This window comes from Pantherophis guttatus, chromosome 4, assembly GCF_059756535.1.
Source record: "Pantherophis guttatus breed Tessera chromosome 4, ASM5975653v1, whole genome shotgun sequence".
Lineage (NCBI taxonomy): Eukaryota > Metazoa > Chordata > Lepidosauria > Squamata > Colubridae > Pantherophis > Pantherophis guttatus.
The window spans coordinates 157,909,568-158,183,216 of NC_142066.1; the positions used below are offsets into that span (position 1 = coordinate 157,909,568).

At 46.4% G+C, this 273,649-nt stretch overlaps 8 protein-coding genes, 1 long non-coding RNA gene and 1 other non-coding gene across 23 annotated transcripts in view; 7 read left to right on the top strand and 3 right to left on the bottom strand.

Annotated features, from left to right (window-relative positions):
- The first annotated feature begins 34,797 nt into the window (after positions 1 to 34,797).
- LOC148114407 (uncharacterized) lies at positions 34,798 to 42,191 on the top strand. The gene is made up of 5 exons (XM_087893697.1): positions 34,798 to 34,828; positions 35,368 to 35,841; positions 36,617 to 36,708; positions 37,088 to 37,171; positions 41,730 to 42,191. Exons 1-5 carry the CDS (start codon positions 34,798 to 34,800, stop codon positions 42,189 to 42,191), a joined length of 1,143 nt encoding a protein of 380 aa, XP_087749823.1.
- Positions 42,192 to 90,297: 48,106 nt separating this feature from the next.
- LOC148114408 (nascent polypeptide-associated complex subunit alpha-like) lies at positions 90,298 to 94,889 on the top strand. The gene is made up of 5 exons (XM_087893698.1): positions 90,298 to 90,387; positions 91,409 to 91,555; positions 93,277 to 93,408; positions 93,845 to 93,967; positions 94,689 to 94,889. The coding sequence occupies exons 1-5, from the start codon at positions 90,298 to 90,300 to the stop codon at positions 94,701 to 94,703; spliced, it is 507 nt and encodes a 168-aa protein (XP_087749824.1). The 3' UTR covers positions 94,704 to 94,889.
- A 4,820-nt stretch (positions 94,890 to 99,709) lies between these two features.
- CCM2 (CCM2 scaffold protein) lies at positions 99,710 to 114,842 on the bottom strand. 2 transcript variants are annotated; one of them, XM_034430520.3, is made up of 10 exons: positions 114,587 to 114,842; positions 110,078 to 110,251; positions 108,811 to 108,894; positions 107,517 to 107,700; positions 105,262 to 105,398; positions 104,165 to 104,300; positions 103,449 to 103,506; positions 101,840 to 101,978; positions 101,206 to 101,344; positions 99,710 to 100,994 (listed from the first exon to the last, which is right to left on the bottom strand). In XM_034430520.3, the coding sequence occupies exons 1-10, from the start codon at positions 114,614 to 114,616 to the stop codon at positions 100,714 to 100,716; spliced, it is 1,362 nt and encodes a 453-aa protein (XP_034286411.1). In that variant the 5' UTR covers positions 114,617 to 114,842; the 3' UTR covers positions 99,710 to 100,713. The 2 variants fall into 2 exon arrangements, with proteins under 2 accessions (XP_034286411.1, XP_087749337.1); XM_087893211.1 differs by having other exon boundaries at positions 101,840 to 101,967; positions 114,587 to 114,841.
- A 2,132-nt stretch (positions 114,843 to 116,974) lies between these two features.
- Positions 116,975 to 122,245, top strand: LOC148114409 (uncharacterized). 8 transcript variants are annotated; one of them, XR_015734287.1, is made up of 6 exons: positions 117,014 to 117,169; positions 117,718 to 117,864; positions 118,714 to 118,985; positions 119,742 to 119,843; positions 120,506 to 120,794; positions 121,629 to 122,245. It is a non-coding gene; the product is annotated as an uncharacterized LOC148114409 (long non-coding RNA). The 8 variants fall into 8 exon arrangements; XR_015734290.1 differs by having other exon boundaries at positions 120,506 to 120,656; XR_015734285.1 differs by lacking the exon at positions 117,718 to 117,864 and having other exon boundaries at positions 116,975 to 117,169; positions 120,506 to 121,114.
- On the top strand, positions 119,255 to 119,391 carry LOC117673282 (small nucleolar RNA SNORA9). Its single transcript, XR_004593478.1, has one exon. It is a non-coding gene; the product is annotated as a small nucleolar RNA SNORA9 (small nucleolar RNA).
- A 5,864-nt stretch (positions 122,246 to 128,109) lies between the features above and the next one.
- LOC117673253 (unconventional myosin-Ig) lies at positions 128,110 to 151,222 on the top strand. 2 transcript variants are annotated; one of them, XM_034430524.3, is made up of 13 exons: positions 128,110 to 129,298; positions 132,875 to 133,083; positions 134,187 to 134,280; positions 135,102 to 135,267; positions 137,311 to 137,364; positions 138,390 to 138,488; positions 139,606 to 139,722; positions 141,582 to 141,788; positions 143,537 to 143,682; positions 146,658 to 146,772; positions 147,631 to 147,801; positions 149,616 to 149,686; positions 150,534 to 151,222. In XM_034430524.3, the coding sequence occupies exons 1-13, from the start codon at positions 129,204 to 129,206 to the stop codon at positions 150,610 to 150,612; spliced, it is 1,623 nt and encodes a 540-aa protein (XP_034286415.2). In that variant the 5' UTR covers positions 128,110 to 129,203; the 3' UTR covers positions 150,613 to 151,222. The 2 variants fall into 2 exon arrangements, with proteins under 2 accessions (XP_034286415.2, XP_087750397.1); XM_087894271.1 differs by lacking the exon at positions 150,534 to 151,222 and having other exon boundaries at positions 149,616 to 150,465.
- On the top strand, positions 150,465 to 175,320 carry LOC148114410 (unconventional myosin-Ig-like). The gene is made up of 10 exons (XM_087894276.1): positions 150,465 to 150,608; positions 152,380 to 152,512; positions 154,465 to 154,631; positions 156,004 to 156,211; positions 157,209 to 157,432; positions 159,179 to 159,323; positions 162,612 to 162,716; positions 163,805 to 163,918; positions 164,311 to 164,465; positions 172,669 to 175,320. Exons 2-10 carry the CDS (start codon positions 152,402 to 152,404, stop codon positions 172,826 to 172,828), a joined length of 1,389 nt encoding a protein of 462 aa, XP_087750402.1. The 5' UTR covers positions 150,465 to 150,608; positions 152,380 to 152,401; the 3' UTR covers positions 172,829 to 175,320.
- Positions 175,321 to 177,512: 2,192 nt separating this feature from the next.
- LOC148114411 (cyclin-dependent kinase 5 activator 1-like) lies at positions 177,513 to 188,055 on the bottom strand. Of its 5 annotated transcripts, none has more exons than XM_087893217.1 (3): positions 185,789 to 188,055; positions 183,563 to 183,691; positions 177,513 to 178,320 (listed from the first exon to the last, which is right to left on the bottom strand). In XM_087893217.1, the coding sequence occupies exon 1, from the start codon at positions 187,363 to 187,365 to the stop codon at positions 186,412 to 186,414; it is 954 nt and encodes a 317-aa protein (XP_087749343.1). In that variant the 5' UTR covers positions 187,366 to 188,055; the 3' UTR covers positions 177,513 to 178,320; positions 183,563 to 183,691; positions 185,789 to 186,411. The 5 variants fall into 5 exon arrangements, with proteins under 5 accessions (XP_087749343.1, XP_087749341.1, XP_087749340.1 ...); XM_087893215.1 differs by having other exon boundaries at positions 177,513 to 179,722; XM_087893214.1 differs by having other exon boundaries at positions 179,611 to 183,691.
- Positions 188,056 to 194,822: 6,767 nt separating this feature from the next.
- On the top strand, positions 194,823 to 241,522 carry PTPN23 (protein tyrosine phosphatase non-receptor type 23). The gene is made up of 25 exons (XM_087894277.1): positions 194,823 to 195,063; positions 201,607 to 201,681; positions 201,904 to 202,031; positions 203,272 to 203,348; positions 206,799 to 206,848; positions 207,575 to 207,706; positions 208,109 to 208,189; positions 209,795 to 209,926; positions 210,868 to 210,915; positions 212,236 to 212,292; positions 213,750 to 213,808; positions 214,186 to 214,265; positions 214,592 to 214,706; positions 226,790 to 226,855; positions 228,091 to 228,236; positions 228,789 to 229,112; positions 230,613 to 230,767; positions 230,930 to 231,081; positions 231,775 to 231,954; positions 232,763 to 234,887; positions 236,046 to 236,230; positions 237,272 to 237,376; positions 238,423 to 238,561; positions 238,643 to 238,759; positions 239,423 to 241,522. Exons 1-25 carry the CDS (start codon positions 194,980 to 194,982, stop codon positions 240,017 to 240,019), a joined length of 5,409 nt encoding a protein of 1,802 aa, XP_087750403.1. The 5' UTR covers positions 194,823 to 194,979; the 3' UTR covers positions 240,020 to 241,522.
- Positions 241,523 to 243,200: 1,678 nt separating this feature from the next.
- SCAP (SREBF chaperone) overlaps positions 243,201 to 273,649 on the bottom strand; it is a 41,931-nt gene continuing 11,482 nt past the window's right edge. The window contains exons 5-23 of the mRNA XM_060683222.2: positions 268,450 to 268,670; positions 266,984 to 267,089; positions 263,810 to 263,982; positions 262,944 to 263,070; positions 260,507 to 260,619; positions 259,077 to 259,171; positions 258,131 to 258,229; positions 256,939 to 257,157; positions 255,946 to 256,367; positions 254,370 to 254,564; positions 253,674 to 253,875; positions 252,029 to 252,144; positions 249,955 to 250,510; positions 249,318 to 249,403; positions 248,575 to 248,657; positions 247,813 to 247,976; positions 247,211 to 247,291; positions 246,278 to 246,484; positions 243,201 to 245,689 (exon numbers count right to left, since the gene is read on the bottom strand). Of these exons, the coding sequence (XP_060539205.2) occupies positions 245,444 to 245,689; positions 246,278 to 246,484; positions 247,211 to 247,291; positions 247,813 to 247,976; positions 248,575 to 248,657; positions 249,318 to 249,403; positions 249,955 to 250,510; positions 252,029 to 252,144; positions 253,674 to 253,875; positions 254,370 to 254,564; positions 255,946 to 256,367; positions 256,939 to 257,157; positions 258,131 to 258,229; positions 259,077 to 259,171; positions 260,507 to 260,619; positions 262,944 to 263,070; positions 263,810 to 263,982; positions 266,984 to 267,089; positions 268,450 to 268,670 (3,511 nt within the window). The 3' untranslated portion in view covers positions 243,201 to 245,443. The remainder of the gene's footprint in view (positions 245,690 to 246,277; positions 246,485 to 247,210; positions 247,292 to 247,812; positions 247,977 to 248,574; positions 248,658 to 249,317; positions 249,404 to 249,954; positions 250,511 to 252,028; positions 252,145 to 253,673; positions 253,876 to 254,369; positions 254,565 to 255,945; positions 256,368 to 256,938; positions 257,158 to 258,130; positions 258,230 to 259,076; positions 259,172 to 260,506; positions 260,620 to 262,943; positions 263,071 to 263,809; positions 263,983 to 266,983; positions 267,090 to 268,449; positions 268,671 to 273,649) is intronic.

The window sequence follows — 273,649 nt, forward strand, 5'->3', positions numbered from 1 at the left end:
AGAATTAAATCCAATATGGCTGATCCCCTTGTTCCCTTCTCCGTTTTTTGGGAAACAAAGTTGTCTGCTAGGTTTGTCAGGAACCTGTTGGATCTTCCACTTGGTGCAGAGTTTATCTCCCAGTTTTTGTTTTTTTTTAATTTTTTTTTAAATTTTGATTTATATGCCGCCCTTCTCCGGAGACTCAGGGTGGCTTACAATGCGCTAAGCAATAGCCTTCATCCTTTTGTATGTTTATACGAAGTCAGCTTATTGCCCCCACAATCTGGGTCCTCATTTTACCTACCTTAGAAAGGATGGAAGGCTGAGTCAACCTTGAGCCTGGCGAGATTCGAACCTGAAGTAATTGCAGGCAGCTGGTCTTAATAACAGGGTGCTTTAGACCACTGTACTAATTGCAGGCAGCTGGTCTTAATAACATAATGTACTACTACCAAGTACATAAAAAAAAAAAGCATTTTTTTAGAACCTCTTCGCTGAAGAGGTGGTAGAAAAAATGGTTTTAAAAGTTAAAAAAATAATTGGCCACACCCACCCAGTCACATTACCCCCCCCCACTAAGCCACGCCTACAGAACCGGTAGTAACAAATTTTAGATTTCACCACTGGTATAGACCTATGGCAATGTCATTTCCCACGCCCCCTTTAATATTGACCCAAATGCATTCAAGATAATTTTCATCATTGTTGTGCTCTATTTCTGTAGAGATGTAGTTATTTCTTATATATAGTGCAACTCCACCTCCTCTTTTATTTGGTTTATTTCTTTTAAATAATTTATATCCCTTTAGTTGTTTCATCCCACCAAGTTTCCGTAATGGCAACAATATCATATCTGTCCTCATTTATTGAATTTCTAATTCACCCTGTTTATTCCTCATACTCTGTGCATCGGTGTATAGACCTTTGAGTCCATTTTGATTGACCCTGTGTTGACTTTCTACATAACCTGTGTTGAGCCTGACTGCCCCTGCTTTCGTGCCACCTGTTTGATTAATGCACGTGGTATGGCACTCGCTATTAACTGCTTGCTTTTGGTTGACAGCAGGGGTGATAATCTTACTCGCACAGGCATCTATGTTACATGCACTGATAGCCCTATTAATTTTGGATTGCTGGGGACAGAAATGTTCTGTATCAATTAATTCTCTGTCCCCGCTGTTCAGTTTAAATGCTTATCCAGAAAATCTGTAAATTTACTGCTAAGTAACTCAGGCCCTTTCTTTGATGGGTGCAATCCATCTCTTTAGTACAGTTCTTCATTGGACCAGTTGCAGACATCATAAAACCAAAGCCTTCTGTCAAGTATTTGCAAGCCATTGGCACATATATCATACAGACACTAGTGGAGGCAGAAAGTGCCCCCACCCCTATGTGGAGAGGAGGGGCTTACACTGAGTATAAAACCCCCTCTAACCTTTCCACCATGCTCTCTTTTACGTTTGTTCTCCATGAGACATGATCTTTGATAAGGGTAGTCACACACGCTGTGTGCCCCCTACCCTAATGGATATTAAGACAGCCTTTGTACATAGTTAATATGTTTTGTTATATGAATAAATACATTTATCACATTTATTCATGCATCTGCCTTTGGACTCTTCTATGCTCCTGGGTGTTTCTACGATCCCAATTTCCACAGAATGGTAGCAGAGGGAATGGTAGCAGAACTCCACTCCAGGAGCTGTTGAAAAGGCGAGATGCCCTCCAAAATAACCTGTGAGAGAAGCTCCCCTGTTGTGACCAGAGGCCTTCAACGGAGGAGAACTTCACAGCAGCCCCAGTCTGAATCAACGATGGAAAACATTGAAGGGGGTTTCCATCCAGCTACACCCTGGCAGCCAGAGGCCACCCAGATGCAGCAAGAGATCCCAGGGGCCGAGCCAAGCGATGCTGGAGAAGGCTTCTTCAGCACTGATGAAGAGGGGGCAGAAGGACCGGATGAAAGCCTGGACAGACAAGTGGCTGAGATGTCAGAAGAGGAGTGCAGAGCAGCGCTCGCCTCCCTCCTGAAGACAAGGGCAGCGGCCAGAAAGAGGCCTGAGGAGGCAGCACCAGAGATGCCTGCCATCCCGGTAAGGACTCCCCTGCCTGATCTCTCCAAGATGGCGCCTGCCGCCAGAGAGACTGCCCCCCCACCCAGTTTCCTGCCAAACAAAATGGCCGCCAGGCCACTTCCGGAGGCAACTTCCTCCAAGATGGCTGCTCCCCTGGGCACTTTGCCAGCACCACGAGCCAGGCCATCCCCAGCTCCGCAGCCCAGGCCTACAACGCCAGCCAGTCAGTTCAGCCTTCCAGCGGCCCAGAGGACCACTCCGAACCCACAAGCCCCTCGCCAGGCCCCGCCTGCCACGGCAAACATCAAAGAGGCCATAGAGGCCCTGGTCGCTGCCCTGGAACTTATGGAGCAACCACCCACCGGCCCCCCCGAGGCCCCAGACCCAGCTGCCCACTCAAGGAGGGCCCCAAATCCAACCTCCCACCCCCGGAGGAACCCAGATGGACCTGCAGCCTCCCACCCCCCACTGCAGAGGCGCTCACCACTCACTGAATGCTCCAGGGAGGCCCCGGCTGAGGCCTCCGCACCTTTCCGACCCTGCTGGGATGATCCGGAGCTGCAATCCTGCTCCTCTGATGGAGAAGAGGAGATCCAGAGACATTTCCAGGCCTACCCAGCCCATGGACCTCATCTGATGGGCCTCCAGTCTCCAGAAAGATCTCCAGGCCTTCTTCCCACTCCTCCAAGGCTTCCCCGCCACATCGCTGATGTCCCGGCCTACACTGAGGCTCCAGCCAGACCTGACTTCAGAGCTCAGAGAGGGAGATCGGAGCTCCAACAAGAAAAGGCTTTGGAGCATGCTCCATTTCCTGTACGTGCCCAGTTGCTTCAAACTACAGAAGGACTACAAAAAGGAGCCAGAAAATAAAATAAACATCACAGTCCTTACTGGCATTATTGACTTTTTTTTTAAATTTGATTTATATGCCGCCTTTCTCCGGAGACTTACAGTGCGTTAAGCAATAGCCTTCCTACTTTTGTATATATACAAAATCAGCTTATTTCCCCCACAAACTGGGTCCTCATTTTACCTACCTTAGAAAGGATGGAAGGCTGAGTCATCCTTGAGCCTGGTGAGATTCGAACTTACAGTAATTGCAGATGGCTGGTGTTAAATTACAGTGCCTCTGTCTGCAGAGCTATCCAGGCTCTTTTAAGGGCTATCCAGGTATTTTAAGAATACGCCTCTTGTCTCTGCTGGCAGTAGCACCTGGCAGACACCTGACCTCTTTCAAAACCTCCAAATCTTTTCCTAAATTTACATCCCTTACAATTGAATCCCCAACCAGAAGGTGGCTTCTCTTTTTGGATACCGTGCTCTTCTTGTGTGACCGATGTGTAAATACCTGGTTCACACTTTCCCCTTTCCAAATTAAGTTCTTCATCTCGGACCACGATCCCCCTGCTTATTTGAGTTATCAGTATCACAACTACCTTGACCTGTCACTTCATTGTCCCCATCAAGGTCAGCAAGAGCCCTGTATCTGCTATGCTGGGACGCAGCAAAAGTTTTGTGTTTCATGGTTCACAGCTCTCGCCCTGCCAGCTCCCACAGTTGTCCATACTGCCCTTCTCCGGCAGGATCTTTGTGATGGAGGGGACTGATGGTGCGGCAGCTCTGTTACGAGGATTCATGGATCAGGCCCAACAACAAGACATGAGTCAGTAGATTAATTAAATCTCTTTTATTCACAGGTTCATCTCAACAACACTTGCAACATCTGGGTCTGAGGAGCAAGGAAGAGTGTGCCCACCTTTTATACCCAAAGGCGGAGACTTAGGTAAGGAGGGGTCAGTGGGAGGAGCTGGACAGGTGGGAGTTTGGATTAACCCCTGCACTGCTGCACTATAGCTGACCCCTGGCATGGTTAAGGCATTTACCCTTGACAAACTCAATAGAGTGGAATGGCTGAATTGGGCTTGGAGAGCACAGATTAGTGATTCTAGATAGGTAATCTGTCCAAGTAGACCACTAATTTGTTTACAAAGGGAACAGTTCCCAAATTTGAAAAGAGTACTGAGGAAGACAGCTGCAAAACAAGTATTACACTGAACTAAACCGGTCATTTTGAAATAGAATAAAATCACAGTCTCAAGTGCACTAACCCTGAATATATTATTGCTATTTTTGGTTTATAGTTATATGATTATAACTAGCTACCTTTCTCCTCTGTACTCACTCTCAGACCCCACCCTCACAGGCAGTTACCCCTGCCCCTAACTCCTGTGACGTGGGGAAAAAAAACAAAACCACAAGATTTCGCTTCCTGGCCATGTGGGGTTAAGACGGTGTCAAAAAATGCCAAACATTCCCCACGATCGAAACCGGGAGGCCTGGCCACTGACTCATATGTACGATGGTGGCAACATCCCAAGGTCATGCGATCCCCCATTTGCGACCTTCTGACAAAATCAGGAGGCCGTTTTCACCTAACAACCAGGTGAGTAGCTGAAGGTGGCCGTGATTCGCGTAACGACAGCGGCAGGATAGGTCGCAAAATGGGGCTAAAATTCACTTAACCAATGTCTCACTTAACGACAGAAATTTTGGGGTCAGCTGTGGTCGTGAGGCAAGGACTGCCTGTATTTTGGGTCTGTGATGGGTCTGGATCCTTTTGTCGTCACATGACAATGGGTGCGTATTTTGTGCATCAGAATTACCGAACTGGAAGGGACCTCGGAGGTCATCTAGTCCAACCCCCTGCTCGATCAGGAGATCTTATATACCATCATGGGCAAACAGCTGTTCAATCTCTTTTTAATACTCTCCAGTGATGGAGCACCCATAATTTCTGGATTTTTCTTTTATAATGTTATAAAATGAGCCTGGTGGCGCAGCAGACTAAAGCACTGTTATTAACACCAGCTGCCTGCAATTACTGCAGGTTCAAATCTCGCCAGGCTCAAGGTTGACTCAGCCTTCCGTCCTTTCTAAGGTAGGTTAAATGAGGACCCAGACTGTGGGGGCAATAAGCTGACTTTGTATAAATATACAAAAGTATGAAGGCTATTGCTTAACGCATTGTAAGCCGCCCTGAGTCTCCGGAGAAGGGCAGCATATAAATCAAATAAAAAAAATAAAAAATAAAAATAAATCTCACCGTCTTCTGATCCCCCTCCCTCGTGTGAAAATTCAAGAAGCTGAGCTGAGTGAGAGTTACGAGACTCGCCAATGTCCCTCCTTTAGGCCCGCGCAGAGAGCTGGCGACACGGATAATGAAACAATTAAAAATGCTGGTGATTCGTTTAACAACCCTGGCAAAAAAGATCCTAGAATTGGACATGTTTCATTTAAGATTCTTGACAGCTTTAAGAGAGAAGGACTTCAACCCCCAGATTCCTCCAGCCAGCACCCTTTAAGTCCATATCACCCCAAGATATTATGAAAGCAGCATTAATGAAAGTTTAACTGCAAGGGGAGGTTTTCCCACCTGCTTTCCCCTTGGGAATCCCTTTCTTGCCCGCTATCCTGGTTTGTTCCATCTTAACTCTGATGGAAAGCAGGTGGTTTTTTAAACCTACTCAGAGTCCCAAAGAGAAAATCTCTTTAAGAACCAGAGGCAGAGAGCTTTTGACCCCTCCCTCTTTCCCCTCAACCCTTCTCCCCATTAAAAAAAGGGGGAGGGACTGGAAGGGTCAGCCTGAAGGTTTCTGAAGAGCTTTTTGGTCTGAAGGAAGCCAATTCACTGTATTGGGGTAACTGCCTGAGAATTGTGGTTACCATGGGATGTATCCTCAGCCTCTTTAAGAATGCGAAAGAAGGTAACTTGCTCCTCTGGGGGAGAGTATTTTGGGTGTAGGAAGTGCCTATGGGGTTCGCAGGGGGGATCTGTGGTGCGCCTTCCTTTTAAACTGGCAGGTCAGGGATGCTTTCTCCAAGCTGAGGATGATAGATGGTGGAGTTTGGGGCAAGGGAGTTTGCTGGATTAAAGGATGCTGTGTGTTGAGAAGATCTGGGTTTGATAGACTAGAGTTGAGTAGGGTTAAGTTGGGTTGAGCTGAATAGAATTGAGTTCAGTAGGGTTGAGTAGGGCTGAGTTGAGTAGGTATTAGTTGTTTTTGAGTAAGGTTCAATTGCATTGATTAGGGTTGTGTTGTGTTGGATAGAGTAGGAATGGTTAGAGTAGGGTTGGGTAGAGTAGGATTGAATAGAGCAGGGTTGGGTCGAGTGGAATAGGAATGGGTTAAGTTGGGCAGAATGGGTTAAGTTGTGCTGGTGGCCACATCAACTACGGAAGCAGAATTCGTTTGTCTATCCAAGGCCGCAAACAACTTAGTGTGGTTCGATGACCTGCTCTGCAGCATTTGGGCTGAACCCTCATACCCAATAGTCATCCACGAAGACAACAAAGCAGCAATAGAGATCTCAAGGGCCGATGCTGTAGGACAGCGATCTAGGCACATTGACATTAAGTGCAAACACGTCAGGCAGTTTTCAGAGATAGGTTTCATTAAGGCAGTACACTGTGACACAGAGGAGCAAACAGCAGATATTCTCACTAAACCCCTACCACATAAACAGCATGCGTACCTCATGTCCAAAATGTGTGTTTACATGTGATCCGTACCTGTGCATGTATATTCTCTGTACGTATATAACCACTTCTCCAGGTACCCAGTTAGACATTTAGAGGAGGTTTTGTCATGGTAAATGTCTTACTACAACACCTCCCTGATCATCCGGCCCTGCAAGGATTAACTGACCATATATCCCATAACCCCCTGTAACCACTCCTTACCTCCTTGCCCCTCCTCCTGGGTATAATAGCTCCAACCACGAGGTCCACAATTCATTCCAGATGTATACCTGAAAGAGAAAGGTACAAGGTCAGTGACCTTTAGTGCCAATAAACCTACAATAAAGACACAGAAAAGAATTGAAATTTGTCTTTGAGTTATTGGGCTAGATCCATCTTTAACAAAATGGTAGCAGAGGGCGGTTGCCCATAACTCCAGATAATGACTGAACCCAACATTTACCCTGAAGAAGGAAACAGAGCACAGACCAGAGCTCTTACCAAGAAGATGGCTGAGAAACTTGCAACCAAAGCCACAGCCATGGAGGAGACAGAAGCTGGAAGCGAGCAGGACTCCAGCCTGGACTCACAATCAGACGAAGAGGGGCCATTCAAGGAGATCACCGCCCTGGAAGAAGAAACAGCACAGAAAATGAATAAATTCAAACTCTCCATCCTGAAACTGATGGAGGCAAGCAGCGACGAAGAAAACCTCATCGCGGACCTTCAAAGCCTCTTCGAGCAGCAAGAAGCAGCGATTGAGGCCCCAAAGAGCACCGAGGGAGAAAAGCAAGCAGAAAAGGGTAAGCCACCCGAACCCGATGATCCCGAGCTGGCCAAATCCACTTTCGCGCCCTCTTCCCGGCGGCCATCTTGGATAAGCACCAGCCAATGGGAAGCCAGGATTTGAATCCCTTGGCGTGAAAATGCCCGAACCCCGAAACAGACGAGGGGGACACAGAAAGTGACTACGAAGAATGCAACTCTGAAAGCGACCATGAAGAAACTACAATAACTAAGAAAAAATCAGAAAAAAATCCTGGAAGACACAAAAAGGCCAGGACAACCAACGACGACCAGGCAACCGAGTCACAGCCAACTAGAGACACCGCGCACACCAACAACCGGCGCAAGAAACTGCCCACCTGCAGGAAGAATCAACCGCAGGACTCAAACTCACCACCCGCTACACCAACTACGCGAGGCCTGAGGGAAAAGAGAAAAACCGGCCACTCACCCGTGCCACGACCTCAACCAGGCTGATCCATGCGACCAGGGACCAGCGACCACGAGGGAGGATCCGCCGCCGCCGCCACCATCACCGCCGAGCCGCTGAGTGCAGGGAATCCTCAACCTGCGACCTCCGCTGCTGCCCCGCCGCCGACCCGTGGAAGTCCTTGACTTACGACCGCGTTGCCTCCTCACCTTCTTCCCTTCTTCACCGGGGATCCAGCCGTCCAGCAGTGGTGTCCACCTTCAGGAGGAACCTTCGGACCCACCGGGGGTGGGTCCAGCCTCCCACCGGCAGGCCTGGGCCTAGACCTGGGAGTTCCAACAGCAGGAACCTCACCCGATGGACTCTAGCGCGGAATGAGCTTCGCGCATGCCCAGTACCTTCCTGTAACAAGAGAAGCAAGCTACATAGATCCAAGCAAGTACAGAATGATCACAGACATCCCAAAGCCTTATTGTGAGTTCAATCACAGTCTGGACCATGGACAGCTCCCCCAGTAAGTAACCTTACTAACATTTCTGGGGCAAATTATGGCAATTTGCCAAAGTTACAGTTAGATGCGGGTAATGTTATAGAATGGAGTCAGCAATTGAGAATTGCTCTCATGAGAGAGAATGCACTGTTTTTAGCCAACAGACCTCCTCAAAAGCCCTGGTCACTGGAGACTGACTGTATTCATCACAGGGCATTTTGTATCATGTTAACCTCCATTCCATCTGCTATGTATCCGTCTATTGAAGACAATCTGACTGTTTATGATGTTATGCAAAAACTATGTAATCTGTTTTACAGCCAGAGTAGAGCCACAACCACTAGAATATCTAGGGAGTTTCATTCCACCAAACACAAGGCGGGAGTCCCCATGAGTGAGCACATTTTAAAGATGAATGCTACAAGGGCAGAGCTCATGCAGAGGGGGGAAATCATCACTGAAGAGAGCATGATAAGCATAATCATAAACTCTCTCGATAGCAGTTGGGACAACTTCATAACCCAACTAAATAGCCTCAGCTTGCAATACCTAACACTAGGCACACTAACCAGTCAGCTCGTTGCAGAGGACACCCTGAGGAGGGACCGCCAACTGTCCAGGAAGGATCCTTGACCCACAAAAAGGGTGGATTTCCAAGATAGGGCCAGGGACACCTCAGAATGTTACTCTTGTGGATCAAGGAACCACTTAAAGAGGGACTGTCCCAGGAACCATAGGGATAGGGGACAACATGACAGCAGAGGGGGGCAGTCACCTGAACACAGGTACCCAAAGGAAAGGGGGTGAGGGTGGTCTCCCAACCCCAGGAAGCATCACGAACGCAGTGACAACTCCAGGGACAGTAACTCAGGCTCTATGTACGGGATCAGTCACGATGACCCAACTGATAAACATAAGGTAGAGAGGAACACATGGCTCCTGGACTCAGGGGCCACAAACCACACTACTTGTAACCCAGGGCTGCTAGACTCACTCACAGAAGTAGAGATAAAGGTAGCCAACCAAAGCAAGGTCAAAGTAGTAGGGAAGGGAAACATACACATCACACAGATAGGGGATCTAAAAGGGGTACTGTACGTGCCAGAGATACCCCACAACGTACTAGCCATCACAAAACTGACACGGGACACAAACATAAAAATAAGGTTCAAGGGCGGAAAAGCACACTTGATCAAGCAAGGGAAAGAGATAGGAAAGGTAACCATACATGAGGGACTTCCTTACTTCACACCCAACGCAGGGAGGAAGAAGGCATTGACACCAGCACGAACCACAAAATAGATGAATGTCCAGAAGTAGAGGGGGTACAGCAAGAGGCAGGGAGTTGCAATGGGAATGTCAACAAGTCTGTATCTATCGGGAAGCCATTGCATGATAACTGCGCCCACCTCCTCCACAGGAGGCTGGGACACATAAGCTTCCCCATTGTAAAGAGAATGATGGAATGTACCGAAGGTCTCAAAGTAAAGAACTGCGAAAACTATTTAGAGTGTTCAATCTGTAAGCGTTCAAAGATCAAGGTCAAAGCCATCCCCAGGGGATCAAAACGAACCACAGAGTCCCCCTTCCAATTAGTGCATATGGACTTGGTAGGGCCATTGAAACCCTCTGTGGGGCATAGGAAGCGATTCTTCCTCACGATTGTGGATGACTACACCAGATACGGGTATGTCTACTCCCTCAGACACAAAAACGAAGTATTCCAAAGGTTTAAAGAATTCCACAGAAGAGTAGATATGCAACATAACATGAAAATAAGGCAAATAATGACAGACAGGGGCTCAGAATTCATGGCCAAGGAATTCACGAGGTGGCTGAGAGAACAGGGCATAGCGCATTACACCTCTTCACCTTTCTCCCCCTTCCAGAATGGGGTTGTAGAGAGAAAAAACGGAGTGTTGCAAACGATGATGAGGTGTGCCCTGGAGGATGCTGGGATGGGGCAGCACTTCTGGTCAGAGGCACTACACTACGCCAATTACACCCTGAATAGACTGTGGTCAAGCTCTATCAATAAGACACCATACGAGATGCTATACAACAGAAAGCCCAACATCGCACACTTACACATATTCGGCGCCCCAGCCGATGTTCACGTCCCCAGGCAGTTAAGAAAGAAAGGGGAGAAATTATCAAAAAGACTGAGATTCGTGGGTTACGAACCAGGCACAAAGGGCTACAGATTTGTCAACAACAACCGTTTTGTCGTTTCCAGGTCAGCCAGCTTCCATGAAAATGCAAATTGGTCAAGGGTACACTCCAACGACATCCCCACCAATAGAGTTACACTCGAACATGGCCAGGGGGAAAAGGAAGTCAGAGAGATCAGAGGGCATAAAGCCAACAATCACAAAGCGAGCGTCAGAGAGTGGAAAGAAGGGCACCCTTCCCTGAAGATAGATGACCTGACAAACAAAGAGGCAGACAACATGCAAGAAACCGAGCCAACCCCCAGCAGGCCAGTCAGGGAAAACAGAAACAAGCTGCCAAGGAAGCTGGAGGACTATGTCATGGCCATCCACAACACCCATTTCACGCCCAGCTCATACGAAGACATCCTCGGGCTCCCCCAGGAAGAGAAAGAAAAATGGATGTCTGCCATGGAGAAAGAGATGGAGAGCCTAAGGAACCTCCAAGTATACTCACCTGCCCAAATTCCAGAGGACAAAAGACCAATAGGAACCAAATGGGTATTCAGAGTTAAGACATTAGAAGACAACAAGGTCCTGTACAAGGCAAGACTAGTCACACAGCGTTTCGCCCAAAGATACCCCGAAGACTATACAGACACATACTCGCCTACCGTCAGGGCGGAGAGTGTCAAAAGCGCCCTGGTGGCGGCCACCATACTGGGCTTGGAAGTTTTCCAATTCGACGTACAAACAGCGTACCTGCACGCCGAGTTGGACAAAGAGATATACGTCAAAGCACCACCTGGGTACAACGAGGGCGAGAACCAGACCTGGCTGCTGAACAAAAGCCTGTACGGACTCAAGTAGTCGGGCAAAAGGTGGTATGATTGCCTAGCCAAGGCTCTCAGATCCATGGGCTTCGAAGCCACTTCAGCTGACAAATGCTTCTTCACGAAGAGAGAAAACAACACATTTGAAGGCGTGCTCGTTTACGTGGACGACATCTTGTACATCAGCAAACACAAGGACAGATGTAACAAGTTCGCCACTGAGCTGGGTAGCCACTTCTCCCTAAAGTCACTTGGAAAGATCAATAAATACCTAGGGGTCCAAGTGATGAAAACCGACAAAGGTTTTCGCCTCTCCCAGAGAGAAAAGATCATCGAGCTACTGTCCAAATGCAACATGTCCGAAGCAAAACCCAGCGAGACTCCCATGCAACCAGAGTTCCTGAAGACCATGTACGAGGAATCTGAACCCTTCACAGACAATAAATTGTATAGCTCAACGATAGGGTCACTGCTGTATATATCCAACTGGACCAGGCCCGACATCGCCTTAGCCGTCAATCTGCTGCCCAGACATGTAAGCAAACCCACAGTAACACACTGGAACGCCATCAAAAGACTACTTAGGTACTTAAAATTCAGCGCGGATGCCCAACTCTGCCTAGAGCCAGAAATATCCGAGAAACCAAAACTAACCTGCTACGCTGACGCTGATTGGGCTGGGGACATAAAAAGCAGAAAAAGCACCTCCGGCTACGTGCTACTACTCAACAATTTCCCCATCCATTGGTGCACTGGAAAGCAAAAACTGGTGGCCACATCAACTACGGAAGCAGAATTCGTTTGTCTATCCAAGGCCGCAAACAACTTAGTGTGGTTCGATGACCTGCTCTGCAGCATTTGGGCTGAACCCTCATACCCAATAGTCATCCACGAAGACAACAAAGCAGCAATAGAGATCTCAAGGGCTGATGCTGTAGGACAGCGATCTAGGCACATTGACATTAAGTGCAAACACGTCAGGCAGTTTTCAGAGATAGGTTTCATTAAGGCAGTACACTGTGACACAGAGGAGCAAACAGCAGATATTCTCACTAAACCCCTACCACATAAACAGCATGCGTACCTCATGTCCAAAATGTGTGTTTACATGTGATCCGTACCTGTGCATGTATATTCTCTGTACGTATATAACCACTTCTCCAGGTACCCAGTTAGACATTTAGAGGAGGTTTTGTCATGGTAAATGTCTAACTACAACACCTCCCTGATCACCCGGCCCTGCAAGGATTAACTGACCATATATCCCATAACCCCCTGTAACCACTCCTTACCTCCTTGCCCCTCCTCCTGGGTATAATAGCTCCAACCACGAGGTCCACAATTCATTCCAGATGTATACCTGAAAGAGAAAGGTAAAAGGTCAGTGACCTTTAGTGCCAATAAACCTACAATAAAGATACAAAAAAGAATTGAAATTTGTCTTTGAGTTATTGGGCTAGATCCATCTTTAACACTCCCAAATCCCACTTTCCCCAGCTGTGCCAATATGACGCCTCCAATAAAAGTTAGCTTTGGGGAATTTCAAGCCTCGGAGTTTGGTTTTTACTTGGGACCCTGAGAGCAGCTGGTGGCACAGGTTTTCTTCTTGGAGTGTAAATGATGGTTTGTTGCAAAGACACCCACAACAAGCCACACCTCTGTGTGTGTGTATAGAGGCACATGGAACTCAATTCCCAGAATTCTTTGCACTAGCAAGCTGAACATCTGGAGGGAGTCAGAGCTTAATGGGTGGCCAAAGCTGGCTGATGGTGGCTTACTTAGTAAATCAGGGTTCCTTAACTTGGTTGTGTGAAAAATTGGGTGGTTGAATGAAGGAATATTATACGTATGTTTGCTTCCTTGAATAACTTATAAAAGTAATAAATCAGGTTTTTAAAAAGTCTAGACACTTTAATAACAAATTAATATCCAGCCATCTCTCTCTCTCCTTCCATCCATCCATCCTATCTATCCCTCTGTCCATTTATCCGTCCGTTTCTTTCTATTTATCTGTGCCCATCACAAAGAGCATCCAAATTTTGAACACTGGGATGCCATAACCTGTGAGTAAGGGTGAAAAGCGGTTCCTTTTTGTAAGGCCCTTCGTAATGTCGGTCACTAAAGGAACAGTCATATGTTGAGGCTTGTATCACCTTTTCCAAGAGTCCTGGGGAAAATCACGGATTGTTGCCGTAATTCGAGGATCAGACTCAATAATAAATTCAGACTTCTTAAATTCAAACAGTAGATAGTTTATTTACATAAGGCATTCTTTATTCACAGAGTGATTGCAGAAAGAAGCAAGGAGAATGAGTGTGCATCATCTTTTATACCAGAGAGGCGGGATTAGAAGTGGGGACTGGTTAGTGAGGAATACATTAGAAAGGAGAGAATGAGTTAACTCTTGACACTCTATGGATATGTGTTTCTTTCATTTAAGAATGAGGCATTTATACATGACAAATCCCCCTCTAAATGCCGATTCGACACACAACAATAATTACATTCAAAATTAGGATAATATTGAACACACAATTTTGAAGTTAAATATTTATGTTGTTTGGATTGTAAAGGTTTAGTCAATATATCAGCTATTTGTTCTGTAGTGTCACAATGAATAGCTTTGATGAACCCATTTACAGATAATTGTCTTACATGTTTGTATTTGATATCTATATGCCTAGACCTTTGGCCAATAGCATCTGCTCTCGATATTTCTATTGCTGCTTTATTATCTTCATATATAGTGAAGGGTTGTGATGGACTCTTCCAAACATTAGCCAATAAATCATTGAACCAGATGAGGTTATTAGATGCTTTTGACAGACAAATATACTCTGCTTCAGTGGTTGAAGTAGCTACCAAATTCTGTTTCCCAGTATACCAGTAGACTGGGCAGTTGTTAAGGAAGAATACATAACCGGAAGTGCTCTTCCTACTCTTAGTGTCACCTGTCCAGTCAGCGTCAGCATAACAAGTGAGGATAGGTTCTTTAACATTGTTTGGTTCTAATAATAGACAGAAATCTAAACTGTGTTTCAAATATCTCAATACTCTCTTAACTGCTTCCCAGTGGTAAATTAGAGGTTTACTGACATATCTAGACAACAAATTAAGGGGTAGAGCAATATCAGGTCTGGTCCAATTAGCAATATACAAAAGAGAACCGATAACTAAGCTATAAAGCGTATTGTCATTAAATTCAGGAGATGATTCATTCATATTTTTTATGAAATCAGTCTGCATTGGAGTGTCACAAGGTTTTGCATTATTCATATTACATTTGTTCAAGAGCTCAATTATTTTATCCTTTTGTGATAAGCTAAATCCTTTCTCGGTCTTATTGATGTGTACTCCAAGATATTTGTTTATTTTCCCCAATGACTTTAATGAGAAATGTTCTCCTAGTTTTGTTACAAAAATATCTCTCTTGTCTTTATGTTTGCCAATATACAAAATGTCATCCACATAAATTAAAACAAATTCTAATGATTCACCTTCTCTTCTAACAAAAAAACAATTATCTGCCGTTGTGGCATTGAAGTTCATGGTCTTGAGCACGTTGACCAAGCATTCATACCAACGTTTGCCGGATTGCTTTAATCCATACAAACTTTTGTTTAGTAACCATGTGTCATTTCTGTTTGTGTTTTTGCTGTGTGAAGCTCTTACATAAATTTCTTTATCAAGTTTGGCATGTAGATATGCAGTTTGTATATCATATTGAAAAACTTCAAGATTAAGAGCTGAGGCTATCACTAAGGCTGTCTTAACACTTTCAGTTCTCACTGTGGGAGAATATGTGTCGGTATAATCCTCAGGGTATCTTTGAGCAAAACCCTGTGCTACTAATCTTGCTTTATATAGTGTGTTACCTTCTTCTAAATTTTTAATCTTAAATATCCATCTAGTGCCTATAACTGTTTTATCCTTTGGAACTGGTGCTGGAGTGAATACGTTGAGTTCTCGTAAGCTGTCCATTTCTTTGGCCATAGCTAGTTCCCATTTGTTTCTTTCTTCTAAAGGGAGTTTTAATACATCTTCATAAGTGTTTGGTGTTGGTGTTTCATTATGTATGTGCATTATATAATCTTTAAATCGTTCAGGTACTTGATTTCTGTTATGTCTAATTGTTCTTTCTGGTCTATCATTATTATCATGTAAATATCTTGCCTCTTTTTGTGTTAATGAATCTATTTTGATTTTGGGACAATTTCCTATCCACGTTTTGGTATTGTCCTTTTGTGTGTCACAATTTTGTTCTTCTTGTTTTGTTTTACCTTGTGTTTTGATATTGGGCCTTGTTATTGGGAGTATTTCATTGAGATGTATCTTGGACCAATTGGTTTGTTCGTGAAATACAGCGGTCCTAGAGATTATGAATTTGTTGTTATTGTCAATAAATCTATATCCTTTTGTACCTGTTTCATAACCCATGAATCTAAGCCTTCTGGACACATTATCCCCCTTACACCTTAATGGTTTCGGTATATGTACATCTGCTGTAACTCCAAACACATGCATGTGGGCTATCTTAGGTTTTTTACTATACATCAATTCGTATGGTGTTTTGTTTATGACGCTAGACCAAAGTCGATGGAGTGTATAATTGGAATATAACAGGGCTTCTGACCAGAAATGCTTACCTAAACCTGCATCTTCTAATGTACACCTAATCATGGTCTGTAGTGTCGAGTTTCGTCGTTCTACTACTCCATTTTGAAAAGCAGAGAAAGGACTAGAGGTGAAATGTAACATTCCCTTTGATTTTAACCACTGAGAGAATTCTCTTGACATGAATTCAGACCCTCTGTCTGCCATGATTTGTTTGATTTGTATGTGATGTTGTGTTTCTACACGTTTATAAAATTCTTTAAATTTTTGAAATGTTTCATCTTTATGCCTTAAGGTGTAGACAAAACCATAACGACTGAAGTCGTCTACAATAGTGAGAAAATATCGTTTTTTGTATGTAATGGATGGAGTTAATGGACCAACTAGATCCATATGCACTAGATTAAAAATATGATTTGATGTCCTTGTTGCCTTTTTGGGTCTGGGCTTAGTTTTCAGTTTTGAAGATTTACACACTGAACATTCCAGGTAATTATTACAGTCTTTTATTTTAACATCTTCAGCATGTTCACTCATTTTTTGTATTACAGGAAAACTGGCGTGTCCTAATTTTCTATGTAATATATGTGCACATTCATCATGAATTGGTTTTCCAATCATGGGTTTTCTGTTTATGTGTGTATTGTTGTCAGATGTAGCTTCATCATCATGTTCTTCATTGTTACTATCTATATCATTTTCTGTTTCTGCATTAGTGTTAGTTTCTATGCTTGAATTAATGTTGTGTAACCATTTTTCTTCTGTAATTAAGTATGGTAGGTCTCCTTTGGTAATTATATTACCTATGTTCATTTTGTTTTTCTCTAGAGTTACTTTTCCCTTTGAGAATATCATATTTATGTTTGAGTCCCTGCTTAGCTTTACTGCACTGAGAATGTTGTGAGATATTTTGGGTATTAATAGTACCCCCTCTATTTTCCCTAGACCGGGTAATTCTACATTTCCTCTTCCAACAACTTGGACTTCCTCTTGGTTGGCTACTTTAATTAAAAATTTATCTTCGATGAAGGAAGATAATATTTTCTTATCATTTGTTGTGTGATTTGTTGCTCCGGAATCAATGAGCCAAGCATTGTCTTTTGATTCCTGATTTTTGATTATTGTGTGTTTATCTATTCTGTACAATGATCCGGACTTCCTGTCCCTTGAGTTGTCTCTGCCCCCTCTATGTTCTCTAAAATTTGGTGAATTTCTGTGTCTATATCTGTCAATGGATGATTGTCTATCATGATATCTGTTTCTTGTGTCATGTCTTTGTCTCTCTCTAGGAGGTTTAGGACAGTCTCTCCTATAATGTTCTTTAGACCCACAGTTATAACACTCTATTGTGTCCTGATGCCTGTCTTGGAATACTATCCTTTTGATCTGTCTATGCTCTTTATGTACACTGTAGCGGCTTTTTCTCAAATTATCTTCAGCAATTAATCTGTTTGACAAACTCTCTATATATAGATAGCCTAAGTTAATTGTGTCTAGATGTGATATGAAGTTATCCCATGATGAGTCTAATGAATTAATAATAACGCTTTTCATTGTCTGGTCAGATATTATTTCTCCCCTTAAATGAAGTTCTGCTCTAGTTGTGTTTAGTAATAGTAGATGTTCACTTATAGTAGTCCCAGGTTTTATCCTGGCTGAGAAAAAGTTTTTAGACATTCTAGTTGTGGTTGCCACACTTTCACTATGAAACAGTTTAAACATACAATGAATTATTTCTGAGACAGTTAAGTTATGCTTAATACTATGATAAATAGCAGGTGAGATACTAGAGATTAGTAAATAAAATGCTCTGTGATGTAGGCAGTCCAATTTCAGTGTCCATGGTTTTTTAGGAGGGTTAGTTATGAAAAACAATAAATTTTCTTTTAAGAAAACAACCTGGAGTTGCTGACTCCATTCCTGTAAGTTAACACCGTCTATTCTCAATTTTGGAAAATCATTAGGCAAATTTCCAATGTTATTTGTTGCATTACTTACAGCTGGTGGGTGTCCATGGTCCTGTATATGCTGATAATTGCAGAATGGTGTAGGGATACTCGCGATTAGTCTGAATGGTTCCCTCTGTCTTTTATTATCTCTAAGTTGGTCTGGGCGTATTTGTGCATGCGCGTGGATCATTTCGTTCCTGAAGCTGTCGGGGAAGGGTCTCGCCGCTGCAGCTCCCTCGTAGTGCTCTTCCTCTGAAGATTCGCTTTCTGGCTCGACCTTAGGCATCCAGGTGTGGATCGGGGTCTGTTTCTTTTCATTGTAGTCATCTCGGCTGAGGTTCCTGGCTCCCGGAAGCGTCTGCGGTGTGGGCGAGTACTTGCAAGGCTCTCTGGGTTCGGGCATTAGTGCTCTCGTCGGTCGGATCGGAGTAGACTTTAATTGATGCTGGGACGCTTGTGTGTTTGTTTCTGTGTCTTCGTTATTGGATCGTGTAGTTTGTCTTTTCTTTATTATTTGATCGACTGTCTTTAGTACTTTCGTTGATTCTTTAGTGATTTTTAAATTCGGGCCGAAGGCTGCGAAGAGTGTTTTCATAGCTGCTTCGATTTGTAGTTTGGTTGATGTATCTGTATCGGATTCTTCTGATGAGTAGAATTTTTCTTTTTTCTTTTTTATGTTGTGTGGAGTTTTTCGCACCAGCCATTTTGAACTCTGCTTTCTGATTGGTTCTGGGTCAGTCATTTTGGCGGGCTGACAAATCCAAGATGGCTGCCATTCAAAATTTTGCATGGGATCGCTAGTCTTTTCTTTAGTTATATTTTCATCTATGGGTAATTTGCTCACCGTTTCGTGGTCTTTTGGTTCTGATGTGTTGATGTAGTTTTCTCTCGCTGCTCCGCTATCTTTTATGATGTCTTGGAGGTTCGCGATGAGATTTTTGTCATCTTTTTGGCTTTTCAGTAGTCTTAGTATTTCTAATCTGAGTGTGTTGTTTTCTGTCTCGCTCGCTTCTCGGTCGTTGGATTCATCGATTACCTCTTCGTCATCTGTAGTGAGGTTTTCAGATTCTTCTGTTATTTTTATTGTAGTTTCGTTGGTTATTTCTTGATCTGTTTCCATTTCTTTGGTGTGTGCCCTGGTGTTGGGTCTTTTTCTTTTGTTTCTGGAGTTTTCTTTCTTTGGCATTTTTGTTTCTTATTGAGTCAGTCCAACCATCCTCTGCTACCAGATTGTTACTGTAATTCGAAGATCAGACTCAATAATAAATTCAGACTTTTTAAATTCAAACAGTAGATAGTTTATTTACATAAGGCATTCTTTATTCACAGAGTGATTGCAGAAAGAAGCAAGGAGAATGAGTGTGCATCACCTTTTATACCAGGGAGGCGGGATTAGAAGTGGGGAGTGGTTAGTGAGGAATACATTAGAAAGGAGAGAATGAATTAACTCTTGACACTCTATGGATATGTGTTTCTTTCATTTAAGAATGAGGCATTTTATACATGACACGGAGGATGGTTCCCACAAGGGTGAAGGAAACCCATTTCTCTGGTTTTGGACCTTCACAAGACAGATGGGGAGGGGGCCTTCCTTACTAGGGGGTCCCAAGAGGGGGGGCAGCTCTAATTTCAAAGCCCATCATCCCTAAATGAGGGAGGGTCAGCGCATCATAAGAACACCCTCTATCTTTGTCTCCCACTCTCTTTTCTTTCTTTCTTTCTTTCTTTCTTTCTTTTTCTTTCTTTCTTTCTTTCTTTCTTTCTTTCTCTCTCTCTCTCTCTCTTTCTCTTCTTTCTCTCTCTCTCTCTTTTCTTTCTCTTTCTTTCTCTTTCTCTCTCTGTCTCTCTGTTTTCTTACTCTCTGCCTCTGTCTCTCTCTTTCTCATTCTCTTTCTCTCTCTTTCTCTTTCTCTCTCTTTTCTTTCTCTTTTCTCTTTCTCTTTTCTTTTCTCTCTCTTCTCTCTCTCTCTCTTCTTTCTCTTTCTATTTTTCTCTCTGTCTCTCTCTGTCTCTTTCTGTCTCTTTCTGTCTCTGTCTCTCTGTCTCCCTCTTTTCTTTCTCCCTCTTTCTCTCTCTCTTTCTTTTATTTCCCTCTCTCTTTTCTCTCTTTCTCTTTCTCTCTCTTTCTCCTTTATGTCCCTCTTTCTCTTTCTCTGTCTCTTCCTTTCTTTTTCTTTTCTTTTTCTTTTTCTCTTTCATTCTCCTTCTCTATCTTTCTCTTTTTCTCTTTCTTTTTTCTCTTTCTCTCTCTTTTCTTTTCTTTCTCTTTCTCTTTCTTTTTCTCTTTCTTTCTCTTTCTCTTTTTCTGTCTCTTCATTTCCTTTCTCTTTTCTTTCTCTCTTTCTCTTTCTTTCTCTTCCTTTCTTTCTCTTTCTCTTTCTCTCTGTATTTGTCTTCTCTCTTTTCTTTCTTTTGCTCTCTTTTTTCTCTTTTTCTTTCTCTCTCTTTTCTTTCTTTCCCTTTCTCTTTTCTTTCTCTTTCTTTCTCTTTCTCTCTCTTTTCTTTCTCTTTTCTTTCTCTTCCTTTCTTTCTCTTTTCGTTCCCTTTCTCTGTCTCTTTCTCTCTCTGTCTGTCTCTTCTTTCTCACTCTCTGTCTCTTTTCTTTCTCTCTCTATTCTTTCTCTCATTGTTTCTGTCTTTTTATCTCTTTTCTTTCTCTCTTTCTCTCTCTTTTTTTGTTCTTTCTTTCTCTTTCTCCCTCTTTTCTTTCACTTTCTCTGTCTCTCTCTGTCTCTCTTGTTCTCTCTCTGTCTCTCTCTGTCTCTTCTCTTTCTCACTTCTTTTTCTTTCTCTCCCTTTCTCTTTTCTTTCTCGCTCTGTGTCTTTAATTTCTCTTTCCTTTCTATTTATCTCTCTCTCTGTCACTCTTTGGAGGAAGAGTAGGAGGAGGGAGGGAGGGAGGGAGGGAGGGAGGGAGGGAGGAAGGAAGGAAGGAAGGAAGGAAGGAAGGAAGGAAGGAAGGAAGGACTGGGTGGTCCTCGGTGCTCTCTGACCTTCAGTATTTTCTTGCAGACGTCTCATGACCCAACTAGGGAACATCATCAGTACTAGAAGGGAGGGGTTTGCAGGGAGGAAGAGTAGTAGTAGTAGTAGTAAGAAGGCCTCCCAGCCTCTTAAGTTGCTTAAATCCATCTGTGTCTCTTGCCAGGTGGACTGTTTGACTTCTGCTTCCCCCCTCCTCTCTCTCCCCCCACAGATGGCTCGGAAAGCCTCTCCTCCACCTCGAGGCCGAGCGGAGAAGTCCAGCCCACCACGCCGATTTCTCCAGCCATGAAGCCAGGGACTCCCTTCGACCTTCCCCCACAGGAGGCCAAGAAGACCTATTCCATCTCCTGCCCCAAAGCCGTCCGAGCCTTCCGGCACAACGGCAACGACATCGTCATCTCCATCATGGTGAGTGCTTGAGGGCAGCAGCCGTCCCTCCTCTGCTGTGGTGGAAGGTAGACTGGATTCCCAGTAGGAAAGGAGGGAGGGAAGGAGGGGCTGCATTCCAGAGGAGGAAGAGAGCGCCACGTTTTGAGAGTTTGATTGAGAGGGAGAGAATTTACAAGGCTCCGTCCCAGCGGTTCCCAGAGTATATCCTTAGGGAATCTTATACGGGCAGTCCTCGACTTATGACGGTTCAATTACTGACTATTCCAACTTTAAACGGCATGGAAGAAAGGGAGTTAGGACCATTTTCCCCACTCACAACCGACACACAGTCCCTTGGTCACGAGATCAAAACTCGAACGCTTGGCAACTGATTCATATTTATGACGGTCGCAGCATCCCAGGGGAGAGGGGTCACGTGATCCCCCTTTTGCGACCTTCTGACCAACAGAATGAAGGCAGACGCCGGATATTTATTATATTTTACCATATTTTGGGGAGTATAAGAAGTATTTTCTTTTTTGGTGAGGAAAAGAAGAAAAAGATATCTCTCTCTCTGCCTCTGCCTTGCAGCAAACAGCCTGCTTTACTTTCATTTTCGTTTTCAGCATAGCTTGATTAGCACAAGGGAAAAAAATCTGCTCCCAGCAATTTACCTGTATGCAGCAAGCAGCAAAGCCCTGTGCAAAACAGCTGAGAGCAAATCAGCTGAGAGGAGTCGGGAGGCCTATGGAATCAACTTCTGCTAATTAGGCTGTGCTGAAGCTGAAAGGAGCTGTTTTTTCTTGCTGTTTGCTTGCAAGGAGGTAACTACTGTGAGACAGAGGCCAAAGGGTGGGGGCCAGTGGGTGGGCGGGGCTACATTCGGTGTATCAGACGCACCTTAAATTTCACCCCCTGCAAGAACTCCACCCTCCACCCTCCACGTCGAAGGAGGTGAGGGTGAATGGAAGATGCTGGTGGTGCCCGCGAGGATGCCAGCGCCTCCGCCGACGCCGTTGTAGCAGCCATTGGGACGGCTGGAGACGTGCAGCCGAAGAAGAACGCGAGGGGGGAGCCTCCATCTTTGAATTTTAAACCTCGGCAACTTCGGGCCACCATGGGGCTGGGGCAATTCCCAAACTGTAGCTCCCATGGTGAGGCCTCCTTCATAACCATCTCGGGGGGCTAGGACTGGGCATATAGGATGCTTGGAAGACCTGGAAGATTCGAGGGGGGGGTTAATGAGGGTGGAGGGGCTGTTGGAGTTACTGTGCAGCCCTGGTTAACCCTCTCCCCCCCCCTCCCGTCCTAGTTGGGCCATTATCAGGCCCTATGATTAACATGCTTGCCCTGCCGGTTTCCGCTCGATGGAGGTGGCTCCCACTTATTTTCCTCTATTTGCTTACCTGTATTATCCATCTATACGCTACCTGTATGAAAATTGTGGACAGCTCTCTTTCTTCTGGAGACTTTGGACCTGGCTCTGTTTGTTATCTAGCACGCTGGCTGTATGAAAAATGGCAGCTTACAGGAGGACGAATGGAGCCGGTTTCTATCATTGTTTCACTACCGATGGGATGTACCATCTTCCCCATGGCGAGTTGGCCAACCATCGTGAGAGGCTGGTTGGACGATTACCCTCGAATTGGTTGGAACATTGGACTCCTCCACTGCCGTGAGAGGACAGTGGAGACTCTTCCCTTATGGTCAACCTGCCTTTTTTCAGGACAATTTGGACTATCATGGAGCCCTGGGCCCATACCTTATCACTACCTCAGAGCTTAGATGTACCGAAAAGCACAGCTTCTTGCACTGCGAGACTCCCCCCTCTCGCAAGCCTGGCCCTCCACGTTATCGAGGGCCTACCTCAATGACGGGTCTTGGGACCCAGAGAGGTGGCATGCGGCGAAGAGGGGGTTGAGGGGTTTTTTATGTAAATTTTTGGAAAAAATTTTAAGGGGTCCCGGGGGGGGGGAGGCAAAATTGGAACTAGGGTAGTGGGTTCGGGGGATAACCCACCAAGGGGAAGGTCAGGCCTGGCCACTATACGCGGCGGGGGGGGTGGGAGTTCCGGAGGAAATGGAGGGGGTCGAGCCTGTCCAGATTGTGTTTTTACCATCGGTACTGTGAGGGGGAGGGGTAGATATGGCGGGAGCAGGGGGCCATATCATGTTAAGGGAGCGCGCACCCGCTGTCTCCACGCGGTAGCGTGCTCCGGCCCCCAAGGCTCCACTCGTTCTCCAGGTTGCACAGATCCTCAGGGCCCGGGCCTTCGGCTGATGTTGTGCAATGCCAGGTCCGCAGTAAATAAAGCCCCCCTCATTTGTGATCTTGTTCAGGAGGGGGGAGCGGACCTGGCAGGTATTACGGAGACCTGGTTGGGCCTGGAGGGAGGGGTCCCTCTGGTAGAAATGTGCCCACCAGGCTTCCATGCATTCCATCAACCGAGGTCTCAGGGAAGGGGTGGGGGAGTAGCGGTTATTATTAGAGAAGGTTTTAGGCCGAGGGAGACCACTGTTCCTCAGACGGCCGGTTGTGAGACCCTCCTTGTGAAGTGGGGTCATGGGGTTCAGATGGGTTTGCTGATCACGTACCTGGCTCCCTGCCACGTGGCAGCAGCCCTGCCCGAGCTACTCAACGTTATTGCCGCGGTGGCGGTTGATACCCCCAGACTTATGGTCATGGGGGATTTCAACCTGCCGTCCGTGGGTGAGACGTCTGAGGTGGCTCGGGAGTTCATGGCTTCCATGACGGCTATGGATCTGACCCAGCTAATTCATGGCCCTACGCACATGGGGGGAAACACACTGGACCTGATTTTTGTCTCTGGACAGTGGTTGAGTGATCTCGAGATAGGGGACATAGTTATCGAGCCCTTGTCATGGTCGGATCACTCTCTCCTTCGCCTTGATCTTCGAACCGCTGCTCCCCGCCGCAGGGAGGCGGAACCGATAAGATGGTACCGCCCCAGGCGCCTGATGGAACCTGATAGGTTCCAGACGGAGCTTGGGCCAATGCCTGAGGTCTTGGCTCACGCCTCGACTGGAGACTTAGTGGCCGCCTGGGATAGGGCGGCCGCTGGAGCTCTGGATCGAGTCGTGCCTTTGCGGCCTCTGACCCGGCGCCGATCTCACCTGGCTCCTTGGTTTACTGAGGAGCTGAGGGAGATGAAGCGCCGGAAAAGACGCCTAGAGAGTAGTTGGAGGGCCAGTCGCACTGAATCTGACCGGACACTGGTAAGATCTCATATTAAGAATTACCTAGTGGCGATAAAAGCAGCGAAATGTACTCATCTTGCTGCTCTTATCGCGTCATCAGATAACCGCCCGGCCGCCCTGTTTAGGGTGACCCGCTCCCTGCTCCACCAGGAAGCGAGGGAGGACCCCTTGGAGGGGAGAGCCGAGGATTTTGTTCAGTATCTGTATGACAAAATCACTCAGATTCGGGAAGATCTGGACTCTGACTGGGTAGATCCAGTGGGGATGACGGAGGCAGGTCCTGAGAATGTTATCTGGGATGAGTTTGACTCTGTGACCCCTGAGGACGTGGACAGGATTCTGGGTAGACTGAATGCGACCACATGTTTGTTGGACCCGTGCCCCTCCTGGTTAGTGCTGGCTTCCCGGGAGGTGACGCGAGGCTGGCTCCAGGGGATTATAAATGCTTCATTGAGTGAGGGTGTCTTTCCCGCCGCCTTGAAAGAGGCGGTGGTGAGACCTCTCCTCAAGAAGCCTTCCCTGGACCCGGCAATATTGGCAAATTATCGTCCAGTCTCCAACCTTCGCTTTGTTGCGAAGGTTGTTGAGAGTGTGGTGGCACGACAGTTTCCCCGGTACCTGGATGAAACGACGTATCTAGATCCGTTCCAGTCGGGCTTCAGGCCTGGGTACAGCACGGAAACGGCATTGGTCGCGTTGGTGGATGATCTCTGGAGGGCTCGGGACAGAGGTTGTTCCTCTGTCCTGGTCCTATTAGATCTCTCAGCGGCTTTTGATACCATCGACCATGGTATCATGCTGCACCGGTTGGGGGGGTTGGGGGTGGGAGGCACCGTACTACGGTGGTTCTCCTCCTTTCTCTCCGACCGGTCGCAGTCTGTGTTGACAGGGGGGCAGAGGTCGACCCCGAGGCCCCTTATATGTGGGGTGCCACAAGGATCGGTCCTCTCGCCCCTTTTGTTCAACATTTATGTGAAGCCGTTGGGCGAGATCATCCGTGGTTTCGGGGTGGAGTACCATCAGTACGCTGACGACACCCAGCTGTACATCTCCACCCCGGACCACCCCAACGATGCCCTTGAAGTGATGTCCCGGTGCCTGGAGGCCGTACGGATCTGGATGGGGAGAAACAGGCTCAGACTCAACCCATCCAAGACCGAGTGGCTGTGGTTTCCGACATCCCGATATAGTCAGCTGGTGCCATCGCTGACTATTGGGGGCGAAGTATTGGCCCCCACGGAGAGGGCTCGCAACTTGGGTGTCCTCCTGGATTCACGGCTGTCTTTAGAAGAGCACTTGACGGCCGTGACCGGGAGGATTTTTCATCAGGTTCGCCTGATTCGCCAGTTGCGTCCCTTTCTGGATCGGGACTCGTTACGCACGGTCACTCATGCCCTCGTCACCTCCCGTCTGGACTATTGTAACGCTCTCTACATGGGGCTCCCCTTGAGGAGCACTCGGAGGCTCCAACTGGCGCAGAGTGCGGCCGCGCGGGTGGTGATGGGAGCGACGTGGCGCTCCCATGTAACGCCTCTCCTGCGCGAGCTGCACTGGCTCCCGGTGGTCTTCCGAGTGCGCTTCAAGGTTTTGGTCATCACCTTTAGAGCGCTCCATGGCTCAGGACCTGGTTATCTACGGGACCGCCTGCTACCACCAATAGCCTCCCACCGACCAGTACGCTCCCATAGAGAGGGGCTCCTCCGGGTGCCGTCGGCCAAACAATGTCGACTGGCGGCCCCCAGGGGGAGAGCCTTCTCTGTGGGGGCACCTACTATCTGGAACGAGCTCCCCCCCGAGATACGGAGGATTCCGGATCTGCGTACCTTCCGTCGCACGCTGAAGACGTTCCTATTCCAGCAAGCCGGCCTGACCTAAACTTCTCCTCTTTTAAATGGGAATTTTAAATTTGGTTTTAAATTATTGGGGTTTTAAATATGGTTCAGCCAAATTTATCTAACTTGTTTTATTTCTATTTTAAATTTTGTATTGATATGTTTTATTTCATGGCTGTTCACCGCCCTGAGTCCTTCGGGAGTAGGGCGGTATACAAATCTAATAAACTAAACTAAACTAAACTAAACTCCCTGCTTCCTAGACCTGATGCTTCTCTTCTTCCCCTTCTGTCTTCCAGGAGCTGACCATGTAGTAACCGGTGGGATGACGCCCAGCCCAGAGCACCCACCCCCTGCCTCAGTCCCCCCCACCACTTCTGTAAAGACGTCCAGTTGCCCGTAGCCAATACAGTTGTTGGGAACATGCAAAGTCTTTACTCCCCGATTCGTCTACACCAAGGATGCTCTCTCACTTAATAAACGGTATATTCACTCCTGCTGCACCCGGACTCCATCTCTCTGTCCTTTGCTGGGGGGTGGGGAGGGCCTCCAAAGCTGTCGAGTGTCAGTCCTTGATTTACAACGGTCCATTTAATGACTGTTCTGAAAGTGACGACGGTCCCCAAAAATGGGACTTAGAGGTAGCCAAATTAGACCCACAAGATTTCGCTTATAGAGTTACAGAATTGGAGGGAACCTTACAAGTCATCTACTCCAATGCCCTTACAGAATAACAGGAGTTGAAATGGACCTCAGAGGTCATCTAATCAACCCCCCTGCTCAATCAGGAGATTTTATATACTATCAGCAAACAGTTGTCCAATCTTTTTTTAAAACCCTCCAGTGAGGGAGTACCCATCATTTCTGTTCCTTTTTATAAAATCTCACCATCTTCTAATTCCCCTCTCTCCCATGTGAAAATTCAAGAAGCCGAGCCGAGTGCGAATTCCGAGGTTCCTTGGAAGTCCTTCCTTTGGGCCCGCACAGAGAGCTGGTGAGATGGATAAAGGAACAATTTTAAAAAATACTAGAAAAAGGATCGTTTCTTTAAAAAAAATCTCTTTGTAAGCCAAGTGTTCCAAATTTTACAGGGCTGATTTGTCCCTCGGAGGTTTTTTATGATTTTTTGTGATTTTTTTATGATCGATTCCAGTTTGTGTCACTTTGCTCGGAGAATTGGCCTTGTGTGTCTTTGTGTGTCTGTGTGTTACTTGGGACGGGAAAATGCGGGATTCCTTCGGGGGTGAAGTCCCTCTGTTTTCACTGAGGCCTCCCGACAAGGAATCGGGGAAGCCGTCTTGGCTTGATTTACTTAACAAGGGTGTTGATTCGTTTAACGACCCTGGCAAGAAAGGTCCTGGGATTGGACATGTCTCACTTAACATTCTTTTTGTTTTTAATTTTAAAAAAGTTCTTTATTAAATAAAAAATTAAAAACATACGACGTGATGCGACTTTTACACATTTCCATCAAGCTATACCTTAATTATTTTTAATTGGGGCAAACTATGTTATAATAATAATTTTAATTAGCAATTTTATGATGTTTGTGTATCTATATTTTTCTTGACTGTACACCGCCTTGAGTCCTACGGGAGAAAGGTGGTATAGAAATATAATAAATAATAAATAAATAAATAAATACCTGACAACAAATACATATGATAAGTTGAGAGTTTGGACATTTTTATGCTACTATTCTGTGATAGGTAGGAATGGAATTGGCATTGAAGTAATCTTCACAAATGAAAGAATTTATGTGTTTGAATTGGGATAGACTGTATATACTTATATATCTAAGATGAATTGGCATCCTCCTGGACTCACGGCTGTCCTTGATGGACCACCTGACGGCCGTGACCAGAGGGGCTTTTGCACAGGTTCGCCTGGTGCGCCAGTGGTGCCCTTTCCTAGACAGGGATGCCCTCCGTACAGTCACCCATGCCCTCGTTATCTGTCGTCTGGATTACTGCAATGCCCTCTACATGGGGCTGCCCTTGGGGTATACCCAGAAGCTCCAACTGGTCCAGAATGAATGAATGAATGAATGAATGAATGAATAATTTTATTTCTATACCGCCCTTCTCCCAAAGGACTCAGGGCAGTGTACAGCCTATTAAAAACACAAAGACAAACATCAGTTAAAAATAATTAAAATTATTACATAATTTCGGCTCAGATTTAAAACCTCCAAAATTTAAAACACCCAATTTAAAATCATTACATTGATAGCCCGGCCTGGCAGAACAGCAGGGTCTTGAGGGCACAGCGAAATATACGGAGGTCGGAGATCTTACGCATTTCCGGGGGCAGTTCGTTCCACAGAGCTGGGGCTCCCACAGAGAAGGCCCTCCCCCTGGGTGTCGCCAGCCGACATAACTTGGCCGATGGCATCCTGAGGAGTCCTTCTCTGTGGGAGCGAATTGGCCGGTGGGAGGCTGTTGGTGGCAGAAGTCGGTCTCGAAAGTACCTGAGTCCTGTGCCATGGAGCGCTTTAAAGGTGGTAACCGGAAGACCGCTGGGAGCCAGTGCAGCTCGCGCAGGAGGGGTGTCACACGGGCACAACGAGTTGCGCCCATAACCACCCACATGGCCGCATTCTGGACCAGTTGGAGCCTCCGAGTGCTCTTCAAGGGGAGCCCCATGTAGAGAGCATTACAATAGTCCAGCCAGGAGGTGACAAGGGCATGAGTGACCGTGCATAGGGCGTCCCGGTCCAGAAAGGGCCGCAACTGGCGGATCAGGCGAACCTGATAAAAAGCCCCCCTGGCCACGGCTATCATATGCTCTTCTAAAGACAGCCGTGCTTCCAGGACATCCAGATTGCGAGCCCTCTCTATTGGGGGTAGAGATTCACCCCCTATAGACAGTGATGGAGCCAGCTGACTATATCGGGACGCCGGCAACCACAGTCACTCGGTCTTGGAAGGGTTGAGTCTGAGCCTGTTCCTCCCCATCCAGACCCACACGGCCTCCAGGCAGTGAGACATCACATCAAGGGCATCGTTGGGATGGTCTGGGCTGGAGATGTACAGCTGGGTGTCATCAGCGTACAGATGGCACTTTCACCCCAAAACCACGGATGATCTCACCCAGCAGCTTCACATAAATGTTGAACAGGAGGGGCGAGAGGACCGACCCTTGCGGCACTCCCCATGCGAGACACCTTGAGGTCGACTTCTGCCCCCCTGCCAACACGAACTGCGAGCGGTCAGAGTGGAAGGAGGAGAACCATCGTAGCACGGTGCCTCCTATTCCTAACCCCCTCAACCGCTGCAGCATGATACCATGGTGGATGTTATCAAAAGCCGCTGAGAGATCTAACAGGACCAGGACAGAGGAGCAACCCCTGTCCCAAGCCCTCCAGAGATCGTCCACCAACGCGACCAATGCCGTTTCCATGCTGTACCCCTGCCTGAAGCCCGACTGGTATGGGTCCAGATAGGTAGCTTCATCCAGGTGCCGGGGAAGCTGTCATGCCACCACGCTCTCAACAACCTTCGCCACAAAACGAAGGTTGGAGACCGGATGGTAGTTGGCTAATTCAGCCGGGTCCAGGGAAAGCTTCTTGAGGAGAGGCCTCACCACCGCCTCTTTCAAGGCGGCAGGAAAGGCGCCCTCACTCAAGGAAGCACTTATGATCCCCTGGAGCCAGCCTCGTGTAACCTCCTGGGAGGCCAGTACCAACCAGGAGGGACACGGGTCCAATAAACACATGGCGGCACTAATCTTACCCAGAACCCTGTCCACATCCTCTGGAGCCACAGGATCAAACTCCTCCCAGATAATATTCTCAAGACCTACCCTCGTCTCCTCCCCCGGACTCATCCAGTCGGAGTCCAAGCCTTCGCGAATCCGAGCGACTTTATCATGCAGGAATTGCACAAAATCCTAAGCATGACCCTGCAAGGGATCTTCCCGCACTCCCCCCCGAAGAAGGGAGTGGGTCACCCTAAACAGGGCAGCTGGGCGGTTCTCTGCAGATGCGATAAGAGTGGGAAAATGGTTAGATTTCGCCACTTTTATCGCCACTAGGTAGGTCTTGATATAAGACTCACCTGTGTCCGGTCAGAATTGGATTGACTAGTCCGCATTGACTAATGCAGCCGCGCAGGTTGTTATGGGAGCTTCCAGTTACTCCCGTGTTACTCCTCTCCTACATGAGCTGCACTGGTTACCAGTGGTCCTCCGGATCCACTTCAAGGTGCTGGTACTTTCCTATAATAGCCGTTCATGGCATGGGCCCGGGGTACTTGCAGGAGCAGCTTCTGCCGGCCTCCCGCCGTCCAGTGCGCTCGCATAGGGCTGCCTCCTCCGGGTGCCATCGGCCTGGCAATGTCGACTGATGGCGCCCAGGATGTGGGCGTTCTCTGTGGGCGCACCGATCCTCTGGAATGGGTTACCCACGGGGCTCCGGACGGCCCCCGACCTCCGCTCTTTCCGCAGGGACCTGAAGACATGGCTCTTCCAACAAATCGGCTGATCTGCTGAGAGTTTTTAGTTCTCTAAGGGTTTTAATTGGATTATTTTAATTAACTTAAATTAACCCATTAACTCATTGTTCTGTGGTTTTTATCTTTGTGAGCCACCCCACGTCCTTCGGGAGAAGGGCGGCATAAAAATATGATTAAATAAATAAATAAATAAATAAATAAATAAATAAATAAATAAATAATGAATTGCATTTGTCTCACTTCACATTCTTGACAGCTTTAAGAGGGGAGGACTTCAACTCCCAAAATCCTCCAGCTGGGATGCTTTAAGAGGGAAGCACTACGACTCCCAGAATCCCCCAGTCTGGATGCTTTCAGAGGGGAGAACTACAACTCCCAGAATCCCTTACTCAGGATGCTTTAAGATGGAAGCACTACAACTCCCAGAATCCCTTACTCAGGATGCTTTAAGAGGGGAGCATTACAACTCCCAGAATCCCCCAGTCAGGATGCTTTAAGAGAGGACTACTACAACTCCCAGAATCCCCCAGTCAGGATTCTTTCAGAGGAGAGCACTACGACTCCCAGAATCCCCCAGTCAGGATGCTTTCAGAGGGGAGCACTACAACTCCCAGAATCCCCCAGTCAGGATACTTTAAGAGGAGACCTCTACAACTCGCAGAATCCCCCAGTCAGGATGCTTTCAGAGGGAAGCACTACAACTCCCAGAATCCCCCAATCACGATGCTTTAAGAGTGAAGCACTATAACTCCCAGAATCCCACAGTCAGGATGCTTTAAGAGGGGAGAACTACAACTCCCAGAATCCCTTACTCAGGATGCTTTAAGAGGGGAAAACTACAACTCCCAGAATCCCTGAGTCAGGATGCTTTCAGAGGGGAGCACTACAACTCCCAGAATCCCCCGGTCAGGATGCTTTCAGAGGAGAGCACTACAACTCCCAGAATCCCCAGCCAGCACATTTTAAATCCATATCACATCAATGGCAACATTAATAAAAGTTTAACTGCAAGGGAGGATTTCTCACCCGCCTTCCCCTTTGGGAATCCCTTTCTTGCCCGCTATCCTGGTTTGTCCCAACTTAACAGGTGGTTTTTTAAACCTACTCCGAGTCCCATCATCCTTAACATTAAAAGTGAAATATTGAGGTGGATTTCTGGAAAGGTAGCCCATCCAGTGGTGGGATTTTCTGAGCAGTTTGGCAAACTGGTTGTTGGAAGAAATCATTGGGGCAGAGAAGCGGTTGTTAAATCATTTGAATCCCACCACTGAGCCCATCTACCATGTCTTGTAAGCCAGCCAATGGAGGGGTAGTCTCCCCCTTACCCTGTCCATCCCCCTTCCTCTCCCCTGGGGCTTTGGGGTGAGCAGGGCTACTCCTAGTTAGTAGGACCCCAGCGGTGAGTTTGGGACAGGCTTAATGTCCAAGAAGGGCAGTCTCTTTAAGAACCAGGACAGAGAGCTTTTGACCCCTCCCTCTTCCCCCTCAATCCTCCCCCCCCCACATTTAAAAAAGGGAGGGGCTGGAAAGGTAAGCGTGAGGGTTTCTGAAGAGCTTTCTGGTCCGAAGGAAGCCAATTCACTGGATCCGGATACCTGCCTGAGAATCCTGGTTACAATGGGGTCTATCCTCAACCGCTTCTGGAACGCGAAAGAAGGTAAAACTGGACCCTCTGGGAGTGGGTATTTTAGGTGGGGGGGTGCAGGTGGGCTTTGCAGGGGGGATTGTGGTGCACCTTCCTTTTAAACTGGCAGGCCAGGGGTGCTTCTCCAGCTGAGGATGACGGGTGGTGGAGTCTGGGGCATGGTGGTTTGTTGGATTAAAGAAGGACGCTGTGTGTTGAGAAGGTCTGGGTTTGACAGACTAGAGTGGAGTAGCTTTAAGTTGGGTTGAGCTGAATAGAATTGAATTGAGTAGGGTTGAGTAGGGTTGAGTTGAGTAGGTATTAGGGTTTTTTTGAGTAAGGTTGAATTGCGGCTCCCTAAGTGGCTCAGTGACTAAGATGCTGAGCTGGTGAATCCAAAAGGTCGCCGGTTCGAATCCCTGGTATAGGTCTTCTGTGTGACCAAGGGGGTTGGACTAGATGACCTCCAAGGGCCCTTCCAACTCTGTTACTGTTACTGATTAGGGTTTGGGTTGAGTAGTATTGGCTTGGTAGGGTTCAGTTGGGTAAAGAAGGAATGGTTGGAGTAGGGCTGGGTAGAGTAGGATTGAGTAGAGCAGGGTTGGGTTGAGTGGAATAGGGTTGGGTTAAGTTGGATAGATAGAAGAGAATTGAGTTGAGTAGGGTTGGGTTGAGTTATGTTGGGGTAGAGTTTCTTAGGATTGAGTTGGGTAAAGAAGGAATGGGTAGAGTAGGGTTGGGTAGAGTCAGTATTAATTGTGTAACTGCACAATGGATGTGAGGACCACTAGCCGTCTTCTCCTTTCCTAGGAGGAAACCAAATGGGAATGGAGCAGAAACCAGGTTAATAATCAGGGAGAAAGCTGGTTTATTGTCAGGTGGGAAGCTGTGAGACCTGGAAGCCTTGGAGATTTGAGGCTCCAGGGGAGTTGGGGGGGGAGTGTAGAGGGAAGAAGACACGTAGCCAAAACAAAATTCTCCCTAGAAGGTCAAGGCCGAGGGCCCTGCAGCTGTGCGGAGGAGATTGGGAAGAGAGCTTCTGTTCCGGGCGGGGCCTGATTGGACGTGTGGGAGACCTTAGGTGGCGGAGGGGCCCGGACTGTCTTTGGGGTGGGGAAAATCCCGCTTTTCCCAGCTGTGCCAACATGAGGCCTCCAAGAAAAGTTAGCTTTGGGGAATTTCAAGCCTCGGAGTTTGGTTTTTACTTGGGACCCTGAGAGCAGCTGGTGGCACAGGTTCCCTTCTTGGAGTGTAAATGATGGTTTGTTGCAAAGACACCCACAACAAGCCACACCTCTGTGTGTGTGTATAGAGGGGCATGGAACTCAATTCCCAGAATTCTTTGCACTAGCAAGCTGAACATCTGGAGGGAGTCAGAGCTTAATGGGTGGCCAAAGCTGGCTGATGGTGGCTTACTTAGTAAATCAGGGTTCCTTAACTTGGTTGTGGGAAAAATTGGGTGGTTGAATAAAGGAATATTATACGTATGTTTGCTTCCTTGAATAACTTATAAAAGTAATAAATCAGGTTTTTAAAAAGTCTAATCACTTTAATAACATAAATTAGTATCCAGCCATCTCTCTCTCTCCTTCCATCCATCCTATCTATCCCTCTGTCCACTTATCCGTCCGTTTCTTTCTATTTATCTGTGCCCATCACAAAGAGCATCCGAATTTTGAACACGGGGACACCACAGCCTGTGAGTAAGGGTTGCAACGTCGGTCACTAAAGGAACAGTCATAAGTTGAGGCTTGCATCACCTTTTCCAAGAGTCCTGGGGAAAATCAGGCAGGATGGTTCCCACAAGGGTGAAGGAAACCCATTTCTCTGGTTTTGAACCTTCACAAGACAGATGGGGAGGGGGCCTTCCTTACTAGGGGGTCCCAAGTGGGGGGGGCAGCTCTAATTTCAAAGCCCATCATCCCTAAATGAGGGAGGGTCAGCGCATCATAAGAACACCCTCTATCTTTGTCTCCCAGTCTCTTTTCTTTCTTTCTTTCTTTCTTTCTTTCTTTCTTTCTTTCTTTCTTTCTTTCTTTCTTTCTTTCTTTCTTTCTTTCTTTCTTTTCTTTCTCCCTTTCTCCTCTCTCTCTCTCTCCCTCCCTCTCTCTGTTTCCTTTCTCTCTCTTTCTCTCTCTTTCTCTCTCTTTCTGTCTGTCTCCTCTCTTCTTTTTCTCTTTCTTTCTTCTTTCTTTCTCTCTCTCCTTTTTCTTTCTCTCTCTCCATCTCTCTCTGTGTGTCCTCTCCCTCTCTCTTCTTTTTCTCTCTCTTTCTCTTTCTCTCTTTTTCTCTTTCTCTCTCTCTGTCTCTTCATTCTCTCTCTTTTCTTTTCTTTCACTTTCTCTGTCTTTCTCTCTCTTTTCTCTCTCTCTTCTTTCTATTTAACCTGTCTAAATTTAAAGCCTGGTGGGTTAGGGAATTTTATTTCGAGCAGAGGATTTGAGGGCTCTTCTAGTGAAATACCTCCGGACCCTCTCTAATGAACGGATGTCTGAAACACAGTCAGGGTTCCAGGCAGGTGAGCAATATTCAAGGGTAGGTCTGGCAAAGGTTTTATATGCCCTAGTTTGAAGATTAGCATTACCAGAGAGAAAACTTCGTAAAATAAGATTGTTAGTCTTGTATTTTAATGTCTGATGTTCGTGTGTTTTTGTTTTTGTCTCTTGACTTCTTTTGGTATTGTGTAAAATACGCAATAAAAATTATTTAAGAAAAAAAGATTGACAGCTCTCAATGTGGCTGTGAGGAGGAGGAGGAGGAAGAAGAAAAGGAAGGAAGGAAGGAAGGAAGGAAGGAAGGAAGGAAGGAAGGAAGGAAGGAAGGAAGGACTGGGCAGTCCTTGGTGCTCTCTGAGCATTGGTATTTTCTTGCAGACGTCTCATGACCCAACTAGGGAACATCATCCGTGCTAGAAGGGGGAGGGGCTTGCAGGGAGGAAGAGGAGTAGTCGTAGTATGAAGGCCTCCCAGCCTCTTAAGTTGCTTAAATCCGTCGGTGTCTCTTGCCAGGTGGACTGTTTGACTTCTGCTTCCCCCCCTCCTCTCTCTCCCCCCACAGAAGGCTCGGAAAGCCTCTCCTCCACCTCGAGGCCGAGTGGAGAAGTCCAGCCCACCACGCCGATTTCTCTGGCTGTGACAGCTGACTATGCCTTGCAGGGTCTCCCACAGGAGGCCGAGCAGACCGATCCCTCCTGGCCTCTTTCGGAACAAGACGTTATCCGAGCAGGTTCCGAGACAACCCAAGACTATCTCACTGCCTGTCTGGAGTCAGAAGTCGAAGTGGAGGGAGCGTCAACTTTTGACCTGGGCAACAGCGAGGACCGTGCTATGCTGGCATTTTCCAAGGCAAAACCTGACTCTCAGTCTTTCCTGGCACTGAGCAAAACCCCAGAGAACATCCTTGCAGAAGACAATGGGGCCCTGCTCGATGCCTCAGCTCAGTTGCCCCAAGAATCTCCTCTGCTCCACCCAGATGGGGAGGGAGGAACCGAACTGCAGATCTGGAGTGTTACCCGCAAACCTCCGGCGGAAGGTAAGATCTCCCGTTTTCTCCCCATTCAACAATTACGGATGGTTCTCAATTTACGACTGTTTGTTTAGTGACCGAAGGGAGTTTGGGACTGATTCTCATATTCAACACCCTGTGGTCACGTGATCGAAATTGGCTCATATTTATGATGGTCGCAGCGTCCCGCAGGTCACACAACCCCCTTTTGCGACCTTCCGACAATGCCGAAACTGGATTTGCTTAACGACCGTGTTACTCACTGAACAACTGCAATGGTTCTCTTAAGAAGAGTGGCAGGGAAGGTTGTAAAATGGAAGCAAATTCACTTAACAACTGTCTTGTGTAGTAACAGAAACGGACGTGATTGTGGTCATAAGTCGAAGACCACTCACTTAATGACCGTTTCAAAGTTAGAATTGGACCTGCTTCCAAACCTCCAAACCTCTTAAAGTCTCTGTGGTCACATATCACCATTTTGGACAGTCAGTAGCTGATCTGCTTTTATGACCGTTTGCATCTTTCCCTGATCACTAAACCCTGATTTACAATGTTTTTGCTGAAATTGACGTTTTCAGTCAATCCCGCCTCATATCAACCAGTGGGTTCGCTTAATGACTGCTGTGTTTGCTAAACGACCACAGGAGTGGCTTAACGAGTGCAAGAGTCACTTAATGACCGCAGCAATGGCTTAATGACAACAGCAGTCGCTTAACGATTGCAGCCATGGCTGAAATACAGCAGTTTACAGCAGTTGGAAAAGGAGACCTCCGTTAGAATACCCTAAAATATCTTTTTGCAGGATCTTCCAACGATTCTGAAAGCAACGAAGGATCTCTCCCGGAATGGGAAGAGGCGAACTTTGAAGAACCACGGACAGCTCACTCGGTGCAGGTGTGGCCCTCGCAGACCGAAATGGGTGGACTTCAATTCCCAGAATTCCCTAGTCAGTGGCACCTGAGGTGGGCTGGGCTGAGACAGAGAGGCTCAAAGTCACTCAGCTTGCGGGACTAGAACTCCCTGTCGCCTGGTGATTGGCCCAACGTCACACGACCCACAATTGCAAAGACGGGAGGGTTGATGGGAAGATGCACAATAAAATAAATAAACAAAAGACCTTTTCAAAAACGATCTCGGACGTTAATCGAGGCCAGCTATGTGCCTTTTCGGGAAGGTAAAGAGAAGTTTTGCGGAGAGCATAAAAACTCTTTTTCACCCAAAGGGATCCGCTTAGTAGTAAGGAATGAGTAAAGGGATTTGGTTTTTTTTGCAGACCCAGCTGATGCATTCCCTGGGGACTGACGAGGAGGCCATTAGGAAACCGAAACTAAGCCAGAGCGAGAAAAAAGCTCGAAAGGTAATTCCCTTCCTCCCTCCTTTCTTTCCTCCCTTCCACAACACTCCCTTCCTTTTTCCTCCTTTCCTTCCCTCTTTCCCTCCCTCCCTGCCCTCCTCCCTCCCTCCTCCCCTCCCACTTCCCCTCCCTCCTTCCCTCCCCTCCCCCTTCCATCCTTCCTTCCCTCCCTCCCTCCCTTTCTTCCTCCCTCCCTCCTTCCTTCCTTTCTCACAAATCACTCAAGGCGGTGAACCTATCCAGCATACATCCTTCCTCCTATTTTCTCCAAAACAACAATCCTGCAAGGTAGGTTGGGCTTTCAGAGAGGGACTGGCCCAAAATCACCCAGCTAGATTTCTTGCTTAAGTGGAACTAGAACTCATGGTCTCCTGGTGATTGAATCAAAATCAACCAACATCCTTTCATACTTAAGGTGGAACTATAATTCACCGTCTCCTGTTGATTGGCTCAAAGCCACGCAACTCTCTTTCGTGCCTGACACTAGAACTCGCCACTTTTATTAAGAGTGTTTATCTAGAGTTTGCTAGTTTCCTGATCTGGTCTACCTCAAAGGGCTGGCAAGGTGAAAGTCTTCCACTCATTGTAGTAAGCATCAGCCACAGAGCGCCTAGGAACAACTCCAATTTTTGGGGTGTAAATATCTCTCTTGCCCTTTCTTTGGTTCTGGACTGAGAAGTTAAGTTCTCTCAAGAGGTCAGAAGAAGACTTCTGCATGGTTCATACCAGAAACATCTTGTGGTCTCCAGAATTTGCCAGAGTTCATGGTCCACCACGTCTTGAAGAAGACCGAACCTCAAGATGGCCTTCCGTGGAAGCAAGGGGTTGGTCTACAGGACCTCAACTGTAGCTTTGGATGGGAGAAGGTCCCTCCTTCTCCTGGTTCTTCAACCAGCTCTTTAGTTGACCTACAAGCTTCTTCTGTGGTTTTTGAGGGTGTTGTGAGTTCCTCTCTCCGTGGTGTGGTTGAGAGCCCATCAACATGATGCTGATGGGCTGTGTGTGGTGGCCTTCTTTGCCCCCAGGCCATGTCCAAGCTGGGTCTGCGGCAGATCCACGGCGTGACCAGGATAACCATCCGTAAATCCAGGAATATCTTGCTTGCCATCACCAATCCGGATGCCTTCAAAAGTCCAGCTTCTGACTCCTACATTGTCTGGTGATCTGGAAAGAGGGAAGAGGATCTGGGGGTAGGGGGAAGTCTTTGATGACTGAAGAGGGAGGGAGGGAGGGAGGAAAGAGAGATAGGTCGATGGGTGGAAAGAAGGAAGGGAGGAAGAATGATGAAAGGTAGGAAGGGGAAGGAAGGAAGGAAGGGAGGGAGGGAGGGAGGGAGGGAGGGAAGGAAGGGAGGGAAGGAAGGGAAAAGAAGGGGGAATGGCAAGGAAGAAGGGACAAAGGAAGAGAGAAAGGGAAGGAGAAAGGAACAAAAGAAGGAAGGAGAGATAGGATAAGGGAGGGAAGGAAGGAGTGGAAGGAAGGAAGGAGTAATGAAGCAAAGGGGGGAAGGAAGGAAGGAGAGAAGGATTGATGGAGGAAATGAAGGTGAAAGGGAAGCAGGAAGGAATGAAACAAGGAAGGAGATATAGGATTAGGGAGGGAGGGAGGAAGGGAGGAGAAAGAAATGAAAGAAGGAAGTAGGAAGGAGAGGAGAAGGATGGATGGATGGAAGGAAGGAAGGAGATAGGGAAGGGGAAGGAGAAATAGTGGGAGGGAGGAAGGGAGGAAAGAGCTTGGAAAGATTCTATTGGATAACTGAAGAGGGTGGGAGGGAGGAAGGGAGGGAGGAAAAATGGAAAAGAAGGAAGAACGGAGCGAGGGAGCGAGGAGGGACAAAAGCAAGAAAGAATGAAAGGGAGGGAGGAGAGAAAGGAAGGAGAGAGAGACAGAGGGAGGGAGGAAGGATAGGGTGAGAAGGAAGCAAGGAGGGAGGGAGAGGGAGAGGAGGAAGGAGGAAGGAGGAGAGGGAGGGAAGGCTGCAAGGAGAAGGGGAGGGGAAAACGAAAGAGGGGAAAAAGAAAGGGAGGAGAAAGGGAGGAAGGAAGGAAAGTGGATGAGAGGGAAGGCAGGAAAGGGGAAAGGGAAGCGAGGGAGGGAGAGAGCAGGTGAGAGAGAGGGAGGGAGGGAGAGAGAGACTGACTGACTGACTGACTGGACGGACATTCTCATTTTTAACACCAGTAGTCCTCAACTTATGCCTACAACTGAGCCCAAAACTTCCATTGGGAAGTGAGACAACCGTTGCCTCAGATATTGCGCCAGTCACTGCAGTTGTTAAGAGAGAGTCACAATGGGACTTCCGGTGGCTCCATGATCACCGAACGGACACTCTTTTAGGAGCTCCAGCCCTGTGATTTAATTAGCCGCTAGAACAGCGAAAACCGGCTGTTCAGCGGCTTGAAAATCTCCCCCTGGGAAAAAGGGAGAGAGAAGAGCTGAAGGGTCTGGGTAGAGCTCCCCTAGACCCCCAGGTTTTTTTTTTAAGCCTGGGGGTTGCAGGGTGAGCTCCCTGTAAGCCCTTCATTGCTCCGAATCCGGGACGAGTCTGCTTCATGCAGACGAAGGCATCGCGTCCACACCAGCAACGCAATTTTAAGGATTTAAAGAATTTGGACTTTGGGTGCTGGCAGAGCAAATCGGGAGAACAAAAAAAAAACCAAAAACCTGCAAGTAACAAACAGGAGGAAATTAATCAGAGGATTTTGATTCGGGAGGACAAAGAGGCTGTCAAGATTGAAATGGAGCTTGGCACAATTGAAACACAGGTCTTGGCAGACGCTTCCACTCAATTAATAGAAAAGCAACAAGTAGACTCTTTATTGCAAACTGATAAACTTTATGGCAACAATTCTTGGCTTTATAGACAAAGGAATGAACTGATTGAGCATACAAGTAAGAAGAGTCGAAATGGGGGTTCTAAACCAGAGAAAATGATTTCAAGAAGAGAGCGAGCTTTCAACATACATCAACCTCAAATCAAAATCTAAAAATTTTCGAAAATAAAACTAGGGGGAGGAGCAATGTTGAAAGAATTATTGAAGAAGAAGGACTGGAAAAAATATAGAAAGAAGGCAAGAATAGAAGATTAAGTCTTTTTGGGAGGAGGATTTTTGTAATAAATTGAAAATCTTAATTAAATTGGTATTTTTAAAGGTTATTCTAAGACAATGATATAAAGGAAGTGTTTTCTTACAATTAGTTTTGGATATAAAAACGATGGCTTCTTAAAAGTTATGGAGGTATTAAAATGGTTAATTGAAAATTTGAAGGATATCTTCCTGCAGGTTTTGAAATTTATATCTTGTGAAATGAATTAAGAATGTTTCATTGATGTATTAAGAGATTTTTAAAATGTTTAACATAAGATTATAGTATCTTAAAAGGTATACGAGAGGAAATGTTTAAGGTTTTAAAATGTCCAATTTTATGCAGGATTAAAGAGGATAAATGTTAAATTTAGAATTTTATTAGGGAGTAATGCTGAAAAAGAATGGTGTTTGAGGGTGTGGAAATGAAGCTTATCCATGATTTTTAATGTTTGTAATATTGTTAAATTATTGGATTACACATCAAGAAAAAGGTCTTTATATTTAGGAAGAATGAATTTAATTCAATTAATTTTGAGAATTTATAAAAGGGAGGTTAATGAATTTGAGTAAGGGGAGTTAAAGAGTGTGTGGGAGTTTTGAGTTTTGTAGTTATATTTTAGCTTTTGTTTGTTAAATGTTATACCCTGTTTTCGCTCTTGGAAGTCGGGGGGTGGGGTGGGGAGGGAGGGACAAAGGTTGGGTTGGGATAAAAGTGTTGAATAGATAAATGTTTTAACAGAAAAGTAAAAGTGGGGGAAATGTAATAATAAATGAAATGATAATATTAGATATGATGAGTATTGGAGGAGTAAGATGGAAAAAAGATGTATTCAGATGATATATTGACTGATTGATTATATATTGTATGTTTGTTTGTTTATAAAATAAAAAACTTTTCAATTAAAAAAAAAGAGAGAGAGTCACAATGGTCCTTAAGCGAATCCGGCTTCCCCATTGACTCTGCTGTCCGAAAGGTCTCCAATGGGGGTTCAGGCAACCCCCGGGGGTCACCGCAACCGCCATAAACACGAGTCCGTTGCCAAGTTGTCTGAATTTGGATTACGAGAATGCCGCGACGGTCATAAGCATGGAAAAACATGGTCTTAGCTCACTTTTTCATTGCTCTTCTACCTTTGGTTGCTAAACGAATGGTTGTACATTGAGGACTTCCTATGTTGTGATAGATTGGCATCTGCCTTTCTTGACTGGAGAGACCAAGAGATTGTCTTCTTCTCACCTCAGTGGGAGAATTCAGATTGGAAATGGAGGTTTAGGGAAGTGGTCCTCTCAAATTCCTGGTTGAAGGACCTAGCCTCTTGGTAGAACATGGAAGGGTCTTCTAGGCCAACCATCTAGGACTCGTTGGAGAATGTCTTATTGGGTGTCTTCTTCTGAAGACAAGCCAAAGCCAGGTCTCCTTCTCCTCCAGAATGGAGAAAGATCTAAAATCCCTCCGTTGTTTTCTGCTGCAGGTGGAAAACCTCTCCCAACAGGTCTACAAAGAGGCGGCGGAGAAGTTCAAAGTTCCTATGGATCACTCAACCTTGATCAATGAATCTGCTTCAGTCTTCACCATCATCAAGGAGAGTGAGGAAGAGGAGGAGGTAAGGAGACCCAGATGTCAACCTTCTCCAGACTTGAGCTGGAGGTGGGGGTGGAAAGGAGGGAAGCCCAAGAGGAATGAGTACCTTCATGATGTTCTCCTTGGAGGTCCACCTCCTAGGAGGTCCAAGGGGAGTAGACTTCTCGGGAGCCAGGCTATTAACCCATGGAGCACAATTCTTGCCTATAATATCTTGCTTGGACCAAGAATGGGGACTCTTCTCTGGTCTCCTCCATCTCTAGGACCAGATGAGTTGTCCACTATGGATGATGCCAATATTGGTGGCATCTCCAACCTAGATGCTGTGGTCAGGTGTCTCTCAGATACGTAGGGACTACTCTACATAGAAGGACCCAAAATTCCTAGGGCTGGGGGGGAGGGACGTCTAGTCCAACCTTCTGCCCAAGATAGGAGACTTCATACCATCCCTCATCTGAGCTTTGGGGGTCCTTTCTAAGGCCACAAGTCCATGCCAACCTCTTGAGGGACGATCTCTTGGTAGCTTCTTAAGCCAGCTCCATGTTCTTTCTAAAGATGCTAAGCTTGGATTTCAGGTTGCTGGGACACCATAAAGTGTTGGAGAAGTCATCCCATGGTGGGGTAGGTCTACTGGAACCTTACTCCATTGTTACTATAATTATTATTATGGTTTGCTGGAAAGTCAGCCAGAGGTTGAGGTGGGATCTGGGATTTGGATTCACCTCTTGAAGTCCACCTTACATGATGGTCCCTCTTCTTTCTTTCTTTCTTTCTTTCTTTCTCTTTCTTTCTTTCTTCTTTCTTTCTTTCTTTCTTTCTTTCTTTCTTTCTTTCTTTCTTTCTTTCTTTCTTTCTTTCTTCCTTCCTTCCTTCCTTCCTTCCTTCCTTCCTTCCTTCCTTCCTTTCTTTCCTGCCTGCATTTATTTCTGTATTTCCTTCCTCCCTCCCTTCCCAGGTGGACGAAATGGGTCTGGAGGTGAGGGATATTGAATTGGTCATGGCTCAGGCAAATGTCTCCCGCCCAAAAGCCATCCGAGCCCTCCGAAACAACAACAACGACATCATCAGTGCCATAATGGTGAGTGCTTGAGGGCAGCAGCCGTCCCTCCTCTGCTGTGGTGGAAGGTAGCCTGGATTCCCAGCAGGAAAAGAGGGAGGGAGGGAGGGAGGGAGGGGCTGCATTCCAGAGGAGGGAGTGCCAGGTTTTGAGAGTTTGGTTGAGAGGGAGAGAATTTACAAGGCTCCGTCCCAGCAGTTCCCAGACTATATCCCTAGGGAGTCTTATATGAGCAGTTCTCGACTTATGTCGGTTCAGTTAATGTCCGTTCCAAGTTTGAACGGCATGGAAGAAAGGGACTTAGGACTGTTTTCCCCACTCATGACCAACAGAGAGTCCCCACCGTCATGAGACCAAAACTCGGATGTTTGGCAACTCACTCGTATTTATGACAGTCGCAGCATCCCAGGGGGCAGGGGTCACATGATCTCCCTTTTGTGACCTTTTGACCAACAAGGTGAAGGCGGACGCCATGTTCACTTAAGAACCGTGTGACTAACTTAACGACTGCACTTAACTGCAGGCAAGGAAGGTTGTAAAATGGGACAAAACTCACTTAACAAACATCTCGCTTAGCGACAAGAATTTTGGGGTCAATTGTGGTCCTATTTCCACCACTACCTATAGAAATGATAGAAATGAATAGAATACAATAGAATAGCATTACTATATTATATATTATATTATGAAAGGGACACGGTGGCTCAGTGGCTAAGATGCTGAGCTTGTCGATCGAAAGGTCGGCAGTTCAGTGGTTCGATTCCCTAGTGCTGCGTAACGGGGTCAGCTCCCATTACCTGTCACAACTTCTGCCAACTTAGCAGTTCGAAAGCAGGTAAAAAATGCAAGTGGAAAAATACTTTACCTTATATTATATTATAGTGTATTAGTATAGTGTAGTATATACTGTGCTTCCCCCAAAATAAGACCCTGTCTTATATTTTTTTTGAACCCCAAAATAAGCGCTTGGCCTTATTTTGGGGGAGGTCTTATTATTTTGGGGCACTTGTCGCCTTACCTGATTTCCAGCTTTTCCTCCTTAATCCCAACCAGAGGAAATGGTGGGGACTGGATGCACATGCAGTTAAATATTTTCGGGGAGGGCTTATTTTCATGGGGGGGGGCTTATTTTAGTGCATGTGCTCAAAATCCTGATTGGGCTTGTTATCAGGGGATGTCTTATTTTTGGGAGAAACTCAGTAGTATAGTATGTATAATATTTTATATTCTTATAGATTATAGAATATAACTAGCAACAGTGCTAGAAGGGGCTGGAGTTTGTGGGGAGGAGGAGGAACAGGAGGGGAGGAAGAAGAGGAAGAGGAGGATTTGGGGGGGGGTGTTCCTTGGTGCTTTCTGAGCTTGGTGAGTATTTCTTGCAGATGTTTCATGACCCAAGTAGGTAACATCATCAGTACTAGAAGGGAACTGGGTTGGGTGTCTGTATATATTTAGTCCCTTCTAGCACTGATAATGTTTCCTAGCTTTGTCCTGAGACATCTGCACAAAAAACAGCCAGCTCAGAGAGCAACAAAGACCCCACACTCCTCCTCCTCCTCCTCCTCTTCTTCCTCCTCCTCTTCCTCTTCCTCCACCTCCTCCTCCTCCTCCCAAACCCCATCCCCCTTGTAGCACTGAAGATGTTCCCTAGTTGGGTAATGAGACATCTGCATTAAAACCTTCCAGCTCAGAGAGGTCCAAAGACCCAACGGTCCTTCTTTCTCTTCCTCCTCCTTCCTTGCAGCACTGATGATGTTGCCTAGCTGGGTCACGAAATGTCTGTGACAACTCCACCCCTCCACCCTCCCCAGTTCCTAGACCTGATGCTTCTCTTCTTCCCCTTCTGTCTTCCAGGAGCTGATCATGTAGTGACCGGTGGGGTGACGCCCAGCCCAGACCACCCTCCCCCTGCCTCAGTTTCCACCCCACCCATTTTTGTATAGATGACCAGTTTCCCGTAGCTGATACAGCTGTTAGGATGCAAAGATTTTACTCCCTGATTTTTCTACACGAAGTATGCTTTCACTTAATAAATAGTATATTCACTTTTGCTACACCCGGACTCCGTCTCTCTGTCCTTTGCAGGAGGGGGGAGGGCCTTCGAAGGTGCCGAGTGTCAGTCCTTGACTTACAACGGTCTAGTTTGACTTTGTTCTATTACTTGTGCTTGCATAATGTTGAATTCCAATATTGCGTGATCACTTGTCCCCAAGGTTCCTGTAGCTTCAACACCTTCTATCATTTCATCTCCGTTAGTGAGAATTAAATCCAATATGGCTGATCCCCTTGTTCCCTTCTCCGTTTTTTGGGAAACAAAGTTGTCTGCTAGGTTTGTCAGGAACCTGTTGGATCTTCCACTTGGTGCAGAGTTTATCTCCCAGTTTTTGTTTTTTTTTAATTTTTTTTTTAAATTTTGATTTATATGCCGCCCTTCTCCGGAGACTCAGGGCGGCTTACAATGCGCTAAGCAATAGCCTTCATACTATTGTATATTTTATACAAAGTCAGCTTATTGCCCCCACAATCTGGGTCCTCATTTTACCTACCTTAGAAAGGATGGAAGGCTGAGTCAACCTTGAGCCTGGCGAGATTCGAACCTGCAGTAATTGCAGGCAGCTGGTCTTAATAACAGGGTGCTTTAGACCACTGTACTAATTGCAGGCAGCTGGTCTTAATAACATAATGTACTACTACCAAGTACATAAAAAAAAAAAGCATTTTTTTAGAACCTCTTCGCTGAAGAGGTGGTAGAAAAAATGGTTTTAAAAGTTAAAAAAATAATTGGCCACACCCACCCAGTCACATTACCCCCCCCCCACTAAGCCACGCCTACAGAACCGGTAGTAACAAATTTTAGATTTCACCACTGGTATAGACCTATGGCAATGTCATTTCCCACGCCCCCTTTAATATTGACCCAAATGCATTCAAGATAATTTTCATCATTGTTGTGCTCTATTTCTGTAGAGATGTAGTTATTTCTTATATATAGTGCAACTCCACCTCCTCTTTTATTTGGTTTATTTCTTTTAAATAATTTATATCCCTTTAGTTGTTTCATCCCACCAAGTTTCCGTAATGGCAACAATATCATATCTGTCCTCATTTATTGAATTTCTAATTCACCCTGTTTATTCCACATACTCTGTGCATCGGTGTATAGACCTTTGAGTCCATTTTGATTGACCCTGTGTTGACTTTCTACATAACCTGTGTTGAGCCTGACTGCCCCTGCTTTCGTGCCACCTGTTTGATTAATGCACGTGGTATGGCACTCGCTATTAACTGCTTGCTTTTGGTTGACAGCAGGGGTGATAATCTTACTCGCACAGGCATCTATGTTACATGCACTGATAGCCCTATTAATTTTGGATTGCTGGGGACAGAAATGTTCTGTATCAATTAATTCTCTGTCCCCGCTGTTCAGTTTAAATGCTTATCCAGAAAATCTGTAAATTTATTGCTAAGTAACTCAGGCCCTTTCTTTGATGGGTGCAATCCATCTCTTTTGTACAGTTCTTCATTGGACCAGTTGCAGACATCATAAAACCAAAGCCTTCTGTCAAGTATTTGCAAGCCATTGGCACATATATCATACAGACACTAGTGGAGGCAGAAAGTGCCCCCACCCCTATGTGGAGAGGAGGGGCTTACACTGAGTATAAAACCCCCTCTAACCTTTCCACCATGCTCTCTTTTACGTTTGTTCTCCATGAGACAAGATCTTTGATAAGGGTAGTCACACACGCTGTGTGCCCCCTACCCTAATGGATATTAAGACAGCCTTTGTACATAGTTAATATGTTTTGTTATATGAATAAATACATTTATCACATTTATTCATGCATCTGCCTTTGGACTCTTCTATGCTCCTGGGTGTTTCTACGATCCCAATTTCCACAGAATGGCAGCAGAGGGAAGGGTAGCAGAACTCCACTCCAGGAGCTCTTGAAAAGGCGAGATGCCCTCCAAAATAACCTGTGAGAGAAGCTCCCCTGTTGTGACCAGAGGCCTTCAACGGAGGAGAACTTCACAGCAGCCCCAGTCTGAATCAACGATGGAAAACATGGAAGGGGGTTTCCATCCAGCTACACCCTGGCAGCCAGAGGCCACCCAGATGCAGCAAGAGATCCCAGGGGCTGAGCCAGGGAATGTTGGAGAAGGCTTCTTCAGCACTGACGAAGAGGGGGCAGAAGGACCGGATGAAAGCCTGGACAGGCAAGTGGCTGAGATGTCAGAAGAGGAGTGCCGAGCAGCGCTCGCCTCCCTCCTGAAGACAAGGGCAGCGGCCAGAAAGAGGCCTGAGGAGGCAGCACCAGAGATGCCTGCCATCCCGGTAAGGACTCCCCTGCCTGATCTCTCCAAGATGGCGCCTGCCGCCAGAGAGACTGCCCCCCCACCCAGTTTCCCGCCAAACAAAATGGCCGCCAGGCCACTTCCGGAGGCAACTTCCACCAAGATGGCTGCTCCCCTGGGCACTTTGCCAGCACCACGAGCCAGGCCATCCCCAGCTCCACAGCCCAGGCCTACAACGCCAGCCAGTCAGTTCAGCCTTCCAGCGGCCCAGAGGACCACTCCGAACCCACAAGCCCCTCGCCAGGCCCCGCCTGCCACGGCAAACATCAAAGAGGCCATAGAGGCCCTGGTCGCTGCCCTGGAACTTATGGAGCAACCACCCACCGGCCCCCCCGAGGCCCCAGACCCAGCTGCCCACTCAAGGAGGGCCCCAAATCCAACCTCCCACCCCCGGAGGAACCCAGATGGACCTGCAGCCTCCCACCCCCCACTGCAGAGGCGCTCACCATTCACTGAATGCTCCAGGGAGGCCCCGGCTGAGGCCTCCGCACCTTTCCGGTCCTGCTGGGATGATCCGGAGCTGCAATCCTGCTCCTCTGATGGAGAAGAGGAGATCCAGAGACATTTCCAGGCCTACCCAGCCCATGGACCTCATCTGATGGGCCTCCAGTCTCCAGAAAGATCTCCAGGCCTTCTTCCCACTCCGCCAAGGCTTCCCCGCCACATCGCTGATGTCCGGGCCTATGCTGAAGCTCCAGCCAGACCTGACTTCAGAGCTCAGAGAGGGAGATCGGAGCTCCAACAAGAAAAGGCTTTGGAGCATGCTCCATTTCCTGCACGTGCCCAGTTGCTTCAAACTACAGAAGGACTACAAAAAGGAGCCAGAAAATAAAATAAACATCACAGTCCTTACTGGCATTATTGACTTTTTTTTTTAATTTGATTTATATGCCGCCTTTCTCCGGAGACTTACAGTGCGTTAAGCAATAGCCTTCCTACTTTTGTATATATACAAAATCAGCTTATTGCCCCCACAAACTGGGTCCTCATTTTACCTACCTTAGAAAGGATGGAAGGCTGAGTCATCCTTGAGCCTGGTGAGATTCGAACTTACAGTAATTGCAGATGGCTGGTGTTAAATTACAGTGCCTCTGTCTGCAGAGCTATCCAGGCTCTTTTAAGGGCTATCCAGGTATTTTAAGAATACGCCTCTTGTCTCTGCTGGCAGTAGCACCTGGCAGACACCTGACCTCTTTCAAAACCTCCAAATCTTTTCCTAAATTTACATCCCTTACAATTGAATCACCAACCAGAAGGTGGCTTCTCTTTTTGGATACCGTGCTCTTCTTGTGTGACCGATGTGTAAATACCTGGTTCACACTTTCCCCTTTCCAAATTAAGTTCTTCATCTCGGACCACGATCCCCCTGCTTATTTGAGTTATCAGTATCACAACTACCTTGACCTGTCACTTCATTGTCCCCATCAAGGTCAGCAAGAGCCCTGTATCTGCTATGCTGGGACGCAGCAAAAGTTTTGTGTTTCATGGTTCACAGCTCTCGCCCTGCCAGCTCCCACAGTTGTCCATACTGCCCTTCTCCGGCAGGATCTTTGTGATGGAGGGGACTGATGGTGCGGCAGCTCTGTTACGAGGATTCATGGATCAGGCCCAACAACAAGACATGAGTCAGTAGATTAATTAAATCTCTTTTATTCACAGGTTCATCTCAACAACACTTGCAACATCTGGGTCTGAGGAGCAAGGAAGAGTGTGCCCACCTTTTATACCCAAAGGCGGAGACTTAGGTAAGGAGGGGTCAGTGGGAGGAGCTGGACAGGTGGGAGTTTGGATTAACCCCTGCACTGCTGCACTATAGCTGACCCCTGGCATGGTTAAGGCATTTACCCTTGACAAATCCCCCTCTAAATGCCTAACATGTGTCTGTATGCCTGACTGATTGATTGGTACTCTGGGGCGGATATTGAGTTTGGACACTAGGTGTGAATGCTGTTTGCCCTGTAGTGGTTTTGTGAGTATGTCTGCAGTCTGTTCTTCTGTGTCACAATGAATGGCCTTTATGAACCCGATTCTGGAGAGCTGTCTCACGTGTTTGTATTTTATGTCGATATGTCTTGATCTTTGCCCTACGGCGTCGGCCATGGATATCTCTATGGCGGCTTTGTTGTCTTCGTAGATGTTTATCGGGTAAGTTGGTTCTCTCCACACACTGGCGAGTAGGTCGTCGAACCAGATAAGGTTGTTGGCGGCTTTGGAGAGGCATATGTATTCTGCCTCAGTGGTCGAGGTGGCTACCAAGATTTGTTTACCTGTGTACCAATGCACAGGGCTATTGTTCAAGTAGAATATGTATCCTGATGTGCTTTTCCTACTTTTGATATCCCCAGCCCAGTCAGCGTCAGCGTAGCAGGAGAGGACGGGTTCGTCGGATGTTTCTGGTTCTAGGATTAGGCACGCATTGGCGCTTTGTTTCAGGTACCTTAGCACCCTCTTCACTGCGTCCCAGTGGTATGTGGTGGGTTTGCCTACGTGTCTGGACAATAAATTAACTGATAGCGCAATGTCTGGTCTTGTCCAGTTAGCGATATACAGGAGTGAGCCTATGATTGACCTGTACAGCGTGTTGTCTTCAAACTCAGGTGATTCATCATGCATGTTTTTTAGAAAGTCCGGTTGCATGGGTGAATCACATCCCTTGGCATCAGCCATGTTACATTTGTGGAGTAATTCCTCTATCTTTTCCTTTTGGGACAGTTGAAAGCCTTTGGGGGTTTCACTGACCTGCACGCCCAGGTACCGGTTTATTCTTCCCAAGTATTTTAAGGTGAAGTGTTCGCTTAGTCTGTTGGCGAAGGCCTTGCGATTCTTTTCGTGTTTGCTGATGTAAAGAATGTCATCCACGTATACTAGGATGTATTCTGGCGAGTCCCCCACTCTCCTGGTGAAGAAGCAGTTGTCGGCCACGGTTGCTGTGAATCCCATTGACTTCAGGACCTCAACCAGGCACTCATACCAGCGTTTGCCTGACTGTTTAAGTCCGTACAGGCTTTTGTGAAGCAGCCAGGTGTCCCCCCTGTTGGTCCTTTTACTGTGTGGCGCTTTAACGTATATCTCCTTATCTAGGTTGGCGTGCAGGTAAGCTGTCTGCACATCGAACTGGTGTACCTCTAGTCCTAGTAGGGAGGCGATGACCAGGGCACTTTTGACGCTCTCTGTCCTCACGGTGGGTGAGTAGGTGTCAGTGTAGTCCTCTGGGAACCTTTGAGCAAACCCCTGGGCCACTAGCCTGGCTTTGTATAGGTTTTGGCCACCCTCAAGGTTCTTGACCTTGAAGATCCATCGGGTGCCTATCGCGCTTTTGCCCTCGGGGACCTTGGCCGGGGTGTAGACCTCTAGTTCTCTCAGACTGTCCAGTTCTTTGGCCATGGCGGACTCCCACTTTGTTCTCTCCTCTTGAGGTAGCCTTAATACCTCTTCGTATGAGTTGGGCGTGACGTGGTTCGTGTGTATGTGCATCATGTAATCATTTAGCCTCCTTGGTAACTGGTTTCTGGTTGACCTGACCGGTCTGTCTATTGTCTGTTCGGTGTCATGTAAGTACCTGGCCTCCCTTTGTGTCAGTGAGTCCACACTTATCTTGGGATGATTCCTTTTCCACTCCCCAATCTTGATGCCTTGGAGGTTGGGTTTGGGTCCCTTCTTTTCCTGTCTATTCACCCTTTCGTGTTTGTCTTGTGCTTGCTCGTCTGGTCTATTTTCTAGCTTGTTGGGCACCTCGTTCAAATGTATCCTGGACCAGTTGGCTTGCTCATGGAATGCCGCCGTCCTAGATACCACGAACCTGTCGTTACTGTCCACAAACCTGAAGCCCTTGGTTCCCGGTTCGTACCCCATGAACCTCAGTCTCCTGGATACTTTGTCCCCTTTTCTACGCAGCTGTTTGGGTATGTGGACATCGGCGGTTACGCCGAATACGTGTAAGTGTGCTATCTGTGGCTTTTTGTTGTACATGAGCTCGTATGGCGTTTTGTCTATCACGCTGGACCATGTTCTGTTAAGTGTGTAGTTGGAGTAAACCAAGGCCTCAGACCAGAAGTGTTGGCCAATGCCCGCGTCCTCTAAGGCGCACCTGACCATTGTTTGCAGCGCGGAGTTTCGTCGTTCTACTACCCCGTTCTGAAAGGCTGAAAATGGGGACGACGTAAAGTGAAGCACGCCCTTGGATCTGAGCCAATGGGAGAAGTCCCTTGATAGGAACTCGGACCCTCTGTCAGTCATGATTTGTTTGATTTGGGCGTTGTTCTGTATCTACCCTTTTGTAGAACTCTGAATTTTTGGAAGGCCTCATCCTTTCTCTTTAGGGTATAGACGAAGCCATATCGACTATAGTCGTCCACGATGGTGAGAAAGTATCGTTTTTTGTATTTTATGGATGGCCTTAGGGGCCCTACCAAATCCATGTGGACTAAATTGAATATCTGTTTGGCGGCACGTGATGACTTCTTAGGCCTGGGTTTGACCTTTAACTTAGAACATTTGCACACCGAGCACTCGAGGTAGTTTTCACAGCTCTTTATTTTGATACCCTCGGTACAGTTGGCCATTTTTTGGATTACGGGGAAACTTGCGTGCCCTAGCTTCCTGTGTAATAGGTGTGCACAGTCGTCGTGCATGGGCTTGCCTATCGAGGGCCCTCTCTGAGTGTGTCTGCTGTGTTGTGTCTCAAGTGTCGTGTTCTTCTTGTTCTCTACCTCTCCCTCATCTCCCTGTCCTCCTTCAATTCTGCCCTGGTTAAGGTCTTCTATGCTTTCCGAGCTGGTGTATATGCTGTGGGTGCTACTCTCATAGAACGTTACATGAGGTAACCCTTGACTGACGGTCACTCTCCCTATGTCCTTTCCGCCCTTGCTGACTTGAACATTCCCTTCTATAAAGGTCACCTTAACCCCTGATTCCTTGCTGAGTTTTACTGCGGCCAATATGTTGTGGGGTATCTCCGGGACCAGCAGTACCCCCTCTATTTCCCCTACTCCTGGCAACATAACTGTCCCCTTGCCTGTTACCTTAACCTCGCTTTGGTCTGCAACCTTGATTGAGAAATCCTCCCTTTGGAATGATGAGAGCAGTTTCTGGTTGTAGGTGGTGTGGTTGGAGGCCCCAGAGTCTAGGAGCCATGAATTGGTGTCTCTGCCCTGATGTGTTATGTGAGTGCGCTCTCCTATCCCATACAATGACCCCGTTCTGCTGTCACGTGAGCTATCTCTGTTCCCCTTCTATCTCTGGGGTTGGGTGAATCTCTGCGCCTGTATTTCTCCTCAGAGGTGCGTCTCTCTGTTTCCCTGAACCTATGTTCAGGTCTGCCTCTCTCCCTGTAGTTCTTGGGGCAGTCTCTCTTGAGATGTCCCCTCGACCCGCAGATATAACACTCTGATATGTTGCGCTGTTTCTCTTGGAAGACTACTCTCTTCTCGCTCTTATGCTCTCTGGAGGGGCCAGAGCGGCTCCTCTTTAGATTGTCTTCTGCTATCAGTTTGTTGGACAGCTTTTCCACGGATAGCAGGCCTAGGCTAATGGTATCTAAGTGTGTTAAGAAGCTGTCCCATGAGTGATCTAAAGAGTTAATTATTACACTCTTCATGATCTGATCGGATATGACCTCCCCCCTAAGGTGGAGTTCTGCTCTGGTAGCGCTTAAGGACACTAGGTGCTCACTTATGGGGGTCCCTGGTTTGAGTCTAGCAGAGAAGAAGTCTTTGGAAATCTGGGTAGTGGTAGACACACTTTCACTGTAAAACAACCCAAACATTTTCTGTATGATTTCTGATACTGTGAGGTTATGACCAATGCAGTGATAGATCGTGGGGGATATGCTTGCAATTAAAAGGTAAAAAGCCCTATGGTGCGTACAGTCCAACTCTAAGGACCAAGGTCTCTCTGGGGGGTCATTAATAAAATGTGACATATTTTCCTTTAGGAACACTACCTGGAGCTGCTGTGACCACTCTAGGATATTGCCCCCATCCATCCTCAACTTGGGAAAGTCACTTGGTAAGTTCCCAGCATTATTTGTAAAGTTACTTACTGCTGGCTGCTGTCCATGGTTCCTTATGTGCCTATAGCAGCAATACGGCATGGGAACGCTAGCCGGCATTTTAAAAGTCCCGCTTTGTAATTTTTTTCTCTTTTCTTCTTCTAGGCGGAAGAGCGCATGCGCGAAGTCCATTTCTGCCCTGCCGTCGTCGAGGAAGGACCTGTTCATCGCAGCTCCGGCGTAGAGGTCTCCATCGGTCGGGTAGGCCTCGACTTCGGTCTTGGGGGTCCAGGTGCGCTCCGGACGGTGACGATCAGCAACGGCTTCATCGGGGTGAAGATCCTGACGGTGCTGGGGTTTCGGCGACGAAAGTAAGTAGCTGGCCCAATCCCTGCGTTCTGGGGTGCGCGGTCCGGGCGATCGGCGGCGCGGTGTCCTTGGGGTGCGCAGGGGGGTTGGTGCGCTGGCATGGGCATCGTCGACCCTCGGGTGGGCGTTCCGGTGTCCCTCTCCTCGTCTTCCCTTTCGTTTGGGCCCTTCCGGATCCCCTCTAGTGACTTTGAGGCCTGGGCCGAAGGCGGCGGCAAGGGTCCTCATGGCCTCGTCGACTTGCCGCTCGGTTGGGGGGTCTCCGCGGCCCGAATCGGACTCTGCCCCCTCGCCCCAGTCGCTTTCATTATCGCTTAGGGTCGGATATTTTTCGCGCGCCGGCCATTTTGAATCCCGGCTTCTGATTGGGCAGGAGTCGGCCATCTTGCCCGACCACGTGGTCAAAGATGGCCGCCGTTTTGAATTTAGCGCGGGGCTGTGGGGCTCGGTGACTGTAGTGGGGTCGTTCTGGGGCGATCCACTAACCGAGTCCAGCTCTTCGGGCTCCGGGTCTGAGTCTTCCTCGCTCCTCGCCACCTCGCGGTCCATTATGAAGCTTCGTAGGTCCGCGAGGAGGTTCTTGTCATTGGCTCGCTCTTTTAGCAGCCTTAGGACGTCGATCCTCAGTTTTTCTTCCTCCTGATCACCGGGATTCGTTATTTCCCTTTTGTTGGTCTCCCTCCTATCCTCCGTTGTGATGGCTTTGGGGTCAGTCTTGGTTTCTGCCTTCCCTGGCGATCCCGCTGGGTTGCTGTCCCTTTGCTTCGGTGGAGTCGCCATCTCGTAGGCAGTGATGTGTCTTCGTTGTAGGTTCGGAGATTATTGGGCCATCCAACCATCCTCTGCTACCATATTGTTACGAGGATTCATGGATCAGGCCCAACAACAAGACATGAGTCAGTAGATTAATTAAATCTCTTTTATTCACAGGTTCATCTCAACAACACTTGCAACATCTGGGTCTGAGGAGCAAGGAAGAGTGTGCCCACCTTTTATACCCGAAGGCGGAGACTTAGGTAAGGAGGGGTCAGTGGGAGGAGCTGGACAGGTGGGAGTTTGGATTAACCCCTGCACTGCTGCACTATAGCTGACCCCTGGCATGGTTAAGGCATTTACCCTTGACAAGCTCAATAGAGTGGAATGGCTGAATTGGGCTTGGAGAGCACAGATTAGTGATTCTAGATAGGTAATCTGTCCAAGTAGACCACTAATTTGTTTACAAAGGGAACAGTTCCCAAATTTGAAAAGAGTACTGAGGAAGACAGCTGCAAAACAAGTATTACACTGAACTAAACCGGTCATTTTGAAATAGAATAAAATCACAGTCTCAAGTGCACTAACCCTGAATATATTATTGCTATTTTTGGTTTATAGTTATATGATTATAACTAGCTACCTTTCTCCTCTGTACTCACTCTCAGACCCCACCCTCACAGGCAGTTGCCCCTGCCCCTAACTCCTGTGACGTGGGGAAAAAAAACAAAACCACAAGATTTCGCTTCCTGGCCATGTGGGGTTAAGACGGTGTCAAAAAATGCCAAACATTCCCCACGATCGAAACCGGGAGGCCTGGCCACTGACTCGTATGTACGATGGTGGCAACATCCCAAGGTCATGCGATCCCCCATTTGCGACCTTCTGACAAAATCAGGAGGCCGTTTTCACCTAACAACCAGGTGAGTAGCTGAAGGTGGCCGTGATTCGCGTAACGACAGTGGCAGGATAGGTCGCAAAATGGGGCTAAAATTCACTTAACCAATGTCTCACTTAACGACATAAATTTTGGGGTCAGTTGTGGTTGTGAGGCAAGGACTTCCTGTATTTTGGGTCTGTGATGGGTCTGGATCCTTTTGTCGTCATATGACAATGGGTGCGTATTTTGTGCATCAGAATTACCGAACTGGAACGGACCTCGGAGGTCATCTAGTCCAACCCCCTGCTCGATCAGGAGATTTTATATACCATCATGGGTAAACAGCTGTTCAATCTCTTTTTAATACTCTCCAGTGATGGAGCACCCATAATTTCTGGATTTTTCTTTTATAATGTTATAAAATGAGCCTGGTGGCGCAGCAGACTAAAGCACTGTTATTAACATCAGCTGCCTGCAATTACTGCAAGTCCAAATCTCGCCAGGCTCAAGGTTGACTCAGCCTTCCATCCTTTCTAAGGTAGGTAAAATGAGGACCCAGATTGTGGGGGCAATAAGCTGACTTTGTATAAATATATACAAAAGTATGAAGGCTATTGCTTAACGCATTGTAAGCCGCCCTGAGTCTCCGGAGAAGGGCAGCATATAAATCAAATAAAAAAAATAAAAAATAAAAATAAATCTCACCGTCTTCTGATCCCCCTCCCTCGTGTGAAAATTCAAGAAGCTGAGCCGAGTGAGAGTTACGAGACTCGCCAATGTCCCTCCTTTGGGCCCGCGCAGAGAGCTGGCGACCCGGATAATGAAACAATTAAAAATGGTGGTGATTCGTTTAACAACCCTGGCAAAAAAGATCCTAGGATTGGACATGTTTCACTTAAGATTCTTGACAGCTTTAAGAGAGAAGGACTTCAACCCCCAGATTCCTCCAGCCAGCACCCTTTAAGTCCATATCACCCCAAGATATTATGAAAGCAGCATTAATGAAAGTTTAACTGCAAGGGGAGGTTTTCCCACCTGCTTTCCCCTTGGGAATCCCTTTCTTGCCCGCTATCCTGGTTTGTTCCATCTTAACTCTGATGGAAAGCAGGTGGTTTTTTAAACCTACTCAGAGTCCCAAAGAGAAAGTCTCTTTAAGAACCAGAGGCAGAGAGCTTTTGACCCCTCCCTCTTTCCCCTCAACCCTCCTCCCCATTAAAAAAAGGGGGAGGGACTGGAAGGGGCAGCCTGAAGGTTTCTGAAGAGCTTTTTGGTCTGAAGGAAGCCAATTCACTGTATTGGGGTAACTGCCTGAGAATTGTGGTTACCATGGGATGTATCCTCAGCCTCTTTAAGAATGCGAAAGAAGGTAACTTGCTCCTCTGGGGGAGAGTATTTTGGGTGTAGGAAGTGCCTATGGGGTTCGCAGGGGGGATCTGTGGTGCGCCTTCCTTTTAAACTGGCAGGTCAGGGATGCTTTCTCCAAGCTGAGGATGATAGATGGTGGAGTTTGGGGCAAGGGAGTTTGCTGGATTAAAGGATGCTGTGTGTTGAGAAGATCTGGGTTTGATAGACTAGAGTTGAGTAGGGTTAAGTTGGGTTGAGCTGAATAGAATTGAGTTCAGTAGGGTTGAGTAGGGCTGAGTTGAGTAGGTATTAGTTGTTTTTGAGGTTCAATTGCATTGATTAGGGTTGTGTTGTGTTGGATAGAGTAGGAATGGTTAGAGTAGGGTTGGGTAGAGTAGGATTGAATAGAGCAGGGTTGGGTCGAGTGGAATAGGAATGGGTTAAGTTGGGCAGAATGGGTTAAGTTGTGCTGGTGGCCACATCAACTACGGAAGCAGAATTCGTTTGTCTATCCAAGGCCGCAAACAACTTAGTGTGGTTCGATGACCTGCTCTGCAGCATTTGGGCTGAACCCTCATACCCAATAGTCATCCACGAAGACAACAAAGCAGCAATAGAGATCTCAAGGGCCGATGCTGTAGGACAGCGATCTAGGCACATTGACATTAAGTGCAAACACGTCAGGCAGTTTTCAGAGATAGGTTTCATTAAGGCAGTACACTGTGACACAGAGGAGCAAACAGCAGATATTCTCACTAAACCCCTACCACATAAACAGCATGCGTACCTCATGTCCAAAATGTGTGTTTACATGTGATCCGTACCTGTGCATGTATATTCTCTGTACGTATATAACCACTTCTCCAGGTACCCAGTTAGACATTTAGAGGAGGTTTTGTCATGGTAAATGTCTTACTACAACACCTCCCTGATCATCCGGCCCTGCAAGGATTAACTGACCATATATCCCATAACCCCCTGTAACCACTCCTTACCTCCTTGCCCCTCCTCCTGGGTATAATAGCTCCAACCACGAGGTCCACAATTCATTCCAGATGTATACCTGAAAGAGAAAGGTACAAGGTCAGTGACCTTTAGTGCCAATAAACCTACAATAAAGACACAGAAAAGAATTGAAATTTGTCTTTGAGTTATTGGGCTAGATCCATCTTTAACAAAATGGTAGCAGAGGGCGGTTGCCCATAACTCCAGATAATGACTGAACCCAACATTTACCCTGAAGAAGGAAACAGAGCACAGACCAGAGCTCTTACCAAGAAGATGGCTGAGAAACTTGCAACCAAAGCCACAGCCATGGAGGAGACAGAAGCTGGAAGCGAGCAGGACTCCAGCCTGGACTCACAATCAGACGAAGAGGGGCCATTCAAGGAGATCACCGCCCTGGAAGAAGAAACAGCACAGAAAATGAATAAATTCAAACTCTCCATCCTGAAACTGATGGAGGCAAGCAGCGACGAAGAAAACCTCATCGCGGACCTTCAAAGCGTCTTCGAGCAGCAAGAAGCAGCGATTGAGGCCCCAAAGAGCACCGAGGGAGAAAAGCAAGCAGAAAAGGGTAAGCCACCCGAACCCGATGATCCCGAGCTGGCCAAATCCACTTTCGCGCCCTCTTCCCGGCGGCCATCTTGGATAAGCACCAGCCAATGGGAAGCCAGGATTTGAATCCCTTGGCGTGAAAATGCCCGAACCCCGAAACAGACGAGGGGGACACAGAAAGCGACTACGAAGAATGCAACTCTGAAAGCGACCATGAAGAAACTACAATAACTAAGAAAAAATCAGAAAAAAATCCTGGAAGACACAAAAAGGCCAGGACAACCAACGACGACCAGGCAACCGAGTCACAGCCAACTAGAGACACCGCGCACACCAACAACCGGCGCAAGAAACTGCCCACCTGCAGGAAGAATCAACCGCAGGACTCAAACTCACCACCCGCTACACCAACTACGCGAGGCCTGAGGGAAAAGAGAAAAACCGGCCACTCACCCGTGCCACGACCTCAACCAGGCTGATCCATGCGACCAGGGACCAGCGACCACGAGGGAGGATCCGCCGCCGCCGCCACCATCACCGCCGAGCCGCTGAGTGCAGGGAATCCTCAACCTACGACCTCCGCTGCTGCCCCGCCGCCGACCCGTGGAAGTCCTTGACTTACGACCGCGTTGCCTCCTCACCTTCTTCCCTTCTTCACCGGGGATCCAGCCGTCCAGCAGTGGTGTCCACCTTCAGGAGGAACCTTCGGACCCACCGGGGGTGGGTCCAGCCTCCCACCGGCAGGCCTGGGCCTAGGCCTGGGAGTTCCAACAGCAGGAACCTCACCCGATGGACTGTAGCGCGGAATGAGCTTCACGCATGCCCAGTACCTTCCTGTAACAAGAGAAGCAAGCTACATAGATCCAAGCAAGTACAGAATGATCACAGACATCCCAAAGCCTTATTGTGAGTTCAATCACAGTCTGGACCATGGACAGCTCCCCCCAGTAAGTAACCTTACTAACATTTCTGGGGCAAATTATGCTAATTTGCCAAAGTTACAGTTAGATGCGGGTAATGTTATAGAATGGAGTCAGCAATTGAGAATTGCTCTCATGAGAGAGAATGCACTGTTTTTAGCCAACAGACCTCCTCAAAAGCCCTGGTCACTGGAGACTGACTGTATTCATCACAGGGCATTTTGTATCATGTTAACCTCCATTCCATCTGCTATGTATCCGTCTATTGAAGACAATCTGACTGTTTATGATGTTATGCAAAAACTATGTAATCTGTTTTACAGCCAGAGTAGAGCCACAACCACTAGAATATCTAGGGAGTTTCATTCCACCAAACACAAGGCGGGAGTCCCCATGAGTGAGCACATTTTAAAGATGAATGCTACAAGGGCAGAGCTCATGCAGAGGGGGGAAATCATCACTGAAGAGAGCATGATAAGCATAATCATAAACTCTCTCGATAGCAGTTGGGACAACTTCATAACCCAACTAAATAGCCTCAGCTTGCAATACCTAACACTAGGCACACTAACCAGTCAGCTCGTTGCAGAGGACACCCTGAGGAGGGACCGCCAACTGTCCAGGAAGGATCCTTGACCCACAAAAAGGGTGGATTTCCAAGATAGGGCCAGGGACACCTCAGAATGTTACTCTTGTGGATCAAGGAACCACTTAAAGAGGGACTGTCCCAGGAACCATAGGGATAGGGGACAACATGACAGCAGAGGGGGGCAGTCACCTGAACACAGGTACCCAAAGGAAAGGGGGTGAGGGTGGTCTCCCAACCCCAGGAAGCATCACGAACGCAGTGACAACTCCAGGGACAGTAACTCAGGCTCTATGTACGGGATCAGTCACGATGACCCAACTGATAAACATAAGGTAGAGAGGAACACATGGCTCCTGGACTCAGGGGCCACAAACCACACTACTTGTAACCCAGGGCTGCTAGACTCACTCACAGAAGTAGACTCAGAGATAAAGGTAGCCAACCAAAGCAAGGTCAAAGTAGTAGGGAAGGGAAACATACACATCACACAGATAGGGGATCTAAAAGGGGTACTGTACGTGCCAGAGATACCCCACAACGTACTAGCCATCACAAAACTGACACGGGACACAAACATAGAAATAAGGTTCAAGGGCGGAAAAGCACACTTGATCAAGCAAGGGAAAGAGATAGGAAAGGTAACCATACATGAGGGACTTCCTTACTTCACACCCAACGCAGGGAGGAAGAAGGCATTGACACCAGCACGAACCACAAAATAGATGAATGTCCAGAAGTAGAGGGGGTACAGCAAGAGGCAGGGAGTTGCAATGGGAATGTCAACAAGTCTGTATCTATCGGGAAGCCATTGCATGATAACTGCGCCCACCTCCTCCACAGGAGGCTGGGACACATAAGCTTCCCCATTGTAAAGAGAATGATGGAATGTACCGAAGGTCTCAAAGTAAAGAACTGCGAAAACTATTTAGAGTGTTCAATCTGTAAGCGTTCAAAGATCAAGGTCAAAGCCATCCCCAGGGGATCAAAACGAACCACAGAGTCCCCCTTCCAATTAGTGCATATGGACTTGGTAGGGCCATTGAAACCCTCTGTGGGGCATAGGAAGCGATTCTTCCTCACGATTGTGGATGACTACACCAGATACGGGTATGTCTACTCCCTCAGACACAAAAACGAAGTGTTCCAAAGGTTTAAAGAATTCCACAGAAGAGTAGATATGCAACATAACATGAAAATAAGGCAAATAATGACAGACAGGGGCTCAGAATTCATGGCCAAGGAATTCACGAGGTGGCTGAGAGAACAGGGCATAGCGCATTACACCTCTTCACCTTTCTCCCCCTTCCAGAATGGGGTTGTAGAGAGAAAAAACGGAGTGTTGCAAACGATGATGAGGTGTGCCCTGGAGGATGCTGGGATGGGGCAGCACTTCTGGTCAGAGGCACTACACTACGCCAATTACACCCTGAATAGACTGTGGTCAAGCTCTATCAATAAGACACCATACGAGATGCTATACAACAGAAAGCCCAACATCGCACACTTACACATATTCGGCACCCCAGCCGATGTTCACGTCCCCAGGCAGTTAAGAAAGAAAGGGGAGAAATTATCAAAAAGACTGAGATTTGTGGGTTACGAACCAGGCACAAAGGGCTACAGATTTGTCAACAACAACAACCGTTTTGTCGTTTCCAGGTCAGCCAGCTTCCATGAAAATGCAAATTGGTCAAGGGTACACTCCAACGACATCCCCACCAATAGAGTTACACTCGAACATGGCCAGGGGGAAAAGGAAGTCAGAGAGATCAGAGGGCATAAAGCCAACAATCACAAAGCGAGCGTCAGAGAGTGGAAAGAAGGGCACCCTTCCCTGAAGATAGATGACCTGACAAACAAAGAGGCAGACAACATGCAAGAAACCGAGCCAACCCCCAGCAGGCCAGTCAGGGAAAACAGAAACAAGCTGCCAAGGAAGCTGGAGGACTATGTCATGGCCATCCACAACACCCATTTCACGCCCAGCTCATACGAAGACATCCTCGGGCTCCCCCAGGAAGAGAAAGAAAAATGGATGTCTGCCATGGAGAAAGAGATGGAGAGCCTAAGGAACCTCCAAGTATACTCACCTGCCCAAATTCCAGAGGACAAAAGACCAATAGGAACCAAATGGGTATTCAGAGTTAAGACATTAGAAGACAACAAGGTCCTGTACAAGGCAAGACTAGTCGCACAGCGTTTCGCCCAAAGATACCCCGAAGACTATACAGACACATACTCGCCTACCGTCAGGGCGGAGAGTGTCAAAAGCGCCCTGGTGGCGGCCACCATACTGGGCTTGGAAGTTTTCCAATTCGACGTACAAACAGCGTACCTGCACGCCGAGTTGGACAAAGAGATATACGTCAAAGCACCACCTGGGTACAACGAGGGCGAGAACCAGACCTGGCTGCTGAACAAAAGCCTGTACGGACTCAAGTAGTCGGGCAAAAGGTGGTATGATTGCCTAGCCAAGGCTCTCAGATCCATGGGCTTCGAAGCCACTTCAGCTGACAAATGCTTCTTCACGAAGAGAGAAAACAACACATTTGAAGGCGTGCTCGTTTACGTGGACGACATCTTGTACATCAGCAAACACAAGGACAGATGTAACAAGTTCGCCACTGAGCTGGGTAGCCACTTCTCCCTAAAGTCACTTGGAAAGATCAATAAATACCTAGGGGTCCAAGTGATGAAAACCGACAAAGGTTTTCGCCTCTCCCAGAGAGAAAAGATCATCGAGCTACTGTCCAAATGCAACATGTCCGAAGCAAAACCCAGCGAGACTCCCATGCAACCAGAGTTCCTGAAGACCATGTACGAGGAATCTGAACCCTTCACAGACAATAAATTGTATAGCTCAACGATAGGGTCACTGCTGTATATATCCAACTGGACCAGGCCCGACATCGCCTTAGCCGTCAATCTGCTGTCCAGACATGTAAGCAAACCCACAGTAACACACTGGAACGCCATCAAAAGACTACTTAGGTACTTAAAATTCAGCGCGGATGCCCAACTCTGCCTAGAGCCAGAAATATCCGAGAAACCAAAACTAACCTGCTACGCTGACGCTGATTGGGCTGGGGACATAAAAAGCAGAAAAAGCACCTCCGGCTACGTGCTACTACTCAACAATTTCCCCATCCATTGGTGCACTGGAAAGCAAAAACTGGTGGCCACATCAACTACGGAAGCAGAATTCGTTTGTCTATCCAAGGCCGCAAACAACTTAGTGTGGTTCGATGACCTGCTCTGCAGCATTTGGGCTGAACCCTCATACCCAATAGTCATCCACGAAGACAACAAAGCAGCAATAGAGATCTCAAGGGCCGATGCTGTAGGACAGCGATCTAGGCACATTGACATTAAGTGCAAACACGTCAGGCAGTTTTCAGAGATAAGTTTCATTAAGGCAGTACACTGTGACACAGAGGAGCAAACAGCAGATATTCTCACGAAACCCCTACCACATAAACAGCATGCGTACCTCATGTCCAAAATGTGTGTTTACATGTGATCCGTACCTGTGCATGTATATTCTCTGTACGTATATAACCACTTCTCCAGGTACCCAGTTAGACATTTAGAGGACGTTTTGTCATGGTAAATGTCTAACTACAACACCTCCCTGATCACCCGGCCCTGCAAGGATTAACTGACCATATATCCCATAACCCCCTGTAACCACTCCTTACCTCCTTGCCCCTCCTCCTGGGTATAATAGCTCCAACCACGAGGTCCACAATTCATTCCAGATGTATACCTGAAAGAGAAAGGTAAAAGGTCAGTGACCTTTAGTGCCAATAAACCTACAATAAAGATACAAAAAAGAATTGAAATTTGTCTTTGAGTTATTGGGCTAGATCCATCTTTAACACTCCCAAATCCCACTTTCCCCAGCTGTGCCAATATGACGCCTCCAATAAAAGTTAGCTTTGGGGAATTTCAAGCCTCGGAGTTTGGTTTTTACTTGGGACCCTGACAGCAGCTGGTGGCACAGGTTTTCTTCTTGGAGTGTAAATGATGGTTTGTTGCAAAGACACCCACAACAAGCCACACCTCTGTGTGTGTGTATAGAGGCACATGGAACTCAATTCCCAGAATTCTTTGCACTAGCAAGCTGAACATCTGGAGGGAGTCAGAGCTTAATGGGTGGCCAAAGCTGGCTGATGGTGGCTTACTTAGTAAATCAGGGTTCCTTAACTTGGTTGTGTGAAAAATTGGGTGGTTGAATAAAGGAATATTATACGTATGTTTGCTTCCTTGAATAACTTATAAAAGTAATAAATCAGGTTTTTAAAAAGTCTAGACACTTTAATAACAAATTAATATCCAGCCATCTCTCTCTCTCCTTCCATCCATCCATCCATCCATCCTTCCATCCATCCATCCATCCTATCTATCCCTCTGTCCATTTATCCATCCGTTTCTTTCTATTTATCTGTGCCCATCACAAAGAGCATCCGAATTTTGAACACTGGGATGCCATAACCTGTGAGTAAGGGTGAAAAGCGGTTCCTTTTTGTAAGGCCCTTCGTAATGTCGGTCACTAAAGGAACAGTCATATGTCGAGGCTTGTATCACCTTTTCCAAGAGTCCTGGGGAAAATCACGGATTGTTGCCGTAATTCGAGGATCAGACTCAATAATAAATTCAGACTTCTTAAATTCAAACAGTAGATAGTTTATTTACATAAGGCATTCTTTATTCACAGAGTGATTGCAGAAAGAAGCAAGGAGAATGAGTGTGCATCATCTTTTATACCAGAGAGGCGGGATTAGAAGTGGGGACTGGTTAGTGAGGAATACATTAGAAAGGAGAGAATGAGTTAACTCTTGACACTCTATGGATATGTGTTTCTTTCATTTAAGAATGAGGCATTTATACATGACAAATCCCCCTCTAAATGCCGATTCGACACACAACAATAATTACATTCAAAATTAGGATAATATTGAACACACAATTTTGAAGTTAAATATTTATGTTGTTTGGATTGTAAAGGTTTAGTCAATATATCAGCTATTTGTTCTGTAGTGTCACAATGAATAGCTTTGATGAACCCATTTACAGATAATTGTCTTACATGTTTGTATTTGATATCTATATGCCTAGACCTTTGGCCAATAGCATCTGCTCTCGATATTTCTATTGCTGCTTTATTATCTTCATATATAGTGAAGGGTTGTGATGGACTCTTCCAAACATTAGCCAATAAATCATTGAACCAGATGAGGTTATTAGATGCTTTTGACAGACAAATATACTCTGCTTCAGTGGTTGAAGTAGCTACCAAATTCTGTTTCCCAGTATACCAGTAGACTGGGCAGTTGTTAAGGAAGAATACATAACCGGAAGTGCTCTTCCTACTCTTAGTGTCGCCTGCCCAGTCAGCGTCAGCATAACAAGTGAGGATAGGTTCTTTAACATTGTTTGGTTCTAATAATAGACAGAAATCTAAACTGTGTTTCAAATATCTCAATACTCTCTTAACTGCTTCCCAGTGGTAAATTAGAGGTTTACTGACATATCTAGACAACAAATTAAGGGGTAGAGCAATATCAGGTCTGGTCCAATTAGCAATATACAAAAGAGAACCGATAACTGATCTATAAAGCGTATTGTCATTAAATTCAGGAGATGATTCATATTTTTTATGAAATCAGTCTGCATTGGAGTGTCACAAGGTTTTGCATTATTCATATTACATTTGTTCAAGAGCTCAATTATTTTATCCTTTTGTGATAAGCTAAATCCTTTCTCGGTCTTATTGATGTGTACTCCAAGATATTTGTTTATTTTCCCCAATGACTTTAATGAGAAATGTTCTCCTAGTTTTGTTACAAAAATATCTCTCTTGTCTTTATGTTTGCCAATATACAAAATGTCATCCACATAAATTAAAACAAATTCTAATGATTCACCTTCTCTTCTAACAAAAAAACAATTATCTGCCATTGTGGCATTGAAGTTCATGGTCTTGAGCACGTTGACCAAGCATTCATACCAACGTTTGCCGGATTGCTTTAATCCATACAAACTTTTGTTTAGTAACCATGTGTCATTTCTGTTTGTGTTTTTGCTGTGTGGAGCTCTTACATAAATTTCTTTATCAAGTTTGGCATGTAGATATGCAGTTTGTATATCATATTGAAAAACTTCAAGATTAAGAGCTGAGGCTATCACTAAGGCTGTCTTAACACTTTCAGTTCTCACTGTGGGAGAATATGGAATTCTGGACACATTATCCCCCTTACACCTTAATGGTTTCGGTATACGTACATCTGCTGTAACTCCAAACACATGCATGTGGGCTATCTTAGGTTTTTTACTATACATCAATTCGTATGGTGTTTTGTTTATGACGCTAGACCAAAGTCGATTGAGTGTATAATTGGAATATAACAGGGCTTCTGACCAGAAATGCTTACCTAAACCTGCATCTTCTAATGTACACCTAATCATGGTCTGTAGTGTCGAGTTTCGTCGTTCTACTACTCCATTTTGAAAAGCAGAGAAAGGACTAGAGGTGAAATGTAACATTCCCTTTGATTTTAACCACTGAGAGAATTCTCTTGACAGAATTCAGAATTCTGTCTGCCATGATTTGTTTGATTTGTATGTGATGTTGTGTTTCTACACGTTTATAAAATTCTTTAAATTTTTGAAATGTTTCATCTTTATGCCTTAAGGTGTAGACAAAACCATAACGACTGAAGTCGTCTACAATAGTGAGAAAATATCGTTTTTTGTATGTAATGGATGGCGTTAATGGACCAACTAGATCCATATGCACTAGATTAAAAATATGATTTGATGTCCTTGTTGCCTTTTTGGGTCTGGGCTTAGTTTTCAGTTTTGAAGATTTACACACTGAACATTCCAGGTAATTATTACAGTCTTTTATTTTAACATCTTCAGCATGTTCACTCATTTTTTGTATTACAGGAAAACTGGCGTGTCCTAATTTTCTATGTAATATGTGTGCACATTCATCATGAATTGGTTTTCCAATCATGGGTTTTCTGTTTATGTGTGTATTGTTGTCAGATCTAGCTTCATCATCATGTTCTTCATTGTTATTATCTATATCATTTTCTGTTTCTGCATTAGTGTTAGTTTCTATGCTTGAATTAATGTTGTGTAACCATTTTTCTTCTGTAATTAAGTATGGTAGGTCTCCTTTGGTAATTATATTACCTATGTTCATTTTGTTTTTCTCTAGAGTTACTTTTCCCTTTGAGAATATTATATTTATGTTTGAGTCCCTGCTTAGCTTTACTGCACTGAGAATGTTGTGAGGTATTTTGGGTATTAATAGTACCCCCTCTATTTTCCCTAGATCGGGTAATTCTACATTTCCTCTTCCAACAACTTGGACTTCCTCTTGATTGGCTACTTTAATTAAAAATTTATCTTCGATGAAGGAAGATAATATTTTCTTATCATGTGTTGTGTGATTTGTTGCTCCGGAATCAATGAGCCAAGCATTGTCTTTTGATTCCTGATTTTTGATTATTGTGTGTTTATCTATTCCGTACAATGATCCAGACTTCCTGTCCCTTGAGTTGTCTCTGCCCCCTCTATGTTCTCTAAAGTTTGGTGAATTTCTGTGTCTATATCTGTCAATGGATGATTGTCTATCATGATATCTGTTTCTTGTGTCATGTCTTTGTCTCTCTCTAGGAGGTTTAGGACAGTCTCTCCTATAATGTTCTTTAGACCCACAGTTATAACACTCTATTGTGTCCTGATGCCTGTCTTGGAATACTACCCTTTTGATCTGTCTATGCTCTTTATGTACACTGTAGCGGCTTTTTCTCAAATTATCTTCAGCAATTAATCTGTTTGACAAACTCTCTATATATAGATAGTCTAAGTTAATTGTGTCTAGATGTGATATGAAGTTATCCCATGATGAGTCTAATGAATTAATAATAATGCTTTCCATTGTCTGGTCAGATATTATTTCTCCCCTTAAATGAAGTTCTGCTCTAGTTGTGTTTAGTAATAGTAGATGTTCACTTATAGTAGTCCCAGGTTTTATCCTGGCTGAGAAAAAGTTTTTAGACATTCTAGTTGTGGTTGCCACACTTTCACTATGAAACAGTTTAAACATACAATGAATTATTTCTGAGACAGTTAAGTTATGCTTAATACTATGATAAATAGCAGGTGAGATACTAGAGATTAGTAAATAAAATGCTCTGTGATGTAGGCAGTCCAATTTCAGTGTCCATGGTTTTTTAGGAGGGTTAGTTATGAAAAACAATAAATTTTCTTTTAAGAAAACAACCTGGAGTTGCTGACTCCATTCCTGTAAGTTAACACCGTCTATTCTCAATTTTGGAAAATCATTAGGCAAATTTCCAATGTTATTTGTTGCATTACTTACAGCTGGTGGGTGTCCATGGTCCTGTATATGCTGATAATTGCAGAATGGTGTAGGGATACTCGCGATTAGTCTGAATGGTTCCCTCTGTCTTTTATTATCTCTAAGTTCGTCTGGGCGTATTTGTGCATGCACGTGGATCATTTCGTTCCTGAAGCTGTCGGGGAAGGGTCTCGCCGCTGCAGCTCCCTCGTAGTGCTCTTCCTCTGAAGATTCGCTTTCTGGCTCGACCTTAGGCATCCAGGTGTGGATCGGGGTCTGTTTCTTTTCATTGTAGTCATCTCGGCTGAGGTTCCTGGCTCCCGGAAGCGTCTGCGGTGTGGGCGAGTACTTGCAAGGCTCTCTGGGTTCGGGCATTAGTGCTCTCGTCGGTCGGATCGGAGTAGACTTTAATTGATGCTGGGACACTTGTGTGTTTGTTTCTGTGTCTTCGTTATTGGATCGTGTAGTTTGTCTTTTCTTTATTATTTGATCGACTGTCTTTAGTACTTTCGTTGATTCTTTAGTGATTTTTAAATTCGGGCCGAAGGCTGCGAAGAGTGTTTTCATAGCTGCTTCGATTTGTAGTTTGGTTGATGTATCTGTATCGGATTCTTCTGATGAGTAGAATTTTTCTTTTTTCTTTTTTATGTTGTGTGGAGTTTTTCGCGCCAGCCATTTTGAACTCTGCTTTCTGATTGGTTCTGGGTCAGTCATTTTGGCGGGCTGACAAATCCAAGATGGCTGCCATTCAAAATTTTGCGTGGGATCGCTAGTCTTTTCTTTAGTTATATTTTCATCTATGGGTAATTTGCTCACCGTTTCGTGGTCTTTTGGTTCTGATGTGTTGATGTAGTTTTCTCTCGCTGCTCCGCTATCTTTTATGATGTCTTGGAGGTTCGCGATGAGATTTTTGTCGTCTTTTTGGCTTTTCAGTAGTCTTAGTATTTCTAATCTGAGTGTGTTGTTTTCTGTCTCGCTCGCTTCTCGGTCGTTGGATTCATCGATTACCTCTTCGTCGTCTGTAGTGAGGTTTTCAGATTCTTCTGTTATTTTTATTGTAGTTTCGTTGGTTATTTCTTGATCTGTTTCCATTTCTTTGGTGTGTGTCCTGGTGTTGGGTCTTTTTCTTTTGTTTCTGGAGTTTTCTTTCTTTGGCATTTTTGTTTCTTATTGAGTCAGTCCAACCATCCTCTGCTACCAGATTGTTACTGTAATTCGAAGATCAGACTCAATAATAAATTCAGACTTCTTAAATTCAAACAGTAGATAGTTTATTTACATAAGGCATTCTTTATTCACAGAGTGATTGCAGAAAGAAGCAAGGAGAATGAGTGTGCATCATCTTTTATACCAGGGAGGTGGGATTAGAAGTGGGGAGTGGTAAGTGAGGAATACATTAGAAAGGAGAGAATGAATTAACTCTTGACACTCTATGGATATGTGTTTCTTTCATTTAAGAATGAGGCATTTATACATGACACGGAGGATGGTTCCCACAAGGGTGAAGGAAAACCATTTCTCTGGTTTTGGACCTTCACAAGACAGATGGGGAGGGGGCCTTCCTTACTAGGGGGTCCCAAGAGGGGGGCAGCTCTAATTTCAAAGCCCATCATCCCTAAATGAGGGAGGGTCAGCGCGTCATAAGAACACCCTCTATCTTTGTCTCCCACTGTCTTTTCTTTCTTTCTTTCTTTCTTTCTTTCTTTCTTTCTTTCTTTCTCTCTCTCTCTCTTTCTCTTCTTTCTCTCTCTCTCTTTTCTTTCTCTTTCTTTTTCTTTCTCTCTCTGTCTCTCTGTTTTCTTACTCTCTGCCTCTGTCTCTCTCTTTCTCATTCTCTTTCTCTCTCTTTCTCTCTTTCTCTTTTCTTTCTCTTTTCTCTTTCTCTTTTCTTTTCTCTCTCTTCTCTCTCTCTCTCTTCTTTCTCTTTCTATTTTTCTCTCTGTCTCTTTCTGTCTCTGTCTCTCTGTCTCCCTCTTTTCTTTCTCCCTCTTTCTCTCTCTCTTTCTTTTATTTCCCTCTCTCTTCTCTCTCTCTCTCTCTTTTCTCTCTTTCTCTTTCTCTCTCTTTCTCCTTTATGTCCCTCTCTTTCTCTTTCTCTGTCTCTTTCTTTCTTTTTCTTTTCTTTTTCTTTTTCTCTTTCATTCTCCTTCTCTATCTTTCTCTTTTTCTCTCTTTCTTTTTTCTCTTTCTCTCTCTTTTCTTTTCTTTCTCTTTCTTTTTCTCTTTCTTTCTCTTTCTCTTTTTCTGTCTCTTCATTTCCTTTCTCTTTTCTTTCTCTCTTTCTCTTTTCTTTCTCTTCCTTTCTCTTTCTCTGTCTCTTTCTCTCTGTATTTGTCTTCTCTCTCTCTTTTCTTTCTCTCTCTATTCTTTCTCTTTCTCTTTCCCTTTCTCTTTTCTTTCTCTTTCTTTCTTTCTCTCTCTTTTCTTTCTCTTCCTTTCTTTCTCTTTTCATTCCCTTTCTCTGTCTCTTTCTCTCTCTGTCTGTCTCTTCTTTCTCACTCTGTCTCTTTTCTTTCTCTCTCTATTCTTTCTCTCATTGTTTCTGTCTTTTTATCTCTTTTCTTTCTCTCTTTCTCTCTCTCTTTTGTTTGTTCTTTCTTTCTCTTTCTCCCTCTTTTCTTTCACTTTCTCTGTCTCTCTCTGTCTCTCTTGTTCTCTCTCTGTCTCTCTCTGTCTCTTCTCTTTCTCACTTCTTTTTCTTTCTCTCCCTTTCTCTTTTCTTTCTCGCTCTGTGTCCTTAATTTCTCTTTCCTTTCTATTTATCTCTCTCTCTGTCACTCTTTGGAGGAAGAGGAGGAGGAAGAGTAGGAGGAGGGAGGGAGGGAGGGAGGGAGGAAGGAAGGAAGGAAGGAAGGAAGGAAGGAAGGAAGGAAGGAAGGAAGGAAGGACTGGGCGGTCCTTGGTGCTCTCTTACCTTCAGTATTTTCTTGCAGACGTCTCATGACCCAACTAGGGAACATCATCAGTACTAGAAGGGAGGGGTTTGCAGGGAGGAAGAGTAGTAGTAGTAGTAGTAAAAAGGCCTCCCAGCCTCTTAAGTTGCTTAAATCCATCTGTGTCTCTTGCCAGGTGGACTGTTTGACTTCTGCTTCCCCCCTCCTCTCTCTCCCCCCACAGATGGCTCGGAAAGCCTCTCCTCCACCTCGAGGCCGAGTGGAGAAGTCCAGCCCACCACGCCGATTTCTCCAGCCATGAAGCCAGGGACTCCCTTCGACCTTCCCCCACAGGAGGCCAAGAAGACCTATTCCGTCTCCCGCCCCAAAGCCGTCCGAGCCTTCCGGCACAACAGCAACGACATCGTCATCTCCATCATGGTGAGTGCTTGAGGGCAGCAGCCGTCCCTCCTCTGCTGTGGTGGAAGGTAGACTGGATTCCCAGTAGGAAAGGAGGGAGGGAAGGAGGGGCTGCATTCCAGAGGAGGAAGAGAGCGCCACATTTTGAGAGTTTGATTGAGAGGGAGAGAATTTACAAGGCTCCGTCCCAGCGGTTCCCAGAGTATATCCGCGGTGGCGGTTGATACCCCTAAGCTTATGGTTATGGGGGATTTCAACCTGCCGTCCGTGGGTGAGACGTCAGAGATGGCTCGGGAGTTCATGGCTTCCATGACAGCTATGGACCTGACCCAGTTAATTCATGGCCCTACCCACACAGGGGGAAACACGCTGGATCTGGTTTTTGTCTCTGGACAGTGGTTGAGGGATCTTGATATAGGGGATATAGTTACTGAACCCTTGTCATGGTCAGATCACTCTCTCCTTCGTCTCGACTTTCAAACCTCTGCACCCCGCCGCAGGGAGGCGGAGCCGGTCAGATGGTTCCGCCCCAGGCGCCTGATGGAACCTGACAGATTCCAGACGGAGCTTGGGCCATTTCCTGAGGTTCTGGCACACGCCTCGACTGGAGACCTGGTGGCCGCCTGGGATAGGGCGGCTGCTGGTGCTCTGGATCAGGTCGTGCCTTTGCGGCCTCTGACCCGGCGCCGATCTCAATTGGCTCCTTGGCTTACCGAGGAGCTGAGGGAGTTGAAGCGCCGGAAAAGACGCCTAGAGAGTAGTTGGAGGGCCAGTCTTCTTGAATCTGACCGGACACTAGTAAGATCCCACATTAGGAATTACTTAGTGGCGATAAAAGCAGCGAAATGTAGTTATTTTGCTGCTCTTATTGCGTCATCAGATAATCGCCCGGCCGCCCTCTTTAGGGTGACCCGCTCCCTGCTCCACCAGGAAGCGCGGGAGGACCCCTTGGAGGGTAGAGCCGAGGATTTTGTTCAGTATCTGTATGACAAAATCACTCAGATTCGGGAAGATTTGGACTCCGACTGGGTAGTCTCAGGGGGAGAGACAGGGGCAGGTCTTGAGAATGTTATCTGGGATGAGTTTGATCCTGTGACCCCTGAGGACGTGGACAGGATTCTGGGTAGACTGAACGCGACCACTTGTTTATTGGACCCGTGTCCTTCCTGGTTAGTACTGGCTTCCCGGGAAGTGACACGAGGCTGGCTCCAGGGGATTATAAACGCTTCGCTGAGTGAGGGTGACTTTCCCGCCGCCTTGAAAGAGGCGGTGGTGAGGCCTCTCCTCAAGAAGCCTTCCCTGGACCCGGCAATGTTGGTAAATTATCGTCCGGTCTCCAATCTTCGCTTTGTTGCGAAGGTTGTTGAGAGTGTGGTGGCGCAACAGCTCCCCCAGCACCTGGATGAAACGACGTATCTGGATCCGTTCCAGTCGGGCTTCAGGCCCGGGTACAGCACGGAAACGGCATTGGTCGCGTTGGTTGATGATCTCTGGAGGGCTTGGGACAGGGGGTGCTTCTCTGTCCTGGTCCTGTTAGATCTCTCAGCGGCTTTTGATACCATCGACCATGGTATCATGCTGCACCGGTTGGAAGAGTTGGGGGTGGGAGGCACTGTGTTGCGGTGGTTTTCCTCCTTTCTCTCTGACCGGTCGCAGTCTGTGTTGACAGGGGGACAGAGGTCAACCCCGAGGCCCCTCATATGTGGGGTGCCGCAAGGGTCGGTCCTCTCGCCTCTCCTGTTCAACATTTATGTGAAGCCGCTGGGCGAGATCATCCGTGGTTTCGGGGTGGAGTACCATCAGTACGCTGACGACACCCAGCTGTACATCTCCACCCCGGATCACCCCAACGATGCCCTTGAAGTGATGTCCCGGTGCCTGGAGGCCGTACGGATCTGGATGGGGAGGAACAGGCTCAGGCTCAACCCATCCAAGACTGAGTGGCTGTGGTTTCCGACGTCCCGATATAGTCAGTTGACGCCATCACTGACTATTGGGGGCGAATCATTGGCCCCCACGGAGAGGGCTCGCAACTTGGGCGTCCTCCTGGACTCACGGCTGTCTTTAGAAGAGCACTTGACGGCCGTGACCGGGAGGATTTTTCATCAGGTTCGCCTGATTCGCTAGTTGCGTCCCTTTCTGGATCGGGACTCTTTACGCACGGTCACTCATGCCCTTGTCACCTCCCGCCTGGACTATTGCAACGCTCTCTACATGGGGCTCCCCTTGAGGAGCACCCGGAGGCTCCAACTGGCGCAGAGTGCGGCCGCGCGGGTGGTAATGGGAGCGACATGGCGTTCGCATGTAACACCTCTCCTGCGCGAGCTGCACTGGCTCCCGGTGGTCTTCCGGGTGCGCTTCAAGGTTTTGGTTACCACCTTTAAAGCGCTCCATGGCTTAGGACCCGGGTACTTGCGGGACCGCCTACTACCACCAATAGCCTCCCACCGGCCGGTACGCTCCCATAGAGAGGGGCTCCTCCGGGTGCCGTCAGCCAAACAATGCCGACTGGCGGCCCCCAGGGGGAGAGCCTTCTCTGTGGGGGCACCTACTATCTGGAACGAGCTCCCCCCAGAGATACGGAGGATCCCGGATCTGCGCACCTTCCGCCGCGCCTTAAAGACCTTACTATTTCACCAGGCCGGCCTAGCCTAATTTTCCCCCTCTTTTATAAAAGATTTTTAAAAATTTTAAATATTTTTTTAGTATTTATATATTCAATTTTAAATTGGTTTTAAAAGTTTGGGGTTTTAAATTTGTCGGGGCCAAAATTATTTAATTTGATTTTATTCTATTTTTTAAATTTTGTATTGTATGTGTTTTTATTGTTTGGCTGTGCACCGCCCTGAGTCCTTCGGGAGTAGGGCGGTATAGAAATCTAATAAATAATAATAATAATAATAATAATATCCTTAGGGAATCTTATACGGGCAGTCCTCGACTTATGACGGTTCAGTTACTGACTATTCCAACTTTAAATGGCATGGAAGAAAGGGAGTTAGGACCATTTTCCCCACTCACAACCGACACACAGTCCCTTGGTCACGAGATCAAAACTCGAACGCTTGGCAACTGATTCATATTTATGACGGTCGCAGCATCCCAGGGGAGAGGGGTCACGTGATCCCCCTTTTGCGACCTTCTGACCAACAGAATGAAGGCAGACGCCGGATATTTATTATACTTTACCATATTTTGGGGAGTATAAGAAGTATTTTCTTTTTTGGTGAGGAAAAGAAGAAAAAGATATCTCTCTCTCTGCCTCTGCCTTGCAGCAAACAGCCTGCTTTACTTTCATTTTCGTTTTCAGCATAGCTTGATTAGCACAAGGGAAAAAAATCTGCTCCCAGCAATTTACCTGTATGCAGCAAGCAGCAAAGCCCTGTGCAAAACAGCTGAGAGCAAATCAGCTGAGAGGAGTCGGGAGGCCTATGGAATCAACTTCTGCTAATTAGGCTGTGCTGAAGCTGAAAGGAGCTGTTTTTTCTTGCTGTTTGCTTGCAAGGAGGTAACTACTGTGAGGCAGAGGCCAAAGGGTGGGGGCCAGTGGGTGGGCGGGGCTACATTCGGTGTATCAGACGCACCTTAAATTTCACCCCCTGCAAGAACTCCACCCTCCCTGCTTCCTAGACCTGATGCTTCTCTTCTTCCCCTTCTGTCTTCCAGGAGCTGACCATGTAGTAACCGGTGGGATGACGCCCAGCCCAGAGCACCCACCCCCTGCCTCAGTCCCCCCCCCACTTCTGTAAAGACGTCCAGTTGCCCGTAGCCAATACAGTTGTTGGGAACATGCAAAGTCTTTACTCCCCGATTCGTCTACACCAAGGATGCTCTCTCACTTAATAAACGGTATATTCACTCCTGCTGCACCCGGACTCCATCTCTCTGTCCTTTGCTGGGGGGTGGGGAGGGCCTCCAAAGCTGTCGAGTGTCAGTCCTTGATTTACAACGGTCCATTTAATGACTGTTCTGAAAGTGACGACGGTCCCCAAAAATGGGACTTAGAGGTAGCCAAATTAGACCCACAAGATTTCGCTTATAGAGTTACAGAATTGGAGGGAACCTTACAAGTCATCTACTCCAATGCCCTTACAGAATAACAGGAGTTGAAATGGACCTCAGAGGTCATCTAATCAACCCCCCTGCTCAATCAGGAGATTTTATATACTATCAGCAAACAGTTGTCCAATCTTTTTTTAAAACCCTCCAGTGAGGGAGTACCCATCATTTCTGTTCCTTTTTATAAAATCTCACCATCTTCTAATTCCCCTCTCTCCCATGTGAAAATTCAAGAAGCCGAGCCGAGTGCGAATTCTGAGGTTCCTTGGAAGTCCTTCCTTTGGGCCCGCACAGAGAGCTGGTGAGATGGATAAAGGAACAATTTTAAAAAATACTAGAAAAAGGATCGTTTCTTTAAAAAAAATCTCTTTGTAAGCCAAGTGTTCCAAATTTTACAGGGCTGATTTGTCCCTTGGAGGTTTTTTATGGTTTTTTGTGATTTTTTTATGATCGATTCCAGTTTGTGTCACTTTGCTCAGAGAATTGGCCTTGTGTGTCTTTGTGTGTCTGTGTGTTGCTTGGGACGGGAAAATGCGGGATTCCTTCGGGGGTGAAGTCCCTCTGTTTTCACTGAGGCCTCCCGACAAGGAATCGGGGAAGCCGTCTTGGCTTGATTTACTTAACAAGGGTGTTGATTCGTTTAACGATCCTGGCAAGAAAGGTCCTGGGATTGGACATGTCTCACTTAACATTCTTTTTGTTTTTAATTTTAAAAAAGTTCTTTATTAAATAAAAAATTAAAAACATACGACGTGATGCGACTTTTACACATTTCCATCAAGCTATACCTTAATTATTTTTAATTGGGCCAAACTACGTTATAATAATAATTTTAATTAGCAATTTTATGATGTTTGTGTATCTATATTTTTCTTGACTGTACACCGCCTTGAGTCCTACGGGAGAAAGGCGGTATAGAAATATAATAAATAATAAATAAATAAATAAATACCTGACAACAAATACATATGATAAGTTGAGAGTTTGGACATTTTTATGCTACTATTCTGTGATAGGTAGGAATGGAATTGGCATTGAAGTAATCTTCACAAATGAAAGAATTTATGTGAATTGGGATAGACTGTATATACTTATATATCTAAGATGAATTGGCATCCTCCTGGACTCACGGCTGTCCTTGATGGACCACCTGACGGCCGTGACCAGAGGGGCTTTTGCACAGGTTCGCCTGGTGCGCCAGTGGTGCCCTTTCCTAGACAGGGATGCCCTCCGTACAGTCACCCATGCCCTCGTTATCTGTCGTCTGGATTACTGCAATGCCCTCTACATGGGGCTGCCCTTGGGGTACACCCAGAAGCTCCAACTGGTCCAGAATGAATGAATGAATGAATGAATGAATGAATAATTTTATTTCTATACCGCCCTTCTCCCGAAGGACTCAGGGCAGTGTACAGCCTATTAAAAACACAAAGACAAACATCAGTTAAAAATAATTAAAATTATTACATAATTTCAGCTCAGATTTAAAACCTCCAAAATTTAAAACACCCAATTTAAAATCATTACATTGATAGCCCGGCCTGGCAGAACAGCAGGGTCTTGAGGGCACAGCGAAATATACGGAGGTCGGAGATCTTACGCATTTCCGGGGGCAGTTCATTCCACAGGGCTGGGGCTCCCACAGAGAAGGCCCTCCCCCTGGGTGTCGCCAGCCGACATAACTTGGCCGATGGCATCCTGAGGAGTCCTTCTCTGTGGGAGCGAATTGGCCGGTGGGAGGCTGTTGGTGGCAGAAGTCGGTCTCAAAGGTACCCGGGTCCTATGCCATGGAGCGCTTTAAAGGTGGTAACCGGAAGACCGCTGGGAGCCAGTGCAGCTCGCGCAGGAGGGGTGTCACACGGGCACAACGAGTTGCGCCCATAACCACCCACATGGCCGCATTCTGGACCAGTTGGAGCCTCCGAGTGCTCTTCAAGGGGAGCCCCATGTAGAGAGCATTACAATAGTCCAGCCAGGAGGTGACAAGGGCATGAGTGACCGTGCATAGGGCGTCCCGGTCCAGAAAGGGCCGCAACTGGCGGATCAGGCGAACCTGATAAAAAGCCCCCCTGGCCACGGCTATCATATGCTCTTCTAAAGACAGCCGTGCTTCCAGGACATCCAGATTGCGAGCCCTCTCTATGGGGGGTAGAGATTCACCCCCTATAGACAGCGATGGAGCCAGCTGACTATATTGGGACGCCGGCAACCACAGTCACTCGGTCTTGGAAGGGTTGAGTCTGAGCCTGTTCCTCCCCATCCAGACCCACACGGCCTCCAGGCAGTGAGACATCACATCAAGGGCATCGTTGGGATGGTCTGGGCTGGAGATGTACAGCTGGGTGTCATCAGCGTACAGATGGCACTTTCACCCCAAAACCACGGATGATCTCACCCAGCAGCTTCACATAAATGTTGAACAGGAGGGGCGAGAGGACCGACCCTTGCGGCACTCCCCATGCGAGACACCTTGAGGTCGACTTCTGCCCCCCTGCCAACACGAACTGCGAGCGGTCGGAGTGGAAGGAGGAGAACCATCGTAGCACGGTGCCTCCTATTCCTAAGCCCCTCAACTGCTGCAGCATGATACCATGGTGGATGTTATCAAAAGCCGCTGAGAGATCTAACAGGACCAGGACAGAGGAGCAACCCCTGTCCCAAGCCCTCCAGAGATCGTCCACCAACGCGACCAATGCCGTTTCCATGCTGTACCCCTGCCTGAAGCCCGACTGGTACGGGTCCAGATAGGTAGCTTCATCCAGGTGCCGGGGAAGCTGTCATGCCACCACGCTCTCAACAACCTTCGCCACAAAACGAAGGTTGGAGACCGGATGGTAGTTGGCTAATTCAGCCGGGTCCAGGGAAAGCTTCTTGAGGAGAGGCCTCACCACCGCCTCTTTCAAGGCGGCAGGAAAGGCGCCCTCACTCAAGGAAGCACTTATGATCCCCTGGAGCCAGCCTCGTGTAACCTCCTGGGAGGCCAGTACCAACCAGGAGGGACACGGGTCCAATAAACACATGGCGGCACTAATCTTACCCAGAACCCTGTCCACATCCTCTGGAGCCACAGGATCAAACTCCTCCCAGATAATATTCTCAAGACCTACCCTCGTCTCCTCCCCCGGACTCATCCAGTCGGAGTCCAAGCCTTCGCGAATCCAAGCGACTTTATCATGCAGGAATTGCACAAAATCCTCAGCTCGACCCTGCAAGGGATCTTCCCGCACTCCCCCCCGAAGAAGGGAGTGGGTCACCCTAAACAGGGCGGCTGGGCGGTTCTCTGCAGATGCGATAAGAGTGGGAAAATGGTTAGATTTCGCCACTTTTATCGCCACTAGGTAGGTCTTGATATAAGACTCACCTGTGTCCGGTCAGAATTGGATTGACTAGTCCGCATTGACTAATGCAGCGACGCAGGTTGTTACGGGAGCTTCCAGTTACTCCCGTGTTACTCCTCTCCTACATGAGCTGCACTGGTTACCAGTGGTCCTCCGGATCCACTTCAAGGTGCTGGTACTTTCCTATAATAGCCGTTCATGGCATGGGCCCGGGGTACTTGCAGGAGCAGCTTCTGCCGGCCTCCCGCCGTCCAGTGCGCTCGCATAGGGCTGCCTCCTCCGGGTGCCATCGGCCTGGCAATGTCGGCTGATGGCGCCCAGGATGTGGGCGTTCTCTGTGGGCGCACCGATCCTCTGGAATGGGTTACCCACGGGGCTCCGGACGGCCCCCGACCTCCGCTCTTTCCGCAGGGACCTGAAGACATGGCTCTTCCAACAAATCGGCTGATCTGCTGAGAGTTTTTAGTTCTCTAAGGGTTTTAATTGGATTATTTTAATTAACTTAAATTAACCCATTAACTCATTGTTCTGTGGTTTTTATCTTTGTGAGCCACCCCACGTCCTTCGGGAGAAGGGCGGCATAAAAATATGATTAAATAAATAAATAAATAAATAAATAAATAAATAAATAAATAAATAATGAATTGCATTTGTCTCACTTCACATTCTTGACAGCTTTAAGAGGGGAGGACTTCAACTCCCAAAATCCTCCAGCTGGGATGCTTTCAGAGGGAAGCACTACAACTCCCAGAATCCCCCAGTCAGGATGCTTTAAGAGAGGACTACTACAACTCCCAGAATCCTCCAGCTGGGATGCTTTAAGATGGAAGCACTACAACTCCCAGAATCCCTTACTCAGGATGCTTTAAGAGGGGAGAACTACAACTCCCAGAATCCCTTACTCAGGATGCTTTCAGAGGGGAGCACTACAACTCCCAGAATCCCCCGGTCAGGATGCTTTCAGAGGAGAGCACTACAACTCCCAGAATCCCCAGCCAGCACACTTTAAATCCATATCACATCAATGGCAACATTAATAAAAGTTTAACTGCAAGGGAGGATTTCTCAGCCGCCTTCCCCCTTGGGAATCCCTTTCTTGCCCGCTATCCTGGTTTGTTCCAACTTAACAGGTGGTTTTTTAAACCTACTCCGAGTCCCATCATCCTTAACATTAAAAGTGAAATATTGAGGTGGATTTCTGGAAATGTAGCCCATCCAGTGGTGGGATTTTCTGAGCAGTTTGGCAAACTGGTTGTTGGAAGAAATCATTGGGGCAGAGAAGCGGTTGTTAAATCATTTGAATCCCACCACTGAGCCCATCTACCATGTCTTGTAAGCCAGCCAATGGGGGGGTAGTCTCCCCCTTACCCTGTCCATCCCCCTTCCTCTCCCCTGGGGCTTTGGGGTGAGCAGGGCTACTCCTAGTTAGTAGGACCCCAGCGGTGAGTTTGGGACAGGCTTAATGTCCAAGAAGGGCAGTCTCTTTAAGAACCAGGACAGAGAGCTTTTGACCCCTCCCTCTTTCCCCTCAATCCTCCCCCCCACATTTAAAAAAGGGAGGGGCTGGAAAGGTAAGCGTGAGGGTTTCTGAAGAGCTTTCTGGTCCGAAGGAAGCCAATTCACTGGATCCGGATACCTGCCTGAGAATCCTGGCTACAATGGGGTCTATCCTCAACCGCTTCTGGAACGCGAAAGAAGGTAAAACTGGACCCTCTGGGAGGGGGTATTTTAGGTGGGGGGGGTGCATGTGGGCTTTGCAGGGGGGATTGTGGTGCACCTTCCTTTTAAACTGGCAGGCCAGGGGTGCTTTCTGAGGATGACGGGTGGTGGAGTCTGGGGCATGGTGGTTTGTTGGATTAAAGAAGGACGCTGTGTGTTGAGAAGGTCTGGGTTTGACAGACTAGAGTGGAGTAGCTTTAAGTTGGGTTGAGCTGAATAGAATTGAATTGAGTAGGGTTGAGTAGGGTTGAGTTGAGTAGGTATTAGGTTTTTTTTGAGTAAGGTTGAATTGCGGCTCCCTAAGTGGCTCAGTGACTAAGATGCTGAGCTGGTGAATCCAAAAGGTCGCCGGTTCGAATCCCTGGTATAGGTCTTCTGTGTGACCAAGGGGGTTGGACTAGATGACCTCCAAGGGCCCTTCCAACTCTGTTACTGTTACTGATTAGGGTTTGGGTTGAGTAGTGTTGGCTTGGTAGGGTTCAGTTGGATGGAGTAGGAATGGTTAGAGTAGGGTTGGGTAGAGTAGGATTGAGTAGAGCAGGGTTGGGTTGAGTGGAATGGAATGGAATAGGATTGCGTTAAGTTGCGTAGATAGAATAGAAGATAATTTATTTATTTATTTATTTATTTATTTAGTTATTTAGTTATTTAGTTATTTAGTTATTTTACTTAAACTTATATGCTGCCCTTCTCCCGAAGGCCTCGGGGCGGTTCACAAACATTAAAACAATAAAAGCAAAAGACAATAACTACCAAAAAATCAATTAAAATCACTGAATTTATCAGATCAGACGATTTCTTGGAAAAGCCATGTCTTCAGGTCCAGGTGGAAAGAGCAGAGGTCGGGGGCCGTCTGGAGCCCCGTGGGTAACTCATTCCAGAGGGTCGGTGCGCCCACAGAGAACACACTCATCCTGGGTGCCTCTAGCCGACATTGTCTGGCTGAAGGCACCCAGAGGAGGGCAGTCCTATGTGCGCGCGCAGGGCGGTGGGAGACAGGCAGAAGGTGGTCCTGCAGGTACCCCTAGCCCATGCCATGTAGGGCTTTATAGGTGAGTACCAGCACCTTGAAGCGGACCCGAAGGACCACCAGTAACCAGTGCAGCTCGCGCAGGAGAGGTGTAACACGCGAGTAACGGGACGCTCCCGTAACAACCCGCGCTGCTGCATTCTGGACCAGCTGGAGCCTCCGGGAACACCCCGAGGGCAGCCCCATGTAGAGGGCATTGCAGTAGTCCAAACAAGAGTTAACGAGAGCTTGGGTGACTGTGCGGAGGGCATCCCTGTCTAGGAAAGGGCATAACTGGCGCACCAGACGAATCTGTGCAAAAGCCCCCCTGGTTACGGCCGTCAGATGATCCCCTAAAGACAGCCGCGAATCCAGGAGGATGCCAAGATTGTGAGCCCTTTCACAGGGGGTAAGCAACTCCCCCCCCAATCTGGAGTGATGGGGGTACTAGACTATGAGATGCCGGCAACCACAGCTACTCCGTCTTGGAGGGGTTGAGTCTGAGCCTGTTCCTACCCATCCAGACCCGCACCGCCTCCACGTACTTAGACATCACGGAAAGGGCATCTCTGGGTTGGTTCGGGGTGGAAATGTAGAGCTGGGTATCATCAGCATACTGATGATATCTCACCCCGAAACTGCGAATGATCTCACCCAGTGGCTTCATGTAGATGTTAAAGAGCAAGGGGGAGAGCACCGACTCCTGAGGCACCCCACAATTGAGGGGCCTCGGGGAGGATCTCTGTCCCCCCGCCCAGACAAACTGTGTACTGCCCGAGAGGTAGGAGGAGAATTGAGTTGAGTAGGGTTGGGTTGTATTGAGTAGGGTTGAGTTGAGTTATGTTGGGGTAGAGTTTCTTAGGATTGAGTTGGATAAAGAAGGAATGGGTAGAGTAGGGTTGGGTAGAGTCAGTATTAATTGTGTAACTGCACAATGGATGTGAGGACCACTAGCCGTCTTCTCCTTTCCTAGGAGGAAACCAAATGGGAATGGAGCAGAAACCAGGTTAATAATCGGGGAGAAAGCTGGTTTATTGTCAGGTGGGAAGCTGTGAGACCTGGAAGCCTTGGAGATTTGAGGCTCCAGGGGAGTTGGGGGGGGGGATAGTGTAGAGAGAAGAAGACACGTAGCCAAAACAAAATTCTCCCTAGAAGGTCAAGGCCGAGGGCCCTGCAGCTGTGCGGAGGAGATTGGGAAGAGAGCTTCTGTTCCGGGCGGGGCCTGATTGGACGTGTGGGAGACCTTAGGTGGCGGAGGGGCCCGGACTGTCTTTGGGGTGGGGAAAATCCCGCTTTTCCCAGCTGTGCCAACATGAGGCCTCCAAGAAAAGTTAGCTTTGGGGAATTTCAAGCCTCGGAGTTTGGTTTTTACTTGGGACCCTGAGAGCAGCTGGTGGCACAGGTTCCCTTCTTGGAGTGTAAATGATGGTTTGTTGCAAAGACACCCACAACAAGCCACACCTCTGTGTGTGTGTATAGAGGCACATGGAACTCAATTCCCAGAATTCTTTGCACTAGCAAGCTGAACATCTGGAGGGAGTCAGAGCTTAATGGGTGGCCAAAGCTGGCTGATGGTGGCTTACTTAGTAAATCAGGGTTCCTTAACTTGGTTGTGGGAAAAATTGGGTGGTTGAATAAAGGAATATTATACGTATGTTTGCTTCCTCGAATAACTTATAAAAGTAATAAATCAGGTTTTTAAAAAGTCTAATCACTTTAATAACATAAATTAGTATCCAGCCATCTCTCTCTCTCCTTCCATCCATCCTATCTATCCCTCTGTCCACTTATCCGTCCACTTCTTTCTATTTATCTGTGCCCATCACAAAGAGCATCCGAATTTTGAACACGGGGACATCACAGCCTGTGAGTAAGGGTTGCAACGTCGGTCACTAAAGGAACAGTCATAAGTCGAGGCTTGCATCACCTTTTCCAAGAGTCCTGGGGAAAATCAGGCAGGATGGTTCCCACAAGGGTGAAGGAAACCCATTTCTCTGGTTTTGGACCTTCACAAGACAGATGGGGAGGGGGCCTTCCTTACTAGGGGGTCCCAAGTGGGGGGGGCAGCTCTAATTTCAAAGCCCATCATCCCTAAATGAGGGAGGGTCAGCGCATCATAAGAACACCCTCTATCTTTGTCTCCCACTCTCTTTTCTTTCTTTCTTTCTTTCTTTCTTTCTTTCTTTCTTTCTTTCTTTCTTTCTTTCTTTCTTTCTTTCTTTCTTTCTCTTTTCTTTCTCTCTCTTTCTCTGTTTTTCTCCTCTCTCTCTCTCTCCCTCCCTCTCTCTGTTTCCTTTCTCTCTCTTTCTCTCTCTCTTTCTCTCTCTTTCTCTGTCTGTCTGTCTCCTCTCTTCTTTTTCTCTTTCTTTCTTCTTTCTTTCTCTCTCTCCTCTTTTTCTTTCTCTCTCTCCATCTCTCTCTCTCTCTCTGTCTCCTCTCTCTTCTTTTTCACTCTCTCTTTTCTTTCTATTTCTACTTTTTCTATTTCTCTTTCTCTCTGTTTCTCTCTGTCTCTTCTGTCTCTGTCTCTCTCTCTTCCCCCCATCCTCTCTCTGGCCTTCAGTATTTCCTCCTCTGGTTCCCAGTCACAAAACCCATCCTTCCCAGCCTAGACTCTGGATTCTGAGATTTGCAGTCCATCCCACCGGGAGGATAAACGAGGGGATACAGCTCGGCTTCCCCCCCCCCCTAAAAACAAGGGATATGAAGACGCAATGAGACTTTGATCCCGGTTTGCCATTCAACGGTTTTGCATTTCTCAGAAACTATGATTTGATCCCAGGGGACTGAGATTGATTAATTGTTTGTTATTTGTTTATCAACAAGTACAAGGAAACAAGTAACAGTATAGACATAGACATGGACGCATGAAAAAAATTGGCACAAATAAAAGGGATAAATAGGCAAAATGTAGCCATAGACACATCGAATGAGTACATATAAATGGGGACAGTAGGACAGGGACGGAAGGCACGCTGGTGCGCTTATGCACACCCCCTTGGGACCTCTTAAGAAACACGTAAAGTCCACGGTAGACAGTTGAAGGTCAAAGGTTTGGGGGTTAGAGAGATTAACAACAGGACCAGGTAGAGCAGTGTTTCTCAAGCTTGGAAGTTTGAAGATGGGTGGACTTCAACTCCCAGAATCCCCCAGCCAGCAGCGCTGGCTGGGGGATTCTGGGAGTTGAAGTCCACCCATCTTCAAGCTTCCAAGCTTGAGAAACACTGAGGTAGAGTGTTCCAGACATTTACGACTCTATTGCAGAAGTCCTATTTCCTACAATCAAGATTAGAGCGAATTGCATTGAGTTTGAATCTCTTGATAGTCCGTGTGTTATTACGGTTGAAATTAAAGTACTCATTAACAGGTAGGACGTTTTGGTAAATAATCTTATGAACTAAGCTTAGGTTGCAATGTAGACGGCGTACTTCCAGGCTATCCAAGCCTAAAATTTCAAGCCTGGTGGGATAGGGAATTTTATTTCGAGCAGAAGATTTGAGGACTCTTGTAGTAAAATGGATCCTCTCTAATGTATTGATGTCTGCAATACAGTGAAGGTTCCAGGCAGGTGAGCAGTATTCAAGGACAGGTCTGGCACAGAGGTGGGTTCTAAATTTTTTTTACTATCGGTTCTGTGGGCGTGGCTTATTTTGTGGGCGTGGTTTGATGGTCATGTGACAAACAATTCTTTAGGATTTAGCAGAGAGTCTACCAGGCTTTTAACTGCTTGTAGAGCCGTACCCAGGGATGAAATGCTCCCGGCTCGGATTGGCTCGGACGAGTAGGTAGCGATGGCGGCGGGCAGTTCGGAGAACCGGTAGCAAAAATCCCTGCCCCCGCCCCCCATGCCCAGCTGAGCTGCGCAATCATCAGAGCCTTTTTCTCCTTTTAAATGGCTCTGACGAGCCAAGCTCTGACAATCCCAGCTGAGTTGCCTGCTAACCAGTAGTAAAAATCCCTCTCCCCCCGCCTCTCCCAGCCTCCAGCTTGCTTACCTTAGCTGCTGGTCGCAACGCTGTAATACCTGCAATCCATTGCATCAGCAAGCAACTGAATCTCCCTGCCTGCAATCAAGCTCATCGGTGAGCAGCTCTACCTGCCTGCCTGCCTGCCTTGTACCTTCTATTGCAGGGGTCTCCAACCTTGGCAACTTTAAGACTTGTGGACTTCAACTCCCAGCAAAGCTGGCTGAGGAATTCTGGGAGTTGAAGTCCACAAGTCTTAAAGTTGCCAAGGTTGGAGACCCCTGTTCTATTGGGTAAGTTTTTTTCCCCTTTGGGAGCTTTAAAAAAAATAGTTAATTGGGTTTTTTTTAGTTGTTCTTTTTTTAGTCCTAGCCATTTAAAGTTTAGGAAGTTTTAAATTGAGCTGCTTTTATATAAAAATAAAAATAAAATAAAATAAAATAATATTTGTGCAGCTTTCTGAGATTTAGTGTGTTTCTGTAGTGTTTCACTCTAACTAGCCACAAAAAATCTCACAAAGCTGTATGTGGAATTTTGTGTGTGTAAAGTGTGAAAGATGGTTTTTTGGGCTTTTTGTGGCTGTGTGAGGTTCCTGCTTATTGCAGGGGCCATTTTGGGTCTAGCACAGCTGCTTTTACATTGTGGGTCAGCCAGTTGTGTTGTGTTGTGTTTTGTAGGTTAAAAAAGGGCAAAGAAGGGAGATTGACTTGGCCACGCCCACCCAGTCACCTTACCACCAAGCCCCACCCACTAATTAAGCCACACCCACAGAACCGGTAGCAAAAAATTTTATATTTCATCCCTGGCTGTACCGGTCTACCTATTTGTTTTTGGAGCCCACTGGTCTACCACCTTTTACCGCTGATCAGCTGTAGGGCGGCCCTTTGAAGCGCTGCAGCAAGAGTTTAAACAGTTTTTTGCCGCTCTGCCACCACCGAGAGCATCGGAAACCGCTTTCAGGTAGCTTGGCCTCAATTTATTTATTTATTTATTATTAAATTTATATCCCGCCCTTCTCCCCGAAGGGACTCAGGGCGGTGAACAGCCGAGAATTAAAATAACGTACAATATAAAAGTTAAAATAATTAAAAATAAATTAAATTAAATGGCCACCCCAATTTAAAACCCCTAGCAATACAATTAAAAAAACCCTTAAAACCTATTCAGGCCAGGCCGGCTTGCTGAAATAAAAACGTCTTCAGGGCCTTACGGAAGTGCGGAGATCCGGAATCCGGAATTGCCAATCTACCACCACCGAGCGGTTTACAAAGAGCGGATCGGTTCTAGCCGATCAGTTAGGAGGCTTCTTGGCTTCCCAATTTAAAGCTACAGTGCCTTGTTTTTTGTTTTTTTCCCTCTTCTTTGTCAAGTGAGCCCTGATTTTTTCCTTCTAGCCGATCAGCTGGGACTCTGGAGGCAGCAAATAAATTGCGGGCGGGGCCAAGCAGAGGTGGTATTTACCGGTTCTCCGAACTACTCAAAATTTCCACTACCGGTTCGCAAGAACCGAGGAGAACCGGTCGCAACCCACCATGGGTCTGGCAAAGGTTTTAAATGCCCTAGTTTGAAGTATAGCATTACCAGAGAGAAAACTTTGTAAAATAAGATTGACAGCTCTTAATGCCTTATCTGCAATGATATTAAAGTGAGCTCTGGGGCTTAGATCTTTTGAAGGGAGTACTCCCTTGACAGAGTGTGGGTCAACCTTTAGATCATTTCCAGCCAGCAAATAATGCCATGATCAAAGTCGGGGCTGGGCCCATTAGCTGGATTTCTCCTTTCTGAGTGCTAGAAGGGAGCGGCTAGGAGGAGGAACAGGAGAAAGGAAGGACTGGGCAGTCCTTGGTGCTCTCTGAGCATTGGTATTTTCTTGCAGACGTCTCATGACCCAACTAGGGAACATCATCAGTGCTAGAAGGGGGAGGGGCTTGCAGGGAGGAAGAGGAGTAGTCGTAGTATGAAGGCCTCCCAGCCTCTTAAGTTGCTTAAATCCGTCGGTGTCTCTTGCCAGGTGGCCTGTTTGACTTCTGCTTCCCCCCCTCCTCTCTCTCCCCCCACAGAAGGCTCGGAAAGCCTCTCCTCCACCTCGAGGCCGAGTGGAGAAGTCCATCCCACCACGCCGATTTCTCTGGCTGTGACAGCTGACTATGCCTTGCAGGGTCTCCCACAGGAGGCCGAGCAGACCGATCCCTCCTGGCCCCCCAGTGGTCTTGAGTCTGAGGATGATAACAGCCTCAGCGCCAGCCCTTTAGAGGAGCACGAGCATTTGTTGCCTTCCTTCAAAGACAAAATCGGAGGTTTCCCGAAAAGACGGTTGCGAGCCTGGCCCTTTGCTTGTCCCCTTACCACCATCGTTAGGCCTCCTTCTGAGCTTCAGGGTGTGTTTGAAGTGAGCCCCGCCGAGGCAGGTGGACCTGGTGGGCTTCAAAGACAGCCACTTACGTCCACTCCGCTGGATGGCGTGAAGACCCTGGAGAGCAATCTGCTTCTCCCCCTCCGTCATAGCCTCCTTTTCAAGGCAGAATCCATGGAGTTAACGCAGTTCCTGCAAGAAGAAGTGGTGGAGAACGATGCTCTCTATGGCATGGAGGAGGAGGACGACGACATCCCCTCCGTCTCCTTCCAGCACTTTCTCTCAGAAACATCCATCGACAAAGATGTGGACGAGTCCTTTGCTTATCCAGACGACACTTCCGAGTCCTGGGACTTGGCTTCCGATAATGGCAAGGATGGCGTTGAGCAGTATGCCGCGGTCACTGACACAGTCGTAGAGTCCAAGGAAGACCCAGAGAGCACCCTGGCGCACTTGGAGAGCGAGAGTGAGATGGACGTATCCTCAGATGTGTACAACATGGATGAAGACACCGTTCATAGAACAGGGGAAGGACAGATGAAAGGAGTGTCTGAGGAAAAAAGTACGCCAAAATCTCCGTCGGTCGTTCCCTTAGCCGACGAATGGATGGGCCAGGTTTGCACAGGGTCCGTCATCCCTCTGGAATGGGACCCCAAATCGTGCCCAGTTGAGTTGGAAGCGGTGGACAACAACTGCTCTTTTAGCTTGGACATCAGTGCGCGACTCAAAGAATCTGAGAAACGGATGATGGAGCTCCTCATCCAAGATGGTGCTGCCAGCGGAAGCTCCGCTGAATTGGAAGCGGGTGATGGTCAGCCTTTGGAGACCTCTTCCGAGAAGGAGAGGGCCTTTGCGTCGCTCGTTGAATCGAAGGGGGCTCTATTGGGACAATCCGAAGTCATCCGAGCAGATTCCAAGACAACCCAGGACAATCTCACTGCCTGTCGGGAGTCAGAAGTCGAAGTGGAGGGAGTGTCATCTCTTGACAAGAGAGATGGTCAAGATGATCACCATAGCACGGTCCTCAACAACGAGGACCGTGCTATGGTGGCATTTTCCGAGGCAAAACCTGACTCTCTCTCTCTCCTGGCACTGAGCCATACCCCCGAAAACATCCTTGCAGAAGACAATGGGGTTCTCCTCAATGCCTCGGCGCCGTTGCCCCAAGAATCTCCTCTGCTCCACCCAGATGGGGATGAAGGAGCCAAATTACAGAACTGGAGTGTTACCCGCAAACCTCCGGCGGAAGGTAAGATCTCCCGTTTTCTCCCCATTCAACAATCTCGACTTATGACTGTTTGTTTAGTGACCGAAGGGACTTGGGGACTGATTCTCATACTCAACACCCTGTGGTCATGTGATCGAAGTTGGCTCATATTTATGATTTATCACACAACCCCCTTTTGAGACCTTCCGACAATGCCAAAACTGGATTCGCTTAACGACCATGTTACTCACTGAACAACTGCAATGGTTCTCTTAACAAGAGTGGCAGGGAAGGTTGTAAAATGGAACCAAATTCACTTAACAACCGTCTCGCGTAGCAACAGAAACTGATGCGATTGTGGTCATAAGTTGAGGACTAGTTGTAACATTGGGGATAAATATTAGAGCTGTGTATATCAAAGGTGTACAGAGACACTTCGAAATATGACCGCTCACTTAGTGACCATTCAAAGTTAGAATTGGACCTGCTTCCAAACCTCCAAACCTCTTAAAGTCTCTGTGGTCACATATCACCATTTTGGACAGTCAGTAGCTGATCTGCTTTTATGACCGTTTGCATCTTTCCCTGGTCACTAAACCCTGATTTACAATGTTTTTGCTGAAATTGACGTTTTCAGTCAATCCCGCCTCATATTAGCCAGTGGGTTCGCTTAATGACTGCTGTGTTTGCTAAACGACCACAGGAGTGGCTTAACGAGTGCAAGAGTCACTTAATGACCGCAGCAATGGCTTAATGACAACAGCAGTCGCTTAACGATTGCAGCCATGGCTGAAATACAGCAGTTTACAGCAGTTGGAAAAGGAGACCTCGGTTAGAATACCCTAAAATATCTTTCTGCAGGATCTTCCAACGATTCTGAAAGCAACGAAGGATCTCTCCCGGAATGGGAAGAGCCGAACTTTGAAGAACCACGGACAGCTCACTCGGTGCAGGTGTGGCCCTCGCAGACCGAAATGGGTGGACTTCAATTCCCAGAATTCCCTAGTCAGTGGCACCTGAGGTGGGCTGGGCTGAGACAGAGAGGCTCAAAGTCACTCAGCCTGCGGGACTAGAACTCCCTGTCGCCTGGTGATTGGCCCAACGTCACACGACCCACAATTGCAAAGACGGGAGGGTTGATGGGAAGATGCACAATAAAATAAATAAACAAAAGACCTTTTCAAAAACGATCTCGGACGTTAATCGAGGCCAGCTAAGTGCCTTTTCGGGAAGGTAAAGAGAAGTTTTGGGGAGAGCATAAAAACTCTTTTTCAGCCAAAGGGATCCGCTTAGTAGTAAGGGATGAGTAAAGAGATTTGCTTTTATGCAGGCCCAACTGACGCATTCCCTGGGGACTGACGAGGAGGCCATTAGGAAACCGAAACTAAGCCGGAGCGAGAAGAAAGCTCGAAAGGTAATTCCCTCCCTCCCTCCTTTCTTTCCTCCCTTCATTCCCTCTTTCCCTCCTTCCCTCCTCCCCTCCCCTCCCCTCCCCCTCCCATCCTTCCTTCCCTCCCTCTCTTTCTTCCTTCCGTCTCTCCTTCCTCCTCTTCCATCTACCCTTCCCCATTCATCTCTTTCCTCCCTCCATCCTTCCCCCCTCCCTCCTTCCTTCCTTTCTCACAAATAATTCAAGCGGTGAACCTATCCAGCATACCTCCCTCCTCCTATTTTCTCCAAAACAACAATCCTGCAAGGTAGGTTGGGCTTTCAGAGAGGGACTGGCCCAAAATCACCCAGCTAGATTTCTTGCTTAACGTGGAACTAGAACTCATGGTCTCCTGGTGATTGAATCAAAATCAACCAACATCCTTTCATACTTAAGGTGGAACTATAATTCACTGTCTCCTCTTGATTGGCTCAAAGCCACGCAACTCTCTTTCGTGCCTGACACTAGAACTCGCCACTTTTATTAAGAGTGTTTATCTAAAGTTTGCTAGTTTCCTGATCTGGTCTACCTCAAAGGGCTGGCAAGGTGAAAGTCTTCCACTCATTGTAGTAAGCATCAGCCACAGAGCGCCTAGGAACAACTCCAATTTTTGGGGTGTAAATATCTCTCTTGCCCTTTCTTTGGTTCTGGACTGAGAAGTTAAGTTCTCTCAAGAGGTCAGAAGAAGACTTCTGCATGGTTCATACCAGAAACATCTTGTGGTCTCCAGAACTTTCCAGAGTTCATGGTCCACCATGTCTTGAAGAAGACCGAACCTCAAGATGGCCTTCCGTGGAAGCAAGGGGTTGGTCTACAGGACCTCAACTGTAGCTTTGGATGGGAGAAGGTCCCTCCTTCTCCTTGTTCTTCAACCAGCTCTTTAGTTGACCTACAAGCTTCTTCCGTGGCTTTTGAGGGTGTTGTGAGTTCCTCTCTCCATGGTGTGGTTGAGAGCCCATCAACATGATGCTGATGGGCTGTGTGTGGTGGTCTTCTTTGCCCCCAGGCCATGTCCAAGCTGGGTCTGCGGCAGATCCACGGCGTGACCAGGATAACCATCCGTAAATCCAGGAATATCTTGCTTGCCATCACCAATCCGGATGTCTTCAAAAGTCCAGCTTCTGACTCCTACATCGTCTTTGGAGAAGTCAAGGTGATCTGAAAAGAGGGAAGAGGATCTGGGGGGAGCTGGGATCCTGGGGGAGGGGGAAATCTATTGATGACTGAAGAGGGAGGGAGGGAGGGAGGGGAGGAAGGAAGGAAGGAAGGATGGAAGGAAGGAAGAAAGGAAGAAAGGAAGAAAGGAAAGATAGGTGGATGGGTGGAAGGAAGGAACGAGGAATGAGAAAAGGTAGGAAGGAAGGAAGGAATAATGAAGGGAAGGGAATGGCAAGGAAGGAAGGGAGGAAAAGGGGAGAAAGGGAAGGAGAAAGGAACAAAAAGAAGGATAGGATAAGGGAAGGAAGGAAGGAATGGAAGGAAGGAAGGAAGGAGTAATGAAGGGAAGGGAAAAGAAGGGGGAAATGGAATGGCAAGAATGGAGGGAAGGAAGGAAGGAGAGTTAGAAGGATTAATGGAAGAAATGAAGGTGAAAGGGAAGCAGGATGGAATGAAAGGAGGAAGGAGATATAGGATACAGGAGGGAAGGAAGGAAGGAAAGGGAGGGAGGAAGGAGAGGAGAATGATGGATGGAAGGAAAGGAAGAAGACAGGGAAGTAGGAAGAAGTGATAGGGGGAGGGAGGGAGGAAGGAGCTTGGAAAATTTGTGTTGGATAACTGACGAGGGAGGGATGAAGGGAGGAAAATGGGAAAGGAAGAAAGAGGGAACAAGGAGGGAGAAAAGCAAGAAAGAATGAAAGGGAGGGAGGGAGGAGAGAAAGGAAGGAGAGAGGGAGGGAGGGAAGGAGGGAAAGAAGAATATGAGGAGGAAGGATAGGGTGAGAAGGAAGCAAGGAGGGAGGGGGAGGGAGAGGAGAAAGGAGGAGAGGGAGAGAAGGCTGAAGGAGAAGGGGAGGGGGAAAACGAGAGAGGGGAAAAAGAAAGGGAGGAGAAAGGGAGGAAGACAGAAGGAAGAGGTTGGGAGACGGGGAAGGCGGGAAAGCGGAAAGGGAAGGGAGGGAGGGAGGGAGAGAGCGGGTGAGAGAGAGAGGGAGGAAGGAAGGGAGAGAGAGATTGACTGATTGACTGACTGGACGGACATTCTTATTTTTAACACCAGTAGTCCTCAACTTATGCCCACAACTGAACCCAAAACTTCCATTGGGAAGTGAGATAACTGTTGCCTCAGACCTTATGCCAATCGCTGTAGTTGTTAAGAGAGAGTCACAATGGTCCTTAAGCGAATCTGGCTTCCCCATTGACTCTGCTGTCCGAAAGGTCTCCAATGGGGGATCACGCAACCCCCGGGGGCCACCGCGACCGTCATAAACGTGAGTCCGTTGCCAAGTTGTCTGAATTTGGATTACGGGAATGCCGCAACGGTCATAAGCATGGAAAACCATGGTTGTAGCTCACTTTTTCATTGCTCTTCTACCTTTGGTTGCTAAACGAATGGTTGTACGTTGAGGACTTCCTATGTTGTGATAGATTGGCATCTGCCTTTCTTGACTGGAGAGACCAAGAGATTGTCTTCTTCTCACCTCAGTGGGAGAATTCAGATTGGAAATGGAGGTTTAGGGAAGTGGTCCTCTCAAATTCCTGGTTGAAGGACCTGGCCTCTTGGTAGAACATGGAAGGGTCTCCTAGGCCAACCATCTGGGACTCATTGGAGAATGTCTTGTTGGGTGTCTTCTTCTGGAGACAGGCCAAAGCCAGGTCTCCTCCTCCTCCAGAATGGAGAAAGATCTGAAGGCTCTCCATTGTTTTCTGCTGCAGGTGGAAGACCTCTCCCAACAGGTCTACAAAGAGGCGGCGGAGAAGTTCAAAGTTCCTATGGATCACTCAACCTTGACCAATGAATATGGTTTAGCCCTCACCATCAAGGAGGAGAGTGAGGAAGAGGAGGAGGTAAGGAGACCCAGATGTCAACCTTCTCCAGACTTGAGCTGGAGGTGGGGGTGGAAAGGAGGGAAGCCCAAGAGGAATGAGTACCTTCATGATGTCCTCCTTGGAGGTCCACCTCCTAGGAGGTCCAAGGGGAGTAGACTTCTCGGGAGCCAGGCTATTAACCCATGGAGCACAATTCTTGCCTGGAATATCTTGCCTGGACCGAGAATGGGGCTGCTCTTCTCCATCTCTTGGATCAGAAGAGTTGTCCACACTGGATGGAGCCTGAGGTTGAGTTGGGATTTGGGATTTGTATCCACCTCTTGAAGTCCACCTTGCATGATGGTCCCTCTTTCTTTCTTTTTCTTTCTTTCTTCCTTCCTTCCTTCCTTCCTTCCTTCCTTCCTTCCTTCCTTCCTTCCTTTCTCCCACCTTCCCTCCCTCCCCTCCTTCCCAGGTGGACGAAACGGGTCTGGAGGTGAGGGATATTGAATTGGTCATGGCTCAGGCCAATGTCTCCCGCCCAAAAGCCGTCCGAGCCCTCCGGCACAACAACAACGACATCGTCAATGCCATCATGGTGAGTGCTTGAGGGCAGCAGCCGTCCCTCCTCTGCTGTGGTGGAAGGTAGCCTGGATTCCCAGCAGGAAAAGAGGGAGGGAAGGAGGGGCTGAATTCCAGAGGAGGGAGAGAGCGCCAAGTTTTGAGAGTTTGGTTGAGAGGAAGAGAATTTACAAGGCTCCGTCCCAGAGGAGGAGGAGGAGGAGGAGGACTGTGCTTTCTGAGCTTGGTGAGCATTTCCTTGCAGACATTTCTCGACCCAGCTAGGTAACATCATCAGTGCTAGAAGGGAGCTGGGTTGGGTTTCTGTTCATATATATCTATATCTATATATATCTATATCTATAGTCCCTTCTAGCACTGATGATGTTCCCTAGAGACATCTGCACAAAAGACACCCAGTTCAGAGAGCACCAAGGACCCCACACTCCTCCTCCTCCTCCTCCTCTTCTTCTTCCTCCTCCTCTTCCTCTTCCTCTACCTCCTCCTCCTCCTCCCAAACCCCATCCCCCTTGTAGCACTGAAGATGTTTCCTAGTTGGGTCATGAGACGTCTGCATTAAAACCTTCCAGCTCAGAGAGGTCCAAAGACCCCACGGTCCTTCTTTCTCTTCCTCCTCCTTCCTTGCAGCACTGATGATGTTGCCTAGCTGGGTCACAAAATGTCTGTGACAACTCCACCCCTCCACCCTCCCCAGTTCCTAGACCTGACGCTTCTCTTCTTCCCCTTCTGTCTTCCAGGAGCTAACCACGTAGTAATCGGTGGGGTGACGCCCAGCTCAGAGCACCCTCCCCCTGCCTCAGTTCTCCACCCCCCACTTCTGTAAAGACATCCAGTTGTCCGTGGCCGATACAGCTGTTAGGATGCAAAGACTTTACTCCCCGATTCTTCTACACCAAGGATGCTCTCTCGCTTAATAAACGGTATATTCACTCCTGCTACACCCGGACTCCGTCTCTCTGTCCTTTGCTGGGAGGTGGGGGGCTTCGAAGCTGTCGAGTGTCAGTCCTTGACTTACAACATTCTGTTTAAGGACCGTTCTGGAAGTGACGATGGTCCCCAAAAATGGGACGTAGACATAGTCAAATTAGACCCTTTCAGTGAGTAGCTGAAAGGTGGCCGTGCTTCGCATAACAACAGCGACAGAATAGGTCACAAAATGAAGCCCAACTCACTTAACCAATGTCTCGCTTAACGACAGAAATTTTGGGGTCATTTGGGGTCTGTGATGGGTCTGGATTCCTTTGTCCTCTTGTGACAATCGAGCATCGGGGTGCGCATTTTGTGCATCACAATTACCGAACCGGAAGGGACCTCTGAGGTCATCTAGTCCAAACCCCCCCCCCCGCTTGAGCAGGAGTCCCTTATAGAGTTACAAAATTGGAGGGTCCTCCGAGGTCATCTAGTCCCAACTTCCTGCTCGAGCAGGAGAACCTTACAGAACAACAGGAGTTGAAATGTGACATTAGAGGTCCTCTAGTCCAACCCTACACCGTTTCCGACCAAAGTCATCTACTCTCTCCCATCTCTCTCTCCATATGCTGAGACCTTCACCGACTCTTTGTAACTTGCAAAGAGGTCGAACTCTCCATTTGCAGAAGGCCGGAGGGAATCGGCGTTCAGCTGATGCAACCAGAAGCAAGGATTGGGCGGAGAACGCAGGACTCAAGCTGGATCTCCCCGGTTGTATCAAATACGCAGCAAAGAGTATGAGGGAGACCCTTTTTTTGTGTCCTGTTGGGTTGGGATCCAGAAAAGAGAGAATTTGTAACTCTGGGTCGAATTGAAGGGAGTCCTGAGTATTCTCTGAGCTGTGTGGTTTTCTTAAGGGACCTTTCATGGCCCAGCTAGGGAACGTCATCAGTGCTGGAAGGGAGGAGGAGACTGTGAGGTCCTGGGTGCTCTCTGAATTTGGTTGTTTTCTTGCAGACATCTCGTGACCCAGCTATAGAACGTCCTCAGTGCTAGAAGAGGGAGGAAGAGGAGGATGTGGGAGAGCAGAAAAATGACTATGGGGTGCTCTCTGAGTTTGGTGCAGACATTTAATGACCCAACTATGGAACGTCATCCGTGCTAGAAGGGAGTGGGATGTTTTCTCTCTTTAAACAAGTCCCTTCTGGCACTGATGACATTCAACCACCCCATAATCAGGTCCAGAATCACCCAACACTAAGCCAGGTTTCTGTGACTCGCGCCTGATTTTATGCCTGTTTTTCACACGGCCGCTAAATGAATCTGGGTTCTTTCCTCCCGCCCCCCCGCCCCCCTTGTCTTTGGTTGTTTAAAACCAGTTGGAAAACATCCAGACAGCGGTTCCTGTTATCTCAGGATTGAAATCCTAGTTGGTTATCCCAGCCGGAGTGGAGTTCGAATTCACCCCCAAATTCCCACGTTCATTCATTCGGCAGGATTTAAGTAGCCAATCGGGATGAATTTGCTGAAAAAAAACAGGATTCGAACTCTTGAGCAAGTGGCCTAAAAAATCGCACCGCGCGTGAAGCGCTGGAGGGTTTAGCCTTTGTAGTTCCTCTTAGGTTACACCCAGTGGCTTCTCGCTGAGTTACTCAACATTTACCCATCACGCAAAGCTGCCAGTTTGAGCGTTGTTTCTTCTTCCGGAATGGTTTTTCCTCGCCCAATTCAAACTAATGCTCCTTTTTAAATGTGTTATTTATCATTTAATTTATCATTTTAAGGGGTCCAGATACCACCGGGTTTTTTAAATTTTGTGTATTTATGTATTTTATTGTTGGCTGTTCACCGCCCTGAGTCCTTCGGGAGTAGGGCGGTATACAAATCAAATAAACTAAACCATGTTCCTGGGAATCCCCCCCCCTCCCGTGTATGTTTATGTGACACAAAGCTCTTTCGCTCGGGGCATTTGCAAAAGAAAAAATAAATACAGATTTTTATTTTTCTCGTGGATTTGGACGCTGGGTAGTTAAAATTCATGCCTTGCCAAAAAGAAAAAATGTAAATATTTTGCAGCTTACATCAAGATTTTAGCCTCAAGGCAAACCACCGATGATCTGGAATGGGTTGTTAAATCAGGCAGAGTTTTGAGTGTTGTGTTTTAACGTCAGCGACGTTCTTGGTCGGAGCGACCGGCTGTGATGGGCACAAAACGAAGGAAGCCGAAGAGAAACCGAGGTGGAGACCGATAGGCAAGAATTTGTAGCGGAGGGTTGCAAGGTTGGGATCCTGGGGGCTCTCTGAGCTGGGGGGGGGAATTTCCTTGTAGACGTTTCATGACCCAACTAGAGATCATCATCAGTGCTAGAAGGGAGGAGGAGGAAGAGGAGGAGGAGGAGTACTGTGGGATCCTGGGTGCTCTCTGAACTTGTAGGTTTACTTCTGGATGTTTCATGACAAAACTAGGGAACAGCATCAGAGAGGGAGCGAAGGAAGGAAGGAGGAAGAGGGGGAGGAAGGAGGAAGGAAGGAAGGAAGGAGAAAGGGGGAGGGAGGGAGGGAGGAAGGAGAAAGGGGGAGGAAGGAAGAAGAGGGAGGGAAGGATAAGGATAATTTTATTTCTATACCGCCCCTCTCCCGAAGGACTTGGGGCGGTGTACAGCCAGGTAAAAACACAATACAAATATCACAATTTAAATTTAAAAATTATTAAAAGTATTACATTCAAGGCCAATTAGCTAAAAAACCCCAAAATTTAAGAATTCCGAATTTAAAACTCAATTATGAAGCTAGCCCTGCCTGTCGGAACAGTAGGGTCTTGAGTGCGCAGCGAAATACCCGGAGGTCGGGGATCTTACGTATTTCCGGGGGCAGTTCATTCCACAGGGCTGGGGCTCCCACAGAGAAGGCCCTCCCCCTGGTGTCGCCAGCCGACATAACTTGGTCAATGGCACCCTGAGAAGCCCCTCTCTATGGGAGCGGACTGGCCGGTGGGAGGCTATTGGTGGCAGAAGACGGTCTCAAAGGTACCCGGGTCCTAAGCCATGGAGCGCTTTAAAGGTGGTAACCAACACCTTGAATCGCACCCGGAAGACCGCTGGGAGCCAGTGCAGCTCACGCAGGAGCGGTGTTACATGGGCGCAACAAGTTGAACCCATAACCGCCCGCGCGGCCACATTCTGGACCAGTTGGAGCCTCCGAGTGCTCTTCAAGGGGAGCCCCATGTAGAGAGCATTACAGCAGTCCAGCCGGAAGGTAACAAGGGCGTGAGTGACTGTGCACAAGGCATCCCTGTCCAGAAAGGGCTGCAACTGGCGAACCAGGCGAACCTGATAAAAGGCCCCCCTGGCCACGGCCGTCATATGCTCTTCTAAAGACAGCCGTGCGTCCAGGACACCCAGAGCCCTCTCTGTGGGCGGTAGAGATTCACCCCCTATAGACAGTGATGGCGCCTGCTGACTATATCGCGATGCCGGAAGCCACAGCCACTCGGTCTTGGAGGGGTTGAGCCTGAGCCTATTTCTCCCCATGCAGACCTGCACGGCCTCCAGGCAGCGGGGCATCACTTCAAGGGCATCGTTGGGGTGGCCTGGGGTGGAGATGTACAGCTGAGTATCGTCAGCGTACAGGTGACCCTTCACCCCAAAGCCACGGATGATCTCACCCAGCGGCTTCACATAAATGTTGAACAGGAGAGGCAAGAGGACCGACCCTTGCGGCACTCCCCAAGCGAGGCGCCTCGAGGTCGGCCTCTGCCCCCCTGCCAACACAAACTGCGAGTGGTCGGAGAGGAAGGAGGAGAACCACCGCAAAATGGTGCCCCCTATTCCTAACCCCCTCAACCGGTGCAGCATGATACCATGGTCGATGGTATCAAAAGCCGCTGAGAGATCTAACAGGACCAGGACAGAGGAGCAACCCCTGTCCCGGGCCCTCCAGAGATCATCCACCAACGCGACCAATGCCGTTTCCGTGCTGTGCCCCTGCCTGAAGTCCGACTGGTACAGGTCCAGATAGGTAGCTTCATCCAGGTGCCCGGGCAGTTGTCGTGCCACCACACTCTCAACAACCTTCGCCACAAAACGAAGGTTGGAGACCGGACAGTAGTTGGCTAATTCAGCCTCATCCAGGGAAGGCTTCTTGAGTAGGAGAAGAAAGGAAGGAGGAAGGAAGGAAGGAAGGAAGGAGGAAGAGGGAGGGAGGGAAGGAGGAAGGAAGGAGGAAGAGGGAGGGAGGAAGGAGGAAGAGGGGGAGGAAGGAAGAAGAGGAAGGAGGAAGGAAGGAAGAGGTGGCGGTGAGGACAATGACTGTTAGGACAAAAACCCTAACCCTTACAGACGTTTCATGACCCAACTAGAGATCATCATCAGTGCTAGAAGGGACTAATGAGACCAAACCTCCCTCCCTCCCAGCACCAATGATGTCACCTAGTTGAATCACGAAACGTCTTCAGGAAAACCACCCAGCCCAGAGAGCACCACGGACCCCCACCAGTGAGGAGGAAACCGTTCCACAGAATAACACACCTGGAAGGGACCTTGGAGGTCCTCTAGTCCAGCCCCCTGCCCAAGCGAGGCCCTCTACCATTTAGAACAGACAGTTGTCCAATCTCTTCCAAACCTCCAGTGTGATGGAGCACCTACAACTTCTGGAGGCGAGCCGCCATTTGCGACCCCTCATTTGCAGAGACACAAAACCGGCACGTATCCCGGTCAGTTTCCCTAGATGGAAAGCTAAGAAGTTCTCAAGTCCCCTTATTGTGGTTAGTTTTCCATGGCCAGGTTTTTTTTTTATTCGAAACCGGTGGGTTGTTTTTTTTTTTTTTTTTAAACACAAAACACAAGACAGAAATCTTTGGTGCGCTTTAAAAAAAAATAAAAAATAAAGACACAGATGTCCGTCTCCCCAAAGGGCTAAAAGAGCATACATGTCAGTTTATCGAAGCCCAGAGAGCTCTTGGCGGCGTGAAACACGCTTAGAAAAATATCTGTGCATTTGTATGTATAATATATACAACACATGTACATATGTATATATTGCCTTTGCTTCTTAAAATAAACCAGGATTTAAAATGTCTCGTTCGCGTTGTTGGTTCTCAAATCAAGTTCTTGATGGAAGTCCACCACGAGACACCCGTACCCACAACCTCACACAATGCCCTGCTTGTTCGAGGAAAGCAAGGCTCCTCACTGAGGTCCGGCCGCTTGGAACAGACCGAATTTGGCCAAGATCGGGGAAGGTTTGGACCCACGTGGACAAGCAAAGGAGCTGCGGCTTGTCTTGAAGGAGACCTGGTTTCTCAACCAGGTTCTCCACCCTCCCTGAGGTCAACCCGCCTGCCCGTAGGGAGCCCCGAGTTCGAATTCACTGCCCTCCCACCAGACTTATGGACCTCCCAAACGACTCCCAGGAAGATCAGCCCGCTGGTGTCGATGGGAGGAGTTCATCTTCCCACCAGCGGATGGAGCTCTGGAGCACCTCAACAGCTTCTCCGCCAGATCTCCTCCTGCTCTTGAAATGTAAGGACAACCGCTTGGAATTTCAACCGCGAGAAACGTCCAGGAACACGCATTCAGACGTCCACACAAGCATTAGAAAGGTGTGAAAACCGTGAGGCGGGGAATAGCCCCCCCCTCCAAGAAGCTTCTGAAGATCTTCCTGGGGTTTGTGTCTTCTCCACAATCCACTCACTCACACACAGACACACACACATAGCGATGGGCACCCATGCTTGGAGAAATGGCCGGGGACTGAGAGTCTCGTCGAAACTTTGGGAAACGAGACAAGAGGAAAAAGAAAGGGGGAAGGCGCGAGAATCGAAAGTCCCAATGTCTCTCGGCATCCTTGCCCGGATCACGACGAATCTTGATCCAAGCTGCACCCCAAGGCTTCGATGTCGTTGCTGATGTCGGAGATCATCCGGTCCCACTCGTCGCCCTCCGACGGCGCCGACTGGTCATCGGAGCTTCCGGTGGCGCCATTGCCGTTGGTGGCGGAGTTGGAGGCGGATCTCACCGTCCACCGGTACCGACCGAAGCTATCCGTGATGATTCCCCGTCCGTCCTTCACGCCGATAGTCTCGAGGAAGTTCTCGAAGTACTGGCTGTCCTTCTCGGGGATGAAGGGACGGAGACCTTGGGGGGAGGAGGAAGGTGGTAAGGGAACTCAGCGGAGAAGGCGTGGGTGGACTCGAACGCAGGACTTTGAAAAAAGCACCCAGCTCAGAGAGCACCAAGGACCCCACAGTTGAAGCCAACACAACTAGCCAAGAGAGCCGACTACCCACAATCCCAATTAATTTTGGGGGGGGTGCCCAATCCCCACACGGGGTGGGGAAACGGTTACCCAGCAGAAGGAATTTCCGGCTGTCCCCATAAAGATGTCGCAAGTTGACGCAGAACTCGTGGACGGAGGCCCCGTTGCGGTACTCGTGCAGAAGCATGGCGAACTGTTGGATCTCGTGCGAGGAAAGCTTCGTCCGTAACTAGAATGCAGGAGGAACGCGGTTACCCAAACAAAAAGACGAATCAACGTTGGAAGTAAAAACCAGGTTTCAATAAATGGTCCAAGGCAGATTGCCTGTTTTCTCCAGGAGTTAAACTCACCATTTATGGTTTATGGAAAATAGGCCTTTTCTTGTATACATAAGGAAGCTGGCTGGGAGATTCTGGGAGTCAAAAATCTATCCCTCTTAAAACAATGGGGATTTCTGGGAAGTCCAGCCCTCTTAAATCATGCCGGATGGGGGATCCTAGGAGTTGGAAGTCCTCCCCCCTTTTAAAGCATGCTGAATCTGCTTCTTCAGTAGGGGGTTGGACTAAATGACCTCCAAGGGTCCCTTCCAAATCTTCTTTATTCCGTAAGCATTTCCTTCTTGAGCAGGGGGTTGGATTAGAATAGATGGTCCCTTCCAACTTTTCCGTGTGTGTGTGTGTGTGTGTGTGGAGGGGTGGGGGTGGGCTTCTCTCGTCCCACTTACCGTCATCATGTAGTCCTGCAGGAGTTCCGTGGCTGTCGTGCTCAGCTCGCTGTCGCTGGCTGTTTTGGCGGGGGGCGATGGCTGGGCAGAGAAGGAGGTGGGGGAGTTGCACCCCGTATCTAAGGATTCTGGGAAAGAGCTGGAAAGAAACCAGGGGGTGGGAGGGTGGGGGAAAGAGAGAGAGAGACACACACACACACACAAAAGTGATTCCAGGACCTTCCAAAGGGATGGCCTGGGCCTCGAACCCGTATCCCAGAAAAAAAAAAGCCCAGGGCCAGCTCCGCGGCTTCAATGACGGCGCTAAGTTTCCCATCTTTGTAAATTGAGGACTCCTTGTCCGATACTCCATTTCAATTCCATTTGGAGAGAAAACTTATCAATAATTACAATAATAATAATAAGAGGCAGTCCTCGATGTATGACCGCATCCGTGCATCCCCCTCCACGTTTCGGTCGCTAAGTGAGACATTTGGAAGTGCGTCTTGCCACCTTCGTATGGCCTCTCTGGCAGACGTGGTGAAGTGAACCGCTGCGGTTGTTAAGTAAATCACCCCGTCGTTAAGTAACTCAACACTTCCCCATTGAGTTAGGGTGCCGGGACGGAGATCCACGTGAGCCCGGGACGCTGCGACTGTCATAAATATGACTCAGAATTTGGATCACGGGGATGCCACAAAGGTCATCAGTGTGAAAAACACCTGTTTTCAGTGCCATCGTAATTTGGAATGGTCGCTAAATGAATCACTGTAAGACGAGGAGTACTTACGCAGCCACACATCCAAAGCAAACCTCATTGAGGACAGTCCAGGTCATTCTTGACTTAGGACCATTCGTTTAGTGACGAAAGTTACAACAGCGCTGGAAAAAATGGCTTAGAGCCCACTCCTCGCACTTACGACCTTATCAGCATCCCCATGGTTACGTGATCAAAATTTGACAGTTAAAATAATGCTGGAAAAGGGGACTTTTAGGCAGTCCTCGCACTTATAACGCTTGCAGTATCCCTATGGTCACATGATCAAAATTTGGCAGTTAAAATGGCACTGAAAAAAGGGACTTTCAGCCAGTCCTCGCACTTATGACCTGACCCTTGAAGGATTCCCTTGATTATAGGATCAAAATTTGGCACTTAAAACGGAGATGAAAAAAGGGACTTTCAGCCAGTCCTTGCACTTACGATGCTTGTGGCATCCCCATGGCCAAGTGATTAAAATTTGGACCTTAAAACAGTGCTAAAGCAAAAGAGACTTATGACCATTTTTCACACTTATGACCGTCACAGTATCTCTCCAGTCGAGTGGTCAAAATTTGGACTCTTTGAACCTGGCACGTTCTTACGACGGCCACAGTGTCCCAAAGGAGGGGGGGGTTGGGAGTGTCACACGACCTCCTTTCACTTAACCCCCACCCGACTTGCTGAACAACTGCAATGATTCACTTAACGATGGGGACCGCCAAAGCTCATCAAACGGAGCCAAAGCTCCCTCCACTGTCTCGGCGACAGAAATCTGGGACCCTCGTGTCAGTCGTTATAAGTCGAGGACGACCTGTAGGGATGATGAGAAACTCTCCCGGGTGGGACGGCGCCCGTTCGCGAGGAACTCACAACGTGCTGGCTTCAGTTTCGTAGGGGTCTTTGACGTCCACTTTAGTCGACGAGTCATCTGTGGGGAAGACGGGGGGTGGGGGACGGGGGAAGAACGGGGCTCAGAAAAGCCCAGGGTGTGGGAGGGGGGGCTTCAGACTCCCCTACAAGATAGTCCTTTCTGATGGCCGAAACCCGGGGGCCCGTCTGCCCGCGGAAGGAGGATCTGTGCAGCTTTGGAGACCCCCGCCCCTCCGACAGGGAACGAGGGTTATGAGTTGGGGGTCTTCCTCTCATTTCTGAAATTTTTCCCTGCTAGGAGTGAAGGGGGTTTCAAGAGGAGGAGGAGGAAGAAAGGAAGAGGAAGAGGAGGACAAGAAGTCTGCAAGAACCTCCCCGCCCGCCCCCCAGCTCAGAGATACAAATATTCTCTTCTCTTGGGAGTAAACCCCCGAGGGCCCATCACCCACCGGTTCCACCTCCATCCTTCCAACTATGGACATTCCTGAGGCCATGTTCTGGAGAAGATCTCTCCTGAGGAACCTCAACGGGGCCATCTCCGCCTCCTGATCCAACCTCCCTTCCATGAAACCTGACTCGAGGAAGGAAGCCCTTTGCTCCCACCCATAAGAGGGAGAGACGCCGTCCTGATGGCTACTCCATGAATCCAAGGGCCTCCGGAAGAGGTGCTGAAGATGACTCCCAACCCCCAAGGAGATCCGAGTCTTTTCTCCTACCGCTGTGTATGGAGAGATGCCGCGTGGGTGTGGTGGCCCCATCAAAGATCGCTCTGTCCAGGAAGTCTATAGTAGATTCCGTGTAAACGATGTGGAAGACTTGGCTGAGAAGGGAGCAGAGTTCCTCACCGGTGACCTGCAGGAAGGAGGAACCCAATGGAGGTGAGGTGGACATCCCTTCAGAGAAGTCTTTCAGAAGAAGACGAGAAGGTTCTGGTAGAAACCTACCACATTGGGGAGAAAGCAGCCCATCGCTGGTACACAGAGGGGACAGGTTATACAAGAAGTCCACTCGACTTACAACACTTCGCTTAGTGACCGTTCAGAATTGCGATGGCCCCCAAAAATAGGACTGTTCTTCACCATTATGACCAATCCGGCATCCCCAAGGTCACAGGAACCAAATTCGGACACTTGGCCACGGACTCATATTTACGATGGCCACAGCATCCTGCTGGTCAGCGACCCCCCTCCCCTTTTGCAAACAAGAAGTCCAACTCGCTTAACGACCGCGGGACTAATTGTACAACGGCAGGGATTCCCTGAACGAATGGGGTGGGAGAGGTCATAAAATGAGACACAGCTCACAGAACGAATGTCTCACTTAGCCACAGGAATCTGGGGCTCAATCGGGGGTCGTACGTTCAAGGATGGCCTGCACTGGGGACCGCCGGGAGCTGGGTTCGGAAGGCGACAGTTTGGTCACTAAAGGGGAGGGAAGATCTAACCCTCCCATAGGGATCTTTGCGGGAACCAAGTTATGTTGTTCTCGGCAGAAACGTAAGACAAACCAGGATCTTGGAAATGTCAGTAACCAGTTTGGTGAAGCGTGGGGAATGTGTGGGCCTAGAAACCAGGAGACAGTGAGTTCTAGTTCTGGTTTAGGTGTGAAAGCCAGCAGGGTGACTTTGGGCCAATCACCAGGTGATGGTGAGTTCTAGTCCAGCCTTAAGACATAAAAGCCAGATGTTTGAAGCCCGCTGGCAGTAAGACGGGAGGGGGTGTGTGAACGTATCCATTTAATAGTGAAATAAATTAAAAATACTGGGGGACAATTCCGGCAGGAGGACCCAAAAGAAAACCTCAGAGGATCTAACCTTATTCTCTGTGGCAAGGATCACCAGGCAACAAGCTTCGACGGGCACCACGCCACTCTCCGAAAGAGAGCCGGAGGTCAGAGCTTTGGAGCTTTCGGCACAAAGACTCTGGCTGGGGGAGATGCCGGGGTCCTGAGCTGAGAAAAAACAGAGGCTGTGAGTGGAGACGCAAACCCCCTCCTCCTTGCAGTAGACGTTTCAGGACCCAACTAGGGATCGTCATCAGCACTGGAAGGGAGGGAGGTTTGGAGAGGGAGAGAAAGGGAGAGATAGATAGATGATAGATAGGTAGAGAGACAGACAGACAGACAGGTATAATTATAAATAGAGATAGATAGATAACAGATAGATAGAGATATGGATGGATGGATGGATGGATGGATGGATGGATGGATGGATAGATAGATAGATAGATAGATAGATAGATAAGATAGATAAGATAGATAGCTATAGATAAATTTAGATAGATAGATAAATAAATAGATAATAGATAGAAATAGATGATAAATAGATAAGATATAGACAGAAATAGATAGATGCTAGATAGATAGATATAGAGGTAGGTAGGTAGGTACAGTAGGTAGATAGATGATAGACACATTAATAGAGAGATATAGATAATAGATGATAGTCAGATATAGATTAATAGATAATAGATGATATACAGATAGATAATTAGATGATAGACAGATAGATACAAATAATAGATAGGGATCGGGATAGAGATAGAGATATAGATTAGACAGATAGACAGACAGATACATACATACATAGATAGATATTAATGATACATTGATATAGATAATGTACAATAAATAATAAGAGAGATAGAAGATAGATAATAGATGATAGATAATATATACATAGTATAGACAAATACTAGAGATAATAGAGATATGTGTGTGTGTGTGTGTGTGTGTGTGTGTGTGAGAGAGAGAGAGAGAGAGAGAGAGACACATAGACAGTGGAGTTTGTGGAGAGGTGGAGGAGGATTATGGGTTCCTTGGTGTTGTCTGAGTTTGGTGGATTTTTTGAAGACCTTTCATGATCCAACTAGCTAACATCATCAGTGCTAGAAGGAGGGAGTGTGGAGGACGACGACTGAGGTGTCCTCGTTGCTCTCTAAACTTGGTCATTTTCTTGCAGACCTTTTCTGACCCAACTAAGTAACCTCGTCAGTGCTAGTAGTAGTGTGGGGTTTACTCTCCGTTTATACACAGTGCCTTCTAACACTGATGAGGTTACCTAGTTGGGTCTTGAAACGTCTACAAGAAAACCACCCAGCTCAGAGAGCACCAAGGACCCCACAGTCCTCCTCCTAGCACTGATGACGTTGGCTAGTTGGGTAAAAAAATGTCTCCAAGAGAAACCCTCCCCCACACAAAACCCCATCATTGGAACTCCCCCCGCCCAAGCCAACTGCTAGTGTGAGGTTGTGTTATTTAGCACAAATCGCCAAAGATGTTTATGTTCCAGGTTTGCCCCCCCCTTTCAGATGCTTAGACAGGAAGTCCTCAACTTATGACCATTCTTTTAAGGACCGACAACACTGGGGCAAAAAAAGTTGACAGCTGATCCTCATACTTACGACCGTCACATACTTCCCTATCATCAAAATTTGGGCCTGGTAAAGCATCTCCCAGTCACGTGATCATAATTCGTAGCTTCCAACATGCCAAATCAAGGGGGAGGAGCCAGCTTGCTTAACGACCGGGCAATCCACTTAACAACCATGGTGATTCACTTCACCATTGCAACGTGAAGGTCACAAAGAGGGGCGTGACTCACTTTGAATGACCGTTTGGGCTGAGCCATGGAGACGACAGCATACAGGCGGTCCCCTAACTTACGACTGTCATTGAGCCTCCACATTTCTGTTGCTAAGTGAGACATTTGTGAAGTTTTGCTCATGTTTTTCCATCCGTGGCCACCTGCTGTTAAGTGAACCGCTGCGGCCGTTGTTAAACACATGGTCATTAAGTGACTCTGGCTTCCCCCATCGACTTTGATTGTCGGGAAGTCGCAAAAGGGGACCGTCGTAAATACGAGTCGGTCATGAAGTCTCCAAATTTTGATCGTGTGACTGCGGGGATGCTGCGACGGCCATTAAAAGTGAAAAAAACCCAGTTCCTTTTTCCCAATGTAACTCTGAATGGTCACTAAGTGAAACGCTGTAAGTGGGGGACTATCGGCATTTATAACGGTTGCAGCATCCCTGCGTCACACGATTGTCCACTGGAGATCTCCCCACCTACCTGTTTTCAACACCACCAGATGGGAGGAATCGTCTCGGATATACGACACCGACGCGATGTCATGGATGGGCACCCGGAGGATGAGGTCCTCGCCGTCACGCCAGAGGAGCTTGACGTTGTAAGCCGAGACGCTGACCACGGCGTCGTGCTCATGGGTCAACTGGCCAGGAAGCTGGTGAGCCCGCTGTGGGAGGGGGAGAGAGAAAGAAGGAAGTGGGTCGGAGTTTTCTTGCAGATGTCTCATGACCCAGCTAGTTAACATCATCAGTGCTAGAAAGGAGGAGGAGGAGGAGGTATTTTCGGTGAAGTTCCCCCTTAGAGCTGACGGTTTGAAGTTATTGAAAAAAAATGACTGATGACAGATTTTCACACTTATGACCCTTTGCAGCATTCCCATAATGACACACTCAAAATTCCGACGTTTTGACAACCGACTCGTATTTATGACGGTCGCAGCATCCTAGGGGACTCACGTGACCACCACCCCCCACTTCTGATGAGCAAAGTCAAGGGGGAAACCAAATTCACTTAACAACTGCATCACTTGTTTAACGACTGCAGTGATTCGCCTTACAACAGTGGCAAGAAGGGGAGGGGCTAAAACGGAGCCACGCTCACTTCACAAATATCTCGCTTAGCAACGGAAGTTTGGGGCTCCGTTGTGGTCGTAAGTTCGAGGACTGGCTGTGATAGGTTGTAAAATACCCTCTTATGACAGGACAGAAATTCAAATGAGATCGTTCAGTGTGAGCAAGTCAGTACAGCTATTTCTCGACTTACGATCGCAAATTGAGCCCCAAAATGTATGTTGCTAAGAGGGACGTGGGTTAAGGAAACGTTGCTCCGTTTTACAGCTTTCCTTGCCAAGATTTCTTAAGTGAATTGCTGCAGTTCTTAAATTAATTCTCTGAATCTGTGGAGTGAAGTGAACTTTGCTCCATTTTATGATCTTCCTTGTCGTTAAGTGAAACGGTGCAGCGGTTCAATTGTTCACATGGTTCTTAAGTGAATCGCTGCAGCAGTTTGTCACACAGGCGTTAACTGAATCCGACTTTCCCCCTTGACTTGTCCGAAGGGGATCCCATGACCCATCACCACCACCGTCGTAAAGACAAGTCAGTTGCCAAGAGTCTGGATTTGGATCCCCCTGACAGTGAGGAAACACTGCGACGGTGGTAAGGGTGTGTAACACCGGTGAAAAACGCTCCCAAGTCGTGGGGGTTTTTTTTCCCAGCGTCCTCATAACTTGGAACAGTTCTAAGTCGAGGACTTGCAGGCAAAAAGGGTCGTTTACCTTTGCAGTGTCGATTAAATGAAGAATTTCAGTACGGCTGGAGGGATTCAGATATCCTGGAACCGACGTTATTTGACCCAAATACTGAAAAGTGGAAAAAAAAATTACAATGAAAGAGAAATAGTTCGCTTAGTGACAGCTCGATTTTACGACGGCCCTGGAAAAAAAAAAAGAGACTTAGTTCAGTTTTCCCCCCGAGATTGGGGGATCAAAATTAAGACCGACTCGTATTTAGGGCAGTCATGGAATCTCTGAGGAGTTATGTAATTCCCTTATTCCGACCTTCCGATGAGCCAAGTCGACCAGGAAGTTTGGATTCACTTAACGACCGGGTGACTGATTTAACCACCGCAAGGGAGTCATAAAATAGACCCAAAAGCACTTCGTTGTCTTACTTAGCAACAGAAATGTTGCGGTTGTGATACAGGACGGCCTGTATTGGTTCTGGGGGTCCTGTGTTCGAGACCCACCTTCGAAAATGTTCTTCTCTCTTCCGGCCTTCCCCCATGGTCGTACGTCGAGGACTATCTGTGTGATCCACCTGTGCTCCTCAACGTAGACAGAAGTCAAGCCACCTTGACCATTGGGGAGGGGTGACCATTGGGGCATCCCTCCCCAATGGTCATGCGGCTGGACCTTCTGGAATGGGGGTCACCGTGTTGGAGCAGGGGGTCAGACTAGATGACCTTCAAGGTCACTTCTGACTCTTTTATTCAGAGCAACAGAAAGAGGAGGAGGAAGTGAAGGGAGAAGGAGTAGAAGGAAGGAGGAGGAGGAACAGGAGAAGGGAGGAGGAAGAAAAAGGAGGAGGAAGAAAATGGAGGAAGGAGGATGGAGAAAGAATAGCGAGTCTGAGCAGGTGGTTGGACTAGAAGACCTCCAAGGTCCCTTCCAACTCTATTGTTTGAAGCAGGAAGAGGAGGAGGAGGAGGAGGAGAAGAGAAGGATCTGCTGATTCAGCAGGGGGCTGAAGACCTCCGAAGTCTCTTCCAACTCTGTTCTTGTATGATTTCTTTCCGCAGTTGTTAAGTGAATCCCTGCAGTTATTAAATGAGTCACTTGGTTAAGTGAATCCCTCGTTAAGTGAATCCCTGCATTGTTAAGTGAGTCACACGGTGGTTAAGTCTATTACAAAGTGGAAAAGGAAGATGAGGAGGAGGAGGAGGAAGAGGAGAGAAGGGTCTCCTGCCTGAAAGACCGCCGAGCTCCCTTCCAGCTCTACGATTCCCTTCAAAAGTCCTTCCGTTCAAGAAGAGGGCGGCCTTACCTTCACTTCCTTCTCGATGTAGTCGTTCAAGAGGACGTCCGGCTCAAAGCGATCCGGCAAAGCCAACGGGACCGTGTGCAAAGCCCGCCGTTCGGTGACTTTCTCCTGGGCTTTCTTGTCGCGCCCCTTCTCCCCCTTCAGGAAGACTCGCTTGAACGGGGAGACGATCCCAGGCTGCAAATAAAGAAAGGGGGGGGGGAGGCAGAGTGGGTTGCCGACGTTTGACGAAATCAAGAGTGAGGGGTTTCGGATGGGCAGAGGGAGACGGGTTGGGGGGCAGCGAAGAGAGAAAAAAACAACACCATTCTTGCAAGACGACCACCCGTCCTTACCTCGTTTTCCATCGTTATCCTCCGGAAGTAAAACTACCTGGAAAAGTCTGCAGTCGGCCGTCTTACCCGAGAGTTACTTTCAACAGCCAGATAAGACTCGCGCATTTGCAGAAAGCAATGGCTCACTGACAACCGTTTCTCATGAGTGAGAGCCGGATGCAGACAAACCACAGCTTCCTTCTACAAATGGAGCTGCTGAGCGCGACAACCAGCTGTCGGCAAGAAAAAAAAAATCCGAGATACTCCCACAAGGAAACAGCTATAGAGGCAATGCCTTTTTTGGGGGCGTTGGGGTGCTCAAACCTTTGCAAAAGAGGGTCTGAGTGTATCATACGGATCTCCGAACGACAGGACGAGACCACAGCGAGCGACCACGGATTTAAATGTGACCGAATGAGAATCCCGAAGCATTCAAGATTGTTTCAGAAGGAGTTTAAGCAACAGCTGTGGGTACTTCAACGTTTCAACAAAACTCCATCCAACACAACACACAGCAACACACTGAGAGTAAACATCGAACAAATTTTGTAGACTTCAGGCAAGCCACAAAATCTTTTTAATTTCCAATGGGGAAAGAGAATGGATTCTCTAGGATACTGGAGGACTAGATTTCGCTGCTCCCAATCAGCTATTTTAACCACCAAGCTGGTGTTTCTCAAGTTCGGCAACTTTAAGCCGTGGGGACTTCAATTCCCAGAATTCCTCAGACACCTAGCTGGGAAATTCTGGGAGTTGAAGACCCCCTGTCTTAAAGGGACGATAGGTCCTCACATCTTCCAAGTTGCCAACTTTGAGAAATATGACACTAAACTATCCTATATCCTTTGGAAGAAGCCATAATGCCGGCCGGCCTTGACTCACATTTGTGACTGTTGTTAAGCAAGGCAACAAAAGGATCACTGATTCATATTTATGACCGTTGTTGTGTCCTAGGGTCACGTAAGTCCCCTTTTGTGATCTTCTCACAAGCAGGAAGCCAGATCGACACAACAACTGGCTTCCTAGCAGACCGACGGTGGTGATTCACTTAACAACGGTGGCACGAAAACTCACAAAACGGGGACACCCTCCCCAAACAACGGTCTCCTTTAGCGTTTCGGGCTCCATTGCAGTCATAAGTCAAGGGTTACCCCCATCAGTTATGATCAGGTAGGCCTTCCCCCCACGCCGCTGTCAATTCAGAAACGTACACAATTATCCTGAAGGACGATTTCAATTCCACAAGGCAAACTGGTCAGGAATTAATTGCAAGAATTAATTGCAAGAATTAATTGGAACGATCTTGGTCTCGTTTCAAATCAGCTGTTATGAAATAAAAAGCTATATCTGGGTGGTTTTTGGGGGGGGGACGTTTCGGTTAGGTGTGTCTCTAGGGGCAGAGAGGACAACGGGTTCATTTCACGGATTTTTTTGTGACTGTTGCAGGAAATTTATTTGGATGACACATATAAAAGTTGGCAGGACTCTCTGCCTTTGCAAATTTCATTCCGAAAAACCCAATCTTTGCATTTAAGAGATTTTCCTAAGGAAAAGCCAACACATTTACTAATAACTACGGAAATTTGTTTACTTGTGGCGTTGGTAACCACAATAGAGCGACAGGAAGCATGAGAAATGATGAGGCCTGTTGGTAATACCACGCCCTTTATATGTAAAAATATCACATAAAAATATCTATTTACCTACCTACCTATCTGTTGAGATGGGTGGCAAATTTCCCATCCAATATCCATCTTCAGAAGTTCATGGATCATGTGCTGACCAAGGAACTAGGAGACTGGGAGTTCTAGTCCCAAATTAATTGTAAAGATAATAGAAATAAACATATTCTCTACTTTCCAAGGATAACAGATGCTTCCCGAAAGCCAGAATCCCTGCCGAACAAAGCCTTGAAAATCTCTAAAACAGGCTAATCTTCCGTACCTTCAAATCAATCATGTTACCAACGTATCCGTGAAGTAAATCTTTAGTAGAGGTAGCCCTCCACTTACAATAGTTCACTTAGCGACCATTCAGTTACAATAGTCCTTAGGACCGTTTTTCATACTTGTGACCGTTGCAGCATCTCTGTGGTCATGTCAACAAACTTCAGATGCTTGGCAACTGACTCATATTTATGACGGTTGCAGGGTCCCGGGGTCAGGCGATCCCCTTTTGCGACCTTCTGACGAGTAAAGTCAATAGGGAAGCCGGATTCACTTAACGACTGTCTACGTTAACAGCTGCACAATTCACTGAAGAAGTGTGCCAGGAAAGGTCGTAAAATTGAGGGGGGGGGAAATCACTTAACGACGGTCTCAATTAGCAACAGAAGTTGGAGCCAAGCCCCTGCAGCACAATCAGTGACGGGGAGGCAAATCAGAGCCCCTTCCCCAAATACGTCCATCCCAAAGTGAGAGATGGGGGGGGGAAGAATGGGATAGAATGAGAAACAGAATGAGAGAGGCAGGGATAGAGAGAATGAGAAAACAAGGGAGATAGACTGAGAAAGAAAGAAAGAAAGAAAGAAAGAAAGAAAGAAAGAAAGAAAGAAAGAAAGAAAGAAAGAAAGAAAGAAAGAAGAAAGAAGGAAATAGTGAGAGAAAAAGAGACAGAGGGGGAGAGAATGAAAGAACAAGGGAGGGAGAGAGAGAGACAGAGAGATAAAGAGGTAAAGAATCAGAATGAGAGAGAAAGAATGAGAGAGAGTAATAGAGAAAGAAAAAGAAAGGGAGAGAAAGAAAGAGAAAGGGGGAGAGAGGGAGGGAAGGAGAGAGAAAGAGGCAGAATAAGAATGAGAAAATGAGGGAAAGAGAATGAAAGAGAGAAAGAGGAAAGAAAATCAGAAAAAGAAAGAAAGAAAGAGGGAGAGAGGGAGGGAGGGAGAGAGAGAGAGAGACAGAATAAGAGAGAAAGAGAGAATGAGAATGAGAGAACAAGGGAAAGAGAAAGAAAAAAGAGAAAAAATAGAAATTTATTAATTTGAATTATGGGGAAAATGGGCTATCAGATCTATTTTGGTCATGCAGGCGAAGGTCCAACAGGGGAAGGAACCTTGAAACTCAGGAGACATAACCAGCACAGCACACCGAGAATGCCCTGGCGCAGAGGATAATGGGCTCTGTAGCCCATCACCCTTTGGGAGGATGGGCTCTATAGTCCAAGGCACTCAAAATTCAGGGGATGGGGGTGAGAGAAAAGTCCAACCAGCCCAGCTCCTCTGTCCAGGAACCCCAGAGTCCACCATCCCCCAGTACGCCCAAGGTGTGTCGAGGATGATGGACTTTGTAGTCCACTGCCATTTGGGGTGACTGACCTTCTAGTCCATCTGGGATGAAGGGCTCTATGTACTCCAAGGCCACTCCAAATTTGGGGCGGGGGAACAAAGCCCAACCAGCCCAGCCCTCCTGCAACCTGAAGATGCCCAAGGCGTGGAGGGCATGATGGGCTCCGTAGTCCAACGCCATTGAGGATGACAGTTCAAGCGGCAAATTTGAGGGGAGCAAAGCCCAACCAGCACAACCAAGGATGCCCAAGACAGAGAGGACAATGGGCTATATAGTCCAACACCATTGAGGATGATGGGCTCTAGAGTCCATTTGGGATGGGCTCTGTAGTTCAAGACCAAATTTGGGGAGGGGGGGAGAAAAGCGCAACCAGCAGAGCTCTCCTGCCAGAAGGCCCAAGACAGAGAGGACCGATCGGCTATGTAGTCCAACACCACTGAGGATGATGGGCTCTAGAGTCCATCACCATTTGGGATGGGCTCTGAAGTTCAAGACCAAATTTGGGGAGGGGGGGAAGAAAAGCCCAACCAGCAGAGCTCTCCTGCCAGGATGCCCAAGACGGAGAGGATGATGGGCTATGTAGTCCAACACCATTGAGGATGATGGGCTCTGCAGTTCAAGACCAAATTCGGGGTGGGGGGGTGGGGAAGCAAACCCCAATCAGCACAACTCTCCTGCCAAGATGCCCAAGAGGACGATGGGCTATGTAGTCCAAGGGTGACAGGCTCTGCAGCGGATCGCCCTTTTGGAGGATGGGCTCTGTAGTCCAAAGCCATTGACGAAACTCTGCAGCGGATCGCCCTTTTGGAGGATGGGCTTTGTAGTCCGGAGCCACCGCCCACAGAAGCCTTTCCCCCCGCCCCCATACAAACAAGCCCCGCCCCCTCGCCCAAAGGCCACGCCCCTCTCACCTTTTTGCCCCTCTTGCCTTCCTCCTCCATGTCTCAGGCGGGGCCCGGAGGCATCTTCCCCGCCGGGCTCCCCTCGCCCTTCACTGCCCCGCCATCGCCGCCCCGGAGGCGTCAAGCCGAGCCCGAAAAAGCGCCGCCGCCGCCGCCGCCCCGGCACCAACTTTTCAATCCTGCCGCCATCTTGGGCGTCGGCGGCGTTCCCGGCATGCCCCGCGCGCGCGCCCTTCCTCTCCTCCCCTTCACGACGGTCTGCCCCTGGGAGGACTGACGTCAGGGAGGAGAAGAGACTAAGGCTTGGTCGGCTTGGACGGAGGCCCTATGGGCATGCGCGAACTGATCCCCGAGCAGGCGAAGCTAGATCAATAAAAATCTAGAAAGATTCCGGTGTAGTCAAAATATTCATCCAAAGACCTGAATCTATGATTTAATAAAAAGGTTCCGGAATAATATAAACACTAATAAAGGAAGATAGTATAAATATTCATCCGAAGACACAGATCTATGAAATAATAGGAAGAGTCCTATACAGTATAAATATTCATCTGAAGACATAGAGCTATAAAATAATAGAATGGTTCCGGAGTACTATAAATATTTATACAAAGACATAGATCTATGAAATAATAGAAGAGTTCATCAGTATAAATATTAATAAAGGGGAATAGTACAGTATAAATATGTATATGAACTCATAGTTATGAAATTGTAGAAAGATTCCAGGATAGTATAAATATTAATAAAGTAGAATAGTATAAATATTCATCCGAAGATATAGAGTATGAAATTGTAGAATGGTTCCAAGATAGTATAAATATTTATCCAATACATAGAGCTGTCATTTAATAGAAAAGTTCAGGGTAGCTTATCTATTCCAACGAAAACCTTGTTGTTAGTTGTGAAGTCATGTCCGACCCATCGTGACCCCATGGACAACTTTCCTTCAGGCTTTCCTGTCCTCTACCATCCTCTGGAGTCCATTTAAGCTCACTCCGACTACTTCAGTGACTCCATCCAGCCACCTCGTTCTCTGCCGTCCCCTTCTTCTTTTGCCCTCCATCGCTCCCAGCATTAGACTCTTCTCCAATGAGTCCTTCCTTCCCATTAAGTGGCCAAAGTATTTGAGTTTCCTCTTCAGGATCTGGCCTTCTAAAGAGCAGTCTTGACTATACGCACTTTTGTTGGCAGGATGATGTCTCTGCTTTTTAGTATGCTGTCTAGATTTGCCATAGTTTCCTCCCCAGGAGCAAGCGTCTTTTAATTTCTTGGCTGCAGTCCCCATCTGCGGTAATCTTGGAGCCCAGGAAAGTAAAATCTGTCACTACCTCCATTTCTTCCCCATCTATTTGCCAGGAATTGAGAGGGCCGGATGCCATGATCTCAGTTTTCTTAATGTTGAGTTTCAAGCCAACTTTTGCACTCTCTTCCTTCACCCGCATCAAGAGGCTCTTTAGTTCCTCTTCACTTTCTGCCATTAGAGTGGTATCATCTGCATATCTGAGGTTGTTGATATTTCTTCCGGCAATCTTAATTCCAATTTTTGATTCATCTAGCCCCGCCTTTCTCATGATGTGCTCTGCATATAAGTTAAATAGGCAGGGTGACAGTATACAGCCTTGTCGGACTCCTTTCCCAATTTGAACCCATCAGTGGTTCTGTGTCCTGGTTTCACTGTTGCTTCTTGACCCCCATATAGGTTTCTCAAGAGACAAATAAGATGGTCTGGTACTCCCATCTCTTTAAGAACTTGCCACAATTTGTTGTGATCCACACAATCAAAGGCTTTAGCATAGTCAATGAAAAAGAAGTAAACATAGATCTATGAAAATTAGAAAGGTTCAGGTGGCACAGACCTCTTTATTCACCAACAGGAATTAGAAGAGTTTGTAAAATCTATAGTAGCTTCTCAGAGAGCATTAATATTCTTTAGAATTATAGCAAATAATATATAAAGGAAAGGAACCATAATAAAAATTGTTGTTGGTTGTTTGTTATTATTTTTTGGTGTTGGTGTTACTATCGTTATGTTGTCTGTTCTCTAACAAGCGCAACTCCAGACCGGAAGTAATAAGTCCGTCCTCCGTCTCTTGGTCCCACCTCTTGGAGTCCGAAACCCGATCGTGATTGGTTGGACGCCTGGTTCCTTCCGGCTTCGAGAGCCTGAAGTGTCGGAAAAAAACTACATGCTCATTGAGGTCGGCAAGTAACACAGGATATAGTAAAATGATAATCCCTCTCTTGGTCCCGCCCCCTCCAATCATGATTGGTTGGACGCCTAATTCATTCCGTCTTCAAGCGCCTGAGGGCGGGAAGAAAAACTACACGCTGAGGGCGGGCATGTCATTCTCCCTCTCTTGCTCCCGCCCCTTTCTAGTGATTGGTCGGACGCCTGAGTGTATTCGAGCTCCCGAGAGCTTGGAAGCCCATTGAGCGCGGCAGGTCACGTGCGCAGAAGGGGCGGAGCGATGGAAGGGCGCCGAGGGAAGAAATGGCGAGTGGAGCACCGGGACGGCCTGCAACGTGGATCCGCCTCCATCCGAAGCGGAGAAGCGCTGAAGGCCCGCCGGGCTCGATGCGCTCAAGCGGGTGAGTCTCCGGGCGGGTTGCGGGAGGGACTCTTGACCCCGAATGACTCGGGTTTTGACCTCGCAGCGGAGGCCGCTTGGCCGGGCCTACCATCCCTCCCTTCCCGCCGGACTACAGCCCCCAGCAGACCACGCGGTGCCATTCATTGGACTTCGTGGAGTTTCTGTAGGCCGGCGGGTTTGGAGCCTAGGCGGGTGGCCACGTGGCCTGGGACGGGGGGGGGTGTTTAAGGGGAGACAGAACTCGCTGAGGACTAGTGACTTGATCGTCTCTGTTAAAAAGAAAGCTGTGAAGGTTTAAGAGCCACTCGTTCGCTCTTGGGCTGCGGGAATTGTGTATGTGTGTGTGCATTGGGGATGAAAGTGTAGATTCCTATGCGGGGAGCGTGTAGATCGGTATGCACATACATAAACACGTGTATCTAATCTATCCATCTATATCTCTTATTTAATCTATATCCATCCATATATCCATCCATCCATATCTATCTATCTATCCATCATCTATATCTATCTATCAATCTCTATCTATCTATCTATCTATTATAGATGCATATAGATGTATTTATACAGAGTCTGGTGACGCAGTGGACTAAACTACTGTTAAAGTAGTATTTAGCTGCCAGCTGCCTGCAATTACTGCGAGTTCAATTCTCACCAGGCTCAAGGTTGACTCAGCCTTCCATCCTTTCTAAGGTAGGTAAAAGGAGGACCCGGATTGTGGGGGCAATAAGCTGACTTTGTATATAAAAAAGAACACCGCTAAGCAGGTATATAGAAAAGGATGAAGGCTATTGCTTAACGCATTGTAAGACGCCCTGAGCAGGGTGGATAAAAATTAATGATTTTTTTAAAAAAATGAAAAAAAATCGGATTTTTAAAAATCTAAATCGGATTTTTTTTATTTTTATCGAATTTATTTTAATAAAAAAACTTTGGGGTAAAAATCTATCGTAAGATAGTTTTCTATTTAAGATACATAAATAATTTAGTTTATTCAGCATGAAATGGAGCTTAGGTAGCATGAGGCTGTATATTCTGCAACACTGGGACTGTCGGTGAGTCAACAGTGGGTCAAAGGAGTAGCAGAGATGACAGTTGCTCTTTAAAAATTACGATTTAAATCGAGTTGATTTAAATCAAGCCTTTTTACTAGTGATTTAAATCATGATTTAAATTGTGATTTAAATCAACTCGATTTAAATCAAATCCACCCTGGCCCTGAGTCTCCGGAAAAGGATGGCATATAAATCAAACCAATAAATAAATCAATAAATGTATATCTCTATATCCATACATTAGATATACAATTATTAAATAGAATACGTATCTATATGTATTCTATTTAGTATTTGTATATCTAATCTATGGATATAGAGATATGGATACATATGTGGATATTTCTATACACATACCGATAGATATTAGACATACCGATACACATATATATGTAACATCTATCAGTGTCTCACATTTTACATCTGTATATGCCCATAGACAGTGCATAGTGTTGTAACGTTGTGTTCTTTCCCCATTTGTCTACAGGGACTCCTTCTGTCACAGGCCATCGGTCGCTAAGGGAGTTGCACCCAATTTTTGCCGTATATGTTAAGCGATTTGCGTGTGCGTACAGCAAATCTGGCTTCCACTATGGATGATGGCTGTGGAAAGGTCACAAATGGAGATTGCGGAAAGCCACAACTGTTGCCATTTGGCCCGCGCAACTGTGGGGATGCCGTATGATGGTTGTACGTGTGAGGACTCCTCAACCCGCTCATTTCAATGCCGTCTTAACTTCCAGCGGTCGCTAAATGAATGTAAGTCAAAGAGTTGCTGTAATTTTGTCCTAATTGATTCTTTTCCAAGAGGGGCTTTTAGAAGGAATTTGACAATAAGGCCACAAATTATGCGACTGCAGAGTGTGTGTTGCAAATAACAACCCTTTGTGAACAAATTTGCCTTTGTTGTTGGTCTTTCTCGTGCCTTTTTCTCAGTTTGTCTTCCTTAATGTTTGGTAAAATTGGATTTTCTAAGAGTTGCTAACTTGGGGATAGGATTCGCACCTCCGTCGGAAGCCGTCGCAACTACGCAAACCTTCCAGCGTGGCTGGGTCTTGTCAATGACTCTGATCATTCCTGTTGTGTTTGCAAAAACAACTCCGGGACGGTTTGAGGCCTCTCCCTATCCTTATTTGGGGAGAGGTTATAGAAATCCCGGACAAGAGGTATTCCTTGTCTTATGACCACATTCCTGTTGCTAAGCAAGGCAAATAATCCCCCCCTTTGCGACTATTCCTGGTATGGTCACTAAGCGAATCCCTGCAGTTTTAAGAATCTAGGCTTCCCTGTTGACTGAAAGTCACAAAAGGGGATCAGGTGACTCTGGGATGCTGCGAATGTCGTAAATATGAGTCAGTTGCTGCAACGGTTGTGTGGAAAACGATTACAAGTGCAGTTTTTCATTGCCATTGCAGCAACTGACTTGTATTTACGACAGTCACTAATGGAGGACTAATGTAATTAAGCCTGGAATTATTTCTTCATTCTAACTTGAGTTCTCTTTCTCCTGTCTAGGAAAATCTCTCTCCTCACCATGGTGCTTGTCCCATTGAAGGTCCCTTCAGGATGTGTGGACACCAATTACCATCATCCCCAGCCCTTCTGGTCCTTCCTCAGGTAAGGCCCGGTGAGAGTTGGGGGCTTTGAAAACAATATGGATCCCGAATTTTGCTCCGCCATCTTAAGGTGACCTTTCTTACAGGGTAGTCCTTGTCTTATAACTAGTGCGGAGCCTAGAATTACGGTCATAAGTCAGGGTATCATGTCACCAGATCTGCCTTTTTTGGGAGGGGGGAACCATCACAGAAAAAAACCATATGAACAATCAGATTTTTTCTTCCCATAGGCAGCTCGTTTGCCTAAACGTGCATTTAAATTCAGACATGGAGGCAGACTTCAAAACGGGCTAAGTACCTGTACAATATTTACTGAGTAAATAAATACAGGCATAGGTTATAGGTGGGTCTTGATTTATGTCAATAAATATAGGTATACTGTCCTTGATTTATGGCCATTCGTTTAACGACTGCTGGACGTTATAACGGGCACTGAAAAAAAACCAAACCAATAGTTGTGCGTGGAGGACTATATACGCACACCACCATGGAGACTGCCGTTGTGGCGACAACAGTGGTTGTAAGTGCCCTCGCTCAGCGCTGTTATGACTTTGGTCACTAAACGAGGACTGGCTCCGTGGATCTGGCAGGGAGGAAAAGAAAGGACTTTGTGCTTCCCTGGTTCTCAAATCTGTCTTGTCTTCCTCTCTTGGGCCCTTACAGTGGCCATTTTCGCACAACCTCAGAGAACGGATGTGAGTTTGTTCGGGTTGTATGTCACAACCCCAAATGAAGACAGAATTGGCTTTCCCTGAAGTTGCTTTCCTCACTTGAGATGCTTTGTCAACAAGCCAGCTTTGAAGATTCAGCTCTGGTAAACGTTATGATTGCTACCTTTCAAACTATTTATACCCAGACAACACTGTTTAATTGAAAATGAAACTGACATGTTCAAAAATAAAAAACTTTTAAGCAAAAGAAGATTCGGCTCTGTATCTCTCCATAATCACAGGTAAATATTTTAGTCCTCTTTATCAAATGCTAGAGCAGTATGTGTCAAACTTGACGGGTGTGTGGACTCCAACTCCCAGAATCCCCCAGCTGGCATGTTTTAAGAAGGCTGGACCACACATGCTTCTTTTGGGCTAAAATCCACCTTATATAATTTAAATTCTGCTTGAACACAGGAACATGGTAAACACTTAGAACAAAAATCTCTTGAAAAAGCAAGAGATTTCCGCATCCTTCCGATGGCACGGATGTTTGGACATGTTTCACATGTTTCATGGTAGAAGAGAAACTTTCTGGATCCAGAATAATAATATGGAAGGGGTAGGAGAAATCCCCCCCCATCCCATAGAAGTTTAAAAAGTAATTTTAGAAAAATAGTATCGATGCATTTTAAACCAAGAGACTAAGATAAATTTTTGTAATCATAGTTTGTGTTAAATTGTGCTGGAATAGTTTGGTGTCGGCTTGGGGGAAGTGACGAAGGGTCATTAAGATTGAAAACCAGGTTGGTATTGGTGTTAAACATTGGCCTAGAAGCCAGGAGACGGGGAGTTCTAGTCCCACCTAGGTACAAAAGCTAGCTGGGTGGTTTTGGGCCAATCACCAGGAGACAGGGAGTTCTAGTCCCGCCTTAGGCATGAAACCCAGCCTTGGGGGGCGGGGCTTGGGCCAGTCACTCTTAGCCCAGCCTACCTAACAGGGTTGTTGTGGGGGAAAGTATGCAGAAGATTTATTATGTACCTTCATCATCTCAAGGTTAACTTTCCACGTAGTAAAGGTAGAGCAAAAATCAATACGAATAAATGTGGATTTTAACTTCCTCCTCGTCTCCCAGGTCTCCCTACCTGCTTGCCTGGCGGCTTTACTGCCCATCATCCACGCCCACACCTCTCGCCCCGAAGAGGAAGCGGCCCTGGCAGCCGTCCTCTGTTCTGAGTCACTTGCAGCCGGGCGAAATGGAGACCGCCGAAAGGGAGGAAGTTTGCGGTCAACCGATGACTGAAGGTTTCTCAGAAAAAAGGATGACGAAGACCATGCTTCCCTTCCGCCCCCTGGAGATGGGGCACGATGGGATTTTGCGCTGCTTCCAATCGAGGCTTGTGGAAGGAGATCAGTCATCAGAAGTCTGTCTTTTTCTTTCTTCCTCTCTCTCTCTCTCTCTCTCCCTCCCTCCCTCTCTTTCTTTCTTCCTTTCTTTCTCCCAACGGGATGACAGAATAGAGTTGGAAGGGACCTGGGAGGTCATCTAGTCCAACCCCCTGTTCAAGCAAGAGACCCTGGACCATTTTTAGGCTGGTCCTGAGCGAAGGGAGAAAGGAAGGGCCTCTTCCAAAATTTGGGGCTGTCTCTTGAGCGGGGTTTCTCCCCAACTTCTGTCCGTCCCTCAACAGAAAAACTCTTCTCTGCATCCTTAAAGAACATTTTCTGAAGAATAAATGACTCCCCGCCTCAGCCTGTCTCCCTTTCTTTCCCATGATCCGCCCAAAAACAAAAAAACAGCTAGTCCTCGGTTTTACGACCACAACGGAACCCCAAAATTTCCGCTGCTCAGTGAGGTATTCGTTAAATACGTTTTGCCCTGTTTTCTGACCCTCCTTGCCACTGTCATTAAGTGAATCCCTGCAGTTCGGTGAGTCACCAGGTTGTTAAGTGAATCCGGCTTCCTGCTTGTCAAGACGGTCACAAAACGGGATCACGTGTCCCAGGGCACAGTGACCGTCATAAGCATGACTCGGCCAAGCCTCTGAATTTGGATTGTATGGGGATGCTGCAACAGTCGTAAGATTGAAAAAACGGTCATAACTCCGAGTGCTATTGTAACTTTGAACGGTCATTAAACGAAATCTTGTAAATCAAGGACTAGTTTAGAAATAGTCCTCGACTTACGACGATTCATTTATTAGGCCAAATCTGGTGTCCCATCGGTTAAATCTGGATTTTAAATGGACATAGTCTTTGACGTTAAAATGGAAGTTATAAAGGAACTGAAAAAAGGGACTTTGAGATCATCTACTCCAACCCACTGCACAAGCAGAAAACCCTTGGAAGACCTCAGAGGTCATCTAGTCCAATCCCCTGTTCAAGCACCGCCCCCTACAGAATGACAAGAGTTGGAAGTGACCCTGGAGGTCATCTACTCTAACCCGTTGCACAAGCAGGTGACCCTTATGGAATCAGAGTTGGAAAGGGACCTTAGAGGTCATCTAATCCAACCCTGTGCTCAAACAGGCAAAAAAATAAATAGTGGCAGTGGAAAGGATCTCAGATCATCTAGTCTGACTCCTTGCCCAGAAGACCAAAATCACATAATTGGAAGGGACCTTGGAGGTCATCTAGCCCAACCCCGTATAGGACAGTTTCACACAAACATCGAATCTCTTCTTTAAAACCTCCACCGTTTAGAGCAACTTGGTTCTCCTGGTGCATTATCCACCTCCAGAAAGATTTTAGTTAATTAGGGATTAATTTCCACACCCAATTTGGGGACACTTGCTCCCCAGCTGAGCATCTCTGAGGCGCTTCTATCCATCAAGCCCCCCCCCCCCCAAACTCCAAAGCCATCTTGCCAACCCACGTGCACCGGCTGTGGTTCGAGGGTGGAGTAGCTACTCTTGGGAGCCTGTCTCATGAGAAAAGAGGAAATGACGTTGCCCACCGCAAGCCAAACCTCACAAGTGAGTGGCAAAACACTTGTTCGAGATGTGGGCTCAGAATAGGCGCGGTCTTGAAAGAAACTGGATCCCCATAAAATAATATTTGTAGCTTGAGGTTGAATTGGGGGGAGGGGGTGTCCCAGGTGCTCTCTGAGCTGGGTAGGTTTCTTGCAGACGTCTCGTGACCAAACTAGGGAACAGCATCAGTGCTAGAAGGGAGGAGGAAGAAAAGGACTGGGATCCTTGCTCTCTGAATTTAATACTTGAGAACTTATTTCTTAGCTCTGCCTGATGTTTCTTTGCTCGATTTATTTTATTTTTTAATTTGATTTATATGCCGCCCTTCTCCGGAGACTCAGGGTGGCTTACAATGCATTAAGCAATAGCCTTCATCCTTTTGTATATTTATACAAAGTCAGCTTATTGCCCCCACAATCTGGGTCCTCAGTTTACCTACCTTAGAAAGGATGGAAGGCTGAGTCAACCTTGAGCCTTGGAGAGATTCGAACTTGCAGTAATTGCAGGCAGCTGGTCTTAATAACAGGATGCTTTAGACCACTGTACTACCAAGGCTCTGTATTTTATTTTATTTTATTATATTTTTATACAGCCCTTCTCCTGAAGGACTCAGGGTGGTGAACAGCCATAATAAAACAATATACAAGACAAATTTAAAAACCATATTAAAATAATTCAATTTTTGACCAAATTTAAAATCCCTGTTCTAAAACCCTTATAAAACCATGTTAAAAACCCATATTTAAAACCCAATTAAAATTATTGTCCCATCAGACCGGCTTGCTGGAATAACCGGGTTTTCAGCGCACAACGGAAGGCGTGGAGGTCGGAGGATCCTTCGTATATCCGGGGACAATTCATTCCATAAGGCAGGAGCCCCCACACAGAAGACTCTCCCCCTGGGAGTCGCCAGTCGACATTGGCCGACGGCACCCTGAGGAGCCCCTTCTGTGGGAGCGTACTGGCCGATGAGAGGCTATCGGTGGCAGAAGGCGGTCCCGCAAGTACCCGGGTCCTAAGCCATGGAGCGCTTTAAAGGTGGTAACCAACACCTTGAAGCGCACCCGGAAGACCACCGGGAGCCAGTGCAGCTCGCGCAGGAGGGGTGTTACATGGGAGCGACGAGTCGCCCCCATTATCACCCGCGCGGCCGCATTCTGGACCAGTTGGAGCCTCCGGGTGCTCCTCAAGGGGAGCCCCATGTAGAGAGCATTGCAGTAGTCCAGACGGGAAGTGACGAGGGCCTGGATGACAGATTGTGTCTGTATGCCTGCCTTTGTGTGCGTTTGGAAGTGTGTAGGTAAGAGTGAGGTTTCCAGAGCCACAACTAAACTCTGCAAGGTTGTCCCACACCACAGACAAAGCTGACCGATTAAAATGTAGTGAATGGCCCACGGGAATTCGTTCTAATTTTGCGTTCAGTCAAGGAGATTTTTGTGTTTATTTATTTATTTTATTAAATTTTTATACCGCCCTTCTCCCGGAAGACTCAGCCAGAGATAAAACCCACAACAATATCAAAGTTAAAAGACGAATTAAAAATATTAAATAATTTGGCCGAAAAAGCTAAAATAAAGACAACCCATTAAAATGCTTTTCTCGTTCCCCAGGTTGTCCAGATTCTCAGGGCCAGAGCCTCCGGCTGATGTTATGCAATGCCAGGTCCGTTGTTAATAAAGCCCCCCTCATCCACGATCTTATTCAGGAGGGGGAGGCGGACCTGGCGGGCATTACGGAGACCTGGTTGGGCCAGGAGGGGGGAGTCCCCCTCGTGGATATATGCCCACCAGGCTTCCGTGCATTTCATCAGCCGAGGGCTCAGGGTAGGGGCGGGGGGGTGGCGGTTATTATAAAGGAAGGTCTTGATCCGAGGGAGACCACTGTTCCACAGATAGCCGGATGTGAGTCCCTCTTTGTGAAGTGGGGTCGTGGAGTACAGATGGGCTTGTTGGTCACGTACCTGGCTCCCTGCCACGTGGCAACGGCCCTGCCCGAGCTGCTTAACGTTATAGCCGAGGTGGCGGTGGACACCCCCAGACTTTTCATCATGGGGGATTTCAACCTGCCATCTATCGGTGAAACGTCTGAAGTGGCTCGAGAGTTCATGGCTTCCATGACGGCCATGGACCTTACTCAGTTAATTCATGACCCCACTCACACAGGGGGACACACTCTGGACTTAGTTTTTGTCTCTGGTCAGTGGTTGAGTGGCCTTGATATAGGGGATATAGCCATCGAACCCTTGTCATGGTCTGACCACTCGCTCCTTCGACTGGACTTTCTAACCGCTGCACCCCGCCGCAGGGAGGCGGGACCGACCAGGTGGTTCCGCCCCAGGCGCCTGATGGACCCTGATAGGTTCCAGATGGAGCTTGGGCCATTTCCTGAGATTCTGGCTCATGACTCGGCTGAGGACCTGGTGGCCGCCTGGGATAGTGCGGCTGCCGGGGCCTTGGACCGAGTCGTGCCTTTGCGGCCTCTGACCCGGCACCGAACCCACCTGGCTCCTTGGTTCTCCAAGGAGCTTAGGGAGATGAAGCGCCGGAAAAGATGCCTGGAGAGTAGTTGGAGGACCAGCCGCTCCGAATCTGACCGAACACTGGTGAGGTCTCATATTAAGACCTACCTAGTGGCGATAAAAGCGGCGAAAACTAGCTATTTTGCTGCTCTTATCGCGTCATCAGATAATCGCCCGGCCGCCCTGTTTAGGGTGACCCGCTCCCGCCTCCATCTGGAAGTGCGGGATGACCCCTTGCAGGGTCGAGCTGAGGATTTTGTGCAGTATCTGTATGACAAAATCGCTCAGATTCGGGAAGGGCTGGCCTCTGACTGGGTATGTCCGGACGGGATGACTGAGGCAGGTCTTGAGAGTGTTATCTGGGGGGAGTTCGATCCTGTGGCTCCCGAGGACATGGACAGGGTCCTGGGACGGCTGAACGCGACCACATGTTTATTGGACCCGTGTCCCTCCTGGTTGGTACTGGCTTCCCGGGAGGTGACACGAGGCTGGCTCCAGAAGATTGTTAACGCTTCTTTGGGTGAGGGGGTCCTGCCGGCCGCTTTGAAAGAAGCGGTTGTGAGGCCCCTCCTCAAGAAGCCCTCTCTGGATCCAGCTGTTTTGGCTAACTATCGTCCAGTCTCCAACCTTCGCTTCGTTGCGAAGGTTGTTGAGAGTGTGGTGGCGCAACAGCTTCCCCGGTACCTGGATGAAGCTGTCTATCTAGACCCGCTCCAGTCCAGCTTCCAGCCTGGGCACAGCATGGAAACGGCATTGGTCGCATTGGTGGATGATCTCTAGAGGGCCCGGGATACGGGTTGCTCCTCTATCCTGGTCCTGTTAGACCTCTCAGCGGCTTTTGATACCATCGACCATGGTATCATGTTGCACCGGTTGGCGGGGTTGGGGGTGGGGGGCACCATTCTGCGGTGGTTCTCCTCCTACCTCTCTGACCGGTCGCAATCTGTGTTGACAGGGGGGCAGCGGTCGACCCCGAGGCACCTTGCTTGTGGGGTGCCACAAGGGTCGGTCCTCTCGCCCCTTCTGTTCAACATTTATGTAAAGCCACTGGGTGAGATCATCCGTGGCTTCGGGGTGGAGTTCCATCAGTACGCTGATGACACCCAGCTGTACATCTCCACCCCAGACCACCCCAACGATGCCCTTGAAGTGATGTCCCAGTGCCTGGAGGCCATGCGGGCCTGGATGGGGAGAAACAGGCTCCGACTCAACCCCTCCAAGACCGAGTGGCTGTGGCTTCCGGCGTCCCGATATAGTCAGCTGATGCTATCGCTGGCTATTGGGGGTGAATCACTCGTCCCCACGGAGAGGGCTCGTAACTTGGGCGTCCTCCTGGACGCACGGCTGTCTTTAGAAGATCATTTGGCGGCCGTGGCCAGGGGGGCTTTCTATCAGGTTCGCCTGATACGCCAGTTGCGCCCCTTTCTAGATCGGGACTCCCTACGCACAGTCACTCAGGCACTTGTCACTTCCCGCCTGGACTACTGCAACGCTCTCTACATGGGGCTCCCCCTGGGGTGCACCCGGAGGCTCCAGCTGGTCCAGAACGCGGCCGCGCGGGGGATTATGGGGGCGCTCCCATGTGACACCTCTCCTGCGCGAGCTGCACTGGCTCCCGGTGGTCTTCCGGGTGCGCTTCAAGGTGTTGGTGACCACCTTTAAAGCGCTCCATGGCTTAGGGCCGGGGTACTTACGAGACCGCCTTCTGCCACCAATAGCCTCCCACTGGCCAGTACGCTCACACAGAGTGGGCCTCCTCAGGGTGCCGTCCGCCAGACAATGTCGGCTGGCGACCCCCAGGGGGAGAGCCTTCTCTGTGGTGGCGCCCACCCTCTGGAACAACCTCCCCCCAGAGTTACGTACAATAACAGACCTCCGGATTTTTCGGACCCTGAAAACCCATTTATTTCAACTAGCTGGGCTGGCTTGAGTCAAATTTTAAATTGATTTTAAATTGGAACAGTTTTAATTACGGCCAAGATATTTAATTATTTTAATCAGTTTTTAGATTTTGTATGTTTTGTATGTATGTCTTGTTTTTATTTTGGCTGTTCACCGTCCTGAGTCCTATATTGGAGAAGGGCGGTATAGAAATTTAAACAAACAAATAAATAAATAAATAAAATCACATTAGGCCAGCCCTGCTCGGTGAAACAATAGCATTTGACGGAGCAATGCCAAATGAAGAGCACACAAATGCGGGTTGTGAGGAAAAGATGGGGTGGAAGTGGTCTCCAAGACCTGCCAACGGTGGAGAAATCAAGGAAGTTTTGGATTCCGTTGCCTTGTTGTTCCCGTTGTGTTGTGATAGGGTGGTTGCCTCTCCTTATACTTCTGTGTGGTAAATGTGGTTGTGGGTTCCTTGTCACAGCATTGTGCTTCCTGTCCCACCTGGCTAAGCTCTTTGATCTTGAAGCCACAATGAAGAGGAAACAAAGGAGACATTTCAGGTGGGACCTTTCCATGCCTTGGGCTTGACATCCATCATTCAAGGAGAAATCTCTTGATCCACCTTCCAAATTTACAATGGAAACAGACCATAGTTTATGTCTCGAACAAGTCAGAAGCGACTGTCTGAACCACAGCAGTCATGTTCCTGGACCTCTTCATAGCTTTGCTGTCTCTGGAGGATATTCGGTTTCTCTGGTGGCCTTCTATGACGTTCTCCAACTTCTCTGGGGTTTAGGGTTTAGGTTCTCCGTGGTGGACTTAGAGACCTCTTCTTAAGAGGGATCCATCCATCCTATAAGATCTGTTCTGTTGAGGACATTAGATCATATCAGATCCATTTTCTGGAGGACATTTTCTGGTGGCCTGCTATAAAATTCTCCAAGTTCTCCAGGGTTTAGGTTCTCTATGGAGGACTTCTTCTCCAGAGGGATCCATCCATCCTATAAGATCCATTCTCTGGAGGACATTAGATGCCTTCTATGGTGGTCTCTTAATGAAGTTCTCCCATATTCTCCGGGGTTTAGGGTTTAGGTTCTCCACTGAGGACTTTGAGACCCTCTTCTCCAGGAGAATCCATCCATCCTATAAGATCCACCCATAGAGAAACAACGATCAAGGAAGTGAACCTGCAACAAAGCTGTTAGCTCTGCAAACCACAAGCTCCACCTTCTCACTGAGACGGAAATCACCCTACTTGACTCACCCTTCTTTCCACTGACGAGCGAGGACGGTTGTCTGTCCTGGCAAACGGACTAACTTCTCCGGGAACATGGCAGAGCAAGAGAGTCTAGAATTTGGGAAAGCTGATTTTGTCCTCTTGGACCAAGTGACCATGGAGGACTTCCTGGAGAACCTGAAGCTCAGGTAAGTTTCGGAAGGGGGAAAGGCAGCGAACGATGTGTCTTGTTTCTGAGAAGAAGTCAAGTGGTCTGGGCCATTGGTGGCTTCAAGATCTTTTGAGGGACTCAGAATAGCCAGGTAGGGATTTCTGGAAAAGTTCATAGCCTTGATGGAGATCTGTGTCATTGATGGCTTCCCAATGGAGGTCCCTCATCTTGTTCTTCAGAACCTGGAGCTTGGCAGTGTCTTTAGGGCAAAGAGTTGTAGCCCACATTAGTGGGAAAGTCCACCTTTCCGTCAAACTGAAACTTCTGGGCAGCCCTGAAACTTCTGGGCAACCCTAAACTGGAAATTAGTTTGTTTTGGTGGTTAAGGCACCAAGCTAGAAACTAGGCGGTGGTGAGTTCTAGTCCCGCTTTAGGCATGAAAGCCAGCTGGGTGACTTGGGGCCAATCACTGAGAGATTGTGAGTTCTAGTTCCATCTTAGGTATCAAAGCCAGTGAGGGGACTTTGGTCCAATCACCAGGCAACTGTGAGTTCTAGTCCCGCCTTAAGCAAGAAATCAAACTGGATGACTTTGGACCAATCACCAGGCAACGATGAGTTCTAGTCCCGCCTTAAGCAAGAAATCAAACTGGGTGACTTTGGGCCAATCACCAGGTGACGTGAGTTCTAATCCCGCCTTAGGTATGAAAGCCTGATGGGTGACTTTGGGCCAATCCCCCCCCCCCCTCTCTCTCAGCCCAATCCACCTCACAAGGTTGTCGTTGTGGGGAAGAGAAGAGGAGGAAGGACCACAAGAGTCATTAGGATGCCTACCTGTATTCATTCTTAAAATTCAAGGTTTTCAGAGTTGTCAGTCACCACTTGCTAAAGTTGCTAAAGCCAGTTGTTAAGTGAATCAGGGGGTCATTAAGTAAATCCAGTCCCCCACCCCCCCCTTGGCTTTGCTTGTCAGGAGTTGGCCAGGAATGGTGATCTGAGGAGGCTGCGACCAAATTTTGCAGCCAAATTTTGACCATGTGACCAGAAGGATGCCGTATTGGTTATAATGCGGCATCCTGGCCTAATTTTCCCCCTCTTTTATAAAAGATTTTTAAAATTTTAAATATCTTTTAGTATTTTATATATTCAATTTTAAATTGGTTTTAAAAGTTTGGGGTTTTAAATTTGTCAGGGCCAAAATTATTTAATTTGATTTTATTCTATTTTAAATTTTGTATTGTATGTGTTTTTATTGTTTGGCTGTGCACCGCCCTGAGTCCTTCGGGAGTAGGGCGGTATAGAAATCTAATAAAATAAATAAATAAATAATAAATAAAATAATTCCCTGGGTGGTGGCATGCTTTAAGAGGGGTGGACTTCAACTCCCAGAATCCCCCAGCCGGCATCCTATAAGATCTCTGGACTTCATGCAAGCGGGGGAATTCTGGGAGTGGAAGTCCACCCTTCTTAAAATCGCTCTGTTTGAGAAACATGGCAACTAAAACAACATCAGGCAAACCCCCTTTTTCAAACTAACCGGGTTTATTCCGAGCCAGAAAGTGTTTGTGAAGTCACCTCCTTAGATGGAGGGAGTGGTGGCTCATATTGGATCCTGTCAGAGGAAGCAGAAGGCCGAGACGGAATTGAAATGACTCAAGTCAGAGCTAATTTTGAAATCAGGAAACGCGCCACTCGCACTCGGGGCCTGCCTGCCTTCGCTTCTCTTTTCCATATTTATTTTTTCATTTTATTTCTTTGTTCCATTTGCTAAAAAAAAAAAAGCCAACTCCCCCATACTAATACGGTGAGTCCTCGACTTACAGTGGTTCATTTAAAGACCGTTCCAAGTTACGACGGCACTGGAAAAAATGACTTTTTTTCACACAACCATTTGTTTAATGACGCCGGCACTGAAAAAAGGAGCATTTTTCACACTTATGACTGTCGCAGTTCCGGGATCAAAATACAGATGCTCGGCAACCGACTAGTATTTATAACGGTTGCAGCATCCTGGGGTTACGTGATCCCTTTTTGTGACCATCTGACAAGCCCGATTCACTTAACAACCAGATTTCTAGCTTATCAACTGCCAGGATTCACTTAACAACAGTGGCAAGGAAGGTCATACAATGAGACAAACCTCATTTAATTAAGTAAGTTCTCATTTAATGACCAAAATTTGGGGCTCATTTCTGGTCATAGGTAGAGGACTGCCTGTAGTCCTCTCTGTCCAGAATTGTGTCCCAAATTTCCATCGCTAAGCGAGAAAGAAGTGCAAAGAGAATGTTGCCCTGTTTTGTGACCTTTGTTGACACCGTTGTTAAGCTAGTGGATGAAGGCATGGATAGATGCATATTACCTCTGTACAGATATTCCTCAATTTACGGCCGCAAATTTCAGAGTCTGGAATTTCCGTCACTGAGTCAGACAAGTTGCTAAGTGAGTTTTGACTCACTTTATGACCTTTCCTGCTGCCATTCTTATGCAAATGCATGCAGCAGTTACGTTCGTCCCATGGTCATTAAGTAAATTTGGCTTCCCCATTGACATTGCTTGTTCGGAAGGGGATCGCGTGACTCCAGGGACGCGTCTCAGGGACAGAAGGACTAGGGGGGTCTTTCCTGTATTCCCGTATGGAGAGGGATCCATCCAGGGGTGAAATGCTTATCGGTTCGGGCCGGTTCGCCTGAACCGGTAATAAAAAATGTTTTAAAATAAATTCCAACGATCAGCTAAGGCAGTGTTTCTCAACCTTGGTAGCTTGAAGATGGATGGCTGGGGGATTCTGGGAGTTGAAGTCCACCCATCTTCAAGCTTCGAAGGTTGAGAAACACTGAGCTAAGCAATGCGAGATTGTCAGAATGTTTTTTCTTTTTACTTTTTTAGCATTTTTTTTTACTACCGGTTTTCCGGAACCAGTAGTTAAAAATGCTTTAAAATTTTAAATAAAAAAAGTTCCGACGATCCAGCTGATCGTTGGAACTTATTTTTTTAACTACCGGTTTGGGCAAATAGGTAGTAAAAAAAATGCTTTACAAAAGTAAAAAAAAAAAAAAAAGGCTCCGCCAATAACAGCTCTGCCGCGCGATCCCCGGAGCCGTTTTTTTTTACTTTTTAAAAGCATTTTTTACTACCTATTCGCCCGAGCAGGTAATAAAAAATGCTTTTAAAAAGTTTTTTAAAAGGTTCCCACATGCGCCACAGCTGATCACACACCCCCGTACTGTTCTACTTACCTTCCCAAGCTACCTTTTGGTGCGCACTGAGCATGTGGTAGTAAACCTGTTCAGATTTCACCTCTGGATCCACCTCTTCTCCAAAGCCCCTGAAGGCAGAAGTAGAAGCAACAGATGGAAACCCATCCAGGAGAGAAGCAACCTAGAAGGAAGGAGGGATTTCCTCACGGTGAGGGAAATTAACCCGTGGAACTCCTTGCCACCAGAAGTGGTGGTTTGTCCCTCACTGTGGATAGATTGAGTGACCGTTGATCCAGCACAAAACAACACAACAATCCAAAGATTGTTCCCCGATTCTAGGATCCCATCACAAACATGGTCAATCTGTAAGCCTCCAAGATGCCTCCTTAACCATGTCTCCACCTTTGGCCAAACCAGGTTTGAGAAGGGACGCATCTACACCTACATCGGGGAAGTTGTGGTCTCCGTCAACCCGTACAAACCTCTGTCGCTCTACGGGAAGGACGCGATCGAGCATTACCGGGGTCGGGAACTCTACGAGAGGCCGCCTCACCTCTACGCTGTGGCCGACGCGGCCTACAAGGCCATGAAGAGACGGGCCATGGACACCTGTGTGGTCATCTCAGGTAGGGTTCCCACATCTCTCTTTCCCCATCCAAGAAAGGGTTACCCAGTCGTAACGACCATCTTGATCTGTCAGGTTGGAGGTTGGCTTGACGTGGATTACGGAGGTGGGTTCAAGTCAGAACAGGAACGGAGCTGGAAGGGACCTCAGAGGTTATCTAGTCCAGCCCCCTCCTCAAGCAGGAGACCCTAAAAGAATGACACAGTTGGAAGGTACTCCAAAGGTCATCTAGTCCAACACCTTGCTTGAGCCAGAGACCCTTATAGAATAACAAGAGTCATTCTGCTATTCTGTTATTCTATGATTCTTTAAGGCTGTCCTGCTAGAAGACCTCCAAGCTCCCTTCCAGCTCTATTCTGATTGAGTGTTTGATGGTTTGCAAGCCTCAGTGGGGCATTGGCCCATCTAGAGGGCATCCAAACAGACCAGTGCAGGAAGGAGATGGACCAACTCAAGAATGTTTAGCTACGTCGTTGAATGGATTCAGCATTATGATGATGTTCTCTTATATAAGCTGCATGCATTATTGCTGAGAATAGAATAGAGCGGGAAAGGACCTTAGAGGTCAAGTAGTCCAACCCCCTGCTCGAGCAGGAGACCCTTACCGAATCACAGAATGACAGAATTGGAAGGGACCTTGGAGGTCTTCTAGTCCATCCCCCTGCTCAAACAGGAGATCCTATTTCAGACAAGTGACTGTCCAGTCGTAATTCATCAATCAATCAATGAATTAAGTTAATAATCATTAACTTAATGATTGAGCTCACCTCTGAATCTTTGTGGGGTCCTCGGTGCTCTTGGAGCGGGGTGGTTTTCTTGCAGACGTTTCATGATCCAACTAGGGAATGTCATCAGTGCTAGAAGACAAAGGGCATGGGGAGGAAGAAGAGGAGAATGACTGCTTTCTGAGTTTGGTGGTAATTAGATGAAGAAAGGTCTGCAAGGAAACCACCCAGCTCAGAGAGCACCGAGGACTGCAAAGTTCTCCTCCTCCTCCTCCTCCTCCTTTTAGCCCTGATGATGTTCTCTAGTGGGGTCATGAAACATCTGCAAACGTTGTCAAATTTCTCACCGAGATCCACTTCTTTTCTTGGTCTCTTTTAGGAGAAAGTGGGGCTGGAAAAACAGAGGCCAGTAAATACATCATGCGATATATCGCCACCATCACCAATCCGAGCCAGAGGGCCGAAGTGGAAAGGTAAGTTGAGTCCAGGTAGTCCTCAACTTACGACCCTTCGTTTAGCGACTGTCCGAAGTTACAGCCGCCCTAAAAACAGGGACTTAGCACCGTTTTTGCACCCTTACGACTGCCGCAGCATCTCCGCGGTCACTTAATCAAAATTAGGCGCCTGGCCACTGACTCATATTTATGACGGTCGCAGTGTCCCCGGGGTCACGCGATCCCCTTTTGCAACCTTCTGACGAGCGAAGTCCAAGGGGAGGCTGAATTTGCTGAACAATGGTGTGACTCACTAAAGAACTGCAGGGATTCGCTTAACGACAGCGGCAAGGAAGGTTGTAAAACGGGGTGAAAGTCACTTAACAAAGGTCTTGCTTTGCAAGGGAAATTTTGGGCTCCGTTGTGGTCGTAAGTCGAGGATTAGCTCTATAGAGGTAATACCCATTCGTCCATCCATTTGTTTCACAACCTTGGCAATTTGGTGGACTTCAACTCCCAGAATTCCCTAGCCAGGAAGCTTTAAGATGGGTGAGCTTCAACTCCCAGAATCCCCCAGCCCATCTTTAAGCTGCTAAGGTTAACTAGAGTGGTTAACTACCATTCTAGATCCAGGAATACGTAAAATAAAATATCTGATCCGCCACCATTTTTTAAACGTCTTCCTAACAACCCTGTGAGGTAGGATCGGCAAAACAAAAGCAGAATACGCCAGTGGAGGGCTTCGTTGGGGGGGAACGGCAGGAGGAGCCCTAAAATCCCCCATGAAGGCCAGATGTAACCGCTACTTGTTTCCCTCCCTCCCCTAAGTCATTTTTTGGTGTTTCTCGGACTTTCTACAGGGTGAAAAATGTTCTGCTCAAATCAAATGGCGTTCTGGAGGCCTTTGGCAACGCCAAAACTAACCGCAATGACAATTCCAGCCGGTTCGGCAAATACATGGACATCAATTTCGACTTCAAGGGAGATCCTACGGGAGGACACATCAGCAACTACCTGTTGGAAAAGGTATGGTGTGTGTGTGTGTGTGTGTGTGTGTGTATCAAACTGGGAGTTTTTGAGTCAGAATCAAATCACGGGGTCACCCAAAAATCCATATTGATGGAAAAGAAATGGGGCATCTCGGAATAAGCGACTCACAATGCTTTAAGAAGGGTGGACTTCAACTCCCAGAATTCTCCAGCCAGAAAGCGTTAAGAAGGGTGGAGTTCACAGGTGAAATTCATCCGGTTCTCATCAGTTCGACCGAACTGTTTGTAAATTGCTTAGGCAGCTCGGAGAACCAGTTAAAAATAAAGTGCAAGGTTTCTCTCTCTCTCTCTCTCTCTCTCTCTCTCTCTCTCTCTCTCTCTCTCTCTCTCTCTCTCTCTCTCTCTCTCTCTCTCTCTCCCTTCAGTTAATAACTCCACTTAACAGTTGCAGCTGGAATGCGGCCGATACATGCTGAATCTTCAATAAGCAACAGAAACTGACAGGATCAGGGCAGGGAAACCCATCAATCACCCATCCTGCCTTTCAGGAAGAAGGACAAAATTACAAATATTTTCATTATAAAGAGTATTAAGTAACACTTCTGTGATCAGCTGATACTCCCTGGAGTTTCCCAAGATCTTTCATAGCTGCTGGAGTGTTGGCTACTTCTTGTTTCTTCCTGAGGGAAAAGATACAGGATTGGACAATGATGCAGCTTTAATTTAATGCAAGTGTGATCCAGTATTGCTTCTGCTGTAAAGCACCCGATTTAGAACATAGAGAACATAGAATAATAGAGTTGGAAGGGTTAATGGCTTTTGGCAGCATGCCCAGGCTTTCAATTAGACTGAGCAGCTGCTCTTAGTTTCCCTCTCAGCTGCTGTGTTTGCTTTCGGGTTGACTTTTTTTTTTTAAAAAAAGGGGAATGGCTGTTTTAAGTTTTCTGCATTGTTTTAGTGGTTCCTGGCACTGTCCTTTTGGGGTGTTCTTCCCTCACTCTTTTTGAAAGCATCTAGTGATGGAGCACGCACAACTTCTGAAGGCAAGCTATTCCATTGGTTGATTGATTTCACCCTTAGGATATTTCTCCTAAGTCCTAGGTTGCTTCTCTCTTTGGTTAGTTTCCATCCATTGTTTCTTATTGTGCCTTTTGGTGCTTTGGAAAATAGATTAACTCCCTCATTTTTGTAGGAGCCCCACAAATTTCCTGACAGTTAGAATAATTAATCAGTAGAAGAACTTGTCTCCAGAAGCTGTGAATGCTCCAACACTGGAAGTTTTTCAGAAGATGTTGGATAACCATTTGTCTGAAGTGGTGTAGGATTTCCTGCCTGGGCAGGGGGTTGGACTAGAAGACCTCCAAGGTCCCTTCCAACTCTGTTATTCTATTCTATTCTATTCTATTCTATTCTATTCTATTCTATTCTATTCTATTCTATTCTATTCTATTCTATTCTATTCTATTCTATATATTTTTTTAAATTTGATTTATATGCCGTCCTTCTCCGGAGACTCAGGGCGGCTTACAATGCGTTAAGCAACAGCCTTCATACTTTTGTACAGTATATTTATACAAAGTCAGCTTATTGCCCCCACAAACTGGGTCCTCATTTCACCTACCTTAGAAAGGATGGAAGGCTGAGTCAACCTTGAGCCTTGGCGAGATTCGAACCTGCAGTAATTGCAGGCAGCTGTTCTTAATAACAGGGTGCTTTAGACCACTGTACTACCAAGGAACAATACTTGGAACAATACTATTTTATTGTGAGTTGGACTAAGGAGAAATTTCCTACGGGTGATACCAATCAAGTTGGCCACACCCACCCAGTCACATGGCCACCAAGCCACGCCCACAGAAGCGGTAGGGAAAAATTTCGAATTTCACCCCTGATGGAGTTCAACTCCCAGAATTCCCCAAGGTGGCATCGTTTCAGAAGAGTAGACTGCAACTCCCAGATTAGGACCTCGGAAGGTGGGATTGCCTTCCTTGGTGTCCGTAGCTGCCATATTGTACGTGTTGACTTTGGGAACCAAGGCCCGTCTCCACCCAAGTCGTCTTACCTTCTCCTTCTCTTGCAGTCGCGGGTCCTCAAACAGCAACCGGGCGAGAGGAACTTCCATGCCTTCTACCAGGTGAGTTGACTTCTACTATGGTAGAGGAGGCATAAATGTCCTTCTTTCTTCTTGCTTTGGTTCTTGGAGGACACCTGGCCAATCAGCTGAGCCAGAATGTTCTGGATGAGATTCAGATCTCACCAGGGTGGCCATCATGGTCTAAGCTGAGATGTCCAAGGGCTTCCTCAATTGGAACATGGACTTACCCTCTTCGATGGAGTTGTCCTTTCGTGAAACTCTCAGTCCTTGGGAATATTGTGGTGGCCAGACAAGATCCCATCACGTGTCCTCTAAATGGGGATCATTCTGCGGTACTAAAATGTTTGCTAGATCTAAGGAGGATGATCAAGTTGAAAAAAACCAAGAAAGGCATATTGAGATCGTTCTAAGTTGTTTCCTTGATAGGTAGTCCTCAACTTACGACAACAATTGAGACCAAAATTCCCGTTGCAGACAGTTGTTTAAGCGAGTTCCATCAGAATGTCGCAAAAGGGGATCACATGATCCCCTGCAACCGTCATAAGTATGAGTCAGTTGCGAACCGTCTTGAATGTTGATCCCATGATCACGGGGATGCTGCAACGGTCATAAGTGTGAAAAACGATCCTAAGTCACTGTTGTAATGTCTCTTTGTTTATTTTTAATCCTGCAACTTCCCCATAGTCATCTATTTCCTTCGTTAATTTGGGTCCAGTTGTTTGCGGTTCCTCTATGATAAATCCCAGGTCATCTGCAAATGCCTGTAGTTTGTATTTTTCTTTTTTTATCCGCATCCCTTCTATTTCTGCGTCACGCTGAATATTTCTATTTAGCACTTCCAATGTCAACATGAATAGTAAAGGGGACAATGGACATCCCTGTCTTCTGCCTTTTTTAATATTAACTTTCTCTGTTATGCCGCCATTTACAATCATTTTTGCAGTTTGTTTAGTATATTTTGCCTTGATCATATTAATAAATTTTTCACCAAATCTAGGTGCTGTTGTAATGTCGAATGGTCACTAAATGAATCGTTGTAAGTCGAGTCATTTTTTCCCCCCCAGTTGCTTCTTGGTGCCTCCGACGCTAAGCTGAAATCTCTCCACCTGGTTGGAGACCCAATGGCCTACAGGTTTACCAAGGAAGGTGGTAGTAATAACAGGGTAAGTACCACTTCGCTGAATCTATGGCAAGTCCTTCTGATGATAAGAAATAGAGAAACGTGGATTGTCTGTAAACAAGTGAGGAAAATAATCACAGAAAATTGGAAAATGTTACGAAGAGGCAGATTCGTGTACAGGTAGACTTCTGACCACGATCGAGCCCCAAACATCTGTTGTTAATCAAGACAGTTGTTAAGTGAATTCTGCCCCATTTTATGACCTTCCATGACACGGTTGTTAAGTGAATCGCTGCCGTTAAGTTAGCAGCACGGTTGTGAAGTGAATATGGCTTCTTCATGAGCTTTGCTTGTCAGAAGGTCACAAAAGTGGATCATGTGACCCTGGGACACTGCGTCCGTCATAAGTACGAGTCAGTTGCCAAACATCTGAATTTTGATCCCATGACCATGGGGATGCAGTAATGGTCATAAAGTGTGAAAAACGGTCATAGGTCACTTTTTTCAATGCCGTTGTAACTTTGAAATGGTCACTAAATGAATGATTGTAAGTCGAAGACTGACTGTAAGTACCTCTCAGTTAATCTGGAAATCTCAGAAGTTGTGTTAGTATTTGTATTGGGGCAGCTAGTCCTCGATTTGCAGCGGTTCATTTAGTGACCATTTCAAAGTTACAACAGCACTGAAAATGCGACTCACAACCGTTTTTCACACTTATGACTGCTGCAGCCTCCCCATGGTCACATAATCAAAATTCAGACTCTTGGCAAGCAAAGTCAATGGGGAAGCCGGATTCACTTGACAATCGCGTGACTAACTTAATGTAGTGACTCACTTAACAGTGGCAAGAAAGGTCGTAAAGTGGGGCACAATTCACTTAACAACTGTCTTGCTCAGTCACAGAAATTTCAGACTCCATTGTGGTCATAAGCCGAGGACTATCTATATAGTCCACTAGGAGAAGGGCGGTATATAAATTGAATTGAATTGAATAAATAAATATATCAGTTTAGACAGCCCAAGGCTGAATGCACCCCAAATTAATTCATAAGTAAGGTGAATAAGTAGCGAATATCCAAGGTCCCCCAATTAATTCTTGTTCTTATTTTACCCCTTTGGTTGTTCTCCATCGACGGCGTTGTACCTTCTGCCCTCCCAAGTCTTTGGAGAGTGAGAAAAGCAACTATCAATCCGTCCTGGATGCCATGAAAGTGATCGGTTTTACTTCTGAGGAGATCAATTCCGTGCAGAAGATCCTGGCAGCCATTTTACACTTGGTAAACAACCTTGATTTGACATTTTATCGGCTCACCCTTCGAGGTGGGCCTGCCGGGGTCAGTAAACCAACATCATTTGAACAAACTAGAATATCACTTTCTGGTATTAAGGTTTGATAACGCGATCTTGAAAACTGACAAGAGATACTTCCCGTCTCTTTTTATCCTGAAGAAAATCAAGATGAGTCAATCTTCAATTTCTTCCTCAACTTTTCCTGTCTAGTTGGAAGTAGCCCAATGTGTCATGGCCCCGAGCTGGAACGGGAGATGACAGAGAACGAGCGGTCGGCTTCGTTGACTTCAGAGGAAAACGGGGAAGGGCAAAGCCAGTCAGGCCAGGGCTTTTCAGGATTAGAATGGCTTGTAGTCAGGGAGAAACAGAGGCAGGAGGACCAAGAGAAGCTAAGAAGTGAGCAGGAGAGACAGAGCTCAGGCGAGGAGCAAGGACCACCCCCTCCTGATCCTCAAGCACGGAGAGAAGAGAGAAGCTGAGAACAGCGCAGACTGAGCCAGCTACTCGGGATTGCCACGCCCTTCTTCACAAGGCACACTTGGGGACTGAGCCTTAAGGAGACGCTGTGGGGAGGGGCATTTGTCAGGAACAAGTGTTGAATTTGTGGAGCCTCATGTGCACTTGCCGACATCTGGAGACTACTGTGCTCTGTCTTCTGTACCTTGCCCGGTTTGCCTACCTCGCTGGACTGCTGGCCTCGGTTACTGCTTGGCTCACCTTGCTTACTGGACTACTCGCAGCCAGAGGCTGTTGAAGGTGCGAGTGAGAGCTTCGCGCCAGGATGTGTAGTTAATGTGGGGACATTTGAGGGCAAAGTTAGAGCAATAAAGGGGAGTTAGACCTGTTCTCTGGCTGCGTAGCTTCAGTGCCATGCCCCGGGTCATCACACAATGCTTACAGAACGGTTGACAAGTTCCTTCTATCATGAAGGGTACAATTAGAAGATAACTTTCTCGTAATAAGATATGATCTTGAAAGTTAATAAAGATAGTACCCGTCTCCTTTTACGCTCAAGTGCAGTGTTTCTCAACCTTGGAAGCTTGAAGATGGGTGGACTTCAACTCCCAGAATCCCCCAGCCAGGGGATTCTGGGAGTTGAAGTCCACCCATCTTCAAGCTACCAAGGTTGAGAAACACTGCTCAAGAGAATCAAGGTGGCTCAGTCTTGAGTTTCTTCCTCACCCTTTCCTGCCTAATTGAACTAACCCAATGCTTACACAACATTGGTTAAGTGAATCCCTGCAATTGTTAAATTAGTTACATGGTTATTAAGTGAACCTGGCTTCCTCATTGATTTTGCTTGTCAGAAGGTCAAAAAAGCAAATCACGTGACCCAGTGGTGGGATTTTAACAACCAATTCTCTGCTCTAATGACTGGCTGGGTGGGCGTGGCCATTGTGGGCATGGCCAGGAGGTGTGACAGGCAGTACTTGGCCTCCTGAACCCCCCTGGGAGCAAAAACAGGCTGCAGAGGGGATGTGCCGCCCCCCCGCCCCCCGTTTTGGGCCTAGTACACCTCCCTGCAGCCTCCTGGGAGCAAAAACGGCCCCCTGGAAGGGGCAGTGCAGGGCTGGCCAGCAATTTAACTACCGGTTCGTCTGAACTGGCTTGAACCAGCTGAATCACACCACTGACGTGACACCGGGACCCTGCAACCGTCATTAATGTGACCCAGTTGTCAAGAAACTGAGTGTAAATCATGTGACCCTGGGTCATAAGTGTGAAAAAAGGTCCTAAGTCCCTTTTGTCCAGTGCCATTTTAACTTCAGACAGTCACTCAATGTTGTAAGTCGAGGAGTAGATGTATTTGACATCTGACGGATCTTTTCGTCTGCTGAATTTCCAGGGAAACGTGAATTTCATCTGCTCCGGCGACGAGGTGGCCGTCGAAGACCCACAACTGGTCTCCTACCTTGCGGAGTTGACTTCCACCGAGCCAGAGAGCCTCCTGAACACCCTCCTGTACCGGACGGTGGCTGCGGGCGGTGGGGAGGTGATCCAAAAAGGCCACGGTTGCGATGAAGCGAACTACGCGCGGGATGCTTGCGCCAAGGTAACGGCAGAGTTCGGCTGGACACGACGCCTTCCGTAGTCTGAGGGGGCTTTGGGTGATGTTGATGCGGTTGTTCAGGTGCCTGTTTGGGGTATCAGCCAGGAATGTTTCTTTCCTACGGATACAGAGACCAGGCGAGACCTGTATAGAGGTCTCAAGAATAAGCAGATATTTGGTTTGGTTTCGGTTTCGGTTTCAATTTTTTCATTTCATTTCATTTTATATTTTATTTTTTTTATTACATTTTATTTATCTTAATGTAACTTAATTTTACTTTAATATTTTATTTACTTATTTATCTTGTCCTTATTTTATTTTAACTTTAGTATTTTATTTATTTTTATCTTTATTTCATTTTTATTTTATTTTATATTACTTTACATATTTTATTTATTTATCTTGATTTAATTTTATTTTACGTTAGTATTTTATTTATTTTAATCTTTATTTCATTTTTACTTTATTTTATATTACTTTACCTATTTTATTTATTTATTTATTTATCTTGATTTTATTTTACTTTAGTATTTTATTTATTTTAATCTTATCTTCATTTTTGTTTTATTGATCTTTATTTAATATTTTTTATCATCTTATTTTAATTTTACCTTTATTATTTTTATTTTTATTTATTTTATTACATTTTATTTATCTTAATGTAACTTAATTTTACTTTAATATTTTATTTACTTATTTATCTTGTCCTTATTTTATTTTAACTTTAGTATTTTATTCATTTTTATCTTTATTTCATTTTTATTTTATTTTATATTACTTTACATATTTTATTTATTTATTTATCTTGATTTAATTTTATTTTACGTTAGTATTTTATTTATTTTAATCTTTATTTCATTTTTACTTTATTTTATATTACTTTACCTATTTTATTTATTTATTTATTTATCTTGATTTTATTTTACTTTAGTATTTTATTTATTTTAATCTTATCTTCATTTTTGTTTTATTGATCTTTATTTAATATTTTTTATCATCTTATTTTAATTTTACCTTTATTATTTTTATTTTTATTTATTTTATTACTATTTTTATTTATATCCCACCTTTATTATTTTTTACAAATAATGTGGCAAACATACCTAATATTCCTTCCTCCTCTTATTTTCCCCACAACAACCACCTTGTAAGGTGACTTGAGCTTAGAGAAAGAAAGAGGGCCCCAAGTCACCCAATTGGTTCTCGTGTCGAAGGTAGACTAGAACTCACTATCTCCTAGTGATTGGCCCAAAATCACCCAGTTGGCTTTCTTTCCTAACGTGGTACTAGAACTCACTGTCTCCTGGTGATTGGTCCAGGGTCACCCAGCTGGTTTTCAGGCCTAAGACAAGACTAGAACTCATTACTCCTAGTGGCTGGCCCAAACTCGCCCAGTTGGCTTTCCTTCCTAACATGGGACTAGAAATCACCATCTCCTGGTGATTGGTCCAGGCTTTCAGGCCTAAGACAGGACTAGAAGTCACATCTCTTGGTGGCTGGCCCAACGTCACTGAGCCGACTTACCTGGCGAAGGTGGGACTAGAACTCCCATCTCCCGCTTTTTTGCATGACTTCTTCACCATTGGACCAAACTAGCTCCGAAATCTAAAATCTTGTGTTTCCTTGCTATTACCCAACTCAGTGTGACTTCACGGCATCTTGAAGAAGACATTTGGGGTGGGGGGGGACCTTAAACTCGATTCATCCCTGGCACAATGACAGTGTGGCCTTGTCCCCATGTTTATCCGCAGGCTATTTACGAGCGGCTGTTTTGTTGGATCGTGACCCGTATCAACGCGATCATCGCTGTCAAGGACTATGATCCTCGTATCCACGGCAAAAATACGGTCATCGGTGTCTTGGACATTTATGGCTTTGAGATCTTCGACAACAACAGGTAGAAGTCACCAGGGGAATCCTTGGATCGTACAAGCAATCCTCACTTAACGACCAAAAATTGGGCTTGGAATTTTGGTCGTAAGTTGGTGCAGTTGTTTAAATGGGCCGTCGCTGGCCAGACTCAGTTTTATGACTGTGTTGTGATGATCCTAAAGGGAGTCATCAGGGTCATTCCATGAATTACAGGGTTGTTAAGGGAACCACATGGTTGTTAAGTGAATCCATTCTCTCAAATTGACTTTTTTTGCTGGAAAGTGGCAAAAGCTAACAAAAAACAACATGACAGTGACCAAGGGAATTTGAAACTGGTCGTTCTGAGAAGCTAAGACAATCGGGAAGCCTGTTTCATTTAACGACCGTGTTGCTAACTTCATAACTGCAGTGATTCACTTAGCAACGGTGGCAGGAAAGGTCATAAAACAGGGCAAAACTCGCTCAACAACTGTCTTGCTTAGCGACAGACATTTGGGGCTCAATTGCGGTCATAAGTTGAGGACTGCCTGTACAACAGCAGTTGTAACTTTGTGTACTGTTCAGCTCTCTCTCTCTCACACACACACACATACACGTAATTGTGGTTTAGTGGCTTTATCAATATTCCCCCACAATTCCCTTCACCTAAAACCCAGAACTGTCCCAATTAAATCCAGCCACAGGCAGACCAATGGTAGTCCTCAGAGCAATGGCCACGTCACTTAAAAGGTTCCCCATCCAAATAGACCCACCAAGCAAGATTAAATCCAAAATACAAGCGGGTTCCCGAGGAAAGAAAAGTCCAGAGTTCACATGGCACGATCCAATTTTAAGACACGGTGTGGCATCCAAAGCGAGGCGGGAATCACGACGACCAAAAAATACACAGCTAGGAAATGAACATGATGTTCCCAGCATCGCTTCCTACTCTCTCTTGTGCTAAATAGCCTGGTGCAGCTCGTCAAGAGCGGCGAGGCTGCCTCCTGGTGAGTGATCGGGCTGACCTTCTCTGCTCCTGCCTTTTCCCTGCCCTACCTGTTCTTGGATCAGTTGCAGAAGGCAGTTACTCTTCCTCATCACTAGCCGGCTGCAGCTGCATGCTTTCTCCACCGAAGCTGCTCTGGGCTGCTCTGCTGTAGCTGTGTTTGAGCCAAACCCCACTCAGACGGCCTTTTGCAGCCATTCACCAACTTCTTTCCTGACGTGCCTAGAACTGATTCGTCTTCCTCCGAGCTGACATCTGGAGAGATAACTGGGGAATTTATTTAACAAGGCAGAAATAAACAAAACTCTAGATATCAAGTCCTTGTTTCAGCGTCTCACCGCTGACATAGAAAGGAAGATTGTACAATTGCAATTTCAAGATAAGCCCTGGACTTTTGCCTGCTAAATCCCTTTGAAGCTCGGTCACCGTGGAAATGAAGGGAGGGGGGGGACATTCCTGTGAAATGACGAGACAAGAAGTCAGGAGAGTCACTTGGAAGATAGCCAATGAGAAGCAGATAATTGGGGATCGGAAAGGGAGGGATGGGGGGAAAAGGTCAGTCTTGTCCTCATCGAGTCATAATCCGGTTGCTGTGCTCGAATAAAGAAAAGATTTCCTTAAAGATTGGCAGTTTGGAAATCCATTTATTTTGAGATAGCATTGAAGTCTGACACCTTGCATGTTTCAACAAGCAGTAGCAGTCTCTACTCACATGGGTTGAGGTCATTGCAGTGTCTCTGAGTTCCCCGCAGGGAGGCTCAATTAGCACTTCAACCCCAGCACAAAGAGTCCTGACCTACCTGGGTATTGATGAAGTAATCCTGGCAAAGGAATCCAATGGAGGGACATCTCTTGTAGCACGAACGGTTGTCTACAACAACCGTTGCCTCCCACGCTCCTCCTCTTTATCTTCCAGCCAGGGAGGGGCTTGTTAATGTCTCCCTCTTTTCCTGGATAGCCAGCCCCCGGCCCTCCGTTGCTCTCCTCTCTTCTCTCTGCATATACGCACATCTGGAATGGGCCCCATCTGTTCCTCCCCCTCACTCAGCTCAGGCCCTGAAAACAGCTGTTTGTCTGCCTGAGCGTGAGTAGATGGGCACTGGCTCTGAGTCCTCTTGCTCCTCCTTGCCTTCCGCAGTCTCCGATGTTAACCTTGGCACCCCCTCCACCTCCTCTGACTCATCTGACTATGGAGCTGGCTGTTCTGTCCCCGTCTCACACACGCACACAAACAGTCAGCCAGGGGTTAAATAAAACTTTCAGACATAAATTCCTTCGATAACAGGATTGGCAGCAACCTAGTAGCTGCTTTCCAAGAATTTTACTCACAGAGGGAGGTGTTCCTCCTCCGTCAGATAAACCAAAACAAATACACAAAGTCAAAGAATTGTCAAGTCCAGTCCGTATTAACTCCAAGGCAGGCAGATAACGTAGTTTCAGAGATACAATACGACTCGCTAGTTGTTTAGTTTTGTCCATCACAGAGCCTGAATGGCCACCACACCCTCTTTTATCCCCTGTGGGGTGTGGTCCAGTGACTCAGCTTAATCTCTGGCACGCCTCCTTTTCTGCTGCGTGCGCTTGTCTCTCCGACGCTGGCGTTGATCCAGCCAAGACTTATCTCCGTCACTGTCCAACTGTGACTGTTCAGAGATACCTGGCTCCTGGCCGATCTCTTCTCCCTCGGGAGACACCTGAGGCATTGCCAGAGAGGAGGGTCCTGGAGAGGGAGGCCTGGCCAACTCCTTTCCTTCACCTTCGGAGTCTTCTCCCTCTGATAAGATGGGCTCGGTGGTCAGAGTCACAACACTGGCAGTCAACAAACCACAACACATCCGGCGGAATTATCACACTTTGACAAAAAGTCATATGTAGATTTATTTGAGTGTGTCGTACTTTGGAACAGTTGTTAAGTGATCAATCATTAAGCAAGGAATTCCTGTAGATGGATTGGCGCTTGAGGGGGAACAGGTTTGTTGGACAATACTCCTGACCTTCTAAGTCTCTTCTTCCAGCTTCGAGCAGTTTTGTATCAACTACTGCAACGAGAAACTTCAGCAGCTCTTCATCGAGTTGATCCTCCAGCAGGAACAGCAGGAATACCAGCGCGAGGGGATCGAATGGCAACACGTAAGTCCCTTAAATGTCGACATGGCCCCCTGGAAACCCTCCAAAGTTGTTTATGATCTGAAATTAATTTTTCTCTATAAAACCAAAGAGCTCAACAATTACAGTTGAAACTGGGGTATACGGTTAGTCCTCAACTTATGATCATGAAGTGGGACCAGAATTTCCATCACTAAGCGATCCAGTTGTTTAGTGAATTGTGCCTGATTTTACGATATTTTTTTGGGCCACGGTTGTTAAGTGAATCATGCAGTCCTTAAGCAAATCCCATTCCCCCCATTGAATCTGGTAGGAAGGTCACAAAAAACGATCACTTGAATCCAGGACTTTGCAACCGTCATAAATACATGCCAGTTGCCCAGTGCCCAGATTTTGATCATGTGATCGTGAGGGCTCTGCAACAGTCGTGAGTGTGAGGAATGACCCTAAGTCCCTTTTTATCAGCATTGTTGTAACTTTGAACTGTCATTAAATGAATGGTTGTAAGTCGAAGACTAGTCATAAGTCCCTTTTCATTAAATGAGTGGTTGTAAGTCAAGGACCGGTCATAAGTCCCCTTTTTCAGAACCATCGTAACTTTGAATGGTCATTAAATGAAATGTTGTAAGTCAACATTTGTACCTGTAGTGGACAAAGCAGTTTTTCAAATTTCACACTCTCTAGAGTGGTCATTCTCAACCTGTACAACTTTTAAGATTTGTGAACTTCAGCTCCCAGAATTTCCCTGCCAGCATGGTTGGGGGGAGGGGGGAATTCTGGGAGTTGTAGTCCACACACCTTAAAGCAGCCAAATTTTTTGGAGGGGGGGAATCTGCTTTAACCCTTCCCTTGCCAAGCATCAACTCTGCCTTCTCTTGACAGATTGAATATTTTGACAATCAAATCATCGTCGATCTGGTGGAAGAGCCGCACAAGGGGATCATCGCCATCCTGGACGAAGCTTGCTTGACCGTAGGAAAAGTCACCGATGCCCTATTCTTGGAGAGCATGGATAACAGGCTTGGCAAACACCCTCATTATACCAGCAGGAAGGTAAGAGGAGTAATATCCCGTAAGGAAGATAATCCGAGGATCCTTTACTGCTCCCGTAAAGGATAAGGGGAACAAAATTTGGCGATCACGTAGGGACACTTTTCGGGGAGGGAAGGTTGGGTTTGTGTTCTTTTCTGAATAATCTGGGTGACACTGCAGCAGCGTAGGGACTTAGTTAAAGTTAAAGAAAGCAACAGTGCAATTCGAACCCAGGGCAGCTATAGGGAGGAAAGGGGGCGGGCAATTGGTGACAGGCAGTCCTCGACTTACGACTGTAGCATGAACCAGAATCTCCGTTGCTAAGGAAAGAAGTTTTTCAGTGAGTTGTTCCTGAGTTCCCGAGCTTTTGGGTTCAGCGAATCGCTGCCATTGTTAAGCGAATCACACCGTTGTTAAGTGAAACCAGCTTCCTCAATTGACTTCACTTGTCAGAAGCTGGCTGGGAAGGTTGCAAATGGCTATCACGTGACCCCCGGGATGATGCAACCATCCTAAATACATACCAGTAACCGAGTGCCAAAATTTGACGATGTGTTTGTGGGGAATGCCACAGTGGTCTAAAGTGCGAGGACTAGTCATAAGTCATGTTTTTCAGTTTCATTGTAACTTTTGAAAAGCCACTAAACAAATGGTCGTAAGTTGATCGTACTATTATATAAAGTTTTCCTTTAAAATTGGAAACAGAATCAGAATTGAACTGTAAGGGATCTTGGAGGTCTATTCCAGCCCACTGCTGAAGCAGGAGATCTTATGCCATTTCAGACAAGCGACTGTCCACTCTTTTCTTTCTATTTATTTATCTTTCAAAAAACATCACTTTTGTCCTTTATTTTACAAACAGTGCTGCTGAATGCACAATTTTTCACATCCATAGGAAAAATATACAAAATTGAGTTACCTTATTAAAATAAATGTACATATACTCTTGGATTTTCGATATTTTTATTCAAATATGTAAAAAAATTTTCTCGATTTTGCTTTTGAATTTTGAAGAAGAGACTAGACGAGCACTTGTCTGAAATGGCCTAGGGTCTCCCGCTCAAGCGGGGGGGGGGTTAGACTAGATGACCTTCAAGGTGCCTTCCAGCTCACTTCTGATTGATCGATTGAATTTGCTTTGTAAAAGCCCAGTTAGAAATTTCAACCGTTACAGCCAGTCTTCAATTTCCAACCACAATTGGGTCATTGGAATTTTGGTCATAGGTCGAGGTGTTGATGAAGCGGATAATCATGTGAGCTGACTCGATGTTATGACCATTTCTACGATGGTTGTAAATGGAGTCACCACAATTGTGAAGTGAAAAATGTGGTTGGTAAGTGAATCCACTTACCTTGGTGGATTCCACCAAGAGCCTTGGTGGCGCAGCAGACTAAAGTGCTGTTAAATTGCACCAGCTGCCTGCAATTACTGCAGGTTCGAATCTCACTAGGCTCAAGGTTGACTCAGCCTTCCATCCTTCCGAGGTAGGTAAAATGAGGACCCGGATTGTGGGGGCAATAAGGTGACTTTGTATAAAAAAGAACACCGCTTTTGGGGGGGGGCAAAAGCCCTACTAAGCAGGTATATACAAAAGTATGAAGGCTATTGCTTAACGCATTGTAAGCCGCCCTGAGTCTCCGGAGAAAGGCGACATATAAATCGAACCAATAAATAAATAAATAAATAAATAAATAAATCCAATCTACACAATCCCCCCTTTTTGTGCCGTTTTCGACTTTGCCACATGAGAACAATTGGGATTGTGTGAGCAGGGGAAATGATACATCCATCACACAATCACACCTTGACCAGTTCGGCTTGCGTGTTCCCACAGCTCAATTCCTCTGACAAATCCATGGAGTACGGACGCGATTTCCGGATCAAGCATTACGCAGGAGACGTTACGCAAGTGTCTTTTCTTAATCCTTTCCCTTACTTCCTCTTCTGCTGGTTGAAGAAGCATGGTCGTTGTTGGGGAATTCTGGGAGTTGAAGTCCAAGCATTCTGCCTGTTGAATTCTGGGAATTAATCTCCACCCATGCTAGCTGCGGAATTGGGAGTGGTGCGGGGGCCTAGAGGTGCAGCTCTTGCCTCACAATCAGGAGGCTGTGAGTTCGATCCTAGATAGAGGCAGATATTTCTCTCTCTGGCCCGTTGGGATTATGTCTGATGAACATAACTCCGCATTGGCGACAGGAAAGGCATCCGGCCAGTAAACACTCAGCTCCATTCAGTTGCCCAGACTCCACCCCACAAGAGATTATGGGATCATTAAAAGACGATGCTAGCTAGAGAATTCTGGGAGTTGAAGTCCATGCATGCCAATTGGGGAATTCTGGGAGTTGAAGTATGCCTATGCTAGCTGTTGAATTATGGGAATTGACATCTACCCATGCTGGGAGTTGAAGTCCATCCGTGCTGGCTGGGGAATTCTGGGAGTTGAAGTCCATGCATGCTGGCTGGGAATTCTGGGAGCTGAAGTCCATGCGTGCTAGCTAGGGAATTCTGGGAGTTGAAGTCCATCCATCTTAAAGCAACCAATTTTGACAAACATAGATTTGCACTAGTTTGCTATAGAACAGAAGAGGATGGAACGGAACAGAACGGAATGGAATGGAATAGGGAATAGGAGCTGGAAGGGACTTTGGAGGTCATCTAGTCCAGGCCCCTGAGCATCGTACTACACAGGAAGGCAGTTCCCATCCATCTCGGATCCAACCCACTCAACTGCATTTCTGAATCTGGGTTTCAGGTATTCCGTGGAAGGATTTCTTGATAAGAACAAGGATACTCTGTTCCAGGATTTCAAGCGACTGCTGTACAACAGGTAGGTTGGGCGGAGGCAGTGGGAGAACCCCGGATTTCAAGAAAACCCCGGATGTCAAGTGGACAATTTGGCCATTGACCTTGGCGCACAGGTAGTCCTCGTCTTACTGTTATTCGATGATTCTCTAAGCATCTCCTGCTTGAGCAGGGGGTTGGGCCAGATGACCTCCAAGGGCCCTTCCATTATTTCATGATTTTGTAAGATTCTCCTGCCTGAACGGGGTTGGACTAGATGACTTCCAAGGTCCCTTCCATTTCTATTATTCCATGATTCTGTAAGAGGACTGGCCCATAGACTTCCACTGCTCTCCTCTCCTCTGCCTTCTGCACATCAGGCACTGGACCCAGCTGTTCCTCCTCTTCCTTATCAGCCACCTCCAGACCTGGAGGCTGTTGTCTCTCCTTTTGGGGCCAACAGACAGCCCAGGCTCTGTTCTGTCCCCGTTCCACTCATGCACCCCCACAGACGGCCCGGAGTTAATAAGCCACACGACAAAATTCTTTGAAGATAAAGCTGGCAGCAACCCAGTGGCTAGCTGCCAATTCAGACTTTACTCACACAAAACAAAGATTAGACTGCCAGCATTCCGATAAAACAGGCAGAGTTTTCAACAATACAAGGTTTAATCCAAATGCAGTCCGATAAAGCAGGCAAAGTCCAGTAACGCAGAGATCATGGATTATTTCTAGTTTTTGCTCATCACAAACTGAACCGGCCTCCACACCCACATTTATACCCTGTGGGGTGTGGTCCAGTGAGTCAGCTAATCTCTGGCACGCCTTCCCCTCTGCTGCGCACGCTTCTCCCTGCGACTCTGGCGAGGGTCCAGCCAGCACTTATCTCCTTCGTCGCTGTCCACCTGTGGCTGCAGGGACGTGCTTGGCTCTGAGCCTATCTTTTGGCCTTCGGTGTCCTCCGCAGGCATTGCCAGAGAGGAGGGTCCTGGAGAGGGAGGCCTTGCCAACTCCTCTCCCTCAGTCTCAGAGTCTGCATCTGTCGATAGCCCAGGCTCAGGCAACGGAGCCACAACAGGCTCCACCTCTGTCTCTCTCTCTGCCAGCTCCATTCCTTCTTCCCCCTCGGAGCTCTCAGGTTGCCTTGATGCTGGCTCTGACTCCCACACCTCCTCATCATCTAATTCAGCTACTGGCTTCCCTCATGGCTCGTCAGAAGGTCCCCCCAAAAAAGGACCACATGATTCAGTTAGTTCTTAAGTGAATCTGGCTTCGCCCGTTGACTTGACTCATCAGAAGCTCGTGAAAGGGGTTCATGGGACCTCGGGATGCTGCAACCGTCATAAACACAAGTCCGTTGCTGAGTGAGTGAATTTTGATCATGCTCCGACGGTCATAAGTGTAAAAACCGGTCCTAAGTCATCTTTTTCAGGGCCGTTGTAACTTTGAATGGTCACTAAACGAATGGTCGTAAGTGGAGGTCTACCCGTGTTACTGTATTATTATTATTTTTTTTTTAATGGCCATCGCTGGACTTGGTAGCAAGTCAGTTCAGGAAATTACTTGGCGTAGCTGGCAGGCCTCCAAAAACATCAGACTACAACTCCCATCATGCTAAGTCAGCCTCTAGACTCTGACGGGGAGAGGACCCAAGCTTCACTTAAGGGCGATTTCAAAAGTTTGAGCGTCGGTGCTTCTTACCGCCTCATGTCGAGAGGTGGATCTATCTGTGCAAAATCCCAACTTTGCAGCGACATTCATCTCCTCCCGGCCACCATCTTGAATTTTTTTTAACCTCTTTTGACGTCTTTTCCCAGCGCAGACCCCATCCTCCAGGAGATGTGGCCGGAGGGCAAGCAGAGCATCACGGAGGTGACGAAGCGCCCCCTGACTGCGGCCACCCTCTTCAAGAACTCCATCGTGGCCTTGGTGGACAACCTAGCTTCCAAGGTATCTCAGATCTTTCTTTTCTGGTAGTGTTCCTCAAGCTTGACCCCTTGGAGATAGCTGGACTTCAACTCCCAGAATTACCCAGTCTTCAGAACGGGGCTCCAAAAAGAGAAACAGGGCCAAACAGACTACTGGAGGACTTCTGTAGACAGTAGAGTTCAAATCATTAGACAGTAGAGTTGAAGTCCACCCATCTTCAAGTAGCCAAGCTTGAGGAGCGCTGTTCTACAGTGTTGGGGGACCCAACCTTGTTTCCTGTTCTCCATGAGGTCAACCAACTTTCTTGATCGTGGACACCTCACTCTGTTCCTCCGTTGTGCAAGGAACACGCTTTCTCTGGACCTCTGAATTTTGAGGTTCACCGACTCCCATTTTTCATGCTGTGAACACAATTCTGAAAGACAGGGTTAAACAGATCACCAGGGTAGCTCAGTAGACACTTTCTCAGTTATCTGGGATCCTCCTTCTGTGTCCTTCAAACTTAGCAGTAGACACCTTCCCAAGTATCTCAGGTCCTCCTCCTGTGTTTTTCAACCATGGCAGCTTTAAGATGGTGGACCTAGAATTCCCCAGTCTTGTGAACAGGGCTAACAAGCTACTGGAGGACCTCAGTAGACACCTTCCCAAGTATCTGAGATCTTTCTTCTATGTCCCTCAAACTTAGCAACCTGAAGACAGGTGGACTTCAACCCCCAGAATTCCCCAGTCCTATGAATATGGATCCAAAAAGGAGACTAGGGCAAACAGGACACTGAGGATCTCAGTGGACACCTTCCCAAGTATCTCAGATCTTCCTTCTATGTTCTCCAACCTTAGCAACTTTAAGATGGTGGACTTCAACTCCCAGAATTTCCTAGTACTATGAACTGGGCATGAGTCAAGAATGAGCCAGCATTCGGAGTTCCCTTCCGGTTGGGGAAGGAGGGCCTATGGATGGGGAAGAAGTGGGACTGTTGTTCATTGCTTACTGCGTTTATTTTCAGCTTCGGTGGCAGCTAAAATGAGAGGTCTGCTAGATGGCAGCTTGTGCATGATTGGAGTGCTATAAATAAGACACACTAAAATGGAGATTATAGTTAGTTTTAAAGGTTTATTATGCAACATCTCCATAAATAGAAATCCAAAGCCACAGCATTTAAAGCTCGAAAATCTTGGAAAAGTCAGTATATCGGAGACCTCCAGCAGCCAAAAATCTCTAATAAATGTGACACACTCCTTTTGGCTGTTGGCAAGTTTTTACAGGTAGTCCTCAACTTACGACTGCAATTGAGCCCAAATTTCTATTGCTAAATGAGGCAGTCGTTAAATAAGTTTTGTCCCATTTTACAACCTTTCTTGCCACCGTTGTTGAGTGAATTGCTGAGATTGTGAAGTCAGTACCAGAGTTGTTTGGTTCAGGTAAGGCCTTGACTTACAACAGTTTGTTAAGTGACCATTCAAAGTTACAACAGCACTGAAAAAGTGACTTATGACCATTTTTCACACTTACAACCATTTCAGAATCCTTGTGGTCATATGATCAAAATTCAGACGCTTGGCAAGCGACTCATATTTATCACGGTTGCTGTGTCCCAGGATCACGTAATCCCCTTTTATGACCTTCTGACAAGCAACGTCAATGGGGAAGCCAGATTCGCTTAACAACCATGTGACTAACAATGACAGGGATTCACTTAACAATGCTGGCAAGAAAGTTCATAAAATGGGGCAGAGCTCACTTAACAACTGTCTCTCTTAGTGATGGAAATTTGAGGCACAATTGTGGTTATAAGTCAAGGACTATCAGTAGTACTTCTCAAAGCCACCCCAATTTCAAATTTACTCATTGGTGCTCATGTCACCCAAGGAAACTTGATGTTATTTCAAACCAGAAATGCAATTTTAGACAACGGGGCAAACTAAAGACATGAGATGGTCCTCGTGTAACTCCACGCATTCTCCTTTCTCAACAGGAGCCTTACTACGTTCGTTGCATCAAGCCCAATGACCAGAAGTCCCCGTTTCTGTTCGATGAGGAACGCTGCCGTCACCAAGTCTCGTATTTGGGTCTGCTGGAGAACGTCCGGGTCCGAAGGGCTGGCTTTGCCTACAGGCAACCGTATCACCGTTTCTTACTCCGGTAGGTTTGCAGCCGAGTCTTTGCAAAAGTTCCAGAAGAAGAAAAGACCCCGGTGTTAATCTTGGGCAACCTTTGGTGGAATAGGGATCTTCGGCTGTTTGCTGAATAGATGAGAGGAGGGTCCTGGACGCAGCCAGGAAAGAATGGTGGACATCTCAAGCGGCGTGTAAACATTTTGTAGCTGTTTTGGAAAAGTTGAATGGAGAATGCCACTCTTTTGTAGCACTGATGTGGTTACCTATTTGGGTCATGAAACGTCTGCATGAAAACAAGCAAACTTCAAGGACCCCACAGTTCTCCTTCTTCTTCTTCTTCTCCTTCTTCTTCTCCTTCACCTTCTCCTTCTCCTTCTCCTCCTTCTTCTCCTCCTCCTCCTGTTCCTCCTCCTCCTCCTCCTCCTTCTCCTCCTCCTCCTCCTCCTGTATACAATTCCACTGCTTTCTAACACTGATAATGTAACCTAGTTAGGTTGCAAAATGTCTGCAAGAATACTACTGAGGTTAAAGAGCACCAAAGAACTCACAATCCTTTTCTTCATCCTCCTCCTCCTCTCACTAATGATGTTACCTAGTTGGGTCATGAAATGTCTGCAAGAAAACCACTATCAGAGAGCACCAAGGACATCATAGTCCTTTTTTTCCTTCCTCCTCCTCCTCCTCTTCTCCACAAATCCCCCCTAGCACTGATGATGTTACCTAGTTGGGTCATGAAACATCTGCAGGAAAAAAAAAACCAAGCTCAGAGACCACCCCCACATGGACCCCACAAAAAAAGTGATACATATCCAACAGGGTGAATCCTGGTTCCGAGCAGAGCCAAGAACGGAGCTGAGCTATCTTCTTTCTCCTCGATCTGCTAGCTTTTTCCTTGCGGGATCCCATCTTTCTTTTTTTTTTTTTTAATTTGATTTATATGCCGCCCTTCTCCGAAGACTCAGGGCGGCTTACAATGCGTTAAGCAATAGCCTTCATCCTTTTGTATATATTTATACAAAGTCAGTTTATTGCCCCCACAATTTGGGTCCTCATTTCACCTACCTTAGAAAGGATGGAAGGCTGAGTCAACCTTGAGCCTTGGTGAGATTCGAACCCTGCAGTAATTGCAGGCAGCTGGTCTTAATAAGCTTAATAACAGGGTGCCTTAAACCCCTGTACTACCAAGGCTCTTGCCTTGGTGGGTTTTCATTTCCCAATCGCGAGAAACATCAAACTGAGGAAGCATTTATCTCTAGGACAAGCATCCTGAGGCTCATGGTTTGGGATGGGAATGGCATTGTTGACTTTGAGCTGCAGAACCTCCGACCGTCTTCTGGAGAACCTCTACGGTCCGGTCAAAGCAAGTCAACTCTCCAACCTTCTTCTTCTTCACGCAGGTACAAGATGACATGTGAATACACCTGGCCCAACCACCTCATGCCCTCCGACGGCGCAGCCACCCAAGCTTTGATAGAGCAACATTGCTTCCAAGACGACGTGGCTTACGGCGAAACGAAGATCTTCATCCGAACGCCCCGGACCTTATTCGCCCTGGAACAAGAGCGCGCCAACCTGATACCCATTATTGTGTTGTTGTTGCAGAAGGTAATGAGGGGTTGTGTGTAAGAGTTGTGGTCACCAGACAGTGGATGAAGCCACATGGATTGTTTTCTTGTCCCAGTGGAGGCCAGGACCCAAAACGCACGGAACCCAAGCAAGCACAATACACTAGCGGTTCGAATTTCAGGTGGTCTTCGATTTACGATACCTCCTTTAGCGACCGTTCAAAGTTACAACGGCATTGAAAAAAGTGACCTGCAGGGAGTCCTCGATTTATGACAGTTGGTTTAGTGACCGTTCAAAGTTACAGCAGCACTGGAAAAAAGTGTCCAACGACCGTTTCTTCACAAATAAGACCGTTGCGGCATCCCGACAGTTACATGAATTCCACTCGGATGCTTGATCGCTGACTCACATTTATGACGGTGGCAACGTCCCAGAGTCACGTGATCCTCTCTTGCAACCGTTTGGAAAGGGAAGTCAAGGGGGAAGCCTGATTCGCTTAACGACCGGGTGGCTAATTTAGGAATGGCATTGATTCACTTAACAAATATGGTGAGAAATGGAGCAAACTCACTCAACACATTTGTCACTTAACAACCTAAATTTGAGGCTCAATTGTGGCCGTAAGTTGAGGACTATCGGTATGACTGTGTTTCACACTTAACGACCGTTGTGGCATCCCCAAGGTCAGGTGGTCAAAATTTGGATGCTTGGACGGTCAGAGTATCCCGGGGTCATATAATCTCCTTTTCCGACCATCCAAGATACAGACAACTGTGTGACTAATTTTAAAAACTGCAGGGATTCACTTAACGGTGGTGGCAAAAAAGGTCGTAAAACAGAACAGAATTCACTTTACAACTGCCTCGCTTAGGAAAAGAAATTTGGAGCTCAATTGGGGTCATAAGTCGAGGACTATCATGGATCCGAGCAGGGGATTATGGGAGCCAGAAACCTGCCTTTGGGACCCCCCCCCCCCACAAATGAACCCCCTGTTCCGCAACTCAGGCTCAGGGTTATGACGTGTCTCTGTACCCAGGTTTGGAGGGGAGCCCTCGCCCGCAAACGTTGCCGATACCTACGGGCCATCTACACCATCATGTCCTACTACAAGCGTCACAAAGTGAAGTCTCACTTATTGGAGCTCGTACAACGCTTCCATGGGGTGCGGAACATGGCCGACTATGGCAAAACCGTGGAGTGGCCGGAGCCTCCAGCGGTGCTGACCCAGTTCCAGGAGATCAGCAAACTCATCTTTTGCAGGTAATCCTGCTGGGATACTTTCCTTAGAGGGATGGACTTCAACTCCCAGAATTCCCTAGCCAGCTAGGGAATTCTGGGAGTTGAAGTCCTCCCTATTAAAGCATAGCTTGAAGTCCTTCCCTATTAAAGCATAGCTGGCTGGGGGATTCTGGGAGTTGAAGTCCTCCCCTGTTAAAGCATGCTGGCTGGGGGATTCTGGGAGTTGAAGCCCCCCCCTATTAAAGTATGCTGGCTGGGGGATTCTGGGAGTTGAAGTCCTCCCCTGTTAAAACTTGCTGGCTGGGGGATTCTGGGAGTTGAAGTCCTCCCCTGTTAAAACTTGCTGGCTGGGGGATTCTGGGAGTTGAAGTCCTCCCCTATTAAAACTTGCTGGCTGGGGGATTCTGGGAGTTGAAGTCCTCCCCTATTAAAGTATGCTGGCTGGGGGATTCTGGGAGTTGAAGTCCTCCCCTGTTAAAACTTGCTGGCTGGGGGATTCTGGGAGTTGAAGTCCTCCCCTGTTAAAACTTGCTGGCTGGGGGATTCTGGGAGTTGAAGTCCTCCCCTATTAAAGCATGCTGGCTGGGGGATTCTGGGAGTTGAAGTCCTCCCCTGTTAAAACTTGCTGGCTGGGGGATTCTGGGAGTTGAAGTCCTCCCCTGTTAAAACTTGCTGGCTGGGGGATTCTGGGAGTTGAAGTCCTCCTCTGTTAAAGCATGCTGGCTGGGGGATTCTGGGAGTTGAAGTCCTCCCCTGTTAAAGCATGCTGGCTGGGGGATTCTGGGAGTTGAAGTCCTCCCCTGTTAAAACTTGCTGGCTGGGGGATTCTGGGAGTTGAAGTCCTCCCCTGTTAAAGCATGCTGGCTGGGGGATTCTGGGAGTTGAAGTCCTGCCCTATTAAAACTTGCTGGCTGGGGGATTCTGGGAGTTGAAGTCCTGCCCTATTAAAGTATGCTGGCTGGGGGATTCTGGGAGTTGAAGTCCTGCCCTATTAAAGTATGCTGGCTGGGGGATTCTGGGAGTTGAAGTCCTCCCCTGTTAAAACTTGCTGGCTGGGGGATTCTGGGAGTTGAAGTCCTTCCCTATTAAAGCATGCTGGCTGGGGGATTCTGGGAGTTGAAGTCCTCCCCTGTTAAAACTTGCTGGCTGGGGGATTCTGGGAGTTGAAGTCCTCCCCTATTAAAGCATGCTGGCTGGGGGATTCTGGGAGTTGAAGTCCTCCCCTATTAAAGCATGCTGGCTGGGGGATTCTGGGAGTTGAAGTCCTCCCCTGTTAAAACTTGCTGGCTGGGGGATTCTGGGAGTTGAAGTCCTGCCCTATTAAAGTATGCTGGCTGGGGGATTCTGGGAGTTGAAGTCCTCCCCTGTTAAAACTTGCTGGCTGGGGGATTCTGGGAGTTGAAGTCCTCTCCTGTTAGAGCATTCTGGCTGGGGGATTCTGGGAGTTGAAGTCCTCCCCTATTAAAGTATGCTGGCTGGGGGATTCTGGGAGTTGAAGTCCTCCCCTGTTAAAACTTGCTGGCTGGGGGATTCTGGGAGTTGAAGTCCTCTCCTGTTAGAGCATTCTGGCTGGGGGATTCTGGGAGTTGAAGCCCCCCCCTATTAAAGTATGCTGGCTGGGGGATTCTGGGAGTTGAAGTCCTCTCCTGTTAAAGGCTTTAAGTTCCTGACCGTCTCAATTTCATTCACGTTGCACGTTTCAACCGTCACTAAACGAACCGTTGCATGTCGTTGTAAAACGTTGTGCTTGCGGTTGTGTTGTTACAGGTGGCGAGCCAGGCAGCTGGTGACCAACATCCCTCCGTCCGAGATGGGCCAAATCAAAGCCAAAGTTGCCGCCTTCGACGTCTTGCAAGACCGGAGGAAAAATTGGGGTTGTTGCCGAAACTGGAGACAGAACTATTTAGTGTTGGTACGTACAATTGTGCGATTCTCACACCCGTTCTTTCTTTTGACGTGTTCCTCTATCAGAAAAGGCCTTTGTGTATTTACGCAGCCTTAGTTCATTCAGGGTGTTCTCGACTTATAACCGTTCGTTTAGTGACGGTTCAAAGATACCAAAGAATTGTCGCTCACCAGTTTTAACTGCTTTACAACTGGTTGTAAAGCGAGGACTAGCTATGAAACATGGGGTTTTTAGTCTGATCTGCCATGAACGACAGGAATCCTCCAGTTTACCATGGTTCATTTAGCGACCTCCTCAAAGTTACAAAGGCACTGGAAAAAAGGGACTTAGGTCTGTGTCTCACATTTACGACCATCACAGCATTCCCTCGTGATAGATTGCTCAAAATTCAGAAACTCGGCGACTGAGTCATATTTACAATGGCCCCAGTGTCCCAGGGGTCACGTAATCCCTTTTTTGCGACCTTCTGACGAGCAAAGACAATGGGGGACCCGGATTTACTTAACGACCGGTTGACTAGCAACTGCAGTGATTCGCTTAAGAACTCTTGCAAGGAAGCTTGTAAAATGGAGCAAAAGTTGCTTCACAAAATTGAAAGATCCTTGTGAGAAGCAGAATAACAGAATCACAGAGTTGGAAGGGGCCTTGGAGGTCATCTAGCCCAACCCCCTGCTCAACCAGGAGACCCTTATAGAACCATGGAATAACAGAAATGGAAGGAACCTTAGAGGTCATCTAGTCCAACCTCCTGGTGAAGCAGGAGATGCTTAGAGAATAATAGAATAACATTGAAGGGACCTTAAAGGTCATCTAGTCCAACCCCCTGGTGTAGCAGGAGATGCTTAGAGAATCATAGAATAACATTGAAGGGACCTTAGAGGTCATCTAGCCCAACCCCCTGCTCGATCAGGAGACCTTATGAGAGTTGCCAGATTTCTTCTTAAAAACCTCTGGCGTCGGAGTGCCCACGATCTCCGGAAAGGAAACCACATACACACCAGCTTTGAAAATGCCAGCTAATTAAAGGGCTCCGCTTAGTGACATTATAAGCGCGTCTCGGCCCACGCTTTTCTTCCCGGCTGTCGGTGGGCGAGGGTGACGAGAGAGGTGTGGGTTGTTAGTTTTTTGTGTGTTCCCCAGATTTGCCATCTGTTTACGCTTTGACGTGGGGGGTTTTGTGTGTGTGTCACGTTGAGTTGTGAGTCAAGGATCTGGAGTTACTCCAGAGTGGGGCTTTCGCTCCATCGGAGAAATCCGTGATTTATCCAAAATTGTAGGGTTGTCCCGTGTGACAAGTGTAGGATTGTGAGAGTGTCTGTCCTCCATTTCTCCTTCCTTTCATGTTGGCTTTAAAAATTATTAAAAAAAAAAAAAAAAAAGGAAATAGTCAGCAAACTCAGTTAATTTAGAAAGCACAGCAGGATGTATTCAGCATTTGGAAAGGAGACCACTAGGAGATCTCACAGCTAGCCAAAGTGGCTAATTGGGAAAGCAAAGCAGGATGTGGTTGGTATGTGGAAAGGAGACCACCAGGAGATCTCACAGCTCCCGGTAGTAAATGGGGCTGATCTAGAAAGTGTAATAGGATAGTGTAAGTATTTGAAAAGGAGACCACCAGGAGACCTCACAGGTAGCAAACACTGACACGTTTTCTACCTGTGACATCTGGAAAACACAGCAAGATGGTGTTGGTATTTGAAAAGGAGACCACCAGGAGATCTCACTCCTCCTCCTCCTCCTCTTCCTCCCTTCCAGCACTGATGACATTCCCTAGTTGGGTGATAAAATGTCTGCAAGAAATCCACCCTGCTCAGAGAGCACCAAGGACCCCACAGTTCAGTTCTGAGCTATTAACAGCCTCTTCTGTCTATCCTGTCCTGAGACCCCACCCCACAACCCCCACCTGCCTTGAAGTTTCCTAGGAAGCCAGAAGCAGGGTTTCTTTTTTTATTTTTTCTATCTGCCTCTGAGTTCGGGTGATGCACCCCAGGGCATCTAAGAGAATGGCTTTTTTCTTCGACGCCCCCCTCATCTCCATGGTGATGTCTTCCCGAAACCTCTTGGCTGGAGGCAGAAGATTAGGGGAGCCTCCCTCCCTCACTTCCCCCCCCCCATAACCCTTTCGATCTATTGTGCAATTGGTGTGTAGGAAACAAAGAATAGCTTTCTCCTCGCACGGACATCCACACATGCCCAGAGGCAGCAAGGAAACACAGGCCCTTCCCTGGAGTCCCACAAGTGAGTCAAGGGTGCATTTCACTCTGGACAGGATAGATAGATAGATAGATAGATAGATAGATAGATAGATAGATAGATAGATAGATAGATAGATAGATAGATAGATAGAAAATATAGATGAAAATATAAATGAAAATAGATAGATAGATGTAGATAGAAAGAAAATAGAAAAATATAGATAGAAGATAGATAGATAGATAGATAGATAGATAGAAAAGATAGAAAAAGATAGAAAAAGATAGATAGAAAAAGATAGATAGAAAAAAATAGAAAAAGATAGAAAATAGATGTAGATAGAAAGAAAATAGAAAAAGATAGAAAAAGATAGATAAAAGTTAGATAGATAGATAGATAGATAGATAGAAAATAGATAGAAAAAAATAGAAAAAGATAGATGATAGACATATAAATATAAATGAAAATAGATAGATGTAGATAGAAAGAAAATAGAAAAAGATAGATAGATAGATAGATAGATAGATAGATAGAAAATAGATAGATAGAAAAAGATAGATGATAGACATATAAATATAAATGAAAATAGATAGATGTAGATAGAAAGAAAATAGAAAAATATAGATAGAAGATAGATAGATAGATAGATAGATAGATAGATAGATAGATAGATAGATAGATAGAAAATAGAAAAATATAGATAGAAGATAGATAGATAGATAGAAAATAGATAGAAAAAGATAGATCGATAGAAAAAGAAAAATATAGATGATAGACATATAAATATAAATGAAAATAGATAGATGTAGATAGAAAGAAAATAGAAAAAGATAGAAAAAGATAGAAGATAGATAGAAAATAGATAGATAGAAAAAGATAGATAGAAAAAGATAGATAGAAAAAGATAGATAGATGGATAGATAGATAGATAGAAAAAGATAGATAGATGGATAGATAGATAGATATGAGAGAGAGAGAATTACCCAGCTCAGAGAGCCCCAAGGGACCCCCCCCCCAGTCCTCCTCCTCCTCTTTGTCCTCTTCTCCCCCCCCCGCCCACAAGAGATAACCCACCTCCTGTCCTCTTTGCTTCCTCTCCAGGCAGAGGAGAACCCAGCCTTGGCTACCCAGTTCGTCAAACAGGTCTCAGCCCTGAAAGACAAGATGCACTTCAGTTCCGTCTTGTTCTCATGCCACGTGCGTAAGGTGAGAGCAGACCTGGGTCAGGCTGGTTGGGGAATTCTGGGAGTTGAAGTCCAAGCCATCCTCAAGCTGCTGAGTCTAAGACAGAAAGAGACACAGAGAAAGAGAGAGAAAGTGAGAGACAGAAAGCATGGACCAGTTAGAAACATGGCCTCCACAGGTGTGGCATTGCCAATTCCCCTAACATCTGGGAACGGCCAGATTCAAGAAGGCCGCTCTATCCCTGGAAGTCTCTATGATACCACCTCCAAAGTATCAATTCAAAGCATGGCCTCCACAGGTGTGGCATTGCCAAGTCCCCCCAACCAAGGTAGAGAAGGCCACTCTATCCCTGGAGGTCTCTATGATACCACCTCCAAGGTGCCATTTAGAAGCATGCCATCAACAGGTGTGGCACTGCCAAGCCTCCCATCATCTGGAAGGTGCCAAGTTAGAGAAGGCCGTTCTATGCCTGGAAGTCTCTATGATAATACCTCCAGCAGATGCCAAATAGAAGCATGGCCTCCACTGGTGTGGCATTGCTGATTCCCCTAACATCTGGGAAGTGCCAGATTAAAGAAGGCCGCTCTATCCCTGGAGATTTCTATGATACCACCTCCAAGGTGCCAGTTAGAAGCATGGCATCCATAGGTGTGGCACTACCAAGTCCACCAGCCTCTGGAAGGTGCCAAGTTAGAGAAGGCCACTCTATCCCTGGAAGTCTCTATGGTAACACCACCAGCAGGTGCCAGATTCAAGAAGGCCACTCTATCCCTGGAGGTCTCTACGATGCCACTTCCAAAGCATCAAATTAGAAGGACGGCCTCCACAGGTGTGGCACGGCCAAGATTCCCCCAACCAACTTAGAGAAGTCCGCTCTATCCCTGGAAGTCTCTATGGTAACACCTCCAAGATGCCAGTAAGTAGCCCGAAGCTGGTTTTGTTGCAAGCAAGAAGTAGCCACAGGACGGCGCCTGGTCCCCCATGTCCAGGGCTCAAACAAGGTGGGCTGTCTCCCCCCCTCTTTTCCTCGATCTGGTAGGTGAGGGGGGAGTCCCAAGTTGGTTCTTCTCAGGGTGGGGACCTTCTTGACCATTTCCCAACCTCCCCAGATCAACCGGTGTAACAAACGGACGGATCGAGCTCTACTGATCACCGACCAGCACCTCTACAAGCTGGACCCCCGGAAGCAATACCGAGTCAAGAAGGCCATTGCTCTCGGCACAGTAAGAAGGGGGTTGAGGCAGGGGGGGGGGTTCTCCTGATTTTGGGGGGGAGGTTGGGGGTCTGCAGAAGAGCAGAAGGTGTTTCCGGGGTTAGGGGGGCCCGATCCTCACAGAGGAGGCAAAACATTGAGAGCCTCGTTCCCAGCCTTAGAGATTGCATGGAGAACATTGCTAGGTGGGTCATGTGACGCCTGCAAGAAAACCCCTCCCCCTCCCCCTCCTCTCCTTCCACTCCACAACCCCTTCCCTTCTAGCACTGATGATGTTACCTAGTTGGGTCATGAAACGTCTACCAGAAAACCACAGTGCATCAAGGACCCCACAACTCCTCCTCCTCCTCCGGTGAGAGTTGCCCAAACGACCTTTCTTTAACGCTTTCTTTGCCCTCACAGGTGTCCGGTCTGAGTGTCACCACAGGCGAGGACCAGTTGGTCGTTTTCCACCTGGAGAAGCAGAAGTACCTGGTGGTGTGTCTTCACAAAATGCAACCGGCCAACGACAACCGGGTCGGAGAGCTGGTTGGAGTCATGGTGGACCACTTCAGGAGGTAGGCGATTCCTCTCGCGAGCATCTCCAGCTAGTCCTCGACTTACGACCGCAATTCACCTTCCCGTCACTAAGTGAGACGTGGGCCACCGTTGTTAAGTGAATCCCTGCGGCTCTTCAGGGAATCGCAGGGCCTGCTTGTCCGAAGGCCACAACAGGGGATCCGGCGGTCGTAAGTCTGAGTCGGTCACCAAGCATCTGACTGTGGATCCACAGTGATGCGGCGACAGTCATTCAGTGGAAAAGACGGACGTCACTCGTTTCTTTTCCAGAGCCAGAGTTGTCATGTCGGTCGCTAAACGGAACGGATGTAAGTCGAGGACTACCTGTGTTGACCCTGTGGGGGATTTCAGGATGCAGTGAAAATGTGATAAATAAGTAATAGAGTCGCATCTGATTTTTACGGCTTCTTTGGCCACAGTTGTTAAGCGAATCACTGCAGTCGTTAAGGGAGTCACGCGCTGGGGTTCAGCGCTTAAGTCGAGAGCGATCCATCGGAGGCTAATTGTGGCCGTAAATTGAGGAATAGTACCCCAGGAGAACTGCAACCTTTATCAATATGGGCCTCGTGGCCAAGCGTGCTAATTTTGATCATGTGTTAGTGGGGATACTGCGACGGTTGTAAGTGTGAAAAATGGGGGGGGGTTAGTGCTGTTGTCACTTTGACCCCAGTGAAGGAATGAATGGCTGTAAGCCGAGGACTATTGATCCTTTGCTTGAAGAATAAATGTGTGGGATTTAATTATCGATTTAGCCATTAGTCCTTTTATTCATCTGTCTGTCCATCCATCCATCATCCCTTTCCCTGTTTCTGTCTCTAACTATTGATCTGTCTGTCTGTCTACCTATCTATCTACCTATCCATCCATCCAGCTCATCTATCTATCCACCCATCCATCCATCTATCTGTCTGTCTATGTATCTATCATCCATCCATCCGTCTATATCTATCCACCCATCCATCCATCTCATCTATCTATCCCCCCATCATCCATCTATCTGTCTGTCTGTCTGTCCATCTGTCCATCCATCCATCCATCCATCCATCCATCCATCCATCCATCCATCTATCTATATCTATCTATCATTATCTATCTATCTATATCTCCATCTATCCATCCATCCATCTACATCTACAGTATCTATTCATCCATCCATCCATCCATCCATCTATCTATCCATCTCTCTCTCTCTCTCTCTCTATCTATCTATCCATCCATCCATCCATCCATCTATCTCTCTCTCTCTCTCTCTCTCTCCATCCATCCATCCATCTATATCTATCTATCTATCTATCTATCTATCTATCTATCTATCTATCTATCTATCTATCTATCTATCTATCTATCATTATCTATCTATATCTCCATCTATCCATCCATCCATCTACATCTACAGTATCTATTCATCCATCCATCCATCCACCCACCCATCCATTGTTCTATCTATCTACTCGAGGATTCCTTGCCTTTGGAGGAGCTGAAATAATATTTTTGTGAGTTTGCAAGCACGTTCATTGCACAGCACAAATGCTTACCCTATTTTTGCAAAAACAGGAGATTGTGTTTCTCTTAAGTGGTACCCAAACATGCAGACAGCTGCTTTTTAAACATAGGATGACCGATTTGGAAGAGTCATTTGTACATTTTATTCGACTTCCACGTCTGGTTTGTTTTGTTTTGTTTTTTAAGTCAAAAACAAGAAGTACGTGTTGCCCTCCTCCGCACACATGTAAATGTCCACCCTGTGCCATCTGTCAGCTTCTCCCGTGTGCGTGTTGTGAAGGATGGACTCCGGTTGCTAGGCTGTTGAGATATTGGTTTTTATCTGTTGATGGGAATATGAGAAACCGTCCTTTAGCGTGGCATTCTATCAGGCGAGATAGATAGACAGATAGACAGACAGACAGACAGACAGATTGATTAGTAACAGATAGAGAGAGACAGACAGACAGACAAACAGACGATGGATGGATGGATGGATGGATGGATGGATGGATAGACAGTGATAGAGGATAAATAGATAGATAGACAGACAGACAGACAGATTAGTGACAGAGAGAGAGAGAGACAGACAGACAGACAATGGATGGATGGATGGATAGATGGATGGATGGATGGATAGAGGATAGAGAGAGAGAGTGGTGATAGAGAGATAGTTGATAGAGACAGCTAGATAGACAGATTGATAGATAGATAATAGATAGATGATAGATAGATAGATAGATAGATAGATAGATAGATAGATAGATAGATAGATAGACAGAAAGACAGATTGATTAGTGATAGAGAGAGACAGGCAGACAGACAATGGATGGATGGATGGATGGATGGATGGATGGATGGATGGATAGATAGAGAGACAGAGTGTGTTGATAGATAGTTGATAGAGAGACAGCTAGATAGACAGAGATAGATAGATAGATAGATAGATAGATAGATAGATAGATAGATAGATAGATAGATAGATAGACAGATAGATGAGAGATAGAGATAGAGATGGAAGGATGGATGGATGAATAGACAGAGAGAGTGTGTTGATAGGAGATAGTTGATAGAGACAGCTAGATAGACAGAGATTGATAGATAGATAGATGATAGATAGATGATAGATAGAGAGAGAGAGTGTGTGTTGATAGATAGTTGATAGAGAAACAGATAGATAGACAGAGAGAGAGAGTGTGTGTGTGTGTTGATAGATAGATAGAGAGAGAGAGATGGATGGATGGATGGATGGATGGATGGATGGATGGATGGATAGACAGAGAGAATGTGTTGATAGATAGTTGATAGAGAGACAGCTAGATAGACAGACAGATAGATAGATAGATAGATAGATAGATAGATAGATAGATAGATATGATAGATAGACAGACAGACAGACAGACAGACAGATAGATAGATATGATAGATAGATAGATCACCCTGCCCCAAAATATACCAGAAATTAGAGCAGCTGTTCTAAAATAAGATTACACTCTCTCTCTCACACACACACACACACATGCACACACATTGTGTGTGTGTGTGTGTGTGTGTGTGTGTGTGTGTGTGTGTGTGTGTGTGTGTGTGTGTGTGTATATATATATTCCTGTTTTAGAAGAGCTGCTCTAATTTCTGGTGTAATTTGGGACAGTTTGTTCATCTCTATAACATCCACGAAATCTTTAACCCCAGGAGATCATTTCAGTGCCCGGGAGATTATCTGGAGAATTTCGGTTGAGATTTGGGAATTTTGGTGCCAATCAGGGAGGTTATTAAGTGAATCACACGGTTGTTCAACGAGTCCAGTAAATACGAGCCAGTTGTCCAGCGTTCGAATTGCGATCATGTGACCCAGTGCAAGCCGTGACGGTCATAAGTACGAGGACCAATCATAGTGAATTTGGATCACATGACCGTGGGCATGCAGTGACGGTCCTAAATGCAAGAACCCATCTTAGCTCACTTCTTTCAGGGCTGTTCTAACTTCGAATGGTCGCTAAGTGAACCCGTCGTAAGTTGAGGACCAGCTGCAGAGTAATATTTCAAGGAATCGTTTGGATCATTTTAGAAAAATGTTTGAGTCTCACCTTTAGCGACGGAGATTTCTCACTAAAGAGGTGGAAAACAGAGATGGAATTGGGGCAATATTTATAGTAAAATAATTTAATTTATATTTAAATTTCGGTCGTCCTCAAAGAAGCGTCTTTGAGATTTGATGGCCCTAATCCTCCATTATTTGAAATATTTGATTTATTGACGAATTTATGTGTGGGTGAGACTTTTATCTGGCCTTTATTATTTTCACAAATAATTCAAGGGAGTGAGCAAATCTCCTTCCTCCTCCTACTTTCCCCAGAAAAACGATCCTGTGAGGTGGGTTGGGCAGGCCCCAAATCCCCCATCCGGATTTCATGCCTAAGGCGGGACTAGAACTCACCAACTAGAACTAACTGTTAATGTTCATGCTTCAGGCAGAACTAGAACTCCCGTCTCCCTGCTCTTGCGCCTAGACTAAATTGGCTTCAGTTACAAAAAACGAACCCTACAAATGGAGAACCTTAATGGAGAACCTTAAAATAGCATTATTAGCCACATGGCCCAAAAATTTTTAATTTTTAATTAAAATTAATTGCGTTTTTAATTCCTAACGAAAGAAAAATCAGTATAATTAACACAAACACACAGATATACATTGTCTCTGTTCCACTTTTGCTGTGAAACTGTGAAGTTTCAAAGTGTGAGACTCGAAGCCACAGTTCTGTGCGATCCTAAATCCATTTATTTAGACTTTCATTTGCACTTCTGAAGTTGTGACGGCGCGGCGGAGGGCTTGCAAAAACAGAGGTGTTAACACAACGCGAAAAAGAATTACCAGCTTTTTTGTTCAGTTTTTCACCACAAGGTTCGAATCTTGCCTTGGGACTGCTTGTTTGTGTTCGTGGATGCGCTCTGCTAGCCTTCTACCCGACTGTCCTTACTTAGTGGCTCTTACAATCCCTACCTTGTCTGTTGTAGATTTTATTGTCTCTTTTCAAAGGCGTATAAACATCATTTATCTCACTGTGTCCGTTGATGGCTGCTTTGTCTGAATGCCATCTTTCAAAAGTTATCTAACATTTTCCAACTGGGTTTGATCCAGGATGCTCAGAGTTTCCCAGTTGAAACTACAGTTGAATCTGTCCATATTGTTGTGCAATTAAGGAGTTCTCGTTGTGTCTTCTGACCACTTGTTGTGTTCCTGGTTGCTACCTGGGATTCATGGCTGTGTTCTCCCTGTTTGTCCTACATAGTGGCTGTTACAGTCCCTACCCTGTCAATTTTAAATTTTATTGTCTTTTTTCAAATGCGTGTAAACATTATTTATCTCTACGTGTCTGTTGATAGCTGCTTCGTCTGCATGCCAGTCTTCCAGGAATTCTCTAATGTTTGTTTTTTTTTTGCTTGCTTTGGTCTAGGATGCTCAAAATTTCCCAGCTGGAACTATGGTTGAATCTGTCCATGTGTTGTGCAATTAAGGACTGACAGTTTTCATTCTGTCAGTCCCTATATTGTCGGTTTTAAATTTTATTATCTTTTTTCAAAGGCGTGTAAACATTATTTACCTCTATGTGTCTGTTGATGGCTGCTTCTGTCTGAGTGCCACGTTTCCAGCAATTCCCTAGCATTTTGGGATTTGCCTTGGTTTAGGATGCTCAGTTTCCCAGTTCACACCCCAAAACATAGAATAACATATTTGGAAGGGATATGATGACCTGTAACCCGTCTGCATCCAATTTGGGGGTCCCCAGAATCATCCTTGGTTGCATCTTTCTCCGTATATCTTCTCGCACAGCTGGAGGCGTCGGAGATCTGCTGCCCCACTTTGAATAAATGTGGAAAACCTCTTTTGGGAGGGTTGCTAGGTAACTGCTGGAAAGTTCATGAGTAGATCAGATTCAGAAAAAAGAAGAGCAGGGAGGGAGGAGAGAAAAAAAGAAACGAGGAGGAGAAAGAGAAAGAAGATCAGGAGCGGGGGGGGGAAGGAAATGCCGATTTTCCTTCTGGAAAATCTATGCCTAATTGGAACACACAAACAGAGGTCAGATCTTAAGTTCCTCGGTGGAGGTCCAGGAAGGAGGGCGGACTACAGCTTCCATCATCTACAGCCCTCCTGGGCCATGTTGCTAGGATGAGATGAGGTACTCACCCAATATATCCCAAAAGGCTCTGAGCTCAGCTCAATCTCATTTTCAACAATATGCAGTCCTCGATTTACAACAGCTCATTTAGTGACCGTTCCAAGGAATGAAAACAGTGACTTATGACTGTTTTTTGCACTTACGACCATTGTGGCATCCCACGATCAAAATTCAAATGCTTGGCCCCCGACTCATCTTTATGACGGTCGCAGTCCCTGGGGTCACGTGATTCCCTTCTTAACGACCTCCTGGCAAGCAAAGTCGATGGGGAAGCCAGGTTCACTTATAACGACCGTGTGACTCGCTTCACAGCTGCAGGGATTCCCTTAACGATGGCGGCAAGAAAGGCCATATAATGGGACAAAATTCACCTAACAACGGTGTCCCTTAGCAAGAGAAATTGTGAGCTCCAATGTGAAGGCTATCTGTCTGATGGTCATACGAGTGTACAATTGCCTGCATTGTCCCTGTTGCCATCCTGACCTTGCACAAAAGCTTCTCCGTGCCTCAGTTTCGGCTTTTTGGCCGGCCACCTTGGAGTGGGAAACAGCCTTGAATGCGTCAAGCTTTTGCCGGTGATGCCTTCATTGGCCGGAAAGAAGGATGACTTCACACCCTTGAATTTGAGTCATCTGGAGATGGGAAGGGAGAACCGGCAGGTAAAATCGTGGAGAAAGGAAGAGAAAAAGAAGAAGAAGAGAAATAAAAAGGGAAGAGAAGAGAAGAGAAAAGAAGAGAAGAGAAGAGAAGAGAAGAGAAGAGAAGAGAAGAGAAGAGAAGAGAAGAGAAGAGAAAGAGGGAGGAAGGAAGGCAGGGAAGGAAATGAGAAAGAAAAAAGGAAAGGAGAAAGGAAAGGAAAGGAAAGGAAAGGAAAGGAAAGAAGGGGATGGAAGGAGAAAGAAAAAAGGAAAGGAAAGGAAAGGAAAGGAAAGGAAAGGAAAGGAAAGAAGGGGATGGAAGGAGAAAGAAAAAAGGAAAGGAAAGGAGAAAGGAAAGGAAAGGAAAGAAGGGAAGGGAAGGAGAAAGAAAAAAGGAAAGGAAAGGAGAAAGGAAAGGAAAGGAAAGGAAAGGAAAGGAAAGAAGGGGATGGAAGGAGAAAGAAAAAAGGAAAGGAAAGGAGAAAGGAAAGGAAAGGAAAGAAGGGAAGGGAAGGAGAAAGAAAAAAGGAAAGGAAAGGAGAAAGGAAAGGAAAGGAAAGGAAAGGAAAGGAAAGGAAAGAAGGGAAGGGAAGGAGAAAGAAAAAAGGAAAAAGAAAGGAAAGGAAAAAGAAGGAAAGAGAAGGGAAGGGAAAGGGAGAAGAGAGGAGGAGAGGAAAGGAAAAGAAAGGAAAAGAAGAGAAGAGAAAGTAAAGAGAGAGAGAGAAAGGAAAGAAAAGGCAGGGAAGGAAAGGAGAAAGAAAAAAGAAAAAAGAAAGGAAAGGAAAAAGAAGGGAAGGGAAAAGGAGGAGAAAAGTGGAGAGGAAATGAAAAGAAAAAAAGAAAGGAAAGCAAAGCAAAGCAAAAAAGCTTTAAGGCAAATATTTGGTCTACAAAAGACCCCTTTAGCGAGGGATAAGTTATACAGGCAGTCCTCGACTTATGACCACAATAAAGCCCAAAATTTCTGTCGCTAAGTGAGACATATGTTGTGAGTTTTGCCCCATTTTCTAACAGGGGCAAACAGGGATCATGTGACCCCCGGGGAATATGGCGACCGTCATATATACGAGTCCGTCACACAAGCATGTGAATTTATGACCACGGGGGGATGCGGCAACGGTCATAAGTGCGGGAAATTGTCCTCAATCCCTTTTTTTTCAGTGCCATTTTCAATTCGAACAGTCACTAAATGAATCATTGTAAATCGAGGACCTAAGAAATGCCGGATTCGGAGGTCCGATTGTTGGTTTCTCGTTTGCCAACCAGGATTCTGTCGTTCATCCTGGTTTGTTTCCCGCTTGTCCAGCAGGGAAGTTTAGGAACTAAGGATGCTCTGGTTGCCATGGCAGCCACCTAGCACCCAGCTGCCATGGTGACGGTTGGCTGGGAAGAGAGACAGCATCAGGCTAAGTTTAGATCTGGGTTAAATCCTTGCCTGCCAAAGGATTCTCGGTCTCCCAACATGGCGAGAAATGTCCCTACGACGGATTGATGCCCGGGGGTCTTCGATTTACAATGTTCCATTTAGCGACCGTTTGAAGTAAGAACGGCACTGAAAAAAGCGACTTAGGACCATTTTTCACACTTACGACCATCACAGCTGGGGGATTCTGGGAGTTGAGGTGCACCCCTATTAAAGCATGCCGGGTGGAGGATTCTGGGAATCGAAGTCTACCCGTCTTAAAGAATGCCAGCTGGTAGCTGAAATCCTGATCTAGACATCCTAAGTTGCCCTAAGGCCATGAATCATACATGATTCATGATTTCTGGCTTATGAATCCTGACAATAAACCACGTCTTTTCAATAAACAATGATTGAACAAACCATGGTTTGTGCTTTTTCTCAGCTGGTTTATACCCTCTGGCCCATTTTTTTCAAGCTCCTCTTTTTTCTCTCTTCACAGGCTCAAACGAGACCTCCAAGTGACAGTGTCCGACCGCATCCCGCTTAGCCAAAACAACCGGAAACGCTTAGTGACGGTCACGACCCGGGACGACGTGACCCTGCCGGATTTCGCCAAGACCCGGGATGGCTTTGTGCTCTCCTGGCCAAGGAGCCGATGAACCAGTGTTGCCTTGAACCTTTCTGGCTCCTGGGAGAGCAGCCAAAACGATTCCACAAATCATAAGGTCTAGCGTCTTTATTATATTTTTAAATTGTTGCCTTTTGGAGCTGAGCGGAGGAAGGCGGTACTGCATTCAATTTTTTTAGCTGAAGCTCTTCCTTCCATCGCTTTGAGAGAACAATACTCATTACAGCTAGTCCTCGACTTACAACGGTCTATTTAGCGACTGTCCCAAGTTGCAATGGCGCTGGAAAAAAGGCGACTTACGACTCTTTTTCACACTTACAACCGTTGCCGCGTACCCGACACAGATGCATGGCAACCGACTCATATTTACAACGCACAGCAACTGACTCATATGTATGACGGTTGCAATATCCCGGGGTGTGTGTGTCACGTGATTTCCCCCCTTTTGCGACCTTCCGAAAAGCGGCCAACAGGGAAGCCCGATTCATTGAATGACTGGCTTGCTAATTGAACAATTGCAGGGATTCGCTTAACAACGGCAGCAAGGAAGGTTGTAAAACGAGACAAAACTCAACGAATGTCTCGCTCAGCAGCAGAAATTTTGGGCGCCACTGTCGCTGTAAGTCGAGGACTAGCTGTAGAATAGAATAGAATAGAATAGAATAGAATAGAATAGAATAGAATAGAATAGAATAGAATAGAATTCTTTATTGGCCAAATGAGATTGGACACACAAGGAATTTGTCTTTGGTGCAAATGCTCTCAGTGTACATAAAGAAAAATAAAATACATTTATCAAGAATCATAAGATACAACGCTTAGTGATAGTCATAGGATACTAATAAGCAATCAAATCATACTAGGAAACAATTAAAAACTATAAGTTGTAAAGATACGAGCGACATGGTTATAGTCGTAAGTGGGAAGAGATAGGTACTAGGAAGGAAGAGAAGAAGGATAGTAATGCAGTCTTAGTAAAGTATTTGAGAGTGTTGTGGGAATTAGATGTTAAGCAGAGTGATTTGACTGGTGCAGTAGACAGGTCCTCCATGGAAGGCAGGTTGGTAGCCGTTGCTTTTTTCTGCAGTTCTAATTATCCCTTGAAATCTGTGTCTGCCTTGTTGGGTTGTATGAGAAAAGATGGCTTAAGTTCCTGCCGTGCATCTAACCAGATCTTTCAACGGATCCAGAATCCCTAACCATGAAACGTGGTTTGAATTCGAACCCCGGTGGAGAAGAACCATGGAAGACCAGGTTTTTTTGAAGGACCTCTTTTCTCAATTAGATCCATCCAGCCCAGAAGAGCAGGGAGGCAGGAGATGTTATGAGTCTCCTCTCTTAAGAAGGTCCATCTGGTGGGACTCAGAAAAAGGGCCTTCTCCGTGGCGGCTCCTTCAATGTTATTTGAAGGACCCTCTTTTCCCAGGTACATCTCCTTGACCCACCAGAACAGAGAGGCAGAAGATGTTATGGGTCTCCTCTCTTAAGAGGGTCCATCTTGTGGGACCAAGTAGAAGGACCTTCTCTCTTCTCCTCAGAAGGTCCATCTGTTGGGAGCAAGTAGAAGAACCTTCTCCCTTCTCCTCAGGTGGTCCATCTGTTGGGATCAAGTAGAAGGACCTTCTCCCTTCTCCTCAGGAGGTCCATCTCTTAGGACCAAGTAGAAGGACCTCCTCCCTTCTCCTCAGGAGGTCCATCTCTTAGGACCAAGTAGAAGGACCTCCTCCCTTCTCCTCAGGAGGTCCATCTCTTAGGACCAAGTAGAAGGACCTCCTCCCTTCTGCTCAGGAGGTCCATCTCTTAGGACCAAGTAGAAGGACCTCCTCCCTTTTGCTCAGGAGGTCCATCTGTGGGGACCAAGTAGAAGGACCTTCTCCTCAGGAGGTCCATCTGTTAGGATCAAGTAGAAGACCTTCTCCCCTCTCCTAAGGAGGTCCATCTGGTGTAATCAAGAAGAAGGACCTTCTCCATGGGGCTTCTTCTGTTACTTGAAGGACCATCTTCAAATTACATCCACCCGACCCACCGGAGCTGGAAGGCAGGAGATATTATGGGGTACTCTCTTAAAGAGGTCCATCTAATACAGTGTTTCTCAACCTTGGAAGCTTGAAGATGGGTGGACTTCAACTCCCAGAATCCCCCAGCCAGCAACGCTGGCTGGGGGATTCTGGGAGTTGAAGTCCACCCATCTTCAAGCTTCCAAGGTTGAGAAACACTGATCTAATAGGACCTGGAAGAAGGACCTTCTTTGTGGTGGTTCCTTCCCTGTGGAACATCAACCCTAGGGAGATAAGACTGGTCTCCATCTTGATAGTCCTTCACAAGGTCCTGAAGACCTGATTCTGCGAAGGGATTGAGGGATCCCTGGGGTGATACGGAGCCCACCTATTGGCCGCTTGGTGTGATGTTGCCAAGGGGGCGGGGTTTATTGGGGTTGTAGTTTTGGAAGCCTTCCAGAGTAATTGTGAATTGGCCGGCCGTATCAACGCTTTTAATAAAGAAATTAAAATAATTTTAAAAAAATTGAGAAGACAATCTCTCTCACATTGTATCTGCTTGATTCAACCCTGCAGGGTTGGCATGCTGGGGCTCCTTCGAGGCCATCTATCAGGACCCCAGAATCCCCTCCCCTAAATGTGGAGGACCCCAATTCTGCTGCTGTTTCAAACGGGGCTTGGAAAACCTAGCTTAAGATGACCCAAATTTCGTTTTCTGTCCTGTCTGGTTTGGCCTTTTATGGCCAGTCCTCAATTTACAACCGTTCGTTTAGTGACCTTCAGAAGCGACAATGGCAACCAGAAAAAAATGCAAGGGATGCCCATTTTTTTCACACTTACGACCGTGGCAGCATCCTGGGGATCCAAATTCAGACGCTTGGCCACCAACCAAGAGCCTTGGTAGTACAGTGGTTTAAAGCACCCTGTTATTAAGACCAGCTGTCTGCAATTACTGCAAGTTCGAATCTCCCTAGGCTCAAGGTCGACTCAGCCTTCCATCCTTTCTACGGTAGGTAAATTGAGGACCCAGTTTGTGGGGGCAATAAGCTGACTTTGTATAAATATACAAAAGGATGAAGGCTATTGCTGAGCACATTGTAAGCCGCCCTGAGTCTCCGGAGAAGGGCGGCATATAAATCAAATTTAAAAAAAAAACAAAAAAACTTGGTTTTTGCAGCGTCTCTTTCACAGACTTCCGACCAGCGAAGCCAGTGTTTTGCTTAACGACCATGTGGCGAACTGAAAAATTCCCCAAACGACAAGGGCAAGAAAGCCGGTTGAATGGGGCAGAACCCATTTAACGATGGTCCTGCTTAGCGACAGAAAAGTCTAGCCCAGTCACGGTCGTAAGCTGAGGATGATCTGTATTCCTGTGTCCCCTTGATCATGTCTTTTTTTTTTTTTTTTAATGTTATGTGTTGTCCCAAGTCAGGTGGGATGTAGAAGGTCCTCTGCTTATGACCGGAGCGCAGCCTGCCCATCACAGCCGCAAATCACGAAGATTGTAACAATGGGTCGATCCCGTGATTTTACAACCCTGTTTGCAGTGGTCGTTAAATGAATTACAATGGTCATTCAGTGAATTATGGACATTAAGCGAACAAAGGGTTTGCTCTGGGTTTGGGTTGGAAGTCAGTCATGCAGTGGTAGTCCTCAATGACCGGCAATTCGTTTAGCTTGTAACTTTGTAGTTCAAAGTTACAACGGCACTGAAAAATGCTACTTACGACCAATTTTCATACGACGGTCGCAACATCCCAGGCTCACCCATTGGTAACCTTCCTAGCTGGGTTTCTGACAAGGAACCTCAAGGGGGGTGGGGGGGGAACATACGCTGGATTCACTTAATGACTCCCTGATTTGCTTAACGACAGTGGCAAGAGATGGTAAAAACGGGGCAAAACTCCCTGAATAACAACTGTCTTGCTTAGCAATGGGACTCAATTGCGGTCGTACGTTTGAGGACCGTCTGCAAAGGATCGGGGAATACTGGTAGCCCTCGGCTTACGACGGCTCACTTAGTGACCATTCCACGTTACAACGGTGCTGAAAAAAAGGGACGTTTTTCACACTCTGGCGGCATTTCCAGGGTCACGTGATCAAAAATTAAGACCATTGGCAGCTGACTCATATACAGCTTGAGCAGGGGGCTGGACTAGATGACCTCCGAGGTCCCTTCCAACTGTGTTTATTCTGTTACTCCTGCTTGAGCAGAGGGTTGGTAATTCTGTAAAGGTCTCTTGCTTGAACAAGGGGGCTGGACTAGATGACCTCCGAGGTCCCTTCCAACTCATATATATTGTAAAGGGAGAAAGAAAGAAGAGATGGATGGACGGATGGAAGGAAGGAAGGAAGGAAAAAGAAAGAGGGGATGGAAGGGAGGGAGGAGAAAGAAGAAATGGATTGAAAGAAAGAAAGAAGAAAGAGGACAATTAACCAGCGGAACTGTTTGCCACCAGAAGTTGTGGCTGCTCCATCCCTGGAGATCTTCAAGAAGAGACTGGACCGCCATTCAACCTGGTCTCCTGCTTGAGAAGAGGGTTGGACTAGAAGACCTCCCAAGGTCCCTTCCAGCCCCCATGATTTTAGATCCTACTGAATCCACTTAATCTGGATCTCCCACCCACCCCGACCCTCGGACCTCAGAAAGGGGGTCTTATCCTCCACCTTCATTTCCCTCCACATGCACACTTTCAAAGGATTAATCAAGGCATTCAATTAATTCAGTCTTCATTTTATTTTGCATCCGGTGCAGGACCTGTCACAATTTTTCTCCCAGCATCTTTCCGATTGTTCGACGTAAAAGAAGAAGCCGACGCTTTTGTCAAGTCTCCCATTGTTAATATTATACAAACCCGATTTCAAAAACTGTCTCAGGGAGTTCCGCAGTCTCCAGAACAAGAAGAAGAAGAAAAAAATCCCTACTATTCTGAAGAATTTCAAGTCTTGGTGAGTTCCACAGTTGACAAAACAAAAAGCAGAAGAAGGGAAAAAATTCCTACTTTTTCAAAAAATTACAAGTGTCAGGGAATTCCACAGTCTCCAGAATGAGAAGAAGAAGAAAAAGAAAAAAATAATCCTACTTTTTCAAAAAATTACAAGTGTTGGGGAATTCCACAGTCTCCAGAACGAGGAGAAGAAGAAAAAAAATTCATTTTTTTCCCAAAAATTTCAAGTCTCAGTAAGTTTCAAAGTCTCCAGAATGAGAAGAAGAAATCCTACTTTTTCAAACAATTTCAAGTGTCGGTGAGCCCCACAGTTTCCAGAACGAGAAGAAGAAATAAATATTTTTTCAAAATATTTCAAGTCTTGATGAATTCCACAGGCCGGCCGCGGGAAAAACGTCGTTTGATCTTGTGTTGTGCGTTTTGTCGTCGTTTTGTTGTCGGAATGTCCTCGCTGTTGAGAGTCACATTGTGAGTCAGGATTTGCTCCGGTTCAAGTTGCTTGTAAAATCCAAATATAACAACAAATCCGAACAAATCGAAGGAATTTTCCGGAAAAAAAAAAAATCCAGAATAGCAGCCTGGAAAAATGAATCAATTCTGATTATTTTCGGTTTCGTTCTCAGTTGCACAAAATTTACAAGAAAATCTGATTTTTTTTTACAATTATAAGCAAAACTATTTCAAATTGGAATTCCTTAAATAGGACAAAAAAAAAACGGAGAATAAATAGAATAAATACATATTTCAGCATGCAGAATATTCATATTTATAGGATTATATACAAATCGGTTTCCACTCCAAAGGAAAGAAAAAAAACACTGTTTGGCAGCAGAAAAGCAAGATAAAAATCAAAATAGAGAGTCTTTGACTTACAACGGTTCACACAGGTGGCTGAAAAAAGGAACAGATTTCACACTTACGACCGTCACACTGAAAACAGGACCGTTTTTCATACTTAGGGCGTTGCAGCTATCCCCGGGGTCACTTGATTCAAAATTCAGACGCTTCGCACCTGACTCGCATTTACCACAGTCTCAATGTCCCAGGGTCACATGATCCCTTTAGCGACCGTCTAACGAGCAAAGTCATCGGGAAATCCAAATTCGCTTAACAACCGTGTGACTAACTGAACAACCGCAGGGATTCACTTAATGACAGTGTCATGGGAGGTCATAAAATGGGGTGAAACTCACTTAATGACCACCTCGCTTAGCGACATGTACATTGGGCACTGTGGTCATCGTAAGTCGAGGACTCTCTGGGGTTTGCGTTCATGAATTTGGGGGCCAATCAGTGAAGTTGTTAAATGAATCACATGTTGTTAAATGAATCCAGCCTCCCCCGCTGACTTTAGGAATCCTTGGAATTAAAACAGTTTATTTAGTGATCGAAGTAACAACGGCCCTGAAAAGAAGGAACTCCGGATCATGTTTCACCCTTACGACTGTCGGTCACCAGATCAAAACTTGGACACTTGGCAACTGGTTCATATTTACGACGGTCGCTGTCACGTGACCTGCTTTTGCAACGTTCCAACAAGCTAAGTCCATGGGGAAGCCAGATTCGCTTAATGACCACAGGACTCCCTTAACGATCGCAGTGATTCCCTTAACAATTGTGGCAAGGACGTCAAATGGGACAAGACTCACTTAATGACCATCTCTCTTAATGGCCGAAGCATTATGCCCCATCACGGACATAAGCCGAGGACATTTGTGATTCATCAATATAAAATAGTGAGTTGTCCGTTCAAGAATTGTGATTACATACCAGGGAGTCCTTGACTTACAACGGTCTGTGTAGTGACGCTTTGAAGTTATGATGGCATCAAAAAAAGGGACTTACGACCGTTTTTTTTCCACACTTACGACCACTGCAGCATTCCCAACAGCCACGTGATCTATGTTCAGATGCTTGCCCTCTGACTCGCACTTATGACGGTCGTAACTTCCGAGCCAAATCCACGTTTTTCTCTCCTAACTGCAACGAAAATCGACATAAAATAGAATTCCGTCCATTAAAAAAAAAAAGACAGAAGGATCCTCGACTTAAGACTGCCCCTTTCCTTTGCTAAATGAGGTGGTTGAATCACGCCTTCTTCTACAAACCTTTCCCGTCATGGTTGTGAAGCAGATTTCTGTGTTCGGTGCAGCAGGACCATCGTCGAGAACTCAAAGTTTGGTTGCTAAGCAAGTCGGTTGTTAAGCGAGGCACACCCCGGACTTTTGCCTGTCTGTTTGTTAAGCGAATCAGGTGGCCGTTAAGCGAATCGGAAGCTGGCAGGGAAGGTTACAAACGGCGATCGTTGCAACAGACATATGTCCATGCCAGTTGCCGAGCGTGGGGAAAAGCTGGAACAGTCGTTAAGTGAGAAAACCATCCCAAAAAAATCACTTTTTTCAGCAAAAGGTCACTAAATGAATCCAGCCCACTGCTCTGATTTTGCTGCTGTGCCTGTAGTGAAGCCAGGTAATTGCTGAATTTCAGCAAATCCGGGCTGCAATTCTCCAGAAAACCACCAGGTGGCAACAGGGAAACACTAGGGGGTGGGGGAATCAACGTTTTTGTGCCCTCTGATGGACAGTTTATTTTTTTCCACGGGTCAGATCTAGCAGAGATAATCCTCGCTTAACAACCAGGCGCCTAGCAACCGTTCCAAGTTACGATGGACGCCCCAAAGAGTACGTATGACCTGATTTCACAACCCCATCCAGTCGCACACAGTTGTGAAGTGTGACAATTTTTGCCAGTTTCGAGTGGATCCACTTAACGCCCGATGCGCTCACTTAGTGACTGTTGCAAAAAAAAAAGAGTCATAAAATTAGCCTCGATCATAGGGCTACCATGGATCCGCTTAACGACTGCCTCATTCACTTAATGACTACTGCAAAAACAGGGCATAAAATTAGGGACAATCTTGGGGTGGCTTGCTTAATGACATACCATGATGTCTGGGTGTCATTCCGATGATGGTCATAAGTTGAGGACTAAGCTAAACAAACCAATGGAAGTCATAATATGGGAAGTCCTTGACCTACGACCACAAGGGAACCCAAGATTTATGTCACTAAGTGAAACATGACTTTGCCTCATTTTGCAACTTTTCTGGCCACATTGGTCCAGTCAATAACTGCAGTTGTTACATTGGTCGTTAAGCAAATCCGACTTCCCCACTGACTCTACCGGTCGGAAGGTCGCAAAAGGGGATTGCGTGACCCTGGGACATGACCGTCATAAGTATGAGTCAGTTGACAAGCTCCTGAGTTTTGATCCCATAATTACGGGGATGCAGCGATGGTCGTAAGTGTCCTAAGTCACTTTTCTCAGTGCTGTGGTCGCTTCGAACAGTCGCTAAATGAACTGCTGTAAGTCGAGGACTCCCTCTCTCCGGGTTAGGGGTTGCGCCAAAGACCCCGGACGATGGCTAATCCAAGAAAGGAATTAGGGGAGGAGGTCTAAAGAGGTTTTCCTTGATGTAGTTCAATGGGGTGAAGCATGTGGATTGTCTTGATGACCTCTAGGAGCCTAAGACAAGCATTTCCAGTCCCTGGGATGATATAAAAACCATGGATGCCCATTATCTGGGTCTCCAAGGGTTGCTACAGCTAGCCCTCGACTTACAAATATTTGTTTAGTGACGAAGGACTAAACAAGGAGGACTTTGTCGTCTTCCTTCTCCTCCTCTGTACAAACCCCACTTCTTCTAGTCCTGATGATGTTCCCTAGTTGGGTCATGAGACGTCTTCAAGAAAACCCCACAGCTCTGAGAAAACCCCACAACCCCATCCAGTTTTTCTGCCCTGCGGAATTCTGCCTAGTTCAATACAGGCAGTCCTCGGCTTCTGATCATTCATTTAGCGAACGCTGGACATAAACACAGCCCTGAAAGAACTGATTTACAACCAGGACTTACTCTTAAAAACTGTTAGAGCTTCCCCACCATTACATCATCAAAAAATATCAGCATTCGGCGAACGGCGTGTACTTCCAATGGTTGCAGCTGTCCCGGGGTCAGGTGATCCCTTTTGCGACCTTCCGATGAGGGGGGAGAAGCCAGATTCACTTAGCGACCAGCTGATTGAACCGCATTAATTTGCTTAATATTTGCAGGGGAAAAGATTGCAAAATTCGGCATGGATTTGCTCAACAACTGCAATTCTGGTCTCTATTGCGGTCGTAGGTCCAGGGATATTTCAACGGAGAGTCCTCGACTTATGACTGCCCACTACGGTCGTAAATTGAGACGATCGTAAAACAGCTGATTCATATGACCAACATAATCTCATGACCTTTTGGTTAAATGACCGCAGCCGTCATTAAGAAAAGCCCATGGCCGTTACTTAACGGATGTCTCACTTAGTAATGTGGATTTGGCGACGTCATAAGCCAAGGACTCTTTACTGGAGGCAGGGGGCGGTGACCAGAACTTCAGAACCGGGTCCTTTTGAGGTGGGGGGGGGGTGGAATCTGTCCTGATTTTCAATGGACGTTAAAAGAGCCGTCTTAAGTCCAGGACTACTTTTTGCCTGGCTAGGTGGCTCAGTGGCTAAGACACTGAGCTTGTCGATCAGAAAAGTCAGCAGTTCGGTGGTTTGAATCCCTAGTCTCCTGAGTGAGCAGGGGGTTGGACTAGATGACCTCCAAGGTCCCTTCCAACTTTGTTACTGTTATGTTAGTCCTCTAAAGCAGGAGTCTCCAACCTTAGCAACTTTAAGCCTGGAGGACTTCAACTACTCTGGGAGTTGAAGTCCTCCAGGCTTAAAGTTGCCAAGGTTGGAGACCCCCGCTCTAAAGGGATGGTCAGCAGTCCTATAAAACTACAATTCCCAGCATCCCTTGGGAAGCAGCAGCCCCCATTCCTCTTTCTGAGATGGGGGCCTGAAGTCCCCTCCCTCAGGGTCCGAGGTCACATGACTATTTTAAATGAATAAAATAAATATATATAAATTTATATATTACATTTAAAACCCCACCATTTGAAAGCAAAAAAAAATGTCGAAAAATTAAGCTCAGGATGGGGAAAAAAAATCAAAAGAGTCCACCCCCATGTTTAAAAATGGAACATCCCATCTCCCACCCCAGCGTTCCCACACTATGGTTTAGCCCACCGAAGTGCAGCAGCTGCCTGCAGGAAAATGTCTCATTCTGTGTCGGGAAAAATCGGTCACAATGCAGGGATGAGAAACGGGGGACTCCAAAATCTGGAAGGGACCCGATGGGCCATTTGACAACGTGAACCGTAAAAATAACCCCATATTTGGGGTACAAGACCCCAAAATGGGTCCCGAAAACTCCTTGGCAGAATGGCAGAGCGGCAAGATCGGAACTCAGGGCTGGGAACCGAACAGGAAGCAGAAATACAGGCAGTCCTCGACTTACAACACTTCATTTAGACATTATGACAGCCCTGAAACAAGTGACTTGGGACCGTTTTTCAGCCTTATGACCGTTGCCCTAACAAAAGGAACACACAACCGTTTTCTCACAACAACGAAATTCGCGTGATTGAAATTCTGACGCACGACCCCTGACTCGTATTTGCGATGGTCGCAGGGTGTGTGTCACACAAATCCCCTGTGGCGACCGTCCCAACGAGCCAAGTTTAAGGGGATGCTAGATGGACTCGGCAACTGCATTGCTAACACAATGATGGCAGCGATCTGCTTAACAACGGGGGGCAAGACAGGTCATAAAACGGGGCAAAATTCCCTAAAGCCCTGTCATGCTTAGCCGCAGGCAGGTTGGGCCGCACGGCGGTCGTAACTCGAGGGCGACCTGTGGGGAAAGGATTCGGAGGAGCCAGGGGGCTGGCTGACTCACTGAAGGAGCACGGCGATTCGCTTAACGATGGTGGCAAGGCAGGTCGTAAAATGGGGCGAAATTCAGTGAACCCGTGTTGCTCAGCCGCGGACATTTTGGATTCTATTGTGGTCGTAAGTCGAGGACTACCTGTGGGTTAAGAAAAGTGAAAATAACACAAAAATATCAAGGATTTTGGGTAGCATGACTGTGGCAGCCATCTTGACTTTTTTGACCTATTCTGCCCTAACAAGACATCTCTGGATTGGTTTCTTCGCCAGTCCTCCCTCTTTTCAAATTCAGCTCTGCACGTCTCTTACAAGCCGAGAATATAACCGGCCTCTTTTCTTTGTCTTCCATTTGCACGCTCACTCTCGCATGCTCAAAAATTCAAAATAAAAATGGAAGCCAGGCCCTTGTTGGGGGGTGGGGGTGGTTGGGGGGTGGGCATGATCTCTGGGGTTCTCCCAACCCTGCTGAGGAGAGATATATGAGAGAGGGAGGGAGAGAGATTAGATCAGGGGTGAAATGCTCGCGGTTCGGACTGGATCACCCGATCTGGTAGTGATGGAGACGGGGGGTTCGGAGAACCGGTAACAAAAATCCCTGCCCCCCCCCATGCCCAGCTGAGCCGCGTGATCATCAGAGGCTTTTTTTTTTAATTTTTAAAAGCATTTTTTCTATAACCACTTCGGTCGAAAAAATGCTTTTAAAAATAAAAATAAGAGTCTCTGATGATCGTGTGGCTCAGCTGGGATTGCCCGAAGCTTTTCAAAGCATTTTTTAATAACCTCTTCAGCCGAAGAGGTTGTAGAAAAAATGGTTTTAAAAGAAAAAAAAAGCCTCTGACGATCAGGCAACTCAGCTGGGATCATCAGAGCCTTTTAAAAGCATTTTTTTAACAACCTCTTCGGCTGAAGAGATGGTAGAAAAAATGTTTTTAAAAGTTTTTTTTTTTTAAAAAGTTGGCCATGCCCACCCAGTCATATTACCCCACCACCACCAAGCCACACCCACAGAACCGGTAGTAATAAATTTTACATTTCACCACTGGATTAGATGATTGATAGATAGATAGATAGATAGATAGATAGATAGATAGATAGATAGATAGATAGATAGATAGATAGGATTGAGAGAGGGGGGACAGAGTAGGATGGTAGGATGGATGGATAGATAGGATTGAGAGAGGGGGGGACAGATGGATGGATGGTTGGAGAGTTAGGTAGGTAGATATAAGGTAGATATATTGAGAGATAGATACAGTAGATGATAGATAAGATAGATATAAATAGATAGAGAAAGAAAGATCTCTAGATAGATAGATAGAGAGAGAGAGAGAGAGAGAGAGAGAGAGAGAGAGAGATAGGATTGAGAGAGAGAAGGACGGACGGATGGATGGATGGGTAGGTAGGTAGGTAGATATAAAGTATATATTGAGATAGATTAGATAGATAAGAGAGATATAAATACAGAAAGAGAGATTAGATAGATAAATAGGTAGATTGAAATAGATAGATAGAAAATATAGATGAAAATATAGATGAAAATTGATAGATATAGATAGAAAGAAAATAGAAAATATATAGACAGAGATATAGATAGATAGAAGATAGATAGATAGATAGATGATAGATAGATGATAGATAATAGATAAATAGATAGGAAGAGAAAAAGAAAGAGATTAGATAGATAAATAGGTAGGTAGATTGAGAGATAGATAGAAAATAGGGAGAGAAAGAGAGAGTGATTAGATAGATAGGGAGGGAGATTGAGATAGAGATTAGATTAGATTAGAGGGGGAGAGAGAAATAGAGATAGATAGAGATAGACAGGGAGAAAGAGAGAAAGAGAGAGAGTGATTAGATAGATAAATAGGTAGGTAGATTGAGATAGAGATTAGATTAGATTAGAGGGGGAGAGAGAGAGATAGATAGATAGATAGATAGATAGATAGATAGATAGATATGGAGTGAGAGAGAGAAACAGAGATAGATAGATTAAAGAGATATAGATAGTTAAAGAGAGAGAGAGAGAGAGAGATCAATTAGACAGAGAGAGAGAATTTAAAAAGATCCATTTTGAAGCAGAATTCAAAGGACGTTGATGGCCTCAGTGCTGGATTCAGGGGTTACATTAATATTTTTCCTTCCCAATGTTATTTCTTGGTGTGCTTGCTTGCTTTAGCAGAAGAAATGACGAAAGAAAAAATGGCTATTTAATAAATACAGATAGTCCTCGACTTACAACACTTTGCTTAGCGACCATTCAAATTTCCAACAGCATTGAAAAAAAAGCGACTTAGGACCATTTTTCACGCTTACGACCGTAGCAGCCTCCCAAACGGTCACAGAACGCTTGGCAACTGGTTCATCTTTAGGGCGGTTGCCGCGTCTTGGGGGGTGGGGGGTGTCTCCTGATTCCCCTTTTGCGACCTTCTGACAAGCAAGTCAGATTCACTTAACAACCGCGTTGCTAACTGAACAACTGCAGTGATTGTGTAAACGTGACAAGGAAGGACAACAAATGGGCCGAAATTGGCTGCACAAACGTCTCGCTTGCCGTTGTAAGTCGAGGACTTCCTGTATTACGGGCTTTTCAGAAGCTGACCCCCCTGCCCCCTCCCTGTTGGGGGAGGGGTGGTCTTCTTCCCCTCTCCTTTAGCCAAAGGTAGGGGGAAACATGACATTCGTTGCATCGGTATTCCTCTTCCATGCCATGCTCCCTTTTCTGAAATCCTGAAATCGGAGGGCCGTAGAGCCTCTCGGGATGCAGGAACGGCCGGTCCTTCTGACTCGTGATTCCAAACCGATCCCCAGGAACCTCCCCGTTCCCCCCCCCAAAACTCCGAAGTTGCGAAGAGTCCACAGTCACCGATCCAAGACACGGGCAAAGTCCTCGGGGGCTGCCGTGTTGCCTTCATTTTTCAGGTCGGCAAACACCTGAGTGAAGTAATGCGGGTCGGCGTTGATCCTCAACATTTTGGCACTCATGGCGTGGATGATGTGCAGGCAACGGTTCCAAAAAATGTCCTTGGAGGCCTCTACCAGGAAGGGCTTCAGGGGGTAGGAGATCTCGTTCCCCATGTAGGAGTAGGACAGGTAGAGACAGGTGAGTAGAGCGGCCTGGAGGTCGTGTTCGTTGCCCACCAGGTCGCCGTCGATCATCTCCCGGCACAGCAGGTAGACGAAAACCACGTTGGCCGGCGTGACGAAGGCCTGGTCCTGCCAACCTTGTAGCAGCAGGGAGCGGTCCACGCTGCGCAGCCACAGGATAGGCTCGGTGGGAGACAGGTGTTTCAGGCGGTAACACCGCCGGCAGAGAAACTCACCGAGGCATTTCAACAGCTCGCTGGTGGATGCCTGGACGATGACCCGCCGGGGGGATGAGGAGCTGCCTCCTAACCCACCGGGCTTCAGCAACGAGCCAACCGGGACCCCAGTGGTGACGGACAGGCCCTTGGTGTTGAGCGGCGCCAAGGGTGGCCCGCCGTCCTCGTAGCCGGCAAGGTTGGCACAAGAGAGAGACTTCTGGATATTCTCGTGGTTGAGGTTGGCTACCTCTTTTCCCGTCGGGAAATTCTTGCCGGGGAGGGCTGCGCCTTTGGCCCGAGAGCCCCGCTTTTTGGTGGAGGCCACGAGCCTCTTCCACGTCAGGGCTGGAATGAACATGGAGGGTCTCTTGAGGGTCTTGTCTGCCTTCTGCCCGCTTCCCTTACCGCTGGGCAGACCACTCGGGTAGTGGGCCAGCGAGCTGGTGGACCCCTCCTCAGGAAGGCTGGCTTTGCCCCCGCCACTGGGCGAGAGGGACAGCACAGTGCCCATGGTGGATGTGAGGAAGTGAGGGAGGGTCTTTTTGGCAGCAGAAGCAGCAACGAGGGGCGGTGGGGAGTCACAAGGGCTGCGCTATGCAAGTACCCTTCCTCTCAGTCTGCCTGGCCCCACATGGTGAAAAAGGGGGTGCCGGCTCACCCTCGCAGCCCCAAATCAGGGGTCCCCGGCCGGCCCCCGAAGGCGGAGGGACAGCATGACAAAACCGTCGGGGGTCCGCGGGCTGCTAATCCAGGCGGAAAAAATGTGGGGAGGGAGATCAGCGAGTCGGACAGCTCCGGATCGCGATTGAGGTCCTGAGAGAGCCCAAGCGCTTCTCCGGAACTACGCCCGACCTGCTCCGCCGCTGCTCTCGCTTGGGCGCCCCGTGGGATCCCGCCGGACTCCGGATAGCATCTCCCTTCTATCCGCCGCCGCCTCTCCTTCTTCCCCGGGCATGCCGGCTCTTTTTCTGCTGCGCTCTTTTCGGTTCTCCGCCTTCTATTCCGCTCCTGCTCCGGGCTGCCGCAATCTCCTCCGCCGTTTTCGTCCCCTTCGCTCCAGACGCCGCCCGTGAGAAACCAGGCGGCCGGCGGCTCTCCTTTCCTCTGATCTGGGTGCAGATGCGCAAAAGCGCCGCAGCCGCGCGGAGGGCGAGGCGTCGGAAGGGAGGGAGAGAGAGGGAAGGAAAGGAGGGAGGATGGACGCGAGTGGGCGCGGGACGCGCGTGGAATTGCAAATGGGGAAGGACCGGCTCAGGGAAGGTGCAGCGGAGACCCCCCCCCCACACACACCTCCCCCGGCTTAAGTGGCGGAGGGTTTAGGGTTTGCAGTTTGGAAGGGGTAGGAGAGGGAGGGAGGAAGGATGCACAGCGTGGGATTTTGGTGGTGGGGGGGCATGGGAGGGAAGGATCCCCCCTCTCTCGCCCCCCTCCCCCGATTGAAAGAGTGGAGGATGTTCAGCAGGGGATTCTGTGTCTGGGGAGGGGTCTGTGTGGGAGGTAAGGGGCTTCTCTCTTCCCTCCCTCCTCCCCCCCCCCGTGGGTTGGGGTCCTAAGGTCAGCCTTGTCTTGCAACTTCTTGGCTGTGGGGGGGGGGCTAAGTGGATGGAAGCCCACAAGGGAGGGTGGGTGGATGATTTAACTGTTTCTGGGATGCCCAGATGGTTGAACCCATCACACACACACACAAACACACACACACACACCAGCCTATGCTTGTGGGGGGGGAGAGGATCCCAATCAGGAGGAAGAAGGAGGGGGTCTCTCCCCTTGCTACCTTGCAAAAGGATTTGGGGGCCTCGCTCCCCCCCAAAGCTGAACAGAACATTTCCCTGGGTTTATTCCCTGTCCTTTGAAAGCTGTCGTGAAAAATCTCCAAATCTTGTGGCCATGAGTTCCACAGGATAAGATCACGCAGCTCTTATGCAAAAACTAGAGCGGTGAATTAAAAGATTTCCAATATGTAACAGTTCTTCATTGGGTATATCTGCAAAAGTGATGGCTGCACCCTCCATGGGCACAAAATAACTTACAGCTAGTCCTCAAATTATAACCACTTTACCACAGTGCTGAAAAAAAGGGACTGATGACCAGTCCTCGCACTTACAACCGACGCAGTGATGTGATTAAAATTTGGTTGATTACTGATGATGATTGAAATGTCCCAGGGTCACGTGATCGACATTTGTGACAAGGAAGGTCAACAAGGGCCACTGGATTCACTTAACAACCACCTGATTTGTTTAATGACCACAGGGATTCACTTAACAACTGCAGGGATTCACTGAACGACGGTAGCAGAAGCAGGTGATGAAATCGGGCGGCACGCTCTTATCGCTTTGCTTAGCAAATGGAAATCAGTCCATTTGGGGTGGTTGTATTAGCTGTCGTAAGTCGAGGACTAGCTGTCACGGGTGTCCACGCAAAGGGAGCAAACAAGATGGCTGCCATGACTGTACAATGGAAGGGCTGGCCACTTTCTCACGCTTTACACGTGCAACACAATTGAGCCCAAAATTTCTGTCGTTAAGTCTGAGACATTTGTTAATTTTGCCCCATACTTACAACTTTACTCACCTCCGTTGTTAAGTGAATCACTGCTGTTATTCAGTGAGTCACTTTGTGAAGTGGATCTGGCATCCCCCCTGGCTTTGAGGGTAAGAGAAGTCGCAAAAGGGGGACACACGGGACCGCGGGACGCTGCAACCGTCATTAAGCGAACCCTTGTAAATCGAGGACTATCGGTCATGTGATCTTGGGACCCAGCCATCGACATAAGTATGAACTAGTTTCATTTTGATCACATGACTACAGGGGTGCTGCAACGGGTGTCCCTTTTTTCAGTGCCCCCGTCACTTTGAACGGTCGCTAAATGAACGGTCATAAGTCGAGGACCACCTGTAGAACTTGAAGGTGAGACTCACAAGCGAAACATGACATGGTTGTGATGTGCAATGGGATCCTGTGTTGTGTTGTGGTTGCCGCAAAAAATTGCTACTAGACACAAATAAGATATTAAACTCTGGCCTCTTTATTTTTTAAATTTTTATTTCTTATTTACTTGCATCCTGTCTTCAAAATCACCCAGCTGGCTTTCATTTCTGCTCCTTAAGTACGACACACATTGTCCTTGGCTTAACGGCCATGATTGGGAGCAGAATTTCTGCGGCTAAGGAAAGTCGTTGTTAAACGAGTCCTGCTGCCCCCATATTTCCCTTTTTGCTCCCCACCTCACCCCACCTAGGGACGCTGCAACGGTCATAAGTCCAAATCAATTTTTTAATTTCTTTTTTTTCAATGGCCGTTTGCTCTCGGAACAAGAATGAGGTCTGTGCTTGGAGTAGGAGGTGGGGTGTGGGGGCAGAGCCGGGTCTCCGGGGCTCAGGAGGATGGGACTTGTAGTTCCCCATGAAGAGGATGGGACTTGTTCCAGGAGAATATTCCATCGTTGGCTATAGCGGGTGAGGTGTTGCCCCCTGTAGAAAGGGCGCGCAATCTAGGCGTCCTCCTGGACTCACAGTTGACTCTGGACGACCATGTTACGACCGTGACCAAGGGGGGCATTTGCTCAGATTCGTCTGGTGCGCCAGTTGCGCCCCTACCTGGACCGTGATGACCTGTGCACAGTCACTCATGCGCTCGTCACCTCCCGGATTGACTACTGCAACGCTCTCTACATGGGGCTGCCCTTGAAGACCACCCGGAGGCTTCAGCTGGTGCAGAATGCGGTTACGCGGGTAGTGATAGGAGTGTCCCAATACTCTCATGTTACACCCCTCCTGCGGGACCTGCATTGGCTACCGGTTGCCCTCCGGGTGAGATTCAAGGTGCTGGTAATTACCTATAAAACCCTACATGGTTTAGGCCCGGGGTACCTGGCGAACCATCTGCAGCCAGCAACATCTCCCCATCGCCCGGTGCGCTCTCACAGGGAGGGCCTCCTCGGGGTCCCGTCGGCCAGACAGTGTTGACTGGCGACTCCCAGGGAGCGGGCCTTCTCTGTGGGTGCGCCTACTCTGTGGAATCAGTTCCCCCTGGAGCTCCGGATGGCCCCCGACCTTCGCTCTTTCCGCCGTGACCTCAAAACATGGCTATTTGGCCTGGCCGGATTGGACTGAAGGGGTTTTTAAATAATAATAATAATAATAATAATAATAATAATAATAATAATAATAATAATAATAATAATAATAATAATAATAATAATAATTTTATTTCTATACCGCCCTTCTCCCGAAGGACTCAGGGCGCTGTACAGCCTATTTAAAAACAGAATAAACATCAATTTAAATTAATTTAAAAATATTAAATAAATTTGGCTTAATTTAAAACCCCAGAAATTTAAAACACCCAATTTAAAATCATTACATTGATAGCCCGGCCTGTCGGAACAGCAGGGTCTTGAGGGCACAGCGAAATATACGGAGGTCGGAGATCTTATGCATTTCCGGGGGCAGTTCGTTCCACAGGGCTGGGGCTCCCACAGAGAAGGCCCTCCCCCTGGGTGTCGCCAGCCGACATAACTTGGTCAATGGCACCCTGAGGAGACCCTTTCTGTGGGAGCGGACTGGCTGGTGGGAGGCTGTTGGTGGTAGAAGTTGGTCTCGAATGTACCCGGGTCCTATGCCATGGAGCGCTTTGAAGGTGGTAACCAACACCTTGAATCGCACCCGGAGGACCACTGGGAGCCAGTGCAGCTCGCGCAGGAGGGGTGTCACGCAGGCACAACGAGGTGCGCTCATAACCACCCGCACGGCCACATTCTGGACCAGCTGGAGCCTCCGAGTGCTCTTTTTTTTTTTTTTTTTAATTTGATTTATATGCCGCCCTTCTCCGAAGACTCAGGGCGGCTTACAATGCGTTAAGCAATAGCCTTCATACTTTTGTATATTTATACAAAGTCAGCTTATTGCCCCCACAAACCGGGTCCTCATTTCACCTACCTTAGAAAGGATGGAAGGCTGAGTCAACCTTGAGCCTGGTGAGATTCGAACCAGCAGTAAATTGCAGGCAGCTGTGTTAATAACAGGGTGCTTTAAACCACTGTAGTACCAAGAGCCCCATGTAGAGAGCATTACAATAGTCCAACCGGGAGGTGACAAGGGCGTGAGTGACTGTGCGCAGGGCGTCCCGGTCCAGAAAGGGCTGCAACTGGCGAATCAGGCGAACCTGATAAAAGGCCCCCCTGGCCACGGCCGTCATATGCTCTTCTAAAGACAGCCGTGCGTCCAGGACACCCAGAGCCCTCTCTGTGGGCGGTAGAGATTCACCCCCTATAGACAGTGATGGCGCCTGCTGACTATATCGCGATGCCGGAAGCCACAGCCACTCGGTCTTGGAGGGGTTGAGCCTGAGCCTGTTCCTGCCCATCCAGACCCTCACGGCCTCCAGGCAGCGGGGCATCACATCAAGGGCATCATTGGGGTGGTCTGGGGTGGAGATGTACAGCTGAGTATCATCAGCGTACAGGTGACACTTCACTCCAAAGCCACGGATGATCTCACCCAGCGGCTTCACATAAATGTTGAACAGGAGAGGCGAGAGGACCGACCCTTGCGGCACTCCCCAAGCGAGGCGCCTCGAGGTCGGCCTCTGCCCCCCTGCCAACACAAACTGCGAGCGGTCGGAGAGGAAGGAGGAGAACCACCGCAAAATGGTGCCCCCTATTCCTAACCCCCTCAACCGCTGGTCGATGGTATCATGGTCGATGGTATCAAAAGCCGCTGAGAGATCTAACAGGACCAGGACAGAGGAGCAACCCCTGTCCCGAGCCCTCCAGAGATCATCCACCAACGCGACCAATGCCATTTCCGTGCTGTACCCCTGCCTGAAGCCCGACTGGTATGGATCCAGATAGATAAAGGGGATTGTATTGGTTTTTATATTTGAAGACTGAATTTTATGGGGTTTTTATCGTTGTGAGCCGCCCTGAGTCCTTTGGGAGAGAGGGTGGCATACACGTTTAATAAAATAAATAAATAAATAAATAAATAAATAAACTTGTAGTTCCCCCATCCCTCCAAAAGAGCCCACCTCAGGGGAATGGGGGTTTGAGGGAAGACGCTATTGGAAGATAATGAAGGGATTTGTTTGTTTTTTTGCCTCCTTTGTGTTAAAAATAGGTTGTTGCCTTCTGGTGGAACGTCTATTTGGGGGGGGGCTGATTTGTCATCGGGGGAGGAGGGAGAAAGGAAGAGTGGGTTGGGGGGTGTCGGGAAGGCGCCGACTCTCCCAAGAGAAAAACAAACTCTCTTTTTTCCAGCTCAAACCGAAGACGGAGGAGGATTGAGGGGGGGGGGTGTCCTTAGATCTGGGTGGGTTTTTTGCAGACGTTTCGTGACCCAACTAGGGAACATCCTTGGAAGCCTGCAGGGTTGGCGTTGCTGAAGCCGCTATTTTGTCAAAATAGAAAAGCATTTGTGTCAGAGAGAAAGCAAAAACGAACACACAAACATACATGGAACATACAGAATGACAAGCCCCCTTCTTAAGCAGGAGACCCTTACAGAATCATAAAATGACAGAGTTGGAAGGGACCTTGGAGGTCATCTACTCCAACCCCCTGCTCGAGCAGGAGACCCTCTACCATTCCTGACAAAGGGCTGTCCAATCTCTTCTCGAAAACCTCCAGCCATGGAGCAACCCATGACTTCTGGAGGCAAGTCATCACCCTGATTACACAACCACACACCCACACACACAAGACACACACACACACACATTTTGACCTGAAAGCAGAATCTTAAGAGATTCGTCTATTCTGGTTTGAGACCCTTCGGATGCGGTCGAGACCCGCCCCCCCAAGAACCTAGTTTGCTCTTCTTCTGCAGGAGAAAAGACCTATGAAGACGGAAGGGGGGCGCTGTTTATAGATAGGTTGAAAACAGAAGGCTTGCATCGCCACCTGCTGGCCATGAACTGTCACTGCAGCCACACAAACAAAAAAATAAATAAATCAGTTTTTAAATCCAGGGAGTCCTTGAATTACGACAGCAAAAGGGATCAGGGTTTCCATTGCTAAGCAAGGCGGGTGCCTGATTTTATGAGCTTTTTGGGCACGGTCGTAAAGCAAATCCTAGCAGTTATTAAGCGAATCGTGCGGACAGAAAGGCTGGGAAGGAGACCCATCACAGAGACCTGTTGGTTTGCCAAGGCGTCCGAATTTGGATCATGGGACCCGGGAGACGTGTGCAGTGGTCGTAAGGGCGAGGATTGTTCTAAGTCACTGTTTTCAGGGATGTTGTCTCTCGGAACAATTTCTAAATGAATGGTTGGCTGGGGAATTCTGGGAGTTGAAGTCTGCCCACTTTAAAGCATGCTTGTCTCCTTCCCTTCCCTTTTTCTCTCCCTCTCTTTTCCTACCTTCCTTCCATCCTCTCCCATTCCATTCCTTCCCTTCTTGTCCTCTTCTTTTCCCTCCCTCTTTCCTTCGCTCCCTCCCTCTTCCTCTCTCCCTTCCTTCCCTTCTTGTTTCCCCTTTTTCCTTCCTTCCTTCCCTCCCTCATCTCCCATTCTTTCCCTTTTCCTTCCTTCTTTCCTTCCTTCCCTCACTTCCCCTTCCTCTCTTCCGCCCTCCCTCCTCTCCCTTCCTTTCCCTTCTTCTTTCCCTTTTTTCCTCCCTCCCTCCCTCATCTTCCATTCCTTCCCTTTTCCTTCCTTCCTTCCTTCCCTCGCCTCCCCTTCCTCTCTTCCTCCTTCCCTCCCTTCTTCTTTCCCTTTTTTCTTCCCTCCCTCCCTCATCTCCCATTCTTTCCCTTTTCCTTCCTTCTTTCCTTCCTTCCCTCGCCTCCCCTTCCTCTCTTCCTCCCTCCCTCCCTTCTTCTTTCCCTTTTTTCCTCCCTCCCTCCCTCATCTCCCATTCCTTCTCTTTTCCTCCCTCCCTCCCTTCCTTTCCCTTCCTTCTGCCTCAAAGCCCAACCCAGTTCTACTGCGCCTGCGTCCTCCCACTCCCGGTGGAACTACCCCACCCGGCGGGCATTGCGGGCGAGTGCGCCTGCGCGTGGGCGTGTCTCCTCCTCCTTCGGCCCGACTCGGCTGCCGCTCGGCTCTTTCCGGAGAGGCCTGGTGTCGTCGCCGCCGCCGCCGCCGGCCGATTTACGAGCTCTGGGGTGGGGAGGCGGGCGGCGTGATGGAGGCCGTGCCCCGCATGCCCATGATCTGGCTGGACCTCAAGGAGGCCGCCGAGTTCAGCTTCCAGCCGGCCGTCAAGAAGGTGAGGCCTGTGGGGGGGGCGGGGGGGGAGGGGCGGCCATAATTACCTCAGAATTCCCCCCCTTTTTTCCCCTCCCCCCTTTATTTTTTCGCCCCCAAAGCCTCTGGGGCCTTTTCTGTGGGTCCTCCGACTCCCCCCCCACGTCATCGCCCCTCCCCCCGAGAGAAACGGCGCCTCCCACAACAGGGCGCCCGCGGGCGACACGAGGGGCGGGGCTGGGGAGGAGTGAGGGGGGGTCGCCCAGCTCCCCGTCTGGTTTAAGGGGCAGTTTAGGAACGTGGGGGGGGGTTTAGATTGTCAGACCCCTCCCTCCCCATCCCCCCACCCCTTTTCCTGGGATGCCCCAAGGGAAGAGGACCCATAAGCCACAGCCTGGGAGATGGGGGGGGGTTTCAGCTGGTCTTGGAGGCCTGCCTGGTTTTAGGGGGAGATTGGGGGTTTTTTGAATCCCCCTGGAATGAGGGCATCAGACACCCCCCCTCTTTTTGCTCTTTTGGGATTCCTGTAAGGGAAGAGGACCCATCAGCCACAGCCTGAGAGGGGAGTGTGTGCAGCTGGTCTTGGAGCTCTTAGGAGGAGTTTGGGGGGGGCTACAATCCCCCTCGAATGTGGGCATCAGACACTCTCCCACCCTTTTCCTGGGATGCCCCAAGGGAAGAGGACCCATCAGCCACAGCCTGGGAAGCTGGTGATGCAGCTGATCTTGGAGGTCTGCCTGGTTTTAGGGGGAGATTGGGGTTTTTTGGAATCCCCCTGGAATGAGGGCATCAGACCCCCCCCTTTTTGCTCCTGTAAGGGAAGAGGACCCATCAGCCACAGCCTGGGAGGGGAGTGTGTGCATCTGGTCTTGGAGGTCTTAGGAGGAGTTTGAGGGGGGGCTTGCAATCCCCTTGGAATGAGGGCATCAGACTCCCTCCCCCCCACCCCATTCTTTTCCTGGGATGCCCAAAGGGAAGAGGACCCATAAGCCACAGCCTGGGAAGCTGGTGATGCAGCTGATCTTGGAGGCCTCTCTGGTTTTGGGTGGATATTAGTGGGGGCTGGAATCCCCCTGGATGGAGGGCCTCAGACCCTCCCCTCCATTCCACCCTTTTCCTGGAATGCCCAAAGGGAAGAGGACTCATAAGCCACAGCCTGTTGGGTGCAGCTGGTCTGGGAGGCACAGGGGGTCTTGAAGAAGCCCTTTCCTTTGCTTTTTGGGCATGAGTCAACCTGAATTTGGAGTTTCTCAACCATGGGGGCGGGGCAGGAGTGGGGAGGCTTGGACTTCAACTCCCAGAATTCCCTAGCCATCCACCCTGGGAAGTCTGGGAGTTGAAGTCCACCTGTCTTCAAGCCCCCTTCAAGTGGAGAAAGCTTGGACTACATAACCCTAGGGGTCCTTTCCAACTGAGGAAGCACACTAGCCACACCAGCTACCTCCCTACCTATGGTCCTCAACCCCATTAGAGACTGGGTACCCCTCTCCCTTTCGTCCTCGACCCTCAGTTCCTTGGAATTTAATATTACGGCGTTGCTCAGAGGTCCTTGGTGTACAGGTAGTCCTCAACTAACAACCATAATGGAGGTCAACATTTCTGTTGCTAAGCGAGACATTTGTGAAGGGTGTTTTGCCCCATTTTACAACCTTTCTTGCCACACCTATTAAGTGAATCCTTGCAGTTCAGTTAGTCACATGGTCGTTAAGTGAATCTGGCTTTCACATTGACTTTGCCGGTCTGATGGTCGCAAAAGGGGATCCCGTGACCCCCAGGATGCTGCGACCATCATAAATTAATTTCAGAATTAATATTTTTATATATTAATTATATATATAAATATATATATAATAGGGAAGTCAATATGAAGGACTCCCACCCATTTAAAAATTAATATATTAATATTTTAATACATTAATATATTAATTAGTATGCTATAGATATAGATATATATAAATATATATAATAGGGAAATCAATATGGACTCCCACCCATTTCAAAATTAATATTTTAATATATGAATAGAATAGAATAGAATAGAATAGAATAGAATAGAATAGAATAGAATAGAATAGAATAGAATAGAATAGAATTGATTGGACACACAAGGAATTTGTCTTGGTGCATACGCTCTCGGAGTACATAAAACTAAAGATACATTTGTCAAGAATTCATAAGGTACAACATTTAATGATAGTCATAGCATACAAATAAGCAATCAGGAAACAATATCAATATAAACTGTAAAGATACAAGCAACAAAATTACAGTCATACAGTCATAAACGGGAGGAGATGGGTAATAGGAATGATGAGAAGATTAATAGTAGTGCAGACTTAGTAAACAGTTTGACAGTGTGTTGAGGGAATTAGTTGTTTAGCAGAGTGATGGCATTCGGGAAAAAACTGTCCTTGTGTCTAGTTGTTCTGGTGTGCAGTGCTCTGTAACGTCATTTTGAGGGTAGGAATTGAAAGAGTTTATGTCCAGGATGCGAGGGGTCTGTAAATATTTTCACACCCCTCTTTTTTTTTTTTTATTGAAAAAGTTTTTCAAATACAGATTTTTCCCCCTTTTTTCCCCTCCTCCTCCCTAACCCCCTCTCACCCTCCCTATCCCCCATGGCTTCTCCAAAAATAAAATCCAAATTGATATCAAATTATATAATACTTTACGATCCTTTTACACCACCCCCCACATGCTAACCATTTCTTTCTAACATTGTTATTATATCCCCCCTATACTATACATTTCAAAGCAACCTTCAGCTATAAAACTATATAATAAATCCTAATTTGACATTTATTCAACTCATAATCTACCCATTTCCTCCATACATATATCTCTTAATTCATATCTTTTACGTATTTTATATCTAAACATAACATCCCTTTTCCTAAACTAAACAATCAGTAACCTAACCTATCTCCACCCATTTTCCTACAGGTCTACCATACATATTATTTTTAATATCCTTTGTTCTTCTACCCACACCACACAACTAAAAAATATTTCCATATATAAATAAAATGCTCAAATGACTTTAAATTTGTAATCCATATAGTATCTTCTGTAATGTCTTTCAACTGGATTATTAATTCCATCACCCATGTTAGGGTAACATCAGGTTCAGCTTCCAACAGTATATTCAGTCTTCCATTACCATCTGCCCCCATCAATAATAAGTATTTTCGTATATAAAAAACCACCCGAGTGACTTTATATTTATATTCCATGTAATATCTTCTGTAGTGTCTTTTGTCTAGATTATTAATTCCAACCACCACATTGGGGTAACAACCAGATCTGCATGCCCCAATCCCATAGTTCTCTTGCCTTATAACTCAGTATATACGTAATCCATTTTTCAAAGAGTCCAAAATAGAAAGATCCAATCCACTCAATCAGAGGCCGTCTTCCACATCCGAAAAGCACCAGCACTGCAGAGATCTGTTATTCTTCTCAAAATAGTATAAGTCAATAATTTGCCTCAGCTATATTTTCATGTATCAGCCATCTATAAATCCCGCTTATTATATTTAATCGTCTCTTAAGTAATTGGCATTAGACTGTTGTTTAGTTTAAAATTTTTTAGTTTTGTAGGACCTGCTTCTTCTTTTCTTAACTTTTTGTGGTTTAGATCTCTATCCTAGTTGCCTTTCTAGAACTTGTATGTCAGCTGATTGAGTTCCATGCTGATCTGTAACTTGATAAGACATCACATTAAAATCCAAAGCCGCCTCTCTTATATTTATAGGTGATCCAGCTATAACCTCTGAAGGAGAATCCAAAAGCGGCTCGTCCAAAAGGGCCTCTGTAACTTGTTGTTTTTCTATTACCTCCATCTCCAACTGCTTAGCCTGAGTTTTAATCTCTTGTTTATTTTGCTTTTCTTTATTCCCCTCCTGTGTTCCTAACACTGAAGGCATACGTGAAGATGTTGGATCCATTTTAAGAACCTTGTAGTAAAATTCTTCCGCTTTTTCAACAGTATTTAGTTGATATCTTTCTCCTTGATATCTCAATATTATACCAACTGGAGCATCCCACCTAAATGGGATGTTTTGTTTCTTTAGCTCAGTCACCAAAAATCCAAATTCCTTTCTATCTTTTAACATCTTGGGCGGCAGCTGTTTATATATCCAAATCTTCCTTCCGTTCATTTCTAAAGAGTTAAAAGACTTTTGCGCAATATCATTTCTTATTCCTTTATCAGTAAAGTAAATCACCACATCTCTAGGCAACTGCCTTTGCTTTGCCACCCAAGAATTTACTCTGCAGGCCTTATCAATCTTACAGGATACCTCTTCAGGACTAACCTTTAAAATCGCAGCCAGAACTTCAGCAGACATCTTTCTCAAATCATCTCTGTTATTTTCCTGTAATCCCCTCATTCTGACCGCAAATTCCATGGACCTGTATTGCATCATTGTAACTTCTTTTTCAATCCTTTGTTTTATATTATCTGCATTGTAAGTCTTGTGATCAGCTTCCTTTATTTTAGACTTTACTTCTGAGCTATTGTCTTGAATATTTATCAAATCATTTTCAATTCTTTGTATTTTATTGTCCAGATTATAAATCTTATGATCAGCTTCCTTCATTTTAGACTCTAGTTCTAAGTTGGTATCTTTATCCATCTTTATAACTATTTCTGAAAAGGTTTTCAAAGCTGTTACAATCTGTTGTTTCAGATTAGCATACTTTCGTTGTACCAACTCTTTAATTTCCTGCCTAAATTTTTCAAGATTCTGGTTCACAATCTCATCACGTCTTGCCATCTCCTCCAAAACAAATTCCTTTAGGTCTTTAGAGCCATTCTCCTGGATCTGCAAGCTTAAAACTTGTTCATATGACTTGTAAATGGGGAAGCCCCCCCCCCCCCCCCGCAGCTTGGTTGTCTGGCTTTGTCAGTTTTAATGCCATCCTGCCACACAGACAAACTCTTTTTTTAAAAAAAAAAGTCTTCTCTCCAAACGATATCAATATCAAGTCTCTAAGAAGGAAGAAACATAAAGTGGAAATTTTTCTCTTCAATTCTAACCAGCGCTATTATTTCAGATACTTTGTAACGTATTGAACTATTCAGGCGGAAGGACTTTCACTTTCAGCTTTCTTCTTCTCAAGCCTCAGCCAGTCGCCATTTTAAACTTACTTTCTTCGCTTTTAAAATCACTCATAGAATTGTTAGAAATACTTGCGATTTAGGGCCCCAAATCCGGGTTTCATCCTGTTTATTCAGGCAATCTGTTAATTTTCATTAATTGGATTGGTCCCATCGCCTGGCTCTGCAAAAAGCAGAGTTCTCCCGAAGCCCGGAGCAGCGGCGAGCTGAATAGGGAGCCTCATCCTGCTTCGTCCCCAAGAGTAAAACAAAAACTCTGGGGACTTCGCAGAGGGCTCTACCTGCCCTCGCCGGCTCTGTCTCACATTTCCTTAAGGAAACGGAGTTTTTCAAGCCGCCTTTCAGCTGTAAAGGTGGCTCTTTACGGGTGACGGGGCTAGCGGTCTCAAAAGACCGTCTAACGGTGACGGAAGCCAAACCGGAAGCCCTTCACAGCTCTCTTTTTGACTCGTGCAGTAGACAGGTCCTCCATGGAAGGCAGGTTGGTGGCCATTGTTTTTTCTGCAGTTCTAATGATCCTCTGAAGTCTCTGTCTGTCTTGTTGGGTTGCAGAACCAAACCAGACAGTTATGGAGGTGCAGATGACAGACTCCATCATTCCTCTGTAGAACTGGATCAGCAGCTCCTTGGGCAGTTTGAGTTTCCTGAGTTGGCGCAGAAAGAACCTTCTTTGTTGTGCTTTTTTGATGACGTTTTTGATGTTGGGTGTCCATTTTAGATCTTGCGATATGGTAGAACCTAGAAATTTGAAGATCTCTACTGTTGATACTGTATTGTGAGAGGTGGAAGTATGGAAGGGTTTCTCCTAAAATCTACCACCATTTCTATGGTTTTGAATGTGTTCAGTTCCAGATTGTTCCCATCGCACCACGAGGCTAGTTGCTCAATCTCCCGTCTGTAGTGGATTCATCATTGTCTCGAATGAGACCGATCACTGTTGTGTCATCTGTGAACTTCAGTAGTTTAACAGATGGATTGTTTAATATATTAATATATTACAGGCAGACATATATATATTTGTTGTTGTTAGCTGTGAAGTCATGTCTGACCCATTGCAACCCCATGGACAACGTTCCTCCAGGCCTTCCTATTCTCTACCATCCTCTGGAGTCCATTTAAGTTCACGCCGACTGCTTCAATGACTCCATCCATCCACCTCGTTCTCTGCCGTCCCCTTCTTCTTTTGCCCTCCATCGTTCCCAGCATTAGACTCTTCTCCAGGGAGTCCTTCCTTCTCATTAGGTGGCCAAAGTATTTGAGTTTCCTCTTCAGGATCTGACCTTCTAAAGAGCAGTCAGGGTTGATCTGGGATTGATTTTAATATATTATATATGTTGTATATTATTATATGGTGGTGACCCAAATTGGCTGCAAAATTCCATGTGTGGTCTTAACCAGGTTGTTGTTATTTTTGTTTTTGTTTTTATTTCTATTCCATACCAGTTTGTGCTGAAGAACTACGGAGAGAATCCAGAGGATTACAATGAGGAGCTGAAGAAATTTGAACAGCTCCGGCAGGTGAGGTTCCCCTATTTTGCCGTATGGCATACCTGTCTCCGGGTCCGGAAATGCGTGATGGGAAAAAGGGTCTCCCCCTTATTTCCAGGAATGTCTTGATAGAATACGTTCCTTGTCTCCAACACAACTTAATGTTCTGATCCGCTATGTCTGGCCTTCATATAATCTCTTCCTCCAGCATTTTGTTATCGAAGATGCCATAAATCAGATTTTTCTCCGCAGAACGCTGTGAACGTGCCAAGGGATTTCGAAGGATGCAGCATTTTACGGAAATACCTGGGCCAGCTTCACTACCTCCAGAGCCGAATTCCAATGGGAGCCGAACAAGAGGCATCGGTCCCCATCACCTGGTAAGGGAGGGGACCCAACATGGGAGCAGATCCCACATCCTTTCCCCCCCAGTAAAGCCTTCAGAGGGGTCTCGAAGCAAGATAATATGGTTTTTTCTGTGTGATGTCAAAGTTGCGCGCCGGTGAGATAGATGGCATGTAAATTTAATAAAGAAATAAAGAAACGGGGGTTGGACCAAGACAAATTGAGGCTTTAAGAAGGAAGTGGGGAAGATAACACTGTTCTAGTATGAGACACATTTGAATTTTCTTCCCCAGATCCTCTGGCTGGACACCCAGTTTACTAATTTATTGATGGAAGAGAATATTTATAGCTCAGGATTGAACCGTGGGGGTCCTTGGTGCTCTCTGAACTGGGTGGTTTTTCTTGGAGACTTTTCATGACTCAACTAGGTAACATCAGTCCGAGGAGGAGAAGGATTCTGGGGGCTCTTGTTGCTCTCTGGTGGCTTTCTTACAGACGTTTCATGATCCAATTAGGAAAGATCATGAGTGCTAGCAGTGGGTGGGGTTTGCAGAGAGGAGGAGGAGGAGGAGGAGGAGGAAGAAAAGGACTGTGGGGTCCTTGGTATTCTCTGACATTGGTGATTTTCTTGCAGACATTTTGTGACTTGACTAGGTAATGTCATCAGTGTTAGAAGGAAGGGGGGTGGATTTGCTGTCTGTTTATATACAGTTGTCTGCCCTGGAAGTGTTGGTGGGTCTGTGTTGTTTGTTTGTTTTTTCCGTTGGTAGATCCTTGTTCACAATATTGTTTTCCTCCAGATTGTTTGTCTGGTGTTAGTCCCTGTTTTATCTGCATTTTCTCATTCTGTAGTCCTTGGTGCTCCCTGAGCTGGGTGGTTTTCTCGTGGATGTTTTACGACCCCGCTAGGGAACATTGTCAGTGATAGAAGGGAGAGGGGTTTACTCTCTTGTTTATGTACAAGTGGTTGCCCTGCCAGTGTTGCTGGGAGTGTGACTTTTTTTTCCCTTGGTAGTTCCTTAATCACAATATTGTTTTCCTCCTGATTATTTGTCTGGTGTCAATCCCTGCTTCTCTGGGTTTCTCATTCTTTGGGGTCCTTGGAGCTCTCTGAGCTTGCTGCTTTTCTTGCCGGTGTTTCATTACAAATCCCGCAGTCCTGACGCAGTTCTGGCTTCAACCGGCTCACTGACAATGGTATGTCCTCTGGCCATGAAACATCGACTGGAATCTTTTGCGGTGCGATTGACAGATTCATCTTTGTCTTGGTTTCAGGACAGAGATCTTCTCTGGCAAAGCTGTCACTCATGAAGACATCAAATATGAGCAGGCCTGCGTCCTCTACAATCTGGGTAAGGAAGCCCTTCCAGATTTAGGGGCCCAAGGAGGAGAGATTTCTTAAGCTGGTTTGGTGTCTCCAAGCCACGATTCATAATCACATAATCATAAGTTTATTTGTCAAGCATATATAAGATAACAGGTAAAAGTATAAACATAATTTGAATACATGAAAAGAGTAAGTAAAAAGGAATATTAGAACAGGGACGGTAGGCACCCTGGTGCACTTATGCACGCCTCTTACAGACCTCTTAGGAATGGGGTGAGGTCAACAGTAGACAGTTTAAGATTAAAGTTTTGGGGCTTGGGGAAGAAACTACAGAGTCAGGTAGTGTGTTCCAGGCATTGACCACTCTGTTACTGAAGTTATATTTTCTACACCTTTTTCCCCCCTAAAAGGGAGTGAAGATTTAGGTGCGTCTTATACACCGAATGTAGCCCCGCCCACTCACTGGCCCCCATCCTTTGGCCTGTGCCTAGCAGCAGTTACCTCCTTGCCAGCATACAGCAAGAAAAAAACAGCTCCTTTCAGGTTCAGCACAGCCTAATTAGCACAAGTTGATTGGATTGGCCTCCCGACTTTCAGCTGATTTGCTCTCAGCTGTTTTTGAGCAGGGCTTTGCTGCTTGCTGCAAAGAAGTAAATTACTGGAGCAGTTTTTTTTTTTCCTTGTGCTAATCAAGCTATGCTGAAAACGAAAATGAAAGCAAAGCAGGTTGTTTGCTGTTACCTCGCAAAATTAGACAGAGGGAGATTTCTTTTTCCTCACCAAAAAAGGTAGGTGGAAACAATGGGAAATTTAGGACAAAAGAGGAGAGAGTTCAAGATTTTAAAACACAAAAGAAAAAAAGGAGAAAGAAAAAGGCAAAAATAAAAATGGGAAGGGAGAAAAAGAAATGAAAGAGAAAGATGTTATATATATTTAGAATTGAAATAAATGGGAAATCATGATTGTAAAAATGAAATGAATAATAATTGGAATATTTGTCTTTGTATTTTTGAAATCTAGACAATGATAAGTTTTAATTTTTTAATTTTTTTAGAAATGAATAAGTATAAACTATAACAATTGAAATACTTTTAATGGTATATGGTGGTGAAAGTAAAAAGGATTAAGTTGTAGCTTGGATAACAGCTAGAACATTTTCAAATTTAATTAGGGAAATTGTAACGATTAAAATATTTTTAATTATATATTGTGATGAAAGTAGAAATGATTAAGTAGTGATTTGGAAGATTATATGGGCAAAACTATTTGGGTTATTGGGAGAGTTTAAGATGTGAAAATGAGTAACATAAGGGGAAAGCTCTATTTAACTAGGAAATTGTAATAATTGAGATACTATTAATTGTATATTGTGTTGAAAACAAAGTCATGGTTTGGAGGAATATGGGCAAATTATTTGGTTTATTATTGGTAAATATTAATTGATTTGTAAGAAATTGGGTTGCATGGGAATAATTAAAATATTCATGTTCATATTGATTAATATATAAAAAAGATAGTTATATAACTAATTGATTTATATTAAAATGTTGAATTTGTATTAAACAATTGTAATATTACATAATTAACCAATGTGAGGATGGATATAAAAATAGACAATGGGAAACAGTATAAAATAGAATAGAAGGAAAAAATTGAATTTGATTAAGATTAGAGATGAGGATGAAGGGTAATATTGGTTTTTTAAAAAAATAGATGAAGAATAAATATGGCAAAAAGGAAATATAGAAATTGTAAATTTAATTGAAATGACTAAACACTGTTTAAATTTGTGAATTGGCCAAATACTCTGTTTAAAGAAAATACATTGTACGTTTGTATGTGTGTTTGTCTAAAAAATAAAAAAAAACTTTTTATTTATAAAAAGAAACAAAAAATAGGTGCGTTTTGTACTCCGAAAAATACGGTATTATTTGCTTGTGTATTGTTGTGGTTGAAGCTGAAGTAGTTGTTGACAGGAAGGACATTGTGGCAGATAATTTTATGTACTATGCTTAGGTCAGACTGAAGTCGGCATAATTCTAAATTGTCTAAGCCCAGAATTTGGAGTGGTGGCATAAGATATTTTATTGAGGTTAGAGGAATGGAGGACTCTTCTCGTAAAATATCTCTGGACTCTCTCGATTGTATTTATGTCCGATATGCAGTGCGGGTTCCAGACAGATGAGCTGTATTCAAGAGTTGGTCTAGCAAATGTTTTGTATGCTCTAGTTAGTAGTACAACATTACCAGAGAAGAAGCTACGCAAGATTAGGTTAACAACTCTTAATGCCTTTTTGGCAATGTTCTTACAGTGGGCTCGGGCACTTAGATCTTTAGAAATGAGTACTCCAAAGTCCTTGACAGAGTGAGGGTCATCTACAAGGTCATGCCCATCTAATTTGTATTTTATGTTTCGATTTTTTTTGCCAATGTGCAAGACAGAGCATTTGTTGGTTGAGATTTGAAGTTGCCACTTGTTAGACCAATCTGACACATAGTCAAGGTCTTTTTGAAAGGTAGTTGCATTGTTGGTGGTGTTGAATAGTTTAACATCATCAGTGAAGAGAACACAGTTGCTTTTAATATGATCATAAAGGTCATTTATGTAAAGTATGAAGAGTGTTGGACCTAAAACACTGCCTTGGGGAACACCGCTATTAACATGTACAGGATTTGATAGAACACTTCCTATTTTGACCACTTGTCTGTTTGACAGGAAGGCAGCTATCCATTTATGTAGGAGTTCAGAAATGCCGTAGGATTTTCATTTTAGAAGTAATTTGTCATGTACCACTGAATCAAAAGCTTTACAAAAGTCTATGTAAACTGCGTCTATTGCTTTGCCCTGATCGAGATGTGTAGCCCATATGCTTTTGCAATTTGTAGTTGTAGATTACAGGATAAATTTTTTCTGAAACCAAATTGTTTGTTAGAAAGTAGGTTGTTTGTCTCTAGGTGGAGGGTAATAGATTGGTTAATGATTGATTCCATGACTTTGCAGGTGACGCAACATAAAGAGATTGGTCTGTAATTTTCAACTAGGCTAGGGTCTCCCTTTTTGAAGATTGGAAAGTTTTTTTTTCTGGTCCTGCGCGTGACAACAACACCCATCTCCAAAATCATCAATTGTTTTGGATGATTTGTCTGATGTTAATCCCTGCTTATCTGCGTTTTCTCAATTCGGTGGAATAATTGGTGTTCTCTGAGCTGGGTGGTTTTCTTGCAGACGTCTCATGACCCAACTAAGTAATGTCATCAGTGCTAGAAGGGGCGGGGAGGGTTTGTTGAAATGAGCAGGAGGGAAGGAATGAAAAATGGTCATCAGTCACTTTTTTTCAGTGCCGTTATAACTTTGAATGGTCCCTAAACAAATGGTTGCAAGTCAAGGACAGCCTATAAACCATGAAATTGCAATGCCTGCCAATTCAATCGAGCAACATCCAATTTTGATAATTTCTCTTGTCTTCCTGCCCAGGGGCCTTGCACTCCATGCTGGGAGCCATGGACAAACGTGTTTCTGAAGAGGTAAGGATAATATAGTGGCTTGCCTTGTGAAGTTTTGGGTGTGTGTGTGTGTGTTTTAGGATATTGTCTTCTGCTTGATTGATTGGGGTTAATCCCTGCTTATCTGAGTTTCTCTTTCTGTGAGGTCCTTGGTATTCTTGGAGCTTGTAGATGTCTCATGACCCAACTAGGTAATATCATCAGTGCTAGAAGGAAGGAAGGGGGTTGATTCTCTTTATATACAGTTGCTTGCCCTGGCAGTGTTGATGGGAATGTAGTTTTTTCCCCTTGGTAGTTCTTGGACGGGGGTATTGTCTGCTTGATAGTTTGTCTGGAGTTAATCCCTGCTTATCTGGGTTTCTCTTTCTGTGGGGTCCTTGGTGCTTTCTCTGAGCTTGGTGGTTTGCTTACAGACATTTCATGACCCAACTAGGGAAAAGCATCAGAGCTGGAAGGATGGGAGAATGTTGATCTCTGTTTATATACCATTGCTTGCCCTGGCTTGCTGCCTCCGCCTCCTTCTCCTCCTCTCCACAAACCTCCCTCCTTTCTTACCTTGATGATGTTCCCTAGTTGGATCATGAGACGTCTGCAAGAAAACCCCCAAGCTCAGAGAGCACCCAGGACTCCTCTTTTCAACCCCAAGTCCACAAATATTCTCCTTTATTGCTATGGGTAGACTCCTCTTCCTTGAATGTATAACTTCTCCCAAATCTGTCTTATTGTGTGTGTGTGTGTGTGTTTTAGGGCATGAAAGTCTCCTGCACCCATTTCCAGTGCGCAGCTGGCGCCTTCACATACCTTCGGGACCATTTTCCCCATTCCTACAGCGTGGACATGAGTCACCAGATCCTGAACCTCAACATTAACCTCATGCTGGTAAGAAAGAGTCAGGATCGAGACTCCGATGCCCATCTTCCATCAGTTTTGCAGATGGGAATATAAAATTTCCTGCTGTTACTTTGAATCACCCAAGTCATTACGGCCTTTCCTTCCTACGTTTCTTCCTCTGGCCGTTAAGTGAGCGAGGGCTCCTGCCTCCCTTATTTAATGGATCCATTAGGACTGGTTCTTCCTTTTTTCCTCAGGCTGTTAAGAGACCGAGAGTTACGGTTAGGGTTAAGAGTAGGACGCCAGAGCCGAGGGGTACTACTCAGCCTCTGTTTATTGCTAGGGGCTTTGGGAGGGGGCAGGAAATGCGACCTGGTGACCTGCAACACCTCAGATCTCAAGTCCGAGTCAGGTGCACCCTCAACATAATTGTCCTCCTTTTCCGTCAAGGGTCAAGCTCAGGAATGTCTCCTGGAGAAGTCCATGCTGGACAATCGGAAGAGCTTCCTGGTGGCCAGGATCAGCGCCCAGGTGAGTTGCTGGGGAGCCTTGGAAGCTGCAGCTGAGGCCTCGAAATGGGAAGAAACGATCACCTGGGCAAATCCATTTTACTTTACTTTACTTTACTTTATTTTACTTTACTTTAGTTTTTTTTTAATTAAATTAAATTAAATTTTGTTTTATTTTATTTTATTTATTATTTTATATTTTTATGTTTTATATTACCGTATTTTTCGGAGTATAAGGTGCTCTCAACTGTAAGACGCACCTACTACCCTTTTTTGGGGAGGAAAGCAAGACATACGCTAGTGCATGGATATGGGAAATAATATGAAATTTTACCAGTTTTTTTCTTTGCATAGATTTTGGTACTGTAATCAGAATCAGTATGTTATTCAGCACGCAATCTGTTAGATGTAAAGTTTTTCTCTCCCCCCCCCCCTTTTATTTTCCTTCAGGTAACATTTTAATTAAGTTAGTGAAATGCTTTTTAAATTCCAGCTAATCGTTGATTCTAGACAGAAATTTTACAACAAAAGGACACAGAGAAGAAAATAAGACTCATAAAACACTCACAATAACTTTACCTCTGCCTCCCAGTTTGCCCGTGGCAGCAAACAGCCTGCTTTAGTTTCATTTTCATAACAAAAAAGAAAAAAAAAATCTGCCTCCCAGCAATTTGCCTGCTTGCAGCAAACAGCGGAGGCCCCCGTGGCAATAGGCAATGACAACCTCTGCAGCCTGAAACAGCTGAGGGTCAGGAGGCCAATCCAACCCACAATCAACTGCTTGTGCTAATCAGGCTGTGCTGAAGCTGAAGTGGGCTATTTTGCTGTTTGTTGCAAGGAGGTAAATTGCTGGGAGGCAGAGGCCAAAGTGTGGGGGCTGGTGGGTGGACGGGGCTACATTTGCAGTATAAGACACACCCAAATTTTCACCTACTTTTAGGGGGGGGAAGAGCGCGTCTTATACTCCAAAAAATATGGTAATATTATTTCATTAGCTTTTATTTAATTTTAATTTTAATTAAATTATTTTATTTTGCTATATTTTATTTATTTCTATTTTATTTTATTTGTTTATTTTGTTTGTCTTATTTTTTGTTCTATTTTTATTTTATTTTCTCCATTTTATTTTTTGTTTTCTTTCATTTTCTTTCATTTTTTATTTTTTGTTATTTTATTTATTTTACTTATATTTCAATTTTCATTTTTTAATTTTCATTTTATTTCATTTTAATTTATTTTATTTTGTCTTTTTTTCTTTTCTTTGATTTCTTTGATTATATCTATTTTTAAATTTTCTTATTTTTTTATATTTTATGTTTTTATGTTTTTACTTTTACTTTATTTATCTCTCTCTCTCTACACACACACACACACACACACAATACAGTTTAGTACTGTAATTTTATAAATAACTCAAAGAGAACATACCTAACTCCTCCCTCCTCCTGTCTTCCTTTCAACAACAGCCCTGTGAGGTGGGTGGGACTGACAGAGAAGGACTGGCCCAGAGTTACACAGCTGGCTTTCCTGCCTAAGGCGGGACTAGAACTCCCAGTCTCCTGGTGATTGGCTGAAAGTTTCTCGGCCGTTTTTCATGCTTGAAAGTGGATTTGAACTCTCTCCCAAGGTGGTGGATTACTACAAAGAGGCCTGCCGTGCTTTGGAGAACTCTGACACGGCCTCCCTGCTGGGAAAAATCCAGAAGGACTGGAAGAAACTGGTGCAGATGAAGATCTATTATTTTGCTGCCGTGGCCCACGTGAGTATTTAGTATTTATGCAACCCTCTTGTATCAAGATTCCCCATTGGCTGCATCTCCTGGACAACTTCATACATGTGCAACATCTAAAGCAGGGTTTTTCAACCTCAGGCATGGGTGGACTTCAATTCCCAGAATTCCCCAGCTGGCATGCTTTAAGAGGGGAGGACTTCAACTCCCAGAATTCAGTGTTTTGGGGATGCACTTAAGATGTGTTGCTTTTCTCCTTCCTTTTTTTTTCCTTCTTTCCTTTCTTCCCTCCCTCCCTCCCCCTTTCCTTCGTTCCTTCCTCCTCTTTTTTCTGCTTCCTTTTTTCCTTCCTTCCTCCCTCCTTCCCTGTTCTTCTTCATTCCTTCCTCTCTCCCTCCCTCTCTTCTTTCCCTTCTTTCCCCCTCCTTCCCTCTTTTTTCTGCTTCCTTTCTTCCTCTTCTCTTCTCTTTTCTTTCCTTCCTTTCTCCCTCTTTTCTGCTTCCTTTTTCCTGCGCTCCCTCCCTCTCTTTCCTTCCCTTCTTTCTGCCCCTTCCTTCTTCCCTCTTTTTTTCTGCTTCCTTTTTTCCTTTCTTCCTCCCTCCTTCCCTGTTCTTCTTCATTCCTTCCTCTCTCCCTCCCTCTCTTCTTTCCCTTCTTTCCCCCTCCTTCCCTCTTTTTCCTGCTTCCTTTCTTCCTCTTCTCTTTTCTTTCCTTCCTTTCTCCCTCTTTTCTGCTTCCTTTTTCCTGCGCTCCCTCCCTCTCTTTCCTTCCCTTCTTTCTGCTCCTTCCTTCTTCCCTCTTTTTTTCTGCTTCCTTTCTTCCTCCCTCCTTCCCTTTCCTTTCCTTTCCTCCCTCCCTTCCTCCTTTTTTCTGCTTCCTCGCTCCCCTTTCCTTTTTTTCTTTCCTTTTTCTCTCCCTCTCTCTTCCTTCCCTTCTTTTTCCTCCCTCCCTCCCTCCCTCCCTCCCCACAGTTACACATGGGAAAACAGGCAGAGGAGCAGCAGAAGTACGGCGAGAGGGTGAGTTGGCCGGACCCTTCCCCAAAATCTGATCCCTTGGGCTGGTGGAGTGGGTCTCCTGGCTTTGATTGACAACCCCGGGTCCTTCAACCCTGTCTGCCACGGAACCTGTGGGGAACCCTCAACCATGGCTTATCCCAGGCCAAAACAATCCTAGCGTGAATGAGAACCAGGTTAGATACAAGGGAGGTCCTCAACCTATGACTGTTCGGTTAGTGACGACTCAAAGTTGCAACAGCACTGAAAAAAAGGCCCTCGGGATCGTTTTTCACAACTGATTCGTATTTATGATGGTCGCAGCATTACGATTTGCTTAACGACCATGTTACAGGGAGTCCTTGACTTACAACAGTTCACTTAGCAACCGCTCACAGTTGCAGTGGTGGTGAAAAAAGGGACTTACGACTGTTCTTCACACTTAATGACCATTGCAGCGTTCCTACAGCCACGTGATCACAATTCAGGCGCTCAGCCACTGACTCGTATTTACGACGGTCGCAGCATCCTGAGGGTCACACGATCCCCTTTTGCAACCTCCGGACACAAGCAAAGTCAAGGGGGAAGCCAGATTTGCTTAACGGCCATGTTCTTCACTTAACGACTGCTGTGATTCACTCAGCAACTGGGGCGAGAAATGTCGTAAAACAGGGCAAAACTCACTTAACAGATGTCCCGCTTAGCGATGCAGTTTTGGGGCTCGATTGCGTTTGTAAGTCAAGGACTTTCCTGTATGTTCTTCCGACCAGTTACAAAATAGGATGAAACTCATTTAACCCACGTCTCGCTAATGACAGAAAATTGGGGCTCGATTGCGATCAAAAGTCGAGGACTTTCTATATTTTCTTCTGACCAGTTGGACAATGGGGTGAAACTCTTTAACGCATGTCTCACTTAGCGATGGAAGTTTGGGGCTCAATTGTGGTCGTTAAGCGAGGTCTTAAGTGTATGTTCTTCCAACCGGTTACAAAATAGGGCAAAACTCATTTGACCCGTGTCTCGCTTAGCGATGGAAAATTTGGTCGTAAGTCGAGGACTAGCTGTACTTTCTTCCGACCGGTTATGAAAGAGAGTGAAACTCATTTAACCCATGTTTCATTTAGCAATGGAAAATTGGGCCCTGCTGGTTGTAAGTCAAGGACTCAACCAGAATTTCCTTCCTGACCGGTTGGAAAAAAATGGCGTCGGAGGCCACCGCCATACGGGGGTTGGATCTTCTCTTTCCAGCAGGCCCCTGAGCAAAGAGACTCCCCCAAAACCTGGTTTGAAAAAACAAACCTGGTTTGGAAAAAGCAGCCGATCAAATCCCTGATCCCTTTGCAGGTCACCTACTTCCAGAGTGCCCTGGATAAACTCAACGAAGCCATCCGGTTGGCCAAGGTAAGACTTCATTCCTCGTCCTCGCCTCCTTGACCCCACTTTCTGCAGGAGTGGGGGTGGGGGTTGTGGTTTAATATCAAAATTTGGGGTTTTAAAATTGAGCTGCTTCACTTGACTGGATGGTCAATATAATTATGAGAGAATAAATGGAGCTCCGTGGAAGGGTGGGGTCCTTCAGGCTCCCCTAAGAATCTTGTGGTTTCCTTACGGACGTTTCATTATCCAACTAGGGAAGGTCGTCATTGCTAGAAGGAAGGAGAAGATCATGCAGGCTAGAAGAGAGAGTGGGATTTGTGGAGAGGAAGAAGAGGAGGAGGAGGAAAAAAATTGTGGGGTCCCTGGTGCTCTCTGAGCTGGGTAGTTTTCTTGCAGACGCCAACTAGGGAACAGAAGGCAGGAGGAAGAAGAGGAGGAGGAAAGATCATAAGGGCTAGAAGGCAATGGGGTTTGTGGAGACGAAAAGGTGGAGTGGAGGAGGAGAAGAATCTGGTCCTTTGATGATCGCTGAGCTGGGTGGTTTCCTTGCAGACATTTCATGACCCGACTAGGGAACGTCATCAGTGCTAGAAGGAGTGTGGGGTTTGCGAAGAGAAGAATAAGAGAGGAGGAGGAGGAATATTGTGGAGTCTTTGGGGCTCTCTGAGCTTGGTAGTTTTCTTGCAGAAGTTTCGGGACCCAACTAGGTGACACCATCGGTGCTGAAGATGTTATCTAGCTGGGTAACAAAACATTGGCAGACAGATAAATATCTTTGCACTTACCTATGATAAATGTCTTTGGATTTATTAATTTGTGAATATCTCTCAATTGGTCTGTGATCAATATCTTTCAATTGAGCTAGTGAGGCAAGAAAAATAGGGTGTATGTATGTATGTATAAGCAGACTACCAGCACCAGATTTGAAATAGTAATGGCAGTTGCTGCACAAGACCCCTTGCATAATAAGCCTGATGATGGCAGATGAGATTCTGCCGAAACGTTGCCAAAGTGCTCTCAATCTTACACGGGAGAAGACCCATCCACTAGTTTATAGGCTTTTTTTCTGGCAGCCAGCAAGCACTCTGCTGCCCATTGGGAGACTTAAGGGCTGCATAAAAATCTTGGTTTACTTAGGAAGAACCTGGCTAAAGAGAAAAACACATAAAGGCCTACGAAAAGAAAAGAAAAAACAAATATATATATAGGTATATACCTATTTTTCTTGCCTACATTTGTGTGTTGCTCTGTGTGTGTGTGTGTGCATGTGTGTATATATGTATGTGTGTGTAGACACATGCCTACAATTGTAGAGATCAACTGCTAAAATTGTGCTAAGATTTCCAGGAGATAGGATGAGAGAGAGATTTTTTATATATATACATATACATATATATATACCTACACCTATACACACACACAATATATATATATAATAAAATGCAGAATTTAAAACATTTCCAACCGTCCGTTTCTCGCAGGGCCAGCCTGAAACTGTGCAGGAGGCGCTGAGATTCACCATGGACGTCATCGGAGGGAAGTGAGTGGTTGCTGGGGAGTCACCCCATTTTTGTACTTCCTCTCCCCCCATGGAACCCCTCCCCCCCTTTCTTCTAAGTACAGGTAGCCCTCGGCTTCGTTTAGTGACTGTTCAAAGTTACAACGGCCCTGAAATAAGTGACTTTTGCATGTTTTTCTCACAACCCTTGCAACATCCCCGTGATTACGCGATCGAAATTAAGATGCTTGGGTAACTGACTCATATTTATGACAGTCGCAGTGTTCCGGGGGTCAGGGTGATCCCCTTGTGCAACCTTCTGAAGCCACTTAATAACCGGCTTGCTCATTTATCAATGGCAGTGATTCACTTAACAATGGTGGCAAGAAAGAGTTTTGTAACCTCTTTTTTCTTCTTAGGTATAATTCATCCAAAAAAGATAACGACTTTATCTACCACGAAGCCGTCCCTGCACTCGATACTTTGCAGTCTATTAAAGGTAATGGGGAAAATGGATTGCTTTAAGAGGGATGGACTCCAACTCCCAGAATCCCCCAGCCAGGATGCTTTAAAGCAGTGTTTCTCAACCTTGGAAGCTTGAAGATGGGTGGACTTCAACTCCCAGAATCCCCCAGCCAGCGCTGCTGGCTGGGGGATTCTGGGAGTTGAAGTCCACCCATCTTCAAGCTTCCAAGGTTGAGAAACACTGCTTTAAAGGGTGGAATTCAGGGCTGGTTTGCAGGCTAACCCCTCCCCACTCTTACGGGGGTCTCTGGGGTGGGGGTCTTATGGGTAATCCCTGTCATTGCCGTTCCTTCCCACCAGGGGCGTCGTTGGTGAAAGCCCTCCCAGTCAACCCCACTGATCCAGCTGTAACTGGCCCGGATATTTTTGCCAAACTGGTGCCGATGGCTGCCCACGAAGCCTCATCGCTCTACAGGTAGGGAGGTGGAGCAGACCAGAGCGGAACCCCCTTTCTATGGGGCAAGGCTTGGAAGGGGGGACAGTTTACTCCCATCGGGGCCGGTGGTCTCCAAGGGCGTTGAGGTGATCGCCAAAAGCTGGAATTAAACATGGAAGCAAATCGGGAGGCCAGTTGCAGTTCAGGCAAGAGAGGCGTTATACGTGCCGATGGAAGAGAGTATTTGTAGCTCGGGGTTGAACCCGAGTCTCATGACCCAGCTAGGGAACATCATCAGTGCTAGAAGGGAATGGAGTTTGGGAGGAGGAAGAAGAAGAGGGGGAAGGGTAGAAAGAGGGGGAGGTGGGGGAGATGGAGGAGGAAGAGGAGAAAGGGAGGGAGGATAAGAGAAGAAAAGAAGGAGAAAGGAAGAGGAAAAGAGAAGGAGGAGGAGAAAAGGGGAGGAGGAGGAGGACTGTGGGGTCCTTGGTGATCTGTGAGCTTGGGGCTTTTCTTGGAGACGTTTCATGACCCAACTAGGGAACATCAGTGCTAGAAACAAGAATCCCACCACCTTTTTCTTTTTCTTTCTTTTTTTTTTAATTGAAAAAGTTTTTCAAATACAAATTTCCCCCCCCTTTTTTTTTCCCCTCCTCCCTAACCCCCCTCCCCCTCCCCTCCCCCGTGGCTTCTCCAAAATAAAACCCAAATTCATAACAGATTATATAATACTTTACCATCCCTTTGCTCCACCCCCCATACGCTGACCCTTTCTTTCTAATAATATTATTATATCCCCCTTATACTATACATTTCAAAATAACATTCAACTGTAACATTATATAATAACTCCTAATTTAGCATAATATTATTATATCCCCCAGTTTAGCAATTTCTACTCATAATCTACCCTTTTCCTCCTCCCCCTTACATATATCTCTTAATTCAAATCTTTTACATATATTAATATAACATTTCAAAGCAACCTTCAGCTATAAAACTATATAATAAATCCTAATTTGACATTTATTCAACTCATAGTCTGCCCATTTCCTCCACCCCCATACATATATCTCTTAACTCAAATCTTTTACATGTATTCATATCTAAACATAATATCCCTTTTCTTAAACTAAACAATCAATAAGCTAACCTGTCTCCACCCACTTTCCTACAGGACTACCATACATAATATTTTTAATATCTTTATTCTTCTGCCCACACCACTAAGAAGTATTCCCTTATATAAATAAAATCCTCAAATGACTTTAAGCTTGTAATCCATATGATATCTTCTGTAATGTCTTTCAGCTGGATTGTTAATTCCATCACCCATGTTAGGGTAACATCACATCCTAATTCCAACAGTATGTTCGGTATCTTCAATTACCATCTGCCCCCATCAATAGTAGATATCTTCATATATAAAAATACCACCCGAATGACTTCATATTTGTATTCCATATAGTGTCTATTGTAATGTCTTTCATCTAAATTATTAATTCCAATCACCGTAATATTTTTATTTTATTTATTTATTTTATTAAATTTCTATACCGCCCTTCTCCCGAAGGACTCAGGGCGGTGAACAGCCAGAAGATAAAACACAGGAAATACAAAATCTAAAATAAATTAAAACAGATTAAATAATTTAGGCTGAATTTTAAAATACCCCATAATTAAACAGATTAAAAATTTATGTTTAAAATTTAAATTTAAAAGAGGAGATGATTTAGGCCAGGCCAGCTTGATGAAATAAAAACGTTTTAAGCGCGCGACGGAAGGTGCGAAGATCTGGGATCCTCCGTATCTCCGGGGGGAGCTCGTTCCAGATCGTAGGTGCCCCCACAGAGAAGGCTCTCCCTTTGTTTGGCCGATGGCACCCGGAGGAGCCCCTCTCTATGGGAGCGTACTGGCCGGTGGGAGGCTATTGGTGGTAGCAGGCGGTCCCGTAGATAACCAGGTCCTAAGCCATGGAGCGCTTTAAAGGTAGTAACCAAAACCTTGAAGCGCACTCGGAAGACCACCGGAAGCCAGTGCAGCTCGCGCAGGAGAGGTGTTACATGGGAGCTCCATGTTGCTCCCATAACCACCCGCGCGGCCGCACTCTGCGACAGTTGGAGCCTCCGAGTGCACCTCAAGGGGAGCCCCATGTAGAGAGCGTTACAATAGTCCAGACGAGAGGTGACGAGGGCATGAGTGACTGTGTGTAGGGAGTCCCGATCTAGAAAGGGACGCAACTGGCGGATCAGGCGAACCTGATGAAAAATCCTCCCGGTCACGGCCGTCATACGCTCTTCTAAAGACAGCCGTGAATCCAGGAGGACGCCCAAGTTGCGAGCCCTTTCCGTGGGGGCCAATGATTCACCCCCAATAGTCAGTGATGGCGCCAACTGACTATATCGGGACGTCGGAAACCACAGCCACTCGGTCTTGGATGGGTTGAGCCTGAGCATGTTCCTCCCCATCCAGATCCGTACGGCCTCCAGGCACCGGGACGTCACTTCAAGATGAAGTGGGTATAGGGTAACAACCAGATCTTCTGCATGCCCCAGTCCCATAGCTCTCTTGCCTTGTAGCTCAGCATAAACGTAATACATTTATCAAAGAATCCAAAATAGAAAGTTCCTTTTTTTTTTATAAACAAACTTTATTCATATTTTAAAAAAAAAACATTTAAAACAATTATAAGAAAAACTGACAAGTTTCTCTTAATCAAACACACAAATTACATATACATATACAGTACATATATAGTGCTCAACTTCATCTATTAACTACTTTCTAATGTTATATATACATATATATATATACGCACAGTGACTTATTTCCTTCTATATCTCTCTGACAGTGCAGTTGTTTATTTACATTGATTTCTCCTAACTTTCATCTCTAACCATTCCCTCTCTCTGACTTATCCACTGGTACCAGCTATTCCATATTTTAAAGTATTTTGAGTCTTCCTTATCTTGTAATTCTAGGGTTAATTTATCCATCTCTGCACATACATAGGTTTTCTGTATTACTTCCTGATCAGTTGGCAAACGGTCTATTTTCCAGAGTTGTGCCAACGCTAATCTAGCCGCCGTTATAATGTGGAGTATTAAGTATTTTATGTCCTTTCTAATATTCTTATTAATCATACCGAGTAAAAAGACTTCGGGTGTTAATTCAATTTTGTGATTTGTTATTTCTAATATCCATGTTTTTATTTTGTTCCAGTATTTTTTAATTTCTGGGCAAAGCCACCAAGCATGGTAAAAAGTTCCCTGCGCTTTTTTACATTTCCAACAAGCCGGATTCACATTCGGATACATTTTTGCTAACCTTGCGGGTGGCAGATACCATCAGTACCACATTTTATAGTGATTTTCTTTGTAGGCTACCGATTTTGTCATGCTATAATTATCTTCCCATACTCTTTCCCAATCTTCCAATTGTATATTGTGCCCTATATTCCTCACCCAGGCTATCATCTGCCCTTTGACCAACTCTTCTGCCAAATCGTATTCGAGTAAATATTTATAAATTTTTGAAATTAATTTCCCTTCTTTAGATTCTAATAATTTATCCAATCGATTTTGTTTTAAATCTATTCCTTCTTCCTCTTGGTCTTTTCTGTATCTTACCTTTATTTGCGAGTAGGGCCACCAGTCTATTACTATTCCTTGTTCTTTGAGCTCTTCTCTAGTTTTCAGTTTCCCCTGAACATCTACTATTTCTCTATATCTTAAAACCTTTTGTTTTGATAATATGTTGGGGTGAGTTATTGCTTCTATGGTCGATAGCCAACCGGGAATTTTCATATAGTGATTGTGTTTAATTTGTAGCCATGTGTTAATTAAAGATTTCCTAATAGTATGGTTATTAAAATGTTTATATGTTTTATTTCCTGAGCTCCATATAAAGGTGTGCCATCCCTTCATTAAATCATGCCCTTCTAAATTTAGCAATCTTTGATTATCTAAGGTTATCCAATCTTTAATCCATAATAAGATGGCAGCCTTATAATATTTATCCCATGCCGGGAGTCCAAATCCACCTCTACTTTTGTCGTCTTGTAATATATTCAATTTTATTCTTGGTTTCTTCCCTTCCCACACAAATTTTTTAGTTATTTTGTCCAAATTATCAAAAAATTTCTTATCTAATTTTATTGGAATTGTTTGGAATAAATAAAGGAGTCTTGGAAGTATGTTTGATTTTATGGCTGCTATTTTCCCCAGTAAAGACAATTTTAATTTCCCCCATTTTTCTAAATCTTCCTTTATTTTCTGGACTAAAGGGTCATAATTGTCTTCTTTTATTGTTGCGGTTCTAGCCGTCAGATTTATCCCTAAGTATTTAACTTTTTTAACTATCTGCAGACCTGATTCTTTTACTAATTTCTCTACTTGTTTTGTTGTCATGTTTTTTGTTATCATTTTTGTCTTTTCTTTATTGATTTTTAAACCTGCTACCTTTCCGAATTTTTCAATCTCTTCTATTAATTTTGGGGTTGTTTCTATTGGGTTTTCTATAAAGAAGACAAGGTCATCTGCAAATGCTTGGACCTTGTAATCCTCTCTCTTGATCTTTAATCCTTGAATTTCTTTATTTGCTCTAATTCTGATTAACAAATTTTCCAAAGTTAAGATAAATAGTAGGGGGGAAAGCGGACATCCTTGCCTTACTCCTTTATTTATTCCAAAGAATTTTGTTGGGTCTCCATTCACCAAGACACATGCTTTTTGATTCTGATATATCGATGTTATCATTTTAGTAAATCTTTCTCCAAAATTCATACTTTTGATTTGTTGCTTCATAAATTGCCAGTTTACTTGGTCAAACGCTTTTTGTGCATCCAGAAAGATCAGCGCTACCTGTCTCTCTGGATGCACCTCATAATATTCTAAAACATCCATTGCCATTCTTAAATTATTTTTTATCTGCCTTGTGGGCAGAAAACTATTTTGATCCTGGTGTATTTTGTTTTGTAGTAATATTTTCATCCTATTGGCAATTATACTCATGAAAACTTTATAATTGGTATTCAACAAAGAAATCGGCCTATAATTTTTTATTAATGTGGTATCTGTCCCCTCTTTGGGTATTAAGGAAATATATGCTTCTTTCCATGTGTTAGGTAGCTTTGCCTCCATTAAAGCTTCATTATATATTTCTAATAGTATTTCGTTTAATGATTCTCCAAATGTCTTATAGAACTCTATTGGTAAACTGTCTGTCCCCGGAGTTTTATTATTTTTTTGCCTCTTCAACGCCTCTTTTAGCTCCCCCATCGTGATCTCCTTATCTAATAATTCTTTTTCTTCGTCTGTTAGTATTTGCAATCCCTCCCCTTTTAAGTAGTATTCAATTTCCTCCTCTGTTACTATATCCTTTTCATACAATTTTTGATAATATTGAACTATTATGTCCTTTTTTCCCTCTAGGGCCCATTGAATCTTACCCTCATCGTCTTGTAACTTCTGAATTATTCTTTTTTCTCTTTCCTTCCTCAGCCTATACGCCAGCCATCTCCCTGGTTTGTTTGCGTTTTCAAAATAATTTTGCCTTATATATTTCAATGTTGTTGCATATTTCCCTTGCTCTAATATGTTTAAGTTATGTTTTGCTGTTAGCCAATTTAACCTTATTTTTTCGTCCCCTGGGTTTCTTTGCAATTTACGTTCCCAATTTTGAATTTCTTTTAGTAATTTGTTATATTCTTTCTCTCTCTCTTTTCTCCGTTTTACATTATATGATATTGTGAGGCCCCTTACATATGCGTTGGTTGTATCCCATAAGTTTTGTAGGGAAGTGTGTTGCTTTGTATTTTCCTTATAGAACCATTCTAGCTCCTTTTCTATGTATTTCTTATATTCTTTTTCTTGCAATATCTGTGTATTCATAGTCCATCTATTCTTCTTTCTCTGCTGTCCTTGCCACTTCATCATTATCGGGTTGTGGTCCGCCCAATTATTTGGTAAAATATCTACTTCTTCTATCTCCATCATTAACATCTTGGTTACCCAGACCATATCCAACCTAGACCAAGACTTATGCGGATTCGAATAATATGTAAAATTTCTTGTTTCGGGGTTAAGACATCTCCAGCTATCTACCATATTTAACTCTTCCACCATATCCATAAAGGTTCTAGGTAATACATTTTTTTTGTTTTTATTTTGCTGACCACATTCATAATCTTTTCTTACATCTAAAATAGCATTGAAATCCCCAATCAGACACATATTTTCCTTTTTTTGATCTATAATTTTCTCATGCACTTTTTTGTAAAATTCTCATTGTTGACTATTTGGCGCATATATTACTACCAATAATATCTTTTTGAACTCAAGTTTTAGCTCTATCGTGACTATCCTACCCTCTGTATCCACATACCTTATATTACTGTCTATTCCTTCCTTGATATATACCACCACTCCTCTTTTTTTTTCTTCTGCCAATGAAGCATATTCTTTACCTAATTTTTTATATTGTATATATTTCATGTCCTGTTTTCTTATATGTACCTCCTGGAGGCACACAATATCTGATTTTTGTTTCAAATTTTTTTTGTTAATTTGGTGTCGTTTGGATGGTGAGTTGAGTCCATTAACATTTACAGATAAAATTTTTAAAGTCCGTTCCATTTCTTACTGACTTTCCTGTTGTTTCTTCTTTATTTCTTGCTGTTCCTTTTTTTTGCCTCTTGTTTGCACTCCTTCTTCTTCCTGGGTCTCTTCTTCGTCTACTTTCCCTCCTTGTTGCGGGGTTCTTTCCCGATCTCTCTTCTGTTTTCCTTTGATGTTCCGTCCTTCTTCTTCTTTATTACCATTTGTTACTTCAGCGCCCATCATTTGGTCGTATAGTTCCTTTGCTTTGCTGTGCGAATCCACCTTGATTTTCTTTCCCTGCCACGTTACTAACATTCCTTCCGGAGTTATCCATTTGAAAGGTATATAATCTTCTGTTTAGTAACGTGGCCAGAAACCAATAGTCTTTTCGCAAATCTCTTATTCTTTTGGGTATTTGCTTTAAGGTGATTATTTCTTTATTTCTGTAATACATTGGTTCGTCCTTTGTTATCTTATATACGATATCCCTCACCTTCCTTCTTACAAATCTTATATGTACCTCCCGAGGGAGTTTGTTTTGTCAGGCATAATTAGTGTGGACTTGGTAGACTTCATCTAATTCATTAAGTATTTCTTCTTTTTCTCTCTGGAGTGCCTCTGCTATCATCTCAGCCATTACCATCGTCAGATCTTCCTCCCAGTCTTCCGCTACGTTCTGGAAACGCAGATAAAATGCCGCCTTCTCCATTTCTAATTGGGCCACGATGTTCTCAAGTTCCTTATTTAATCCTGTCATTTTTGTATCCAATGCTTCTAATTTTTCTTCCGTCAATTCGTTTTTTTGTTCTATGTCTTTTATCCTTTGGTCATTTTTTTGAATGATTTCTTGTATTAAGTCCATTTTTCCATCAGTCTTTTGAATATCGTTCTTGACTTCTCTCTTTACCTCATCCATGTCTTTTCTAGATTGCTCATGATTTCTAGTCATACATTCTTGCATTTTGGCCATAGTTTCCTGAATTGTTATGAGCGTGTCCTGCATTGTTGGCATATTAAGTGTACTGGGTTGCTTGTCTGATGCGAACATTCCCTCCAAAGTTTTCTGTGTCACTGGGGAGGCCGCTGTTCCTGTTAAGAATGGCATTGGTTTCTTGGCTGTCTTCAACGTGGTTGTGGTAGTGCTGGTCATTTCTTTCAAGATCTTGTATTGTTCTCCCAATATTTTATCAACTTTCTCCCAAATCACCATCCAAATTTCTATAATTCCTTTCTTTTCTTTTCCTTTCTTTTTTTTTCCTCCTTATAAAAGATCAATCCAATAATCCTTCTTTAAATAAATTCTTTTAAATAATTAATTCTCTCTATATAAAATTCCGTTAAGAATGTGGTAAGAATATAAATATAGATCTAAGTATAAATATAGATATAAATATAACTACAAATATAAATATATATATAAATATATATCTTATATAATTAAAGACTATACAATTGATCAATTCTTAATATCTTAATATCTGGTAATTAATTATTCAGTAAAATCCACAAAAAGAAAATATTCTAATAATATATACTGGTTAATATATAATAATTAATAATAATATAGTATTCTGATAATAATACTTTTAAATCTCTATGTATTATAAATATTTTCTAAATTGGTTAAATACACACTATATTTCTTAATTGATTCCAATAAATAACAATATTAATTCATCTATACCTAAGTAAAAAAAAAAGATAAGTTGGAGCAGTGTTTTTTCAATGTTCTTATTGGCCTCAGTATATTTTCAATGAAGAGAAAGAAAAGAAAAACTAGTTCTTTTACTACTGTTGAAGTCTTTTCTAATTACAATATGGCGGTCTCTATTCTGCACAGTCACTCTCTGTGATCCTTACTTTGCCAAAACTTTCTCACTCCTTCCGTTTGAGCAGCTAGAAACGGGGGTATAAAAAAAGTCCATTCTTCCTTTAATCTCCACTGTTTAAGTCTATTTCTCCTCACCTTCGTCTTGCCTGTTTTAAAGTTTTTTAGACTTTCTTCGCTGCTCTGTATTTTGCCCCTTCCTTTTTGCTCGCCTTTTCAGTTGCCGCCCATTTGCGCTCTGAGATCTTCCTTCCTCACGCTACCCCTCCGGAAAGAAAAGAAACTTTCTCCTCGGTTTTGCGCCAAAGTTGGTAATCCAAATTAATTTCGCTTTCTGCTCGACCTCAGCAATTCTGCACTGTACTCCCTCCTTTGCTCCCGATGGTCTCAATCAGCTCGTTCGGGTCTCCGGGCCGACTGTGCTCACCGCGCCAGCCGACTTCTTCCCAAGCCTGGATTGAGGGATCTTCACAGTACGGCGGGAGATCGCACCTGTCCTCGCCTCCCCCAAAGCTTCCCCTCTCTATTCCTGGTCTCTTCGGGACCTGTCTCCGCCAAAAACAGGCACCAAAAGCTCAGAAAATCGGCAACAGAGAGAGAGCGCTTCTCTTCTGTGCCGCCACGACTCTACGTCACCGCCGGAAGTCCAAAATAGAAAGTTCCAATCCACTCAGTTTAAGGCCATTTTCCACATCCCCAAAGTACAGCACTACAGAGGTCTGTCACTCTCCTCAAGATAATATAAACCAATACTTTGCCTCAGCTATATTTTCATGTATTCAATCATCTCTTAGATAACTGGCATTACACTGTTGTTTAGTCTAAAAGTTTTTTATTTTTGTAGGACCTGCTTCTTCTTTTCTTGACTTTTTGTGGCTTAGATCTCCATCCTGGTTTGCTTTCTATAAGTTGTATATCAACTGTTTGGTTTCCATGCTGATCTATAACTTGATCTTGTTGATTTTGCTTTTGTGGCTTAAATCTCCATTCTGGTTTCCTTTCTATGAGTTGTATATCAACTGATTGATTTCCATGCTGGTCTGTAGCTTGATAAGTCATCACATCCGGAGCCGCCTCTCTTGTATTTATAAATAGTCCAGCTGAGACCTCTGAAGGAGAATCCAGAAGCGGCTCATCTACAAAGACCTCTGTGACTTGTTGTTTTTCCATTACTTCCACCTCCTTCTGCTTATCCTGAATTTCTATCTCTTGTTGATTTTGCTTTTCTTTATTCCACTCATGTATTATACATGGAGATGTTGAACCCATTTTGAGAACCTTATAGTAAAATTCTTCCGCTTTTTCAACAGTATTTAGTTGATATCTTTCTCCTTGATATCTCAATATTATACCAACTGGAGCATCCCACCTGAATGAGATGTTTTGTTTCTTTAGCTCAGTCACCAAAAATCCAAATTTCTTTCTGTCTTTTAACATCTTGGGCGGCAACTCTTTATATATCCAGATCTTTCTTCCATTCAGTTGTAGAGTAGAATTAAAGGATTTTTGCACAATATCATTTCTTATTCCTTTATCTGTAAAGTAAATCACCACATCTCTAGGCAATTGCCTTTGCTTTGCAATCCAAGAATTTACTCTATAGGCCTTGTCGATCTTACAAGATACCTCCTCTGGATGAATCTTTAAAATCCCAGCCAGAACTTCAGCAGATATTTTTCTTAAATCATCTCTATTATTTTCTGTAACCCTCTCATTCTAACCGCAAATTCCGTGAGCCTGTATTGCATCATTGTAAATTCTTTTTCAATCCCTTGTTTTATATTATCTGCATTGTAAGTCTTGTGATCAGCTTCCTTTTTAGACTTTACTTCTGAGCTATTATCTTGAATATTTATCAAATCATTTTCAATTCTTTGTATTTTATTGTCCAAATTATAAATCTTATCATCAACTTCCTCCATTTTAGACTCTAATAACTTGATATCTTTATCCATCTTTACAACTATTTCTGAAAAAGCATTGGCCACTGTTACAACCTTTCGTTGCAAATTATCATACTTTAGTTGTATTAATTCTTTAATTTCCTGCCTAAATTTTTCAAGATTCTGGTTCACAATCTCGTCATGTCTTGCCATTTCCTCCAGAACAAATTCTTTTAAATTAAAGCCATTCTTCTGAGTCTGCAAGTTCGAAACTTGTTCACATAGTTTGTAAATGGGGGACCCCCCCCCCCGTTGCTTGTTTGTCTGGCTTTGTTAGTTTTGACGCCATCCTGCCACATAGACAAACTCTTTTTAAAGAAAGAAGACTTCTCTCCAAACAAAGTCAATATCAAATCTCCAAGAGGAAAGAAACATAAAATAGAAATTTTTCTTCTCAATTCTAGCCAGCGCTATTTATTCTGCTACTTTGTAGCTTGTTAAACTATTCAGACGGAAGGACTTTCGCTTTCAGCTTTCTTCTTCTCAAGCCTCAGCGGTCGCCATTTTAAACTTTTTTTTTCCTTCACTTTTAAGATCGCTTATAAAAATACTTGCGATTTAGGGTCCCAAGTCCAGATCTCATCCTCTTTGATTAAACAATCTGCTAATTTTCATTGAAAGGCTTGGTCCCGTCACCTGGCTCTGCAAAAAGCAGAGTTCTCCCGAAGCCTGGAGCAGCGGCGAAGAAAATAGGGAGCCTCATCCTGCTTTGTCCCCAAGAGTAAAACAAAAACTCCGGGGACTTCGCAGAGGGCTCTACCTGCCCTCGCCTGCTCTATCTCACATTTCCTTATGGAAATGGAGTTTTTCGAGCCGCCTTTCAGCTGTGAAGGCGGCTCTTTACGAGCGACGGGGCTGGCGGTCCCAAGAGACCGTCTGACAGCGACGGAAGCCAAACCGGAAGCAATCCCACCACCTTTTTCGACTGATGACGTTCCCTAGTTCCCATCCAGCTCAGAAACCACCAAGGACCCGACAGCATTGAATGTGCCACCTGAGAGGTCTCTAGAAGTGCCCGCTGTTCAGCGGCCTTCACCAGCTTCCAGATGCTTCTCAAGAGGACAGATGGACCAGCTGGTGGTGAGGTCCACCCTTGAGAAGCCTTGTGGCTCAGCTCCGGGTTCTGATTTTGCCAATGGAAGGTCTCAAGGACGCCCGTTCTTGATGATGATGGAGAAACTAAATTGTCTTCTCCATCTGGAGAGATTGTCCACCCCAATCTCAGGTCTTTTCTTTCTTTCTTTCTTTCTTTCTTTCTTTCTTTCTTTCTTTCTTTCTTTCTTTCTTTCTTTCTTTCTTTCTTTCTTTCTCTTTCTTCCTTCCTTCCTTCTTTCCTTCCTTCCTTCCTTCTTTCCTTCCTTCCTTTCTTTCTTTCCTTCTTTCTTTCTTTCTCTTCTTCTTCCCCTTCCTCTTCCCCCTCCCCATTCTCATTCTTCTAATTTTAATTCTTCATTAATGTTTTACTTCATTAAATTCTGCTAATTCTTTCTAATTCTTCTTTTTCTTCCTCCTCCTCCATTAAATTCTTCTTCTTCTTCTTCATTCTAATTCTTCTTCATTGTATTATTCTAATTCTTTTTCTTCCTCCTCCATTAAATTCTTCTAATTCTTCTTTCCAATTCTAATTCTTTTTCATTAATTTTTTAAAATTCTTCATTATATTCTTCTATTTCTAATTATTTTTCTTCCTCCTCCTCTTCCTTCTCCTGTCTAATTCATCTTCTCTGTCTTCACTCGGTTTCTGGTCCTCAGCGAGGAGAAAGCCAAGCTGTTGAGGGACGTCATGGCCAAGATCGACGCCAAGAACGAGATTCTCGAGTATGTATGTTTCCATCCCGGGTTGGGGTGGGATGAGGGATCACAAAGCCCATGATGAAGAGGGGGAAAGGAAGAAGAGGGGTTCTTGTCTGGCGAGTCCTTTGTTTACTTAGTGACCATTAGAAATCCTGATGGCAATGAAAAAAGTTCCATTTTCCACACTTAGCGTCATCCGAATTCACACATTTGGCAACCGACTCATATTTATGACGGTTGCAGCGTCCCAGGCTCACACCATTCCCTTTTGGTGACTTTCTGACGAGGGAAGACTCTCATTCAACTAATGACCTCGATGCAGGTGGTCCTCAAATGTTATGACCTCCCTGGAGGCCAACATTTCTGGGGCTGAGTGAGACATTGGCAAAAGGGAGTTTTGCTCCATGTTACATCCTTTCTGGCTACCATTGTTAAGCGGATCACTGCAGTTGATACGTGAGTCGCCCAGTTGTTAAGTGAATCCGGCTTCCCCATGGACTTCCCCGTGTGACCTCAGGACACTGCGACCATCGTAAATACGAATCGGGTCTAAGCATCTAAATTTTGATGGTCCGATGGTCATAAGTGTGAAAACAGTCATACGTTGCTTTTTTTCCTGTGCTGTTGTCACGTTGAATGGTCACTAAATGAAAACTGTTGTAAGTCAGGGACCTCCCTCTGCTGATTTAACTGTGAGCAGTTCATTTAATAACCGTGGCAAGAAACATCGTAAAATGGGACAGAATTCACTTGAGAATTGTCTTGGAAATTTGGGGGCATGACGGCCAAGTTGAGTACTGTCTGTGTTGGGCAAATCCAACGAATTGGGTAAAGTCTGAAAACAGTTGAGCGACTTCCAACGGGAGGGTGCGCACAGAGAGTCCTCTTCTTACAGTGGTTCACTTAGTGACGGTTCGAAGTTACAATGGTCCGGGGGGGTGGGGAGGACTGTTTTTTGCCCTTATGTCCCCACCTTCCCGGGATTCAAACTCCTGATGCTTGGTGAACGGCGCCCAGTTACAAGCCAAGTCATTTTGGGAGGGGGGGGGGAGGAAGGGAGAGCCCAATTCGTTTAACAACCGTCATGACTGACATTTCACGAGCACAGGGGGTCGCTTAGCACAGAGGAAGAGAGAGAGAGGTTGTCGTCGGAAGGCGAAGTTACTTTTCACCAACGTCTCGCTTAGTGATGGAACGGCGGTCGTAAGTCGAGGAAGGGCCGCCCGAAACGTCCTAAACTGAGTTTTGTCCCATGGCAGGCAGTTCATGGACTCTCTGCAGCTGGACCCTGAGACGGTGGACAATTTGGACGTTTACGACCACATCCCGCCTGTCTTGATGGAGAAGTGTGCAGCGCTCAGCGTACGCCCAGAGACCGTGAAAAACCTCGTCCAATCCATGCAAGGTAAGGGGTCCCAAAGGACGATTCCCGCCATAGGGTGAGAAGGATGATTTCGGTTTGTCTTCCCACCTCCTCTTCCCCAAACGGGGGTGCTCAGTTGTTGGATTTGGGGTCTTCTCTGGCCTAGGGGGCTCTCCTAGGACCGACACAGGGCCGGTGCGGGCGAGGAAAACAAATAAGCTCCGAGAAAACTGAGGACTAGCAGATTGGACATTTGGCACCTTCCATTAATCCTTCCTTCCTTCCTTCCTTCCTTCCTTCCTTTCTTTCTTTCTTTCTTTCTTTCTTTCTTTCTTTCTTTCTTTCTTTCTTTCTTTCTTTCCCTTTTTCTTTTTCTTTTTCTTTTTCTTTTTCCATTTCCTTTCATTCTTGGCTTCTCCTCTCTTTCTCCTTTCTCTCATTCCTGCTTTCTCCTTTTCCTTTCATTCATTCTGTTCCTTTCCTTTTCTTCCTCCCTCCCTCCCCTCTCCTCCTCCCTTCCTTTTCTACCATCTCTCCTCTCCTGTCCTTTCTTCCTCTCTTCTTCCCTCTCTCCCCTCCCACTCCCTCCCGTAGTCCTCTCCGGTGTCTTCACCGATGTGGAAGCCTCCCTGAAGGACATCAAGGACCTGCTGGAGGAAGACGAGGCCGAGGAGCAGAAGCTTCGGGAGACTCTGGGCAAGGCCCCTCCACCACCCCTGGACTCCCCGGTCCCCTCCGTCAGCGGGGTGGCCGAAGTGGCCAAGGAGTGGGCCAAATACCTGGAGGTCCACCAGAAAGCCAGCTTCACCAACACCGAGCTCCACAAAGCCATGAACCTCCACATCACCAACCTCCGGCTCCTCAGCGGACCCTTGGAGGGGGTCAAGGCCGCCCTGCCTGCCCCCAGCCTCTCTGAGGGTAAGGCTCGCCTCTCCTTTCCCCATTGCGATTCTGCCTGTTTTTTCCCCCCCCTCTTGAGCGGTTCTGCCTCTGAGCTGGACCCCAAAGGGCACGGTGGGTAAAATTTGGTAAGGGTACCCTGGAGGGTTAAGGGTAAGGATTGAGGGTGAGGGTTAAGGATTAAGGATTAAGGATTAGGATTAGAATTAAGGGTGAGTGTTAGAGGTTAAGGGTAAAGTATTAAGGTTAGGATTAGGGGTTAGGGTGAGGGTTAAGGAGTAAGGATTGTTAGGATTAGGGTTAAGGATTAAGGGTTAGGATTAAGATTAGAGTTGATTACAATTAAAGATGTGGGTGAAGCATTAGGATTAAGGGTTGGGATTGGATTTAGGGTTAAGTATTAAGGGTTGGGATTAGGGTTAAGTGTGTGGGTTAGAGGTTAGGGTGAGGGATTAGAGTTAAGGATTAAGAGAGAATTAGAGTTGAGGGTTAGGATGAGGGATTAGGATTAAGGGTTAGGATTAGAGTTGAAGATTAGGGATGGGGATTAAGGTTCAGAGTTAGGATTGGATTCTGGAGTAGGGGTTAGCGTTAAGGATTAAGGTTTAGGATAGGGTTGATGGTGAGGATTAGGGTTAGGGATTAGGGTTAGGTTAAGGATTGTTAGGATTGGTATTAAGAGTAAGGGTTAGAGGTTAAGGATGAGGGATTATGGTTAAGGATTAAGGGTTAGGATTAGAGTTAGGGTTAAGGATTAAGGGATAGATAAGACCACACAACCTTCATCATAATTGAAAAATTATCTCTGCCGTTGTCCCTTGGGACCGTCGCTAAGTGAACAGTCGTATATCGAGGAGCAACTGTCCTCAGTTTCCCAAAAATGAAATTTTATTTTTTGGCTTCATTTTTGGAACGTGTGGAAGCCGACGGTGTCCCGTTTGGTCTTTCCAACTCGGGGGTTTTTCCCCCTGGTTCTTTTTTTTTTTTTTTGAGGAGAAAAATGGGTGGGGTGCAATTTTTGGAAGGAGATGTTGACACTGCTTTTACCCCACCCCCACCCCCACTACCCACATACATACACACACAACTGACTCACCTGCAGATGACAAGAAAGAGAGAGAGAGAGAGAGAGAGAGAAAGAAAGAAAAGAAAGAAAGAATAGAAATAAAAATATGGATGGATGGATGGATGAATGGAGATAGATAGATAGATAGATAGATAGATAGATAGATAGATAGATAGATAGATAGATAGATAGATAGATCGGCAGATAGATAAATAGACAGACAGACAGATAGATAGACAGACAAATAGATATAGACATAGATAGATAGAAATAGACATAGATAGACAGACAGAAATAGATACATAGATGATAGATAGATAGATGATAGACAGACAGACAGATAGATAGATGTAGAAATGGATGGATGATTGAGAGAGAGAGTTGACACCCTCTTTCCCCCCCACCCCCCCACCCCAAACACACACACACACAGGTGCTGGTCTCACCTGCAGATGACCAGCAAGCCATCCAGAATGTCAAGCGTTTACTGGCCAAGGTGCAAGAAATGAGAGACCAGCGGGTGTCCCTGGAGCACCAGCTTCGCGAGATGATCCAGAAGGACGACCTCACCACCTCTCTGGTGACCACCGATCAGTCTGAGATGAAGGTGAGAAGTTGGGATGTCACCGTGGCTTAGGACAGGAAGGTCCTCGTGCGGTGGAGGGTCAGAGAGAGGGATGAGGAAGGGTTCCTCAAATTGGTCACTTTTAAGATGGGTGGACTCCAACTCCCAGAATCCCCCAGTCAGCTTGCCTCCCTCTTGTTCCAGAAACTCTTTGCGGAGCAGCTGAAAAAGTACGACCAGATCAAAGTCTACTTGGAGCAGAACCTGGCTGCCCAGGAGAACATCCTCAAAGCTCTGACGGAGGCCAATGTTAAGTATGCCGCCGTCCGGAAGATCCTGGCGGAGGTGGAGCACAAGTGAGTTTGACTGTATCGGATAGGATGAGACATTGAGGGCAGTGAGCATGAGTAGTTAGGAAGAACCCCTCAACTGTTTTCTGGGAGCATGTCGACATGTCCACTTAAGATCTGTCCTGCATGAACGTCTCTGTGTGGGATTCTTGGTTCTCTCTGAGCTTGGTTGTTTTCTCATCACCCAACTAGGTAATATTATCAGGGCTAGAAGAGAGTGGGTGTGCAGAGAGGAGGAGGAGGACTGTGGCATCCTTGGTGCTTTCTGAGCTTTGTAGTTTTCTTGCAGATGTCTCACGACCCAAGTAGGGAACAAAATCAGTGTGAGAAGAGAGGGAGGTGGGTGGAGTGGAGGAGGAAGAAGAAAGGGACTGTAGGCTCCTAGGTGTGATCTGAGCTTGGTTTTCTTGAAGACATTTCATGACTCAACTAAGTTACATAATCAGTGTTAGAGGGCAGGGGGTGTACAGAGAGGAGAAGTGTGGGGTTTTCTTGCAGATATAATTTTCAACTTAAAACAGTTTACTTAGCAGCCTTCTGAAGTTAAAAGGGCATTGTGTTTTCATCTGCTGGAGGGAAAATCTTTTTGATCCTCTCGCTCCTCTTTTGCTCTCCTTGTCCCTTTTTTGTTCTCCTCGTCCCTCTTTTGGTCTGCTCGCCCCTCTTTTTTTCACTCCTCCGTTCCTTCATCCTGTGCAGGTGGAACACGACCCTCCAGACCTTGGTGGCTTCGTACGAAGCCTACGAAGACTTGATGAAGAAGTCACAAGAAGGGAAAGAATTTTACGCCGACTTGGAGGGCAAAGTGGCAAAACTCCTGGAAAAAGCGCAGACCGCCTGCAAAACAGCCGAAACCGCCCGCCGGCAGATCACAGAGAAGTAAGCAATTCCTTATGGAAGCGTGACGGGGATGGATTGCTTTTCAAACAGTGTTTCTGGCTGGGGGATTCTGGGTGTTGAAGTCCTCCCTTCTTGAAGCATGCTGACTGGAGGATTCTGGAAGGTGAATTCCACCCCTCTTAAAATATGCTGGCTAGGGAATTCTGGGAGTTGAAGTCCATGCATCTTAAAGCAGGCCAACTGTGGAATTCTGGGTGTGTAAGTTGTCCCCTCTTAAAGCATTCTGGCTGGGAGATTCTGGGGGTTGAAGTTCACCCCTCTTAAAGCATTCTGGTTCCGGAATTTGATGTGGGTTCTGTGATTTATTCAAATTTATTTATTTATTTATTTGTTCAACTTGTACGCCGCCTTTCTCTGGAAACTCAAATTCTCTCCTGCGTGAACTAACGTTGCTATATCCAGTGACCAAATGGGATCAGTCACCATGGACAAGTCGCCATGGGACAACTCAAGAAATACAAAAACTATATTAAATTCAACGGAGCTGTGGCCAATAATAGTAAAATGAATAAAGTCGGTCACGAAACACAAGTTACAATAGTTTCGACAAAAACTTGGTCACTGGTAATAAAAGTAACCAAATGAAACAATCGATACAATATTGAATCTTCCCGTGACGAGTTATCCTGCAGTGAGTTGGCTGCACCGAGTTGTCCTAGTCCCACCCAGACTGCCTGCACAGTCTGTCAAGCCGAGTGAGTGTGGTCGACTCCCACTCTCGCAGCAACCTTCCCTGCCAAACCTCCGTGCTCAGCCTCACTGTTTCTGTCTGTGCTTCTTCCAACAGGGAGATGAAGAAGAAGACTCCCTCCCGGCCCACCACCTCAAAACCTGTCCTCCAAAAGAAGGCTTCAGAGGCAGAGCTGGCCTGTGAGCCGCTGGGCCTGGCCTCCATTTTGCTGGCCGACCTGCCCGAGGAGCTGCGTAGCCTCCCTCCAGAAGTCCTGGCTGCTCACCTGGCACAGCTCCCCGCTGATGCTCTGGCCGCGCTACGTAGCGAGCCACCTTTGCCCGCCGCGGGGATCAGGGGTCCCGCGGGTGAGGCCTTTGGGGGAGTCCTCCCGCTCAGGCCACCCTTTGACCCTGGCCAGTTCCCGGTCACCGGACCCCCTCCTCGGCCGTACCAGCCGGCCAGGATGTCCGCCGTCTCTGGACAAGGTCCTTTCCCTGTGCTAGCTCCCCGCAGCTCTGCGGCGTCCCCTTTGCCTAATTCACAGGTCTACCCACCAGGGGTTGCCACTGGTCGAGGTCCGGCCCTCGCCCCACACCAGCCGGTGTATGGCGGTCCACCTCTGCCGCCCCCGAGGACATCTCCACAGCATGTACCAATGTCTCGTCCCGCCCCAGGGTCTGTTTATGGGGTCGGACCGCTGGCGCCATCTAGTGGAGTGATGCCAGGCCCACCTGCCCCTCTAGCCATGAGACCACCGGCCCCAGTGCCTGGCCACTTTGTGGCCCCTCATTTCCCAACACACACGCAGGGCGTACGGCCCGCCACCACCACAGTGGACAGCCTGCAAGCCCCCATCTCCAGTTGCACAGCTCCGCAGGGGATGTCCGGCTCCCTCCCTCAATGGGCAGGGCCTCCTTCTCAAGGGGGTTTTGTGGGCGGGCCCCCAGGGTCTTCCCCTTACCCTTTTGCCTATGTCCCAGCAAGTACGGCTCCCTTCCTGCCTCCTTTCTCAGGCGCTCAGCCCCAACCCAGCTTCCCGCCACAGGGATCAATCCATCCACCCTCTGATCGCCCGGCTTGCTTGCAAACGATGCCCACCATGCTACCCACGCAGCAGCAGCAGCAAATGCCCCACTTCCTGCCCCAGACCCAGCAGCCACAGCCGGCCTTCCCCCAGCCGTACCCGTCCCAGCCCCCAGCCCGACCGGCTGTCCCGAATCCGGTCCCCACGCATCCCGCTAGCCAAGGGCAGCTCCCACTCCAGCTGGGACCTCGACACCCACTGCCACCCCACTCAGGCAGCTTGGCCTTCTCTGCCCCAGCCCCAAGAGGCATGATGGGCCCCGTCCAGCAGGTCCCCCTTCACCCTCCTGGCACGACAGCCCCCCTCACTTTTGCTCCGACCTCAGCCCAGATCCCGGGAGTCCCTGTAGGGTTGGCCGGGCCTCAGCCACCGCCTCCGGTTAGCCAGCCTCCCCTCCGACACATTCCTCCTGCCCCGAGTCCTGTCGGAGGGGCTGTTCCCCCACCGGCTCCCTCTCCTCGCCCTTCCATGACCCTCCCACCCCCCTGCCTCTTGCCCTCCCAGATGCCCCCGTCCTCGCTGACTCCCGGACCCCCGTCCTTGCCCCAGGTGGCCTCCGAGGTCCCCTTCCAGCGCCAGAGCGCCTCCACTGACGACCTGCTTTCCTCCAGCCCCGAGAGCCAGCACGGGGGCCCCAAGGCACCCGTTGGGCAGCCCCTCCTTCAACCCACCAAGGCCGACGCCAAGGACGGCTTCAAGCCCAAAGCCGTCCAGCTGATCGAGAACGACCCGTACGAGAAACCGGAGCGTCTTTGGCGCCTCCTGTCCGAGCTAGAACGTTTCCAAGAAGGGGTGTCCCGGTTGGAGAAGACCCCTGCGCCGGGCACGGTCAGCGAGCTAGACAATATCTGGAAAGAGCTTCAGGACGCCCAGGAGAAGGATGCGCGACAGCTATCGATCGCCATCGCGCGCTGTTACACCATGAAGAACCGACACCAGGACATCATGCCCTACGACCGGAATCGAGTGATTCTTCAGTCGGGCAAGGATGATTACATTAACGCCAGCCGTATCGAGGATCTCTCCAGCTACTGCCCCACCATTATCGCCACGCAGGCTCCTCTCGTGGGCACCGCCTCGGACTTCTGGCTGATGATCTACGAGCAGAAAGTCTCGCTTGTGGTCATGCTGGTCTCGGAGCAGGAGATGGAGAAGGTGGGTTGGTTATTGGTGGCCGTGGCTTTGCTCGGAAGCCTCCTGGCTTCTTTGCGGTCTGCTGATCCGGACAAAGTTCTGGCAGCACAGGGGATGGGTCAATGATCCGGTGTGCCCTTGGACCTCTCTGAGCTTCCAAACAAGATGCCCGGGGTGGCGACTTGGCGAAATGCGTGGCATATAAATTTAATAAAGATCAAAACGTACCTAGATCGGTTGCAGTGGGGAGGCGCTATCGAGCAGGAGAGGGTGACTTTTAGAAGTGGGATGCTATCTTCTACTTTGGGGGTAGAGAAGGGTCAGGCTCTGCCTTTGCCAGGAACCAGGGTGGGTGGGGGACACTCTTTCCCTCCTCCCCTTGTCCCCCCCCCCCTTTCCCATCTCCTCTTTCCCTTCTCGTCCTCTTCATCCTCTCCGCAAACTCCACTCCCTCCTAGTCGTGTCGACGTTACCCAATTGGGTCATGGAACATCTGCAAGAAAGTAACTAAGTTCAGAGATCACCAAGGACCCACACAGTCATTCTCAGTTACTCAGTTGGGTCATGAAATGCCTGCAAGAAAACTACCAAACTTAGCACCAAGGACCATAAAATCCTCCTCTTTATCCCAGCACTGATAATGTTACCTAGATGGGTCATGAAACGTCTGCAAAAAAAAAAGCAGCCAAGCTGAAAGCACAAAGGCCCCATAGTTCTTCCCCCATCCCCCTCCTTCCTCCTCCTAGCACTGATACCTAGTTGGGTCATGAAATGTCTGCAAGAAAACTACCAGGAGAACACCAAGAACCCCACAGTCGTTTTCCTCCTCTGAGTTGGCAATAACTGAACAGGGCTTTCCCGTTCTGCTTGTTCAGATCAGGACTCTTAACTTCCATCCTCCTCTGCTCTCCTGCCTGGGGTTGACAGGATAAGAATCCACCCTCTTCCACACCTCTGCGGTCTGGTTTTCCAAGCAGGCCTCGGCCTCCAACCATCTCTCTCTCTCTCCATCTTCTCAGCTCCTCAGCCCCAGGCAGAAGAGCAATGGCTGAGGAGGATGGAGCTTGGGAGTCCTGATCTGAACAAGCAGAAACCTTACCAGCTTTGACGCCAGCTTTGGAGGGGAGTCTCGGTATCATCTCCCCCTTAAATTTTTTTCTCTCCATCTTGGCTCGGCAGCAAAAAGTGGTACGATATTTCCCGACGGAGCGAGGCCAGCCCATGGTCCACGGCCCCATCACCCTGGTCCTCACCAGCCTGAAGGCCACCCCGACCCACTTGGAGAGGATGATCACGCTGCAATTCCGCGATCAGAGTCTGAAACGGACTGTCATCCATCTTCAATTTTCCTCTTGGCCGGAGCTGTACGTAACCCGGGCCCTGTGGGAAGGGGAGGAGCCAGCCAGAGCCCCATAGGGCAGTGGGAAGGGGGGGGTTGGGCCAGCTTGGTTTGGGGGCAGCAGATGGGTGAGAAAGTCTCTGGGCTTCAGGAATTGGGTTCATCAAAACTGCTGGATTAACCATTGCTATGGACAGCATGTAGAATGAATGAATGAAAACACAAAATGAAAGAAACACATATTAATTCCATAAATCAGTGAACAAATGAATAAAAAATGAATATAAATGGAAGGAATGAAGAAACGAAAGAAAACCCTTACGTAAATTTAATAAATGAACAAATGAATGGAAAAGTGCCTATAAATGTTAACAAATGAATGGAAAAAAACACATGAATGAATGGAAGAGAAAAAATTCACATAAATTTAATAAACGAATGAATGAATAAAGGGGGCATATATAAATATAACAAATGAAAAAACAAATGAAAAATGAAAAAATGCATATAAATTTAATGTGTGAATGAATGAAAACCTGCTTATAAATTTAATGAAAATAAAAAGATGCATATAATGAGAGAATGAATGAAAAGATGCATCTAAATTTAATACATAAACATCTGAACGGATGAAAACAGCGAATAAAAATGAGTGAAATGAGGAATGAAAGAAAATACCAAATGTAAGAAAGAAATTCACGAAAAATTGAGATAAATTTGATTGAAAAGGAAACCTACAGTATAAACTTAATGATTGAATGAAAAAAAACCACGTATGAATGAGTGAATGGAAAAATGCAATAAATTTAATAAATAAATTAAATAAACTGAAGTGAACAAATGAAAAGTGTATAAATTGGGTGAATGAAAGAAAAATACATATATAAACTTAATAGATGATGGCATGAAAGAAAGAATAAATCACGTATGAATGAATGAATGAAACAATGAATATATAAATTGAATGAATAACTGAATATCTCGCCTATTAAGTTTATATGTGGTATTTTTCTTTCATTCACTCGATTTTTATGCATTTCATTCACTGTTTGAACTCTTCCTGCAGCGGCCTGCCGGACAGTAAAGGGAACCTGCTTCGGTTTATCCAGGATGTGCACAGCCATTACCTACATCAGCGACCCCTCCACACTCCCATTGTGGTCCACTGCAGGTAATATTGGGGAGCGGGCAGTGCAAAGGAATGCCCCAGAACTTTGGGGGTTCCAGGGAGGAGCCCGCTGCCAATCTTGCCCCTGTCACCCTGGTGCCAGCACTTACTCTAGTGCTGACATAAGAAGGAGAAGCGGAGGCGTCTGGAAAGGGACATTTGACTTTTCACTTACTTATTTTCCCTGGAGATAATATCCCCTAGGAGATGGGATGGGAGGGGGGAAATTCCTTTGAACTGGAGCAGTAGATTAGGGGTAGAGTGACTTGGAAGATGGCCAATGAGTGCAGGGGAGTGGGGAATGGAAAGGGAGGGTTTTGGGTCTGGAAGTCAGTGTTGGCTACGATGGAGTCGGACTTTGAATGTCATGCTTAATAAATGGGAGTTTTCTTCAAAGACTTTGTTTGAAATGCAATTTATTTGAGATGACATCGAAACCTGACACCTGGGTCTTTTGGGAGGGTATATGACAATTTGCCACAGCCAACTCACCATAGTTGATTCGCCCCGGCCAGTTCGCCACCAGCCAACTACGCTGGACAAGAGTTGCACTAATATGAAAGAAATGATGGAATAGAATCGTTATTAAGAAAGGAGGGACAGAGTGAAATAAGAATGACCAAAATGAAACTTAATTACTTTTTAAATTTTTAAATAATTAAAATAATTAAATTGGATTGCTAAATTGTCCTGCGGCAAATTATCAGGTGATGAGTTGTTGCGCAGCTAGTTGACTGTGGTGAGTTGTCCCGTGGCGACTTGACTTTGGCATCCCGCAACAAGTTAATCGTGACGAGTTATCCCACGGCAAGTTGTCCCACAGCGAGTTGCCTGTGGTGAGTTTTCAGGCGGCAAGTTGGCAGTGGCGCATTATCAGATGGCGATTTGACTTTGGCGTCCCATAACAAGTTGGCTGTGGCGAGTTGTCACGCAGCGACTGTGTTGAGTCGTCCCATTCCGCTTTTGAGATGGGTTCCACAGATTGTCCAGGACTGTTGGAAAATAGATGCACGAGATCTTTCTGAACTAATATATCTTCTTCCTGGCAGCTCTGGCGTGGGACGCACGGGCGCCTTCTGCCTCCTCTACGCCGCCATGCAGGAGGTGGAAGCCGGCAACAGCATCCCGGATTTGGTTCAGCTGGTGAAGCACATCCGCCGGCAGAGGAAGCACATGCTGCAGGAGAAGGTACGGAGGTGGGCAGACCGGGCTCCGGAATAGTGGAGGTGGCCACACACAGGGGATCTTGACGGACAGCTTCTCTTGCAGGTCCACCTCAGGTTTTGCTACGAGGCGGTCCTGAAACACGCCGTGCAGGTGTTGCAGAGACATGGCGTGATGGCCGCGGCCTCTGCCAGCAAGCCAGCCAGCAGTAGCTCCCAAAAGGTGAGAAAGGAGGGGTTGCCTAATGGTTGGTTGGAGAAAGGGGAGGATTTGGGGGTGGGGGAGGCAGCCCCTTGAACCCCTGTGGATGCTTCAGAGGGGGGAGGCTGAAGGACCCAGGAGAAAAAGCTCCTATTTAAGCCACGTGTGTCCTGAATAAGACGTGAATTCCTAGGTGGGGCGTTCTGGGAGTTGAAGTCCACAAGTCTTAAAAACTTTGGACACCCCCAGCCACCCCCAGTATAGGCGATGACCTTTGAACTACAGGCAATCCTCACTGTATGGCCGCAATTGTGCCCCCCAATTTATGTTGCTAAGCAAGACTTTGTTAGGGAAGTTTTGTTCCATTTTACACCTTTTTTTACCACTTAGGTTAAGCGAATCGCGGAAGTCCTTAAGTTGGTAACCTGGTTGTTAAGTGAATCTGGCTTCTCCATTGACTTTGATGGTTAGAAAGGGGGAAATCATGTGACCCCCGGAGACGCTGCAACCGTCATAAATGATAGTCAGTTGTCAAGCATCCAAATGTCAGGATGCTACAACGGTCATCAGTGTGAAAACTGGTCATAAGTCCCTGTTTTCACTGTTGATGTAACGGTCACTAAGTGAACTGGTGTAAAGTCAAGGACTATGTACTCTGTTCAGCCTCCCACTCTCTCCTTCCAGGTGTATCTCCAGCAGGACCCCCAAGATCTGGTCTTGGGGGGTGACGTCCCCATCAGTTCCATCCAAGCCACCATCGCCAAACTCAGTATCCGGCCTCTCCCAGGCAGTGCTGAGCCTCCCCCCAATGGCCGAGGGTTGGAGGTGGCACCCTCTGTGCCCTCCTTTGATGCTGCACTCCCGCCGGCATCGTCTTCCGCTGCTCCGCGAATCTTTCCCGAGCCGGGCTGCATGGAGAGCACTCTGGGGTTTTCTCCACCGGTCACACCTGCTCCGGCATTGCCCGAGACGGCCGCTTTGACCGTTGAGACAAGCAGCTCCATGGAAGAGGAGAGAAGTGAGGAGAAGGTGGAGAGCCTTCCGAGGGTAGAGCCATTGGCGCCTACGCGGGCCCTGCCTACCTCCTCCTCCTCCTCCTTGGACCTCCTGGCTTCGCTCACCCCAGAGGCCTTCACCCTGGACAGCTCACTTAAGGGCCGGCACAAAGTGAGCAAGCAGAGTTTCCTCCAGCCGCAGAACGGGGAGGGTCTGCGAGGAGCCCTTCCCAGTGATGACCCTCTCAGCAAGCTGGACCCCCTCTGGACCCTCAACAAAACCTGAGTGGATACAACAATGGCCCCCTCTCCATCCTCCTGGACCTACCTTCCTCGTTTCTGGTGGAGTTCTGGGCAAGACGGCGGTGTATCGGTCAGAGACCGGCCACCCCAGGTACGCCATGCTGCCTCTGGAAAACTCTTGCCGTGCTTACGGGTCGTTTGAGACCCGGCAAACGCGGCAATGCCGGACACTCTGAATGGTTACCAGTTGCCTTTTCATCCCGCCTCCTCTCAGCCCCAGTCAAGGCCACTGACCGGGACCACGTGTCTGTTACGGTTCGCCTCGATGGCAGGGCAGTTGAGCCGGGAGCAAAGCTGCAACGCCAGCTGGCTTCCTTATATACCTGCTCAAAGCTTTGGGGGCTGATGGGGGTGGGGGCACAGACGGTTCAGCGGTTCAACACTCCCGCACACCCTACGGCCATACTCTCATTTTAGTCTCCCATTCTACAGCGAGTAAACTTGGGACGAGCCACTAAAGGCTGGGGTCTCCTACACCACCCGTTTCTCATTCCCCCCCCCTCCCCATATCAGTTGGTAGGACTTGAGATGATCCAGTTGATCCTGCCAAATTGGGGGAGTGGGGAGCTGGGGTCCCCAGATAAGTAGGGAAGCCTTGGTTGGTTTCCTTAAATGGCCAGATTCGTTTTCCCAAAGGTTCTGTTTTTCTATTGTGTCCCCACCCCCCTCTTGAAATGCCCAGGCCCCTGACTCAGAGGCACGGGGGTCTCCTGCTGTTTGGGCCACCCTCCGTCCAGTGATGCTGAATATTGAGCCGCATGGGCTACGGAACCTGTTTTAACGGCTGTCGAAAAATAGGTGCGGATGCCCTTAGCGGACGGTGTGGCCCCCAAAGCAGGCATCCCACACTCCAAGGAACGGGGAGCAGTGGGACAGCTGAAATGAGCCCCCCCCTTCGCCCCCGGACAGAAAAGCACGGGGAGACTGGCTGCTTTCTCCCCCAAAGAACGTTGATAAGTTGCAGGTTCCACCAATCATTGCTTTGCCTTGACCAGTCTTGGAAAATGTTTTAATTTTTTCTTTTCTTCTTTCTTCTGTACAAATGTTAATATTGGCTTCTGGTTTCCAAACTTCCAGTGTAACTTAGGAACCAAACTTTTTCAGTTCTTTGCTACGAAAGCAAATAAAGGGGGCATTGGAGATGGTATCGCTGTCAGATTGTTTTTTCTTCTTCCTTAATTTAACATTGAGCCTTGGTGGCCCAGCAGACTAAAGCGCTGTTAAGTAGCACCAGCTGCCTGCAATTACTGCGAGTTCAATTCTCACCAGGCTCAAGGTTGACTCAGCCTTCCATCCTTCCGAGGTAGGTAAAATGAGGACCCGGTTTGTGGGGGCAATAAGCTGACTTTGTATATAAAAAAGAACACCGCTAAGCAGGTATATACAAAAGTATGAAGGCTATTGCTTAACGCATTGTAAGCTGCCCTGAGTCTCTGGAGAAGGGCGGCATATAAATTGAACCAATAAATAAATAAATAAACAAACATTTAATTTATTAAATTTATTGACCTATCTTACCCACAAGGTAACTCTGCATGGCTTAAAGTTAAAAACTACTACTATCTATGTCTGTCTGTCTGTCTAGCTCTATCCATCCATCCCTATCTTCTATATCATGATCTCCCTACATCTATTTTCTTCCTCTCTCTTCTCCATCTCCCTGTATCCATCCATATCTGTTGGTAGGTCTGTCTCCATCATCTATCATCTTCCTCTTTTCTCTGCCTGTATCCATCCATCCATCCATCCATCTATATATCATCTATTTACATATTTACCAATCTCAGCTATCACCTACCTACCTATCTACCTACCTACCTATATCACAAGGGTGTCAAACTCAAGGCCCAGGGGCCAGATCCGTCCCACGGAGTGCTTAGATCTGGTCCAGGGGCCCACCCTGGAAACAGTGAAGGACAGGCGCAGGGTGCCTCTGCCAACAAAAAGAGAGCTCGGGGAGGCCACCTGTGCGCCCCCCCCCTCCCAAGTTCAGTTTTTGCTGGCAGAGGGCCGCAGGAGGCCGTCGCAGCCAAAAACTGAGCCCAGGAGTGCTGTCGTGGCCAAAAACGGATCCTCAATGAGTGACATCGAGCTGGCCATTCACACCTGGCCATGCACCCCCCCCACCCCCCACCCCCCAGTCCGCCAAGATCAAACAACCCTGATGTGGCCCTCAATGACATAGAGTTTGACATCCCTGATCTATCATCTCAATCATCTTATCTATCCATCCATCCCTTTGAGTGGCGCTTCTGATGTTTTGAATTGCCCACAAGACACCCATAAATATTGATGTATTTGCCATTCATCTTCCACAGCTGGAATTTGGAGAAGCCGAGGGAGCCTGGCTAAGGCAGTGGGTGCTATTTTGGGGCATAAATCTGTCACTCCAAACGTACGGTGGCATCTTGGCATTCGACTGCTTCAAAACTCATTGAATTTGGTACTCGACACTTTTTGACCCGAAAATGCCCTGGCGCTCACCTTTTGCGTGGTACTCGACACAGTGCAAAAAGGAAGTGGAACACAACCACAGAGAGGCGAAAGGAAGTTGGCCGTGCTCAGAAGCTCACTGCCATAGGAAAAGGGACGGATAGGAAGTCCCTCCCGGCTGAAACGAAAGGTCACCATTGTAAATCACATGGTTTGTTTGCTATTCTTTTTTTTGTTTGTTTGTTTAGTGCTCATTGCACCTCCTACAGCCAATTAAGCACGAGTACCAAGGTATCACCATATTTCTCTTTTTTAAAAGGGGGATTATTGCTTCAGCGACCCTTCGTAGTCGGAATTATGCCTTTCTAGGCAAGCCACTTCTTTCTTGCACCCGCTTCCATGCAAGTGAAAGGAATTTAAAAGACATCATGGTAGTTTGTTCCTCCGCTCGACTTCCCCAATCTTTCTGGCTTTGCGGACCAGCAGGGAGGGAAGAGGGGATGGTTCCACGTGAGAGGCAGGCAAGTTTACCCGCTGTACCCCCTTGCGAGCAGCGGGCACATGCCTGCTTGCGTGAGTGGCGCTTACGTGGACGTGCTCACTGCTGCTCGCCCACTTTCTGCGGCCTGATTCCGAACAGCTTACGGCCCGGGAATGAGCCAGGGGTTGTGGACCTCTGCTCTAGGGCAGAAAAACGATTTCCGGTCTCCCCCAAAAAACCACAGGAAGCGGGAAGTTAGTTCTCTTTAATGTGCCTGTACACATTACAAAACACAATCGTGTATAAAAGCATCTACCGTACAGTCGAAAGGGTACAGCAGAGCTAAGGCCACTGAAGGCATCGTATGGGCACTGGATCCCAATCCGGGGAAGGGGGGGGGGAGATGTGGGATGACAGGGGAGGGAAGAGGGGCTCGGTCTGTCTCGCTTTGCACAGCTTTCCTTGGATTTTCCCACTTTGAGATGTGTGGCCTTTATTCAGAATACATTTACTTAGCAATCATAATTACGACTTACAAACAAAACGAGGACTTGCGAGCTGAATTTGAATTTCTGATGGTCAGCACCCCCATTGCGGTCATGTGACCACACTTGGACCCACGGCCCTATTTGCAGCATCCTAGGAACCAATTCCCCGGTGATTTGCCTGACCACAATTTATGACCATTTTGTCCATATGAACCACTTCCAGTTTTCGGCATAAATGTGCTGGGATGAACAATGGGTTCACATCAGGAGTGGGTTCGACTTACCTTTACTACTGGTTCGCAATGTGGCTGCACACGCGCTCTCCGCATGCACAGAAGCGTTCTGATGACAGCAGGGTCAGTGGGTGGAGCCTTCCGCTGGTTCTACTACCGGTTCTATAGAACCAGTGCGAACCGGGGGCAACCCACCACTGGTTCACATGATTTTTGTGCTGTTTAAGAACCGCTGACAAATATGTTGTGAATCGGTCACACAATTGTGGGATGCTGCGAGCAGACTGGCCCGTTTTACAGCTATCGTGGGCAGGGCTGTTGTGGCCATAACTCGAGGACTGCCTGTACCCCAACTCGCCGTGGGAAGTCCACACGTCAGGAAATGGCCATGGTTAAGAACACTGGGGAACGATTTAGCCCCACCCCATTCAGTCTTGGGTGCGAGGCAGCCTCCGACCTCAGCAGCTGAGCCCCCAAGCCTCCTGCTGCCAGCGGGTGGGCAGACACATCCCTACAAGCAGCGGTCCTAAATTATAAATAAGCTAGTTCCTACATGAATGGTTTGAAATTAAGAAACGAACCACGTATTCTAGCTGCTCTTCCTGAACGTTCCTCATGTCTTTTGGCCAACTCGAATTCCCATTACGGTTGATTCTCCCAGGGCGGCACCCGCATCGGCTCAGCAGACAAACTTAATTTTACAGTAGCCCCCCAGGTCTTCAGGACACAAAACTTTACATGATGCTAAACTGCCTCGGCTCACTGCAGGAACTGCGTGTCTGTCCAGGGCAGACACTGGATTTAGGGGTGGGTTCTACTTACCTTTACTACCGGTTCGCAACGGGTTCTGCGAGTGACGTAAGGATCAATGCGCGGAGCCTCCCACCGGTTTTACTAGCGGTTCTATAGAACCGGTCTGAACCGGGGGCAACCCACCACTGATTGGATCTCTGAAAACTGCCATGACTCAGTTGAATCGTGGTCTGGGAAGGCAAGGTTGGGATGCTCCATCTTTACTGGGGTGGGGGTGGGGGAGACACAGCAATGCCCACAGCCTGTAAAGCCGCCCTGAAGTCCACGCTGGGCAGGTTTAATGCCAAAGCAAGGCGGAGTTGGTGGCATCCCGTCCCTGATCCTTAACCTAGACTGCTTACGGCAGGCAGCGTCTCTCTCCCCTTCTCTCCCCCTCATGTGCTGGAATAAATAACTATGTACAGCAGAAATAAATACAACGGGGAGTAACGGCGCCCACGTTTTCATGGCTCACTGGCCAAGGCCTTCGGGGGTGGGGGTGGGGGTTGAATTGATCTGGCTCATTTCGTAACCTCTTTCTGTAGCCTTCCGAGCATGCCCCCCCCCAATGAATCGGCTCAGGTGATGGGGGGGGCTAAGGGGGCACTGGGGAAGCCCTCCCGTTCCTTGCTCCCAAACGATTTGTTTGAGGACTCCTGCGTGGCCAGATTCAGCACCCACCCAAATTTCTGCCGCAGGATTGCAGAAAACTCTCCTGCCTGGCTCACCAACTGTTCCCCGGTGTCCACCCACTGCAGCCCTTGTGGAACTGTGGCCCTGGCCTCTTGCCCCCGCCTCATCCCCCAAATGCAGAGAATTAGAAGATTCAACATTTAGCCTCCTTCCCGTTCTTCTACTGGACAGAAAAGTTCGCCAGTCATCTTCCCTCCACCGCCGGGGCGTCCAGAAGCGGCTCAAAAGGGATGGGACGGGTAGGGGTCTCTGGATTCTCGTCATCTGCTCACACACACACCCCACTTTCAGTCTCGCTTCTCGAGCACCGACGGCACATAAACCAGGTTGAGTTCGCTGCCGAAGTTGCAGACGATGGCCGCGTTCTCCAGCACCAGGATCTGCCGGGCCGGCTGTGATTCGTTGCTCTTGCCCAGGTAGACAGTCTGCAGCAGGTCGCCGTAGCCGATGTCCCAGAAAGAGACGCAGCCTTGACCGCCAGTGACCAGAAGATTATCTGAGATCACGCCCAGGCTGGCCCCACAGCCCATGTCCTGTGTAGAGAGCAAAGCGGGGAAAAGGGGTCAGAGGCGAAGCTCGGCGGACGGGAACCGCCGTTGGTAGCAGCAGGTGATGTCAAATCTCCAGGTTTCGCACTTCCCATGTTCAGAGGATCTACCCCAGTGTTCCTCAACCTTGGAAGCTTGAAGATGGGTGGACTTCAACTCCCAGAATCCCCCAGCCAGCGCTGCTGGCTGGGGGATTCTGGGAGTTGAAGTCCACCCATCTTCAAGCTACCAAGGTTGAGAAACTCTGATCTACCCCAAAGGTCAGTCCTTCACTGTTTGCAGGGCGGCCCCCGTGGGCCAAATCTCAGCACCCTACGGGCAGGATCTGATACCCCTCATCTAGAGCAGGAGTCCCCAACCCCTGGGACATGGCATGGCCAGCTCGATGTCACTCATGTCGGGGGCACCTGTGGTGTCCTGGGTGGGGCTGAGAGATGAGTGACATTGAGCTGGCCACGCCCACCCTTCCCACCCAAGGTCAAATACAACCCTGATGCGGCCCTCAATGAGCTTCACAACTCTGATCTACACCACTAGGTAGAGAAGCAGCAAAGGGGGTCCTTGGAAACCCACCTGCTGAATGGAATAATGTTTGATCCCCGAGGCCCGGTCCCAGATGCTGATGACGTCGTCCAGGCCGCTGCTGATGACGCACGAGGTGGTGCAGGTCAGGGACGTGACATCACCCCGGTGCGCGCAGATGTGGCTTACTCGGCTGCCCGTCAGCACGTCCCAGAGGCAGATGGCGCCATCCTGGCCCCCGCTCGCCAGCACCATGGTCTGGAGGGGGAACGAAGAGGATCAGCTCTCCGTGAGGCCTCGGCCCAGGGAGGGTGAGCATACAGGGAAGGAGGGAGGGATAGATGGAAGGAAGGGAAGGGAGGAAGGGTGGTAGAAAGGGAGAAAGCAAGCAAGAAAGGAGGGAAGGAGGGAAGGAGGGAGAAGGAAAATGGAAGGAATGAGGGGAGGGAGAAGGAAGAAAAAGGGAATGGAGGGAGAGAGGAAGGAAAGAGGAAAATGGAATGAGTGTTGGGAGACGAAGATGGGAAGGAGTGAGAAGAAAGAAGGGAATGGAGGGAGGGAGAAAGGAAGGAAGGAAGAGAAAAATGGAAGGAACAAGGAAGGGATGGAGGGAGGAAAATGAGAGGAAGGAGGGAGGATGGGAGGGAGGGAGGAACGAGGAAGGGAGGGACCATTACAGAACCATAGAAGAACGGAGATGGAAGCAGCCTCTGAGGTCATCGAGTCCAACCTCCTGCTCTGTTAGAGCTACCATTTCACACAAATGGCTACCCAGTCTCTACTTCAAAAACTCCAATGTTGGGACGTGAAGGGGCCGAGAGCCGAGGTGAACCGGTCTCTCTGATGACTCCCTCTGATTTAATCGATATGGAGTTGGAAGGGACCCCTTGCGCAGTGCCCCTCAATGCCCTTCGGCCAATCCCTCTTCTACTGGTGGGGCTGGCAGCCGCCCCTCCACCCCCTCAGTTTTTCGATCATCCCTACTTGGTCTATGTAGACGGCGGTGATGGCGCCCGAGTGGCCTTGTAGGGTGAAGAGACAACACGAGTCTTCTAGGCGATACACCTGCATGGAGAAGAACGGTGTTAAGCAAAGGACCCATCGCTCCCATCCTGCTTTTCCTGTCTCGAGAAGACCAGAAGGCACCTCCAAGAGCTAACAATTGTCGTTCATTGTTTAATGACCCCGTAATCCCTTGTGGGGTGGAGTCTGGGCAACTGAATGGAGCTGAGTGTTTACTAGCTGGATGCCTTTCCTGTCGCCAATGAGGAGTTTTTGCAGCAGATATATTCTCATTGTGCCCAGAGAGAGAAATATCAGCATCTTACCTAGGATTGAACTCACAGCCTCCTGATTGTGAGGCAAGAGCTCCACCTCTAGGCCACCGCACCACTTCTCCAAGAGCTAAGACTGCCACCCCAGTATGGTGCCCACAAAGTTTCTCAAGTTCTTCTCGAGAAGGTCTGGTGAAGCCATCTTAGCTGCTTCTTCCAGGCCTGGGTTGAGACCCCGAGACCCCTAGGAGAACCTGGACGTATGGGTCCCGTCCCTGGTGGGTCCAACCTCTGCCCCCAAGCCTTCCTTACTCGGAGAGTGTGGTCCTGGCTGCCGGTCACCAGCCGGCCGGCCGCAGCCTTCAGGGCGGTAATGGGTTTTTGGTGAGCGCAGGTCACAGTGTGGGTCAGCTGGCAGATGAAGTCACTGGTGCTGTAGACCGGCGGAGACGAGAGGCTGTTCCGGCCTGTTGTGGCTTGAAAGAGAGAAAGAGAAAGAAAGAGAGAAAGAGGGAGAAGGAGAAAGAAAGAAAGGAAGGAAGGGAGGAAGGAAGGAAGGAAGGAGATAGAGAGAGAAAAAGAGAGAAAAGTAGAGAGAAAATGAGAAAGAGAATTAAAAAAAGAGAAACAGAAAAAAGAGAAAGGAAAAAAGAGAAGAGAAAGAAAGAAAAAAGATAAGGCAGAGAGAGGGAAAGGGTAAGAAAAGGAAAGAGAGAAAGAAAGAAAGAGAAAGAAAGAAGGAAAGAAAGAAAGAGAGAGAAAGAAAGAAAGAAAGAAAGAAAAAGAAAGAAAGAAAGAAAGAAAGAAAGAAAGAAAGAAAGAAAGAAAGAGAAAGAAAGAAAGGAAAAATGAATAGGCACTGTCTCTTTCAGTGTGCAAGGACTCCTGGGAATGCACTAATTTTGCTCGGCTCTGGCGGTTTTACACATCTGCAATGCATTTTGCAAAGCACTCAGATGAGTGTAACACAACTAATCTCGATTTAAGACCAAGGAGGATTTAGCAACAGAGGAGAAGCGAGGGGTAAACTCCTCTGCAGTCAGCCTGCTTTAAGAGGGGTGGGCTTCCACGTACCTTGGAACAGAGAGTGGGGTATGGACAGGGGGGTCCTCAAAGAATAAAAATCGAGGGAGCCGTTCAGCCTGGCAGCCACAATCCTGCTCCGAGGGGAAACACCAAGAAACACAAAATGCCTCGGTTGCACATAAAATTCAAATGAAATTTCAATTTTAATTTAAAAAAAAAAATTGGTGATAGGAAGGAGTGGAGTTTGGGGGAGGAGGAGAAGGAAGAGGCAGAAGACGGGGAGGAGGAGGAAGAGAAAAGGAGGAGGAAGAGAAAGAGGAGGAAAAAGAGGAGGGGGCAGGAGGAGGAGGAAGGAGTGTGGGGGTCCTTAGGGCTCTGAGCTTGTGGTTCCCTTGCAGACGTTTCATGACCCAACTAGGGAACATCATCAGTGCTGGAAGGGAGTGAGGTTATATTGCATATAAACAGTGAGCAAACTGCACTCCCTTCTAGAGCGCTGATGGTGTTGGGTCACAAAATGTCTTCAAGGAAATCCCCCAGCTGATAGAGCACCAAGGACCCCACAGTCCTCCTGCCCCTCTTCCTCCATTCTGCACACCCCTCTCCCTTCTAGCACTGATGAGGTTCCCTAGTTGGGTCATGAAACGTCTGCAAGAAACCCCCCCCCCCGGAGCTCTGAAACGGTCAAGGGACCCCACCGTTCCTCCCTGAGCCAACAATATTCCCTTCTCTCCATATCTCTGAAACTGCTCACCCTGCCCCCCACCCTCCCGGATCTCCCAAATCCATACCTGTCAGTCAAGAAGACCAGGGAAGTGATGCCGGATGTCCCATCTTCACTGCTGCACTGCAAGGTCCCCTCAATAGCATCCCAGACCTGCGGAAGAGAAGAAGGGAAGCCACGGCATCAACGAGGGAGCTGTCACCCCAAAATATTTAGGGGGACTAGACAGTTTTAAATTCCCGGGATCGCTTTTCGTTGCTTGCAACTCGCAGGCCCGTCCCCGACGGTTGTAAAGTACATTATGCCTCGTTTTATGACCCTGTTGGTCACTAAGTGAACTGTTGCAAGTTGACGACTACCCTACAGCGAGTCCTCGAGTTACAACTGCAAACAAGGCCAAAATTTCTCTGGCTAAGTGAAACATTGGCTATTTTACGACTTTGCTTCCCACCGTTGTTAAGTGAATCATTGCATTCGTTAAGTTAGTAAGCTGGTTGTTAAGTGAATCTGGCTTCCCAGGTCACAAAAGCAGATCGTGGGACCCCAGGACATTACCATCCTCATAAATGCGATTGCTGGCCAACCCAATGAATTTTGGGCTGCGACGGCCGTTAAGGCTGGAAAACAGCCCTAAATCCCTTTATTCAAGGCCCTTGTCATGTCAATCACTAAATGAATCATCGTAAAGTGAGGACTCCCCTTACCTCCAGCCTCCCGTTGCTCCGGCCGGCCAGAATGAGATGCCCTTGAAGTTCTAAGCTCCAGACCGAGCTGTCCAAGTCGCCCTGCCAGGAAATTGGGGGTGTTGTCTTCCCTGGGACCCCAGAGGGCTCATCGCCCCCCAAGCTGCTCCGTCGCGGGATGCATTCAGGATCCTCGCCGACTTGGGGCCACACTCCCTTGCTCTGGGAGCCGCCCTGCTTAGTGACGGCCGAGATGCGCGAGAACGTTGTGCAGTTTGGCGGTCCCTCCTCACAGACCCTTCCCACCAGGCTGCCAAAATCGTAGCCGTCCGGGCGCCCGCTGATGGTGCGGAGACGGGGTCCCGGGGTCCCGCTCTTGGTTTGCTCCAAAAAATTGGTATCAATCAGAGAAGAGAGATCGGGTTGGTCGCTGAAGAGGAGAGGTGGAGGGGGGCTTCGGGTCCGACGGAAGGGGGGGCTGCCATCCCAAGAGTCTTCCAGCCCGGTGCGGCCGTCGGGGCTGTAATCCCAGCAGTCCTGGAAATCCAGGATGCTGCTGCTGTTGTCCCGGGGCAGGCTGAAAAGAAGCAGAATGACAGAGTGGGAAGGAGCTCTAGAGGGCATCTAGTCCAACCCCATTTATTTTATTTATTTATTTTATTGGATTTCTATACCGCCCTACTCCCGAAGGACTCAGGGCGGTGAACAGCCACAGAATAAAACACATAAATACAAAAATTTAAAATAGAATAAAAAATAGAATAGAATGCTCAAGTAGCAGATTGTTCCAGAACAATAGAATAACGGAGGGGACCGTGGAGGCCTACGCCAGCCCCGTTTTAGCAGGACCCTTACAGAATAACGCGAGTTGGAAGAAACCTCAAAGGTCTTCAAAGTCCCCTGCTCGAATGTCTCCTGTTGTGTAACTTACACAATCATACAAGAAGTAAGTTGGAAAGAACCTTGGAGGTCATCCAGTCTGGCCCCCTGTCATGCAGGAGGCCCTTGGCCATTCCAGAGAAATGCTTCTCCAATCTTTTATTAAAAACCTCCAGTGTTGGGAGCATCCAGAAAGACGGACAAACAGGCAGCATTAAGTCGAGGAACGAAACCACAATGACACCGCCATCCCTCAAAACTGGGTCCACTTGCACGTCCTTCCATGCGACGTTACCCATGAGTTATTCTACTGGCACGCTTGCCATGGACAGGCAGTCCTTGATTTATGACCGCAATAGCTAAGTGGACAGGTAAGTGAATTTTGTCCCATTTTACGAATCTGTTAAGGGAAAAGCTGCGGTGGTTGGAAGTTACTAACACGGTTGTTAAAAGAGAATCTGGCTTCCTGCTTGTCACAAAAGAGGATCGCAGGATCCCGGGACACTGCGAACATCGTAAATATGAGCTAGTTGCCAAGCATCTGAAATCTGTTCGCCTGACCGTGAGGACGATGATATCAAGGTCGTATGTGTGAAAAGTCGCTTTTTTCAGTGCCGTTGTAACTTCCAATGGACACTAAATGAAGTGTTGTATGTCGAGGACTACCTGAAATACGGAGAAAGACCTCGCGGGAGAGTTTGTCAAACTAATTTTGCCCCTCTGTGCACGTCAGTGATGGGGAGCCTATGACACGCACATCAAAGCTGACATGTGACAGTTGGGTGACACGTCAACGTACGGGAACACCCGAAAAACACGATTCTCAAGAGCACGCTCTGTCCTTGTGCGATTTTCACCAGTTGCACAAAAAGTGCTCTCATTTGCACCCTCCGGAAGATGTACAAAAGGACGATGCTCTTGTACAACCTCCGGAGCCTCTGAAACTTGTGCGAGAACCGTGTGGGTTGCCGCCCGTTTTCCAGAGGCCGCCGAGGCACGTTCTCCAAAGTTGTTTCACGAACGGAGGTCTTGCACGAACTGCCGTAGTTTCGGGTCGACCGAAAGACAACCACGCGTGAAAGTACGCGCCGTGCGGCAGATCGTGGGAAACAGTGCAATGCACTCGTTTGAGGGGAAACGTTGCCGGTAGGGCTGAAGTCGAGGGAAACAACCAGGCTGGGAATCTGAGATCAGCGGCCGCTGTAGCGGGACTCACCCTTGCTTAGGAATTACCGTCAGGCAGTCACCCGTCTGTGCATCCCACACCCGGATCTGGCCCACCAGACAACAACTGACCAGCAGCATCCCATCGCTAGCCAAGCATTCGATGTCCTGCAAAACAGGTCAAGAAATCAGCAAGAGGGGGTTGCACTCTGGCCAGAAACACCGAGATGGTCCTGGGTTGAAAGCCTTTGCCGGGGACATCGCCGTCACCGACAGGACGCCAAGTAAAAGGCTCTTTTCATGTCCTCGGCAGGAGCTGGAGCTAAGGACAGGAACTCAACCGCAGTCATTAAATATGAAAAAGAATAGTAAGTCACTTTCTTCAGTATTGTTAACTTCAAACGGTCAATAAATGAACTGTTGTAAGTCACGGATTACCTGTATTAGCTTGCCTTTTTATTTTGCTTCGTGTTATTTTTCTATTCATTTTACTACTTTATATTTATTCCATTTGGTATTTTATATTACTTTATTCTTCTATTTTGTTTTTCTTTTGTTATTCTATTTTATTTTATATTATTTTATTGTATTCTATTGTATTCTATTTTATTTTATTTTAATTATGTTGTATTATTTTATTCTATTTTATTTATATTTTATATTATTTTATTGTTTTATTTTTGTTTTATTATTCAGTTTATTTTATATTATATATTATTCTATTTTATTTTCGTTATATTATTTTATTCTTCTATTTTATTCTTCTATTTTCTTTTTATTTTAATATTCACTTTATTTTAGGTTGTATTATTTTACTCTATTTTATTTTCGTTATATTATTTTATTCTATTTTATTCAAGTTTATTTTTATTTTATACTTTACATTATTTTATTTTGTATTATTTTATTGTTTTTTATTATTCAATTTATTTTATATATTCTATTTTTAAAATTATATTATTTCCTTCTATTTTATTATTTTAATATTTATTTTATTTTATTATTTTATTCTTCCATTTTATTCTGTTTAATTTTATTATTTTTCTTCTATTTTATTCAAATTTATTCTTTTATATAATATATTTATATATATTTTATATATATTATTTTTATTTTATATTTTATTTTATGTTATTTTATTTATTTTATGATTTGATTTATGCTTCTTATTTGTAACCTGGGTCTATGACTATAATAAAATCACTATTACTACTAACGAGTTCCTACGGCTGCTCGCACCTCACATACCCCAAAGTTGTTTCTCTTTTCCCCACCTCGCCAGCCCCTTCCCAGTCCTGTCCCCCAATCTTCAAGCTTGATAGACCTACCGAAGAACCTTCATGGGATATCCCAAAGATGCTTTTTCAAAAGGCAACTGATTTTCCTTGAAGAGATGTCCCTTCTCATCTGAGAAGCTTCTTCAGGTCTGAGTGAAAAACTAAACCGTTAGCCAGAACAGAGGAAGCTTCTACGGATGAGAAGCAAAACCTCTTCAAGAAAAAAAAATCCAAGAAAGTTTAAATTGGATCTTGAAAACGCACCTTTGGGACAACCATGACCTGGATGATTGAGAAGCTCTACAGAACTTTAGGAGATGCCACAGGGGACAGAGACGTCCTGGGCAAGGGGGCAGAGACCTCAGCCGTTGGGAGTCAAAAGACACCCCTTCAGTCCCACTTGCCCAATGCAACCCTCACCATGAGGTGGCCTCGGAGAACCAGGGGGATGATCTCTGTCTCGGGGGGCGAGTATCCGTAGTCATCGCAGGGAAGATCCCCTCTTCGTCGCCGACTGTGGGAAAGCCCGTTTTGTCCGTAATTTTTGGGGCACAAGACTTTGTAGAGACAAAAGAGGAGGAGGACCAAAAGCATGCCGGACGCCAGGCCGAGGGCGGCCACCCTGGAAGGAGAGAAGGAGAAGACATGAAGAGACCTGACGACTACTCCTCCATATTCCAAAGATCATAGCAGGGACCAAAAGACATTTCAGGTGAGGAGAAAGTAGCCCAGATACAGGTAGTCCTCGACTTAAAACAGTTCACTTAGTGACTGAAGTTACAACGGCAGCGAAAAAAGCAACTTACATCCGTTTTTCACACTTATACGCCTGTCGCAACATCCCTACCGTTATGTGATCAAAATCCGGACGCTCGTCAACCAGCTCACACTTATGACGGTTGCAATGTCCCAGGGATCACGCGACCCCATCTCCTATATCCAGGAGATGCCAGAACAAGGAACTTCCTGCGGTGGCCGTCAGATTCCGACCACGGAGGAGCGTTTGGAATCCTGTAGGCTGCGTTTGGTGGAAGCTCAACACACCATGATTGGTGTCGTCCTGGACTAACTGGGACACTGCCCCATCGCTGACCAACCCAGGACCATCTCACTCACTTATAGAGGGTGACATCTTGCGGGCTGTGTCCTTTGGGCTTCTCTTCTGACAGCCGGTCCACCTGCTCTTCTTTCACGACACCCAACGAGAAGGAGGACTGGTACCGGTTGGCTTCGTGGGGATGACGTGCCTCTAAAGCCTCTTGGGGGTCCAGATACAGGGTGACAGGGATGACTGGCAGGATGCTGATGTACCTGGAGAAGGAGAAGAACTGATTGGAGAAGGCGATACCCAAGGGAATCGTGGGAGGCAGATCGTGGGAACTCAACACCCCAAAGATCGCCGTCTTCAATCAGAGCTCTTCGCCCGTCCAACACAGCCGCTGAACGGTTGCGGTCCAGAATTCAGAATGTAACACACCCAAGACCTGGGAATTCTCGGCGAGCGCAAGATCCAAAAAGTGGCATTAATGGCTTGAAAATGGCAGCTCTTTTGGGGGCTTGGGGCCTGAGTGGGTCGCTCCCCATTTCCTGAGATCTAGAACAGGGTTGGTCCAACGTGGGAATTTTGAGAAGTACGGACTTCAACTCCCAGAATTCTCAGGTGAGTCAGGTTGCCAGAAATCATTACAATCATAGAGTAACAGCTAAGGAAGGGACCAAAAAGAACATTTCCCACCAACAGTCAGGGCAAGCAGTTACTATATAAGCATAGAGCAAACCCCATGCCTTCTAGCACTGATGATGTTCCCTAGCTGGCTAATGAAACGCCTACTAGACAACAAATAAGCTCAGATAGCACTAAGTTCCCCACAATATTTTTCCTCCTCCTCACTCCTCCAAAACCCTACTACCTTCTACCATTGATGATGCTACCTAGTTGGGTCATGAAATGTTTGCAAGAAAACCACCAAGCTCTGAGAGCAACAAGGACCCTACAGTTCTCCCTTCTCTTCCTTCCTTCCTTCCTTCCTTTCCTTCCCTTCCCTCTTCTCCCTTTCCTCATCCCCTCCTCCTTCTTCCTTCTTTCCTTCCTTTCCCTTCCCTTCCTTTTCTCTTTTCCCTTTCCTCTTCCCCTCCTCCTTCCTTCCTTCCCTTTCCTTCATTCCTTCCTTTCCCTTCCCTTCCCTTCCCTTCCTTTTCTCTTCTCCCTTTCCTCTTCCCCTCCTCCTCCTTCTTTCCTTCCTTCCTTTCCTTCCTTCCTTCCTTTCCTTCCTTTTCTCTTCTCCCTTTCCTCTTCCCCTCCCCTTCCTTCCTTCCTTCCTTCCTTTTCCTCCTCCTTCCTTATAGCACTGATGATGCTACCTAGTTGGGTCATGAAACGTCCACAAGAAAAGCACCAAGCCCAGAGAACATCAAGGACCCCACAGTCCTCCTTTCCTTCCTTCCTTCCTTCCTTCCTTCCTTTTCCTCCTCCTTCCTTATAGCACTGATGATGCTACCTAGTTGGGTCATGAAACGTCCGCAAGAAAAGCACCAGGCCCAGAGAACATCAAGGACCCCACAGTCCTCCTCCTTTCCTTCCTTCCTTCCTTCCTTCCTGCCTGCCTGCCCTGATGATGCTACCTAGTTGGCTCATGAAACTTCCTGAAGAAAACCACCTACCTCAGAGAGCACCAAGGACCCCAGGACTCACCGTTTGGCCAGGGTGATGTTGTAGTAGCTGAAGAGTGAGGGCCAGTGGCGAAAGGAGAGCTTCCTCCAGAGTTCCTCGTCCTCCGTGCCCCAACTCACTTCGGCCTTGGAGCCCACCTCTGGATGCCCCCTGCTCCTGGAGTTCAGCGGCTCCTCGGCCTGGTGCTCCACCTCTTGACGGTGCGAGGACTCCGACGTCTGGTTCTCCGAGAGCTGTGGAGGTGGGGGCTGCGCGGGATCGGCAGAGAAGACCGAGAGGGACAACTGGGCATCTCTTGTTGGAAGGACCTCCCCGGGGACTGGCAGAACCGGCAGCCCTGCTTCGCCCAGGGGGCTCTGCTCCGTGACGTGGGAAGCCAGGTAGAGGCGGACACCCGCCGGATCAGTATAAACCAAGATGCCAATCCAGACCACCGTCCCAGTCTGTGGGGAAGACAAGTTTATAGCAATCCCTTTAATGTGACGTTTATCCCCTCACCCGCTTTTAAGAGGGGACTTCGACTCTCCCAGAATTCCCCAGCCAGCCTCTTTCCTCGGGGATGAACTACACCAGGGACCCTGAAGGTCATCTAGTCCAACCCTCTGCTTGAGCAGGAGACCATTACAGAATCACAGAATAACAGAGCTGGAAGGGACCTCGGAGGTCATCTAGTCCAGCCCCCTGCTCGAGCAGCAGACGCTAGACACCGCTTCAGACACCAGGCGCTCCGATCTCTCCTTCAAACGGTCCGAAGTCCAAGTCTACCTGCACCCCGAGGGACGTCCCTCGTTAACCTCAACTGGACGCAAAGCGATCCGTCGTTACGTCGAGGAGTATCCGTACCCCAGCCTGTCTTCCCATCTCCTTCCATTTCCGTACCGTCCATGTTTTCGTAGCTCTGATGCTGAAACCCACCTCCTGAACCACCAGCCCCTCGTGCAGAAGTCTCTGTGGGGGCCTAGACACCCCACCCTCCCCTCCTTGTGCATGCGCCACCGTAGCCCCGAGTCTTACCATGATGAGTCTTTGGGCCAATCGCGTCCGGGCGAAGAAATATACCACCCTCAGCCGCTTAGGGAGACGGAGGTTACGGAGAGAGGAGGTCTGGAGGTTGATGGTATGCATGGTCGCCGGGCGCATGGCTGGCTGGCGCTCGTAGCGTGGGCCGCGGACACCGGGTTTGGGGGGCGGGAGGCAGGCTTCGGCAGGGGGACGCTTGTTGAGATCGGCCAGCTGAGAAAGGGAGAGAAGAAAAACCCACCGGCAGGTCAGAATTCAGAAGTCTCTCTCCTCGGGGAGGAACTACACCAGATTGAAGGGACCCTTGGAGGTCATCCAGTCCGGCCCGCAGCTCAAGCAGGAGACGTTTACAGAATCGTGGAATGACAGAGTTGGTAGGGACCTCAGAGGTCTTCCAGTCCAACCCCCTGCTTGAATAGGAGACCCTCACAGAATAAGAGAGTTGGAAGGGATCTGGGAGATCATCTAGTCCAACCCCCTGCTCAAGCAGGAGACCCTACACCATTTTCAGAGAAATGGCTGTCCAGTCTCCTCTTAAAAGCCTCCAGTGATGGAGCAGCCACAACTTCCGGTGGCAAGCTGTTCCACCGGTTAATTGTCCTCCCCGTTAGGAAACATCTCCTTAATTCTAGGTTAGACTGTAATAAGTTTCCCTCCGTTGCTTCTTGTCCTGCCTTCAGGTGCTTTGGGAGAACAGGTGGACCCCCTCTTCTTTGGGGCAGCCCCTCAAATATTGGCAGATGCTATCCTGTCCTTCTCTTTGTTAGAGTAGCCGTACCCAAATCCTGCAACCGTTCTTCGTATGTTTCAGCCTCCAACCTCCTGAACCTCTTCGTTACTGTTCTCGCCACTTTTTCCAGAGTCTCCGCATCTTTTTTTTATATCGTGGCAACCAAAACTAGATATTATATTCCAAGGCCTTATAAAGCGGTATTAAACCTTCCCGTGATCTTGATTCGATCCCTCTGTTAATGCAGCGGAGGATCGATCGTGTTGGCTTTTTCGGCTGCTGCAGCACACGGCTGCCTCGGGTTAATAAGGCATCGTCCACTAGGATTCCAAGATCCTTTTCCTCTTGAGAGTTTGAGATCGCCCCCTTCGGACCTAATATCACTCGGCTATGCCCCCTTGAGCCCTCAAGAGATCTCCAAACCCATGGATAAGACTTTCCAGTTCGGGGTTTTACCTCCATCCGACGGATATCGATAGAGAGAACGGTGGTGAAGAAGAACATCTGGAGGAAGAAGTCGGAGACCAAGCCCACCACGGCGAAAAGGCAGAACTCCTGGAAAGGACGAAAGAAAGGACGGGACATGGAGACGAGACCAAGAAGGTTTTCTTTTGGAGAGGGGGGAGAGAGAAAGAGAGAAAGAGAGAGAAAGAGAGTCAGAATAAGAGAGAGAGAATAAGAGAGAATAAGAAAGGGAATGAGAGAGAGAGAGGGTAAGAGAGGGAGGGAGGGAGAGAGAAAGAAAGAAAGAAAAAGAAGAAAGAAAAGGAAGGAAGGAAGGAAGGAAGGAAGGAAGGAAGGAAGGAAGGAAAGAAAGAAAGAAAGAAAGAAAGAAAGAAAGAAAGAAAGAAAGAAAGAAAGAAAGAAAGAAAGAAAAAGAAAGAAAGCCCTCCAAACTCAGCCATAATAAATAGAGGACAGAGTCTTCCTGCAGGAAAGCTCTAGAAAACTGGCTTTTCCCGTGAGTTGGGCCAGGATGGTAGAGCAGGGAATCTCCTAACTTGGCAACTTTAGGACTTGTGAACTTCAACTCCCAGAATTCCATGCTTTCTGGACTTCAAGTATGGCTGGCTGAGGAATTCTGGGAGTTGAAGTTCACAAATGGTGGAATTCTGGGTGTTGAAGTCCACAATTTGTAAAGTTCCCAAGGTTAGAGGCCCCTGTGCTATTCGTCTTCGAGAGACCGAGTGCAGGGCTGATGAGCTCTGTTTGAACTGTTGTGCTGTGTGTTGTGAGGACTAAAACAATGAGGCTTCGTGGATTTATTTACAGATGGGATACGAGAAGAAGAGGACATTGTCGCTTGTTACTCCTCGGAAGCTCAGTTGGAACTTGGAACGGTCGCTAAATGGTTGTAAACCGAGGATTACCTGTACTTGAGAATAACCTCCCCTCCCAGTACCTGGATGGCCGGGACGAAGGTGAAATAGCCAATCAGGATGATCCCCAATTCGGTGCCCATGTTCTTCATGATGGACCAACTCTCGTTGCTCAAACCTGGAATGAAAGTAGTGAGGTTAAGGCCGGTGAACCCAACAAACAGGAGCAGCTCCACCAGGTTTTCTAGCTGCCAGCGTGAATGTAATTTAAGCAGACACGGCTCTTTTCAAGAGTAAACTAGAATCTTTTTACAATACAGGTGGTCCTCGACTTACAACAGTTCGTTTAGTGACCTTTCAAAGTTACCACGGCACGGAAAAAAGTGACATGATCATTTTTCACACTTTACGACCGTTGAAGCATCCCCGTGGTCACGTAATCGAAACTCAAGAGGCTTGGAAACAGATTCATATTTATGACAGTCACGGTGTTCTGGGGAAGGAGTGGTGCCCTGGCCTAAAGGTGGAGCTTTCGCCTCACAATCAGGAGGCTGTGAGTTCGATCCTAGGTAGAGGCAGATTATTTCTCTCTCTGGGCACAATGAGAATATATCTGCTGGACAAAACTCTGCACTGGTGACAGGAAGGGCATCCGGCCAGTAAAAAACACTCTGCTAGCTCCGTTCAGTTGCCCAGACTCCACCCCCGCAAGGGATTATGGGGTCGTTAAAAGAAGATGAGAGTGTTTGGGGATCATGTGATCTCCTTTTGCGACCGTCTGACAAGCAATGTCAATGGGTAAGCCAGATCTACTTAACAAGTGTGTGAATAATTTAACAACTGCAGTGATCCACCTGACCATTGTGGCAAGGAAGGTCGTAAAATGGGGCGAAACTCACTGAACCACCGTCTCGCTCAGCAGCGGAAATTTTGGTGGTCGTTAAGTCGAGGACTAGCTGTACAAAAAAGCCCACTCAGATGATATCCAGCAGAGCCTTGGTGGCGCAGCAGACTAAAGCACTGTTAAGTAGCGTCAGCTGCCTGCAATTACTGGGAGTTCAAATCTCACCAGGCTCAAGGTTGACTCAGCCTTCCATCCTTCCGAGGTAGGTAAAATGAGGACCCGGATTGTGGGGGCAATAAGCTGACTTTGTATAAAAAAGAACACCACTAAGCAGGTATATACAAAAATATGAAGGCTATTGCTTAATGCATTGTAAGCCGCCCTGAGTCTCCGGAGAAGGGCGACATATCAATCGAACCAATAAATAAATAAAATAAATCTAAGAAAAATCAAAACACCATTCTCCAATAAGGCAGACTTTTTTTAAACAAAAACTTGGCAACTCTAAAATGTGTGGACTTCAACTCCCAGAACTCCCCAACCAGCGTTGACCTGGGGCATCTCAGGGAGCAGGTTCTGACAACTATGATCGGCAGTCCCAGCTTATCTCAGCCCAGGCCTTACCAGCTTTTTCTGGGATGACGAAAAAAACCTCACTATTTTACGTACCTTGCGCGATGCGCAGTTTCACTTCCAGGTCAACGGGTGTGGACACCACCGATTTGGTGAGAACCAGCACATTCTCGATGCCGATAACCACCACCAGGTATGGGAAAATCTCTCTAGAACAAAAAGGGAAACAGAAGCTGAACCAAGCGCTGAAGCTGGAGCAACCTGGGAGGAGAAAGGAATGACTTGACGTTGACCTGCGTGTATATATCACGAAGGCCCCTCCGAGAAGGTAACACAGAAACCAGGTTGCGAAGAGGACGTCTACCACCCCAGACAATCCTGCAATCAAACATTGCTTACATGCTATGGCCTGAACGACCAATAATCTTTTCTGCTGTCCTCACCACTCTCTGCACCACCTCAAATAGCAACAGCAACAGCACTTAGACTTATAGACTGCTTCACAGCGCTTTCCAGAGCCCTTCTGAGAGGTTTACAGAGTCGGTCTCTAGCCCCAAACAATCTGGGTCCTCATTTTACTGACCTCGGAAAGGATGGAAGGCCGAGTCAACCTTGTGCCTGGTGAAATTGCAGGCTCTTTCTAACCACTGTGCCACCACGGCTCTAAAAGAAAGTATATAACTACCTATACATAACAAACATACACACATTCTCTCTCTCTCTCTCTCTCTCTCCCCCTCTCTCTGTGTATATATATATATATATACCTATGTATATATAGGTCTTTGGTTATTTGGGTTTTCTCCCGCGTAAAATTGGAGGTGTCTTGGCAACGTTTCGACGAAGTCTCATTCGTCATCTTCAGGCTGGTGTTTTTGGCTTCGTGCTTCTAGGAGCAATGTGTGTGATCGCAGCTGTTTCTTCCTTTTAACTGCCAGTGGGGGTGTGAACTGATTGGGTGGGAGCTTGGCTGTGTTCTGATTGGGTGGAGGTGTGTTCTGATTGGGTGGGGCTTTGGCTGTGCTCTGATTGGATGGGGGGGTTGGCTGTGCTCTGATTGGCTGGGTGTGTGTTCTGTTTAGGTGGGGGCTTGGTTGTGCTCGGGTTAGTCTGAGTAGCAGGGGGATTTGAGCTGGTGAGCTGCGTTGCTGCTGCTTGGCTTCGTGTTCGTGGCTGTATGTATGTGTGTATGTGTATATATATATATATATATACACACACACCCACATACATAATACACACATATATACACCATGTTTCTCCGAAAATACAACCTACCCCAAAAGTAAGACCTAGCTTGATGCATCCAATATGAGCCCTACCCCCAAAATAAGTCCGAATTAAGACCCCACCCACTCCAGGCTGCACGGGTAAAAATTAAGCTAGGGGTGGGGACGGGGGTGGGTGGGGTGGAGTTGCCCTACTACTTACTTTCGGACATTTGCAGTCAGGCCCTGACAACCACACTCTGACCTGCTTTTGCTGGCCCATTTCTTCTGCATCCGGCCAGGCGTTCCTGAAGGCCTCTGCGGCTGATAACAGAGCTGTTATTGGCTGTAGAGACCTTCAGGAACGCCTTGCCGGCCACAGAAGAAGAGCCTGAAGGCCTCTGACAGCGAAAAGGAGGCGCCAGAGATGTATTAATGCCTTTTCTGGAATCGACAACCATCTACTTCGTTTTCCTAGGTTTCACGCGGGGCTGTTTTTGTTACACCAGTTGAGCAAACCCTCTACCTCCTTGCATCTCGTTGTCATCTCGAAGAAGGCCCACCACTGTTGTACTCTTGTCTCCAGAACTTCGTTCTACTGTCTGCACATCAACGAACAGAAGAGCTAAAGGGACAACTATCTGCTGAAGAGACATGGCTTGGATCCCCTCGTGCCTGAAGCCGTGCACCACTGCCATTCGACTGCCGGTTCCCCCCACCCATCCCAGAGGCCGCTTTCCCCCCCATGCCTGAAACCGTGCACTCCTGCCGTTCGGCTACTGCACCTCCCCGACAGCCCCTGTGATCTCCTATCGCCCATGGCTTCTGCCTACCACCCGACTGGATGGCAGCTCATTGTCCCGTCCGACCAAAGGCCCGGGACAAGCAGTGTGTCGGCAAAGGGCCAGAGGCCCATTGCCCAGGGCGAATGGCTGGCGGAGGGCAAGTGGAGGAAAGCTGCCTGTAAATGGGCTGAGGCAGGAGACCGGAGGCAAAAGAGATGCGCCTAAGGGTGGAAGCCTGAAGGTCCTAGACCCTCCTCTCTGCAAAACCCCTCCGTTCTAGCACTGATGACGTTACCTATTAGGGTCATGAAAAGTCTACAAGAACACAACCAAGCTCAGAGAGCACCCACAAACTTTCAACTGCAAAGAGAACTTTCATGGAGTCTGTCTCGGAGAGGAGGCCACGAGGCTGAAGGATGCTCGGACTAAGAAGATGGCCCTCAGGACTCCCTCCGAAGAGTGACTGCTCGACCGAGGACCTCCTGCTGACGGTTTCTGGCTCGCCAGAGTTCAGCCTGTAAGTCCCGTTCGCCGACTTACCCTCCGTTGAGCGTCGGCGTGAGGCCAAACAGCGTGCACAGCCCGACGGACATCAGGAGGGAGCTGAGGACGGTCACGACGGCAGCCAAAGCCAGACCCCACTTGGATTTCACCATGTCGATCTTGCCTGAAGAGGGAAAAAAAAAAACCCCATCAGTCTTTGAGTGAGACAGACAGAGAAAGACGCAGCACCGTCGCGGACTTCGTTCCAAATCTGGGAGAAAGAAACGGAAGCTGTAGACCACAGGTGTTAAACTGGATCACATCACGGGACGTATCATGAGGTATCACTACGTTTTTTGCCTTTCCGGAGCCGGGATGGCGTGGCGTGTGCGTGACTCGTCCGGCCCGCGGGCCACCAGTTTGATAGGCCCGCTGTAGACCATTTTATGCTCAGTTGTTGTCGTACGTCGAGGACTAACCATAAATGAAGTCATTTGATGGATTGCTTTAACTTTATCCTAGACAGAAAGTCTTCGACTTATGACCAGAATTGAGACCAGTGCCCTGGGGTCACGTGATTCCCTTTTGCGACCTTCTGACAAGCCAAGTCAATGGGGAAGCCGGATTTCACTTAATGACCATCTTGATACCTTAACAACCACAGGGATTCACTTAACAACTGTGGTAAGAAAGGTTGCAAAACGAGGCAAAACTTGGTGAACAAATGTCTCGCTTAGCAATGGAAAATTGGGGGCTCCGTTGTCGTAAATCAAGGACCAACTGTACATGAAGTCATTCAACGGCTTGCTTTAGCTAACAATCACTTAGCGAAGGAAAACCTGTGATTCAAGTGCGGTCGTAAATCAAGGACTGCCGGTCTCGAATGAGCCAAGCTGCTCGTTTACTCATTCGCTCAAACTTACGGGTGGAGAAGTAGATGTAAGCGAAAAGGATGACGTAGGTGGTGACGAGAGGGATAAGTTCAGCGACGCCGATTTCTTCCTTAAAATGGACATGGATCATATGGTCTTCCCGCAGGCTGCTGTTGGCGCTGGGATGGAGCAGCTTGAGCCGCGAGCGGAGGCTGGAAAGGAACCTGCCCCGGGAGCAAAGAAGAGGTCCCATAATCCACAAGGCATCGGGGGGGGGGAGGGATATTGGTCTCAAAGGAGCTGCCCAGGATTGTTTCCCACCCCAGGTGGGAAGAAAAAAGCCATTTATTTTTTTCCCAGAGAGATGAAAGGAAGGAGACGGCAAGCTTAATGCAGTCGTGTGTCTCAACCTGTTGCCTACCCTCAATAGCAACACCCATAGATGCATGCCACACACACACACACACACACACACACACACACACACACACACACACACACACACAGAGTGTCGCAAACAATCCTGCAGACCCAGCTCAAGTATCGCTTATATGCCATGTCATGTCCTGGATCGAAGGAAATGAACTTCCAATAATCTTTTCTGCCGTCCTCACCACTCTCTCCACCTCACAGTGTTGTGGCCCGCCAGTGGCCTGCGCGGATCGTGGCTGATCCCGACGATGAGGAGGCTGGTGTGGTGTTGTGCCAGCAGCCTGCGCAGCTGGCGCTCGTGTCGGACAGCGAGGAGGCTGAAGAGGATGTGGTGCCAGAGGCTCCTTCAAGTGGAGAGAGCGAAGTGGAGGAGCCTCTCCTCAATGCTCGGGCACGCAAGGGCTGCCAAAAGGCAGGAGTGGCTACTCAGGAGGAGGAGGTCTCCTCGAGGGTAAGGTTTGAGGATAATTGGCCACTCCCTTAGCCTATTTAAGTCACACACCGTTAGTAAGTTTCTTGCTAGAAACAACTTGTAATTATCATCAGAGCATTTTTGGAAAAGTCTTATCGTATCTTGCTTTCTGGGCTGGTTGCCAACTTTTGCCGGACTTTGGTTTATTCTTGCTACTTAATAAATTTGATAAGGATCGTTGGTGTGTGTCAATATCCTCAGGAATCCGGAGCTGGGGCAGAACACACATACACACAAACACACACACACACATTTTCCTTGTTACCTACTGGAAGGGGGCTTTGTGGTATCCAAAGCAAAACATGCAGATTATATATATAATCTGGATTATATAAATATAATATAGATTATGTGTTTTTCTATTGAGACACCTGGTCTACCCCAACATGTGGGAGGGGGCATTCTCCCTTTATTTCTTTATCAGCAAAATATAAATTTAATATAGATTATATATATAATCTATATTATAATTTATATTATTATATATTATATGTTCTGCTTCGGATACCACAAAGTCCCCTCCTAGAAGATAACAAGGAAAGCAGGTTGTGAAGAGGATGTGTAGGGTCCCAGACAATCCTGCGGACCCCACTCGTATCACTTATATGCCATGTCCTGGATCGAAGGAACTGAACTTCCAATCATCTTTTCTGCCGAACTCACCACTCTCTGCAAAAGAAAGTATCTATCTATCTATCTATCTATCTATGTAGGTCTTTGGTTATTCGGGTTTTCTCCCGCGTAAAATTGGAAGTGTCTTGGCAACGTTTCGACAAAGTCTCATTCGTCATCTTCAGGCTGGTGTTTTCGGCTTCGTGCTTCTTCGTGCTTCTGAGAACACACCTCCACCCAATCAGAACACAGCCAAGCTCCCACCCAATCAGTTCATACCCCCACTAGCAGTTAAAAGGAAGAAACAGCTGCGATCACACATTGCTCCTAGAAGCACGAAGCCGAAAACACCAGCCTGAAGTTGACGAATGAGACTTCGTCGAAACGTCGCCAAGACACTTCCAATTTTACGCAGGAGAAAACCCGAATAACCAAAGACCTACATACACACACACACACACACACACACAAACACACAAACACACACCTATATATGTATAGGTCTTTGGTTATTCGGGTTTTCTCCCGCGTAAAATTGGAGGTTTCTTGGCAACGTTTTGACGAAGTCTCATTCGTCATCTTCAGGCTGGTGTTCTCGGCTTCGTGCTTCTAGGAGCAATGTGAGCAAAAAGGAAGAAACAGCTGCGATCACACACATTGCTCCTAGAAGCATGAAGCCGAGAACACCAGCCTGAAGATGACGAATGAGACTTCGTTGAAATGTTGCCAAGAAACCTCCAATTTTATGCGGGAGAAAACCCGAATAACCAAAGACCTACATACAAACACCCGCGAAAACCTCAGAAAACATTATATATACATACACACACACACACACACACACACACACACACACACACACCCATACACACACACATATACCGTTTCCCCGAAAATAAGACTCAACCAGAAAATAAGCCCTAGCATGGTTTTTCAGGATGCTTGTAATATAAGCCCTACCCCCAAAAAAGTCCCAGTTAAGATTATCAGCCAGACAGACACATTTTAGTATCGTATTTCCTCAAAAATAAGACCTAATTGGAAAACAAGCCCTAATGTGTCTTTTGGAACAATAATTAATATAAGACACGGTCTTATTTTTGGAGAAACAGGAGTATCTACCCACAGTAATACATATTTATATACCTCTCTCTCTCTCTCTCTCTCTATCTATCTATCTCTATCTATCTATCTCTATCTCTCTCTCAGGTCATAAAGTCAAACAAGTTACCCATTTGATGTCAGAAGTTGCAACCATGATGGGCAGGCTTCATTACAGTCGTAACTAGAAACCAGCTGCGTTGCTAGAGTAAAGACTAATTTAGATGTAGCTGTTGCTGGTCCATCCAGGTACAAACTCTTCAAAATATGGAATTTAACAGAAAACTCCATCTTCATGGAAAGCCACATGAGAGGGAAAGGCATCTGACCTAAGTCTTTCCCCTTTTTAAATGGAAATTTTAAATCTGGTTTTAAATTATTGGGGCTTTAAATTTGTTCAGCCAAATTATTTAATTCGTTTTAATCTATTTTAAATTTTGTATTTATATGTTTTATTCCTATGGCTGTTCACCACCCTGAGTCCTTCGGGAGTAGGGCGATATACAAATTCAATAAATAAATAAATAAATCTCTGGAAAATATCACAAAGAAGGTCCCAGCTGGCCAAAAGTCTCTCCAGCATATTTCAGTCTCGGAAAGCAACTCACCTGGCGTCATAGTGCCGAAGACCCAAAGTGATGGCATAGATGACCACTCTCTTCCGGTTGTAGAGACTCACCCCACTGTACTTTCCTGGGACGCCAAATAGGAGATCTGAAGAAATCAGGAGAAGAACAGGTGAGTGGGAAGGACACCTCACCCCAAGTGATGGACAAGGGAATACAACCACCCTTCTTGAAGGACGCGCTTGATGACCTGGAAAAACCGCTCAACTTGGAGATCCTGGTGAATGCTCATTGACATCCCTCTGTCTCCCCCAGTGTTTCTCAACCTCTGCAAACTTAAGATAGGTGGCTTGGCTGGTTGGGGAAATACTGAGAGTTGAAGTCCACCCATATTAACGTTGCAGAGGTTGTGAACCATCCATCTTGAAGGACATACTTGGTGACCTGGAAAAACTGCTCAACTTGGAGATCCTGGTAAATGCTGATTGACATCCCTCTGTCTCTCCCAGTGTTTCTCAATCTCTATAAACTTAAGATGGGTGGATTTCAACTGGCTTGACCGGTTGAGGGAATGCTGGGAATTGAGGTCCATCTGAGTTGAAGTTGCAGAGGTTGATTAAAACTGGTCGCTCCTGACATTGACTGGAATTTCTGCAAGGACCTGCAGGATCTGAGGTGCTGGTCTTCATCAGGGGTCTCCAAACTTGGCAACGTTAAGACTTGTAGACTTCAGCTCCCAGCATTCCCCATGAGGAGAATGAGCAGAATACTGCTGATGGTTCCCAGGACCATCTAGACTAGTGTTTCTTAAATTTAGCAGCATTAAAAAAGGTGGACCAACTCCCAGAATTCCCCAGGCAGAATGGCTCTCTTCCTTTCTTCTCTTCTCTTCTTTCTTCCCTCCTTCTTCCCTTATCCTCTTTTCCCTCTTCTGTTTTTTCTTTTCTCTTCTTCATTCTTTCCTTTTCGTTCCTCCCTCCCTCTTGTTCTTCCCTCCCTTTCTTCTCTTCCTTCTCTTCCTTTCCTCTCTCTCTCTTCACTCACACTTTCTTCCTTCTCTTCCCTTTCATCTCTTTCTTCTCTCCACTTTCTTCACTTCCTTTCAATCTTCTTTCATTATTTCCTTTCTCCCTCACTCTCTTATCTCCTTCCTTCCCTCCATCCCTCCTTCCCTCCTTCCTTCACTGTCACTTTCGTTCTTTTCTTAATCCTCCCTCCCTCCCTTTCTTTCTCCTCTTCCCATGTTCCTTTTCCTTCCCCTCCTTCCTCACTTCTTCCTCCCTAGAGGAATTCTGGGAGTTGAAGTCCACCCATCTTAACGTTGGCAAGATTGGGAATCATGGATCTACACTCTTTCGGCACCTCAACGGAGCGTTGGCTGAAGACGCCACAAGGTGGCCAGACCCCACTCCCCCTTGTCTTCTCAACAGAGGACTTCAACTCAGCAATTCTGGAGAGGAGCCTCAACGGCCGCTCACTTCCTTCCGGTTCAGGTACTCCATCCCTACCCTTCGGCGTGGCCGACGTCTGCAGAGTCTTGGGTTCGTGCTGGTGGATGGTTTTAATAATATCGGGGTCGGTGCCGAAATGTTCCTGGTCATTCTGCCAGAAGTTCGCTGGGGAGAGGAGGAGGCAGCCATGTTCTGGCAGAAGCCCCCGGAGCTTCTTCAAGCCAGGCAAGAGATCGGTCACTTGAAGGCAGACGTCATCCAAGCTTTTAATCCGGGGACTGGACGCCGGAAGAGAAGAAGGGAGAAGATGCAATGTCAAGCGAGGAACAAGATTACTCTACACACAAAAATGGAAGGATAAAGCGGTATGGTGACTTAGCGATGGAGCTTTCGCCTCAGAATCAGGAGACTGTGAGTTCGATCCTAGGTAGAGGCTGATATTTCTCTCTCTGGGCACAAGGAGAATATATCGGCTGCAAACACTCCGCACTGGAGACAGGAAAGGCATCCGGCCACTAAACACTCAGCTCCATTCAGCTGCTCCGACTCCCTCCCGCCCCACAAGTGATTACGGGGTCATTAAACGATGAACAACAACCATAAAAATGGAAGGAGACTTTGATTCCCACAACTGCAAAAGTTGATGAAGTGAGCAGATAGGGCTAAATTGATTGCTTTGCTTAAAGGAAAGAATACAATTAATTTTGCTTCTACGTGGAAACCACTCCTGGACTTTATACTTGAGGAGGGGGAAAAAACGTGTTCTGCCAATTTTAAAGAGTTTCGTGGTTATAGAAGTGGCTGTTATATATTATTATATAAAAGTAAAAAAGTTGAGGTTTTCTGCAACTACAGAGAGTGTTCGACATACGACCACCATGGAGCCCAAAATTTATGTTGTTAAGTGAGACATTTGTTTCACTTTGTCCCATTTTTATGGCCTTTCTTGCCACGGTTGTAAAGTGAATCCCTCCAAAGATTAAGTTAGCAACATGGTTGTTAAAGGAATCTGGCTTCCCCATTGACTTTGCTTGTCAGAGTGATTGTGTGACCCCTGGACACTGCAACTGTCATTAATATGAGTCAGTTGCCAAGCATCTGAATTTGGATCACCTGAACGTGGGGATGCTGTGACAGTCGTAAGTGTGAAAAACAGTCATTTTGTTGAGTTTTGAATTTTGTATTTTAACTTTGTTCTAATTAAAATAATAAAATAAAATAAGTAAAACAAAAGCAATACAATGCAATAAAGTAAATAATAAAATAATCAATACAACACAATAATAAAACAAAACAAAACAAAATAAAATAAATAATAAAATAATACAATAATAAAGTAAAATAATAAAAATAAATAAAAATACAATAAATAAAATACAATAAGGAAATAACGCAATACAGAAATAAAATAAAAAATAATTAAAATAAATTAAAATAAAGTACAATAAAATAAAAAATAAAATAATACAACGCAGTAACAAAATAAAATAAAAATAAAATAAATACAATACAATAAATAATACAATATAATAAAATGAAATAATAAAATAAACTAATAAAATAATTAAAATACAATAAAATAATAAAAATAACAAATAGAATAAAATAAAACAATACAATAAAACAAAGAAAATAAAATGAATAGAAAAATACCATATAATAAACATAGACTGCTTCGACAAAAGAAAAGATCTGAGTTGGAAATGGAAATAAAGAATAAAGAACAGTTACTTATTAAAAATCCAACAGATGAAAGAATACGAAGTGCTATAAAACTTTTGAAAGACCAATTTCAAATGCTTATGGCGGAACAAGTTGCAACAAGTTTACAATATGCGAAGCATAATACATTTTGCAACGCTAACAAACCGGGCAGATGGTTGGCTTACACATTGAGGAAAAAACAAAGTATACGGACTATTGATAGTATTGATATTGGAGGGAAAGAAATCTTTCAACAAAAACTAATTAAAGAAGCTTTTGTGGATTATTATACTAAACTATATGCCAAAGAAGAGGTGCAGAATGGACTTATAGAAAAATATTTAAAGGATAAGAGAGTTACAAAAATTACTGATCAACAAAAGGAAAGAATGAATTATCCTATAACAGAGGAGGAGATAACAGCAGCAATTAAACAGCTAAAAACAGCCAAAGCTCCTGGCACGGATGGTTTGACTGCAGTGTATTACAAAATTTTACAAGCTGAAATGGTGGGACAACTTAGAGATTTATTTTGCAATATTCAACAAGGGGGTAAAATACCCCCATCCTGGACAACTGCTTATATATCTTTGATACCAAAAGAACAAGTTGGTCCTAAAAAACCAGAGAATTACAGACCAATATCTCTTTTGAACACAGACTATAAAATTTATGCGAAGGTATTAGCCAACAGGTTGATGCCAGTAATCCAAAAGGTGATTCATGCGGACCAAGCGGGATTTATTGAGGGCAGATATATGAAGGACAATGTAAGGCAAGTAATAGACTTATTGGAATATCTTGACAAGAATAAACAGATTTCTGCAGTGCTGGTTTTTTTGGATGCGGAGAAGGCCTTTGATAGAGTGGATTGGAATTTTCTACTAAAGACTTTAAAAAAGATGGGCTTTGGGGACCAATTTATACAGGCGATCTCAGCAATTTATCAAGAGCAAAAAGCACAGATTATTATTAATGGAAGTTTGACGACAGAGTTTAAAATTGAAAAAGGAACAAGACAGGGATGTCCGTTGTCCCCACTTTTATTTATTTTAACATTGGAAGTCTTGCTAAATACAATACGGGACTCAAAAATTTTGAAAGGCATAATGATAAGGCAAGAGGATTATAGAATAAAGGCATTTGCAGATGATCTGGTGGTTACCCTATCACAACCAATGGAATCAATAATCTTGATGAACGACATTATACAAGACTATGGTAGAGTTTCAGGTTTTAGACTGAATTCAAAAAAGACTAAAATGATAGTTAAAAATATGACACAAGATCGTAAACATGAGTTTGAAAGGAGGGCAGGTTTTGAAATTGTACCTAAGGTAAAATATCTTGGAGTTCAGGTTGCAGAATCAAACATGAAATTGTTTCAAAATAACTATGAGGTGTTGTGGCGAGAGGTTCAGAAAGACATGGAGACTTGGAAAAAGCTGCAACTGTCTTTACTTGGAAGAATAGCAGCAGTTAAGATGAACATTTTGCCAAGATTTCTGTTTTTGTTTCAAATGATTCCGGTGCTTAAAAGTGATAAACAACTGAAAGTTTGGCAAACTGGACTTAATAAGTTTGTCTGGAACGAGAAAAAGCCGAGAGTGAAATTGAAAATTATGCAAGATGTTCCAGAAAGAGGAGGCCTTAAACTTCCAAACCTACAGTTATATTATGATGCAGCAGCTTTAACTTTAACAAGTGATTGGTTTGGAAGTAAAAAGGCTGGAATATTGAATGCAGAAAGTTTTGATCTTGAATTTGGATGGCATGCTTACCTATTTTATGATGATAAAGTTGATAAAGTATTTAAAAGTCATATACTTAGAGACTCTTTGATGAGAGTTTGGAAGAAGCACCGACTCAAATGGGATTATAAAATACCGCTATGGCTGGATCTTGGTCATACCTTGTGGAATACAAATATAATGTCACTCGGGGGGTTTTTATACAAAGAAGTTCTTTTTACAGATGCGGGCAGATGGCAGTTGAAGACATTGCAGACACTGTTGGACGAAGGGATTAATTTAACCTGGTTACAATATAATCAATTACAATTGAGATGGAAAGAGGACCAAAAAACTGGTATTATGTTGCATGAGGAAGAATTGGTTAGACATATAAGAGAGAAAGGTCCAATGCATATTAAAAGGCTTTACAATGTTTTGCTAGAAAGGGATTCAGAAACGGAATTAGTTAAAGATTGTATGATTAAGTGGGCACAAAATTTTGAAGAACCAGTGATGTTGGAAACACGGGAAAAAATTTGGGTTCAGAATGTTAAATTTACACAGTCGCAGAATTTGAGGGAAAATTTTTATAAAATGTTTTATAGATGGCATCTAGATCCTAAAAAGTTGTCATGTATGTACCCTAATGTTCAGCCAAAATGTTGGAGATGTGAATGTTTGGATGCTACGTATTATCATGTTTGGTGGACCTGTAGGAAAGTTAAGGCTTTTTGGATAAAAATATGGTGGGTCGTGCAGAATGTTTTGAAGAAAAAAATTCAATTTTCTCCACAATTGTTTTTATTGGGTATAGTTAAGGGTTTTACACGGGGTGAAATAAAATTAATATTGTATATGATAACAGCAGCAAGATTGTTGATAGGTAAATATTGGAAGAATGAAGCTTTGCCTACTATCGAGGAATGGACTTTGAAGATGGCCAGTTTTGCAGAGATGGCGAAGATTTCAGCATATTTAAAAGATTGTTCACAAGAGACTTATGAATGGGAATGGAAAAGGTGGATAGAATATGTTCAGAACAAATACCAAACTAGAAAGTACCAAATAGCTTTTATTTGAAAACAATGTATTAGAAATATTTTAATGTAAAGAGATAAAGAGGGAAAATTATATAGGGGGAGGGATGGGTTCAGGTATATAAATCAGTATTATTAGTTATGAGTATATAATAGGGAAGTCTGGGGGGGAGGGTTAGGGAGGGCTAGGGAGGACGGGAAGTTTGGGGAGGGAGGTGGGGGGGTGAAAAAAAAGGGGTGAAAATGTAATTGTAAAACTTTTGCAATAAAAAAAAAAGAAAAATACCATATAATACAATAAAATAATGCAGTACAATAATAAACTAAAATCAGATAAAATAAAAAATAATTAAAATAATATAAAATAACAAAATTAAAATAAAATAAAATAATATAAATAAAATAAAATAAAATAAAAAAATTACATTACATTACATTACATTAAAAATGTCCCAAGCCCACTTGTTTCAGGGCCACTGCAACTTCAAACGGTCACTAAACGAAGTGCTCTAAAGCCACAGTGAGCCGAAAGTATCCAGCCCAGTTTGGGGGGGGAAAAAGAAAACCACACCCAAAAAAACCCCCCAGGATTACAACCTGGTTAGTGCCTGGACCTAAAGAAAGCATCCGGAAAAACTCAGGGCTGTGAAAAAAGAGGAAAATTAAAATTAAAAGAGGAGAAACTCATCTACGCCATTCCAAGGAAATGTCATGGACGTGTCCCTGAACACACGGGGTGCCTGGCGTGACCTTCGAGAAACCAAACCCATGATGTGACGCAAA

What these genes read in the sequence shown, in the direction of transcription:
- LOC148114407 (XM_087893697.1), top strand. Translation starts at nt 34,798, where the DNA reads ATGTCTGAAACACAGTCAGGGTTCCAGGCAG. An exon ending in CCGCAAACCTCCGGCGGAAG is followed by an intron (nt 35,842 to 36,616) that starts GTAAGATCTCCC and finishes ATCTTTTTGCAG; the next exon opens with GATCTTCCAACGATTCTGAA. An exon ending in GGACAGCTCACTCGGTGCAG is followed by an intron (nt 36,709 to 37,087) that starts GTGTGGCCCTCG and finishes TTTTTTTTGCAG; the next exon opens with ACCCAGCTGATGCATTCCCT.
- LOC148114408 (XM_087893698.1), top strand. Translation starts at nt 90,298, where the DNA reads ATGCAGGCCCAACTGACGCATTCCCTGGGGACTGACGAGGAGGCCATT. An exon ending in GCGAGAAGAAAGCTCGAAAG is followed by an intron (nt 90,388 to 91,408) that starts GTAATTCCCTCC and finishes CTTTGCCCCCAG; the next exon opens with GCCATGTCCAAGCTGGGTCT. An exon ending in AGAGTGAGGAAGAGGAGGAG is followed by an intron (nt 93,409 to 93,844) that starts GTAAGGAGACCC and finishes CCTCCTTCCCAG; the next exon opens with GTGGACGAAACGGGTCTGGA.
- CCM2 (XM_034430520.3), bottom strand. Translation starts at nt 114,616, where the DNA reads ATGGAGGAGGAAGGCAAGAGGGGCAAAAAG. An exon ending in ATTTAATCGACACTGCAAAG is followed by an intron (nt 107,701 to 108,810) that starts GTAAACGACCCT and finishes CCCCTCCCACAG; the next exon opens with CGGGCTCACCAGCTTCCTGG. An exon ending in TGCAGGACTACATGATGACG is followed by an intron (nt 101,345 to 101,839) that starts GTAAGTGGGACG and finishes CCTGCATTCTAG; the next exon opens with TTACGGACGAAGCTTTCCTC.
- LOC117673253 (XM_087894271.1), top strand. Translation starts at nt 129,204, where the DNA reads ATGGCAGAGCAAGAGAGTCTAGAATTTGGGAAAGCTGATTTTGTCCTC. An exon ending in CTGGAGAACCTGAAGCTCAG is followed by an intron (nt 129,299 to 132,874) that starts GTAAGTTTCGGA and finishes TGGCCAAACCAG; the next exon opens with GTTTGAGAAGGGACGCATCT. An exon ending in AGGGGATCGAATGGCAACAC is followed by an intron (nt 146,773 to 147,630) that starts GTAAGTCCCTTA and finishes TTCTCTTGACAG; the next exon opens with ATTGAATATTTTGACAATCA.
- LOC148114410 (XM_087894276.1), top strand. Translation starts at nt 152,402, where the DNA reads ATGTGGCCGGAGGGCAAGCAGAGCATCACGGAGGTGACGAAGCGCCCC. An exon ending in TCTCATGCCACGTGCGTAAG is followed by an intron (nt 162,717 to 163,804) that starts GTGAGAGCAGAC and finishes CAACCTCCCCAG; the next exon opens with ATCAACCGGTGTAACAAACG. An exon ending in AGGCCATTGCTCTCGGCACA is followed by an intron (nt 163,919 to 164,310) that starts GTAAGAAGGGGG and finishes TTGCCCTCACAG; the next exon opens with GTGTCCGGTCTGAGTGTCAC.
- LOC148114411 (XM_087893216.1), bottom strand. Translation starts at nt 187,365, where the DNA reads ATGGGCACTGTGCTGTCCCTCTCGCCCAGTGGCGGGGGCAAAGCCAGC.
- PTPN23 (XM_087894277.1), top strand. Translation starts at nt 194,980, where the DNA reads ATGGAGGCCGTGCCCCGCATGCCCATGATCTGGCTGGACCTCAAGGAG. An exon ending in TACTTTGCAGTCTATTAAAG is followed by an intron (nt 214,266 to 214,591) that starts GTAATGGGGAAA and finishes CCTTCCCACCAG; the next exon opens with GGGCGTCGTTGGTGAAAGCC. An exon ending in TTTTCCTCTTGGCCGGAGCT is followed by an intron (nt 236,231 to 237,271) that starts GTACGTAACCCG and finishes CTCTTCCTGCAG; the next exon opens with CGGCCTGCCGGACAGTAAAG.